The 268,557-nt window shown below is 32.2% G+C and overlaps 9 protein-coding genes across 12 annotated transcripts in view; 2 read left to right on the top strand and 7 right to left on the bottom strand.

Moving 5' to 3' along the window:
* Positions 1-18,941: 18,941 nt before the first annotated feature.
* On the bottom strand, positions 18,942-29,222 carry LOC140440864 (uncharacterized). Its single transcript, XM_072531228.1, has 2 exons — positions 28,996-29,222; positions 18,942-19,740 (listed from the first exon to the last, which is right to left on the bottom strand). Exons 1-2 carry the CDS (start codon positions 29,215-29,217, stop codon positions 19,075-19,077), a joined length of 888 nt encoding a protein of 295 aa, XP_072387329.1. The 5' UTR covers positions 29,218-29,222; the 3' UTR covers positions 18,942-19,074.
* A 14,476-nt stretch (positions 29,223-43,698) lies between these two features.
* On the top strand, positions 43,699-203,986 carry H2.0 (Homeodomain protein 2.0). Of its 4 annotated transcripts, XM_072520220.1 has the most exons (5): positions 43,756-43,939; positions 64,993-65,348; positions 189,283-189,457; positions 189,700-189,768; positions 203,723-203,848. In XM_072520220.1, coding segments are annotated over exons 1-5 (630 nt in total). In that variant the 5' UTR covers positions 43,756-43,910; the 3' UTR covers positions 203,724-203,848. The 4 variants fall into 4 exon arrangements, with proteins under 4 accessions (XP_072376320.1, XP_072376321.1, XP_072376318.1 ...); XM_072520219.1 differs by lacking the exon at positions 189,700-189,768 and having other exon boundaries at positions 43,699-43,805; positions 203,723-203,986; XM_072520217.1 differs by lacking the exon at positions 189,700-189,768 and having other exon boundaries at positions 203,723-203,986.
* On the bottom strand, positions 85,013-110,679 carry LOC140432366 (uncharacterized). Its single transcript, XM_072520214.1, has 5 exons — positions 110,524-110,679; positions 90,332-90,476; positions 89,505-89,702; positions 89,043-89,151; positions 85,013-85,543 (listed from the first exon to the last, which is right to left on the bottom strand). The coding sequence occupies exons 1-5, from the start codon at positions 110,576-110,578 to the stop codon at positions 85,088-85,090; spliced, it is 963 nt and encodes a 320-aa protein (XP_072376315.1). The 5' UTR covers positions 110,579-110,679; the 3' UTR covers positions 85,013-85,087.
* On the bottom strand, positions 119,590-131,234 carry LOC140432367 (uncharacterized). The gene is made up of 5 exons (XM_072520215.1): positions 131,077-131,234; positions 126,617-126,761; positions 125,878-126,075; positions 121,701-121,821; positions 119,590-120,062 (listed from the first exon to the last, which is right to left on the bottom strand). Exons 1-5 carry the CDS (start codon positions 131,129-131,131, stop codon positions 119,682-119,684), a joined length of 900 nt encoding a protein of 299 aa, XP_072376316.1. The 5' UTR covers positions 131,132-131,234; the 3' UTR covers positions 119,590-119,681.
* On the bottom strand, positions 139,925-152,282 carry LOC140432368 (uncharacterized). The gene is made up of 5 exons (XM_072520216.1): positions 152,150-152,282; positions 149,297-149,441; positions 148,447-148,644; positions 142,473-142,581; positions 139,925-140,263 (listed from the first exon to the last, which is right to left on the bottom strand). Exons 1-5 carry the CDS (start codon positions 152,202-152,204, stop codon positions 140,018-140,020), a joined length of 753 nt encoding a protein of 250 aa, XP_072376317.1. The 5' UTR covers positions 152,205-152,282; the 3' UTR covers positions 139,925-140,017.
* Positions 170,562-172,777, bottom strand: LOC140432370 (uncharacterized). Its single transcript, XM_072520221.1, has 5 exons — positions 172,621-172,777; positions 172,242-172,389; positions 171,461-171,658; positions 171,017-171,125; positions 170,562-170,855 (listed from the first exon to the last, which is right to left on the bottom strand). The coding sequence occupies exons 1-5, from the start codon at positions 172,673-172,675 to the stop codon at positions 170,640-170,642; spliced, it is 726 nt and encodes a 241-aa protein (XP_072376322.1). The 5' UTR covers positions 172,676-172,777; the 3' UTR covers positions 170,562-170,639.
* LOC140432365 (uncharacterized) lies at positions 180,064-182,203 on the bottom strand. The gene is made up of 5 exons (XM_072520213.1): positions 182,054-182,203; positions 181,677-181,824; positions 180,973-181,170; positions 180,530-180,638; positions 180,064-180,357 (listed from the first exon to the last, which is right to left on the bottom strand). The coding sequence occupies exons 1-5, from the start codon at positions 182,106-182,108 to the stop codon at positions 180,142-180,144; spliced, it is 726 nt and encodes a 241-aa protein (XP_072376314.1). The 5' UTR covers positions 182,109-182,203; the 3' UTR covers positions 180,064-180,141.
* Positions 203,987-233,029: 29,043 nt separating the features above from the next.
* On the top strand, positions 233,030-257,377 carry Ir76b (Ionotropic receptor 76b). The gene is made up of 6 exons (XM_072520212.1): positions 233,030-233,157; positions 239,789-239,877; positions 245,635-245,817; positions 250,714-251,050; positions 255,032-255,530; positions 256,867-257,377. Exons 1-6 carry the CDS (start codon positions 233,094-233,096, stop codon positions 257,345-257,347), a joined length of 1,653 nt encoding a protein of 550 aa, XP_072376313.1. The 5' UTR covers positions 233,030-233,093; the 3' UTR covers positions 257,348-257,377.
* A 5,317-nt stretch (positions 257,378-262,694) lies between these two features.
* Positions 262,695-268,557, bottom strand: part of LOC140432363 (lipase 3-like) — a 26,277-nt gene continuing 20,414 nt past the window's right edge. Inside the window, exon 7 of the mRNA XM_072520211.1 lies at positions 262,695-262,974. Coding sequence (XP_072376312.1) covers positions 262,729-262,974 — 246 coding nt within the window. The 3' untranslated portion in view covers positions 262,695-262,728. The remainder of the gene's footprint in view (positions 262,975-268,557) is intronic.

Here is a 268,557-nt window from a genome sequence, read left to right as displayed (position 1 = left end):
AAAACATACATTCTGTGTCTCCATCTTCATCGTCTACATCCATATCAGAATCATCATCCAAAATAAGGTCATCACCAGGATGTGAAGTGTCACTACTACTCGATTCAATTTTTTTCTTTTGCTTTTTTTGGCGTGGAGTTTTTTTTCTGTTGACTTGATTTAATTCGTTGCTTATTTTTGGTTTCTTTTCTTTCAAAGACTTTTTTCTTTCTTGTTCGGCTACACTTCGTTCAAGTTCATCTTTATAAGGTGTACTAGTTATTATCCAACTAGAACCTTTTCGAGGATTTTTTTGTTTGTTTGTTTGTGAGGTATAACTGCAAGAAGGCAGTGGACTAATATCCTCAGCTCTTATCATAGTTGCCGTAGTTTCAGTTGCATTTCCATTGGATGATTTATTTGTTAAGTTATGTTTTGGAGGTGTTCTTTCGATAATGCTTTGTGGTTCTGGTCTTGACTGATCTCTTGTTGGTAATACTTCCCCATGATTTTGATTTATGGGTGGTGGTGTTCTTTCTCTTTGTCTCTCCATTATAAAATCGTGATCAGAAAAGTTATTTTTATTAAAAGGATATATTCCAGATTTGCGAAAACCATTCGCGGAAATTTCTGCAGTAGCACTTTTCAAATATGCCGGGCACATAAGCTTACAAATTTGATACGAGTTTATGGTGCGTCCAGGATTTTGCCTTAACCACATCTCAATTTGTTGCGAATAATATGTTTTAAATGGTGACATAAAAGACAAATCTAGAGGTTGTAGTTTGTGTGAACTGTGCGGCGGGATACACAAAATTGTAACGAAATTTGCACGTCCTGCTTCTATCACATCTATATTTCTTGTGTGGCTGTAGTGACCATCAAGAATAAGCAGCACTGGGTCTTCACGGGATGGCTTCACGTGAGCTACGAAATGCTGTAGCCATTGGGAAAAAATGTGCTGCTGAATCCAACCTGATGGATGGCAAGCTGCAATAGAGCCAGGCGGCGATCCATCTAATAATTCCACTTTCATGTTCTTTCTTGGAAACACGAATAATGGAGGGACAAACCCACCAGCAGCATTCATACAAAATACAACAGTAACTAATGCGCCTCTTTCAGTCGCGGTAACAGATCCAACCTGTTTTTTTCCTTTTAATGTTATAACACGAGTATTCTTGGACTGAACCGTTGTTATGCCGCTTTCATCAACGTTATAAACTCTTGCGGGGTTGAAGTTAACTTTTTCCATTGACGTTTCTAAAAGATCATAGAATCTGCTGACATTTTCTGGGGTAAATCCCTTAATTCGGGCTTTCGAGATTCCTTGTGGTTTTCTAAGGGACAAAACTGCGTTTCGCCTCATAAATCCCCTTAACCATTTCCATTTCTTAACCATTCCATTTCCCTTAACCAGTCCATTTCTAGGCAATACGAGACTAAATCTGCTTCCATTTCTGCAGAAAGTACTGGTCTTCTTCCAATTTTAACAGCAACCAACTGCTCCGGAGTTTTATTTTCTTGCTTAACATAATCTTCCAGAGTTGATTTCGGAACAGCAAATAACTTCGAGGCTTTAAGATACCCCATTTCCTTTCCCCTGACGGCACGGATAGCACGTATCATTCGGTCTGGATCCCATTGTTTATGTTTTTTACTTGTTTTTGGCATTTTCTTCTGAAAAGAAACAAAAGTTTTTATGCTAACATGATCATCAATTTAAGGTTCCTAATTTCGGATATCCGAAATTATGGGACTTGTACTATCCGAAATTAGGAATTTTTTATTTTTAAGGTTAGGGCTCTCTAATTTATATGTGATTAAAATCTGCTTTAAATTAGTAGCAAAATCAAATAAAACAGGTTTCTAGCTTACCCCTGCCAAAAGATCAAACTTCAAACAGGAATAAAAACACGAAAAAATAGGCTTTGAAATACGACCGAAAAAAAACTGCACAATAACGTTTGGTGGTTTCGGCACTGCCATCTAACGGGGAGCAGCTCTACTACCTAAACAATTTAAGATAATGTTCTCTGTGGTATTCAGCGTGACATACGTATAGGTTTCTGTTCGCAAATAAAGAAACTTTTTTAGATACACCGCTATCCGAAATTAAGACACTATCCGAAATTAGGCTACTTTCCTCTACTTCGAAGTGTATACATACCTCAACGTTTGAAAAACGACTGAGACGAACAACGGCAAATTTATAGAGGTCTATATTGCGTTGAACACGCTCAATGTTGGCTGCATTCCCTAGAAGTAGGCAAATTTGCCTACACGTTGCCAATTTGAAGGAAAACAATTATTTTTTGGATGCTCTATAATAGACAATATTTTTGCATTAGTTGTTTTAATTTAAAATAACAATATAAAATTACTAAGCATAAACAATTCATCGAGTGAGTCGATTTTTTTGCTCGCAAGTGTATATTACTTAATGAGTTTTACCAGTGTATGGATTGTATACTTATTCATTATTTCATTTAGTAAATTTCACCCATGTTTAGAGGAAACCTAAAGAATGTTTAAAATGATATTTACTATATATATATATATATATATATATATATATATATATATATATATATATATATATATATATATATATATATATATATATATATATATATATATATCAATATTTGTTGTTTATTCTCGCAAAGATATTTGAAAAATTACTTTCAATTGTCTAACTGCTGCTATCAAGTGTATGTTATTGTTGACTAGGGAAGTATTGTGCTCTGGGTGGCATACCCCATGCAATCGATAAAAGAGTAATAATTGGCACCGAGTGCACTTGTACGTTTTCATCGAACGACTATAGAGGTGAGTGTTATTGCAGAGCCATAACTCGTCCCATATAACAGCTCGCAGCAATCCTTATGGGGTTCTCGCTGAGAGGGCCTACTTCGACATAAATTACACCATTAAAGGTGAGGTATAGCAGCGGGCGTCCAAGCGCCCCCTACAGAGAGAATTACTGCCGAAATGAATAACTATATACTTTATTACATACTAATAACATGGACACATTAGCCTGTGACCATCGGGACTCGGGATATTAATCAGAACATCACCGTCGTATCGTTTTGTATCGTGTCGTACCGTTTCACTAAATAACTATGCACGCTTTTTCAATGAGTGAATGTCTTTTCACTCAGTAGGTAACTACTAAACATACACTGCTCTGCAAACATGTTAAAGTTTATTTGCATGTCTGATGCAGTAGCCAAAATTAACTGCACCAGAATTTATAAAGCAAAAAAATTGAAATTAGTCATTTTTGGCTGATTTGGCAGATTTTTCTGTTGACATTACATCGTAAGTCTTTATTGTTCTTTATACTCAGAAAAAGTTTTTTATTAACACCTTATTTTTAGTCATCCGGAATTGGAACGTTTGCAAAATTGTATAGTTGACCGATAAGAAAGTTTTTATAGTTGAATATAACTTTTACAAAGTAGCAAACAAAGATATGCATACCGTATTAAAACTTTAGAAAGGTTTAACTAAGTTCCGAGACCTGAACTCTGTGAAGCAATGCATACATTTGGATTACAGGAAGAATTTATAGAAGGCAAAATCTGTATAAAACCGAGCTGATTATTAAATTGGGAACGAGTATCATGAGGAACTTCAACTATTAACATATTATTAACTATTTTCAGAAATAACTGTTATAGATCATTTAAAAAAATATATTATAACGTTGACAAATATATATGTTTTAAAAGAGATACTGTTTTTTAATAAATAAAAAAATTTAAAACTAAAAAATTTATTTCTAATTAAAACGTATTTAACAATTTTAATATTGTGTCTTTCCACTACAGGTATCGATGCAAGCCTGGATTTGATTTCTAATACTGCTAACAAGTCGATCAATAATTTTCTATGACAGATTCTACCACTCTTCTCTACAGGTAATTGTAAGTTCATGATGGGTTCTAGGAGGATTCCTTCTGACATGAATAGCTCTGAAGAGACGTCCCATGCATGTTCACTTAAGTTCATGTCTGGAAATATTGCATGCCACTCCAAACGGCGAATACATTTTGTCTCAAGATTGTCATTAACTGCTTCCGTCCTGTGTGGGCGCGCATTATCATTCATACATACAAAAATTTTCATTCACAGCTCCTCGCCGTAATCTCATATAAGGTTCTAAAATCCGTGTGATGTACGTTTGTTCTGTTAGAATCCCGTCAATAACCACCAATTCCGTGCGTCCACCTGCCATAATACCTGCCCAAAACATAACACTGCCACCAGCTAAAAGAAGTATAAGACGGTCATATGCTAGTTGTGCAGCTCTTGTCGGGTCTCGCCAAACACGAATTCGCCGGCTATCACTATTTAAAAAGATTCTGGTCTCATCTGGAACACATCTGTATATGTTCTTGAGCCCATTAGAATCCGTGCAAAATATGTCTAAGTTATAGCTGAGGAATTTTTCGACGACTCCTCAAACCTGACTCTAAAATTCTTCGTCTGATTGTAGTCAACGATACTCTGACTCCTGTGACATGCCTGAAGTCCCTTTAGAGAGCTGGTATAGACATAGGAAAATTTGTTTTAATGTAAATTCTGATATATATTATGTTGCTTATTGGTAACTAGGGCTCTACCAGAACGAGCTCTATTTTGTATCGAACTTATCTCCAGAAACCTATTCTATATTCGTGAGACATCACTCTGAGAAACACTCACTTTTTCCGCCACGAACCGCTGTGTATGACCTAAATTCCACTATTTGTAATAGCGATTCATCGTTTAAACGCTGAATATCCTCAAATTTAAATGTATACAGCGGCCCTCGAAAACTACCCGTTTTCTCAATTGCAATTTGCGTTTTCACATAAGAAATTATACAATATATAAGTAGTATATTTATTTGTGCTTCTCTATAGAAAAATTGACCAGGAGTTGTCGTACAGTGTAGCCAATTCTTGTTCACAAGTAGTAATTATGGTCATACAAAACCTGTATTCTTCCACGCCGCGATTATTACCGTCATAAAAATACCAAAAAACATGATTTTTTTCAATAGTAAAAATTAAGCACAAAATTGTAATTAAATAAATTTTATTTTTTAATTTATAAAATAAAAATCGATATTTTAAAACATTATTTTTCAATCGTTTGGCAACTTTGAAATTAGCGACGGAACTCCGTTCCAATTCAGACCCACAGAAAGCCGTAAAACTGGTTTTTGCCGAGCAAGTGCCCATCAACAATCGTTCATTTACATTGGCGTTTCTGAGGGTAGTGCATGTGTTGCATTTTGTGAATATATTTTATGCGATAAGTTTGTGTTATTGATAAAACGTGTTATTGGTAATACGAGTGTTATAGTTTGTCGTTTTATAGTAAATTTTTAGTTATATTCTGTGATTATTTGGTTTGAGTTTTATTGGAGTTGGACGAAAAACCGAGTTGTTCCAAGAGAAGATAGCAAAATTCTGATTTGATTCCAAAAATGAAAAGCCGCAAAAGAGACGGAAAATGTTAACGTCCGAAGGGAAGGTATGAATATATACGTAGGGAATGATACGAAACGTTTATGAAGGAATTGTCGGCAGAAAAATGGCATTAAATGTTAGCCAAGTGGTCGACATTTGTAGCAGTTTAGCAAAAGTATCCATTAGCTGTATTTATCGTGTACTTAAAAATACATCGGAAAATAAAAAGCAAGAAAAAGGTAAAACTAGGGGTAGGAAAAGCATTGTTTTGGATGACGAGACAAGGAATATTATACGTCGAAAAATTCATTCATTTTATTTTCGGAGTGAAATTCCAACACTGAAAAATATTTCTCAAGAGCTCGAAAACGATGACTCCTAACCCAAGATATCTTGTAGTCTTAATCATGCGCGAAATGAACTTTCGATATGTAAAACGCAACAGAAAAAGTATGCTATTAGAAAAAAATGAAATTATTGTGTGGAGAAGAAAATATTTAGAAGAAATACGCAAAACTCGCAGCACTGGACGCAAAATATGTTATTTGAATGAAACCTGGATTAACGAAGGTCATACAGTTGGAAAAGTTTGGCAAGATTTAAATGTCAAAAGTAAACGCTAAGCATTTATAGAAGGCTGGTCTACAGGATTAAAAGCTCCATCAGGAAAGGGACGGCGTTTAATCATTACCCATATAGGAAGTGATACAGGATTCCTAGATGATGGTTTTCTTTAATTTGAGTCGAAAAAATCAGGTGATTATGAAAGAAATTGAAAGTGAGGATATAAGAATGGCTTACAGAAAAGGGGATTGCATACGAAGAATCAATTATCAAAATTCAGCTACTTGACATTGCACGGTTAAGGAAAAGTGAATATCTTAAATATGCTGTAGATGAAACTGCAAAAGATTATGTTGTCAAAGTTCTGCGTCTACCACCTTATCATTGCGAACTTAATCCCATTGAACTTATCTAGGCGCAAGTGAAAGGAGAAGTAGCACGCAATAACAAAACGTTCAAATTAAACGAAGTTAAGGAATTTTTGATTCAAGCAATCCTCCATGTAACTCCAGAGAAATGGGCTAAATGTATAGGCCACATAATTAAAGAAGAACATCGTATGTGGGAACTTGACACTCATATCGAAGTTTTACTAGAGCCAATTATAATTACACCAGGTGGTGAAGATAATGACAGCGATAGCAGCACTGCATCTTCAGATTTAGACAGCGAATAATATTTTCTAATAGTTTAGTAAGAACATCAGCATAAAAAAAAACCAAAAACAAAAAAAAAAACCAGAAGAACATAGTAAGTGTGTATAGTGTTTGTGTTTAAATAGAATAGTACAATGTTTTGTTACATCAAACATTATTTTTATTTTGTTTTTATAGAATTTTATTTTGTTTTATAGGATTTTATTTTGTTTTGTTTTATACTGTTTAAGTGTTTTGTTCATTTTATTTAATAAGACAATATGGCTCTTGGCGAACACCCATTTAAAAAAAGTAACGCGCCACAAGACATATCTCTGGGGTGGTGTGGAAACAGTATTAAAATTTGTTTTAAAAAAATTTCATTGTGGAACTCTTTAAGGACGGGTCACGTCAAAAGACTTTTTAGCGTAACTTCCGCGACAGCCGGGTGGTATCAGTAACCTTTCTGCAAAATTACTTGTTTTTTATAGCTTTTTGTTTATGACATTCTGTATTTTTAGGGAAATGTAGGGAATGAGCCACAAAATATTTATTCATTTGTTTATTTACTGACGTTTCGATCTCTATATCCAGAGACCGTTTTCAATTATACAAATGACAGATATATTTATTTTTCTATAGCTTTTTGTTTGTGGCATTCTGTATTTTTATGGAGAAGGTTGGAAATAAGCCACAATATATCTATTTACATGTTTAATACACTGACGTTTCGATCTTTATTTCGTTTTTAAAGATAGAAAAAAAAGAAAATAAATAATATAAGATTATAAAGATATATAATAATATATATAATATAATAACGGATTTATTACGGCTGTCGCCGCTTCTCCGCCCCCAATTTCCATCTTTTTCTGTCATATGCAGTTGCCTCTTCTAAGTCTCTTGCCGCCATTGCTTCATCAATATCGTTGCGCCAACTTCTCCGTGGTCGTCCTCTCTTTCTTCTTTCAGGAGGGATCCATTCCAGTACTCTTCTAGGCCATCTGTACTCTGGCATTCTTTTAACATGTCCGAACCAGATTAATTGTTTTCTTTCTATGTCATCATTGATATTTCTCTCCATTTTCATTTCGTTTCTTATTTGTTCATTTCTAACTCTCTCCAGTTTCGATCTACCGCAGCTTCGTCTCAGATAATCCATTTCTGTTGTCATAAGTTTGTTTCTATTAGCTTTGGTGACGTCCCATACTTCCGAACCGTAAAGTGTAATACTTTGGACTATACTACCGTAAATATAATAATAAACGAATAAAATAAATATAACTATCATTTATATCTTTGAAAGCGGTCTTTGGATATAGAGATCGAAACGTCAGTAGAAACTTGTAAATAAATATATTATGGCCTATTTCGAACATTAATATTTGAAAAATATACGTTACTGTATTTTCATACGTCCTTGCGCATTTATGCGCCTTTAAACGATGAATTACTCCCCCAAATAGTGAAATTATAGCATAATTCAACTAAAGTGATTATTTTTATTCTGGTACGTTCCTACCCAGAAATTAAATTACGCTTCATTATAAATCACGTTTTCAAAAATTTTACCAGAATAATTTTTTCAAATGCTTACACCTTGGCAAGTGGGTATTTAAATAAAATAAAAATCCAAAAAAAGGTATATTTTATATGAAAAGGGCCTATTAAATCTGTGATACGATTTGAAACGATACGGATTTATAAAAGTGTAAAAATCGAGAATACGAACTTCGCCTCATTTGATTTAATCAGCTGTATTGCTTGATGTACTTATTTCGGTTAAGGTGCCAATGTGTAGATGTCTTAGTAGATTTTATAGAAACGGCGACGAGTACATACGCGTTTGATCTTTGAAACTATGTCTGTAGTAATAGAGACATTTTGGCTTGGAAGATCAATGTTATGTACTGAAAAAAATTTTATGATACAGTCTTCAGTTCTCCCAGTTTCTAGTGGAAGTTTCACTGACCATGAACGCTTTGAAGACTATTTTGTTAAGTTTGGATCCTTACAAGTGTGAGCGCTGCACCGTTTATAGATCGTCGAGCACTTGCTTCATTCTCTGCAAATTTAGATTTGTCTGGTCTAGAATGTTTCTAGCTTCCATGCAATGCTTAAAAAATTTAAAACATATTAATTCATATCCAATTAAATCCCTTTGAATCTTCGTCTCCTCCTTCTATCTACCTTGTCTATTGAACTTGGTCACCAATATGGCAAAATCTTGTCCATTGTGGGCTAGGTTTATAAGAGCGTTTCCTCCAGTTTTGGTTTAGTTTTTTTTTAATCTTGAGTCACGATTTCCCCTTTCTTGATATAGGTACCATGTTTTCCTTTAATTTTTTCCACAATAATTAGTTGTAGTTGTCGTATTCCTGAGAATTCTAGAATGGAGACCAAGGATGACAACAAGAAGCATGAGAAGACCTCAAAAAAGATGGGTAGATGACATAAGAACAGTGGCAGGCAAACAGTGGATTAGATTGGCGCAAGATAGAGAAAGATGGAAGCAATTGGGAGGGACCTACATTCAGGAGTGGATGGAAAATGGTTGACAAAGAAGAAGTCGTATTCCTTGTGGCGAGATAATACTATAAGGTACTATATACCCAATATACGAGGTTTTGATGAATTGGGCGCAGAACATACCCTCGTTCAATATTTACCAATTATATCATTGTTTGTTCGAATTCAGCCTCTTTGATTCCAATACGTATTATAAATGATAGTAATATCACGTCCATTCAAACCCACATGTTGAAGAATTTCTATTAATTTTTGATATTTGATTCGAATAAACGCTTTTTGGTAATCAACCAAGCAAGTATAAAGGTTTCTTTTCACTTTCAAATATCTCTCAGTGATTAACGTTAGTCATAGGATTGCAAGTTTTTTTCCCGTACCTTTTCTGAAACCATATCGTGAGCGGCTTAGATATTTGTCATATTTGTTATAAATACGGTCAAAGATTACCCTCATCAAAATTTCTGCAGCGTAACTCATCCGGTGTATTGTTATGTGATTATAACATTTTCTTTTCTTATGCTTCTTAAGTTGATCTTAAGGTAGTATCTCAGTTTCATATATACGATAAAAGAAGCGAGTCAGATATGTGGTTGCGGCACGAGTTTGAGGTTTTGAAGGACTCAGCTACCGTTGCATCTTCACCGCGTGCCTCCTATGCTTTTGTTTCCGTTATACCTACTGCTACCTACAAGGAAGAATTGCGAGGTCTTGATCTATATCAGTAAGCTAACAGTCTAGTATATATACCCGGTATTTAAGCGTTCGACGCCCTTCCGGTAGGGATCTATGGAGGAGTATCACCTAGCCGCAAGCCCTTATCTCTTGCCGTACTGCTCCACCATAGGCCGATCAGATACCAGCATATTCTAGACTAAGCCGCAGATTCATTTTAGAATTTTAAACTGCTGCGTTAGCCTTTTTGTTTTCTGTACACCGAGCCGGGGATTGAACTGACATCTCTCGCATTGAAGCGAAGGAGAAGCCAGCCGCCCAGCCCGCTTGGCTAATCCGATCGACAGTCTAGATATACTAGAATATTATTTAGTAAACAGAGCAAATAAAGGTAGCATTCAGCACGGATTAGAAATGAACCTGAAGAAAGTTAAGGTCATAATTATTAATCAAGTTTTTGCTTGCGATTTGACGAAGGTTGCCTAAATCTATCTTAAACAAATTTTTATTTTGTTGATCTGCATAATTCTGAACTAAGATTGATTTTATTCCCAATAAGTCTTGCAATCGTATATAGATATAGAAATTACTTTCTTTCTCAATTTCTTTCATCTTCGGCATGATTACTCATCCAAACATGTGGTTGCAAAAATTGTTGGGATTTGCATGGTGAAAAAATGGTTAAGCAGCTTTAAAATAAAGTTAGTAAAATTATAAAGATCTTTTTTAAAAGCAATGTTTGATAGAGTTATAAGTAAAGAGAAATAGATTATGCATAAATAATTAATTAATTTTCGGTACTGGTTACTTTTCTCATTTGATTTGGTTTCCGTTTTCTTTATAAGCATACCTTTATATACAAAAATTTCTGAAAAAGTTTGGTCCAACCTAAAAAATAGGATAGTTTTTATATCGATAAATGACTCTTATTATTTTTAATAATTGTAAATTATTAGTTGTATTTACTTTTGAGTTTTAACTTTTCAATAGATGGCGGTAAATGCTATACAGTTTTATTTAAATCGAGATTGTCTATGTATTTAATTGATTCTTGTTCCAATCTTCAATGCATGAATAGTTTCAATTTTTAATGTTTCATTAATTCTACAATTTATTCCACATGTTAAGGCACAAACAACGTGTGTTCGGTTTTTTAGCAATAATATTTTGATTTTATTTACATTGGGCCGTGTGTTATTTCAAATATTATTACGGATTAGTTTGCGGACAACAGTCCGCAAAATTCTGAGTCGAATTTTAATTAAATTTTGTGTTGTTACCACCATCATACTGACTCTGCCACTTAAGACTTGCCGTTCCCATAGACACTTTAAAAAAGTTCTTTCTGGGTATATTCTTCTTCTTCTTGATGTGCTTTAGCCGTTACGAATGTTGGCGATCACCATGGCAATCTTTATCTTATCTGCAGCAGCGCGGAAAAGCTGCACAGATGTTGTATTGAACCAGAGTCTAAGGTTCTTTAACCAAGATGTTCTTCTTCTTCCTGGACCTCGTTTTCCAAATATTTTTCCTTGCAGGATGGCTTGAAGGAGAGCATATCTGGAGTAAATAGACTAGCAACAAATTATTAACACTACTTCATTAACTATAATTTTAATTACCCGTGTAAATAAATTTACACATATTTATGTAAAATCAATTGCTGACGACTTGTAAGAAAGGTATTAAAATTGCTGTTCGGCTGGGTTATTGGACTCAAACTTAGCTTATGTTCAATGTTATTGTTCCCTTATTGGAAATTAGCTTTATAACATTTTAATCATTCTATCATAGGTCCACTGGACGCATTTTCTCGCTATTTTCACATTTCCCTTTAGTACCAATTCAGGATACATAAAACCATTACTTTTTAAAATTATTTCATCTATTATATATTTCATATTAAAACTCTTTTACTATTTCTTTATTGCACCATATTTTACATCAAATACCAAATATATCTCTTTGAAGTTTCCATGTTATCTGATCTAACACAACATCCAAGTAAATAAATAAGGGTTTAGTATTTAATCTTGCTTTGAAATTGTCAGTCTATTTTACTCATTTCTTAAAATCTATATCTTTTACATACTGCTAAATATCATTGTAATTGAATGTTTTCCATTTTTCAAAACTTATTTTAAACACGGTTTTACCATTATTTTATGGTAGATTTTCTTGAGCAGTGTAAAATTCCGTAGTATGTTTATTGAATAATATTGATAAAAGTTATATCAAGCACATTAATAACCGCTTGAAAAATTATCTTGACAGAAAGATTATTTTTATGAGGACTCGCAAAGGATCTTTTATTGGGACTCTTTTTTTATTAGCTTTAATATATTACGGTGTTGATTCTAAACTCTGTAATTCGTTTATCTCGTCAGTGGCCACCACAACTAACAGCAAGACCAAGATGCCAGCCAAAAGGCTCGGCGTGATATCGATGCGATGTTGGAGGGATTTCGGAGAATGTTTTATTTTTTGTAATTTGAATATTTGTTATTACTATTTATGAATTGTCGATGGAGCCAGAAATTCGAAAAGAATTATGTTAGTAGCTACTGTGATATTGCGAGAGAGAGAGAGAGAGAGAGAAGTTTATAAAAATTATTACAAAATGGTAATTTTTATTGTTTCTTTCCCTCTAAAAACGTTGTAGATTTGTGCATATATAGGTAAAGTCTAAAGATATTATTTTTTATATAATATAAAACTAATAAAAACTAATTTTAATCATTGTTTAAATTATAATTTGCTGTAAATTTCTGTTAGTTTATTTAAAATCCTTAAAATGAGAATTTTGAAAAGAATGGAAAGAACTAGTGTTTCTAAACTTGAACAAATAATCTAGTAACGTATGGTCCTAAAGTTTTGGGAAAAATTTCACCTGGTCTGATTGAGAAGCAAAATGCATTTAACAAAGAAGGCAATGGAATTGAAATGTCATCAGTTATTGACATTTAATAAACGAAGCAGAATATTTTATTTGTGCTCTGCAAAATGTCTTATAAAATTGATATTCGTCGAGGTGTTTATAATATGGTTGGGCGAATGTCGAAACGAGATATTGTTAATATTTATCGAGATCAAAACATAAGCAAATCGACAATTTATCGCACAGTGAGAGAATGTGAAGAAGGGATACCATGTGTTAACGTGCGTAAAAGTGGCCGACCGCGGATTTTGAACCATATAAGGGAGGTAAGACTGATTGAAGCAGCTAAGAACAAAATTGGGGTCTCACAGCGAAAACTGAACAGAAGATTTCATGTTGGAAAGACTACAGTATACAGGACCCTATCGAGTAACAATATTATCTACCGGAAAAGAAGGAAAGCTCCAAAATACACAGAGGGTCAATTAGAGAGAATTCCGAGATGTTGCCGCGCGTTAAGGCGAGTGCATTTCGTCAAAAAGTTGATCGTGATGGACGATGAAAAAATTTTACTTTGTCCAAATCTGAGATGAAGGGTAACGATGGGTTTTACACGAACGATTACGAAAATGTACCTGATGAAATAAAATTCAAAAGTAAGAAAAAATTTGAGGACAAAATTTTGGTATGGTGTGCAATTTCTGAGGCTGGCTTTATCTCACAGCCCTACATTGGTGTTGTTCGAGGCGAAGCCTTAAACGCAAATATTTATATTCAAAGATGTCTCTCTAAATTGCTTCAGTTTGTGAACACACATCATGCAAATGATCAAATAGTCTTTTGGCCAGATCTTGCTTCATGTCATTACGCAAGGATCACAAGGGACTGGTACGAAACTAACAACATTACCTTTGTACCGAAAGCAGAAAATCCCCCCAACCTACCTCAGACTCGTCCAATTGAAGAGTTCTGGGCAATATTAAGTCGGAAAGTCTATAATAACGGATGGGAAGCACACAATCAGGAACAGTTAAGACGCCTCATATATACAAAAATTAAAGAAATTGACGCCGAGGTCGTCCAAAGGATGATGTAACGAGTGAGGGGAATTATTAGGCAAATCGAAAATAATGGTCCCTTATCTGTCATTTGAATTTTGATTTATAATAAGGATAGTTAAGTTAAATTGTTGAATAATTCAATAAAAATATAAGATTATTGTGGTCAGAGTTATATGCTTTTGAAAATTTTCCCAAAAATTTACGACCATACGTTAGTTGCGAATTCATTCGTTCTACATAGCAGTAAGTATAGCAAAAATTCTTTATGCTACCATAGAACAATCATCATTTAATTTTGAACGAGCTGTAGGCTTTCTTCAAGCTCTCATGTGGCAAAATGACGTATCACTCAGTGCACATGTCTGTTATAACAACGATTTCGTGAAACTGGGATGTCTGCCAAATAACTGCCTAGATGTAGATGGCATACAATTTCAGCTCAAGATTAATTTTTGGTTTTAACCTACAATGAATTGATTAGTATAATCAGAACCTGAATTGATTACCGCCTTATAGAAACACAGGACGAGAAACTGTAAGAAATTATCTGCATTAACCTGTTCTTAAGGCTCACCCATATCCAGAGAAAATCGCACTGTGAGATTTGAGTGCTGTCAACAATTTCAAAACTGAGATGGATATGATTGGGTTACAGTTTAATCCAGATTTGGATTTTATCCAGATTCCCATTGGTAAAGATAGAGTTGTGGCTATATGCAAATGTGTGCTTAGGCACACTGAGATGGTAAAATAATGGTCTTCTTCTTCTGTCTCTTTATAAGAAATTCTACTTGTTCGCTGGGGGCTGGAACCTCAGTAGTCACTCCATCTTTTGCGCGGTTGTCCGGTACTACTTTTGACCACATGTGTCTCCCCATTTCTGCTTATGAGGTTACCTATCCAATTTTTTTATAATTTATTATAACACAATTATATTACAATGTACGTTACATTTTTCTTTAATGTCTTCATTCCTCTTTCGATCTCTCAGCGTATTTCCTGTAATTCTTATCAGTTTCCTCATCTCTGGCGTTTCAAGTAGCCTTTCTATCGTGACTGTGTACGGTCTCGTTTCTGATGCATATGTCATTACTGATCTTACACTGGCTTTATAAATTGTTTACTTCATCTCAATGTTATAATGTCGGTTTGGCTATGTTGTGACATTAAGGCATCCTGACAATCTATTTGCATTGTGAACCTGATCCCTCACTTCTTTGTTCAGGTCTCCATAGCTGGACAGTGTAACTCCAAGGCATTTTATTTCCATTACTTGTGCAATGATATTACCATCAATTTCCAATTTAAATCTAATTGGTTCTTTGCTGATTACTATTGTTTAAGTTTTCTGAGTTGAGATTGTCATATTAAATTCTCTTGATCTTATGTTAAATCTGTAACCTAACATTGTGAATAGCAGACTATTTTCATCTTGGGTTAGCAATACCACCTCGTCTACGTAACAGAGTATTCTTACTTCTTTTTTCCCATTTTGTATCCTCTTCCTTTGTTGTCACTTTTGATGACTTCATCCAGGGGTAAATTAAAGAGTATAGTGCTCAATGAGTCTCCTGTCTTACTTCGATGACTATGACTGTAGGTTCTGTAAGTTGTCTCTCTATTCTGACTTCCATTTTGTTGTTTTGGTAGATGTTTTCAATATTTTTTAATGATATCTAGGAACACTTCTCTATTTTACAGAAGATGGACTACATATTTATGTTTTACTCTGTCAAATGCTTTCTTAAAGCAATGATATACAGAAATGCTGGTGGATTATACTCTAGTGATTTCTCAGTAATTTGCTTTATGATAAATATTGCATCTGTACACGATCTTCCAGTACGAAAACCCTATTATCCTCTCATTTATTAATTCTTGTAAAATTTTAGTTGTGTAAGTTTTAGGGTAGTATTTAACAAGTTTGTACCTCTGTAGTTTTTTACCTTTTTTTTTGAATAGTAGAATTAGTTTGCTAGTTTCCATTCTTTCGATATTTTTTTGTTTTTTACAATGCGTGCTCTATGGACGTATGCCCATTTAACTCATTTTAGATGAACTGATAATGTGTCTTACGGATTCATATATGAGACGTCTTTAATGGAGGATGAATACATATATATATATATATATATATATATATATATATATATATATATATTTATTTATAGTTTCCTATTTCTGCTGATGTTAGTGCTCTTATCCAAGATTTGAGAAGGGCGTACCTCTCTATTCGACCTAATTCTCATAAAAAACTGGTATTGTGAGAAATATTAACGAAAGGCAGAATCTCAGTTTTCAAAATCGCTTTCTAACAGCTCAGTAGTATTCATCGATTCCTCTTTCGTACATTTGTTGGCGAATTTTCGACGAAAACAACATTTTCACTATATGTATAATAATGCCCGTCCATAATATGTTACATGCATTGTGACAAACTAGATGCCCAATAAGTCAATCGATGTATTATCATGACCAGCACAATTCTCGGATCTTAAGCATATATGCGACATGGTTTAAGAAAGAATTACTTCACATTGGGGTAATATTGATAACGCGTTTCATTCTTGCTGATGTAGCAACTTGATCTTCTGATGTAGCAAAATAAGCAGATATATTCCAAGAGGATATTAACAATATTGTATTTGCTATGATCGATAGCAAATACACATACATCTCAAAAAATAACATTTTTTTGAGATGTGGCACTACAGGAGAATAGAAAGAATATTATAAACAGATAATATAACGAAGAACAAATAATGAAACAATATAATGTTGCAATTTCGCGACTTAAAATATTTGAAATATTTCTAATATTAATAGCAATCCCATCGAATGCATAACAGATGCCGTAGTAAGACCCAAATGCTGGGAAACCACAACCAAGTTCAACTAATAAGCGACTTTCACCTTCACAGCGTGATGGAGATACTCTTTAGAAGAATCTCTCTCTTGCTTTTTGATCGTCGACCAGAACCGTTTGCTTTCTTTTATTCAATATTGTGTCGTTTTTAACATTTAAGAGTATTGAGAAACAGTTTACGCTCTTTTAGAAATGATTAACTTTATAGACTATAATTGAAAATTGTGGTAATTAAAATTAAATAAATAATTAAAATAGAAATTACTTTAAGATGCCCCAAGAAAATAGCGTCAGAACAATATAGACATTATAGTGTACCTATTTTTATGTTTGCTGGAGATTTAATTTAATTTTATTGATGATTTGTTGATTGATGATTTTATTAATAATTGTTATGTTATTATTTACGTGAACCTACTTTACTCTGAGAATGTTAGGGAAACACGTCTTTTACTCACAATCCGTTAGAGGTTTTTATTAAAGTTAAAAGAGAACGGGCTACCGGTTTCGCTGTTTACAAACTTTTACATCTTCAGGCCCTCAAGAAACTAAGGCTAAAATACATGGTGTATATAAACAAATCTGTATTTGACAAGACAAACAATAATTATTATTTGAGTAGTACAGACTACTTAATAAATAGTTAGTCAATTAAGATAGAATAAGAATAAACTAGAATATAAATGTATATGTGTGCTTTAAATTTATATTAGATATTAAGATTCCACATACCAGCTTCACTCTGATGTTAACTGTATGAGTTATTTTTAATAAAATATAATAATTTAAGATATAATATCGATACAATTCTAATTTAGAATAGATTCTAATCTTAGATTGGAATTGTACTGACGATTTGTACATTGATTGACCATCGTCACTGATGATGATCTGATAGGTCCCAAAACGTTCTGAAAACTTTTTTAAAACTTTTATACTTTTTTTTTTTCAACCTTGTATTACGAAAAAGGTTATAACAATAACTTTTTTCGTAAAATTAATAATAAAAATCCATGTAGTTTTAACTTACTGAGTCGATGAAAATCTTAATTAAACTAGACTCTCAAATGTTTTGGCTTGGTTCTTTCTAGAAAATGATACTTTAGCCTCTTCTTAAAAATGACATTTTTATTATCAATATAATTTACAATTATAAAATGTAACAAAAAGAGAATATAAACAGTTCATTACAAATTTTAAATAGTACAGTAAATCGCGTATAACACGTAATCACATGGTCGTGAACCAATTTTCCGTCAAGACAATGATTTTGCGTTATCCATGTTAGACTGCAATCTGCAAATATGCAGATAATTTCCATACGTATATATATATATATATATATATATATATATATATATATATATATATATATATATATATATATATATATATATATATATATATATATATATATATATATGCCATATACAGGATTCTTTATCATCAGATTTCACTGTCCTAGTAAACTTAAGAGACTAGAAAATATTAAAAAATCTTGTTATGGATGTGCTGACTAAGAAGGTAAGAGAGCCCCTTGGTCAATGCTCTTTGCGGATGATATCGAGTTAGTGGAAGAGAGCACAGAAATTTTAAAACATTGAAGAAGGGCTATTTAAGAGGGAGGACTTAAGGTTAGAAGGTCGAAAACGAAAAATATATGGTCAGGAGTAACATAAGTGGATGGGAAAAAATAGAACAAGTAGGAGAATTTAAATACCTTGGTTTCCACGTAGTGAAAAATGGGACACTAGATCGACAAATTTCCTACAGGATGCAGGCTGTTTGGTTTAACTATAAGCCAATAAGCATGGTACTCTGTGACCAAATCGAGGAAGAGTTGAAAGGAAAGATATACAAGAATGCAGTGAGGCCTGCGTTGGTGTACGGCAGTGAAGTGTGATCTGTAAAAAGGGTTCAGGAAATTAAAATGGAGGTAACTGAAATAAAAATATTACGGTGAATATTTGGTAAGACTAGAAGGGACAAGATCAAGAACTACTTGATTAGGGAAAGAGCCAGAGTCACTACAGTCTCAAAAAAGGTTCAACAACAAAAACTGCAATGGTTTTGTTACGTCAGACAAAGAAATGGTAATTGTGGGACAACTTCGAACACTGTTCGAAGTTGAGGGAAATAGAGGTAGATAGAGTAAAAATGAAGAAAATATTTAAGGACTGTATAGTAAAAGACTTGAAAAAGACAAGTTTAAATAAAGAAGTCACGATGGACAGAAAGGGGTGACGAAAAAATTATGGAACAGTGCACCTAAAAAGAAAAAAGCTGAAGTAGAACATTGAAAAATTTTGAAAAGTTGGAAAAGTTTAGTATGCTATTAATTGCATGCTTTGAAATTAAAATATTATTCATTGGTATTACATTTTTTCGATCTGGCAACTACTGGCAATCTGGCAACTATTAATCAAGCCATGGTATTGTTATATCGAATATAGTCAATCGTGTGATATTTAGTATAAGCTTCCGATAACTGCAGTAAACCATAGTACATGTCATCATACACAATATACCCTCCTACACTACCGATTATTTCCCGTTTAGACCTACGTTGACTTCTTCTATTATTAATGTGTTTATACACGTATTTATTGCTAACATAAGTGGGTAGTTTATGAACATTTGCAGCTGCGTTCAAAGTTCTGTTCACATTATTTTTGTTGTTATTATTGGGCTTTTTTTGTAATTTTAAGTTTCTCGTCGGCCCATGGATTTTAACTACAACATTAGGCCTTGCAGGTATCTTTAAATTTTTCTTCCGCTTCCTAAATCTATTCTGATTTTTAGTTTTTTTGATCCTATTAGCCAAAAAGGTCGCTAAAGCTTGGGTTACAACGGTGTTAGTAGTAGTAGTATTTTGTTTTGCCTTGATGGCGTGAATAAGTAGGCATAAGAGGTAGCCTCCAAAAGCTAGGAAAGCTAATGACGTCACAGAAAGTTGGAAAATACTTTGAATTTTATTGCTTTTGTTCTCCTTTTCGTAGTATTCTTCGTAGTAGTATGATGGTTGCGAGTGTCCACCACTCCCTCCGCCTCCTCCATAACCACCACGGTCTCTAGACTTAGGTTTTCCCTGCAATAAAACACAATCAATGTACATTGTTTATAAAATATTTATATAGATCTACAGAAGAATTATCAAATGTGCATATTAAGTATCTTACATAAACTTGGAATGAGTTAAAAATGATACTTGTAGGGTAAGTCCGGGAGAGATGAATCACATTTTTTTGTTTGAATCTTAGCACAAAAAAGTCTACATTCTGAAATATTTATACATTAGTATTAAAATACCATTAAGAAGAAAGTGTACAGAGTTGGTTAAGCCAAATACTTAGAGATAAAAACCGTAAACATTAAAATACAAAAACCGTCAAAGGCCAGCTCACCCGATGTGTCAAGGTGAGATGACTCGGACAATAAGTGTGATATGGCTCGATCATAACCTTTATTTGCCACGTTTTTTTGTCAATACTTTTCCGCATATATCACATAAATTACCATATTTTGAGCAGGTTTCATGAAACCAAGAATTGCAATGCACGCACTGTACCCAGTCTTCTTGTTTCAATGTGGTTGAATATAGTTTTATATAGCTGACACATTCACAATAAACTTGCTTCATCTTTTAGATCATCACTAGAGACGCTGGATCAGTGCATTGCAACGCTGGACTACAAATGAACGTTAAGAAAACCAAGTTCATGATTATTTCTAAGCAACATACAGTAGGAAGGCTAGATATCGAGTGAAAACAAGTAGAAAGAGTGAATAACTACAAATATCTGGGAACCTGGGTAAATGAAAACAATGACCAAGGTAGAGAACTAAGGACACGCGTTGAAATTGCAAGACAAGCATTTATAAAGATGAAAACAATGTTTGTCAATCGAGACCTTCCTCTGGATCTGAGGATAAGAGCCTTAAGATGCTACGTGGTCTCGACTTTGTTGTATGGAATGGAAAGCTGGACACTAAAAGTGGATAACATAAAGAAGTTGGAATCATTTGAGATGTGGTGCTACAGAAGGATTTTGAAAATACTATGGACCCAACGAGTTACAAATACAGAAGTGTTAGGAAGGCTACAAAAGGATTGCGAGGTCATAAAGCACATCAAAACAAGAAAGCTGGAATATTTAGGCCATATTACCAGAGGTGCCAAATATGAGATATTAAGGCTCATAATGCAAGGTAAAATCAAGGGTAAAAGATCCATATGAAGACAAAGAATTTCCTGGCTGAGAAACCTAAGAGAGTGGTATAGTTGCAGCTCAGTAGATCTTTTTAGAGCAGCCGCCAATAAGGTACGGATAGCTGTGATGATAGCCAACCGCCGATAGGAGAAGGGACTACAAGAAGAAGAAGGCTGTTGATATTTGCTTCCAAATATTTTATGGAAGTTATCTGTTATATTGTTTGTCCCTTTGTTGGTATCTTTGAAAAGACTAAAATTTAGTTTTGGAAACATTTAGATGTAAAGCGAACATTTCGCTATGACGAACTACCGCATTTATTATATTTTTTAGTTCTTGTGCGTTGCTTGCTATTAGGACGGTATCATCAGCGTTCCTGATGTTGTCTATGCTGGTTCCGTTAATCTTGATTCGACCTTGTACCTCGTCTAATGCTTTTCTGAATTCTTTTCATCTCTTGTTTGCCTTCTGTACCTATAATTATCTCATTATTATTTCTTAATATTGTTTCTTGTCTCTTTCTGTGTCTACCTGTCATTTCTTTAACTTTTTGAATATAGATTCCGAATACAGATTAAATAATAGTGGTGATAAGATGCAACCTTGTCGTACTCCTCGTCGGGTTCGTATATCTTCGGATGTTGTGTGCTCTAATTCAATTGTTGCCAATTGCCATTTGGTGCCAATATAGTTCTGAGATAATTCGCAAGTCTTGTTCGTCAATTCCAGTTGTTCTTAGAATTTCGATCATCTTTTGATGGTTAACGCAGTTAACCATCAAAAGATGATCTGCATCTCTCTGCATCGGTGTCTCTGCATCGTTATGTTAACACATTTAAGGCAAAAAGAGCTTCTCGTATTCCCAATCCATTTCAAAATCTGAATCGAGTATCACTTATTTGAAACTCAAACTTCTTGTAAAGTCGTGTATGAATGACTCTGAGAAAAGTTTTAAGGACATGAGACAGTATGCTTAATATTCAATAGTCATCGCAGTTTGAGGCATTGGCTTTTTCTGGTGGTTTTAGCCAGTGTGATGGTATTTTACCTGTGTCATATATCTTATTGAATACTGCTGTTATTAAGCTGAGGCTTTTACTTTCATTGTTTGCAATTAATTTAAGTATTTCGACATTGATATTCTCTGGACCGGTGGCTTTTGCGTTCTTCTGAGCTTTAAGTGCATAAATAACTTTATTTTGTTATTTTTTGACCTTTTTCATTTAATCGATCATCCGTGGATGGTGGGAAACAAGGTCTATCATCGTCAAAAAGTGTCTAAATGTATACTTTCCATCTCTCCAGTTTGTCTTCTGTAACTATAATTATCTCGTTATTATTATTTCTTAATATTGTTTCTTGTCTTTTATGTGTCTACCTGTCATTTTTTTAACTTTTTTATGGACATTAAAGGTGTCGTATCCTTCCTGAAGTTGTTGAATTTCTAGGTATTTGGTTGACATCCAGTTTTCTTTAGCTTCTCTGCACTTTTTTCTAATGATTTTATTGACTCGTTTGTATTCAATTGGGTTTGTTTTTGTTTTCGTCTTACGTCCATGAGGTCCACGATCTCTTGAGTTATCCATTCTCGTGTTCTGTTGTTTTTCGTAAACCCGATGTCGTATTCTAGTATCTTTGTTATTTCGTTTTTAGAGCAGTCAATGTTACTTCAACGTCTGTATGTACCAAGTTCTCTAGAGTTTTATGTTTCTTTCTTAACCTTATTGCTTATTTCATTTTTCTTTTCAGGGTTCTTCAGTTGTGAGATGTCTATTTTGCTTGACATTTTTTCCCTTTTAACTTTAACAAACCTTTTTAGTCTAAAATCCATTATAACTTGATTGTGATTGCTATTAATATCAGCTCCAGGATTTGTATTAGTAGATTTTATGTACTTCTTGAATTTGTTATCGAGCAAAATGAAGTCAATTTGATTTCCAACAATTTTATCTTTTTTGTCTGCACGTGATTTCCAAATGTATAGCCTTCTAGGATGTTGTTTGAAGAAGGTGTTGGCTACTAATAGGTTGTTCTCTACGTAGAATTGTACCAGTCTATCTCCCCTATTGTTTCTGGTACCGAGACCGTGTGGGTCCTATAGTGTCTCCTTCGGCACCACGACCAATATTGGCGTTAAAGTCATCCACAGCTTTTTTGTCAGTCGCATTATTTTATCGATATTGTTATAAAAGTTTTCAATTTCTTCCTCTGATTTGTCACTTTTTGGAACATAGACCTGAATAACATTTAGGTTTCTATGGGTTGTTCTTAATTCTCAACATTGCTACTCTATCATTTAGAGGGATGAAGTCTATGACTGACTGCGCAATTTTGTCCGATAATAATATCTTCTTCTTCAGCCTTCATTTATCCATTATTGGACATAGGCCTCCTCCAATTGCTTCCACGCTTTTCTATCTTTTACAATTCTCATTCACTGCTTTTCAGCTACAGCTGTTATATCGTCTGTCCATCTCTTTTTGGGACTTCCCATACTTCTTTTTGTTTCTCGAGGTCTCCAGAATGTCACTTTATGAGACCATCTGTTGGTGTCTTGTCTTGCTACATGTGCTACCCGTTGCCGTCTCAATGTCGCTATTTTTCCATGATGTCGGTTACTTTAGTTCTTCGACCTATTTCGGTGTTAGGAATTTTGTCTCTGAGGTTTATATTTAACATGGCGCGTTGAGTTACTCTTGATTGTTCTGCCATTTTTCTTGTTATTGCCATAGTTTACAATCCATAAGTTGCAACTGGTAGTATACAAGTGTCATAGGTTTTTCGGTTTAAGTGTATTGGGATTTGTCTGTCTTTTAAAATGAAGCTCAACTTATCAAAAGCAGCCCATGATATTTGTGTTCTTCTTTTAATTTCTAGGGTTTGATTTTCCTTAGGGATTAAACTGTTATAAAATCTTAAATTATGTTGTTTAATGTTAACTGACAATTAATCACTTCATTAAAAGATGATCTGAATTAATTACCCGCTCTAATTTATAATTATACGATTTTTTTCTAATAGGGGTAGTTTTTTTCTCAAAAAATAAAAAAGCAACCAACGGCACAAGTCCAAAAGTAAAGTGGAGGGTAAGTAGAACTTATATCCAAATTTTCACGCAATTTGGTGGTGACACGGAAAATTACAAGGCATGGTCGTATTTCACGTTCAGTTCCTGGCCTATTTCATGAAAACATAAAAAAACATTTTTTAAATCAGTCCTTGACCTAGACTACAATTGTCATTTCGATCGCCAACCTTCAAAAGGGTTCTATAAGAAGAAGAAGACTTCTAGTGATGACTATATTTTATAACTTTTTCAAAGTAATAAATTAATTTTCGTTTAATTGTTGTAAGTTAGTATAGTAAGTTAGCAACTGTTAACTAGTAGGTTACAGTTAATACTTTTGGCATTGTTAACTAATAGACCAGGCGGTAAAGTTGATAATAAAGAATTTGTGAAAAATTTAATGTTTTTTTTTCTTTTCGTTGCTATATCTTTGCAGCTATACCTACATTTTAGAAAAAAATTGTAACAATGAAAAAGTTTAACAAACAAATTTCTTATAAGACAAAATCGATTGCAAATTGAAAATACAATAATAATTATTGCAAAATTAGCAAAAACAATCTAAAAGGGTCAATAATCAATGTTTTTTTTCAATAATGTTTTCAGGTATTTAGGAGCCTCATAGAACTTTTAAAGTTTACCCAAAAAATCTTTAAAATTAATTAAGCAGTCTTTGAAAAATAATTTTTCAATCTAAATTTTTGAAAAAATTATTAATTTTCGAACTTAAGCAGAACCAATAAAAAAAGTTTCAAATACTTTTTTTGCATAAGTTTTTTTTGCGTATAAATGTGCATTAAAGCTTTCAAATAGATGTCAAACCATTGAAATCAGTTAAATAGGAGAACCTATGCATTTTTTTAAACAACTGTACAAATTTTAAGCTAATAAACAAATACAATTACTTTTCCAATTTTCAATTAACTTTTTTTGTTATGTCCAAAGTACAGCAAAAGAGGCGTATTTGAAGAGAAAAAACATTAAGATTGGTCAATTAGTTACAAAGTTATCATCAAAAATAACTTGACAAATAATAAGTCCAGATTTATTAAATTAATTTTTTATAAAATTTATTTACTTATAAAATTAATTTTTACATGTGAATAAATTTGGATAATTAATAAAAAAATACTATTATTAACATTGATATTGTAACCTTAACGAACGAAAAAAAAAGGAAAAATGAGTAATTTTGCAAGTGAATATTCATTTATAAGTAAAAACATGGAGAATAAATAATTATAACTAGGCTTTTTAAAGTATAATATTTGAATGTTTTAACTCACAGGACCCCAGTTTAAAAAAACAGATCACAAGATGAGATAATTGAAATTTTGGCGCTATTTTGAACTCGTGATTTTATTTTTGAGATGAAATTACTATCCCTACCACTGCGTCTCGTAGTTTTCTGTTGTTTTACGTCAACATTTTAACCAGGTTGCACAAACGAAAAAAGGTGAGAATTTGTATCTATCAGGTACTTGGCACAACAAAGGTATTTCTTTCAAAAACAGATCTGAAACTTTCGTACTATTGTTGCAAACGCCGGTCAACTTTGTTCGATCATAACTTCGGAACTAATTGACTAATTTTAATATTTTCTTTCTTAAATTACGCGTCTTTTGCTGAACTTTCGACGTCAGTTTCGAAAAAAAAATGGTTATTAAAAATTGAATAAGTTATTCTATTTGTTTATTAGCTTAAAAATTGTACATGTGTTTAAAAAATTCCATAGGTTCTTCTATTCAAATGATTTTAAGAATTCGACGTTTATTTGACGCTTAAATACTATTTTATAATTAAAAAAACTTTCATGTATTTAAAACTTTTTTTGTTGGCTATGCATAAATTTAAAAAGACTACTCTGCAAAGACTACTGGATTTTTTGTACTAAAATTTTGTAGTGTTTTTTATATGTTAAGTATTTTCTAGTGAAAATACTTAAAATATAAAAGTCTAGTATTTAGTACTTAGTCTATTCCGTACTTAGTCTATGCAAGTGGATTTTGAAAGTTCTATGTGGCTCTTAATTTTTGACCCTTTTTAAATTGTATTCGCTAATTTTGAAATAATAATTATTATTTTTTCAATTTGCAATCAATTTTGTCGTATATGAAATTTAATTCTAAAATTTTCTTGCCGGTAAGAATTTTTTCTAAAATATATATCTGCCGAGATATAGCAACAAAAAGGAGACAAAACATCGAATTTTTCTCGTTTTTTTTTTCATAAATTTAGCCCACCGTTTGAAGTGTATGCATAGTTAAATTATCATTTCTAATAATAATTCAAAGCAATTAAAACAAAAAAACTAGGATCACATACGATTCACCCAACTGAGGGTGTTTCAGAACAGATATCGCTTGGACTATAAGTATAATAAGTATATAAGTATAGTCCATTTCCATCATATTGATAGCACATTATGTATGCAAATCCCTAAACTGTTGATACGGGTGACTCAATGAAAAATAGATATTTGTCAACAAGTTTACAGAAGTATATAGGAAAACAATTTTAAATTGAGTATGACCACCAGGTATAAAGGTTGAAGCAGAATAGAATACAATAGTTTTGAGGGTTACTTATCCCTAAATAAAGTTGCCAGTGCCGTAGTGATGGAGATTAACAGGTACTAATGAATTTGCAAGAAATGTAAGATGTTTATTTTATTGGTTATATATAAAATAATTTGTGGCCGTAACAGGGGCCGATTTGTAAAAAAATGAATATTATTTTAATCAAATTCCATTTCAGATTCACTGCTTTCTTCAGAATCTAAGGAATCTTCAACTCCAATGTTAATTATTACCGGTTCCAGTATTGCATCAGTCATATTATCCAAATTCCACATTTTATTTTCTTCCTTGTGAGCATGACTAACAGCATTTTTCCAATTTTCTGGAGTTACTTTTGATAAGCAATGTTCTAATAATTGTTGTAAGTCTTCTAATTTAAAAGTTTTGTTGTTGCGTCCGACTTCACCCTTTACTTGAGACCATATATTTTCTATCGGATTCAGATCACAGTGGTATGGGGGTAAACGTAAAATAATTACATCACGGTTTAATGCCATTATATCAATTATATATTTTTTATAAGCTGCTTTATGTTGCCTTACAATAGGTAATAATTCCTTTTTTGTCGAATTCTCCTTGTACTCAATTGCGTGTTTACCCAACCATTCGATTATCTCTCCTTTTTTCCATGCCGTTGTTGGCAATTTTTCTGCTAGTCTTGAATCTAGCATTATCCATGACTATGACAGAATTTTTTGGAATTAAATCCAACATTTGCTCAAAATATTCTTCAAAAACGCCAGCAGTCATTTCCTCGTGGTAATCTTTGGTTGATTTTGAGGCAAAACTTAATAATCCACCATTGGCAAAACCGTATTCGTTTCCAATATGGGTTATTATGAGTCTGCGTCCTTTTCCAACGGGAATATTGTTTATTCCAGTAGATACACCTTCGACGAATGCCTGACGGGAACTTTTCACATTTGTATTAACCCATAGATATGGTACAGTATGACCTTCATTTAGCCAAGTCTCGTCCAAATAAAAAATTGTTTTCCCTTCTTCTCGGTACTTTTTAATAGTTCTTAGATAATCTCGTCTCCAACATACAATGTAATCTTTTTCAACTAAAACGGATTTTCTTCTATTCTTTTGCCAACGAAATCCCATCTCTCTCAATAGTCCCCATAATTTCTTGTTGCTTATGATTGGTAACTCTTCGTTTTCTCTAATTAATGTTTGGATTTTGTCCAATGTTGGAAATTCTTTGTTAAAAAAAATGAGTGGACGCTGTGTCTTATCATGTTTTTATGCATTTCTTCAATTTTCAAGGGTTTACTCCCTCCACTCTTGTTGGGAGATGAAACAGTTCCTCCTTTTCTTTCTTTTAGGAATCTATAAATTGTTGCTTCTCCAACCCCTGTCATATTTGAACACATGTTAACGATTTCACGAACATTACTTAAAGGGCGTTGATGTACAAGTGCATCGTGTACATTTAATATTATATTTTTCTCTCTTAGACTGAAGGCACCTTTAAAACTACACTTAACCGGGATAAAACCTGTTGTCGACGTCATTTTTAAATGCAAATAACAAAATATCGACACCAAAAACGTAGGTATGTAAGACATGAACAATGTACATCTACAAACTAAATGGAAGATGCAAACAATTTCTAATTTATATTATTGGCATAAGCTGTAATGTGGCATAAAAACTACTTAAACTATCATTAGTGAAGCCTTATCAGTAATTCCAGGTAATCGTTCAAAGAAGGTATTCTTTTTGTATCAGGCGATAACTTGTATAGAAAACAATAATCGCCTTTAAATTACTGTTTACATTAATTTATTTCGTGAAACATTGAATTCTCTAGTTAATCTCCCGTGTATAATTAACAATAATCGTGTGGCATATATACCGACGTTTTTTACGCACAAAAAAGGTATAGTGAGATTAGTGGACACTTATTTTACAGAAGATTTTTTAAAAGATAATGAATTATTGACGGCATCTTAAAATTCTAATTTTTTTTATTTATTTCAAAACAAGTATAGGGCGACGCCTATGGTTTTTTGACCTGTTGAGGATTTGCATACATAATGTGCTATCAATATGATGGAAAAGGACTATATAAAGGACTTATAGTAAACTTTTTAAATGACTCAGTTATTATTGCTTTTAGTCGTGTTTTTTTATTGTTGTTTGCTTAGTTACGTGAACATAAATTATTTATGTATCTAGTGTATGTAATGTCTCTTAATTACTCGAATGAGATGAATTTGAATTATTACTTACTTGTAGAAAATGTAACAAGAATATTGTCGTAGTGAACTGTAATTATTTTAAACGTGTATATTAACTACAGTTATGCAAAATTGCAAAATTCCAGATTTCCAATCGAATGATTTTCAGAAATAAGTCTCTTACTTTCACGTGTCACGTGCCCCCTTGTCAAGGCCTTTCTATTTATATTTATAATCCCGAATTTTAACACAATGCTTATACGTACTTAGTTTATATCCTTTAAAAAAAATTCTTACCTGCAAAGCTAACGCATGTGGGAACTCTCTTCCTTCCAGTTGTTCTTCAGTATTATTTCTCTCTATAATAATATCTTCCTTTTTAAAACCTCTTTGAATTGTTAACAACCGATCTAGTGGCAACTCACTCAAAACTTTGATATCTTCTATATGGGTTAAATCTTGTCCTAATGAAAACTCACAAAGTAGATTCAAAAAGGCGAAGACGATAAACTGTAACATGTTTCACTTAGAAACACTTCCAACGGAAAGAGTGTATAGTTGGACGAATATTAGTGTCATCTTATTTTAAAATTTCACGCTTTGTGAACTGAAAAAGTTTCTAGATGCTAATATACAGTATGACACGTTTAAAAAGTTTTTGTTTGAAGAAATTTTGTTAGTGAAAGAATAAATATGATTACGTTTAATTTAATAAGTTAATTTTACGGCATGTAAATAGGTAATTATATTAAGGAAATTAAAAAAATTAACGTTTTCACTCTCATATACGAACTCGCTGTTACAATATAATTACCAAAATAAAAAATAAATTTATTTATATATCTTGCTCATGTACGAAAATAGTCTAATGTGAAAATATAGAAGAGTAGTAAATGACAACGAAAGAAAACTTGTGGAGATTTATCAACAGTAAAACTTATATATACATCGGTTTAGAACGTCTTTCGACGTTGTCCGATACCTAAACACCATCTCTTCCTATCTTCGCAGTCGTTTGTTGTTAAATTTCTTTCGCTCATTGACTTGTTTACGCCGTGTTGCCATTCTAATCTGGGTCTTCCTCTTTTCCGTCGACCTATCGGTTGCCATTCTATTACTTTTTTGGGGAGTCTTGATGCTGGCATCCGTTGAACATGCCCATACCACCTTAATTGTTTCTTCTATATATCTTGAGTTATATTTCCTTCTATTCCCATACGTTGTTTTATTGCATCATTTCTGATTCGGTCTCGTCTGGAAATACCTAAAGATCTTCTCATTGCATCCATCTCTACTGCTTCTATTCGCTTTTTGTTCTTTTCACTAATTCTCCATGTTTCAGCGCCATAAAGAAGGGTAGTTTTAATCATGGTCTCATATATATTAAATTTCCTTCCTTTCGTTATCTCTTCACTCCACAGTATACTATTGAGACATCCTAAGACTTTCTTTGCTTGAGTAATTCGTTTTTCTATTTCCCGTGTATCAGTTCCTGTATTGTCAAAGGCAACACCTAAGTAGTCATAGCTCTGACAGCAGGAAATATGTTGTCCGTTTTCGAGGTCTATGTTATCTGACTCGTTTCCAATACAAAGATATTTGGTTTTTGTTGTATTGACATTCATTCCCCAGTCGTTATATTCTTCTATCAGTTTTCTAAGCATGTACTGCATGTCTTCCCTGTCGGTCGCTAGCACTACCTGGTCATCAGCAAACTGGAGAGTATATATACATTCATTGTTAAGCTCTATACCCATCCTATGCACCTTTCTTTTCCATCTTTCCAATGCCGATGCAACATATATCTTGAATAAGGTTGGTGAGATACAGCATCCCTGTCGCAAGCCTTTTGTAACCAGGAATTCTTCATTTAGATATTTTCCTGTTTTTATCTGTGCCTTTGAGTCTCTATATAGTTCTTGTACAGCATTTATCAATGTGTGGTTGATGTTAGATCTTTTCAACGTTGTCCACAGTTTTGTTAAGGGAATGTTATCATATGCTTTTTGCAGGTCTACAAAAGTAATATGAGTTTCTAGATTCTTAGCCGATCTTTTTTTTATTATTTGTTTAAGACAAAATACGTTATCGGTGCACGATCTTCCTGCATGGAACCCGCTTTGTTCTTCCTCTTCATTGTGCTTATATTCCTCCTTGATCATATTTCTCAAAATTCGTCGATACAGTCTGCTCAGGGTGCTGGTTACCGATATGCCTCTATAATTATTACAATTCCTTTTGTCCCCCTTTTTGTGTATTGAGGACATGTATGCCGTTCTCCATTGTTCTGGTACTGGGTGTCCATTTAGACACTGATTGATCACATAAGTTAATTTTTTTAAATTAACTTACGTAAAATTTTTTAAGTTTTACTGTTAATTAAATTAAATTAAATTAACAGTAAAACTTAAAAATTTTAAATAGTTATTTCAACCAAAGGGATATACATCATCATCGTTATCAGTAGCCGTTTTGAGTGTACTGCTGAACATAGGGCTCCCGTAAAAATAATTCAAATGCTTTCAGTCGTGATCACCTTAAATCCAGTAGTTGTGCTGGATTCGCTTGATGTCGTCCGACCATCTTGTTAGAGGACGTCCTCGATTACTTTGGGACGATACTCCTGATATAGTGCTGCAGTTAGATGGGGTGGGTAGAGTTTTATCAATTTTTACAAAAGAAATAATGTTCGTGTATATATGTACATTGTTAAACAATGTATGTTAGACAATGTTAAACATGATATCATGATGGAACTACTACATAGGGCCAACATTGACCAGAAGGAGATCAGAATTATTTAGAATCTATACTGGAACCAAATGGCAAAGGTGAGGATTGATCAAGACCAATATACGGATGACTTTGAAATCCGGAAAGGTGTCCGCCAAGGCTGCATACTCTCTCCGATGCTTTTTAATTTATATGCTGAAAATATATTTGCGGAAGCATTAGAAGACACGGCATTAGGCATTAAGGTGAACGGCATACCAATTAGCAACCTACGCTATGCGGACGACACAGTGATTATAACTGATAATTTGGAAGATCAGCAGTTATTACTTGATAGGGTGAATAGCATAGGTAAAAAATATGGCCTCAAAATCAATATTTTGAAAACGAAATATATGGTCATTAGCAGAAACCCTCCAGAAAACCCGATAATAAGCATAGGTGACAATAGCATAAAACGCGTGAAAACTTTTAAATACCTTGGCACCACAATCAATGACCAATCGGATCCACAACAAGAGATAAAAACCCGAATACAAATGGCAAGACAAGCTTTTGTGAAATTCAGACCGCTCCTATGTAATCAAAACCTAAATTTCGAAATACGCTACAGAATGGTCAAGTGCTACATATGGTCCATCTTGCTTTATGGCATGGAAACGTGGACTTTGAAAAAAACATCTATCAACAAACTAGAAGTATTTGAAATGTGGTCATTGAGAAGAATGATGCGCATACCTTGGGTGGATAGAGTTCGAAACGATAACGTCCTTAAGAGAGCCGGCGTGGTAAGAGAACTCTTTGAATTAATTAAAAAACACAAGATTGGTTACCTTGGGCACATATTGAGAGGAGCAAAATATGAAATACCATGGTTAATCCTACAAGGGAAGATCGAAGGTAGGAGAGGAGCCGGCCGCAAACAATTATCCTGGTTAAGGAATATTAAAGAATGGACAGGAATACACAATACAGGCGAGCTGTGTCACGCCGTCAAGAACAGAATTCTAGTAATGAGATAGTCGCCTACGCACTTTGGTGTATGGCATGTTAAGAAGAAGAAGAAGAAGATATATGTTACCGATGACCTACACTCCTGAAAGTATTCTGTTTTGGTCTCTACTCGATGATGAGTTTTTTCCATTGGTCATTTGGCAACCCTACCTAGTATCCGGCACAGTTCCCTCCAGAGTTGTAATTTGTTGACATAAAGTATCCGTTACTTTTGTTCTTTGGTGTATTTCTTTCTTGGAGATTCGATCTCTTATTGAAATACCCAGTCTATGTCATTCCATTGCTCTTTGGATTAATCAAATTTTGTGTACTACTTTCTTCATCAGTGTTCTGCACCAAAAGAGTTTCTGCACCCTAAGTAAGCACTGGTAATACGCACTCATAAAAAAATAGCTAAATCCTATTTGGGAACCTACTCTTTTTTTTTTCAAAACCAAGCCGAACCCACACGGGGTGAAATCTCACTGGTTTGATTATGTTTCCTTTACATATATTATAACCAAGGTAGCTATGTTTAGATATCCTAAATCCTAAATCTAGCACTAACTATATAATTATATATAACAACGCTGCCACTAGCAAGTCTTAATTGGTCGACTCTTTCTCCGTGTACATTTGTGTCATTTTCATTCAGATTTGCTATCTTACATGCATATTCAAATAGTGTAGTAAACAATTTTGGCAATATTTCGTCTCCTTTTCTCACTCCTTATTGTGTGCTGAATTTATCTTTTTTTGTGTACGGCATTTTGACACTTGCTGTGACATGTTGGTAAATTTGTTTGGGTATCGGGTAAAGTGGCCCAAGAGTACGCACGTAACATATTTTTTCCAATATAAAACAAATGGTTATGTTTTAATTATAAAACAAGTAATGGCTGAAATATGTAGTATATTAGATAGAAAGAGGTCAATACTTTTTAACTATTAAGTTCAATAATATTCAATAATTAAAATTCCATAATATTCAAATGGTGCACATGCGTACTCTTGGGATAAATCTTCTTAACAGTACGCAGTAGGTTTCCTAAGACTACGCATACCTTTTAAAAGCACAATAGAGCAAGAAACGTTAAAAATCAATAAAAAAATGACATATCTTTTACATACAAGTTTATTCATAATGCAAATAAAGTAAAAATATAAAATTTAGAATCTTTAATTATTACAGAAATCATAACAGAACTGACCAATTGAATAATATGTGCACGCTTTATGCCACCAGGCTTTACGTTGAAAGCACTGGATCCAGTCTTTATTTGGTGGTTCCACAAACTGTTCATTACATGCAGGACAAAATATGTCTTTCTCTAACATTTGATTCAATTTCGATTTATTTTCTTTATCCTCAATACTTATTTTAGCAGATTCCGTTTTCGAAAATACCTTTCTTTTTAACTTTTTAGGATTCAAACTTTCCACTACAGTGTTCTGATTTTCATTTTCTTTTCTGTTTCTGTCTATTTGCCTTTTAATAGCCTTTTTTTTGTTAGATTTTTTTCTTTGAGCTACTGCCTCTAACATCTCTAGAGTGAGCTTAAAGGGCGTACTGGTTAAAATTTCTGATTTTTGAGCTCTTTTTTTTTTCGAACTTCAGAAGATTCCATTTTTGGTAGTGGCTTAATTTCAGATGAAGACCGAATGAAAGTCGATGGCTCAACGTTGTCAATAGAAAAGTTAGTTGATATTGCCGGAACTTGTTTAACTTGATTGTCTTCCGGGCCATCTTTTTTAATTACTATCATTGTTGAATCAGGGACTTCTAATATTTCAACCATATCCATACTGATAAAAACTGGTGTGTTCAAAAGATCCAATTTTAACTGAGCTACTATTGTTTTTTCATTATTAATATCTAAGGAAATTTCACAATCTACCACTTCTAATTCACCATCAAAGAATTTTTTATTACTTCCACAAACTTCGTCCCATATATTAACAGATTCTATCTCCTTTCCGTTTTCTTTCTTTGAGGCAGATTCTGCTGCGTCCACCGTCAATATTTCTTGTTCAGATTGCTTTTAGGTGTATGGTCTATCACTTACCATAAAAGAAGCAAAGTCTTCTTCTGAAAATATTAATGGGTTGAACTGAAACATTCCGGTCGATTTAAGAGCGTTTGAGCTGTCTCAAAATTGACTATAAGTCGACTTAAAAGGCAAAAAAAAACCCTTTATCCCCTTTATCAAGCGGTTGAAGTCTGTGACTTGTATGGGGTGGAATAGTCACAAGATGAATATGATTTTGCAAAAATTAGTGACTTGTATTGTACGATGTGAAATATGATTATCAAAAAGAAGCAAAATGTGTTTATTGATTAGGTCTCACTGCTTGCTGAAAATGTTGAATCCACTGAAAAAACAAGTCTGCATTTATGAACCATGATTCTGAAACTAATTTTAAAGTTCCACTTGAAGCTTCTTTGTGGAGATCTTCGCGTATCCTTTTCCTCGATTATTAAAAAATTAATGCTAGTGCTATGTATTCTCCGCTAGCGTTAAAACAACAAACTGCAGTGATTTCCTGATCTCGTAATGCACTTTCCTCTATTTTTGATAACTTTTGGCAGTTTATTGGACATTGCTTTTATCCCAGTTTCGTCTATGTTATAAATACGGTTGGAAGGAAAATTAAAATTTTCATTTAAGCATTTAAGGTTGTCAAAAAAGCTATCAATTTGAGGTTTATTAAAACCCATTATCCTCCCTATGAAACATTTTTGGGGTTGTCGAAGTATTAATTTCTATCGTAGACAAACGTTCCTAACACACTTGTCACCTGCAGCTTTCTTAGTTAAATTGAAAGGATCTTCAATACTATTCATGACAGCGTATTCAAACTGCTTAACGTATTTTCCTGTCAATCCATAAAACCCTATATTAAGTTGCTTTAGGTGTTCTGCTAGCTGGATTTCCATATCATTAGAAAAAACACATTTGAATCATACCACATTTTAATCGCTTGCGAATAGTGGCCTCGGAATATTCAGTTCTCTATATATTTGCCTGTTTGATTTTCAATTTTCAATATCAGTCCGTATTTGTTCCATCAGTTGCTCGGTACAAATCCTCTTCCTCTGGGACGTTCTCGTGAGTAGCTCATAAGCACTCATTTTCTAAAAAAAAAATTATGCAAACTATTAACGCAGCAGAGTGATTTCTTTAGATTATAATATACACCTATTTTCTTCTTTACACTAGGTACACTGCTTTAATATATTTTAATGGTACCTACCCCGCTTCCAAGAGTACGCGCTGTGTACTCTTGGGAACTTTAAAATGCGTACTCTTGGAGCAGCATAACAACTGGTACATAAAATCGTTTTTTTTTTATTTTCGAAACAAAAAAAAAGGTAAAACAAATAAAGGCAAACATAATTTGTAGAATATTCAAGTGTAATAAATGTGCCTACTTACCACACAACACGTTATGTTCAACAAGAGCAAAACTATACATAAACTAAACTGCAAGCACGTTTTTACATAATGGCCTTTAAATAGATGTCACTACCACTTCTAAAATATATATTTTAATAAAAACAAGTGTGCGTACTCTTGGGCCAACCTACTCTATTTGTTTATGGGCGAAAAATGAAATATTCCGTGATAGCTGTTACCATTTTTCCCAAATTTATTTTGTCAAAAGCCTTTTCTTAATCTACAAATATTAATACCAATGGCTTCTTCTATTCTACATATTTTTCCATAAGATTTTTTATGCACATGCAAATAGACATTGGTACCATACCCTGTTCCAAAATCTAGGTTATTTTGATCATCATCATCATCATCATCATTTAACCCGGATCTATCCACTGCTGGATATCGGTTTCCCTCAGTCTTTTCCATGTATTTCTGTTTTGTGTTGTTTGCATCCAATTTTTGTCGATCCGTTTTATGTCATCAGACCATCTTGTTGGTGAACGACCTCTACTTCGATGTGCTTCTTGTCTCGGTCTCCACTGTATTATTCGCTGTGTCCATCTGTTATCCGACATTCTAGCTATGTGCCCCGCCCAGTTCCAATTAAGGGTCATAATTCTTTCTATGGCATCTGTCACTCCTGTTCTCCGTCTTATTTCCTTGTTCGTGATCCGATCCCTACGAAAATGCCTAACATCGATCGTTCCATGACTCATAGAAATATCTTAAACTTAGTTTCTTTTAATAAATGCGTTATTGCATTGCTTTAAAGTTATTCCTCAAGTAAGACAAAAATCCTTACTAATGCTTAGACAATGTTGGATCCACCGAATGTTTCTTTAGATTACGATTTCATTTTATGCCACAGTAGGTATTGTTGCTGTTTTTGATTTCGTAGATTGGTCTTCTAATTTCGCCTGGTGTTATTTCGGGTAAATTTATTTTTGTTTTATTTCTAAGCATATTTTTAAAACGTTAATTTTAATTTAATTAATTATTAAAATACAAATTTACCAAAAATTTTGAAGCTTCCGCAGTTCCTCCGTAGTTCCAATAAATTCATACTTTTGGTATTGTTTTTGCTTCTGATGTTTTATATTTTCTAGTTCTTCCGTTTACCAAAAGTATACAATTACATTTACTTAAATTATATGAACCATCATTACTTTTTAAGAAACTGTAGATAAAGAAAGGAAAGATTCTTGGCAAAAATATAAAAATTTGTCACCAAAATCCCACAAAATACGCTCTTCATAAACGAATTCTCATACATCAAAAGTACATAAAATAATAGCGAATAACTTTAGCATTATGATGAATTTAATAGCAATCATACCACATCCTTGAACGCACATAGCCATTTACCCATCATCAGTAAAGATATTACCATTTCTCATCCGAGCAAATATCTTGATCATTTCCATAACTTTGCTGGACTTAATTTGCTATAAAATTAAAGAACACGGTAATTATTATTTCATATACTCGTAGAGCAATTCCAATAGAAATTATTGCACATATTCTGTTTGCCATATGGTAAATTGCATATAAAATAATTACGATTTCTATAATTTACTGTCCAACCAGATCTAAATACGTCGATATTTAATTGAACAGGAGATGCTTCTATAATAGGCCAGTCATTGAACGACATAAATATCACTATTACTTTATTTTTTTCTGGCGGTAAAATTGTAACTAAAATTACATATTTTATTAACGTCTTGATTTCCAGTACGGAAATCGTTCTCAAAATTAAAAATATTGTGTTTACTGTCAATTTAGCGGTAAATAAATTTTGTTGACAGTTTAACCTATAACTCAAATTGTAATAGATCATGGAAGATTTAAAAATGTGCGTAGTACTGAATGAACTCATGAGTTCATAAATTACTGCCATTCAACAGGAGTCAAATAATATAATATCTTTGAAACTACAAAAACATTAGCTTTGCAGTTTCCAGTCAGTAAAGCTTTTTTTTTGTTATTTTTTCTAATGTATTGTACTTGTACTGGGTCTTATTAAGCATTTGAAATAGTAATTTGCATTAGCATTTATATAAAATAATACTATTGATTATTGTATTAAGATTATCAACTTCATTCTCTAAGTTGGCCATAGTTCTTTATATTTTTTTAAAGTATATATATCGACTGGTCCAACGAAGACTGTAGCAACTCAAATTTTCCACTTTTTGAGTTACGAGAGCAAAACAATACAACATAATGATCTCTTCCCCAGGAAGAAATCGTATCTCAGTAAATACAGTTATGCAACCAATGTTACGTATATGCGTTTTATAGTAGATCCGATTTATGAAAAACAACCGTAGAAAATCATTGTATAGTCGGTTCGTTATTCCCAGTCCGAACTGTCTAGTGGATTTAGTAATTATTTTTTTGCGAAGTTAGTTACTTTTTAACAGACTAGAAGTGGCTGGAAATTACTATATAACCAAGCACACGTACTTATAGCCAATATTAATAGTAAATAAACTAAATAGTAATTAAAATAGAACTTTACGATTTACCGACAATCAATATTTATTTATTTGCACCATATAATAAATAGTTATGTTAAATTATAACAACTGAAATATATCTTTTAAATATACACTACCCAAAATTTTATGGGTTTAGTATACATTTCCACTATTTATTATTAATTCTTATTTTTGCAGTGAATGAAGTCTGTAATAAAAGTTTATTTAGGCTGTTAATACTGTGAGCTAAAATTTTTGTGTTGTAGGTTTCCAGCTATGAATCTGTCAAAATATGCCATAGTTGAGCAAATGGACCTTATCTTGAGTTACAGTAGTCTTCGTTGTTAAGTGAGGCGATAGCATTAGGTATAGTAAAATGAGTTACCACAGTTTTCATGTTCAAAAGTTTAGTTTTGTTATAACTGCCATAATGTGTTCCAGAAGAGTGTGAGTTAATATTGGAATTAGTTGAGAAAGCGTATAAAAACATTGAAACGGATATTTTCTATTGTTCTTTTGATGGTAAATTCATATCAACTTTATTTAAAATAATAACAACAAAGTAAAAATCTTCTTATTTTTTAAGGTAAACATATTGCTGATATTAATCCTGAATGTTCTACAGGTTTGTTTAAATTCTGCATAAAAAAATATTATGTATTTATTTCTTTGTTGTTTAATTTCAGTAAGCTTAGAAGAGAATGAAGCCAATGGAATGAAAATCAAATAATTGAGAAAGAAAACGATGAGGATCCATTTCATGCAGACTCTGGTACTGACCCAGACTACATTCCGACAGAAGAGGAAAACATCCCTGGAATATTCAAATTGAACCTAATAAGAATACAACTGAGGCAACCACAAATAGAAAGAAAAGAAGCAGGGGTAATATAGAGAGAGTAAGTAGGAAAAGAATTATAAACGTTAGTGAATGGGTGAATGGGAAATCAAAACTAGTCTTAATCTGGGACTTAAAATGAAAATCGAAAAGGTATTAAAATTAAAGGAAACATATAGGTGCACCATGCGCAAATACATGTAGAGTAAAATGTGCTACCAAAATAGCTAGAGAAGATAGAGACCTTTTTTCAATGAATTTTGGAATTTAAAAGATCATACGAGAAAGTGGGATTTTATTGCTGGTTGTGTGAGACAGGTTGCCAAACAACAAGTAACTATTAGAGCAGAACAACGGTCTCGAAGAAATTACTTCTATATTCGCATGTTCTATGTTCTTGGAAATCTTAACGTTTTAGAAACTTGGATCACTATAGCATTAACAAAACTGAAAGATGGTGGATCATTAGAGGAAGATAAACGTGCAAAACACACTAACAGATCACATAAACTATTACCACAATTTAGTTATCTCGGATAAAGAAATTGAAGGGGAAGGAAAAGCAAAACCCTAAGCGCAATTTTTATGAAAACCGACTAAGAGCTGTTTAATGTTCTGGATATCTTATATTTTCTTATATTAAAGTTGACTACGTGGTACGTGCACGTTGTCGTGAAATTCGTCCACAGTTAATGGTAAAAATCATCTGAGGGCACTTTGGACTTCCACACAATCGACTGGAAATATGTAGATAGGTTTTTATTACTTATGTTGTTTAGGTTTCAAGCAATGGTTTGGGCTAGTTAGTATACATAGTGTAAGTTATACTACTTACTTTATTTATCGTAGGTTATTATCAGTGTTTTTAGTGATACTGTTGCTTGTAGAAATTATATTAGTCCATATATATTTGGACCCTTTTTTTTAATCAGGTGAGTTGTAAAGATTTTTTTAAAAAATAATAAAATAAGAATTCAATAATTCAATAATTTAAGATTATAGTATTTTTAGACTCAGATAGTGATCTACAGATGTAGAAAATGATTTTATTCCGAGTTAAGACGAAAAAAATAAGGAAATAAATATCAAACTTTTACATACCGGTAAATTCTATAATATCTGCTGAGGCAGCAACTACAAGCATATATGTAGTTAGTATAATATTTGAAGAGTTAAAGTGGTTGTTTTGACTTGTTAGTTTCAGTTTAAGCATGGTATCACTGATAAACACAATTATTATGTAAATATTAAACTTTTACATACCGGTAAATTTAGTACTATTTTTTAGTTATATAAATGGTTAACATATGAAGGGTCGGGGAGGGGAACGTTAAATGTCAACTTCTTTGTCATTTTGCGATTCTTGCGCCATCTGTTGGCTTAGAAAGAAAACTATTAGCCTGCGATTGGCCAAAGGAAAATATAAAAACACATCCGAGTTTGAACGCAAAGGGGGAAAATGATGAAGGCCGAGAGCGAAGGGGAAAGAACAATGAGAATTTATTTTAAAAGTTCGTGATCCACACAAAATGCTAGTGCTTTATAGAATGTTTAGTTTGTGGCGGCCATTACCATTCTGTTTGTTTTCATATTTTATTCAAGTCAAGCTCCTGATCTTTATTGTATGCCTCAGTATTTTTTAGTTATTATTTGTTTTGTTAAAATTATGGATGCAAGTTACGTAAAAGTAGTGCTGAGGTAGGAAAGATATAGACAACATCTACAAAAAAAAAAGAAAAAAGACGGGAAGAGTGAACGACGTGATAAAAAAAATTGAGGCTGTTAACACACGAAAAGCTCCAGATGGTAAGTATACTCAATTCAACTATTTTGATAAAATAACAGAATGTGAAAGAAAAACGAACAAAATTCTTTTCTTTCAGGACTGATTGTTGTGATTCCCATGCAAAAGCAAGAACCGTGCTCAAACCCAGGTGTTAATATTTGTGAAAATAATGCAACGTATCGTTTTAGAGTTAGAGCAAAAGTTGATGGAGCCATACAGAATGTGACTGTTAGCTTTAAAGCTTTTACTTCTCTATTTGCAATAATTACTCCTAGAAGAGTTAGGGCTATTCAGAAATCGCTACTTGCTTATGGTTGTAGCCCAAAAGATGGGAGGGAAAAACGTTCAAAACGACCACATAAACTTGACCACTGACTAACCACTGAAGAAAATCATGCATTTGTGACTGATTCAACTGACATAAGGAGCAAAATGTAAGACAACTCCTACCCTGAAAAAGCTGTGCACTACCACACATTTGGATTAATCTTCAACAATCAATTCAACATTTCTTTTGGATTTTCATGAAAAGATAGTAGTATATAGTGATACATTGAAGTCTCGGAAATCTGGGATATGAGCAAGCAACGACGCTTTTCTAACCCTAGAAAAATTGATACGAGAAACAGAACTCAAGAACTTGGAAACAGAATACAAACTTCGCCTTGCAAAAGCTCAAAAATTTTATTCAGTTAAAAAGAAATACAAGAAAATTAGTAGAGAGGAATATACTGTAGCAGCTATTACTATAGGTTTCCAAAAAAATCTTCCGACTCCTAACATCACTACCAATGATATCTAATACAGAAGACAACTTAGTACCTACAGCTTCAATATTCACATTATATCCAGCATATATGCAGCCTTCTACACATACAATAAAACAGTTGTTCGTAAGTGGTCAAATGATGTATGTTCTATGCTTAATAGTTTTGTGGAAAAATTTTAAATAACGAATTTTCTTAACAAAATTCGTTAATTAAATTTTTTTTTCGATTTTTGCGGAGGGTAAAACAAAAACTATACTGTCATTCGCTGCGTCCATTATATCGTGACTGAAAAACATTGTTTCGACGGCATTGATGTATTTTTCCCTATTCGAGGACACTCATATCTAGAGTGCGATAAAAACATGAGCTACATAAAACAAAAGTCCTACGTTGAATTACCCAATTAATGAAGGGAGGTTGTCAAGCACAGAAAAAAAGAACCATGTACTTGGCACCAATTTACCAACAGAAATGTCCTTTCCCTACCAGGCCAATGCGTTGTTTAAAAGTCGAAGCAGTCTATCGCACAAAAGTTTTTTATCTAAACATATCAAAACGTAAAAGAAAACACGCTAATAGCAAAAAGAACTACAGTACAGAAATTAAAATTCTTGACCACCGTGTATGCAAAGAGTTTTTGCTAAAAACGTTTAATAGTCCATTTAAGGTTTTGTGTAAAAAAATTGACAAAGACAGTTTTGAAGAACCTAATAAAGGAGAATAAAACCCCAACCAAAACAGAATGAGAGAACGAAAGAAAAATAACGATAGAACATAAGATTATTTACGATTCTCATCATATTTATCATACGAAAAACATCATTCAAAAAATGTGTTTCTATAAAGATAATATTAAATTTGCATTGATAGAAGAACCCTCAGTTAAGGAGTCCTATTACCGCCATATTTTCAATACTAAATTTAATTTAAAAATCCACCATCCTCATTCAGACACTTGTTATATATGCTATTGATTGATAAACTTAATTTCATCATCAGTTGGAGACGAGAAAAAGTACAAGATAGAAGCATAACTTTGGTTCATGAACAATTGACCCTCCAATATCGTAATTGTCATCGCTTACAGTGACTAATGCGGTAGTCAAAATAAGAACAAAAATATAAGCAAATTATTCCTGACCATAGTTCACACTACATACTTTAAAAAATATTTACCACAATTTTTTTGAACCTGGGCACTACTATATGGAGTGTGATCTTAGTTTCGTCCTCATAGAAAAACTGAAAAATAAAAATACTGTAATTTTTGTACATGATCACTGGTGCGACACTAAAAGGTGTTAAACAAATTTTTTGTTTATAAAATTACATATTTTGTATCCCTTTAAATAGTTCTAATAAAGATCCAAAAAAGGATACCGAAAATTGTGTTTTAAAATAGAGAGACATTAAATGGTTTAAATATAATAAAAACCAAACCAATTTTCATGTAAATATAATTCAGAAGAAGACTTCCTGCCCATTTTTTTATCTGAAAAATGCACAAAGCATTTTTTACAACCCGCGAATAATGTTACATTAGTCTCTATATTGACAAAATAGTAAAAGAATTTGGCTTAAACATCAGTATTGACAAAACAAAATTCATGGTCACTAGTGGACAATACATAATCAAATCCAAATATTAATGGTTAGACAGTAAACCACTGGAAAGGGTTGACAAGTTCAAATACCTTATTTGCCCTATAAATAATAAACTAGATAGATAAACTTGATAAAAAAACAATTAAATATCCCATACAGCAGTAGTAGTAAGCATTAAATTATCACATAATCATTACCGTCATCCTGTTTGGCTCTATTAGTTCATCGCCTGCAATATTCCTACAACTCAAACGTTTAAATATTTTCATAGCTCAAAGCCTGGCCTAAGCTTAGCAGTCCATCCAGTAGTCACCGCCTCAGTTACGCACGAGTGCAAGCCAATGATGTGGTAAAGTCGTCGATAGCCACGCCTTTTAACTAACTTAGCTTCTTTTCTTGTGGACCACCTATAGGACTGCATTAGCTGTTAATAAGGGAATTAACGTGGTGTCGGAAGTAAGCTTTTTTAACTGAGTGTTGTTTATACCGTTTAGTGACACATACTTTTGGTTTAAAAAAATTATAAGTTAAAATTTTGTGTATTTAGACTTGACATGAACTATGATTGTGAATAAGTTTATCGATTTAAGGCAAGTAAGATAATCTAAATATTTCCTATTTTACTGTATATAATATCTAAAATTTCGTTGTTCCACCAAAAAAGTACATACCTACAATACGTTTTTGTTTTTTTGGGCCATTTAAACCTTCATATTTGTGTATATTTTTAATTGCCTATTTTCCGTCGTAAATAGTCTTTATATCTTCTAATAGCTGCCATCATTTTGCTCTCCAATTCGCTATAAAGAAAACGGATCCAGTACCCAGTTAAACAATTAATGTTTGAGGAGTACTTATATTTTCTTTATTTGACAGGTCTTCATGTTTACCTTAGGGGTTACATCTACTACCATTGCTATTCTTGCTTTTTATGAAATTGTATTTAACTGTAGTAAGCTTCTATGTGTTTATCCATGATATGTAGCTATAATATGCATATAACGAATTCCACAGAAAATATACACTTTTATGATCCACAAAAAATATCCAAAAACATTGATTTTGAAAACACACTCTTGGGACCAATTTTTTTATTCTTTAATACTCAAAACTAAAGAAAAAAATAGTGCCGCCAGCTGGTACGATGGTAATCGTGCCATTTTTGCGAGATTTCAAAATTGAATGAACAAAAAAATAGTTATTTTTGAGTATAACAATGTCGGGACCTAAAATTACTGTAGAGTCTGTTCAAAAGTACCTACAAACGTTAAAAAAAAACAAAAATGAAGGTTTTTTTACATACTTTTAAAATAGGTAATGGTTTTGTTTTTCTCTTCATTCGCAATCTACAGGATGAGTTTTAAGTATGGAACGCCTCGAATTATCTAGGAAACGGTCTGCGCGATTTTGGTGTGTACAAATGTCTTTTGATTAAAACTAAAACAAATAATAGTGCCGCCACTATTAAAAATAGCAAATCAATTTTGTTAATCGATGATTATTATGATCATCATCATCATCATTGGTGCTACAGCCCTATAAAAGAGCCTCGTCCTTCCCAAGTCTATTACGCCAGTTAGTTCTATCCATTGCCAACTGTTGCCAGTTTGCTGCGCCTATTTGTCTAACATCCTCATATACACCATCTCTCCATCTGAGTTTTGGCCTACCCCTACTTCTGCTTCCCACAGGTTGTGACATAAGGATTCTTCTAGGAGGGTTGTTCTGCTGTGATCTTGCCAGATGTCCTGCCCATCTTAGTCTTCCTATTTTTATAAAGGATACTACGTCTTTACCACCAAGTATATGTTTATATCTGTGATATACCTCGTAGTTGTGCCTCCTTCTCCAAACACCATTTTCACAGATGCCACCGAATATTCTTCTCGGGATCCTTCGTTCAAATATAAGCAGGAGATTTTCATCTGCCTTGGAAATGGTCCATGTTTCCGACCCATATATCAACACTGGTTGTATAAGGGTTTTGTATATGATTATTTTTGTTTTTTGGCTTAAGTTTTTGCTTCTCATATGTCTACTCAGTCCAAAATAGCATTTGTTTGCTAGGATTATTCTTCGCTTGATTTCTTCCGTCATGACGTTCTCCTTGGTGATCAGGGAGCCTAAGTATGTGAATTTGTCCAACATTTCAAAGGTAGAGTTATCAACCGTGAATTCGTGGCCGATGTTTCTGGCTCTATTGTTGGTTGTTGATGCCATTATCTTAGTTTTCTCCTCATTTACTTGCAGGCCTATATTTTTTGAGGCGTTTGACAAGATGGTATACATTTCTTCTAGCTTGCGTGTTGTGCGGGCAACTAGGTCAAATCATCTGCATATGCCAAAATTTAGGATGATTTATTAAACATGTTTCCTCTGTTGTCTATTTGGGCATCCCTGACCGCCTTTTCCAGAGCTATGTTGAAAATGAGACACGCCAGCGCATCTCCCTGTCGCAGCCCAACTGCGTTTCAAATGTTTAACTTTGCAGACAACTTTACGCATTGTAGCCTTAACCAATCTTATCAGTTTATCGGGGATGTGGAATTCATCCATGGCTTCATACAATTTATTTCTTAGGACACTATCATAGGCCGATTTAAAATCTACGAAAAGATGGTATGTGTCGATATCAAATTCATTGGTTTTTTCCAGTATTTGCCTTAGCACAAAGATCTGGTCTGTTGTTGATCGACCAGGCCTAAAACCACTTTGCTATTCACCAAGAAGCTCCTCTGAATATGCACTGAGGCGACCATATAGAATAATCGATTATTCTGATACCTGTACAAAAAGGAACAACAAAGCGGAATCGTTATATAGTATATAAGAGTAATACACGCTCTAAATCATTTAAAGACAATACATTCTTCTTGTTGATGTGCCTATCCGTTACGAATGTTGGCGAACATCATGGCAATCTTTATCTTATCTGCAGCAGCGCGGAAAAGCTGTACAGATGTTGTATTGAACCAGATTCTGAGGTTCTTTAACCAAGATGTTCTTCTTCTTCCTGGACCTCGTTTTCCAAATACTTTTCCTTGCAGGATGGCTTGAAGGAGAGCATATACATTACTTTACAATTACTTTATACATTTTCCAGTACCTTGATTTATTTATAAACAACGTTACTTCTTTATTAAATAATAAATATTTTTTATAATAAACCAGTAACATTTAACATATAATGTCTATAACTATTATTTAACTATTATTAAAATTAGTAGTAGTTTTTATGGATAGGTGTCGCTGGGGTTTTCATTACGAAAAGACAGGAAGAATAAGCAAATTATAATATTGATTCAAATAATTCACATTAATTACTATCTTTGCTCCTAACACCACCTGTTGCCGTTTTAACAAAGCATATGTTTATTTTTAACGTACTTACAAACCTGTCAAATTTAAACGAAATATTAAAGTAATAATTGTATTTATATGAAATTAATTTAAAACGAAAAGTGTGTTAAAAATTTAAACAGATAATTCAATATTGTTATTAATCGAATGACATTTATGACTTTGAGAATCCTTGCAAATCTTTTATTAAAAAATATTATTTTAATCCGGTTTTAATTTAAACTTGCTTAGGATAAATATATGATAACTAGAAACGAATTGATCGAGAGTAGTGAATCGATGTGAAGAACCACTATTTTATGAAGCTACCCGTGACGACGCCATCTTGTGGCGCCAGTTCCGTGACGACGCCATCTTGTGGCGCTAGTTCTGTGACGCTATACGTAATACAATGCCTGTATAGAAGATTCGCTTCAAAAGGACTTTATTTTGGTCTTTTAAAAAAGTTTGTAGGTGCTTTTGAACAAATTTCGCTCATTCAATTTTGAAAATTTCGCAAAAAAGACGTAATAACTTGTTTCCTTATATTCTTATAATACCTTGTTTCGGGTAGTGGCACTATTTTTGTTCTGTGTTTTTGAGTAGGTACTAAAGAATAAAAAAAAGTCTCAAGAGTGTCTCTCAAATTTCAAAATCAATGTTTTTGGCATTGAAAAAGTAGATATTTTCTGTAGAATTCATCATGTACACTATTTTGAAAATTGTGATAACTTATGTAACTATGTATGTTCAATCACTCTATGATTGGTCAGAGTTCAATGGTATGTCACTTAATGTTAAATCATAGTAAGAAGAGTAGTATCATAATGTTTCAATATTTAGTTAATAATATTTTACTATTAATAGAGTCAATAAGAGCGTAAAAACTCTTAGGGTGCGTTCATAACCAGGGCCGCCGCTAAGGTATTGGCCGCCCGTGTGCAACTTAATATTTGCCGCCCCCCTTCCAACACTTTAGACATACATACTATTATTTAAAGAAATGTGAAGAAGATGCATAATATAAATAGATAATTATTTACTTGAACATTTAGACTAATCTCCATGATCCAACGTCCATATAATATCCTAATATCCTATCCTAATATCCTAATTTAAACGTCGATTATCCTAATTTAATAACCATGATCCAACGTCCAGAATATGTATATCCTAATATCCTAATTTAAACGTCCATTTAATTAAAATAAACCGTGAATAGAAACATAAACACATAAAAAAACTAAAAACGCACTTTTCGGGCTTTCGTCTCGGAAAACTTTTTGACAATATCTTTAATGTCCAATGTCACACACACTTCATGTTCAATAGATAACATTGCAGAAAGCAGAAACACATCTTACTACAATTGTTATTTGTTCTACGTGCGCCCCAATGTTTTTTCTCCATTTCATATAATTTTTGATGGGCAGAGTCAACTGTTAATCCTTTTTTTAATGTTGTAGATAGTTCAAACAGTTTTTGAGAATATTTTATATGAGCTGCACCGGATTCATGTCTTTTTAAAATAACAGCTAAATGTTGCAAGTCACTTACCCCATTAATTCCACTAAGTAATTGTCGGCTGCTTTCATCACAACAAAATAGTTTACAAGGTGCACAAAAAACATTATTTAGTGATAATGAGTAAAGTAACCACGGGCGATGAATTTGGTCTTGATTAGGTAATGTGCGGTAATATTAAGTTTCTGAAAATTTCCTATTATTTGTATCTCTGGGGAAGTTAATTTTTGTAATTTGCTGAGGAAAATTTTCAACAACAAATTGAACTTCACTTGGATTCATATTTGCAGGTCATTTTCCAGGATCATTTGAAACCAAATATATGCTGGAACTTCCTACACTGCAATCCAGATTAACTGGAACATTAATTGTTCTGTCTTGGTTGGTGGTTTCAGGTTCAGGCGTTTCAGCATCAGTACTCGCACTATCGCTATTATTGTCATCAAATCATCCGTCTCTATCCGCAGGAATATTCAATTTTTTGGTACTTTTTTATATGGTTTGGACTTTGCTTGAAGTTGAAGGTCCTAAATTTATATCCGAGTCTTCTATATTTTCATGTATGTTTTTCATCAAAAATGATTCCAGTGCACCGCTAAGTTTTTTTTTCTCCTCAGTTTTTGCCTCTTTTATTTTTCTATATTAAAAACCTGAAAGTCATTTTCCTTTTCTTTCGGACATTTTGAAATTATCACTTAAGAACGAAGCCGGGCGGATTTAATAAAATAAATCCAAAAACACTACAAATAAGTGGTCCAAATAATGTTTCTCCACATAATATGTAGCCGTAACGCGTATACGAATAAAATTGCTCTGATCTCGACGTTACTTCGAAATACAGTACCTACTGTGCAAAACAAACGGATACAGTACTATATTTTACAAACGAAATCGTCTATCAAAAGCGTGTCTAAATTCATCGAATTCTCAACTAAGACTGAACATAAGACATAATAACCCATCTATAAACATAACCATAGGAACAATATTATAACAGAAACTTTACAACCACTTGTCTAAATTCTTGTAAAGTATCTACGTGTGAAATCTCAAATAACTGGAGTCCGAAAGCCGCCAGCCGCTTTGAATTAAAAAGTATTCCCGAAACTGCTTTATGACTGTACCTACAAAAGGGCGGCAGTTCATACAATAAATAATATTTTTTGACATTTTTTTTAGATTAGGATGAAAAAAAGAAGTATACATGATAAATGAAACACATTTAAGTATTATCACGTACTGAATAATTATTATTGTTTGGAATATTAGAGTTCACAGAATTATCTAAATCATCATCATTATCAGCATCAATGGCGCTACAACTCTTCGTGAGTCTTTGCCGCGTTTACTATTGCCTTCCATGTTTGTCGGTCCTGTGCCAGTAATTCCCATTTTCGCACTCCCATTTTTTCTAGATCTTCTTTGACTGCATCTTTTCACCTTTTTCTAGGCCGCCCTACAGACCTGCTTCCCTCTGGCCTTTCCCAGAACACATTGTTTATAAGGCGATTGTCGTTACTGCGTATCACATGTCCTGCCCATTATCTTTAGTTAGTTTAATTATCTGAATCATTACTATTTAATTATTCGAATTTATTTTCGTTTTAAAAAAGTATTATCATCAGTGGACTGCTTTTGGCCGCCCCTATTGTTGGCCGCCCGTGTGCGATGCACACTTGGCACACATGGTAGCGGCGGCCCTGTTCATAACGGAGAACATCGCACCGTCTCCTCGCCTAGAGCCTAGCTCTGACGGCGAACGCTCGCATTTAAAGTAATGCATTTATTTCACCGAAAATCGATTAAATGATACCATCCCATGGTCCGAGCGAGGGTCGGCGCCTCGTTATGAACGCACGCTTACTCTAAAAAACTTTTAACTTCCTGAGCGTAAAAACTCAGGGGTCGTGAATTCGAATCCGGCCGAGATGAGAATTGTTATTTTCTGTCAAATCAGTATTAACCCGAGATACGGACTTTTCTTAATTACAAGGCAATTAATCATCATACACACAGTACAGCATGCACAAATGTACAATAAGCCAATTGGTGGCAGAAGAGATGTGTCATGTATGAAATATCGTTTTGTATTTGGTTTGTAATTTTTTGTTTCTTAAAACAATGTTTGATTCTTTGTTTAAAAATACACATTAATGTCTTATGTATCAGATTTTTTTATTTAAAATATGGGAGTTTGCATACCGGAATAGTCAAAAATAGTGGCAGACTAAGGCCAAAGCGGGCCCTAGGCTCGCTTTGCAGTCAACCAGCGACTCTAAGTAGCAGAACTCTCCCATCGTTTCCATAGTTTCGTGTTGCACCTTCAAGTTATTTTGGTGCATTCTTAATATAGCCGACATTTGGGAATGTTACAATATATATTATTTTTCTAACAAAATATTTTTCAAAAATGACCATATGGATACAGGCAAAATAATTCTCTTTCCCTTTCATCTACACTAATGTCGGCAATATTTTTAACTACTGCAGATGATTTTTTTTCAGTATTTTTTTATTATGCGGCACCAAAATCAGTTTCGTTAAAGTCATGGCGATTTAGAGAAAATATTCCAGTCTTTTTAAAGCCATTAACGGCAATTGCCTCATTTTGCACCTTTCCAAATAGTTCAGCAATGTCATAGTGTTTAATTGATCTTTGACTTGACCTTAAAAAAAATCCCAAACCCTTAGTATAATGGACTGTCAAGGGTCAAATTAACGTTTTATCTAAGGGCTGCAGGTGGTCGGTAGAATGAAGGGGCAAGCACACTATGTTAACAAAATTCTCCCGTGTCAAACGTATTATTTCCACATTTCGACAATTTGTATAGTGTCCATCTAACACTAGCAATACTGGATCGTTTTGTGATGGTTTCACTTTTTCAATAAAGTATATATAAACCACTGTGTAAAAAATGTGTTTGAATCTACTCACTTGGATTTTTTGGACACACAATTTTTTAACCAGGAGAAGCACCCTTTTTTCAATAAAACATTGTGTTTTTTGTTGGGAAAAATCGTTAAATACGTTAAATAAATACTCTATTAGCTGAATAATTATGATTTTCAAATGATGCCTCCAAAATATCAAAGAAATGTGTCACACTTTCCTTACTAAAGCCTTTGGCTCTATGAATGGGCGTTCCAGTTGGATTTCTGACAGAAATTGCATCTTTGTGCAATTTCAGGAAGAAATCCAACCATTCTCTCTCAACACTCTCCTTTTCTTTTGAAAATATATTTGGTAATTTACTAAAGGTAGGCAGCTGATAAGCCATCCTTTTAACATTAATTTTTTTCATGAAAAGTATATAGTCTACCAGTTAATCTTCTAAGCTTTGTGGTAGGATTACAAATCTTCCTAATTTTGTTTCAACAACCTGAGCGGGCGTAGCATTCGTCTTAGTTGATAGACAATATAATGTAGTGCGTGAAGTATTGAATATATCTGCGGCTTTTTTATATCCCATCTCCTGTACACTTCAGGTTCTTCAAAACGCTGGTCTTTTTCGTCATCCGGTTTGTTCTCAGTCGGAACATGCACATTAATCAAAAAAAATTTGAAGCTCAAGTGACTTTTTTTTGGCTGAAAGCTTTAAAATCAATAAGATGGCGTTTGGTTTTCTGGTTTATTATAAACCCCTCCCAGTCCATTCATTTTCTTTGCAGCTATAGTTCGTGGCATGCGTTCTTTCTTCAATGATATCAGTTCCCATCTGTCGTCTTTTCGTTATTTATTCATTATCTCTTATTTATTCATTATGTTTAATAAAGATGCAAGTGCTATGAGTCGGTACCAGGTCTGAGTATTCCATTCTTAGTTCCATTTTTAGTTTACAGAGTCGTCGCCGTAAGTTCAGTCCTACTAATTCCTAGAAAACCAGGAGTTCTTCAGTATGGTTTGCCATAAGTTAGCCAGTGGGGTCTAGATTTAAGGTACTGGACGATCGTTCTCACCCATCACATCATGGGTAGGATAGAGAGTTTTTGTGCAAGCAAATACGTATACGTAACATATTTTCTTGGCATAAAGGAAGGGAATTAATGGTTGAACTAACGTATCTAGATACGTATTACCTAACGCAATCTTACCCGATTACCAAAATTTCAACATCCACAGTTCATAAGCACACGTGGTACGTGTATTTTTACATTTGTGGTTAAAATGAAAAAGACAGCAAATATTTGATTTCACGTACAAGGCGTCTATGTATCTGTTGATACGTATTTCGACTTAATAAATCTCATCAGAACAGTTATTCATAGGCGTTCTCAACGTGAAAAATGAATCTTTTCTGTCTCTTAAGAAGCAATAATAAAATGGCTTCGTTATGGACGCAAGAGCGTCATCTGATAGAAAAATCGGTAAGAAAGTTTCGAAACAAATTCAGATTTCTGCTTTAATCTGAACCTTCTAAAAATGCAAGGTATAACAGACGTTGATAAAGATGTTAATAGAGATATGGGCAATCTAAAATTTGCATTCCACGACATGTCTATCAACTAAGCAGAAATCCTTAACGAATTTGTTTCTTGTACTCATACAGAGTAGATCCGAATAAAATGAAAAAGACAGCAAATATTTGATTTCACGTACAAAGCGTCTATGTATCTGTTGATACGTATTTCGACTTAATAAGTCTCATCAGAACAGTTATTCATAGGCGTTCTCAACGTGAAAAATAAATCTTTTCTGTCTTTTAAGAAGCAACAATAAAATGGCTTCGTTATGGACGCAATAGCGACATCTGATAAAAAACTCGGTAAGATAGTTTCGAAACAAATTCATATTTCTGCTTTAGCAGGTTCAGATTAAAGCAGAAATCTAAATTTGTTTCGAAACTATCTTACCGATTTTTTTTATTCGTATCTACTCTGTATGAGTACAAGAAACAAATTCGTTAAGGATTTCTGCTTAGTTGTTAGACATGTCGAGGAATGCAAATTTTAGATTCCCCATGTCTCTATTAACATCTTTATCAACGTCTGTTATACCTTGCATTTTTAGAAGGTTCAGATTAAAGCAGAAATCTGAATTTGTTTCGAAACTATCTTACCGATTTTTCTATCAGATGTCGCTATTGCGTCCATAACGAAGCCATTTTATTGTTGCTTCTTAAAAGACAGAAAATATTCATTTTTCACATTGAGAACGCCTATGAATAACTGTTCTGATGAGACTTATTAAGTCGAAATACGTATCAACAGATACATAGACGCTTTGTACGTGAAATCAAACCTTTGCTGTCTTTTTCATTTTATTCGGATCTACTCTGTATAAGTACAAGAAACAAATTCGTTAAGGATTTCTGGTTAGTTGATAGACATGTCGTGGAATGCAAATTTTAGATTCCCCATGTCTCTATTAACATCTTTATCAACCTCTGTTATAGCTTGCATTTTTAGAAGGTTCAGATTAAAGCAGAAATCTGAATTTGTTTCGAAACTATCTTACCGATTTGTGGTTAAGTATATTTGTTTTGATTTTTATAAATAATGAAAAGCTGTAGAAAACGACTTCACTTCAGCAATGAAGATGATTTGTTCTTGTTGAAGGAAGTTGTATGCAAGAACCTTTACGACCATCCAGAAAGGTGGAATTTAATTCAAAAGCGAAAAATATTTTTAATGGTATCAAAATTAAAGCGGCCGTATAGTCGTGCAAGATGTGAAGAAGAAGGGCATCTTTTATGACTTCGTCTTCTTCATCATCAATAAAGGCACCTACATTTAATATCGCGTCCATCTCAAAAATTAAAAATTGTTCAAAAAAATATTTATTATTTATTTTGAATATCAAAAATAGGGTTAAATGACAAGGACAAGACTGGCACTGACAATTTATTAGTTAATCACTAATTCGATGAGGGAAACACCATCGTTACGTTGCGTGCAGAACTTTAACTCTCAATTTAACGTTCATCTTCTTTGATACGTTAGTTCTTTACGTATAGGGAGATACTTTACGTTAGGTAGTTACAAAAACTCCCTAAATCATCAACGTTTGTTGACTAGGGAATTTCTTTGCATTTGATGACAGCAGCCACTTTGCAAGGCTCATGCTACCCAGAACAATCCACTAATCATTCATCCTCCTCCCATTTTATCCGTGCTCGGGACCGGCAGTGGAGGAGTTGAACAATACTGTTGTACACAAATGTTGTTGTAAACAATACAAAATGATGTAATTAGTACATTAGACTCAACCTAAAAATCTGTCATAATAAAATAATCCAGAAGGCTTTGTAAAGATTACACATGTTGGAATGTAAATTATAAATTTTATTTAAATGATTAAATCATGGTGGTATAGGTTAGAGCTAAATTTAACTAATTTTGTAAGGTATGCAAAATTGTCTCCGCAGATAATCTCATCAGTTGTGCAATTTACTATTTTTATTGAGAATTAGCCACAATTTTACTTTACATTTTTATACTATTCTGACCCCCAATAAACTTTCTGTCTAATATTTCAACATCCACCACTTGATTTTTTTGTGATCCACTCCGATAGTCTTGTTTCTTGTTCTTGTAGTCGCCAATATCCGTTTCGGATGTTGGCAACTCTCATGACAATCTGTATTTTTCAAACTGCGGCTCTGAAAAGATTTGTGGTTGTTGTGTTGAACCACGTACGCAGATTTTTCAGCCAGGAAATTTTTCGCCTTCTTGGTCCTCGTTTTCCTTCTAATTTTCCTTTAAGAATTAATTGCAGCAACCCATACCTTCCGCTGTTCCTCATGATGTGACCGAGGTATTCAATTTTGGCATTTTTATTGTGGTTAATAACTCTTTTCCTTTTTACATTTTTAATAAAACGTCCTGGTTAGTAACGAAGTCAGTATAGGATATCTTCAGGATTCTACAATAAAGCTGCTTGTAACTGGATTTGAGTAATATTCCTTCCTTTCTTGCAAATGTTCTGGGCTTAGAAAGCATATTTTTAAAAAACAATTCGCCTGTGACATAAACACACCCTTATTTTCTCTTTTGTTTTAAAAATAATTATCGTTTAGATGGTTGAAAATGAAAATGTCAGGATCCAGGACTTTTAAGAACTTTTTGCACCTCGACTTTCCAGTCAAAAACGGTGTAATCTTCTCCCATCTTCATCACTGTAGAATAATCTTTAATAAAAGTAATATACGTTTGTGGATCAATTATGGTGGAACATTTTTTGACTTTTCTTCCTATTTGAGCAAATACTCGATCAGGGGAGAAAGAATGGCCGACTACGGGATGTACGAGTTATATACACTTTACATGAAGTGGAGCACAGAATTGTAGCCAATTTTAAACCCACAACCATCAGCCACTAAACGCACTTTTTCTACCCCTTCGTCAAAATTAAAGTTTGTCAATGTGTAGTACACGGCAGAAACTCTCATTTGAAATCCTCTGGCAATCATTTTCTGTCCACATAAACGATTTTACAGATTCAGGATAAAGTGGCGACCTTGAATTTCCAGTTACAACTGTAAAATTGTAGAAATTTATTTGTATTTACTAAATAAAATAGCAGGTCGGTCTGGAATCTTTGCTAGTGGTACATTCTTTTGGCAATCAAAGGAAAATATTGCTGTGTGATTGTCTTCTCTTATTAACTCATAAAACGCTTTACTACGCAGATTCTGTATGCGCTGTTCTGTCATTATCTTTATTTTTTCTTGTTGGTTTGTGATTTTTTTCATTTTTTCTAAAAAATTGGACATACATCACCTTTTGGTGATCCAAAACCAATTTTTTATTACCGTACAAAACTATTTCTGAAGAAGCACTGTCTTACTTTTAGATGTTCCTCCCTTGTAGAATTATACATCTTCCGCAGTTTCGATATATTTAGTTTACTAGACAAATATCGTCTAACAACTGTTTTGTTCCTGGCATAATGAGTTTCGCAGCAAGTAATGTGTTATATTGTGTAATATGTTATGTGAAATGAGATATAGCTTGCTTTTTACAAATTGGTTTTTGTGAAGTTCTGTCACCTTCTCTTCTTTCTGTTGTCAAAACTCGTGTTTTACGATACTCCTTTAATCTCCTTTCAATTCGGTTTTTTTCAATACCCAGTAACGCTACGAATATTTTTTTTACAAACAGGAATTGATCCTCTTGGAGTTCTGACGGTGTACTTCATTCACACTGACTGTCTTTTTGGATTATTTGTCACGCAGTGCTTCAATACAAACATGTCTTGATAGAATTTCGATGGTTTTCTATAAAAGCTTTCGTTGAATTTTCTGATATCGGTCATTGTCAACGAGGAACATTGATGAACTTTAGTGTTATGGGCGCCTCTGGGAAATTCAAGGAAGGCATCGCCGATAATACCTAAAAAAGATATAAAATGATATAATTTGATCAGTTGTTAAACAAAAACTTCGATGTGAACATACCTACCTTTGTTTTTTTTGCTCTTTCTCGTTTCTACTGATCCTTATTTACCAATCGTTTTCGCCCTTTACCAGCTAGACTTGGTTCAATAATAATGTTATTCATGTTTACAATGTTTAATTATTGTTTATTTTCGTGAGCACTAATTCATAACGTATGTTTACCACGTTTGATCTTAATGTGAGTACAAAGTATGAACGAAGTACGAGTTTAATAACAAACAGGGCAAACGAGACAGTACGTGAGTAAGAAGTCGCATCCGGATTGGTGTAAAGGCAAATGTCTGCCTTTGCATATATATCTCATTATATAATGCATATTATAACTCATTTTTTTTTTAAATGTCAAATGTCTGGTTTTGCTTTTATGCGCTTCATATATCCTTTGATGTATGATTTTTAGAAATACCTAACTTTTAAAATGTGGCTCATTAAGCTGATGGTCCGGAAATCATTGCAGCATACGGATTTTGTTTCCTTTGATTGAGCAATAAACGTTGAATTCAATTACCCGGTTTAAATATATGTCACTGAATATTTTTGTTAGTAGTTGAGTACCGTCGGTGTTAAATAGCCTTATGAGTTCAGCATATGCAATGTCATTCAGCATTCTTGTTTAGTTTTGCATTTTTTATTTCCATATTTTGGCTCTAGAGTACGTGATTTAATACTCATATGTAACTTTATTACATATTCATAAATCAATCATGTATTTAGTGTGTGTGGTAAAAGTAAAAGGTTAGAAATAAAAAGGAGTCCACAAAAAATCGATATTTCTGAAAAATCAAGTTACATAGACTGGTGATTTTTGTTCCCATTCCCATCCCACATAGTGTTTTAACTGGTTTAATCTTACGTTTATTTAATGAACTAGTCTACTAAGCTAATTCATCACGTTTTTTTTGTAAAATAAACCATATAAGAAAAATAAGTATAAATTTCAGATTTTTATAGTTTTAAGTAATATTATCTCTTGTGTAAGTTGTGTGATTAGACCATGATTTTATTCAATACAATATTATTCGTATTATGCCTATGCCGTTAAAAGTAAAATCAGGACCATGGGTCATATAAAGTCGGGATTTTAATACATTGTAGATAGATCTGCTTATCTTCGGAATAATCATTTCCATAGTTTGCTTAGATATTAAAGTAGAATTCTGTTAACTTACTTAAACTTTCGGTTTTACCTTCGCCTTCGGCTAGGTATCTGATGGTAGCTATAAAGAAATACTGTCTCTCAATATATTGTTTATGAGTTACAGTAGCTTGGCGTACTTAGTCGACGGAGAACCAATCAAAATCGAGACGATTCGGTTGTATTGTAGGTGTAACTAAAGACTACAATTAATTGAATGCTCAGATTATCAGATAACTTCTGTATTCAAGTGGTTCTACGAAGAATTCTTGAATTGACTGGGTATGTAATAATTCTTGACTTTTTTCTATTCCACTTTTAACCCAAAGTCCAGGGCGCTTTTATTTTATTATTTCACGGTGTGTTATAACGAGATAAAACAAAACTTTAGAATCTGAGCAAGATATGTTACTTCAATACTAACTCTCTGATTTGCTCGTTAGTCTCGCGGTACAAACTCGTGCGTTGATCGCCAGCTCATAAACTACAAGCCCATGGGACATTTTTAGTGGCTCATTTGAACCAGCACGAATCACAAATAAATCAAATTATACAATATGTAATAACAACTTTAGAAACTATGCCGCCAATTCTTATCGGTACCCACTCAAAGCTTCTTCTTACGAGTCTCGTCTCCATACCGAGGTTGGCAATCATAATGGCTATTTTTATTTTTGAACTTGTCACTTTAAAGTAATTACTATTTAAATGGGAATAAGCTACAATTAAAGGTTAAAGTACGTTTATTGACGTTTCAATTCGGAAATCGTTCTCAAAATACAAACATTAGTAAATTGTCACTTTAAATAAAATAATCGATCTGCATTGATTCCAAATATGCTTAATTGAACTAAATCAAATGGGCTGTCAAAAACTCTGAAGACAATAAGGCAGCTGGATTAGATGAAATAACAATAGAACTGTTAAAACTAGTGGAAGAGGGTAACTTAAAATTATTGGCAGATTTGTTCATCAAATGTACGATACGGGAATAATACCACAAGAGTGATACCACAATAAGAATAAAGAATAATACCTTAAGAAGTCAGCGTTTATAACCATCCCTAAAAAACAAGCAACAAAAAAAGCTACTACATAAGAGAGGAGGGTATTAGTGAGACACAGTTCGGGTTCCGAAATGAAATTGGTACTCGAGAAGAGCTATTTGCATTTAACATACTGATTTCATTGATGTCGGGATGTAAACGTTGACATACACTTGTGCTTTTTTTACTACGAAAAAGCTAAGACATGAAAATTTAATATTAATACTTAGGAATAAGCATATTGATAGTAAAATCATAAAGATAATCCAAACATCAAATTGGAACCAAAATGTCATAATTCACAATAATGGACAACAGTCAAAAGACCATGATAGATGAAATTTTCATCTATCATGATCTTCTGTCTTTCTAGAGGATTCTATTCTTGTATCTCCTGCATTTCACCTCTTTCATCTTAGAAAAGTTCTCTAACGTACTCCATCCATCATCTTTATTTCTTGGGTAAATCTATTAGCAGTACTTCTTTTTAGTCTTTTATGCCGGCTCCACACATGGGATCCAACGTTGGCGCGAAGTTGGGTCAACTGTGTTCCCACGTTCGGTGAGGCATCCACATATTAGGTTGAATATTGGGCTGATATGAGTCTGTTCCCTCTAGAGCTAACGTCAACATGTCCGACATGGAAATTGCAGCGGTAGCGATTGTCGTGATAATGAGTGCATATGATTATATTGTATACGCCGATTGAAACACTGCTGTAGTGCCAATGTGTGGTCGGCATCAACGGCAACACCAATATTGGCGCCAATCCCTTTGATGTGTACGCAAAAACCGACAGTCCACAGTTTTGTCGGTACACACATTGGACGAACGCTGTTGGGGCAAATGTTGGCCCCCATGTGTGGAGACGGCGTTATGTTACCTTGCTTTCTTTTCGACCCATTTCGGTCACCGTTCTTATTTTTTGTGCACATTTATCATATTATATTTTGTTTCTACTAATCAAAGCAAGTGCTTTAAGAGCGATGAAGCGCGCTATGTTGAGCGTTTCAATATGAGACAAGATCCCAAACCACAAGCTACGACGAAGATCAGAAGTGGCTGATGCTGTAGAAAGAATAGCAATACTTAAGTGGATCTGGGACAGCTGAGAGGCTCTGCCAAAAAATAAAGTCTTGGCTGCGTCTAAGTCTTGGCCGCGTTTACTATTTTCCTCCACTTTGACCGTCTTGTGCAGCAATCTCCCATTATTGTGCCTGTTTAAACAGTCATACGTTTCTTTAAATATAAAGTAAATATAAAATGTCATAAATTTACGAAAATTAGATGTACATCTTTATTGTATTTTCAACTCTATTCTAAAATTTGACGCTAGATAAAGATCTGGTCTGCTGTTGACCTTCTCATTTCGACGACACACTGGTAATAACCTATTATTTCTCCTGCGTACGGAATTAATCTTCTCAATAGAATAATCGACATAACTTTGTAAGTTGTATAAATTAATGATATTCCTCTATAGTTCTTACATTATATGTTTATTTCACTTTTTGTGGACGGGTTTTTATGGATTTTACGCCATTCTGTCGACATTTAATTTGTAAGGTGATGTATTTGTACATAAAGTTCTTCTACCCCTTTCTTAATCAGTTCCGTATGGATGCTATCTGGGCCCGGGGCTTTGCTATTTCTTAATGCCAGTAATGCTGCTTTTACTTCATCAAGCGCTAGTGACGTTATTTCAGGTTTTGAGTGGTACTGTTTTTATTCGTATGTTGTTACATTATCAATATTTAACAATTGTTTAAAATAGTTTTATGAAGCCCTGGCTATTTACTTTATTGCTCTTTAGTGTTTTTATTTCCTTATACAACTAACTAGCCTAACCGGTTCTGTGGTTACTTTCAAGTTACTTTATCCAATTGTCTATTGTTGGCGTTGTTATAAGCTCCATCGTTTTGCTGCTTTTTAGCTTTAAATTTTGTTTACATTCCTGGTCGAATAACTTTTTTTCTTGTTTTTTCTCTTTATCTCTCTGCATTCTGTTGCTACCATTCCTATGGTTTCTCTTATATTTTGCTATTTCTGGTTTAATGTCAGCTCTGCATTTGGTGTCTCTTCTTCTAGTGTCTGAAACCTTTTTGTATTAGCAATTGGTATTTGTGTTTTTTCTCATATAATTTAAAATTTTTTTGTATATCTCACTTGTTGCCTTGTGAGTTATGCTTAGTTCACTTTGTGTTTAGCTTTATTCTCATCTTTGTTTGCACCAAAAAGTGATTCGAGTCACTTTCTGATCCTCTCATACTATGTATTACTAGAGCGCCTTTCATCAATGAGAACATACCTGGTTACGAGTAGTTTCGTCATTTGAGACCCACGTTATTTTATTAATGTATCTCCTTTGTAATTGTGTAGTTTTTACTATCATATTGTTAGCTACACCAAAGTTTGTTAATCGTGAACCATTATCGTTAGAAATATTCTGTAAACTATAGGTGACAATCACTGATTTTAGATGCTCTTCCTTGCCCAGTTTGGCATTGAAATCGCTTAATACGATTTTAAAGTCGTCTCTGGTTGATGCCGCGTAGGTGCATGAACTGATGTGAGTGTTAGATTTGTCCTCTTTCCTTTTAGTGTTAAAGAGCACATGCGTTTGTTTATTTGCTTGAATTCTATTATGACCGATTTCAGTTTTCCATTTATTACGAAACCACACCCATATTTAATATCTTTCCTCTTCTTCCCAGAGAAAAAAAAAAGAGAGTTTCTGCCAGGGAGTTTTCTTGCCAGAAAACCAGAGAGTTTTATATATGCAGGCCACCCGAGCCTATTCACCCTATTTCCTGAATAGCCGTTACATCCAGCTTATATTTCTGTAGCTGTTTTATAGCGTATGTGGCGATTCCTAGTCTAGACCAGCTTAGTACGTTCCAAGTACCTAATAGAATATCCTTATTTCGATGCTGATAAGTCTGATCCGTGTTTCCGTGCTGTTCCGAAGCAATAGTATACCATTTTCTGTCACAGTTTGTTCCCTTAGTCAGTTTTAATTCGCGGAGAATACTTTATTTCCTTCCTATCCGAGAACTATGCCGGTGAGGGCATTCTCCTATCCGTCACCTGGGAACACGCCTGATGGAGAAACTGACAAAACTCTCACGACGCTAATGGTTTGGTCATATCTAAAGAAGAGGGGACAATGAAATTAGAAGATGAACGAATATATTAAAATCAAAACCAACAAATTCGAGATTGACCAGGATGATATTAAAAAAGATGAACAGTTTCAATTGAAGGGAAAAGATAAAACAAAAAGCAATGGAACTCAATTACAAATCGAACAAAATCACACAACAACTTGGAGAATGTGATAGAGAAGAAAGTATAGAAAATGAAAACGTATTCCTCTAGAAATTGGATCAGAAAATCACATGAATAGTGTTATGATCCTGTCCTAGGAGTGTCACACATTTGCATACTTATGTACTTTACCTTTAAAAAATAAAAATGATATGAATAGGAAAAGAACTTTTCATTCAAGAGTTACCCACAGACGAACAGACCACAATAAACATATGTCGGGTTTTTAGTAAAATGAAACATGATCAACAGAATACGCTGTAATAAAATCAATAACACCGACAGGATAAAAAAGAGTATTATTCTAAACAAACGTGAAATTATAATGTATAGGCCTTTTCTGTGTAGTAAAATGCAGAGCAGATCGTGACGATACGAAATAGTTGGAAAAGTAAATTTACTCGACAAGTGGATTCCGTTATACAGTATATAAACATTCCATTTAATTTAAAAAAAAATCTATAGGTATATTTCTACTAACCATTTATATAGGTATATCATATTAGTACCGAATATTTCATAATTTTTGTTAGAATTCGAGATTATAATGAAACAGTGGTTAATGTTTACCAATATAACCAATTTTAATAATTCATTTTTTGCTCTCTTTATTATGATATTTGCATTAAATTACGACAACGTCTGTGGGAGGTTGCCAATTTTTGTCGTAAGTTTCAAACATTTTAAATGATCTAATGTACAACTTTTTCACAGTGTGAAACAACACTTTAAAACTAGTTTAGTTAATGTATTGCTTTTATTCAGACAAAATGGCAGTGTTTTCTATTATTGATATAACAAATATTATACAAACGATGTGGAATTAATCTTATATTTGCAAAATGTTAGATTAATTAAAGAATAATTTAAATTTAAAATTCGAAATTGTTGACGTCTATGTCAACAGTCTGACAAGAAGGCAACTTAAATCATGCTTGTTGGTGCAGTAAATGTAGTAACTAAGATGTATGTATGTATCGGTACATTTTTTAAAGAGCTAGCTACTTTGCTTGTACACGTTAGAACTGTATTTTATATAATGTGGTTTTGGGCAGATTCAAATACCAAGTAAAAGTGCGGCAGAATTAATTAAACATAATAATAATAATAATTTCAACATAGTTCAAAAAGCTATAGCAGGGATGAAGAATGGAAAAGCAAGTGGAACAGAGGGAGTAACTACGGAATTAATAAAGAATGGCTCAGAGAAATTACACAGAATGATCACGGTGATATTTAACGAATATATTAATGGACATCCAACACCAGATGAATGGAAAACAGCATATATGACCCCAATATATAAAAAAGGTGACAGGAGAAATTGTAAAAACTATAGAGGGATATCGGTCACAAGCTCAATGAGTCGACTATACGGTCGAATACTACGGGACCTGATAGAGGAAGATTACCAATCGTCTGAAGACGAAGAACAAGGAGGATTTAGAGCAGGTCGTTCATGTACAGATAACATCTTCTGTCTTAAACAAATTATAGAAAAGAAAATTGTGACAAATAGAGAGTTACATATGACTTTTGTAGATCTTGAGAAGGCATATGACACAATCCCGCTAAATAAACTATGGGAAGTCCTGGGCACATCAAACATACATCAAACATTGGTTAGTGCTCTCAAAGATCTATATTATGGTTCAAACTCCCAAATGAAATTCGGAAACCTCTTAGCTGAAAAATTTGCAGTTCCTAAGGGTCTCAGACAAGGATGTTGTATCTCTCCGACTCTATTTAAGATTTATATCTCCGCAGCTCTGGAACAATGGAAAAGGAAAGTCAAAGGAATGGGTATACAATTGAACGATCAGGATTACATATATACTTTACAGTTTGCAGATGATCAGGTGGTGATCTCAAATGACAAAGATGACATGGAATACATGCTTAGAAAACTAATTGAAGAATACTAGAAATTGGGATTAAATATCAATTTAGAAAAGACAAAATACCTCTCAATTGGAGCTGAAGCAGAACAACTCGATATCAATGACAATCAAAAAATAAATCCATGCAACGAATATAAATACCTGGGCGTCATCTTCGACCGTAGTGGAAAAGACGAACGAGAAATAGAACATCGAATTGTACAAGCACGAAGAGCTATAGCATGTTTGAACAGAGTTCTATGGAGTAAAGAAATATCAAAGAAAAGAAAATGAAACATCTATGAGACAATGGTTAAAACTAGCCTACTTTATGGAGCTGAGACATGGAGAATAACCGAAAAATATAAGAAAAAGGTCGAAGCCACGGAAATGGATGCCATCAGAAGATCGATGAGAATATCAAGAGCCGACAGAATACGGAATGAAGTGATAAAACAACAAATGGGTATAGAGGGCACTATAGTTGAGGATATTGAGAGAAAACAGCTCGTATGGTATGGGCATGTGAGCCGAATGGGGGACGAAAGATTGCCTAAAAAAACGATGATGTGGCAACCCCCAGAGAAGAGGAAACGAGGAAGACCACCACAGAGCTGGAACTGGGAGTTAGGAAAGCGATTAGCGCTCGAAATCTGGACGAAGACCTAACTCAAGACAGAATACAGTGGCGTTTGGGAGTCGGACAACGTCGTAAGACGTTATAAAAAACCGAATATATATATATATATATATATATATATATATATATATATATATATATATATATATATATATATATATATATATATATATATATAATAATAAGTAAATAATAAAATGACTTTATTCAATTTTAAAAATATTATTTAAATTTTAAAAATACAGAAAACAAAGTATAAAGCTGCGTCCTAGTCTACGATACCGCCTACTGTACCACCTTTTTTCTTTTATTGTGTCTTGACATATTTTTGTTTATTAATAATATATCTTTACAGAATAAGAACAGATGTACCTTCTGAAACCATGGATACTATCCAAAACAACCATTTCTTAAAAATATCATCATCAGAAAAAGAACCTATAAAACTAAAATTCGGAATAGATCAACTTCTCTCCAATGAAACCCTTCCAAAAGATAATCTTCCTAAAGGAATTACTAAGCCAACTCCGACAATCGCAATTCCATGTTCTGACTGCGTGTCTTCCATTTATCGATGTTGTAAAGTAGGTTCTTCAGGATGTTCGCAGATCAGTGATATTCCGGAGTATTTAGCGGGACACATCTTTGGAACAAGCAGTGCAACAGGTGGTTATACCATGCAACCGATTAGACCATTCCCCACAAGACCAAGTAAGTATTTTGATATGTATTTTCCTTTTATTAGAAAGATATATGTTAATGATAACTGTTATTTTTTTAATGTCTTGTTTGCTGGTTCACCGTGAAAGAAGTTAGAACGAGCTAACACATTCAAACAATTACCCTGAAACTCTTGGTAAAAGGAAAATGAAGAAATCTATAAAAACAATTTGATATTTTTGAGTATGTTTAGCATTCAAGGAAAAATGATGATATATAAGTATACACAAAAACTGAGAAAACTGTTAAAACAATACCTAATAGTAATAACTAACAATGGAAGATAATAATAAATTAACTGATACATTTATGTATCACCCTCAGTAAATATAATATTAATATATTAACTAATAACATAACTTAAAAAGATATGGTTGAGTTTCTTTTTTTCAGTGTATACGAAAGATTAGAAAATTAACGTTTTCCAATGTGCTAATTTCTAATAATAGATCGAAGTATTTTTATTAATTTACAAATTTAAACACCTTGTATAACCAAATAATAGTAGTGTTGAAACGAATTCGGCCGTTCAACAGTTTTATGTACATATAAATCGAGCTATCAAAACACATCCCCAATCTCTGGCAAATGTATTTCACGAACAAATAATAATAAAAAAATTAATCAACGCTCCAACCAATCAATTACCAGTGATGATTAGAGACGATAAAAATTTAAAACATACTATATAATGGCTTGTAAATAAATGTTGGAAACCGTTGATGAGTACCAAATTTTGTAAGGAAGCATAAACAACGTGCTTGATGTATAGTATTATAAACAGATTCACTGCTTTGTTTATAATTTAGAGATTTAAGTATTTTAGTTGTATATACAAGGCTTGCTAAGTGTTTATCTGATGGCAATAGAGAGGAATATATGTATGCTGTGAACCATTTGGTGAGCTTTGATAGATTTTACCGCAGGGTTGGCCTGAAAATATCCGTAGAAGTAGGTAGGTACGTAAGTTCATCGTCATCGTATAATAGATGTTAACAGTCATTAAATGAAAATAATAGACTAGGGAAATAAGCAAAAAAAGTACCCTGTTTGTGACACTGAACCGACCAGACAAACAACAGTTGTTTTGAGTATTATGGACTTCCATAACAAAAAGCTTTATGTTTCCTGCAGTCGATTTTTTTGACTTAATTAATTATTAACAAATTAAGGTCAAAAGATGGTAAATTTTCGCTTTTTTCGTCTATCAGCAAAAAGTTAAGCATTTGAAACAAATTTGAAAATAAGAAACTACAAAATAAGCCAAAAATTTCGGTTTTTTATTAATGTAAATAACTTTTTTTTAAAATAAACTTATGACCTTTATGTTACATACAATGTTGGGTCTTGTAGTGCTTAAAATATGATCAAAATTTCAAGTCGATCGGTCAAATAGTTAAAAAGTTATTTAAGTTGTTTATCCCAAATTAAATTTATTTGCAACAATATAAGTCAGAAAATTATATAGTTATATTAATTATACGGGTAGCATCTAAAAGTAGAAGATTTATTCTATTATTATTATTTAAAAAAATGAGGAATAATAATTTTAAATACTTACTGCAAAATAATTTGGTAAAATTATGTCGATTTTTTGCTTATAAACAATAGCAATAACTTTTTAACCATTCACTCCAAAAAAACTGATGTTTTCATATTTAGACAGCCTGAATTTTTTTACAAATTTAAAAGAAAAAAAAGTTGACTTAGGACAATTTGGGACGAAGTTAGTGCTTTTTTTATAAATTGATAACAGCTTTGTTTATAACAATTAAGAGACCTTATTAGGGTCATCTAAAAGAACATACTCTAAAGATTTATTGTGAAAAATTCGAAAAAGATTGCAGTTTTGGAATCGTTCGAAAAGCTTAAAAAATGTGGTCCTCAAATTGGTCGGCTTCGAAACTAGTGAGAGCGATAGAGGGGAAGGAGCTATTAACTGTACCTCTGTTAATTGTTTATGGATTTCAACGTTTCTTTTTTTTTAATTTGTATGTACTGTTTGAGTACATTACGAAAATGTATTATTTAAATAATTAGATTGTGAAATAAACCATCTAATTTGTTTAACAATTTTTCAAAAATCTCTAATAAAAATTTAAGATTTTTCACAATGAAAAATCATCTCAATGAAAATTTTTCATGGCATCCTATTTATTTATTTATTATTACTTATTTAACTTTTAACACTTAGAATATATATATATATATATATATATATATATATATATATATATCACAAGCATTAAACATTGGAGATCTATTACTTAAAAGGTTAAACTAATTTTCAATATCTGCCTTCACAATGCCAATATTTCAACAAACTGGAACAATGCTACTATTATTTTATTAAATAAAGCAGGAGTCAAAGCAAATTTGAAGAATTACAGACCGATTAGCCTCGTCAGCCATATATATTATGTTGTTTACGCAAATAATAGTTTACGCGAAAACAGTCAGGATTCCGAAAAAGTTACACGGAACTAATGATTATATACAAAGCATAAAAACCCTAATAGAGAAAGTAATGAAATACAATAAACCTCTAGTACTAATATTTGTCGATTTTTACAAAGTCTTTGACACAGTTTTCCCTCGCGATCTTCCGGAATAGGGCCCCTCCTGTAATTGTATCCATTAAAATCGCCATTAAAATACGAGAGATATCAAACTGTTCCAATAAATTTAACCAATCTTTTTTTGTGGCTGCTATGTCTGAAGGTTTGTATACTGAAACGAAAGAAATATTTATATCTGGAATAAATACTACACATACTTCAATGACCCTTAAAAATTTTTGGATTATTACACTTTCTTGATAGTTAATTGTTTGTAAGATATATATGCCAACTTCGCCATATCCGTCATCACGGCATCTTTTAATGAAATTATTATGTCCCTTTATATTAAAATTACTATTAGACTTAAGCCATGTTTCAGAAAGTATGATAATATCAACATGGTTTTTATTGGTAATTTAACAAATTATTTTTATTAGATTGATCTACTATTCCACTGCAAAATACTAATTGGTTTTTAATTGTTTTTTTCTAAGCCATTTTTAAAGTTTAATCAGTAAAATAGTTTTTCACTTGAATCTGATTCACTATATGTTTCTATAGCATCATTTGGATCACTAGGAACAAAGGCACTTTCTACAAAGTCCCTGATATTAGATTCCATGAGAGTATTTGGTGCTAATTGGAATTTTTTTTGAAATTTATTTATAAAGGAGGTAATTAACATTATAGTTTTCACTTTGTAGTCCATAAATTCTTCTCTGTAGGGGTTAGGTATAATGGGTTTAGATTTATATGATTTTTTTACTAGCATCATGTCAGGTACAGAAGAGGAGGTTGGGTTGGGTGTGTTAGTTTAATTGTTTTAATAGTATTGGCTTTAGAAGCTGGTTTTGGTTTTGTTAAAGTAATATTCGACAATGAACTGTCGCCAGAAGTATTCGGTAAAGTTGGAAAATTGTTATCATTGTTTAAACTAGAGAATCGGTTATTCGTAGCCACTTTCGCATATGATGGATTATTATATATATTTTCGGCTTCTTTAAAAGAAATGTTTTCAACTGACATAATTTGTTTTATCCCCTTTTGCTTTGCATATACAGGACAAATACGTGAAATTGAGGGGTGGTCGTTATTATTACATTAAATACACAAATTATTTTCTTTACAATCCTCTTTTGTATGACTCACTTTGACATTTCTCATTGTTTGATTTACATTGTCTAGCTGAGTGGCCATATCTCAGACATTTGAAACACTGTACAACAGGTTGTATGTAAGGTTCAACATGGAAATTGCATAAATTTATTTGTATACATTTTGAAATTTCATTTCCTAAAAATTCTAATATTATTATCATTTGTCTGTTTACCAAAACTACGTTTCCATTAGAGTCTATAATTTTCCTTTCAATACAATAGACACTTGCTACCTGTTGGTTTGATTTGATAGCCGATAATAAATATTCCTTAGAAAAGAAAATATTTACCATACTGACAACTCCTATTAAATAGTTTTTTAATATTACATCGTGGTTAACTAAGCTATTGGCTATTTCTAAGGTATTCAAAATAAGCTTTACCCTATTAACTCCTACCGGTTTTATTTACCGGTATATTTAATACATCTCTTTTTAAAGCTTCATCTTTAAGAAGAAAGTGCCCTATTTTAATTGGAAAAAGTCTCCTTAAATTTTTATTTTTGTTTTCAAAAAACACATAAAATGGTCCATTATCACCTGGTCTATAACTGTTATTAGTTGTACATACCTGTTATCATTATCATTATTATAGTTGCTTTTTTCATCGGGAGGCTTATCGCCTTAGTAACGCCTTAAAAAAATTCAATTATGCTCTCCGTAACAGTTTTTGTAGTACATATATGATAACAAAACATAACTTAAACAGAAACGTAAATGTTCAGGAATGGGAATACCTTTAACAGATAGAACAGTACTGCTAGGACTGCCAGGCGAAAAAGAAGACCTGGAATATATGACACGGAAGCTACAGGAATCATGCGAAGATTGGAAGCTATCTAGAAAAAGCTAGCTTCAAAATTTGTCACATTTTAAAGCGGCTGGTTTTTATGCAGCTGAGCATAGTAAAGCTACTTACTTTATTTTTTATTCAAGTAAAAGTGTTTCATGATTTACAAAATTAAGTTTTTAATTCTTTTTTATTTTTTTGTAACAATGGTTGGTTTAAATTTAAAATAATTACTGTAACATAATGATTAGAGTTTCGTGTTTTCAGCGGTCTCTTCTATTTTTATATAAAATTTATATTTACAAGTGATTTAAAATTAGTAGGTATAGTCATTTCCTTTCGCTCTCTTGACTATTTAAGATCTGTGTATATATTGAATTTTACATAAATCCCACTTATTTCCTAACAGGATACCATCAGTTATCAACAGTAGTAAATTTTGAAGAGTATATTGATTTAATGTAAATAAGTACTGCCGTTACTAATTATAAGGATATTAAAGTTCCTTAGTTTACAGCATTTTAACAGCTAATAATTATATTAACAATAAACAACATTGAGTGACGTTTTAAAGACTAGTCCTACCAAGAATATTTTTTTTAGATTTTCATAGATGTAGTGTTATACGAGACGATTGTAAGAAAGTCCGCTTCATGATTCGGTTTTCCGGCAGGCCCACTTCGATGTGTGTATACTATAAGATTCATGGTTCGAATCCCGAGCTGATAGTTTAAGATAATTTAGATGTGTTTAATAATCATTTTTCTTAAATTGCCCACAACTTAAGAAAAGATATACCTGAATCAAATATGGATTTTTTGAAGAACATCAATGTAAATCCCTCAAAGAGCTTTTTCTTTTCTGAAGTATCATTCAATCACACCCGGGAAATCATAGACAGCTTAAAAAACAAAAAAGTTGTTATATATATATATATATATATATATATATATATATATATATATATATATATATATTATATATATATATATATATATATTATATATATATATATACATATATATATATATATATATATATAATATATATATATATATATATATATATATATAATATATATATATATATATATATATATATATATATATATATATATATATATATATATATATATATATATGGCTTTAATGTTGGTATTATTAAGGTAATGAGAAATGAAAGAATGTTATCATAAGCCCTCTAATAAATCAATGTTTTAAAGAGAATCCATTTCCCTCAGTTGTAAAAAGTAGTATTAGAACACCCATTCTTAAAAAAGGGGAAATTACCGTCCCTGAGACGAAGTAGAGAGGGATCTTAAAACCATGAACATCAGACAGTGGCGAAGGAAAGTATCCGTCAGGGCAGAATGGAAGAACATTGTTAAGCGGGCCAAGACTCACAAATGGTTGTAGCGCCATTGGAAGAAGAAGAAGAAGAACGTCCCTGAGAAGCCTAATAAAAAGCATATAATAGAAAAAAAAACTAAAAACAAATTTCCAAAAAAAAGACTATCATAGATTAGAGATCAATACTAGTATTAGATTTAGGATAAGATTGTATACGAAATAATGAATAATGAATATGTGACTAAAAATTGTGAGAATGGCGAATAAATTCAGTGTCCGCAGTCATATAAACCCAAACAAACAATAACAGGTATAGGCCTATCGCATTGCTTCCAGTCGTCTCTAAAATAGTAGAAAAGGCCATGGCTTTGCGAATCACAAGTTTTTTCGAATGTAACAAATATTTCTTAGGAGTTCTTGGACCCATACTATTTCAAATATATAATAATGACCTTACAAGTATTAAATCAAACGCTACATAAACACTCTTTACCGATAACACCACGGTCTCCCTCGCAGTTCACACACTTAAGAACTCCCTTATGGGTTCCAGTTTTGCACTGTTAGACACCAAAGAGTACACCTGGACCCCAAGCTTCAATGGGATAAAAATGTTGAGTATCTGAGTAAAAACCTATCAAAGAACTTATATGTGCTCAGAAATTTAGCATCGGACGTTTCACACAGCTCTTACGAAGAGCTTATGTCATTTTTCACTCTCATCAATATGACATATGCATCTTGGTCTGGGGCATTCGGCGGGAACACCGATAGTCTTTGGTTTGCAACGTAAGGCTATAAGAGTTCTTGTAGGCCTTGGGTATGTCTATGAGAACCTTATGTTTGATAAAAGGAGCGGGGTGCGCTTTGGGACACATGAAGAGGTGCACGATCATAACACTAGATACATGTGTGATCTTGTGTCCAGCCTACTGGAGGCTAAAGAGGTGTCAAACTAGACCAGGGTATTGGGCAATTAAATTTTATAACAAATTGCTTGATAACTTAAAGGATCTTCTCACGACTTTATTTAAAAGTAAAATTAAGGAAATTTTAATAAAAAATGTATTTTATAGTAGTGCTGAATATCTGAAATTTCAATTTTAAATTATTTTAACTCAAACTGATATGTTTTTTAATGTAATTAGAGTTTAAGATTTTTTACTAGAACTATTATTGTTCTGCTTTTATTTTGACGTGTGTTGGGATACTGGCAAGATTACATCAATAAATGAATTTGAATTAGTGTTAATCGTATAAAGGAGCCCGACACTTTTTTTATGTAAATTTTTCTTACAAATGTATCATTTATTTATTCTTTTGAAAACGGTTGAGATATGCAAATGAAATTTGTTTAGCTTTAAGAGGTAGTTATTGGACATTTTTTCCATACACCTAAGAATTTTATATTTATCATTGGCGTAGATGTGGGTAACGGTCTCAATTTTTTTTAAAGGACAAAATGGTACGACACGGGTATATTGCAAATAAAAAATACTTCTTAAATTCTTCGTTTAATTTGTAACAAAAAATCTTTTATCTTTTTTTTTTTTCATATGAGGCGCCAGAAAGAAAACATCTTAATGCGTACTTTTTACTCTTTAATACATTCTCAAGAACTACGTAATACAATAACAAAACCACAATAATAACAGAAAGTACCACTCTTAACAACCCTCCTTCTTAGACGTTAGAGGTGGTCTAAAAACTGTAGAGATGGAGTAGTATTCCTATCTCCTAAGTTGGATCAAAAATTACAATTTGATATAATTTAATTGGAATAGGCTCAGTAGCCTAAGATATTAGCATGGACAAACAGCGTAACACGAGATTTATATATATATACACATATATATATATATATATATATATATATATATATATATATATATATATATATATATATATATATATATATATATATATATATATAAACTAAGGTACACTCGAAGAGTGGTGGGTTTTTCGGTCAAAGTGGAGAAAGAAAAGACAAAGAAGGTGGCTACTTCATCTATTTATTGAAGACGTTTCGCTTTCTGCTCAGAAAGCATCATCAGTTCATCTAAAAAGAACAATATGAAACCAAACATCCATAGAGAAGTTACAATACTCAATTGTTCTAAATTTACAAATAAAATAAATAAATTCATTACACATTTAAAAAATATAAAGATCATAGATCAACCACTTGCAAAATTTTCACATAATTATGATGGATATGCTCCCAGATTTTATTGTCTACCTAAAATACATAAGCCCACATTGAGCATGAGGCCAATTGTTTCCTCCATTAATTCACCAAACACTAATATTGCGAAATTTTTAACTGACATCTTATCTAAATCTTATAATTATAATAACAACTTACTAATATTGTTGATTCTTTTCATTTTAGTGAATTTATTAATAATTTTGAACTTCCACAAGGCTACATTTTAGTGAGTTTTGATGTGGTATCTCTTTTCACTAATTTACCTCTTTCTAGCGTTATTACCTCCTTAAGAAAGCACTGGAACTCCATCCAACCAAACTGTCCTGTATCCTGGGATGTATTTGCAGAACTTTTACAATTAATATTTGGCACTAATTTTTTGGTCTTCAACGAGAAATATTACCTTCAAATTTTTGGGACACCTATGGGTTCCTCAATCTCTCCCATCCTGGTTAATTATGTACTGGATGATTTAGTATCTGACTGTTTGGGTCTTTTAGAATTCCAAATCCCTTTTATTAAACGGTATGTTGATGACTTATTACTAGCCTTACCTCCAGACAAGATTCAGGCCACCTTGTCTTTATTCAATGAGTTTGATCCTCATTTACAGTTCACTGTTGAACTTGAGGACTCTAACACAAATAGTATTCCCTTCTTAGACATGCGTGTCATTAGAATGGGAGATAACACCCTAACTACAAGTTGGTACAGGAAACCAATGGCCTCTAACAGGTTTCTCAACTACCACTCTTGTCATCCCTTTAAATATAAATTAAACCTTATTAAAGCTTTAAGCTGCAGGCTAAATAGACTGACACATCCGATTAATCGAAGGGAATCCCTTCAATTACTTAAGAATCTTCTGATTGAGAATTCCTATCCATCCTCCGTTATTAATAAATACCTTTTCGTTCAAAGATATGGTTCTTCTTTAAATGACATACCCAATGGTGACCAACTTAGAATAATATCAAATAATTCAATTAACAACACTGTTCTGCCTAATACTGTACTTGAGAATCCAACTACCCATTACTCATCGTTACCTTATTTTCCTCAAGTTACTGAGAAACTCGTTAAACTGTACAAACATAACAACGTACCGGTTAAAATTGCAATTAAGAATTCTAAGACTGTCAGGAATTTGTTTTCTAAAACTAAAACACCTCTGTCCCTTCTGGAACAAGTTAATGTAATATATCATATACCTTGTGCTGAGTGTGACTCATGTTACATCGGTCAGACAGGGAGATCACTGAGAGGGCGTCTTACGACACACCGCAGTGATATTAATTTATCTAACCATACTTGTGCTCTTGCCCAACATGCTATTAACACTAAGCATGAAGTAAACTTTAATGAAGTTAAAATTCTTGGCACTGAACGCTATCTCGTTAAAAGACAGTTTTTAGAAATGTGTTTAATATTAAAACATCCAAATACCCTTAATAAGAGAACCGACATTAGTAATTTGAGCCAAATTTATCACGCATTAATTTTGCAGAATTAGGCTTGATATGTTGTTTACTTAAATTTTGTCCCACAATGGGTTTTTTTAAAAACCCATACACAATAAATAAAAATAAAATAAAATAAATTATTCTTTCCTTATCTTAGATTTATCAACTTACATTTTATTAACTATTTGTTAATATCACTTTTACATAATTAAGTAATTGTTCCTTTTGATAACTTGTTTGATAAAATTTTGAACTGAATTTGATTCATAGAATCTTTTTCATTACGGTCCCAAATGTTTTTGAACCTTTGGACTGTGGAAGTTGTATTAATCTTCACCTGTTGGCTGGCTAACCAGTGACGTCATAATATTATAATATATGATATTTTGGATTGACCTCGCATGCTTTGTTCTTTGTTGACAGATCAACCACTGTAGGGTAAATAGTGATCTTAACCACCTTTACCTAAAGTTAAAATTAAAATCTAATTGATTAAATAAATTGTTGGAAGTGCATTCTCATGATCTTTCTAGTTCTTTACACTTTAAAAAAAACCTTAATGTTTTTTACTTAAGTTTTTATAATAACTTTTTTATATACATGTATGTTTATCAGATGTTCTTTTGCTGTGCTAATTTTGTTAAATTGCCAACTATACCCAGTTTCAATTAATTGTTTTATACAACTTTAACTCTAAATGTCCAGTTTCGTAAGCTTTTTCATATTTTTAACATCATTGACTGCTACATGTCTTTGTAAGGTAACACACTTTATTGTAACTTCTCTATGGATGTTTGGTTTCATATTGTTCTTTTTAGATGAACTGATGATGCTTTCTGAGCAGAAAGCGAAACGTCTTCAATAAATAGATGAAGTAGCCACCTTCTTTGTCTTTTATTTCTCCACTTTGACCGAAAAACCCACCACTCTTCGAGTGTACCTTAGTTTATTTTGGATTGACGGTCGTACTCCTTTTCTCGATATATATATATATATATATATATATATATATATATATATATATATATATATATATATATATATATAAAGAGATATAAAGATATATGATATGTTTTTTATGTTCTTTGAAATTCTTTATATATGTCAATGAATAAAATAATTGACTAAGATAGATGTTACATACTTTTTTCTTCTAAAAAGGCGTTTTCATAGGGGAATTTATTTATGGTTTTATTATATAGTGATTTGCCGATCCTCTTTAATTTTTTTTCTGATTTCAGGTATAATTTAATAATATAACATAGCCTGTATTGGTTTCGTGCATATGTACTTAAATTTTATTAGAATAAAACATTTATTAAGGGTACCTAGTGAATTTTTATATTTCTTTTTCATGATTTCTATGGTCTATCAATTGTTTTGTATCGTTGGTATTGTTTTGAAAAATTATATTATTAAATAATATAACCGTTGCTGTGAGCATTTTACATGTGTAACATTTTACCTTGCCCTCGTACTAGCATCTGTTATTCACTGAGTTTTTATTTTAGAAAACATATGAAAACACAAATACACTTTAAATTTTTCAAGCTTTTACGATGATTTACAGCAAAACGAACGAGGTGTAAGTAAAGGAAGTATATACATCACCTAATTCAGTTCATAAAAACAAATTTTTCCTTTCAACTAATAACGCAAGAACTGAACTTACGCTCAAAATCTTGTTTTCCAATAAATAAACTATCGCTAATGATTTATTTTTTCCACACAACTATATATTAATTATGTTTATGCGCAAGGCCGCTCAGTTTGCAGTTTGTTTAATTTTATACTGCTGTAAATCATAAATTTGGAAAGATTATTAGAAAAGCTTTAAAAAAAGCCATAGAGATAGATATTACGAAAAAATAAGAAGCTATAAATAAATTATTCTTTTTTTATCCACATTATATCGGACAATGTCTGAAAGGTTGAACAATTTGATCACGCGCGTACCTACATGATTTTTTTTGAGACATTTATGTAAAAAATACATGTGATTGACCGATTGACAGATGGGTCCTAAAAACAACATATTAATGGACAAACTAGAATATTTGTACAATTAACTTACACAACACGCATTATCCAAGTCCAACTTAATTTTACTATCACTGTTCACATTTTTTTTTTCTGACAAGAGATCAATACACGCTAGTGTTAACACCTTTTCGGCAACAAAATACGACTTGTGTGTGTTTTTTAAGACCACGCCTAAATATCGCCAAAACATTGTAAAATTTTTTTCTTCATAAAGATCATCAAGTATTCTATTGCTCGATGGTAGACTTGTACTGATTCCTCTTGAAACTTTAGTTTAAAGTTACTTGTCAAGTTCTTTATAACCTGATTTGTTTTGAAGTCAAAAAATAAATCTTATTTTCGTCTCTTTAACCTGTCCCTTTAATGACACATAATTTCATATACATCTGTGATAACCAAATAAGACTGCTCAAGTGCTTTAATTGAAGACTGGAAAATGAAAAGCACATAATGGACGTAGGTACTAAATGTAGCATTCAGCAAAAGTTGGATAATCTGCAAGTTGGTCTTCTTGGTCTTCTATAAACTTCCGTATGATGCAATCGCACTTGTTTCAATAAATATGTTTTTATTGAATTCCAATTCAATAATAAGCTCTCGATAGCTAGGAAAAGGTTTAACCATCGTATGGGTATGTGTCTCAATACTTGATTATACTCCTGTTGAACAAACTCAGGCACTTTTTAAGGTTAGTATTATTGGCGCTGCAACTAAAATAATTAAAAACCTTTAGTACCAAAATCTCGACAACATAACTTACAAAATACATTACCAAAAAGTAAAATAATTAGGGAGTATTTTGCTGCAATACGTAATATATGGCAGATACAATTACCTTGATTATACCAAATATTACTTGGTTTTATTTCTGGAATTTTTTTGTAAATAGAGCTATGTTTTCCATAACTGACAGAGGCATTCTTCTTCTTCAAGTTTCATCTTCTATGGAAGGTTAGAAATCATCATGGTTATGAGGTCCTTCTTGACTGTCGATCTAAATAGTTCTGCACTATTGCATTCAAACCGCTCCTCTCAAGTTCTTAAGTTACAATATTCTTTGTCTTTCTACATTTCGCTTTCCTCGAATTTTGCCTTGCATAATAAGTTGCAATGATGAGTATTTTGGCCCTCTCATTACACGTCCTTAATACTAAACTTTTCTTCTTTTGATAGTCAACAATATTTGACATTCTTTGAATTCTATGATATTTCTAGGATTCTTCTATAACACCAAAGTTCAAAGGCGGTTAACTTATTCAGATATGTTATTTATATATATATATATATATATATATATATATATATATATATATCTATATATATATATATCTATATCTATATCTCAATGTCCATGCTTCCAAGCCATAAAGAAGAGTAGTGAATACGTAACACCGAAGCTTCCTTAGGTAAAGTCCTTAGATCCAGACAACAAAGAAACTTTTTAAGTTTAACGAATGATGCACGTGCTAATTTAATGTTCCTAAGTATTTTTCTGAGTCCACACTCTCAATTACAGTATTTTTTTCTATCAATTGGATGTTTGCATCTGCTGGTTTAGTCATGATCACGCATTTAGTTTTCTTCAAATTCATCCTTAGTCCGTATTCATGGCAGCATTCATTAAGAAGTTGCATTACGTAAATCATTGTTGTTATCCGTCATTATTATTGTATCGTCTGCAAAACGCAAGTTATTCAAAACTTCGCCATTGATAGATATACCTTTTATTGAATATGAGAGAGCTTCTTTAAATACCGCTTCACTGTAGACATTGAAGAGTAGTGGTGAGAGAACGCAACCCTGGCGGACGACTCCTCTCTGTATTTTTATGTTTCGGTTGTTCTGGTTGTCAAATATCTTACCTTGGCAGTTTGATTCCAATATAGATTAGAAATTTTCATATCACGACTGTCAATATTTTTGCTTTTATAAATAAACTAATGTAAAAATAATAAAGCAACATCCCATCGTTCTCATGGGATCTCCCAACTTTAAATCTCTTGCGCAGAGCACTATTCTCATTTTGCTGAAATTTGCTGTATCCATTTCTATTCTGATTTTGATTTCCTGGAAGTAATTATTTGTGGAGTTAATCATTGTTTTAAGATATTGATTTTTGTCCACTCATTCGACAGTGGTTCCGTTTATGAGAAGATTCTCGTTATTTATTTGCGTTTTCAATATTCTGATAAATGTTGTCTTCTTGACGTTCATTATTGGACCGTATTCTTTTCCATACTCCGCTACTTTGGTCACCAGTCTCTGAAGATCGTCAATATTTTCAGCTAATATGACAGCGTCCATCCGCATATCTAATGTTGTTAATGGGAACTTCATTTACCTTTATTTCAGTTGTTTTACGATCAAGATCTTTTTTTCAGAATCTCTGCTGAGTAGGTATTAAAAATAGTTGGCGACAATATGCATCCCTGTCTTACCCCACGTCTTGATTTCTATTTTTTTTGACAGCTGTTTGTTAACACGTACTTTTGCTCGCTACTTATAGTATAATTTCGATATTATTTTCAGGTCATTCCAGTCTATCTTCTTTGATTTCAGGACAATCATTAATTGTTCATGTCGTACCTTATCGAATGCTTTATTATTGTCAATAAAACAATCACTATTTGAATTGGGAATAAGCCACAATTTAAGTTAAAAACAAGTTTATTTTTCGATTTCCAATGTGAAAACCGGTTTCAAAATACAAAAAATTAATAAATTAAACATTTTGTTACTTGGTGAAAAATTGGTAAAATAATTTAATTTCATCTGCCTCATTCATATTGACAATTTAGATATATATTATTTATATTTTAAAGTAGACGACTGTAAAAGATTATTGCCAATATTGTTGAATTGCGTTCCTGGGACGACTTAACTTGTAAGATAGTTAATTCGATTCCATGAAATCAACTTTAACTTGAGAATACTCTTCAGAAAAATTATAGATTGTGATTCGTCTTTAAAAAGACAACCACATGCAATGATGACAATAAAATTCTTCTGTTAGTGATTACATAGTAAATCATAAGGAAAAAAACCTCATAATATTATTCTGAAATGATAAGTATTTGGTCCTACATTTAGTTTGGCAAATAAATAAATTTATCTAAAACTACACCTAACAAGGAATAAGAAATAACAAAAAATTAGCTTTATAAAATACCTTGTGACTGCGATCATTTTTGATTTGGGTGCAACATCAAGACCATTAAATGTTAGAAAAAGTGAACATCAATCTTATATTCAAAATAGAGAATCTGATAGATAGGTAAAAAGAAAAAAATAATAGAAACAGCTCTAATTATGCTAAATGAGACTAATCCCGTCACAAATTTCTCGGCAGATTGCAGTAGAATCTGGTTACCCATATTAAAATAGGAAATAAATAAAAAGAAAATAACACTATTAGTAAGTGAATAGCATATCGAGGATAGTACATAATTTATGTTTTTGAATGACATACATATAAAATCAGAGTTTGGGGTTTATTGAGTGTAAATTAATGAAAGACCAAATACTGACCATGTCGGGATAGTATTATGATCTTCATCCGAAGCTTGAAACTCGAATTGTGTATCATTATTGTCTATGTCCAGTTTGTTACATATTTGGTTATATGTGACTTTTAGTAGCAATTTTAGCACATGGGACAGCGAGTTAATGGTAAGATAATCGCCGCATTCTTTTGCCTTTTTCTTTGATTCTACCTACTTTGATTCAAAAGTGTCACTAATGTTTAGCGAAAATAGACTACATCTGACCTGCATGGATAATCTACAAGACATCTATAAGACCTATCGTATAACGTAAAAATTAGTCCGGAAACATCAAAAACCAAAAGCTGATAATCTTAAACAGGGTAAAAAGCGGAAGCATAAAGTGTATATGCAAGATAGTAGACACCACTAACTGATTATCAAAAATAAAAAAGAGTTCTTATGATAAATATCATAACAGATTGAAAGTCAATGTAAAAAAACAACAAAAAATCCTTTTTCTTTATTTGATTCAAACCATAATGTTATTAACTAAAAAAAATTGCAGACTAATTTGCATTCCTTTCGACTCAATAAATTTATACAATTTATTTACTAAAAAAAGCTTTCAGAATAGTTATTTCAAAACATAGCAGGGCATTTCGCCTAAATGTTAATATCATGACTTGTTCTAGAAAATATTATATATTTTTTAAATAATTGTAGTATAATATTAAACCAAAATTACATTTATTTCTGCTCACTTGATAAAATTGAATACACATAAAAATCTAATTTCCAAATGAAAGTTATCGAATTCAGCGTTTTCTATTTCACTGAATAATGTTAATACGTATGAGAATTGAAGGTCACTTTAATATTTTACCTTTATTTTTTGGTTTGTAATATTCAAATGTACTATTCCGTTATGATAAATTGGTGGAAAAAGTAAATCGATTTTTCCTTCATTAGTTATGCGAGTCAGATATTCGTACGTCGTAATTTTGTCCTTAGAGTATCTTCTCCGTTTCTCATTTACAAGCAGGATTTTACTTTGATTTATGTACTTATTTATTTATTTAATTCAAGGCTCCTTAAAGGTTTAAAATTATAAACAAGATTTTTATTATCTCTTTTCATTTTTTTATATTTTGTTTGTTCTATCCATCGTTTTTATATTTTCTAAATACCATTTATCCTTATTACGCAATCTGTAATGCCATAGCCTTGGTGTTCTCTTCCGATTGCTGACTGATTTGCGTCACTAGAATAGATTAGGCATTTTTCTATTTTCGATTCTTATAAGGTTATTATGCTTATGTGGTCAGACGTTTATTAACTCGCTCCCAAGATTAAAATTTACAATTTGGTTATTCTATGGAATAAACATATAAATCTCCCATTTGGAAATTCTCTTGTTTCTTCTGTATCTAATCTTGATTTACCGGCCGCTCTCATCCAATAACTAATTTCTGTTGCTTCCAAAGTCTTTATGGCTTTCTCTTCTAGTGGCAATATTTCGCTTCCATATATAACAGTGCTTTTGACAATGCTATTATAGATTCTCTGTTTATCTTCCATCGAAATAGTTTTATCCCACAGTATGCTGTTCAATTGCCGAGCCGAATGACTTGTTTGTATTCACTGGTTACTTCTGCGTTTAATCTGTTCATCCAAATTGCCATCATTGGTTATGCATACCTAGTGAATGCCAAGATATTTATAAATTTTACAGTGATTTATTTGTTGGTGTTGCTCTTCTAAAATTAGATTTTATTGTTGTCCTCCTATACGCATATACTCTATTTTTTTGACATTACACCTAAAACCCATTTCTGATATTTCTAAATAAGTTTGCGTGTCATATATTCCAAATCTTCTTAGTCCTGAGCCAAGACTATGTCATCGTCTGCAACGTATAGTGTGTACAATGTGGTGTCGTTTAGAGTGGATTCCCATACCACAACATTTTCTTCTTGCCTTTCTTTATTTTTGTTTGTTTTGAAGTTATACTTCTATACGCCCGTTCGGCGTTGGAAATTTGTACGGGAGTGAATTGGCAAAACTATTAAATTTGTAAGATATAGGTAAGAGGGAGACAGCAGATATATTTTCTCTCTCTTTCTCTCTCGAGAAAAAAAATGTTCCTTTTGTAAATATATTTAATATTTATTAATATTATTATTATTATTTTATATTAATTCGGTAGATATATACATTTGGCCAAAGTCTTTTGCAAATAAATATTCTTCCTGGAACTTCTATGATCCGTAATAACCTTTCCATTTTTGGAATACAATAAATAAATAAACACAAAAACAAAACACAACCAAAAAACTGACATAATGTTCTTGACAAATAATGATATTGATTAGCCACCTTATTACTTAAGGTTTCTGGTCGAATGAGTTGAGGCGCGGTATTTAGAAACAGAAGTCGCCAGTTCGATCCCAATAAGGGAATATATTTTTTTTAATTATTATGTTCTGATTTTTGTGTTTTTTTGTTTTAAAAATCAAAAAATTGAGAAATCATAATATATTTTTTAATATGGTTTCTCTAATTTTATACATTATTTAATTTTCCAAATTATTTTATTTATCATTAAATATTTAGTACATATAGTTAGTCATGGGCGTAGAAATAAAAGGGACAAATATAATTATTGTTATTTTAAATTTGTTTTTTGTATATGTTTATATGCATGACATAAATTTCAAAAAAGGTCGATTTTATTTTTAAATTATGATTTTTGGCATATATAAGATACTAGTGACGTTATCTATCTGGGTAGAAAGAGTTATTCTTTCACCGAGAGTTAATTTAATAAGATTTTCACAATTTAGTGGGGATTTTGAAACGGTGCCACAAAGAATAAAAAAATCCAGGGACCTAATGATTTATACAAGTGCTTTCAAATAATATAATAATGTCTCCATGGTCCTATTTAAAAGTATCTTACAAAATGGCGCCAAGACGCTATTATTAAACTGAGGCTTAGTTCAGTTACCGAAAAATTTAGTAATTCAATTTTTAAGGTTCAGAAAAGAGTTGTTTGGGTGGGACTTATTTCGTTTTTGAAGTTATACTTCTATACGCGCGTTCGACGTTAGAAATTTGTATGGGAGTGAATCGGCAAAATCATTATATATGTAAGATATAGGTAAGAGAGAGACAGAATATATATTTTTCCCTCTCTCTTTCTCTCTTGAGAATAAAAATGTTTTTTTTTTAAATATATTTAATATTTATTAATATTATTATTATTATTTTATTAATATTATTATCATGGTAAATTAAACATATGCGTAAGTAAGTTATGCATATTGTTATTTTTAAGTACTTGTTGCATTTTAATTTGTACTGTATTATTATATTGAATGATGTTACAGTGTATTGTATTATATTTTTATATTAATAACAAAATAAACTGCAATGAATTGTACTGCAGAGTATGTGTAAAAAAATTTTTTACATTCAACTCCTTTCATACATATATGAAAATAAAAATATACCTTTTTATTAAAATATTGATTCAATCCTTCATTTACTATACTCCTATTACAGGTCAAATGTTGTTTATATACAGCAAACGATGCACCGTATATACTATATCTATATACCTAATTATGTTTCTCTTTCTGCTCTCTCTTATCTATATCATTACATATGTAATGATTGTGCAGATTGACTCCCATATAAATTTGTAACGGCGAACGCAAGCATAGAAGTATAACTTCTACCGGCAGTCCCACTGGACTGCCACACCCGTTTTTTTATAGAGTTCTTGCATTATCTTGATAAAAGTTACGATTATGTTTGTTTATTCTAAAGCTTCCCATAGTTTTTGTTAAGGCAACCTGTCGTATTCTTTTTGAAGATTTACGAATAAATGGTATATTGCGTGGTTTCGTGTCGTTATTGTTTCTATAAGTTGTGGAATCGTAAAGATATGGTCAATAGTGGATCTACCTGCTCTGAGGCCAGCCTGTTCTTCGACCTCCATTCCATATCACTGTATTCTGCCCTCTATTTTTTTTATTATTTGTCCGTAAACTCTCGAGATCGTACCTAACACTGGTATTCCTCGGTAGTTGTCATATCTGTCTTTAGCTCCCTTTATGGAGCAAAAGTGATTTATTCATACATATGCGGAAACTACTGTCCTTTCCACAATTTAACATCTGTATCTTGAAACAATAAATTGTTATGTTTGGTTGCTTGTTTTCTTTGTATGTTAAATGTGGGCTTTGAAACAACAAAATACACACATTGCAGATGTGGCTTTAAAGTCCATGAAAAATGAAAACTTCTGGTTACTAACAAACCAACGGAAACAACCTCAAACATATAGCCATCGTCAACTATAACAATTTCTAGCAACTCGTTGTTAGAAATTTCTTTATATGGTGGCAGCGATATTAAAATTATACCTTGACAATTGCTTAAGAGACTGTTAGTAGTTCCAAGCTGTTGTTATCAAACAAGTTTTAGAATTAATAATATGGCTTCAATGATAAATATCTGGCCATATAGTTTCACTTATTTCCAGAATAAAACTATTTATTGGGATTTTGATTGTGTAAATAAAATTTGATAATAAATTATTTTTTTCTTATTGCATTATTTTGTTACAAAGTTGGATAATAAATCTATTCTTAGTTAATTATATGTTTAAAAAGAGGGTGCAGCTGTCGATGGTTCATCTGTCACTGGTGCATCTGTCACTGGTGCATCTGTCACTGGTGCATCAGTCACCGGTGCATCTGTCACTGGTGCGTCTGTCACTGGTGCATCTGTCTCTGGTGCAGCTGTAGATGGTGCATCTGTCACTGGTGCATCTGTCACTGGTGCATCTGTCACTGGTGCATCTGTATCAGGTGCAGCTGTCGATGGTGCATCTGTCACTGGTGCAGGTGTTGATGCTGCCTCGGTGGTACTGCTGTTGGCATTGCACCAGTCCATGAGAACCCAGAGTTTACCTGTGGGGTACCAGACAGTGTTGAATCTCATTTTAAGGAAGTCTCCAATGGTATTTCCGATAAGATCAGTATTGAGGGCTGTTTTAATACCTTCTTGAATAGCCAGAGCTGTGGCATCTCCAATGAGACCCAATCCAGTAATGGAAACCTGTGAAACAAAAAAAAAATATTCGAATGGATTAGAAATATCTGTGATCAAATATTTATAATGCCCTACTAATATCACTTAAATTTAGCTAATGCCAGTATAACTTATATGCACCACTTGCAAAAAAATATTAATCGAATGGATTAGAAATATCTGTGATCAACTTTTTATAATACCCTACTAATACCACTTAAATTTACCTAATGCCAGTATAACATATGCATCACTTGCAAAAAAAAATATTAATCGAATGGATTAGAAATATCTGTGATCAAATATTTATAATACCCTACTAATATCACCTAAATTTACCTAATGCCAGTATAACTTATATGCATCACTTGCAAAAAAAATATTAATCGAATGGATTAGAAATATCTGTGATCAACTTTTTATAATACCCTACTAATATCACTTAAATTTACTTAATGCCAGTATAACATATGCATCACTTGCAAGAAAAATATTAATCGAATGGATTAGAAATATCTGTGATCAAATATTTATAATGCCCTACTAATATCACTTAAATTTACCTAATGCCAGTATAACTTATATGCATCACTTGCTAGTAGTGAATAATATTATTTCTCCAGGATAATTTCCATTTATAACATTTAGTCAAAAATAATTTAGCTGTCAAAGTATAAAGCAAGTAAGTAGTAATAGCATTGCTTGGAGCAACAATGAAATTAAAAGGAAAAAAGTTATAAAAGGTGAAAGGCATTCGTCCGTATTTATGACTTGCATCAGTTCAATGCATTAAGTTAGCATAGAAAAAATAACTTCACCAGGTCGAGCTAGAACCGAAGTGAAGTCGTTTTACCCTGTCGTATTTCGGATTAACGCCCGAAAAATAATTTATGACTCTAGTTACAGCCACTCTGTTATGCTTTCCCTTTTCTACCTGCTTTGTGGTACCGAACCTCCTACTGGTCGGCTGTAGTACTTGAGGATAAATCAGCGCTACCAAAACAATTTTTTTATAAATCGTGAAAAAACGAGTCTTTATCTCCGAGTGAGCGTCGAATTGTGTTGAAAGTGGAAAATTATTTTACTTTAGAAAAAATCAACATGAGACCAATTACATCAGTACTGGCAGTTCAAAAAAGGACAAGTGCAGCTTGTGGAATTTCAGAACGGACCTTGCAAAGAGTTCGCAAAATGAGTGAGGAGGAATTAAGTAAGGAAAATTAAAGGATTCGTTTGCATCCGAAAACCCTCGATTTGCCACAAGGTATTAAAATCTCAATCAGAAATATCATTTATGACATGTACAAAGCAAAAGAACATGTTACAAGAAAGACACTTATTCAAAAAATAAAGGACAGAGAACTTTGTGATATGAGTTTGACCAGTTTATCAAAAGTATTAAAAGCTATGGGTCTTAGATACAAAAAAAAACCAATAATCGTAAAGTGTTGTGCGAGCTGTACAATGTTGTTGGAAAAAAGTGGAAATTTATAAGAAACTATTTAAAAAACAAGAATTCCGAATTTGCCAGACAATTTGTGTTTCTTGACGAAACATGGATTTTTGCGAAAGGAAATAATACTAAATCATCCTGGCAAGATGATTGTACCAAATGCTATTCAAGTACTAGTGCGAGTAATGGCAAAAGATATATTATATTGCATGCAGGAAATACGGAAGGTTTTATACCCAATGCTAGTCTTATATTTTCTCCGACAAAAAAAAACTGATGATTACCACGGAAATATGGACGCCGATATTTTTGAACATTGGTTTGAGGAAAAATTATTAAAAAATCTGGAAAATCCGTCATTAATAGTCTTAGAAAATGCTTCGTATCACACCAGAAAGGAGGAAAAGTTTCCCACAAGCAGCTGGAAAAAAGAAGACTTAAGAAAGTGGCTGTTGGAGAAACATATAGAACACGAACATCTAGTTTTAAATTATTTAAATAAGTGCAAAGAACACATTACTGAGAAAAAATTTGTCGTTGATCAAATGGCACTAAAATATGGTCATGAGGTCCTAAGACTACCACCATATCACTGCCAGTACAATCCAATTGAATTGGTGTGGGGCATCACTAAAAACTACTGTGATAAACATGCATGTAAGACCACCGACGAAGCCAGCGTTTTACAACTCTGGCAGGATGCACTAAACCAAGTCAATGAGGAACAATGGCGGAAATGTATTGAGCATACTGAAAAAAAATTTTAGAGTCATATGAAATAGAAGAAGTTATTGATGAAGTAAGACCTTTATTTATTCGTAATGATAAAGATTCAAATGAGTCGGATAGCGAATCAGATAGTGATAATACCTGTCCATAGATTAAGACGTAGCTAGAAAAATTAACACAAAAGGGTACCAACCACAAAAAAAAAAACAAAAAAAAAATAAAACAATAACCGCATGCAGGAGAGAGCCGGAGGCACGCCGCACGACGCTCTTGAATGCAAGCACCAAAAAAATTAGATTAGCAAGTAAGGTAGATTAAGGACATGACTGGACGAATGACTGGGTATTAGACGACGGATGAAAGGAATCGATGCTTGCTCGCTCTCGACTGCACTTGGTGCAGAAAAGGGAAAGCAAGTATCGGCACACACAACCATCATTAGATCGCCGAACAATTGCTTTGACCGGTAGTGATAAAGCCAAATGGGCTAACCTACCACTTAAATGTAAATACACGGAAATCTCCCATTGCCTGACGGGATTAACCGCGAAATAGTCGAGACCTGGCTCCAACGACCAGGGGACGGAGGAAAGCCGGGGCTGGTTGTACCGCAGGAGGACAACCTACCTCGGTGGGTTTGGGAAGGTGTGTGTGGGAAGTAGGAATAAGTCTTTGTTTTATATAGATATATATTTTTATAGATATATTTATAAAATATATAAAAATAAAAATATAATACAAAATTTTGTATTATATTTGTTAATACTGCCAATGTTAATACTGTAACATCCAGTATTAACATTGGCAAATTTTTTTATGCTTAAATAAAAATAGAGTTTAGTACACGCTGAAAAAGAATTTTTGTTTCTTCAGCATAAATATTAACCACAATATTAATTTTTGAAGTTGCATGTGTAATATGAAAATTTTTTCAAAAACTTTGAACTTCAAGTTTGCAGAAACCAGTGACGATCAGAAGTTTGAAAACTTTTAACCTGTTAATGACCCTGTATATTTCATACTCAATGTTTATAAATTTACATTATGATATTCAATTATTATAAAACATAATACAAAGTTATTTTATTAAAAAAATCTCTAATGTCGTATTATCAAATTAAGTAAACCGTACATTTTTCATTTAAGAACCGCTGACTACCTGAGGCAAATCTGAACAGACACTTTCATTACTTATGCGACAGGCTAAAACGATCCTACTGCTATATATATACATATATATATATATATATATATATATATATATATATATATATATATATATATATATATATATATATATATATATATACAAACTATAGGTCTTAAGTATAATAAAAAACTTACATCTACATCTGCTACATGCCAGCTAACTGTGAAACTATCTACAGTGGCGTTGGGTTGGATTTTACCTGCTTGGATTACTCCAGTCCATTTTGGTTTTTCGATTACTATTCTAAAAAATTATTTTATATTAATTCGATTTTAAAATATTTGCAAATATTGCACATAAATGTGCTCGTTTTAAACATAGAAACATTTTTTATGGTAGATGGAATGTAGGTTCATTACCCCCACCTCGAACCTGAAGGGTCAGTAAATTTTAGTATCGAGGTCTTGTTCTTTTAGGCCGATTATCTGTCATTTGTTTCGAGATCAGCCTTCTCTGTTTGGTTTTTTCGCTTTTTGACATTGTGACAGCTGCCATTGATCATTTTTAACTTGTATCCTAGACACGAGTCCATACAGGGTGCTATCATCCGAGCTAGATCTAAACTCATCAGATATAATAATCATAAAAATACTTACTTGAAATCTCCTTTGTAGTGTTGTGTAAGGAAAAGTTCTTTAACAGTAGCTGCATATTTGCCAGTGATTGTGAAAATGGGCCAATATGTGGTGTAGTCAAAGACTGCCTCGTCGTCAGCGTCATCATTTATTTGTTTAGCTGAGATATCCCAGTCAGCAAGACCAGCCCATCTCAAAGTATTAAGTTCGACTGAAGTGCTAGAAAATTAATAGAAAATTTTAAATTTGAATAAAATACCAAAAAAATATTTAATAGGATACTTTAAAAATCTCATATAAATAGAAAAAATATCAAAAATTTTTAAGAAAATGTACTAGGTACTAATTTGGCTCAACTTTTAGAATAAACGTAATAGTAAGTTAATAAGTCAGTAGTAAATAAAGACAAATAAAGATTAATGCGATAAACAAACGGCAGAGACATTTAGGTATATCACTTTTAGTCAAGGCGCAAGAACCAACAAAATAAAATTTAAACCTAACGAAATGTCATATCCGTTAAGTCTTTAGGAGACAACCTTTATTGAAAGAAAATGATAAATTGTAAAAGAGATCTCCAGACTTTTTTTAAACAATAACCATTCTAAGTAAAAGAAGAAGAATGTGTTTTTATGTACAAAACACAGTTCTATGATTTTATCAATTTAGACTTCATAAGAAATACACAAATATATTAAAAAAATTAAAAAGATTTAGTCCTTTATCTAATATACTTCTTAGAAACAGGTTAATAATAACATTTACTAAAGATTCTGATTAATTAGGGATACTAATAGATGCAGACGTTACAGGTCAGATGGGTCACATAATCTTGTATGCTCTCTCACCTTGCTACACCGATATCTCCAGTCCATGATAAGTTTCTAATAGCCACGTAAGGATCGTGTTGTGGAATTCCCAATTCAGGTACTCCTGGTCTCATTGCTTTGTTGGCACATTTCAGAATTTCATAGCCAGTGTCGAGGTCTTTTCCTAAAATTAAATATATTTTGTTATAATTTGCTTAGATAATGGACAAGTTTTTAACTGATAACATAAATGTTGTTAAATCGTACGATATTTTCAAACAAAAGTATTCTTTTTTTTATTCTATAAACATAGTCGTATCACTAATCACTAATCACTAGTACCTAATCCAGTTGTCAGAAACGAAAATACCACTAAAAATTATACGAACAAGCAAAATTTTGCTGAGAATGTCAATATTAGGACCTCAAAAAAGATGCAAAAGAGTTTGCCACTCCTCCACCCGACCTAATACCACACTTTATAGGGAGAAAACAACAATTTACCAAGAAGCTGTAAGCCCCAGAAAAAAATGTTTCAAACAAGAAATGTAGAACTAGAACATAGGGTCTTCTCTATTTATTACCACAATTGGTAACATTGCTCCTGAATAATCCTTTCCTCTGATACTTGTAGCTTCCTTCGTAACGGTGTTGCAGTCATCTGGCTGGAATGCAGAGACTTCGGACAGTACTGCCAATTTGCTCAGTTTCTAACTTGGCTGCACCGTACTGATGACAACCAAATAGTCAGAAATGCGTATTTACGGTTGCCTTTCACCTTCATCTATTTTCTTTTTTAGTTGCGAGTTGCGAAGCGAGTTTTTCCTTATTTATGTTATACTAGTCTCGCATTAATTAACATTGCTATATATATATATATATATATATATATATATATATATATATATATATATATATATATATATATATTTCTAAAGTATTCAACTAGTGAACTCAGAGGTTTAATCGGTCATTCAGGTTGGCAAATATATATATATATATATATATATATATATATATATATATATATATATATATATCTACGGCATAAAGTGGACTCCGCCCATGTTAAAATTCAGGTTCAATTGAGCTCCGTGGTCAAGTGGATACCGATATACGGAGCTCACTTGGCCATTCCATAATATTGGTTCTGTCGATTCATCAACATGTATAGTTTAATAATTTATAAAAATTTTTTGGCGCCCGTAAATACCCCTGTATCATAAATGTATATCGTTTAGTTCACGTGTATATATTATAGGGGTCGTACAGATCTTCTTCAATGTATATTTGAACCATACGTTTATCGGTTTAAGTAAGCTCTAAGAGTTTGGCAACTGTGTGATTAAACCGTATATTTTCAACACATACCCTGAACGGTTCATATGGGCTCTTTATTTGTATCTACTGTTCGTAGACAGTGCAATCTAATACGCATTACACTGAGTAACAGAGGATATCTTTTTACCTGGTATAACTACGTACTAAAAGGGAACTGGTTCTTTAAAAACAGGTATATAGATACAAAAGGATTTGGGCTTATTATTTAATGAAATATTCGCTTGCATAGGAAATTTTATTTTTCTGCATTTTTAAAAATGTTGTTCTTTTATTTAATATAATTTTATTAGTTCAATGCCGAACTCGATGTTTTTTTTTTTAATTACAGAAATTTCCTAATATATTTTGTTTACGTGAGTATGTCTATGTACGTTTTATGTAAGCATCCGATTAATAAAAAGTAATTTTATTTCATCCAATCTTCTGCGATATCTTGTATAAAGCTTTTTTATTATTTTAGTTCTGGTCTTATTTGTGTACTACATATGATATCTCGATAAAAGGTTATCTCAAAATAAATATGGTTAAGAGCTACAATAGATATTTTTGTGTTAAAATTGGTAGTAGTGTGCACAAAAAGAAAGAATAGTTAATTTGTCTAAAGTGGTATATTCGGCAGCAGATGCATATAGTGCAAGCGTCTATGTTTTAAGGGCGGAAGGATGTGCACCTCACCTGTATTTTTGGTCCAGATTTCGTAATAAGCTTTGTGCTCAGATGCTCAATGTCGGTATTTGTATTATTTTTCAATAAATATGTAGATGGTAGATCCAAGCTCAAAGCTTTTTCCGATAGAAATAGTATGTCTATATCTATAATGTGGTTTTCAGCGATCAGCTATATACCAAATATCCTAGGTTAGGCCCTATATGTGTTTCCTATACTAGAAATTAGTTAGATTCGTGTTTAGCTCATATGTCTGATAAGTTTAAGTAAAGTAAAGTTTCTTGATTTTTAGATATACCCTTAACAGTTATACACATATGTTATTAGAATAGTTGGTCCTAAAAAGGACCAATTTGACAAAATCATATTAAAGGGGTGACTGAAGAATTAGCCGATTAATTAATTAATCATTACCCGGGGTATGCCCGATTGCGGTGGTCTTATTAGTACTTCAATCTTCCTAAAGGCTCGCTTTTTAAACCCCATAAGTAATGCGTAATCTTTTACTTTTTATTAAAAATTTAAATTTTACATGCCGTGTATTACTTTTTGAAGATATGTCAAATCAGATTTGTATAGTAATAATTTTAGGTTCTAAAGAGCCTCTTTGTGGAAAATAAATAAGTTTGTGATATCTGTCACAACTCATATATAGATAATAAAAAAAAACAGTTAAAATAAGTGTAAACCATCTTAACTACATACATCGTCGCCACTGTTCAGGTGAGGGTTTATCACAGATATCAAAGGTTACATTTTAATTCAATGTTCTATTTACGTATCTTCAATATTAAAAAAGTAGAAAAACACATGTTTATGCTTTTATTTTTTTTAATCTATTCTATTTTCTTTCTAGAGTTCCGTCTTTTTTGAACGACCTGTGTTCTTTTTTCAATTGGGCACTTGTCCAAAGCTATGACAAATACTCCTCTGCTATTTTACATTAATATGACATTGATTATTTTCTCTAAACACTCTGTCCTCTGCTATTCTGCATTAATATGACTGATTTATTTTATCTTTCTTGCAACTATTTTAATGTTTATCCTGTGTATCTTCTTCTTCTTCTACTATTTCTTTTTATATAGACATAACTCTGTCTGTTTTTCAATGTGCCTCCAGTAAGTTGCCTTTCAATCGTTTTCGTGGTCGTCCTACTGATCGTCTTCCTATGGGTTAACCGTCTCTTGCCGTCTTTATTGTTTTATTTGTTGTCATTCGGCATATACGATCGTTTCATTCTACTCTTCTATTTCTTAACCAGTTCTTGATGTTCTTCACCTTGCATCTACGTCGTATATCTGTACTTCTAGCTCTATCCCATAGTGTCTTACCATCAATTTTTCCAAGTGTTTTCATCTCTGCTGTGTCATATCCTTTTTGTCCTCTCTGTGTCAGATCTTGTTCCTGCCGCGTATGTCATTATTCGTCTGATGACTGTTTTGTAAATTCTGCCTTTCGTTTCTTTTCCGATATTTTTAGTTCCTCATAATGTTTCATTTAGGCAGCCTGTGGCTCTGCTTGCTCTATTTACTGGGTCTTGCACTTTAGTTTCGAGCTTTCCGTAGCTAGATAATGTGATGCCTAGATATTTAAGCTCTAACACTTCTTCTATTATAATGACCTTCCAGCTCCAATTAACATCTTAGTAAATTTGCTGTTGTAACCATGCATTTTGTCTCTTTTGGGGAAATTAACATGTTAAATTTTCTGGCGGTTATATGAAATTGGTGCAGCATACGTTGTAAATCATTTTCACTTTGAAAGAGTAGTATTGCGTCGTCTGTACAGCAGATTATTTTTAGTTCTTATTTTTTATTATTTCATCCATAATCAGGTTGAATAATAGAGGACTCAGGTAATATCCCTGTTTTATTCCATTGTCACCTTCAATAGGGTCGGTTAGTTCTTCTTCTACTTTTACTTTTATTGTGTTGTTTTGGTATATATTTTCGATCGTTTTGATTTTTCCTAGAGGTATCTCTCTTGCGTACAATAAGGGGATAACGTTTTTTTAATTTGTGTATCTTCTGTATATCATTATTTCTTTTGTGTATTAAAAATTAAATTTTGGTTATTATTTCTTAATATTCTCTTAACGTGTTTATTAATTGTCTTGTTATATGTGTATCAAGATATGTGTGTCATAATAGATTGTAATGATCATCATTTAATGTAATTAAAGTGCTCTTTGCGTTTGCCAATTACTTTCTCACTTCCTCAGCGATAGGTCTTTTTTTCCTCATCAATAACCTTATCCTCGCTCGATATAGCTATTTTAACCCTCTATAGCCCCGTGTGTACTTAAGGCAACACAAGAGTTTTTGATGCAGAAAACTTTTTTAAAACAATGTCCGACTCTAGTATGCCCTCTGTTAATTTCAGGCAACATTTGGTTATACATTTTAATACACTTTGTGAACATATGATGAAACCTATATGGAAATGTTTAACAATATGTCAAATGGAGACGACTGCCTTATTAGTTTGTATTTTCGATCGTGATTTATTGTTATAAATTGTGTACAATTTATATAAAAATACATACAGAGGCATTATATCAGCATTTAGATATTGATTACCGTTGACATTTGTTTATTTTATTGTGTTGTTTCAGTACTGTGATAAAAACAGGTATGTTGCTTTGAATCCACGCTGGACCATATTATTTTAAATTATTTCTTTAAGATGGATACAAAGACGTTCTACGGGAAAAGCAGTAAATATCCGAGGAATACAAAGACTCTGACTTTGATAGTGATAATAAGAAAGTAATAATGAATTTTCCAGGTACTCAGATATCAATCGATCCAGGATCAAATAAAATGGAAAATGAAGACGATTTGTACGAAGCAAATTTAGACCAGGATACCCATTTAGATTTAGACCAAGATGAAGATGAGGGCGATACCGATAAAACAGAAAAACACACTGAACAAAATGTGCTCAAAAGGTCAAAAATGATCGTAAAAAACATTCAGTGGAAGAGTGGTTCCCGAACAGTATTTCCAATTCCAGAATGGAAAGGTAATTTACCAACATGCAAATTATTAGAACCGGAATCCCCTCTACATTATTTTAAAAAGATGATATCTACCAATATGCTGGAAAACATAATAGAACAAAGTAATTTGTATGCACTGCAAAAGAATATAAATAAACCATTAAATATGACACTAACAGAATTAAACCAATTTATTGGATCTGTTCTACTGATGTCAATATATGGCATGCCAAGGACAAGATCATTTTGGCAGAAGGAAACACGTGTTGCTCAAATAGTCGATACTATATCTAGGAATCGCTGGGAAGAAATAAAAACTAAAATGTTCCGTTCATCAACGGTTTAGTTTAAAATTTTCAAAGTATTCCAATGAGTGAAAAATTGTGTATTGATGAACCAATGATACCATTCAAAGAGGCACATTCTTTAAAACAATATATGAAGAACAAACCCAAAAAATGGGGATACAAGGCATTTGTTTTGTGTGATAGCAATGGTATTGTTTATAACTGGGAATTATATACAGGAACTGTTAAACATCCTCTTCATTTACCTAATGTAGACACCAGCGGTAATGTAGTAATAAGAATGTGTAAGATAGTCAAACCAAACAAATACTATAAAGTATATTTTGACAACTGGTTCAATAGCATTCAGTTGCAGATTGAAATGGAAAAACGTGGACTGCAATGTTTGGGAACTGTTCTTCCAAACAGATTGCCTTATTGCCATTTTTCTGATGACAAGAATATGAAGAAACAGGGCAGAGGTACTGTAGAAGAAAAGCACGCTACAGTAAATGGCATAAGACAAACAGCGTTAAAGTGGTACGATAATAAACCGGTTAATTTGCTTAGTACATTTGTTGGTTCTGAGCCTACTTCCTTAGTCAAGAGGTGGGATAAAAAACAAAAATCAAGAATTATTGTATGCTGTCCAAATTCAGTGCAATTTTATAATACATTTATTGGAGGTGTCGATCTTATGGATTCACTAATTGCTCTTTACCGAACAGACATAAGATCTAAAAAGTGGTATCTAAAAATATTTTTTCACCTTCTGGATTTAGCTGTTGTTAACAGCTGGTTGTTGCATCCTCGTGATTACGATTACTTTGAAATTAAAAAGAAAAACCAGTTGCCTTTGTTACAGTTTAAGTCCCACTTATGTAGCGTACTGTTAGTAAGAACTGACCAGATCAAAAACAAAGGACGTCCCAGGCTCAGTGAAATTGAGAACGAAATTGTAAAAAAACAGAGGAGAGGATCTACTGCTATTGTAATACCAAAGGAAGTTAGGCTTGACCAAAGGCCAGTAATTTCTGAAAAAAAGGGAAGATGCAAAAAACCAGGATGCTGTAATACTTCTAAAGTAATGTGCGATAAATGTAAAGTTGCTTTATGTTTTACAACTACAAATATTTGTTTTTTTGAATGGCATAATAAATAAGTATATAACTTGTTTCGTTAGTTTTTGCTAAACACTCCCAAAACACTTCCCAAACGAAATTTAAAAAATCTAAAAAAATTACTAGTTGTTGTAAATGGATATTTGAGCACATATACAAATTAAAACATTTTATAAACAAACAAGTTTACAAAAAAGTAGGGGCAATAGAGGGCTAAGATATTTCTATTTCACTATATGCTCTATGAGTTGGTTTTCAATTCAAATTTGCACCTATGACGAAATTTATAATATCTAAGATCTGGTGCTTTCATATGAAACTGGAATAAAACACTTGTTAGATAATATTTATTTGTTTTGAGTACATTTTTTTTAAAACCTAGTATATAAAAAAATAAATATTTGTCTGTCAACAAATTTCTATATAAAAGTACGAGGCACTATTATTCTTATGCTGTGAGCTTTGCTGCTCTGTTACTTTTATAACGCTTAAGTTTTTTTTAATTTATTGTAAATATTTTTGAGGTGTGTTTAGTTAAATGATCATTTTTAAGGTTAGTACATTTGATTAAATGAAATTGACATTAATTTGATAGTTTCCATTTTATTAGTGTTGATGGTATATGACTAGCATCTGTTGGTACTATATATCAATTTCAACATGTGGAAGTGAGAGCACTTTCTTGTTAGTAATTTCAGTTTAAATTTTGACGAAACCAGAAATAACCCATAATATTCTTTCCGTGTGATCTTAGTATTTCCGTTGATTAAATAGTATAGGGTATCCAATATTTCAATCATCGGTATGTCAGAGTGATTTTTATGAATTTTATATATATTTGCAAAATGAAAAAGAAAGTTTAGTACAGGCAGTTAAACAGCTGATCTGTCAATTTAGAAGTAAGAGCAAGTACCAACTTGCTGAAAAGTATACCCATACACAAAAGGAATAATAAAATGTACTGCACAAACTATAGCGCTATAAGCTATATATAAGCTATATCTCTATTAATAATTAGGATATACAGTATTTTTTCTAATACACCTGGAACGATTGAGTAAATAGGTGAACTATAAAGTAGGTGAATATTAGTGTGGAATTAGAAAAACTTAATAAATCGTTGATCAATTATTCACTATTAGGCAGTTAATGAGAAATGTTGGGAATACATACAAAAAAAATCATTAAACTAGTCACTAAACGGTAACGAAAAATGTTACAAATAAAGGTTAAAACATGCTTTTCAATTCGCGGTAAAAGATTTAATAAAGTTCAGCACACAGTATAAATTCGTAACAAAATTCATATACCAGTAAACGGTACTCGATACAGCAGCAAAGTAATTTTGGCAACAAATATGTAGGTTGTACTTTACCCCATTGGAATCATAGTACCCGCTATGGAAAATGGTGTCTTCTTTGACATCCAGCAACCACAAATGTGAAATTAGGAAAGATTAATGCGAAATTAGGAAAATTCAATGAACCGTTGATCAAATATTCACTATTATATACTTAATGAAAAATGTTGGGAATAAAAAAAAAACATTAAGCTAGTTATTTATAGATTTTCAACAAACATATGATATAATTATAAGATTGTAACTAAAATGCTATGGAAGAACTAGGCATACATAAGAAAAGTAACTGCCAACTTACTTTCAAATGTCCAGTGACCTCAAACAGGAAGATGCCCTGTCTCCAATCGTGTTTACCATCGTTTTGGAGAGCATCTCCCGGAAAGCAAATACAGAAAATCTCACAGTTTAATAATTAAGGTTCTCATATTATACGGACCTTCGACGATAAGTTTAATATAGTAGCGAAAATAATTATTGGTAAGCAAAAAACATTAATACATTAAATAGAAAAAAGCGCAAAAAAGGGTCCTCCAAATCAACGATAATAAAAAAATATATGGCTATCACTTTGAAATGTTTCATCGGTCTAAATATTTGGAATTTAAAAGCACTTTTAACAAAAACACTACAAAAGAGAATAACAACAGAATACAAGCTGGCAATTGCTACGTTTTAAGCAAAAAAATTAAATCCAAAAATACATCCCGCAGTAAAAAAAATAAGAATCTACGTACGTAAGTAAAACACAAACAATGAAAAAATAAAATAAGAGCCGATTGAGCGTCGTAGAAAGAAATAGATAATTATGTTATGAATAAGATCACAAATCAAGACAAAGTGCAAAACAATAACTTTAGCGTTGAGATTTAATTTCTTGTACGACGGTGCAATTTTTATATACCTGTTTGACCTTAGCATTAGTTCCCGGTCGTAAAACACTTCTGAGGGCTTTTCTAGCAATCCTGATCTCAGTAATACCTGAGTTTTACTTACATTATTTTATATATCCTGATTTTAGTAGTTCGCATTACACTTCTGGATTTAAAAGTGTTATGAGGTGATACATATATCAGTTTGCTACCTGAATTTTCCCTTTTATCTCTTATGTGACAACGTTATCTGCGATATCTAAAACGCCCCAATTTTTCAAAATTTTATGGGTCTATTGTTGCGTTATATGCTCTATTCTACATCATCTCTTTTGTCTGTTAATAAATATTTATTTGGTTTTATCGTTACTATTATACCGTTTTTTTGCTGGTAATAGCATTATTCTATAGTATTTTAATATTTAATCTATGGATTAAATTCGGATAGCGGATAGTCATATTCTTTACTTTCTCGGAGAATTTATAGTGTAACACACAAAAACCGTATTAAATTGCCAAAAACTTCCTTGCATATTCTATTTATTTATGAGGGGCAGCAGCAATATCAGTACCTACCATAATAATGCATATAGTCCTGGACTGGCTAATCGTTGGATAATAGGAAACATGGATGTAGCAGTTTTAATGGTTTGGTGACTGCTTACTGAAATCGGGGAGCAGAGATATCAGTACCAAGTTAATGACTATAGGAGTTGCGGATACATTTTCTGATAATTTAGTTCCTCCCTTTTTTTTAATATATACTATAGAAGTCTCAAGTACAGGTCTCATTGGTACAGGTAATTGTTAAAGATGCATAAGGTATTTAGACATCGTTTTTTGTAAATTGAATGTTTTAGATTTTCATATGTATAAACTTGACGTGAACTAATTTGGACTCGTTTAGTTTAGGCTCTAATAGGTATACTATTTGTAGGTTAAACTTCCATGCTATACTTTAGCAAAGGCCTAAGCAATGTCAAAAAAGACTAGCACAATTTTTTTTTCTAAAACGTATTTCTCAACAAGTTTCTTACTTAGTTATATCGATAATTCTGTATATTCAATTAATCATGAGATACTTTTTATCTCTGAATAAAAATTATCGGTTTGGAATCAGCTCCTTTTTTATTATTGGTTTCATGAACTTATATAAATAAATATAACCTGATTTAAAGTAAAGCTGAAGTTGGTTTTTAAATGCACACTTTAATACTCTGTTTTTGTTTGCCTTATTTTTAGACCTTTTGCTCAAGCGCCCATCTCCATTGTCTCAATCATTAATTCAATTATCTCTCCTTATCTCTTACTAACACCACATCGTTAGCATACATCAGGCACCAAGGAATATCTCCTTGACATGTTTTCGTTAATTTTTCCAACACTAATTAGAAGAGATAAGGGATTAGCACTGACCACTGATGCAATACTATTCTCAAATGAAATTTATCAGTCTTACCCTCACTTGTTCTAACATTAGTTTTCCATTACTTGCCTTATGATAAAAATTGCATCCGTTGTTGATTTGCCTTGCATGAATTTAAACTGAATATTTCTGTTTCTTCCTGTATCGTACTATCAATTATTCTCTCCCATAGTTTCATGGTGTTACAGAGTAGTTTTAGGGCTCTATAGTTTGTACAGAGTTTACCATCTACTTTGTTTTTGTATACAGGTACTAAAATGCTACTTCTCCATTCATCCGGTATTCGCCTTACTTTCAAAATTCTATTAAATAGTCCTGTTAGCCAACTTGTTCCTGATTTTCCTAATGCTGATCATATATATCCAGGGATGCCATCAGGACCTATGCCTTTTCTTTTTTCATCTTATGTAGCTCTTAAATTACTTCCGCGGTCGTCATTTTCGGCACCATTGCTATTACTGTCTCTGTTGCCTCTATAGATGCTTTCTCAAACTCTTAGTTTAATTGGTCGTTAAAGAACTCCTTGTAGCTATTTTTTACATCCTTTCCTTGCATAAATAGTTTAATGTATTTATTTCGTATACATTTAATCTGATTAAAATCTTTGGTTTTCTTTGCTCCACTTTTAGCAATTTTGTATATGTTTTTTTCTTAGTACTCAGTTCATTGTACAGCTTTTCATGCGCTCCTACCTTAGATTGTGCTACCGCACATTTGCTTCCTCTTTATCTATTTGATACTTTTGATAATCTTATTCTGATATTTTTTCTTGTCCCTCCTTATATAATCTTCTCTTGTGTTTTATATTGTCTTAAACATCGTCTGACTATCTATATTTACCAATTTTTAAGTCAATTTTCTGAGATTTTTTCAAGTATTTTAGTTACACCCTCTTTAATAATTTTTGACACATTTCTCCAAATTTCATTATGACCTTTTTCCATATTCCAACACATTCTTTTTTTATTTCTGTTCTAAATTGAACTACTTTGTCGCTTGTTAACGTCAATTAATTGTTTTTGTGACTCTTCTCGATATTTTGGTTTTATTTCATATTTTACTTGTATATCTAGTACCAGCACTTTATGCTGTTGGCTTACAGTTTCACTAATTATTACTTTAGAGTCTTTACATAAGGGATTGGCTTACGATCCATATTTGGAATTGATTTTGTCTGCTTTTAAATTGGATAAGTTGGCTTTCTCTTTTCTAAAAGCATGTACTAACAGTGGACTAGGTATGGCCACTGTTAGTACATGCTACTGCTAATTCCAGCATATTATCTGCCATATTATTTGCTGCTAATAGCATTCTAATATTTCATCTATAGATTAAATCCGTATAACAAATGGATATTTTTCACTTTCTCGGAGTAATAATATTCTAACATAAAAAATCCTATTAAATTGCCAAAACCTTCCTTGCATATTTTATTCACTTATAAGGGACAGCAGCAATATTAGTACCATAATAAGGGTATAGTCCTGGACTGGCTAATCGTTGGATAATAGGAAGCATGAGTGTAACAGTTTTAATGTTTTCGGGACTGCTACCTGGTATGGGGGAGCAGAGATATCAGTACCAAGTTATTGCATATATGAATTGTTGCTTGAACTTTATTAATATTAAACAGCACTATATAAACAGCACTATATTCTATAACACAAGAAACACTGTTATAAAACAGTCGAATAATATACAGATTCTCAATTCAAATATTCAAAAAATTAAAGAACAGCTTACTAAAATAGAAATCGCCTATTTAAAATGCAATCCATTAATGGCCCAAAGTACCAAGCACTTGTAGCATATGGTAATGATATTGATCTCATAAGAAACTCTCTCCCGTCTGCGACATCTTCAACAAAGTGAAGAGAACACGAAAAATGTTTTACTTAAAATCAACAAAATGAAAAACAAATACAAGCAAATCAACAGAAGAGAGCAATTCAATCTAGATTGTGAATAAAACAAGTAATGTTTTTATCTAAGGGGACGTCATAGAATTTTTGGAGAAATTTTCTCTAATTTAATATGTCGTAAGCGGCATTTCGATTGACAAATACTACCCCTAATACCTGATATCTTTCGTACCCGTTGTTGATTTTTGCAACAACGGGTACGTTATTACATACTTTATAAGTATTACGAATAAAAATAAATAAGCAAGAAGAATGTAAGTGTACTATATTTAAACCAAGTGACAGAAAAAAGAATATTATACATACATGTACTTCTAAATTAAAAATTATATGCCTGACAACGCAAGATACAAAAAACAATGATTTAACATTGAAAACAATGATAGCTTGCACAAGCGACAAAGTATTTAAAACGATAAGGCCGAACATATTATATGTAATTGTAATAGATATGTTGGCTAAAATTATACCATAAGACACCGAAATATTATATCTATGTGTTTATGTGTATCTAAAGTATAGTAGTATATTGAATTCCCTACATTAAAAAATCGAAATATTTAAATTAGACAGTAAAAAATTATAATTTTAAGATTGATTTATAAATTATTATAATTTAAATTTTACTGCTTGATGAAACAAATATTGTAAGTCATACACTATAGCAATCGAAACATCGGAAAGTACATTTATAATATAATAAATATTTCAGTGCCAATGTATTAAAAAAAATTCTAGTACATAAACATGGACACTTGCCTATTCAAAGTTTATAATAGACACTAATTTCAGTTTATCTATAATTAAAGCAAGTAATATAAATTATAATTATTAAAATATTTAACTACATTAACCAAGTACGTATTTGTGAAATTTCTCGATGACTAAATTGATTGATATTTAAATAAATTTGAAGTTCCAAAACGTACCTGCTGTAAAATTTAAAAATCTACAACTAATCAAATTATTGGCAACATCGGAGGAGTTTAGTTGGGTACGCAAAGAAATGTATACGGATCCCAAAAGTGTTTTAACGTATTACAGAGTCCACTTAATCCGACGTGTTGGTCGGAGTCCACATAAAGCGCTACCCAGATAATAATATACACGGTGTATATTCGCCTGGAGTTAGTATAATACCGTTTTAGTACGGAGCTCTCATTAACCGCTAGATCTATATATATATATATATATATATATATATATATATATATATATATATATATATATCGATACACCTGTTCCAACGGGTAACAACTCTGTAGTAACGGTCTGTGAAGATGTCACACATATTTTTTTGTCATAAAATGATACTTTTTTTAATTCCAAATTTAAAAAATTCCAAAAAGTGTAACAATTCGAGTTGTTTTATTTTGTAACTGATTTCTTTTTCTAAGCGATCTATTTTTTCAATTCCACCGTAAAATTTCTAAATTTTACACTTCAAAATTGTCAATATTGCTTAGACTTGGTTGACTTTTTGAGATTGGCATAGCCAATTACAGTTTCGTAGGAGCCTAATGATTTTACACATTCGACAAAGAGTTATTTCAAAGTTATTTGCATACTTTTGATTATTTTGAACGTTTTGACTAAAATGGATGCAGACTAAAATGTCCGACGAAAATAACTGACGAAGAGAGGCAACAGATTTACACAAGTTATTAGTCTTTATCAGAAATCAACAGACAACGGGACTTCTTAGTGAAAAATCTTAACCCTATCAGGCCTAAATATTCTACAATGCAATGTAAGTACAATGGATTCTATTTCAATTTACATAAAAATGAAATTAGAGTCTGTAAGACCTATTTTAAAAATACATTGAATATAAACAACAGAGTTATACTTACAGCTTTAAAGAAGATTACAACAAATTTAGGTTTCAAAGAAAATGAAAGAAGAGGTGGTAATGAAAAGGCTGGATGTCCAAGGATAGATGATGAAAGAAAGAATTTTGCAAGAAGACACATCGATTCTTTCCCTGTAATAGAATCTCATTACTGCCGAGTACGCAACCAAAGAACATATTTACAGGGAGATTTAAACTTATCTGAAATGAATCAATTGTATTTGAAGCAGTGTACAGAAAACAGTTGTCAGCCTATTAAAAAGCATTTATATGAAAATATTTTCAATACTGAGTATAATAATTCGTTTTTCCAGCCAAATGCATGTTGTTTCTGTGAATATTTTAAAAAGAGAGGCTGAGAAACCAGGAGACTTACATTAAGTGACAGAAGTGATTTTTTTTATAATCGAAGGCTTGCCTGTAATAAATTCACCATTTACGATATAAATAATAAACAAGGACATTGCTATTTATGGCAGGAAAGAGGAGCTTGTAGAGGTGTTACTGAAATTGTTTGCTAAAATGTTTGAGGGATCATGTTACGATAAAACATGTCATAATTATTTTACTCAAATAATTGCCCTTGTAATTGAAAGCATTACTCATAAGGTTTTTGAGGTAAGACACACCCAGTACGAGGGCGGTGCAATGCATGCTCTTATAGAACGTGAAAAAAACGTGCTCTGAAAGGGTGACCACCGTATGTATCTTCACAACTAACACCTATAATAAATTTGGCAAAGAAAAATGGAAAACCCTATATTACTAACGAATTTCGTGATTTCATCGATATTAAAGCTTTGGTTAAAAACACAGATAACTATACCCACAATAACAGCGAAGAAACAATTAAATGGAGTGATGTGCATATTGTTCAAGTAGAAAAATCAGCTCCCTACACAATTTTCAGAATTCAAAAGTATAAATGTTGATCGGAGAACAAGAGGACAGCGAGCAGACGTTAAGCTAAACCCTGCTTAAAGCTATCCACCAGGTATTTCACCTTTAAAGAAAAAGGCCTAATTTTCTTGGCCATATCTGTGTCGATTCCCAGATAAGGGCATATTGGGATTTTTATCACGGCCTTCCTCTATCCTCCACAACGGAAGACGGAGAAAACGTATTATCAGATTAATAAATTAAGGTTTTGTAGTATACTTAATAAATAGAGAACAATACGTCTTTTTTGTTTTATTCAAAGAAATCTCGTACCTAATTTGAACTTTCAATGAAATATGAAAAATCTTCTGTTCCAAAGTGTAACAACTAGACAAATACCTTCAAATTACTTATTATATAATTATGTATATATTTCTTTTTTAATAACATCATAGTTTAGCTTGCTTGTATCTTTTGAAACATTAATAAAATATATCGATTAATATTATATTCAGAAGAAAATCATAAAATTAGACATGAGACATGAATTGTCTCTCTCAATTCTTTGTTATTTTTTAATTTTATCTAGGTAATAATTTAATTTTATTTCTTTAATATAGGTAATAATTACCACTAATAAAGTAGTCAAACTCGCTTTGCTGTAACTTCAATATAAATAAGCAATTAAAAAAAAATGGCCCATGCTCAACTTTTCTACGCTCCCAACAATTGTTTTAATGGACACTAATGTTTATTTAAACAGGTTATGGTGGAATTTCAAATGCCGCTTCATCTTATTAAACTAACGGAACTTACACTCACAGGCGTAGAGAGTGTAGTCAGAATCCAAAACGTCTTTTCAAGACCCTTCCATTGTAAAAATGGACTGAGACAGGAAGATGGACTGTCGTGTCTCTTTTCTCTCACTAGAAAAATTAATACGAATGGCACCATCTTTAATAAATCTGTACAAGTGGTCGGATATGCAGATGACATAGACGTTATTGCTAAGTTCACAGAATCTCTGATCGAAGCATTGCGATCACTAAGGGCGTCTGCAGTGAGAATAGGATTAAAAATAAACGCACAGAAAACCAAGTATATGTATTGTACTAGATCAGGCAACCAGATACCTAGACTAATAATTGATAATCTGGAACTGGAAGGACACCTTCCACAGAAAAATTAAAGTTACCATATATAAAATACTAATAAGGCCAGTGTTAACATACGGGTCTGAAACGTGGTCACTTACACAGAACGACCAAGAATTGCTTAAACGTTTCGAGAGAAAAATTCTAAGGAAAATATATGGAGGAGGAGGAGGGTTTGTGGCGTAGGCGTTACAACTGAGTTATACAGAAGTTTTGGGGAAATTGACGTTGTAAAATGTATTAAATTAGCACACCTTCGATGGATAGGACATGTAATTAGGCGAGATGAAGATGAAACGATCAGAAAAATTTTCGACCGAAGAGGATCAATGGGAAGATGAGTCAGAGGAAGACCAAAGCTTAACTTAAACAAATCAAGATAACATAGAGGATGATCTAAAATCCATCGGAGTTAAAGTATGGAAAAGAGTTGCCAGAGACAGGGGCGAATGGAAGATTGTTCTGAAGAAGGCTTTGGCTCATAAGGTGCTGTAATGCCACTGATGATAAATGTTTATTTACCTTCAACCAATTACAGAACTATTAAATAAAAGTAATATTTTTTTAAATATTTTATTGTATTATTAATTGTTTATTTCATGAAAATAAACTAAAATTTTTAAAAATTATCCAAAATAGATTTGTAAATTTTCAGAACGTTTGCGTTTCTATCAGATCATCCTCAGTAAAAAAGTCTATATACTATTTGATACTAGCCACATGATGAGATCAGATGACCCTTAAATTACTTAATTTGAGTAACTAACATTGTAATTAATAAGACACTAGCTCGATGTTATAGGACTAGGTTTTTTAAGGGAACGTACAATTTTCCAGTTCGAAAAAGGGAATTTTATTCCTTGAGAGTTAACAACCAACTGTTGACAGAAGGTCGATCTGATCGATGATAATCTTTTATTATCGATCCATGACCAGATACAAAAAACTTTGGAATTAAGTTAAACCTAAAGTTAAATAAACTTTAGTCAAAAAATTTTCACAAATCATTTATAAAGGAAAATTAATGAGAAAATGTATCTTTAATTCAGTATATAACATCGAGGTGATTCGTCAAAATAGACTAAGATCTACATTTATTTCGAAAAATATAGTAAGAAAATACTTAAAGTATGAATTAATGTTATGAGAAGCGTTCTTAAGATTTTTCTAAGACTATTTCATGAAAAAATCTGATGCAAATGCGAAAAAATTACACGCGATTTGATCTTCGAAAAATTCCCGGAACTAGAGCTGCACTGTTTGCGATGATGCTCTGTTGAGAAATTTAATCTGGAACAATATGGTTTAACGTGTTTAAAGTGCAGATTTTTAAAAAGCTTTGATGAAGTTTTACATGTAAAATGAATAAATGTACTAAAAAATATAGGAATCCGTGACAAAGATAAACGCATCATAAAAATTTGTACTGGAATCGACATGCAAAAATTAAAAATAAACATATCAAAGATATATCTATATAAAGAAGAGTTAGACAGGATTATATTCTTAATAAATATTTAATTTGTACTCGGGTCCATTGTTCAAAAAAGCACATTTAACGATATGAAATAAAAAAAATGGGAATTACTTAATGATTAGATATGAAGATGATACGGTAATTCCATTAGACTAGTATAAAGTACATCCAAATTCTACTGAATCTTATACATTCAGTAGGTGAGCAAATAAATAAACATCAAAATAAACGAAAATAACATTAAATTTTTATTTTGCAGCCGCAACACATTCAAATGCCCAAGTCGAATTAAATGGAATATACATTGACATAGTTAACAAATTACATATTATTATAAAGCCCGAAGTTGATCCAGATGTAGAAATAAAACACAGAATTTACTAAAGCCATCATGATCACATGGTAATTCGCCTTTGTAATAATCATCTAAACTAACACAAATGAATTGCTATATTTGGTTGTTAATTAAAGTAAAAGCACGGATTCTAAACGTACTAACAATAAACCAAAAATAAGCATTAGCTCAGCAAGACTACTGAGATCATAAAAGCATCAAGCAGAGAAAGCTGAAGTATTTCGGACATGTAATGAGAGGTCCCAAATATAGGTTGCTACAATATATTATGCAAGGAAAAATAGCAGGCAAACGCAGTCCAAGACGAAGAAGAATCTCAAGGTTAAAGAACTTGCGAGATTGGTATGGTGTTGTTACAAGCATGCTATTTAGGGTGGCAGTGAATAAAATTAAGATAGCTATGATGGTAACCAACGTTCTGAAAGGACATGGTAAATGAAGAAGAAGATATATAGATAAATGGTAAAGATTTCTTAGAAGGCTCATATTACTAACAATGAGGTATGGAGAGAAATCAACAAGTATAGACAATAAATAAAAAATACTAATTGTGTCGTCTTCTAACGATGGTTGGCTGGCGATCACTTATGTAAACGTAAAATATCTGTTCAACACTGAGGTTAGTCCAATCTCTGATATTCCTTAGCCAAGATTTCCTCTTTCTTTCTCTTTATTCTTCCTTGCATGATGACGTGCAGAAGAGTGTATTGATCGCTTTCAATTATGTGGCCCAAATACGATGTTTTTCTTATTTTAATTGTGTTCATAAGCTTCCTGTCATGTTCAACTCGTCTTAACACTTCTTCGTTTGAGACTTTTCAGTCCAAAGAATTTTCAGAATATGCCTATATAGCCACATTTCGAATGCCTCTAATTGTTTAGAGAAGCAAATTTTATTCAGTTCAGATGTATCACAGAGAAAAACAGTAAAATTGTAGTGTTCAGTAAAATACTACTAAAACTACCAAACTGCTGAACTGAAAAAAAGAATAACTTTAGCATGGGTTGTACATGGAGCTCAATCGAACATTTTTAAGAGCAACATGTCAAATTATTTGAAAAAAAAAGACGTTCGACCAATGTTCTTCCAGCCATGACTTATCGCGCTGAAACACTTTCCTTATTCCAGGCTACAGCAACCAAACTTAAAGTAGACCAAAGACGAATGGAATGCTCGCTTGAACTGACTCTCAGAGACATAATTAGAAATAAAGAAAGAGCAAGGATATGCCATAAAGCGCATAGCATGGCTAAAGTGGAACTAGGTAAGCCACGTAGCTAGAATAAATGACGGTTAGCGATCCAAAAAATTACACGAGCTGCCATAAGAAGCAAAGATAGACAGCCTTTACGATGGACAGACGACGTCAAAAGAAATTTTGGGGGATTGGGGATTGCCTGCAGGAAGCTGACGAGAGAACTGGAAGAAATTAGTTAAGGCCTATGTTCAACTTTTGACGCAAAGGCTTTATAATGATGATGATTAGACAAATGCTAGGAAAGTATTGGAAGTATAATAAAGAGGTATAAGCATTTAGGCTTATGATTCAATTAATCGTTTAAAACTATGGAATGCAATGGCTGAGCTGACCATACCGACGCTAGCATACTAAGCATACTATCTGCGGTAACGTCAATGTATTTAAGTAACCGATTTGCTTAAGTTAGAGTAGGATGGAACACATCAAATGCTTTCTGGCATTAAAATATGTCATGCAAAAAATATATGTGAAAATTAAACCAGACATAACTGCTCGGAGAGCAAAGATCGTTCTTGCCTATGCCGATGACCTAGATACAGTAGGATAATTAACATGAAGCTAAGGATATTTTCTCAATTTCTCAAAAAGTTGCATTAAATATAGGTCAATAATAAATGAAGAAATAACAAAATACATTAGGCAAATTACAGATGGCGAATAAGGCAAAATATTACTATAGACGATCTTAACTTCGAGATGGTTAAAGAATTTATATATCTAGGAAAAACAAGCACCAATGGCAACAAAGTAGAATGCGTTTTAAACGCGAATACTGGCGAGAAGCAGATCTTTCTTTGCAATGCAACATCTGGTGAGGTCAAAACTTCTCTCATGAGGTGCAAAAAAACAGTATTGGTAAAAGCAATTTTATGAAAAAATATAGAAGAAAACTTAAAAAATTATAAAGATGGAATAAATTTCAGATTAATATAAAATCAGCATTTTAGATTTTTTGTTTTAAAACAAAAATAATTTTAAACAATCTACATACATTATTATAATGGCATTTAATAATCTAGTAAATAGCTTAGTAATAAATAATTGACCAAAATGCAAATAAAAAGTAGATTTTTTACATAAGGTCTAATGGAAAAATTAAGGGAAAAAATAAGTTAATATTATATTGCAAATAGTGAGAATATATCAGAGAATGAATGATTTTTCATTTTTTTGTATTAAATAAAATTTTAAGTTAATATATATAATTAAATCTATTTTGACAAAATATCCAAATAAAAAAATTTGTAAAAACTTACCAGCAGAAGCGAAAGTGGCTAAGCCCAAGAGCAAGATGATTTTACTGGCAAACATGTTTGCTATTAGTTCTTTCCAAACTGTGGTCCAGTTTCGAAATGTCTTGTATTTATACCCAAAATTATTGATGCTGCTTTTGATAACAAACTTCACAGGGACTAAGTACAAGTCATTATTACCTAAACATAAAATTCTATTCAAATCACCGATTTGGAGTGGTCTCACTTAAAATATCGCAAGGAATTTCCCAGTATTTTTTTTATTTTTGATATATTTTCTAACGAAACATCTATTAGAACACTGCCAAAGCTGTTGGAGATTATTTTTATTAATATTAAGGCAAATAAATAAATAATCATCCAAGGCATGGAAGTGTAATCTGGTGTACCAAATATTAGGGAGCTGTGATCTCATTACCAAAGGGGGTTGGATTTATTGATGGCCGAGATAAATTCTCAGGTGTGACTAATCATTACATATCTCCTTCTGATTGAATCTAACAAGGACTGCGGCAGGGTATGTAGGTAATACACCCAAAATCATCACTATTACATGAAGATGACAGAAAGACAGAAATGAGCCGAACTTAAAGAAATGAAATGAAAAAGGAAAGATGAGGCTTGGGTGAAGATGACAATAATAGATTTAATTGTTCTGATTAATAGATAGCATTCATGATCTGAGATAGCCAACACTACAAAAATGATATACACTAAATCAGTATACTGTAGCCAACACATACGAAACGCCAAAATAAATAAATAAAGTCGACTTTACACTACATGATTTATCATGTGATTTGTCATATGATTTGGTCATGAAGTGAAATTTACATGTTTACACTGTGTGATTTGTCATATGATTTTGTCATAAACACTGTCATGCGGCTCTTCATAGCTTGTCACAGGAGAATTGGACGGTACCTATTCCGCATGATAAAATCATATGATTTTCGCTAATAATACCGGTAACACCAACATATTTAACTACCGTGACTTATTCTTATGTCAATTCAGCAACATTCTCTTACCGAGAGACAACATTCTTTACTTATTTATTTTTTGTTTGTTGCATTGATATTTAACCTATTATCTATAATGTGTGCTATTGTGTCGTATTTTGTGTCGTATTTTTCTTTTATTATTTATTTAGTTTATTTTATTCTTAGTTTAGTGTTTTATAGTCTTCTTAGTCATAATTTTAGTTTAGTTTCTTTATTAATTATTTTTAATTTGGTATAATATCAACATTAAATTTGATATACCCTGTCCACGATTTCTTCGTAAGAGCCACCTGCAAGCCCAAAGGCGTCTATTCTTTTTCTTCTTACTGCTGTACGCTGTACGTAGTTGCTGCCGGAGTATTATTATTAAAAGTCGGGAAACCAATACAATCAAAGATTTATTTCCATTATAATAGTTTAAAAATCTAATAGTTGCTACCTATATTATGTCTAAAGGCCGGTTTTCATGCTACGTCTTATTGTACGTTTTGTTGGGTAGGACAAATCCTATACAATAAAACGTGGCATGTAAACAGCAAAACGTACGTCTTGTCGAATCGAAATGAAATCCAAGGTCAGATCGTAGAAATGATGGGAGAAGCATAGTTTTGCGAGAACTGATAGGATAAAACGTTACGTAAAAATACATGTTCAGACAAGTCGTCCGATATTGACTTATTTGACGACTAGTTCCACTGCAGTTCGTTTCATTTTTCCCAAAAAAAGCCTAATGATGTCAGATTTGCGGCAATGCACCCACGATTTTCTCGGGGAATTTATTAAATTGTATAAAAGTTTTTAAGTAGTTATGTTTTAAAACCAAGTAGATTGCATTACAGGTTTCAGGTATTATTTGGCTTAACGCTGGTTTGGATATTATGATTGTGAACTCCAAGTCCTTGACGCTGCGTCCTGTTGTAAGATATCTGAGAGTTGCTGTGAGTCTTTCATGGGGTGTAATGGCTTTTCTCATGGGGTGTCTTATTTCAATATGTATGGTGTTACAAACTCTATCCATTGACAATAGGCTGAGGTGTCCATTCGCAAATAATTGCGCCAGTCATCTGGTTCGCCTCTTTTAGTAACGAGACGTGGGAATACTGGCTTCTTTTTAGAAGCCCACTCTCTTGACCATCTTGTCTTTTCCCTCTTCATCCCCTTTTTCCTCAGTCGTAGTATCTTTATAGCTGGAAAAATAAAAGAAAGCAGCCGTGTTTCCTCCATAATAAAAAAACACACTAAACAAACTTCACACAACTCAAGACTCTGAATTAGAATTTAGGTAGAAAACGGAAGGAAAAACGTAGTGTGTATACACTGGATAAAACGTACATTTTGTCGTACGTTTTATATGATCCACAAAACGTACAATAAGACGTAGTGTGAAAACGGGCCTTAATATTTCTATGACCATAAAAAAAGAAAAATCAATAAAACCTTACTCATTGTCACTCATATCATAAGTCGTAACTTATCATGCAGTGTCAACACGATTTTTTTAAATATCGTAGAAACGAGAAATCATAACAAATCTCATATGATATTGTCATATGATAAAATCATGTAGTGTAAAGTCTACTTAAGCCGGAAAACATTTCTAATATTCGCCAATCCTCAATACTCTCAATCAACTGAACACCTCTCTAGTGGACCTTTGCACCTGTAAATCTACACTGTAAATCTTTACTACTCTTTGTTACTTCAAATAATTTTATACCAATCAGAATGCACATATGATCTCTTTAAAATAATGTAACATGAAGTTAACCAAATTGTGACATAAAAAGGTATTTATTATTAATTAATATTATTATCTTATTATTTTATTATTATCTTCAGCGTAACGTAACGCAAAAGCTCCGTTGCGGACGAATTACTCTTGAGTCTAGATAAACCAAGAGAAAAACCACGATACCACAAATTCATGAAATAAATCCCAATTAAATCGCGTCACATATAGTTGCCACCTCCAGAGCACACGCGGTAAAAAGTTTACCACTAGTATAAGAAAGAAACTTCAACATTTAAAAGCTACCTGTTCGTTATATTTAGAGTACTCTATACCGATCAGTCCAGAGAACTATCAAAGACATTAAATCTGCTAGATACCTGACACGGATTTCATACTCCCTGAATTTATAATTCATTGTTGTCTGCAAAAATCTGGTCGTTGAAATTTTATACAGATATACTTAAATCAGGTAACCTACCAAACCTCTTCAAACAAACAAGCATAAGGAATAGCATTCTTTAAAGAAAGTCAGAAAGTAAATACCCCCTACTTACTTAGATCAGCTTATACAGCTCATCGAAAGATTGATCCCTAAGAGAATTTATCTTAAAGCTATTTCAAGAATTACAAATTGAACAAGCAGGAATCATGCCACAAAAAATGACAGGTAACTTTCGACTGTATATGACACGGCATAGCAACATGGTCTAATCTTTCTCCAAACAGGCTCCCTCAGGGCATCGCTGCTCTTTAGTATATATGTAGCTGATATGTCACCAACTTAATCTCAAAAAATTTGGACATGCTTACGACTGAGCATTTGTAGTTCAAAACTCTTCTATCCAAAACTTCAAGGATATCCTAACAAATCCAGTCGTCAGAGATTTGACCCCTAAAAATTATACGAACAAGCTGAATTTTGCAGCAATATCAATTTTGGGACACCAAAAAAGATGCAAATAAGTGTACCACTTTTACCTCCGGGCTTCTCCCTAAAACCCCCCTCGTAGAGAGGTAAAAACTCAAAAAAAAAATCGATTTACCAAAAACCTGTATGCCACAGAAAAAAATATTTCAAATAAAAAAAGTTGGTGAGGTAATTTTAAACAAAGATGTTAATTAGCACTTTTTCTGTGAAATAAACCATTCTCTCAGAAACAACACTTAAAGCGACCGGCGATTTTAAATGTGTTGCGCGTGCGAAATCAATATTAAATAAAATGTGTATCAAGTCGACGGTAAAAATTGGATATCTTTTGATCAGAGTACGCTATCGACAAAAATCAAAATGAGTTTTAAAGGTGAACAGCGCAGCTTTTTTATACAAATTTTATATTTTGCAGCAAATAAAGTGAGTTTCTATAAATCTGTTCAATAAATAAACGTTTTGCGATTTTTGCCATTTTTTACAATTCTTGTGACATCAATAAAATTTATTACTTTAATTGATTAATCATAGTAAAATTTTGATTTTTAGAGACAAATATTTAAAACCTATACCATAAAAATTTGAATTTTACGTTGTACCAACAAAAATGAGGCATTTGAAATATGACTAAAAAACGAAGAATTTAAACTTATTACAAACGATCGCAGGTCTCGGGAAATGACTCCAAGAAGATGGGTTTGAGTGTTATTTGTAGCAGAAAATGGGTGGTTTTGAAAAACGTACTAATGTAATAATTGAAAAAAAGCAGTTTTAAATGTTTTAGATCGTTTTTATGTGAAACTTAAATTCAGCGTATTTTAAGCATATTTCAAATGCCTCACATTGGTTGCCACAACTCAAAATTTAAATTTCATGATAAAGGTTTTAATGATTAGGCTCTAGTTATAGAAACGTTATAGTGTTTGAGTAATAAAAGGGATCAATTGTATTGATCTCATAGGAATCAAGGAAATTTTGCAAAAATCGCGCCACGTTTATTTATTTAACGCCTTTATAAAAACTCAGTATATTTGCGACAAAATACAAAAGTTGTGCACAAAAGCTGCCCTCTTTACCTTTAAAACGCATCTTAATTTTTGTCGATAGGATATTCGGATCAAAAGATATCGAATTTTTACCATCGAGCTGACAAATTTTATTCAACATTAATATCGCGCGCGTATGTGACATTATAAATTGCCAATCACTTCAACTGTCGTTTTTGAGAGAACGGTTTATTCTACATAAAAAGTGCTAATAAACGTTTTTGTTTCAAATTATTTTAGCTCCATTTTTTATTTAAAATATTTTTTTCTATGGCGTTCAGATTCTTGGTAAATCGATTTTTTTCCTCTACGAGAGGGGTTTTAGGAGAAAGCCCGAGGATAAAAGTGGTAAATTTTTTTTTGGCGTCCTACAATTGATTTGTCTATTCCTACGGCAAAATTCAGCTTGTTCATATAAATTTTAGAGGTTCAGTGGCATTTTCGTCTCTGACGACTAGAGTAATTTTAGAAGTCTGATTAAGTAATTTAATAAGTACAATGCCACCATGGGATTATATTTGGGAGGCCAAATTTTTTTATTCGAAATCTGAATATGTTTGAGCTATTATACAGGTTCATTGGCATTTTTTTTCCTAAATTTGAAATTTTTTGCCCGATTTTGCCATTTTTATCTGACGGTCTACGTTGATCCCCCATGGCTCGAAAGCATGTGTTTGGAGTTATGGCCAGTGGGGGAGCGCACGCGTGCGTCGCTCATCCTTGAAGGAAGCGGTCTCTACGATTCTCGTCGGCCGGCACTAGTCGTCACATAAGTCGTCAGCGTTTCAGTTTGCTTGCGCTTTGCAGTCAGTGAGTGTTGTTGATGTTGTGTTCGACTTAGAAATGGCGGATAGCTACGAAAAGGAGCAAAATAAACTGAAAAAATTGTGAGAGGAGGTGCTTTCGGTTAGTGACGAAGACTTTTCCCCTGATATGAGTGAATATGCGCCCTCAGACTGTGACATGTCCAGTTCAGAAGAGAATCCAGAGACACCTAGAAAAAAAATTAAGATTGTCCAATCTCCGGAGAAAAAATGTGACTACACTTCCAAAGAAAATTTGCCAGGTACCTCTGCAAGAAGAGTGGTGTTTTCGACAGATCCACAGACATCTAAAAATTCTGTTCAGGTAACATAAGCAGGAAATAATATTGAGAATGTTATAAAGCATGTTATTCAGCAGAACATGAATTACAATGATGAGACCCTGACAGATGAACTCACTGCTGAGCCTGCTGAAGTATTTTCATGGTCTGAAGTATCCGGTATCCATGAAGAATCTTCAATTCACAGTGGGTAATCCTGGAATTCACGAGAACCTTTACGATTTTTATGAAAAAACTCCATACGATTTTTATAAATTAATGGTTACCGACGAAATATTTGAGTTATTTGTTAGAGAGACAAATAGATATGCTGCACAAAGAAAGGAGCAAACTACAAGACCAAGAGCACGTATTCAACGCTGGAATGACACGGACTGTTCGGAAACGGAAAAGTTTGTGGGGTGTATTTTGTGGATGAGCCTTATTCAGTTTCCATCAATTTCATCCTATTGGTCTACAAATAAGTTATATCATAACTTCTTAAAAACAGTAATGCCCAGGAATCGTTGTTCAGTTGTTGCTAAAAAATTGGCATTTTGCAGATAATAATAATTTTTCTGATGGTGACAGACTGTATAAAATAACACCCATTTTTACGAAGCTGTTAGAGAGGTTTCAATCTCCAATTGTTCCAGGAGAATTTATCTGCATTGATGAAACGCTCGTGCCTTTTAAAGGCTAACTTAAATTTAAACAGTACATCAGCAACAAAAGACACAAATTTGGAATCAAGCTCTTTAAGCTCTGTCTTGAAAACCGAATTCTTTATGATGCTTCTATCTACTGTGGACAGGAAAGAAAACCAAATCAGAAGCAGTCATTTTTTTGTGTTATCTGCCAATATTTGTAATGGGTTTAACTATACGCTAATTTAAGTCTAGTTTTGACTGTTGTATGGTTATTCGTCCTTAAATACGTCTGCTACTTATATCCAAACGGCTGCTTCCATATCTGGTTATATAAGTTCCCAGATATTCATACACCTTACAATGTCTATAATTCCATTTTTGAGTGTAATAATTTCTGGCTGTCCGCCAACTACAATATTCTCCGTTTTTTATTTATTTTCAACCCCCATTTAGTATACACTTCCTGTGACTGACTGGATTCCTGGTCATAAATACTATGTCATCTTTATTATTCGCTATTACTGTCTGGTTATCTGCAAAAACTAAGGTATGAACTCAGTCGTCTTTAATTTTAATTCCCATTTTCGAACGCCTCCTTGCCCATACCTCAGAGCTCTTTGGGTGTAGCTTTTAAACAGGGGAACAGAAGGGCATGATCCTTATTTTAAATCTTTGGATGTTTCAAACGGTTGTGACAGACTATTTCCCATTTGGGTACTACGTATTGGTTTCTTATATACTTTTTCCAGGGCTTTCTCATATAAAATATTTTCACACAAATATTATAAACCAGAGTTCGCACTTCAAATGACTTGGTAACACTGGCACTTCTTCAGAACTATAAATACAAAAACAGAGTAGTTTTTAAATTTATGTCCACTCTCTTTTCTTACCAGTTATTGTATTACAAGTTATTAAAACAGCATCTATCAGTCCGAAAACCGCTTTGCTCTTCGATGACTGAAAAATTAGCTATTACTAAAATTTATAAATTTTTAAGGCTACCTAAATAGGTGGCGCATTTTACAGCTTACACTATAGTAGTTAAAAATAGCAGGACACATTCTTTCCGTTCACATGGCTTTCCGTATATGAGTTTGTATCTACCCGACTCTCTGAAGACGTAGGTCATACAGAAATAACATTATAACAGTCTATTGATATCGATTAATACACGGAAAGTTGATGAATTGTGCTCTTTCCATTGTTCATTTTTATATATTCTTCTTTTTTTTCTTCCTCTTTATGAGCAATTATGATTGTTCATTGGCGGATTAATACCTCTGTGGACTTATCTCTTCCTATTTTGACGACGGTTTCTCCTTATTCTGCTTATATGGTTATTTCACTCTTTTTCTATTTAGTGTCCATTCATTCATACACTGTACGTTACATTTTTTTCTAATGTCTTTACTTCTCTTTCGATCTCTCAGCATATTTCGTGTAATTCTTCTCAGTACTCTCATCACTGCAGTTTCCAATAGCCTCTGTGTTGTGGCTGTGTCGCGTCTTGTTTTTGAGATATATGTCATTATTACTATATACACTGGTGTTATAAATTCTTGACTTCATCTTAGTGTTAATGTGTCTGTTTCGCCATATAGTATTATTAAGGCATCCTGCCAGTCTATTTGCTTTTTTTACTTGATTTCTTACTTCGTTGTTTATGTCTCTATAGCTGGACAGTGTAATTCGAAGGTATTTTATTTCCATTACTTGTTCAATGCTGATGCCATCAATTTTTATTTTACATCTGGTTGGTTCTTTGCTGATTACTATTGTTTCGTCGTTGACGGGTAAAATTCCCTACTCTAAGCAATAAAGGATCATGACGTGTATATTAATATAGATTGAGCAGTCTGTAGAGCTAAGTGCCACCAATATCTTTTTTTCATTGTTTATTGTCTTTGTCTTACATCAAGTAAGTATAACAACGTCTCTTTTGGTGGGAGAGAGAGAGTGATGACTTCAATGCGCTAGACAGAGAGAGAGATAGACATATCGAACAACCGCAAGAGATCTTGTCGTCAGTACGCGCGGCTGGTATGCTGGGCCTATGTTAACATATACGTCTACAAAAGGGCTTTACTCCAGCATTTCTGTCACTTTCAAATAAATGTATCGATATAGTGAGATTTGGGTCGTGGCGAACACCAGATATTTGATTTCTTCGTTTCTTCCTCTTTAACAGTTTAAATGCCCTGAAAATATAAAGCAAGAATGCAAGAAAATGCACGTCAGTGTTAGCGGTATATTTACCGAAAGGAAAGAGTAATAAAATGCTTTAAATAAAGTTACAATGTTAGTTACACGCAAAGCCCATGTGTAGAATTAAATGAATCGAATTGGATGACAGATCTCAGTCATGCCACCCCACAATTTCATTACACTGACTATTCACGGTTTCAGACATTATCTAGATAAAAAAATTATCATCATCATTAGCCGTTTCAAGTCCAGTGCTGAACATAGGCCTCCCGTAAATAATTTCATTGCATCCTATCTAGTTTATAAAGTATATTAAGTATTTAATATACAAATTTTGACTTTTTTTTTACGAATTTGGTTCTGGAAAAAGCGATTAAGCCTTTGGAAGAAGGGGTTGTTCAATAAAGGTTTGTTAAATTTGGTAAATAATTATTTCAATTTTATTGTATTCTGTCATCACAAATTTGGAGGAAACTATATTCTAGTTAATTTTTTAAATAATTATTTGATTAAAAAGAGGGTGCAGCTGTTGATGGTGCAGCTGTCGATGGTGCAGCTGTCGATGGTGCAGCTGTCGATGGTGCAGCTGTCGATGGTGCAGCTGTCGATGGTGCAGCTGTCGATGGTGCAGCTGTCGATGGTGCAGGTGTCGATGGTGCAGCTGTCGTTGGTGCAGCAGACGATGGTACCTGAGTGGAGCCGCTGTTGGCTTTGCACCAGTCCATAAGAAGCCAGACTTTGCCAGTGGGATACCAGACAGTGTTGAATCTCATTTTAAGGAAGTCTCCAACGGCATTTCCGATAAGACCAGTATTGAGTGCAGTTTCAATACCTTCTTGGATAGCAAGAGCAGTGGCGTCTCCAATTAGTCCCAATCCAGTGATGGAGGCCTGTAAAAGAAAAAAATAATTTCAATATACTTTAATGTCCATTGAGAACGTGTATAATCAAACGTACGTAATAAAATTTTCTACTAATACAACTCAAATATTATAATAATCGTACTTACATAAATTGGAGTGGGATTACCTGTTACTGTAATTACGTACATACAAGCAAACCTCAAATTAAATAGATAATACTGTTTTGCATGAAGAATGGATTTAGTGTCCACAGTCATATAAAACCAAACAAACAAAAAATACTGTTTGATAGGCAATCCACACCACAAAGCTGTGCTGTACGTTGTCTAAAATTGACTAAGCTTGAACTCTGAACTACTTTTAGATATCGCGTATCAAAATATGAGCTGCATATCCTAGGTTGTTTAAAATAAATAATACCTTGATATATGTTCTTGAAAAAGAAGATTCCAGCTGCGATAAAAATTATAAAGGACTCACCATATGAGCAATAGTTGGATATGTGGATATAATAAAAAAAAAGAAATGCCATTTTTTGTGAACTTTTTGGTAGGTAGTGATATGGAGAGAAAAGTGTGAAACAGGTTTAGTTGATTTTAGCGGTAAGAATAAAAGAGGCTTTTAAACATTACTTGCACAATTAAATGAAATTTATTAGATATATTAGGGTCTGTAATTATTTGAGAAAATTTAGATTCATTTTGTTGGATACGAACTAATACACACAATAACAATACCAATAATTTTGGAATTTTTCGAGGCCTAAAAAAACGCCTTCATTAAACGGTGCTTTAGCATAACATTTCTAAAAATCTTTAGTATTTAAATAAATATCTAAATATTCAAAATGTGATTTTAGATTATATATTAAAAGATTTTAATTTAAAATAAGATTATTTTAACAGTTCGATTTCTACGACGAAAATAGTTTTTTTTTGTAGAACGATTTTCGAAGTGGAAATCGAAACATTAAAATAAACATATTTTAAACTGAAATTCTGATTAATTCCCGAAAAAATTAAATTATAATAAAATGCCAGCAGAAAATAGCTTCAGAACAACATTAAAAGGTTTCCTTGAGCAATTTTAGGAGAAGTTCAGCATCTATGTAGATAATATACTTATTATTAGATATGCCAAATAATGGAAATGTCTACAAAATAACAGTTTTAATATTAAGATACCGTCAAAATAGTGAACTAATTAAACTGCTTAGGAGATTCAAAATTGAGTGCCAAAACTTGAGTTAAAGCTTTTTAAGTCTTTTGGATCCTTTACTATAAATTTCAACCAAAATTAGACGGAATGGGAGGCACACATGAAATGAAGACAATTATAATTTAAGGAAATATCCATTTTCCCAATTTGTGAACTGGTATGCTTAGATATTAACTTTAAAACATTGGCAGCGGGTGGAATTGCTCAAAGCTTACGTAAATGTCGAAAAATATAGATTTTTTTATCATTAGAGCGCATTTTACAAAACACCACCTTTTGCAGTCTGGGGCTGTCACTGGGTATTGATGTAATCCGTTGGTATAACCATTCATTCTAATTGGTGTAATGACACTCCTTTATCAAATACAGCCAGCATTTAGTAGTAGTAATAAATATACCGGGACTTAAATATGTAGAATAAAATGTTGTATCTTGGAAAAAACTTACTTTTACATCTGCAACGTGCCAGTCGACGGTAAAACTGTCTACAGTGGTGTTAGGTTTTAAGACAGTGGCGATTTTAGCTGCGCTGATTCTTCCAGTCCATTTTGGTTTTTGCATGGTTATTCTAAAAAAATTGTCTTACATTATTTCAGTTCTAAACTAACAGATTTTGTATGATTTATTATAAATATAAAAATAAGTGAAACGTAGACATTGTGTATTATTGAGGAATCAATAAAGTTATACATATCCTGATATTGGTTAAAGGAACGTCTATTTTATTTAAGTATAAAGCAAGGAAACCTGACAGTGGACGAAGACCAAATATGCGAAAGGTGAAAAGGATATTTCGAAGAGATGCTAAATGACGGAGTGACTACTGAAGAAAATTATAATGTTCCTAAACCTCAAATAGTAATAGAAGAAATACAAAAGCTCATAAGAGAAGAAATTAAAGAAATAATAAAAGAAATGAAAAATCAAAAAAGCCCCGGGAAGAGCGGCATTGTGGCAGAGATCTTAAAATATACAGGAGGGGCTTTAATAAACCAACTTAGTGAGCTAATACTAGAAGTGTGGGATACCAAAGAAATGACTCAAGAATGGAACAAGTTCATTATAATTCCTATATTCCAAAATGGTGATAGAACTTAATGCGCAAACTATAGAGGAATATTCTTGTTAGAGGTAATGTATAAAGTGGTCGATATACTAATTAAAAACGATTAGAAATATATGTAGAGAAGAATCTAGGAGAATATCAGGGAGGATTATGCAAGAAAAGATCAACAACCGATCAAATTTTATGCTAAAACAACATTTCAGCACAAGTACTTTTTATTGATTACAAAGCCGCCTACGATATAATGACAGAAACAAATTATTAGAAACGCTAAAAGAATTCCAAGTGCCAGAAAAAATGTGTAAGTAAGATGGGTAAAAATGACAAGTATACCGTGAATGCTCACTCTACAATAACAAAAGTGGTAAAAAAACGTAGATTAGAATGGCTCGGACATCTAAAAAGAATGCAAGGTAATAGACTAGTCAAGAATATTGCTTGAAGAGTACCTGAGCGCAAAAAAGATAGGAAGACCAAGGAAGAAATGGAAAGAGGTTGTGATGGAAGATGTCAGAGAGATGGAAATCAGAGATTGGAAGCTGATGGCTAAAAACACAAAACGATGGAAATGATCCATCCAGCAATGGACCTAAAAGGCCTGGTAATGCTGTACATACCAAATCACCCCAGGATATAATATTAGCACTTGACTTAATCGCCAGAGTTAAAACACAGGAAAATAGCAATATTGTAGGTACTTTCACCATGATTAGATTAGATCAGCGGTTTTACTACAGGACGTTCTTGTGTAGATAATTTATTTTTTCTACAACAAAAAGCTAAAAAGATGATCAAAAATCAAGACCTACATATAACTTTTATTGGCTTAAAAAAGGTATACGGCAGCATCACTAGAAACAAATTATTGCTGACTTAAGAATATTGCTAATAGTTTCTATCTAATTAAATCGCCAACCAACGGCGAACTGTACACAAACAGCATATCTTATACAAAACATGGTGATTTACTGTCAAACCTATGTACACCAGTAAAGGACTTAGGGAGGGATGCAGTGTCCCTTTATTGTTATTTAATGTTTATGTAGAAACAGCAGAAATTGGAACCAGTCCTGACAAGGAATGGGTATACTAATCAATAACGCTCTTTAACTGTGAGAATTGAGGTTTTGACTGATGATAATATAAGTAAAGAAGTGAAAAAGTTTAAGGACCTTGGAGTTGTAGTTGATGAGGAAGGTATATATAGATAAAACACGAAATTCAGGTTCCAAAAGGCACGAAAACATGCTGCACCTAACTCTGTTTGGTGAGATAAAAACATTAGCAAAATTAAAAAAAAAGAACATTGGTCAAACCATGGTTGATACAGTTTTTACATATATCTGCGAAGTTTGACAATGAAAAAAGAAGACAAAAGACTACGTACAGTAGTATAGCTTGACTACCTAAAACAATGTTCCTGGCAACAGTTTCTAGAATAGACTTGATTCTTAATAAAGAAATCAGAAACAGATTGTTAGCATCGGAAGCAATTAACAATTGAGCGTTTCAAAAAAAGAAAAAGAAAAGATGGTTTAGCCAAGATGGGACAACTTGAAGGCAAAGACTGGAAACGGAAATGTAGCGACCAGCTGTGAGCAAGTTGTCAATTTATTGTGGACTTAGGGCCTAAGGGCTAGGCCTAAGGACTTAAAGGGCCCCAGCACTTTTTTTATGTAAAAGTAGTTTCAGTTAAATTTGCAAAGAGTGCAGCATGACTCTAGTGGTGCTGATCAAAAGTTCTTATTCTCAAAAAAAGGTAATAAACATTTTTTTAATACATTCTCAAGAGCTATTTAATGCAATAACATTAAGCCAAAAGAATAACAGAAAGTACCACTAATAAAATTTTAAATAGGTACCAACAAACTATGCTCAAGATGACCCCCTGAAACGTTATATAAGCTTAAACTCTTAGCCACATTTCGTGCAAATATTCCTGGTGTATTTCCTATTTACTTATCTAAAAGTGCTTCAGTTAAACTGACTGAAACTTTGAAGGGAAGTAGTTTTGGTCATCATAATCAGAAGTTCTCAGTGGCTCAAGACTCAGAAATCAATTGTTTCTATTGATTACGTTATAGAGCTTTAAAATGTTGTTTTTGTAAAACTTTTTCACAATCATGAATTTATAAACATGACGTCCTACAATATACAGCATCTGAATCTCAATAAAAACAAATATGACAGAAACGTTAAGAAATGTCATTCCGATACTATATTCGTGTTTATTGAGATTCAGATGCTGTATATTGTGGGACAACACGTCTCACAATAAAGATTGTCTTGATGATCGCCAACATTCGTAACGGATAGGCACATCAAGAAGAGAATAAGTCAAAAATAATTAATTTCTGAGCCTTGGGGCAAAAGTCTTAGCTAATTTAACTGTAACCACTTTTACATAAGAAAAGTACCGGAGTCCTTTAGAATATTATGTAGTATTAGATTTAAAATATGTAAAATCGACTTTGTGGCATTATCAAAATTCATAAAAAAAATCCTTTTACCTGTTTTCTTCATAGCATAGTTTGAATAAATAATGGATAAGCAACTAACGGTGGCTATTGTTTTTGGAATGGGTTTTTAAAAATCTCTAGGAATTTATACAAAGCTAATTAGTGAAGTTTTTGTTATTTTGTTTATCGAAAACAGAAATTGAGTGAGTTTTTGAGAAATTGGAAAATGATACGAAAAAATCATTGGCTAAAAAGAGAGTTTGGAAAGAAATTTTGGATGATAGAATTTGAAAGCCTGAAAAAAATGGTTGTCTATTTCTGACTTAAGAAGAAAGAACACCGAATCCTGGGAAGTGATAAAATGCCGGTAGTTGTGAACTGTTGTAAAAGTAATTTGTAAATAAGTGTTAAAAATTGGTAACAGTATTGGTCTATGAATGCTGATTGGGAGGAGTTGCAGTTTAAGTTTTTGCAGTATTTATTGTAAGTACAAATTGGTTATTATTCATTGGGAAAATTTTAGACAAGTAGATAAAAGAAAGTGTTTAGCTACAGAGCTTTTGAATGACGAAGTTAGGGACATTTCAGAATGGAAATTTAACCGTGTGTTTTGGGAACAATATTGCAGATGCATAAAGTTTGAGACGAAACAAATAATAAAATTAATTTGTAATGTTTCCTTTTATCAATTTTCGATCAATTAGTATCTGTTCATTGTAAAAGTTAATTTAATTTTGGGCTACTCAGTTTAATTCTTCAAGATAGGAACATTGGTATTTCTGATTGATTTGTTTATACGTGCAAAAATTTTTTTTAAATATTTTTTTCATTATATTTAATTGTATTGAACGAAATTTAAATTTTATTTAATTCCTGTCTTCTAATTAGCCAATTAAATAAAAATAATATACAAATTGTTTAACAATGATTTAAAGTGTCAAAACTTTATTTCAAATTATCAAGAGTTAAATTTTCTGTGCCAAAATAAATTTCTCTATTGCCACTGTTAGTTTCTTTACATTTATTTCTGGGGAGATCAGCTGCTCAGCTATTTCTTTATTTGTTTTAAAAGGATTGACTTATATCTACATATACTTACTTGAAGTTTCCTTTGTAGTGTTGTGTAAGGAAAAGTTCTTTAACAGTAGCTGCGTAGTTTCCGGAGATTGTAAAACTGGGCCAGTATGTGGTGTAATCAAAGACAGCCTCGAAGTCAGTGTCAGCACTAATTTGCTTGGCTGAGATATCCCAGTCGGCAAGACCATACCATCTTAAGGTATTAAGGTCAATGTGGGTACTAAAAATGACAAGCAAATATGATTTACAAGAATGCAATAGAAATTTGAAGTTAAATTAAATGAACGAACAAAAAAATTATCGTATACAAATTTTATTTAGTTCCTAAATAAAAAAATATAAAATAGTAAATAAAACTGTGACGATAACCATATCAATGTTATATCTAAACGAGGGGGAGAAGAGTAAGTACTTCATTTTCATTCAGTTGCATAAGAATAAATAAAAGAAAATTTAACTCAAATTTAAAAATTTAAGTACCATCTTACAGAAGACCTGTGTAAAGAATTTGAGACGGTGACGAAATAAATGAATAAATAAGTTACGATAAACTGAAATATATTAACGACAATAAAATGGAAAACTGAAAATTAGAAGGATAAGTTCTTATCGACTTAAAAAAAAAGTAACCCTATATCTTATATAATATATTTCTTACATTTTATTGATAATATTTACCAAAGAGCTGAAAAAAAGTTTAATAAAATGAACGAAGATTTACAGTATCAAATGGATCAGATAATCCTAAAAATTTGTATTACCTTGCAACACCGATATCTCCAGTCCATGATACGTTTCTGATAGCGACGAAGGGATCGTGTGGTGGAACTCCCAATTCAGGTACTCCTACTCTCATTGCTTTGTTGGCGCATCTCAGAATTTCATAGCCAGTGTCAAGATCTTTTCCTATAATTTAATTTATCTTATTACAATTTTGTTAGGTTCGATGTAAAACCCATGTTATTAAATGAAGTTATATGTTTAAGGAAATTATTCAAGTTTTTTACTATTCTGTTCAAAATATGTCTACTTGAAGTTTAGATTTCCAGTTTATATAAACTTTTTTGGATTTTGAGAAGTGGAAATCAAAACGTCAACATAAACATACTTCCAACTGAAATTGCTAAAAGTTCTCATTAAAGATAGTAAATAATATTAAAGTGCAACAATAAAATAGGTTCCGAACAATATAGATTATTAAAGAAATAATAAATTATATAATTTTGGATGTCTAATTAATTTATCATTTCATTCATGAAAAGCTTAGAACAAACGCTGAAGATAAGTTGGCAAATATCAATGTGGCTTCTGCAGGGAGAAGTCAACAATATAAGTACCAGACACATCGACTTTATACAGACATAGACATAGACGAAATTGCAAATGACAATATTAACCGAGAATTATTAACAGACAATAAAAGAATGTGATAAACTCTAAAAGAAACTCAAAAAACGAAGAAAAATCCGTATACAAAATGATTTAACGGAAACAGTAGATGTGAAAAATGGACTACGTCAGGTAGACGCCTTATCATGCGTCAAATGTTCGAAAAAATAAAGAATGCAAGAGTCAATAATTGAGGTACAATAAAAAATAAAAGTGTGCAAATACTAGCGTTTGCAAGTGATGTTGACATTTTCGCGATGTTAAAAAGATAAATTTTAGGGGCATTTAATCAAATCGAATGAGCTGCACAAAATAGTGGCCTTAAAACCAATTAAGCTAAAGAAAATATATAAATTCAAGTAAAAATGGAGAAATAAGATATAAGCTATAAATTCTAATAATAAGAGATTGGAACCTTGAAGGGTAGGGGGTAAAAAAACTTGTCCCATTCCTTTATCCTTCCACCTCATTATTATTTCCTAGTTCATTCATAATGGCACTGATACATGATAAGAAAAGGTATACTGATCATGGTCCTCGGACACCAAGCTCCGGCAGAAGAAGGCAAGCACACGGGACTTCCCAGGCCGTTATCTCTACTCTCACCGTAGGACACAAAACACCATATGTGAAATGATAAGGCTCAATATATCAGTTCTTGGGATAAGCGAGATGCGCTGGCCGTGAACTGGTAAATGTAGCATAGATGACCACGACGTATTTTACTACGGAGAAGAAGGCAATACCCACCGGAATAGTGCGACATTCATTGTATATAAAGAAGTCTCTAGTTGTATTAAATCTGTAAGTTGCATTTCGGACAGAGTAATCATGATGCAATTAAACTCAAAGCCAGTGGATATTAATCTCGTCCAAGTTTATGCGCCTACAACGAGCTGTAGTGAAGATGATATAGAGAATTTGTATGATGATTTAAAGATATTACATTATTATAAAAATGGGGGACTTTAATGCCAAAGTGAAAAAAAGTAGACAAGAAAACATTGCAGACAATTTCGGACTTAACAAAACTTAATGACAAGTGAGATCGTTTTGTAGAATTCTGGGTAGAGAACAATTTATGTGTGACAAATACATTGCATAAACTACCCAAGCTTCGTTTATACACTTGAAAGTCACCAGCAGATACCAAAGAGAAGATTGTAAGAATTTATATCGATTATATAACAATTACTGAATGATACTGAATTCAATCAAGATAACTAAAAGACTGTCTAGGGATCAGAAGGAAAATCCGGGATGCAAAAAAATGGTACAGCAGCAAATGTATTGAAATAGAAGAACTGCAGAAAAAGAATGACACGTTTAGTATGTACAAAAAGGTGCAAGAAATAACTGGACATAGGTCAACTTCAAGTAGTTTACTTAATAAACAGAAAAATACCATAGTCAATGAACAAGACAAACTGAAAAGGTGAAGGGAATGTATTGAGGAACTGTTTGATGACGAAAGAATAGAAATACAAATCGAAAATATATTGAATGGTCAAAAACATGAAAATATGAAACATATTCGATAATATGGAAAGATCTATACAATTATCAAAGAATAGGAAATCAACAACTTTTAAACATCTTTAATAAAATATACGAAACAGACATGTGGAATGATACCAAAAAAAAAACGCTAAATAATGTAGCGATCATCGCACTATTAGTCTAATGAGCCATGTACTGAAAATTTTCTTAAAAATACTGCACTCGAGTTTTTACAACAAAAAATTTAAGTACAACTAAATGAAACACAGTTTGGTTTCAGAAACAACCTTGGAACCAGAGAAATATAGAACAACCAGTATAGTTTTATTGACTTCGAAAAGGCTTTTGACCGGGTAACCCACGACAAATAGGTGGGAATTGATGACCAAGACCTTCGTATTATCAAAAATTTGTATTGATATCAATATGCAAACATACAAACTATAACTACATAACATACTAAATTACTTCGAATTTATTTTTTTTAAAGAAGCCTGAGAGCCAAAGAAGATACTGGCATTAAAATCAACGGAATTATCGTCAACAATTCCAGATACGCAGTCGACACGGTACTGATTGCATCCAATAAAAAAGACTTGCAATGACTTACAAACAGGGTGACCGAAACATGTTGAATATGGGCTAAATCTTAACAATTCTAAGACAAAACTTATGGTTGTCAGCAACATAGAGTTACATCCAATAAACATCAGAGCGTATGGAATAGAGTTAGAAAGAATCCATAGTATTAACTATTTGGGCGCCAATATTAACGATAACTGGAATATAAACGAAGAACGAAGAATACACATAAAAAAAGCCAGAGTCGCCTTCTATAAACTAAATAAAATTCTCAATATTAGAGATATTATATTAAACCTTAAAATCAGATTAATACGCTGCCACATATTATAAACATTGCTGTTTGACATTGAAAGCTTGACTTCTACAGAAACACTAATGGAAAAACTTGAGGTTTGAAATGTGGAGTTTCAAGGCCGAAGAAGAACATCCTGGCTCCGAAATTTCCGAGAGTGGTATCAAGAGATATTCGCTAACATGTTTCCAGTTACCGTAAACAAAGTTGTTTTTGCCAATATGATCGTGAACCTTTGATAATCGGACAGGGTACTAAAAGAAGAAGAAGAGAAGCGGTAAAAAACTTTATACAACCTTAGGATCCCTAGTAACATATATTAACACCTGAAGTGAAGAGCCTAATATTCATTGCCAATAAACGATACCTTAAATAGATAATTAAAATTAATAACGCCCTATAAAAAAAAAACAAAATGCCAAATACACAAAACCTTAATAAGACCGGTAATCACTCACTCACATATGGTTCAGAAACCAGACACTCTACAAACATGAGAAAACAATATTAGCTACATTGGAAACAAAAATCTTGTGTGACATATACGAAGGCACAATTGAAAACGGAATTTGGCAGAGAAGATCTAGCTGTAAACAATACAATATACGTAACATGATCTGGACATAATAAAATTTCTAAAAATTGTGCGGCTGCGTTGATGGGACATGTGGAAAGAATGGAAGAAAGCGAAATATCAAATAAAATAAGTAAACAGGTACCAGTAGAAAAAAAAAACAAGAGGAAAACCGAAGCTGACTTACATCGAACAAATAGAAAATCATATCTTAAAAATAAAAAATTAGAGAACAAAAGCACGAAAAAGATCAGAACTAAGAAGAATCCTGAAACATGCAAGACCCAAAAAAGGTTATCAAGCCAGTGATGGTGATAAATCGTTTTGTTGACGATGTTTTGTTTAAAAAAAAAAGATAGATTCAAATAATGTTTTGTTTCCATGATTTTATAATATTGACGAAAATTAAAGGGCCGTGAAAACTGACTAATATTAACAGAATAAGTAACGGGTATTTTTTTCTTCTTGTTTTTATACTATTTTACTGTCTGCTTGGTGTTTGTCTCGCGGCCATAAGTTTGAATCGCAACAAGTTGCATGGTCAGGGAGGTAAAATATTTAGAAAACAGGGTATTTACTCAGAAAAGAATAAAAGACGAAAATCATATGAAGACAACAGGAGGAAGGTAACAAGAGAAGCGCTATTAACATGTAATCAGAACGAGAACAAAAGTCATACATAGGATAGAAACAAGTTAACAAAATCATGGAAGCTATTATTTCCGATGAGATACCCAAATTCATTCTCCAGTAACATTTTAATCCAACACAACAACATGAATTTGTCTCTGGTTGCTCTACTCTAAACAATCTCGAACCAAAAATACGAATAAATAGATATAGCCACAATATTTTAAATTAAAAATATTTTGAAAACTTACCAGCTGAGACGAAAAGGGCAAATCCCAAGAGTAAGACGACTTTAGTGGCAAACATTGTTGCTATTAGTTCTTTACAAACTGAAAGTGGACAAATTTAGACAGATCTTGTATTTATACGAAAAAACCTATCGACTTGACTTTGTGATAACAAACCTCACTTGGGCTAAGTCGTAATCATGATTACCTAATATACAATTGTATTTAAAGTGATGGATTCGAGTGGAACCACTTCAAAGGGTGCAAAGAATTTTAGCCAGTACGTTGTATTTTAGCCATTGTGCTACGATTAGTGCTTAAAAGACCTTTGTAATATGTATATATACACGGTTTTAAAGAATTTTGACTTCGCTAAATACCATATCGTCACGTTGTTTCTTTATATATATATATATATATATATATATATATATATATATATATATATATATATATATATATATATATATATATATATATAAAATAAAGTTTTATTTTGAGGTTGCAGTCATTAATAGGGCAGGAGAGTAAAACTCTTTGTTCTTTAATCAAGCTTTCGCAAAATTTATTTGCTTCTTCAGGATATGCTAAAATATGGTATCAGTAAATACAACGAAATTAGAACTAAATAGCATTGTATAAAACTAGTAAAAAAACTTACAACATGAGGTTAATCCATTAAATTTTCAAATTTGCAAAACATTAAAACTTAACTTATTTTAAAAATTATACAGTTATGTAAGTACAATATTCCAATTTAATTTAATTTTGTAAAATTAAATTAAATTGGAATATTTTTTGTTTTTTTTTATTTATTTATGCCTCAACCTCATAGGGTCATTGGCGTTGTACAATTTAGAGGTTTACAGTTTATTTAGTACATTTATGGAATGTAAGTATGATGTCAAATTTTTCATATCAGTTCCGTCACTTAATATTGCCTGTAAGGTATCTTGTAATTTATATTGAAGTCTCTCCATGCGATATAAAGGACACTCCAGTAAAATATGGCGAACACTGAGCACAATATCACATATGTTGCACTTTGGTTTTAATTCACTCTCTAGCAGATGTTTATGGGTGATGGCGGTGTGGCCTATTCTCAGACGAGATAGGATGGTTTGATGTTTACGCTTATTTGGGGTTGATTTCCAAGGTAATATGGAATGTTTTACTTCTCGTAGTTTGGATGTTGACTGATTCCACTTGGTCTGCCAATCATTGATTATTAAGTTCTTGATTATGGGTTTTATATCTAGATGTGGAATGCTTCTGATTTCTACAGCTTCCGGACTCGAGATTGCTAGTTTTGCCAAGGAATCTACTTCTTCGTTACCAGCAATTCCAATATGGGAAGGAATCCATACAAAGTTGACATTTATGTTCATAGTTTGCAGTTGGCTTAATGCTGATTTAATAAGTAGTAGACTTGGATGACTAGGATATAAATTGGAATATTGTACTTACATAACTGTATAATTTTTAAAATAAGTTAAGTTTTAATGTTTTGCAAATTTGAAAATTTAATGGATTAACCTCATGTTGTAAGTTTTTTTACTAGTTTTATACAATGCTTTTTAGTTCTAATTTCGTTGTATTTACTGATACCATATTTTAGCATATCCTAAAGAAGCAAATAAATTTTGCGAAAGCTTGATTAAAGAACAAAGAGTTTTACTTTCCTGCCCTATTAATGACTGCAACCTCAAAATAAAACTTTATTTTACATAACGTGTCAGTCAATAATACCTAACTACTTTATAATATATATATATATATATATATATATATATATATATATATATATATATATATATATATATATATATATACAAAAAATGTAACAAGTATAATGAAAATTAAATTTAAATGTGATATTTTACTGGTTTTATAAATTTATAATTTTGCTTAGATTTTGAATTTCTGATCTTTTGTTTAAATTACTATCACTTCTGCTAATACAAACCATTTTTAAAAAAGTCCTTTTGAATTCATTACTTTCATTACTGACAAGTGTTTTGATTTTTATAGAATTTTGACAAAATAGAACATATGCGAGTCTTCTACAGCGCCGTTTCTCGCATCCTTATTTCCAGCGTTTTTTGATAAAGCAATTTTCAGCTTTTAAATTTCTGGCGGTTATTGCATCTTCGACATCTTCCCTTCTCTCCATGACCATCTTGGTCTACCTCCAGTTTTTTCTTTTTTGACCATATATTATCAGTTTTTCTCTGAAGATGTCCATATCAGTTTAGTCTTTTTGCTTAGATAGTATCTATTATGTCTAAGTCAATTTCAATTTTTGAAGTTATACTTCTATACGTGCGCTCCACGTTGGAAATTTGTATGGGAGTGAATCTGTGAAACCATTACATATGTAAGATTATGAGTAAGAGAGAGACAGAAGATATATTTTCTCTCTCTTCCTCTCTCGAATATAAAAATGTTCCTTTTGTATATATAATTTAATACTACATATATTATATAAAGATATATATACACATAATATTATACATATAATAAAATATTTATTAATATTATTATTTATGTGATATGTTTTGTATTATTTATTAAATGTTCATAATTATATTATTCTTTTGTATTTCAAAATAATAATCTCAATAAATCACTGTATGATCCAGAACTGTCAATTTTGAAATACATCTGTGTCATGTTCTCGGTAGTGTAGTAGTCAGTATCCCCGCCTGTCACGCGGGAGACCGGGGTTCGATTCTCAGTCGGGGAGGACTTTTTTATTAATATTATTACATTATTGTCATTTTTAAATACTTATGGATATTGCATTTTAATTTGTATTGTATTATTATATTATGGAATTATGTTGCACTGTATTGTAGTGTATTTTTTTATGTATATTATTGTCATTTTTAAATACTTATGAATATTGCAGTTTAATTTGTATTGTATTATTATATTAATAAAAAAATAAACAATGAATTTTACTGCAGAGTATGTGTAAAAAAATTTTGCATTCAACTCCTTTCATACATATATGAAAATAAAAATATACATTTTCATCAAAATATTGATTCAATCCTTCATTGTTAGTAAGTTGTTATTAATTCTGTTTTTCTGCTATGTCTTACCTATAGAATTACATATGTAATGAATATGCAAATTGACTCCCAAATAAATTTATAACGGCGAATGCGTGTATAGAAGTGTAACTTCCACCGGCAGTCCCACTGGACTGCTACACCCGTTTTTTTAGAATTTCTCGCAAATATTTTTTTAAAAGTGTTAAGAATTCATTGAAATAATATCATAAATAAATTCACAAAATTTTTCCATTCAATTCAATTCAAAAAATCTACCTGATAGATATTGACATCATTCATCCCAAGTAAAGATTACATTATAGAGATTTAGAAGCAGATTCATATCTTAGATCAAATCAACAGTTTTTTTAATCTCAATAATTCATAAAAAATAACAAAATAAATTTTTAACGGCATAAATTAAAACAATTTATACATTCAGCGAAGCAGTAGGCCAATCTTTTATATAATTACCTTCGGATGTTCGACAACATTTCGGGTGTTCTGGTAATGCTCACATAACCCCATACGAAAAAGTTCAAAGGTGCAAGATCAGGAGAGCGAGATGGCATTTTTGTGGTACTATTTGTACTAATAACTCTATCTAAAAACGGAATGTTTAAACAATCCACTTTCCATGCATTGTGAGCTGGACAGTCGTCTTGCTGCAACTAAATTTCGTTCATATTAAGATAATGTTCGAACTGCTGGAATTATGTGATATCTCAGGAGATTTAGATATTTACGACAACACAAAGTGCTTTTAATGAAAAAAGGACCAATTACGTTATCATCTATAATACCAGCCAAGACTTTGACTTTTTGACGGTATTATGTTTTGTAAGAAATACTTATGTGTCTATCTTCTGTAGAGTATCGTATGATAACAGATGGATTGTAAGATAACAGATTGTGATGGCCAGTTTAAGCAAAAGAAGACTCATCTCGTAAACAAGATTTTTTTCATAAAATCTTCGTCACGAATAATGCGTTCCGTCATGTCCTTACAAAACACCGTTCGCCGTTCATTATCAGCAGGGAAAATTTCCAGAGTTTTTTACAATTTTTAGCAGTGGTACTTGTTTCTTTTAAAAATATTTCATAGAGTTCTAGCACTAATATCAGTTTCTTTTGAAATTAGGGTGTGTTACAAGGATAATTGATTTCAGTTAGACTACATACGGCAGTTTCACGCTGTTCTTGTTCTTCATTAATTGCACAAGCTAGTTGATTTTCATCTTCATCACTATCCGTGCATTTTCTGCAATTGTTGACAAAACCAGTGTTTTAACATTTAAAAATAATGTGAATTGTTGATTTTGTTCGTACAGGGCCTTCGAATAAAAATGAGAACCTTCTGAGTATATCGTCGGCACTACTTCCAGAATAATGACATTTAATAATTTTGCTTTTTGCATTTAATAATTTTAATAAAGGTTGCCATTTTCCGAACTTGAACTATTAATTTCTTTATTTTGTTATTTTGTCTTGTCTTATCCACTTCTAGCATTGTACCCCCAAACTGTACAATGTCCTAAATAATCAAAATAATTGTCGAAATGCTCATCCGTTCGAATCGATTATTATTGACAAGCGACACACCAAATCAAAAATTGAAAAATCGAATCGAAAAAGAAATTGTTCTACAATAGAGATATTGTTAGTGAAACATTTCAAAGCTTCAAGAGATAGATACATCACTATAATATAGGAAAGATGTTTGTAAAACATCTTAGATTTTCATATCTATATATGATTATTTAAAATAAGTTAATTCTACGAATCCAAAATTCAAAATCGCTGGTTAATTATGGGTTTATAACCTCTGTTTGTCGTTAATAACAAATGGGGAATAATCGTAAAAATCGATATGAATCGATATCTGATATATTATCTCAAACTTTGACGCATGGCTACTTATTGAACTTTGAACATTGTACAGCAATTCTTTTATACAAAGTCCGCCGATTATATGTACCTCGGAGGTAAAGGACACTATGTTTATTTTTATCGAGATTTAGATTATTGCACTTTTGAATATAAATTTTCTGGCTCTACACATAGGTAAACCATACTATGTCCAGAGACAATTTTACGGCAAGTTACCGACTTTTCAATAAACACCAAGTCCACTTACAGTCAGAGGTAAACAACACTATGTGGACTTGGTGTTGTTTACCTCTACTATATGTGTGCACTGTCATTTACCATCCGGACATAGTGTTATGTACCCTTCTAAACTTCCCGTCATATAGAAATGGTACACTTTTTTTTTCCCAATGTAAACCAGTGTTCAGACCAAAGATATATAATAAAGCCTCTCTTACATATCTCTGGTTCAGACTGGAGACAATGGTTCGTGAAACAATTCATTGTTGCCATCACAGATAACGGAATTGCACTAAATCTAAATAAAAAAAATAACGTTCAAAAATGTGTTTAGATAAATATTATTTTTATTATTAACAACAGAAAACGGTATCTAATAAATTTAATAACCAGAGAGACGGTTGAGTTAATGTCCAAAATGTTTGAAGAATTTTTTAATAATGGAGATATGACAAAATACTATTATTTCAGCAGTTTCGAATTATAATACATATATTTAAATTCCAGACTTGTTCACTGTAAAAGTTATTCATTTTGTATTAATTTCAAATTAAATTTTTAATTTTTCCAGTGTGTTTTATTTATTCTAGTACGCCACAACTCAATACAGTTTTGTGCTACACTTTACGAGAAACGAATGACAGCTCTTGATTTGAAATTAAACATAATAATTTAAAGTCTTGTCTAAATTTTTCATTTTTTAACATTATTTTTGAATTAAAATATTTTCATAAATTATAATAAAACACGATTCAAGTCCTTTTTTTAGCTGGTTTGTTAGCTGGATATTGATAAAATCTATGAGCCTCTAAGTGGTGAAAGCTCAGAATCGGACGACAATGATATGAGACGTATAAGTAAACCAGCGAAAACAAAGGTAAAAGAGAAAGCTATTATTACTCCTACGATTAGCGATTAGTGGGGCAATAAAAAAAATCTTCTTTAGGACGATTTATCCCTAAGCAGTGATGCAGGCAATTTCAATGAACATAATGAAGTTATTTTAGAAGAAGAGAAAAGTGTTAAAAGAAATGTACAAAATATAACTAAGTGCAAACAAAAAGGTAAAAAACGATAAGTAAATGAACAAAATTGGACCTATAATGTTCGCAAACGAAAAATAGCTGATGGGAAAGAGTATCTCAGTAAAAGAGGCAAAGACATGCCTGCAAAAATGTTAAAGCCTCCTTGCATGTGTCGCATGAAATGCTCTGAAAGATGGCCAGAATACGAAAGACAGAAAATTTTTAACTCATACTGGACTGAGACAAACGTTTCAGATCTTAAAAAGCAATTTATCTTCTCATGTATCGACCTACCAACCTACTCTTCGATTAAGAAAAAAAGATCTAAATTCTACCAAATCTAAAAATAATACACTACACTACCATTTTACAGTGAACAGTCAGCTATTGAAGGTGTGCAAGGTTATGTTTTTAAACACACTTTGTATATCTAATTTAGTAGTAGTAAATATGTTGAAAAAAATTGAGCCAGGAGGTTTATTAAACCATAAATAGTATACATCAACAGATTAAATCATTCAAAGACTTCAAGTTGTCGTTTAAACCGCCCGAAAGAGACATTTGCGATACATGCAGTACATTCACCGCTCAATTAAAAAATAATCTTACTGCAGATGAACTAACCAGTGTACAGGCTAATTATGATGCTCACCTAATTGAATCTAAAACTCGGTATAACTTAAAACAATTGGACTTTATAATAGCTAAAGAGTCACAAAAATACAAAGTATTATCTGGTGATTTGCAAAAATGTTTGCCTTCACCACTAACAAACAATTGTATTAGTTTGTACAAAAAGAAGCTTTGGACATTAAATTTTATAATATATGATGCCAGTGATTCTTCTGTACAATGTATAATGTGGGACGAATCGAAAGGGGCCCGAGGTGCAAATAAAATTGCCTCGTCAATTTTGAAATGGGCTGACAATACAATTTCAGGTAGTCAAGTAGAGGACATCACTCTTTGGACCGATAACTGCTATGGACAAAATAAAAATATAAGTATTATAATGTGATATGTTTGGATACCTCAAATAAAGACGATCACTCAAAAGTTTTTACTGAAAGGGCATACACATATGGAAGCAGACACTGTTTATGTTTTAATCGAAAGAAAAAGAAAGAAACTCTCCGATTTGGCCATTTAAACACCATGGGACTGGCAACAACTAGTTAGGTAAACATCAGGTAAATATACAGTGCACAATATGGAACTTGCAGATTTCAAAAACTTCAAAACGCTGTTCGATAAGAAATTGTCATCTAATCCTCTATCTATTTCTATTTTGTAAATAGAAAAAAAAATATTAATAAAGACCCTGTTCCACTGTCAACATGTGTTTTCCTACAACTCTAACAAGAACACATTGAAAAGTTCTTTTATAAGACCGATTTCAATAATCAAAATATGTATGAAGTGGACTTCATGAGATATCGATGACAGCAAGTAACGTTTCCAGCCCAATTAAATCAAGTCTCAGTAATCCCATTACCAATCACTAAACAAAAGTACAATGACTTTTAAAGCCACAATTAATGGTTAAAGTACGTTTATTGACGTTTCAATTTCCACTTCGGAAATCGTTCTCAAAATATTTTGAGAACGATTTCCGAAGTGGAAATTGAAACGTCAATAAACGTACTTTAATCTTTAATTGGTGCTTATTCCCATTTAAATAGTAATTACTTTAAAATGCCACAAGAAAATAGCTTCAGAACAGTATTAAGAAACCGTTATGGGCCAAGCGATATTCAAAATTTTCGGAGATTGGAAATTCTATACAAGAAACTGGCAGGTATTTTGAGAACGATTCCCGAAGTGGAAATTGAAACGTCAATAAACTTACTTTAACTTTTAGTTGTGGCTTATTCCCATTTAAATAGTAATTACTTTAAAATGCCACAAGAAAATAGCTTCAGAATAGCTTTTATTTCGTAAAGACCTTAACATGCAATGCCACATTATTTAAAAAAGTTGTTAGAGGTAAACAACACTATGTCCAACTACACATTTTTAAAAAAATTTTAAATAATGAACGGTAAACCTCAGGTATATAACACTTCATGGAATGAAAAACGATTATACACTTATAATCTTGGTTAAATATAAGAAACATTTGAGTACTTACTGATTACAAATTTAAAAAATTTTAAAACTGCTCTCCTGAAAAAATGGACATAGTATCCTTTACCTCCGAGGTACCGAATTATTATAATTCCAAATACCTGGGTGTCGCTCTAGATAGAACACTCTCGTTTAAAAAATATCTGGAGAACACCGCAACAAACCTAAGAACGCAAACCAATATCATACAAAAGCTCTGCGGGACAACATGGGATCATCAGTCGGTAGATTTAGTTAGCGGTATAATTACCGAAAAGAACAATTAAATGTTTTAAACAAAGCTACAATGCTAGTTACAAGCAGCAAAGTCCATGAGTAGAATTGAATGAATCGAATTAAACGACACCATCCTGTATTGCTGTCCACATTCCTGGGAGGCAGTGCTACCAAATATTAATTTTGTTATATCGATTATTCGATTTCAGATATTACCTGATTAAAAATGTATAGTAAGTGTTAAATATACAAATTGTAACTTTTTTCTACGAATTTAATTATAGAAGAAGGGATTAGAACTATGGAAGAAGGAGTTTGTCAATAAAAATGTTTAAATTTGGTAAATAATTATTTCCACTTTATTGTATTCTATCGTCACAACGTTTACAGAAAATATATTCTTAGTTAATTTTTTAATTAATTATTTAATTAAAAAGAGGGGATAGCTTTTGTTGGCGAAGCTGTCGATGGTGCATGGGTGGAGCCGCTGTTGGCTTTGCACCAGTCCATGAGAACCCAAAGTTTGCCAGTGGGATACCAGACAGTATTAAATCTCATTTTAAGGAGGTCCCCAATTGCATTTCCAATAAGACCGGTGTTAAGAGCAGTTTCAATACCTTCTTGAATAGCGAGAGCAGTGGTGTCTCCAATGAGTCCCAATCCAGTGATGGAGGCCTGTAAAACAAAAAAAATTTCAGTCTAATTTACTAACAATTGAAAATGTGTCTAATCAAATGTACGTAACAAAATGTTTTACTAATAGGTCTTAACTCTAATAAACGTACTTACATAAATTAGAGTAGCAATACATGCTACTGTAAATTACTGCAATTACATATATACAAAGTCCAATTAAGTACAAATTACTGTTTGATAGACAATCCACATCCACATCAAGATGTACTTTACGTTGTCTAAAACTGGTCAAGCCAGAGCTCTGAATTCCTTTTAAACATCAAACACGCTATCACTTGCGTTAAACAATATCAAACTGTTAGTTGATATTCTTTATCTAGCTTATCCCGGTTATGGTTGCAGTGGAGCACCCGGAGGGGGTTTGGGGTTTACAACCTCCCCAGGACTCAAAATGGAGGTCATCATAAAAAAATTTCGGTGACCAACCAAAACCCCCTACCCAGAGGCAAATTCTAGGTGCGCTACTGTATGGTTGTTTATTTTTGTTTAAGATAAATATTATTTACTACATATTCAGGAATAAGTAGATTCCAGCTGGGATAAAAATTATAAAGGACAATTGAACCGTAATATTTCGTCGGTATAAATATTGCAAAAAGTGATCAAGTCAAGTTTTAAAAATTTCACTCTCCAATAAATCACATATCATTCAAAACGTGCGTCCATAAATAAAATTTTATTCAAAGGTAGATGTTATTTTAGACAGACTTGATAGACTTTTGGGTATAATTGAGTCATCATCATCATCATTGCCTTTTACAACTCTTCGTGAGTTTTTGCCGCGTTTACTATTGCCTTCCATTGATTCCGATCCTGTGGTATTATTTCCCATGACCTTACTTCCATCTTCTCCAGGTCTTCCCTGACTGCGTCTTTCCACCTTTTTCTAGACCTTCCTGTCGATCTTCTACCATCTGGTCTTTCCCAAAACACATTGCTAATCAGTATAATTGAATCGGTGAAGTTGAATTGTGAAAAATTTGACTTGTTCAATTTTCGCAGTAACTAAACTCTGGATTTACAATACTAATAATTAGATATGTGGCTAGAATACAAAAAATGTCATTTTTTGTGAACATTATGGTAATGATAAATCATGGAAGGACATTTGTGTAACAGATTTGGTTAATTTTAGCAGTACGATTAAAAAATAGGAGTGCTTCCAAGCATGCCTTGCATAATCAAATGAAATTAGGTTAGGAAATGGAATTGGTTATAATATATTAGGCTCTAGAATCTTTAGAGAAAAGTTAGATTCAGCCTATTGGATTATTAAATTCCATAAAAATGCCACACAACAATTATGCGGCGTAAATAGATTTTGTTGAATGTAAAATTATTGAACTGACGCTTAGAGGTGAATATAGGGCAGCAACACACCAATAATTTTGGAATTTTTGGAGATTTAATAAATTTCGACTTTGACAAAAATCAGATGGTGCTTTAGTGCACCACAAGTAGTGAACATTTAGAAAAATATTCAGTATTTCAATTAATATCTAAATATTCAAAATGTAATTTTAGACTGTATGGTAAAAGATTTATTATTATGTTTATTTTGACGTTTCGATTTCCATATTAGAAATCCTGGTTTTTTGTGAGAAATATTTTCGAACACGAAATTGAAACGTCAAAATAAACCTAGGAGTAATTTTGGGGGAAGTTAAACCTCTTCGTACATAGATAATCTATTACAACTGACGAAACAACGGATATATCTACAAAATACCAATAAGTTTTAATATTCAAATACTGCACAAATGGTGAACTAATTAAACGTTTTTGGACATTCATAATTGAGTGCCATAACTTAAGTCAAAGCTGTTCAAATCTCCTGGACCATTGAATAAAAATTTCAACCAATTAATAACCATAACAATAATTGCTCACCGCTCAGAAGGAGGACTTTGTGAACTGTGAACTAGATATTAAATTTAAAGTATTGGTAGCGAGTGGCATTGCTTAAAGCTTAGCAAAATGTCGAAAAATATAGATTTTTATTGTAAGAAGGTATTATATACAACCAACATATCTGGGTAATAGCTTAATCCGTTGGTATAACCATTCATTGTAATTGGTGTATATATATATATATATATATATATATATATATATATATATATATATATATATATATATTAGAATTAAAATATGTAGACTAAAATTTTTTATTTTGGAAAAAACTTACTTTTACATCTGCAACGTGCCAGTCGGCGGTAAAACTATCTACAGTGGCGTTAGGTTGAATTTTACCTGCTTTGATTCTTCCAGTCCATTTTGATTTCTGTATGACTACCCTAAAAAATTAGCCTTACATTAATTTAGTTCTTAAATAACAGAATTTGTATGATTAATTATAAATATAAAAATAGGTGTATTATATATATAGTGTTATATTGTAATATTGAAACTAGAGGTGTGTTTGCTGTAGATTACATGACACCCACACGAGATCTAGAAGGAGCGATGAAATGAGGTATTACTTTTCTAAGAACATAAAAAATAATTAATTTCCAGTAACAGCTATGGCGCAAGTTTCAACCAAAGTCAATTTTCATGTCATTCACAATTGTAAACTTACATATCCTGGGGATAAAAGTTTTGGGGGTCCAAAAACAGCAATTAGTAAGACTACATATCTTATGACTGCAAATTGGCGAACACAAAGAAGTTGTAACAATAAAACACTGAAAACTTTGTTTTCAAAACTTCCACATAATTTATTTTAAATTTTTATCACTACAGCTGTTTCGGCTAATTGCCTTTCTCAAGTGATCTGTTTTTGGCATGGGTTTACACTTTATAGTCTCTAATGAAATAGGTTGAGGAGGGGAGAACTGTTTGTCTCAAGCTGGTCATTCAGAATTATATCTGTGTTTTTTAATTTGTTGATTTCCATAGATTCTAACAAAGATAGCTTAAGGCCTTTATTTTGAATGTGTAGAATTTTAAATTCGTCATTAAAAGAATGATTATGATCTAGAAGGTGAAGTGCGTATGTAGAATCTGTTTTTCTATTATTGAAAGCCCTTTTATGTTCTGCTATTCGTTTATTAAAATTTCTACCTGTTTGACCAATGTAAGTTTTTGGGCAGTCACCACATTTAAGTTTGTACACACCACTGTGTAAGTGTTTTTTATGTTGGCTCTTGTTGTTTTTAATATATTTGCCTAGGTTGTTATTTGTTCTGAAAGCTGGTGTTATTCCTTTCTTTTTTATGTGTTTGGCTATTTTTGTTGATATTTTGGCTGTATATGTAATCGAGCAGAAGGTACTGGGTTTTTTCTCTGGTGGTGGAAATACTAAGTTCAGGGCTTTCTTGTGTAGTTTTTGATTTAACATTTTATTAATTGTTTGTTCGTTGTATGCATTGTTTACTGCTATTTGCTTCTATATATATATATATATATATATATATATATATATATATATATATATATATATATATATATATATATATATATGTATATACTTCAATAACCTCTTAGTAAATGACATTTGAAAAGCTCTTAAAATATAATTTTATGATTAATACTAGATTAACTTAAAGGTCTATTTCTTTTATTGCCGATGAGACTTCGCATGTAGCCCATCACGAGCAGATTCTGATTCAGCATTGCCAGTTAAGAGATTCATTTGTGAGCAACGCTTGTTTCTTACTGATGTCGAAACAATTTTTAATACTATACATAATTGCTTGCAAAAATCGTTAAAACTGTTTGATTTGATGAAGCTTCGAGCATGGCTGGTAATTTTAATAAAGTGCAGTAAACAAGTTGTAAGGAAAAGAATAAAGTTAGTAGAATCCAGAATCAAGTAGTATTTTTTTGGCGTTGTACAATTAATATATTGTTTCATTTTAGGAAGCACGAAAATGTATGGTATATTCGAGAAAATTGTTAAATCAACTAACAGCAAACTGAAATCCTAAAAACATTATCATAGACACGTTGTGATTGTTGTTCGGTAGTCTCCATTATACATATTATACATATCATAGAATCGATTGGATAATGTATTCAACGTAAATGTGATCTACAAGCAAAAGTGAACGGAAAAGTAATTTTATTTTAAACAAAGTCACATGATTTTATAATAACTTTAGAGATCATGCATCCTATTCTACAGCTGCTCGTCTCTTCATTGTCAACCATTTTCCATCCACTCCTGAATGTAGGTCTCTCCCAATTGCTTCCATCTTTCTCTATCTTGCGCCAATCTAATCCACTGTTTGCCTGCCACTGTTCTTATGTCATCTACCCATCTTTTTTGAGGTCTTCCCATGCTTCTTGTTGTCGTCCTTGGTCTCCATTCTAGAATTCTCCGTGTCCACCTGTTGTCATTATATCGGGCTACGTGACCTGCCCACAGCCGACCTGCTGGGCAGGTCACCTGCTCGTAGTGGCGAATAAAACACTTCAGTACCAGGAAATCAATGTGTGCCAGACTGTGAATGAGGTTCAAAGTTTAGCTCTCACTGTGGCAGGGTTAAAAATAAAAACGTAAAGTTCCTCAAAAGCCGGACGATGATAATCCTAATACAGCGTTTGTGGTTAAAGATAAAAAATATTTGTTGTTTTCTTGATATGATATGTTTAACCAAGAAACAAAGAACATTATTTATGCTGTGAAAGAGCATTATGCTTTAATGACGTTTTGGATAGATTTTCAAGAAATCAAAATTATTTCAAATGTGTCTCAGATCAATTTAATTTAAACTTCTTATAGTCGGTTTACAATTTGTCGATAGCTCACTATAAGTTTAACCCTAATTGGAGAACTGAAATACAGAGAGGATAGGTAATACGATATAATAGTAAAAACCAACCTGAAACTAACGGTTTAAGATGTTTTCGACTAACCCACCTTATATCTGAAGGAATACAATACAGCAGTCAACTTTATAATCCGATTACAAAGGTATTTTGGTTACAGATGACCGATCAGTGTCGTAGAGTATATGATTGAAACATTTATTTGAACTAAATAAATATATTTTATTTTTTAAATTGTACTTATGTAAATTGTATTTTTGTTTTAATAAAACTTCTTTTTTAATACCTTACGATTACAACTACTATTACTTACCTTATATAATTACGATTAGAAAACTATTCAAATTCAAAATAAATAGGATCAACTTCAAGATCCGAGTCGTCTTGAGGGTTAATAATTAGCGGTTGTGTCTCTACGGTCGCATCAATTATGTTATCAAGATCCCATATTTTTTGTTCTTCTTCTATTACATGTCTTACTGCATCTTTCCAGTTTTGTTCTGTAATATGTTGTAAAGACTCTTACAACAATTCACGTACAGCTTGTATTTTATATGACGTATGTTTTCTAGCCACATAACTTTTCATTTGTGCCCAAATGAGTTCAATTGGATTTATTTCGCAGTGGTAGGGTGAAAGTCTAAGGACTGTGATGTTTTGCCTTTCCGCCATTTTGTCAACTACGTATTTCTTGAACTTGGATTTGTGTTGCCGAGCAATTTTTAAAAGTTCTGCGTTTACCATTCCATATTCGTAAGGCAGATTTTTATTCCGCAGCGAGTCAAGAATATCCTGTTTCTTCCACGCAGTCGTTGGAAGTCGTTCTACTAGTCGTGAATGATAAAGTGCATTATCTAATACTATAATTGAATTTGGTGGTATGTGTTCAATCATCTGGTCAAAATACTCTTCGAAAACATCAACTGTCATCTCCTCGTGATAGTCTTTTGTGCTTTTGGACTGAAATTCCAACAAACCATGCTTAACAAATCCTTTTTAACTGCCAATGTGAAAAATTATTAATCTACTGCCTTTCCAGAAGGTGGGAAGATACCAGTAGACCAACCTTCCATAAAGGCTTGCCTGGAGCTTAATATATTTTTATCTGACCAAATTTTTTTTAGAGTATGACCTAAGTTTACCCACGTTTCATCCTGGTAGAAGATTGGCCTACCTTGGAATTTTCGTATGGATCTTAGATAATTTCTTCTCCAACATATTATCTACTCCCGGTCAATCAAAAGTGATTTTCGGTCTCATTTCTCCCACCGGAAATTTAATTCTTTTAAAACTTGCCACAATTTAGTTCGTCCGATATGAGGCAAATCCGGGTCGTCTCTAACTTCCTGTAAAATTTTGTTTACGTTTGGTATTTCTTTTTTGAAAAAAAATCCATAAATTTTCCTTCGAATACCATTTTTGACAAATTCATCAATTTCAATAGGCTTTTTCCCTCTCTTTAAGTGTTCGTTTGTGTTTGGGTTAGCTATACCGTGTTTTTTTCTTTCTGATAGGAACATATATAGTTGATTCCCCTACGCCAGTCATGTTGGCACAACTTTCGACTATGTTGCGAACAGTGTTTGTGGGATTCTGAGAAACCAGAGCATCGTGAACATTTAGGACAATAGTCTTCTTTCTTGGTGAATAGACAGACTTACTGACTCTACGCAACAGTACCGGTGTAAAGCTTGATGATAAAGCCATCACAAACAATCCAACAAAACGAACACGAGCGCAAGGAACGTATATGTTCGTAGGTATATGGAATACAAAAACACTCACGCACTGCATATAATTCGCAAAAGAAATATTCGAGACGCTAATTACTGCCGTAGACGCGGAAACACCGACGAGCCGTAAATTACATGTGATCAAAAACGTATTAAACAAAAAATTGTTTTCGTTCGTAATAACTTCACGCTTTCAAGTTAAGTTTCGAATATAAACTGAACAGACGGGGCACGTGGCCAAAGCCGGCATCTTTATACCCATTATATTATTAAAAATCTGGGGAATTCCATCGTAATTATGTTGCAACGAATAGTACCTTTGGATATGAATTCCAGGTTTTCTAGTAAAGTAATTAAACGCGAAGGTTAGTATTGAAATATCCAAAGAGATAAGGTATTCTTATTTACAAAATTGTTAATGATTAAATTCTTACTTTAATTAATATAATAACCAACATTAGCCGTGAAAGTTTTAATTGTTTTTTTTTAAATATATTAGTATTAAACCATTATTAATAGTGATAAACATTTTGTAAAGGAAAATAAATGTAAAACGCATTAATTTTAATGAATAAACACCTCAGGAACGCCTATAATGATACAAATTTTACGACCGTTTTATGACTTTGAGGCACATTTCGTGCTCTCAACAAGTTGTGAACCTATTATAGAACTTTGAGACAGTAGAGGTTCGAGTTATAAAAACAAAAAAAAAGTGAAAATTTTTATCCTTCAATCGATTTTAAATGGTTAAATTAGTTATCAGTTCATGAGAGAGGCACATGGTTTAATAATTTTAAACAATTGACGAGAAAATTCATCGCGAGGCTGGCTACAAGTTGTACTTGTTAACGATGCTTTTTCCATGTTAAGCATTGCAAAAACAAAATTTCTGTTAACGAAACAAGACTGATTAAAAAATGTTATGGTGGCGTTCGTAGCATGAACTTATTGCTAATTTAGATCTTGATTTAGTTGAAAATAAATTCAAAAAAATGTTGTTTTTCAAGAAAAAAGATGTCATTATAAATTTATTATTCTTATAAATAAAATAAGAGTTTAACAGTTTAATGAATTTATTTTACAAGGATACAATATCTTACTATATACGGATTAATACAATATAATTTTGAAACATTAGTGAAAAGAAAATTAATATAGAAAATTATCAGTGAGAACGTTAATTATTCTTATGAAAATAAAAAAGGAATTATCAAGTCAAGGACTTAATGAAAAAAATCATTAATTAAGATAGTCAATGACTTAACCTGGGGGCGGGGGCGCTCAATTAATGTTTTTGTACCTACACGAATAAGTCCTAAACATCGCATCCTGATATTGGTTAAATGTAGTAAGTTCTATATTACAGAATGTTTAAATTTTAGAAACTAAGTTTAAATTTAAATTTTAGAAGGTCAGAATGGGATTCTTTCGGTATGGACTATATAAAATAATAAGTAGTTTAAATAGCTTCAATAATTTAAAGTATCTAAACTTTATTTAAAAGTATCGAGAAATAAATTTTCTGTGAGAAATACCAATTAAAGTTTCTGTATTGTCACTATCAGTTTCTTTATATTTATTGGCAGGGAGATCAGGTGCTCTATTTCTTTATTTGTTTTACAAGGATTGACTTATATCTACTATACTTACTTGAAGTTTCCTTTGTATTTCTGTGTAAGGAAAAGTTCTTTAACAGTAGCTGCGTAGTTTCCGGAGATTGTAAAACTGGGCCAGTAAGTAGTGTAGTCAAAGACAGCCTCGTTGTCAGCGTCATCACTGATTTGCTTGGCTGAGATATCCCAGTCGGCAAGACCATACCATCTTAAGGTGTTGAACTCGATATGGGTGCTAGAAATGGCAAGCAAATATAATTTCCAAGTATACAATAAAAAATTTAAAGACTAGAACAACATAAGAGATTCGAATCAAATAAGCAACTAATATTTTAGTACAAAGATTTATTTAGTACGTAAATAAAAGAAATTAAATAGTGAATAAAACGTTGATGACGACAATCTCACCAATGTTATATTTAAACGAGGGGAAGAAGATTAATTACTTCATTTTCATTCGACCGCACAGAAATAAATAAAAGAAAATTTAACTCAGATTTAGCAATTTAAAGGTCATCTCACAGAAGAAGTGTGTAAAGGATTTGAAAATTCGGGTATAAAGAATTCGACAGCGGTGATTAAATAAATGGATAAATAAAAATACAGTATACATAAAATACGTTTAATATAATCAAATAGAAAACTATAAGTTTGAAGAAACATGCAAGTTCTTATCGATGATCTGTAGTAAATTGTAGGAAAGCAGAAAATAAAAAAGAGGCTACCCTATACCTTACCTAAAATTTATATTTCTTACATTTAATGATAACATTTACCAAAGGAGCTGAAGAAGCCTAATAAAATTGAACGTTCCAATACAGAAGAAAGCAAATACAGAAGATTTAGTGGATCAAATAAATCAGGTAATTCTAAAAATTTTCTTTTACCTCGCAATGCCGATGTCACCTGTCCATGATAAGTTTCTGATAGCGACGAAGGGATCGTGTGCTGGAACTCCCAATTCAGGTACTCCTACTCTCATTGCTTTGTTGGCGCATCTCACAATTTCCATGCCAGTGTCAAGATCTTTTCCTAGAATTTAATTTATTTTATTACAATTAATTAATATATATATATATATATATATATATATATATATATATATATATGTATAATATATATGTATATATATATGTATATATGTATATATATATATATATATATATATATATATATATATATATATATATATATATAATCATCTTTATTTTCTTTTTTTAACATCTTTATTGGAAATTAACCACAATTTTTATTAAAAAGTAGATGTAAAAAAGTATGCCTTTTTATAGAAAAATATTTAAATAGAAAAGATATCGTTAGTTCATTTTTTCTGTTTGGTCCGAATAGACGGCATATCATTCAGTAAATTCTTTAGATGAATTACAGCCGTTTCAATAGTTGCAGGTAAAACGTCAAGGTACTAAATCGGTAGATTTACCAGAAATTCGGTACATTTTTAGGAAGAACATTTTAAAGAACTATAACGAGTATTTTATAAGCATCGCCAACAAAAATAATTTCGTGAGAAAAAAATAGTTAAAAAAAATTCTTCTGAGCAAGGTGTGTTGTAGCGAAACATGTTTAAATAGCTTCATTTAGTGATTAAATTAAAAACAAAGTGTTTTTTTATGCTTGTTAAATTGTTGAACAAGAATTTCCGTCAAGTAAGCAAAAATCCCGTAAATAGTTCCCCATAAGATCGAGACGGTAAATATGTATTTACCGTCTCGATTTCCACTTCAGATAAACTTTCATATAAAATAGCTTCCGACTAATAAATAGATTATTAAATATTATTATTTTGAATGTCTAATTCTCATAATTGAATCTAATTTTGATTTCATTTATGAAAGGTTTAGAGCACACGCTGAAAAAATAGTTGGGAAATATCAATGTGGCTTCTTCCAGGTAAATGTAAACAATAGACCCGAAACATAATCCCTTCATAGACTTCGAAGTGCATAAACTCCAAATGTAGAAATTAAAATCCGGATACAAATAGAGTTAACGGAAACAATAGATGTCTAAAAGGGACTACGTCAGAGAGACGCCTTACAGTGTGCAAATACTAGCGTTTGCAGATGATGTTGACATAATCGCAAGGTCAAGAAGAAAAATGATAAAGGCATTTATTAAATAGAACAAGTGGCGCAAAACAACTGCACAAAATAGTGGCGTTTAAATAAATCAGGCCAAAGAAAATATATACAAGCAAGTAAAAATGCAGAAACAAGGCGGCTACAAAATCTAACAATAGGAGAAAATAACATTGAGGTGGTAAAAACTTTACATACTTAGGATCCCTAGTAATGTGTTATAATAACGTTGCAGTCGAAGTGAAGAGGTGAATATCCATTGCCAATAAATGTTACTGTAGCTTAACTAGATAGGTAAGATTAATAACGTAAAAAAACAACATGCCAAATATACAAAACCTTAATAAGACGGTTATTCACATACGGTTTATAAACCTAGGCACTTGTCTAGACGCCACTAACCCCAGTAAACTTTTTGACTGTCTTAATGTCTTTGTAAGCAAAAACTTTGGAGAAGGCTTCCTAAACATTGTTCCTAATTATGGAATTGCTTCTGACCATACTGCAGTAATAGCGACAATAAATACAAGATTTATTGAGAAGGAACGTCTAGCGAAACACAAAACCGACTGAAATCTGTATAGGGAAGAAATTCGTCAAAAAATAAACCTAAATATTTTTCTAAAAACAAAAGATGAACTTAAAATTGCAGTATACTAATTTACTACACTTCTCTAAGAAGCTGCCTGAAACGCCACTCCAGAATGTAAAGCTATAAAGAATAAAAAAAACTGTCCGGTCAATATTAGAAACCAAATTAAAGAGAAGTGGCGATTTAGGAAGATATTATGGCAAAACACAAGGCAGCAGCAAGATAAAATTAACTACAATAGAGCCGCAAGATACCTAAAAAATACAATGGTACGACATAAAGACTCCTATATTGAAAATTATCTGCAAAATAAACATAAATACAAGACAGTATTGAAAACCTAAACGATGAATAACTTCTATTTTATATTCAACAAATTTTAAAACTTATTTATTATTATGAGCTGTCTTGAACAAATAAATCAATGATTTAAAGTAATTTTTTTTCCGTGTTTGTTTCATTCTTGCAAATGATCTACATTTCACACATGCTACATCCAAAGTATAATGAACTTACTCCCGTTAGTGGGTTTACTCCCGTGAATGGGTTTACTCTGAATTAGGACATTATTGGGGAACGATATGAGGAATTTATTCCCGTTTACTAGAAATATTAGAGGGAGTCAGGAAAAATTAGAGGGAGTCAGAAAAATTAGGATACGATAAAATTGGAGGGACTCGGAAAAAATTGGAGATAGTCGGAAAAAATTGTAATGATATAAATGTCATACGCTGACGTCTATGATTTGCATTATGGCTCAACTGGCAACCATCGTCATTTAATGTAAAAACCATAATACATTACGATTTTTATCGATGATTTTATTCAATATCGTCTTAGCTCTAATTACATACTATTAAAGTAATTATTAGAAAATTAAAATTTAAAAAAAAATTATTGTAAATGTTGGAAATATTGGTATAAAAGTAAAAGAAAATAAGGTCCAAAATATATTACTTTGATTTTGATACTAGTTTTATATTAATTAAATTTTTATTAAAACATACAAAAAAATATAGCCGCAATGGTTCAAAATATTATTAAAAACTTACCAGCTGACACGAAAAGGGCAAAGCCCAGGAGCAAGATGAGTTTAGTGGCGAACATTGTAGCTATTAGTTTTGTCAAATTGGAAGTGGACAAATTTAGGAAGATCTTGTATTTATACGAAAAAATCTATCGACTTCACTTTGTGATAACAAACCGCACCTGCGAGTCGGAAATAAAATTACCTAATATACAATTATATTCAAAGTAATGGATTGAAGTGGTACCACTTCAAAAGGTGCAAACAATTTTGGCCAGTATTTTATTTTTGAGTTGTTGTATGAAAACCGTTTTACCCATAACATATATTTAGATACACGGTTTTAAATAATTTCGATGTCTCTAAATACCAAATCGTCACTTTTTTCTTTTATTAAAAGTCCCATCTGATTTTTCTGTATCCCTTAGGTATCTATACTAAGCCTAGTATAACAAGGCGGAGTTGCAATTTATGTACCTTCAATAAAAACCAATATTTTAACTGTATACAGAACTGATCATACTTGGTGATGTTAATATAAATTTTAAAATTGAATCTGACCTTTTTTTGGAATTCACAATCTATTAACATATTTTGGTCTAAAAGTAAATATAAACGATTATACTAGAATCACATCCCAGTCCAGTAGTTGCATCGACAACATTATGATAAATTTTTCTGAAAATATCTACAGAGTAGATGTATTTGAACCTTGTTTTTCTGACCATCGAGCTCAATTTTGATTTACTGACTCTGAGCATAAAGTTGTTGACACTAATCAAACATTTACACAGTTTATTACTTCTTCTGGTTCACAGAAGCTTAAACGTGCGCTAGCTAGTACACATATGGACTTTTTCTATTATATTTATAATGATCCTAATTTTTTGACAGTCTTTCTTACCGAAACTTATAACAATTTAATATTAACGCACTTTCCTCTAAAAAAAGTACTACAAACCGCTAAAAAAACACCCGTGCACTGGTTTAACAATGAATTAAGGTCTTACATATCTAATATTTCTCTTTCTACTTCTGGGAGAGTAATTGAAAAGGTTATCAAACAACAATTTTATTCCTATTTTAAGTTAAATAATTAGTTTAACAACTCACCGTATGGATTCAGAAGTGCTTATTCTTCTACGAACGCGGTATTTAATGTGAGCGAGGTCATTGAGGGGCTTGAACGCGGCAATCGCATAGCAATTTCTCTTTGCGACTTATCGAAGGCCTTTGATTGCGTTTCACACGACATTTTGCTCCACAAATTAAATTAATATAGAATCAGAGGTATCCCTCTTATAAGCTTATAACTTCTTATCTATGTGGCAGACACAAGGCGGTAATGTCTAAAGGTCATCTCTCCAATTTTCTATCCGTAAAACATGGCATCCATGCATATATTGCAATACATAATTATGAGAACAACATTTAAACATCTATTACAGCCCAATATAAAATCGAATATCTCAGAAATTAATATTTTGGGGTTGATTGTCATCTGGACCAAGAAGTTCTTCGAAGAAAAGGACATTACAACAACAAACTCTGTTAAATGGCATTACCCTTCTACGACTGACGTGTACTTTCTGGAACTACTGATGTGGTGCCAGGTTGACCTCTTTTAATTTCTATTTGGTATTGCCAATATTTTTTAAAAATAATACAAATGATGTTAAATATAATTTCTTTGATATATTTTACATTAGTGTATGCATTTTTTAATAATATTTTTGTAAATTATTGTTAGTTATGAAACATATTACAAGTTACCTACATGTCAAAATATCCTAAACAAAAAGCGGTTTATTAAAACATATCCTTAGTTTTTTATTGTTAAGAATGAAATATTTCTGGAAAATTAAAGATCAAATATACAAAACATGAAAAAACAAAATAAACCAAAAAATTAACCCCCTATATGAAAAACTATAACACAAAAACTTTGACAATGTTAGAATTCAGATAAAAAGCAATTCCAATTGCTTTGCACATTATTCACAAACAGCACTACAGTTTTCACCCATTGATATCTTACAAAGATTACATGAATTCTTAGTCTTTGTTTCATTTTTTCGGTAGAGCTCACATCTTTTTTGTTTTTGATTCACATCGGGATGCAAGTTTTCATCAATCATCGGTTTCCTTAGTATTCTACTTATGATCATTCGTACAAATCTCTTGAAAGTATTTGGTTAATAATTCTTTTATTCAAATGCTCATCAAACGAGTTAATGAGCGAGCAAATCCCCAAATTCTGCCCGTAGTATGTTGTTTGCTTCTGGATAGTTTTGATGTAATATATGAGTGGACTCCAGCGATATCGGTGATAGAATAAAACGCCGCCATAAGCCAACGTCTAGTGAATCTACTCGAACTATAAATTGCACATTTTTTTATCCAGGGCATCTACGCTCCATTTGGTTTCATTATAAAACACAACAATGTCAGGTTTTAAAGTTTCAACATCAGTGAATTTATGTTGATGTATCATAGAAACCTAAACAACATACTTGCTTTTTTTTGGAACATAAGACACAATTGAAATATTTTTAGAAAAACTGTAGATACAACTTCGTACTTCTCTCTTCCAGTTAGGCATAAATTCCGAAGAAATTTTTTTATTATTTTTCTTTAGCGTACCTACATACATTAATCTCCTTTGTCGCATCTTATTTGCGAGTATAATAGAGAAACCAACTGTCTGCAGTGATATTCCTATTTGTATTTATAATATGTTGAATAAATTTCACCACGGATTGGGTTGGTACAGCCAAACATCTTTCTTCATCTGTTAATAATTTGTCATCGCTACCGTTGCCGGTATAAATATATCTATTGAAAAAATAATTAGTACGGGCTTTAGTAAGAATCAAGACCCTCAGACCATAGTTGTTAGAGAGCACTGCTACTCTACCAAGAGAGTACTGCTTCTAACAATTATTTACAAATTTATTCAAAATCCCTGATATTGCTGCAGCAGGATTATTCTCTTTTTTTTCCGCTTGGTTTTCGAGGTTGTCAAAACGGGGACAGCTTAAAATCATTAGCATTCTTTCCCATATATATATATATATATATATATATATATATATATATATATATATATATATATATATATATATATATATATATATATATATATATATATATATATATATATATATAGAAAAGAAATTTAATCTTTGCAGATAAGTTAAATAGTAAACTCTTAAATATTGGGGAAATCTGCAAGAAAGACTCTAATGAGTATCAATTGTTTCGCCGAACGTTTTCGCCAAAGAGAATTAATTTGGCTTCTTCAGGGCTGAAAGAGAATAAATTATAATTAGCTACCATATATTATCTATTAAAACATTATTGATCTTACCGTAACTTAGAATTGTAGAGTTAGAATATTAAGAAACTTAGCTAGTAACATAGTGGTGTTTTTTGTTACTATGTGCAAAAAAGTTTTTTTTTAAGGTTTGAAATGTATGGTAGCTTTGAACTTAACACGCAAAGGTATACCTAAGGTTAATCGAAAAACCCAATGTAACTACAATTAAAAAGGAGATAATTCTTTGAATTGTCGGCAATAAATAAATTTTTGATTTTTAGAAAGTTTAAAAGTGAGGTTCTGTTTTAGCCAGAACGCAAGCGCTGACAAATTCAGTAGTTCTTATGAATCTTATGTCGTTAAGGTTCATTGGTAAAAAACGAATGAAATTAAATCCCAGTATAGGGAAATATTATTTTGATTTTCTTTATTTAATTATATTCTATTGTTCATGCATTATTATATCTTATTGAGATGTATCTAAGAAAAGCAAGGGAAAGTTATCTTTTTTAGTTAATGAAAATTAATTATAAAGGTAGGTTAGTTGTTAATGGATATATCAGTCAAATTAGTTATCTGTGATGTTGTATTGTTCTTGGTATCTGAGTTAAATAAGAAGTGGTATATATCGCTTAGATTCTTAATGTCACTCTTAACATTAATGGAGATATCGTTAAGGAAAATATAAGACATTTCAATGAACTCTCTTTTAGATTTATTGTTCTCACGGTGGAGAATTGTAGTGTTCGTATAGTCCATGAGATGACCAGTGGAATGGACATGTTTGGCTAATGCACAACGGTCAGGGTGAAGTCGAGAATCACTTTTGTGTAGTGTAATACGTGATTTCAATAATTGAGATGTTTGACCGATGTAGGAATTGTTGCAAGAGAGACATGGAATGTTGTAGATAATGTTACTAAGCCTATCTATATGAGTCTTATCTTTTATCTTAGAAAAAAGATTATTAATTGTTAGGGCTGATCTACAAGCCACATTAAGTTTAATGTTGTTATTATTATTACCAAAGCTATTTTCAACACTTTTCAGATTCCTGGTTAACCCCGGAGTGATATCTCTGAAATATGGTAATGAAACATATTTGTTGATAGGAGTATCCGAGACTGGGCTCCCACTTAAGACATCAGGATCAGCATTGTTAGTCGCGAAGGAAGGTGAAATATCTTCGTTATGGATAGTATTAAACAAAATCTTATTCACTAATGGTGTTGGATACGCGTTTGAAATAAAAAGTTTCTGTATGATTTGTAGGTTTTTTGTATGAAATAATGAAATAATATGAAATAATGAAAATGATTTCATACAAAAAACCTACAAATCCTACAGAAACTTTTTATTTCAAACGGCTATCCAACACCATTAGTGAATAAGATTTTGTTTATTAACTATCCATAAAGAAGATATTTCACCTTCCTTCGCGACTAACAATGCTGATCCTGATGTCTTAAGTGGGAGCCCAGTCTCGGATACTCCTATCAACAAATATTTTTCATTACCATATTTTAGAGATATCACTCCGGGGTTAACAAGGATTCTGAAAAGTGTTGAAAATAGCTTTGGTAATAATAATAACAACATTAAACTTAATGTAGCTTGTAGATCAGCCCTAACAATTAATAATCTTTATTCTAAGATAAAAGATAAGACTCCCATAGATAGGCTTAGTAACATTGTCTACAACATTCCATGTCTCTCTTGCAACAATTCCTACATCGGTCAAACATCTTAATTATTGAAATCACGTATTACAATACACAAAAGTGATTCTCGACTTCACCCTGACCGTTGTGCATTAGCCAAACATGTCCATTCCACTGGTCATCTCATGGACTATACGAACACTACAATTCTCCACCGTGAGAACAATAAATCTAAAAGAGATTTCATCGAAATGTCTTATATTTTCCTTAACGATTTCTCCATTAATGTTAAGAGTGACATTAAGAATCTAAGCGATATATACCACTTCTTAGTTAAATCAGATACCAAGAACAATACAACATCACAGATAACTAATTTGACTGATATATCCATTAACAACTAACCTACCTTTATAATTAATTTTCATTAACTAAAAAAGATAACTTTCCCTTGCTTTTCTTAGATACATCTCAATAAGATATAATAATGCATGAACAATAGAATATAATTAAATAAAGAAAATCAAAATAATATTTCCCTATACTGGGATTTAATTTCATTCGTTTTTTACCAATGAACCTTAACGACATAAGATTCATAAGAACTACTGAATTTGTCAGCGCTTGCGTTCTGGCTAAAACAGAACCTCACTTTTAAACTTTCTAAAAATCAAAAATTTAGTTATTGCCGACAATTCAAAGAATTACCTCCTTTTTAATGTAGTTACATTGGGTTTTTCGATTAACCTTGGGTATACCTTTGCGTGTTAAGTTCAAAGCTACCATACATTTCAAACCTTAAAAAAAACTTTTTTTGCACATAGTAACAAAAAACACCACTATGTTACTAGCTAAGTTTCTTAATATTCTAACTCTACAATTCTAAGTTACGGTAAGATCAATAATGTTTTAATAGATAATATATGGTAGCTAATTATAATTTATTCTCTTTCAGCCCTGAAGAAGCCAAATTAATTCTCTTTGGCACAATTGATACTCATTAGAGTCTTTCTTGCAGATTTCCCCAATATTTAAGAGTTTACTATATATATATATATATATATATATATATATATATATATATATATATATATATATATATATATATATATATATATATATATATATATATATATATATCCCATAATCAAATATATCACGGCCACTGTCATCTGTTGCAAACAAACAATGGATGTCCTCGTTGTTTAATTTAAAAATAGAGCTGTAGTATAATATGCCTAAAAGGGCTTTTAGTTCTATAATATCAAATCCTTCTAGTTCCGGTTTATTAAGCTGCTTATAGTTTCTTATTAACAAAGATAATTTTCTATTAGTATGTATAAGAATTTGAGCTAGAATGTAATTAACAATTAGACACCTCCATACCTCTAAAGTCGATGCACTTTAGCCTAACTGTTTGGCATCACCACAAAGTTCTAATAAATGCGAAATTATGTTCCTTTGTTCTCGTTCTATATACAAAAGGTTATGAGGACCACTTAAATTTATTTTTGCCATAATAACTTCTTCCATTATCAACTTCTTTACCACTTTCAGAATCTGATTTGTCAGACAAGTCACCACTATCTCCCTCACTATCATCTTCTAATACCGAATCTGTATCACGCTTACTTTCAATACCATTTAAAGGGGTACCTGATTCTTTCATATCGCTAACCTCACATTCTGCCTCATCATACCATGCTAACAGAGTTTTTATCACCATAATGTAGTGTTTTGGTTGGACCTGCCATTTTCGTAAAACGGCACAAATACTAACGTTGTGCCGAAATGACCTTTTTCAACCTTTAGATAGTTAAAACTTGAAGGTAGCTGGAGTCATAAACCTATAACAATATAAAAACATTGCGCGTAATTTGAGTTTAGTCGGTGGTTAAGTGGACATAATGTCAACAGAAGAAGGTTGAGACGTAAACTAGAATATCTTGGACGTTTAATGAAAGAACCAAGATATAAGTTATTTTGGCTAGTTTTTAATGGTAAAATTGAAGGAAAGAAATGAATAGGCCAGAATAAATTCTCCTGGTTTAGAAACTTGCAACAGTGGATAGATTTAACAGTAGACCAAAATATTATCAAAAGTATCTACTGGTACATTTTTTTAAATTTTAAACAGACGCTTCTAGGTAAGATATTTACACCATAAAAGCAACATTTACTTTACAACAAATTCTTACAATTTCTACACTTAGCCTAAGACCGAGATCAATATAGGAATATTGTAAGCATGATAGTCGCCGACATTCCCTATGAAAATAGCACACTAAGAAGTCATCTGCCAATATAAACTGCCATATTAAATTTGATGTACGTTTAAATTATCTCACCAGTTGCCATTCTAAATTATATTGGTACTGGTAACAAACGTTATATGTTAAGTCCGTACTTTTGTATACTGTAGAAGTGTGGATGCTAAAAGTATCGATTATGAATAAAATTGAAGCATTGGAAATGTGGCTTCATAGACGAATGCTGAAGATACTTTGGACAGCAAGGAAAACTAATGAAGAAGTACTAAGGAGCTTCAACAAAGACATAGAACTGCTAAAGACTGTTAAATATCGAAACATGTCTTATCTGGCACATATAGTAAGGGGAAGTCGATATAAAATATTACAACTGATCCTTAAAGGCAAAATAGAGGACCGTAGAGGTATAGGAAGAAAACAAGTTTCTTGGTTAAAAAACATTCGTGAATGGACTCAAATCAAATCAAATGCGGGACAATTATTCCCTATCCGTATTATCTCTTATCCGAAAAAGGTGGTCTATTTATGGTCATTTTGGCTGACTTTCATCAGAATTGTGTTACGGATTTGTTTCCTAACGATTTCTTAAGACGTCTTCGCAATTTCTATCTCATTTCATGGTTTAACTTAATGGCCCCATGAATTTGACTATTCGTCACTTATATACCATAGTAGGCAATAGTAAATACTTTATCTAATAGTGTTGGTCTTATTAACCTTACTTTCTGTAATTAGCTTTCTTTCAAACTAATACCGTTTTTATTTTTAACAGACGCTTCTAGTTAAGATATCCGCACCATAAAAACAACATCCACTTTAAACTCATACAATTTTCCGCGTGTACGTTGACTTTTACTCCTCAGTTGTAATTTGTATACTTATTATAGAGGGAAATTTCGACAGCATTTTTGCGTTCTATTGAATAAAGAAATGGTTGGCCGTCGCAAAAGCTTAAAATTACCTAAGATAAATGGGTCAAGAAGACTTTCTATATTTAAGAGCTGATTCCTAATAAATCTGCGTTTTGTAAACTTTTGAAAACATGACGCTAAGATAAAAAACCAATACCATCCCATATGGAGAAAACGGTATGGTATACGCCGAAGTGCAGAGAGCGGAAGTCATGAAGGACACGTTGGAAATAGCTTGTAAGGATAATTACCACCCAGATGAAGATCTGGATTTTACAGAACTTGTAAAGAGGATAGCCAAAAATCTAAGAAGAAGAAAGGGCAGAATAGGTTTAACACATACCTTTCCCGAAGAGAATAACAAACGCGAAGAAAGTACCAGGACCGGATAACATCACAAACAGAGCACTTAAAAATCTGCCGGCGAAAGCAATAGTAGATATATAAGCTTAATAAAGAGCATGCTACAATTAAGATACTTCCCGGGCGGATGATGAAAGGAGACTCATGTGATCACGGTACAAGATCAAACAGGGTACGAGATACTTTCCTGATTAAGCAAAATATCCGAAAAAGTTAGATTCACTAGACTCAAGGAATAATCAGAGGCAATAGAAATTATTACAGAAGCACAGTCCGTTTTAATGTCAGAACATTCTTGCGCTACAGGTACTGAAACTGACTGAGTAAATAACAAAGGGATTTCATGAAAAAGTGCTCACACCAGCAGCCTTTCTCGACGTTAGTAAAGCCTTTGAAAGAGTTTGGCACAAAGGCCTGTGGTACAAAATAAATGAATAGGGTTACAGTGGTTACAGTAAGGCGATGACATGTCACATGTCACCTTACTTGTGCACCATATATACTGCAGATACAACGAGAGATTCCAGATCTATCATATTTGATATGATTCAAGATATTTCGAAAATACCTAGCGAACAATCAAATGAGCGAACGTTACCGTTATTGTATGATTGAGAAATACGAAAACGGAATCCCAAAGTTGCTTGTCAATAAAAAGTTACTTTCAGGATTTCATTAAGGTAAAAACCAATGTTAAACCACCAAATTATTAAATCCATAAATAACAGAAATTTCTAAATATGTGTCGAGGACAAGAATAAGATAGTGCTAACAGAATAAAAGACACTTACCTGTAGTAAAGTTCAAAAACTCAAAAAATATATGGAATCTAATTCGGTATATTTTCACTGTGCTACTCATAACTTCTAGTACTTAATGATACAATAAGTGAAGTTATTGATATGCAACACTTTTTTGGAACAGTTTAACAAATTTATTCATATAATGTATTTTTTTTTTGGCCATAGTATCAAAAGATGGATTATCTTAATTTTTTATCTGGTAAAGTAAGGGAGTCTTCAACTTCGATCCCATTAAAAACATTGAACCCTACTAGATGTACAGAAGGTTATAGTTTATGACGTTTTTGCTTAAAAAGTTGGATTTGTTGAAGTCCAAAAAGCGCTTATGTTATTGCAAATTAGATAAAAGAAATAACGCTATTTCACTTATTTATTATATTATTGGTTTTTCACTGCAAAGTTCTACAAACTATTGATTTAGCCTTTAAAAAACTTTAATCAAAAGCAAATGATCTTTCGAATGTCTTAAACGTTTGAAAATTTATTTGGAAGAATAGAAAAGGCATCAAAATGAATTTGAAAATTTAAAAAACGGACTTAAAAGAGTAGGTATAGCAGAAAAGGGGTCCATCAACTCTGACGAGTTAAAAAAACTCGCCGGGGGAAGGAGAAACACCATTTTAACGAACTTTGTGAAGATTAGCGTTTTCAAGATCCGAAAAGTATGTTTAAAGTTAACATAATATTTTATTTCTATTCTTTTAAAAAATCATATCTCTTTTGTTTATAACTATTAAGAGTTTAAATTTTCTCAAATTGTTAACGAATACATATATTTTATTAGGCAATCAAAAATAATGCAATTTATTTAATGTGAAATCCGTAGTAGCCCTTTAAAGTGAAGGTTTTCGCGGAGTCGGAGGAAGAAGCTTTGAGTTCGCCAAATTCTGCGATTGGAACTTCGAAATTGATAACTTTGCACTACAGGGTGTTTCAAAAACGTATGTCATAACTTAAATCACGCATTCCGGGGACAAAAATAAATTGATTGAATTCAACTTACCTTAGTACAAAAGTGTACACAAAAAAAGTTACAGCCCTTTAAAGTTACAAAATAAAAATTGTTTTTTTGCATTATCTCCTAAACTACTTGACATTTTGTAATAAAAATGGCCACGTTACTTTCTTGTTCTGAAAGCATTTTTCATACAAAAGAAACAACTAAATCTAAGCGCATAGAAAAATTTTAAGGGCGGTGTGCAGCCCTAAATCCCCCCAAACTTTTGATAACGTTCAAATCAAATGAATTTTGTGGCATCATTAGTTTAACACATTATTTTTAAAATTTTTTGCCGTTTATCACTTTTTTCAAAAAACAGTTTTTATTGAGTTACGGCCCTTTCCATTAACTTTTAAAAAATTACGTGCAACTAAATAGATGGCTTAAATGAATTAACAAGTACAAAAAATGTCTATAACCTCCATAACCTTCGGTCAGGCGCGCCCTAAATAATTACATCATCAGGCGCGCCGCAGCAATTAGCTGCCATGTAGTTTCTTATTGTTTTCGACACTTTTAATTATTGATTAACTGTATCGTTATTTATTTTGTCAACAAATAAGAACGCTTTATTAATTTAACTAATTTTAATAAATTGTACAGAAAAAACTTTTAATTTATTTGATCATTACAATTAATACATACAATATTAGATTTGCAATGTCTTTTACAAGTGAATGCACTACGTTGTGTACATTTCATAGAGGTATACGACTTGATTTTTTCACTGTAACAATTGCAGCATCTACCACGTTTAGCAGGATTTTCGTCTTCTTGATGGGGTACTGGTTGCTTCGGAAACATCCTGGACAGGAACTCGGTTATATCACGTGGAAGTGTTTTAATTTGTGATCGTGTATGAAGGTGTTCTTTCATCAAGTTCATTGCAAGGTTTTTGAGAAAATGTCTGCTTTTGAGTGATTTTCCAGAATTTGCAGCGGAATGTAGAACAAAAGCATTTATGCCTCCAATAGTCATTAAATTATAGAATATAACACATGGCCATCTTTTAGTAATTCGTGAAACACTGTATGATGAACATAATTTATCTACAGTATCAACTCCTCCTTTTGTTTTATTGTAATCTAAAATCAACTGTGGTTTCTTAGTATCCATGTCAACTGTACTTTCGTTGTGCATAGGCGATAATAATATGACTGACTTACTTTTACGCGGCACGTAAGAGGTAATCATATAATCTTTTTGAAATCCAAATATGCTAGATTGAACTGCCCTTGATTTATGTGGAAGAAATTCTTGAGGAATTTTTCTTTTGTTTTTCTTCAGCGTCCCAAGCAGAGAAACTTTCATCTGCAGCAAATATCTAGCTGCGGAATACTTGTATAAAAATTATCTGTTGTTATGTTTCTTCCTGTCATTTCTACGGACTCTATTAGACGTTTTACAACGCCAAAGGCCGAATTTGATACGTCGTATGGGCCACTTGTCTGTTTACCACAATATATCTCTAAATTGGCGGTATAAAATGTTTGAGCATCACATAACGCGTACATTTTTATTCCGTACTTAGCAGGTTTGTTGGGTATATATTGTATCCAGCTACACCTACCTCTAAAGGGATGGAGCATTTCATCAATTGTTGTCTATTTTACATTTTGTAGCTCATTACTGCTCGAACAATATCAATCCCTGTGCCATCTTTTTCCCAAAGTTCTAACATATTTGTGTGATTGCCGTGCTTAATGCCAATCAAATAGAGGAGTCCCTAAAAGGCCAATAACTCACTCCTGTCCACATTCCGGCAATCTCTATCTCTCAAATATTGCGTTTTATGTCTATGTTCATTAATATATAAATTGGTAAAAATTAGAATTTCATCAACCATATCAATATTCATAATAGTAAAAAACGCATCAATTTCTGTTTTTATTTGACGTGCAGTTCCTTTTAATCCCGGTGGTACTCTCATTATATTTTGTTGCTTTGTCTTAGATGTGGCAAAAGAAGTTTTATACCACTTACTTGTTTTATCCTTGCCAATGAATGTATCTTCAACGTTTTCGTAAAACACTTCCTCCTCATCTGACATATCTTGCTCTGAACATGTATCGTCGTGGTTCTCCTCAATTTGTTGTTCATCCAAATCACTATCACTTTCCAATATTTCATCTGTTTCATCTTCAATATCTGTGATATTATTTAGAATTTCCTCTAATTGTGCTTGGGTTAACACTTCCTTTGGATTTTTACGAGACATGGCGTAATCTAAAATTATAAAATATGTTATAATATAGAATTCTACAATAATCTAATATGTTTCATATATATTATTAATTCTTATAAATAATTATATTATTATCAATTTTACTTACCAATAAAATTTCAATTTCTCGAAAAAGATATATAATACATTATTTATTTCAAAAAAAAATTGCGCGAATTTCACTACCAGGCGTCTTGCAGCAATTGTCTGCCTCGATGTACTATTCACAATAAAGTACGATAACTAACTAATTGGATTTGGATTTCACAAGACGATGATGGGTACCGACTAAGGATTAACCGATAAGGAAATTTTAAAAATCACACGTACATAGCGTATCCCGTTAACACTTTACCTGGAAATATTGAGTTTACGCAGCAAATTACTGCGGCGCGCCCGGCTGAAGGATAAATATGATATTACAATGAATGTTCAAAATGACCCCCATTTTCTTCAATACACATTTGGTATCATTTTAATAAGGAAAACCGAATGCTCCATATTTTTCTGACGAAATTGATTTGCAGCTTCAAATATTCTAACCCTCAATATTGTTGTTCGTCCTCTATTGTTACAGAATACACTTTGTCTTACATAAACCCCCAAAAGCAAAAGTCCATGGGGTTAAGACCTGGACTTCTGGGTGGCCAAGAAATAGGTGCGTCACGACTCCTTCCAATCCACCGACCAGGATACTGTCTGCAAAGGTAGGTAAGTCGGTTTTTTTGGCGTGAGGATTTTCGTCGGCCCAAATGTGCTCGTTATGATGGTTTGTTATTCCATTTCTACTGAAGATAGCCTCGTCGGTAAACAAAATATTTTTAATATAATTAACATTTCGAGCGTTTTCCATTAACAACCAATCGCAAAATCCAATCCTTTTAGGATAATCTTCAACCAATACTTAACTCTTAAACAGTTGTTAAGTAATAGGGTTTAATCAGCTGATCCTTCAAACGCCTCCAAACCCTTACGTGAGGAACATTTAGTTGAGCAGCTATTACCCTTGTACTTGCTCCAGGGACTTCTTCAATGATTTCTAAAATGTCTTCATCAGTTGCATCCATTATTGGACGACCACTATTGCCAGCAACTTGCGGTTGGAATGTACCCGTTTCCCGTAATCGACGATCAATTGTCAGAAATAATCGTCTATCGGGTGTATTTCGATTGAGTTATTTTACTGCAAAGGTGGCAAAGCTGACCGTACACAAGAACTTTACAAAGGACTCGTTGCTCATAATCGGAAACTTCATTGGGGTGAGTAAGGATATGACTATCATAATAGCAAAGTGACGGACAGATCAATGACTGATAGATAAAATATAGATAACAATTAGATCACAGTTGACAAGAGGAATCAAGACACACTGAATTCTAGAATCTGCAATATAAAGGGTGCCAATGTGTCTTAACCTGAGACTTGTAAAGGACGCAAAATAAACTAATTTACACTTTAACGACCATGTGCACCAAATATGGACACAATCTTACTTTCGCACATGCTGTTATTAACTTTGGCTCTTCATTTATACACGAGGTTAGTTAAATAGACATTTATAATATCTAGTGGTTCCAATTTACATCTTAGTAAATTTGTCGTTAGAACCGTGCATTTTGCTTTTTTTTTTGTTAAAATTGTCATACTTAATTTACTCGCGAATATAATAAATTGGTGAGGCATAAGTTGCAAATCCTCTTCACTCGAAGTGATTGGTCTTACTTTATCTAAATAGTTTTTTTAATGTCTTTTTCTCTGTGTATTTACACTGTTTATGTTTTTTTTTAGTCTTCGTCATCTTTTGCATCTTACCACTTGAGATTTAACGTATTCTGTTCCTTCTCCAGCTTTAATCATTCGTCTTTCCTTCAAGATTTTTTGTGTTTTGTTTTCATTTGTTTCCTGTTTGCCGTCCTTGGGGCCACAGGACTTGATGAAGTTTAATGAGAAAAAAAAACAGGGTTTGGTACAAAGGACTTATAACTAGGTGCCAGAAAATATTCTTTTGACTCAACTAAAAAGAAGAAGTGTAGTTTGTACTGTTAGTAAAGAAATTATTGGTTCTATGTATTAATTTAAATTTAAATTAAACTTGTTTGGCTTTCTTTATGTTACACTCTTTAGATATAAAAATATTTGTATAATGTGAAATACAGGATTATCTATATTTTTTGTAATATCGTCCTTTGACAAAGTATTGCCGTATGTACATTACGAAGATTCTTGTGATCTTAAAAAGCTATAGTATAATATAAAACCTTAAACAACACCCAAAATTAAAACAATCATTCACCATTCTTGGCTCCCTGTGTATAGCCCAGTCTGGTTATGCAAAAATCATCGATTTCACGGCAAAATTTTTCGCAGATATCTGAAGCTTTTAAGACGTTGGTGGGGGTTACTAGATGACGAATAGATGAAAAGATACTCCTATTTTTACCTTGCGTTTTTTTTTTTAAGAATATTTATTGTAAGTTTTTTTTCTTATATTTTTTTACATTAAGAATATCCTTATTTCCCCTTTTTTTCAAATAAAATTGATAAATAATTTACGGAGATATTTGCAAAAATGCAGTTTTTTTTGCACTAATTTATAAATTTAATTAACATTTTTTTATTAACAAAATAAAATGTTATTAATACATTTAAACATCGAGGAACTACTGTTCTTTAAATTTGTACGAAATTTGCCCCCGATCGGTCAAATAGTTTAAAAGCTATTTAATTTGTTTATCCCTGAGGCTAATTATTTAAACTATTGAGCATGCCCTGTGCATGATGCCAGAAACATTTAGCACATTTCATAGGATTCTTTAAGACCTAGACTATCTCAGAAGTTAAATGCATAATGCGTTTTCATCGAAATTATTTACAAAATAAACGTTTGAAAAAGGGGTATATTTTTTACTTATAAGCAATTGTAATAACTTCTATATTTTTTAAGCTACAGACTTGTACGTATAACCATTGGATAGCTGGTAAAAAAACTCACATTTAAAAATAAAATAAACCTTCTATGACCAATAGGCACGAAGTTAGCGACTATTTTTTTTAAATCATATCTCCATTGTTTATAAACATTAAGAAGTAAAATTTGTACAAATTTAGTTTGTACAAAGTTAGAAAGTTTAAATGTGAGGTTCTGTTTTAACCAGAACGCATGTGCTGACAATTCAAGTAGTTCTTTTGAATCTTTATGTCGTTATGTCGACATATTTTTAAGATTTTTTTTTCAAAGTTCTCTGTTTCTCTGAAATAATAAATTTATTCCATACTTTTGCATCATACTGTACATTTAAGAATAGGGAAATATATTGATAACAGATTGACATATATGCTAATTTTTTTTATATAAAATTAAAGCTAATTTTTTATCTTTATATGATGATATAAGTTTGCCTGAGAAAAAATAGTCGAAAATTAGGGTTGTCAGATGTTAAAATCGCGAAATATCAAAGATAAATTAAAAGAGAGCTAGCGCGCAACGCCACTGGTTTGACATGGCTAGTGTCAATTGTAACCCTAATTTGATACCATTTTTTCTCAGACCATCATATTAAAACAAAATTGGATTTCATTTGATATAAAAAACATGCATATACATCATAAGCAGCGTATTTTATTTAAAAAATAAATGAACGAAATTTTAGTTTAAAAATTGATTACCATTAACACAATTACAAAACTATTTGCTTCCAATTTTTTTACTGCAACCTGTTATCCATATATTCCCTTATTATTAAATATACAGTGATGAGTGTCTTACCACCCGGCAAAATAGCTGAAAGGATAGAAGACAAATTAAGTTGTGAGATAGTACGAGATAAGGCTAGTTATTAGACGTGTCTATTTGACTTCAGTCATAATTATACGGATGACCTCGAAAATATTTTATTTTAATAATTTCTGATGTTAGAATAAATGATTAAATGATTAAATGAATAAATATATTAAGATATATTATAGTAAAAAACATTAATTAGTAGCGATTTTAAATTATAAATATTTAAGTTACAATTTATTCTTATTTCAATGTTATAAAATAGAAATACAAAATATTTCAAATTCAATTCCAGTTTTACAGTCTTCAGTTGTGAATAGAAAATAATCCATTGAAGACTGTTTAATGTCAAATCCATCACTAAATTCTCAGTGTTAATATCAATTCCTCCGTACAGGTAATGATTTTCAAAACAATTGACGACATTGGAATGGATGCGCGCGAACAGCTACCTGCTTTATAGCTAACCAAATCATTAAGCCTTCAAATAAGCCAAGTTATCAAATAATAACACATCGAGAAGTGTTTTTTACGGTAAACAGAAACTTTTTATTGAAAAAACAATTCGTGAAAAAGATTTTAACGGTCGAGGAAAAAGTGCAAATTGTTGTCTGGCATGTGAATGGATTATCAGACAACATGATTAGACAACAATTTGTAAATATGTTTCCAAATAGGCCGGCTCCAGCACGATCAACAATTCAGTCTATTATACGTAATTTTTTTACTTATGGATCCGTGTTCGATCCAAGAGGAGTTCGTAGACGAAGGGAGGTAAATCCAGAATTGGAACTAAGGGACACTTTGATTTGTGCAAGTATTGAGCAAAATCCTACCCAATCAACACCTCGTCTCGGAGAACAATGTGGAATTCCAAGATTTAGAGTAGGTGAAATTTTGTAAAGACATCGATACCGTCCTTATAAACTTCATAAATCCAACGAACAATTCCCTGGGGATCAATATAGACGTTTAGAATTTTGTCAAACTGCAATGGAAATGTTACATCAAGATGAACATTTTTTAGAGAACGTTTTGTTCACCGATGAATGTACGTTTTTATTGCATGGCCGTCACAATTCAATCAATGCTATGTCCATTTTTTATAGACGGTATGTTGACTGGGCGGAAATACTGGGAACTTCTGCAAAATGAAATTGTCCCAGCCCTTTGTAATTTACCAATACCTTTCGATTCCATATGGTTTCAACACGATGGTTGTCCTGCACATAATTTTCGCATCGTCAGTGAATATCTCAGTGCAACTTTTCCTAATCGATTGATTAGTGGCCACGGATATTTTTTTATTTTTATAGAATTTTTACTTATTTAAACATTCTTTAAAAGTTTTTACTTTATTTTCGAAAGTACGACGACACTGTTTTGTCAATAAGATTTTTTGTTTTAACTTTAGTTTTTGTTTAGTTTCGTTTAGTGATTCAAAGCAAAACGATCTTTGCATAATTTCAAATTATTAAAAAAAAAAAAAAACCACATGTGGGTTTTGAACTCTAATCGTCTGCGATGTCTATATCGCAATGTCGAATTCTTACCTCTAATCCACGAAGGATTTATAATTATTCCGTGACAAGAGTGTATGAAACTCTTCAAATCATAGTAGAAATTATTCTTGGTTAATAATTTAAAACTTTAGATTAAATAATCACTATTAATTAAATTATTTTATTCACATTTTTGCTTTATTGTGGTCAATCAGTTTTTACTTTATGCGAAATTAAAAAATGGAAATACGTCACACATTCGACGTTACTCATAATAATTATGACCGAGGTGATTTAGCTCGAATCTAACGTCTAAAGGTGTAAGACTATCGATAGTGGTAATGTAATGTAATATAAATTATAGGTTTTTCCGATTATTTCTCACCTCTACGAGTTTCATCTCTTTTTATTTCACAAGGTAACTGTGTTTTCTATCTCTTACGTTAAAAAGCCGGGTGGTAAGACACTCATCACTGTATATGAAAATGTGAGTTTGATTAGCTACGTTATACTGTTACTGTTGCAGTAGCGTACTATAACAATTGTATTTTGAGAGATTGGGATAGGAATTTGTTTTCAATTTTTAATAAAAATTTTAAAAATTATTAAAGAACTATTTCGATTTTATTATATAGCTTTACAAAGTTAAACAAAAAGTCTATTATTAGTTAACTATTTGATTAAAAAGATGGTGCTGCGGTGGATCCGCTGTTGTCTTTACACCATTGCATGAGAACCCAAAGTTTGCCAGTGGGGTACCAGACGGTGTTGAATCTCATTTTAAGGAAGTCTCCAACGACATTTCCGAGAAGATCGGCATTAAGGGCAGTTTCAATACCTTCTTGAATGGCAAGAGCTGTAGCATCTCCAATGAGACCTAATCCAGAAATGGAAACCTATAAAAGAGAAACAATTAAATATAAAAAATCAAATGTTATAACTTGGATGCCAAATTGATAATATTAGTTAATATTAAAGGAGTTAATATGAATTAACAAAATACATTTTTTTCTAGTCTAGAAGATAGAAAAATGAAAAATATGATAAAAAAACTTACATCTACATCTTCAACGTGCCATGAAACGGTGAAGCTATCTACAGTGGCGTTTGGTTGAATTTTACCTGCTGAGATTCTTCCAGTCCATTTTGGTTTCTCCATTACAAGTCTAAAAAAATCGTGTTATATTATTTTAATTTCAAAATAGCATTCCCATAATTTATGATAAAATTTAAAATATATTAAATAGAGGTATTGTCTTTAGTTATGAGATCACGAAAGATGTCTTTAATTTAATTATTTTTTGGTAATTACGTGAATGTTTGGTGTAAATTATAACTATAAATTTAATTTAAATCAGTCGTGCTTTATATCTTGATAGTATAATAAAAAGAACATTATACTTCCTAGCTGCACACATAAAATATGCTAAGCTTCCTAAATAAAATTTAACTAGAACGGCTTCTATATAATCATTATCATTTTCTTTATATTGATACTTACTTGAAGCTTCCATGGTATTTTTGTGTAAGGAACAGTTCTTTAACAGTTGCTTTGTAGTTGCCGCTGATTGTGAAAACGGGCCAGTAAGTGGTGTAGTCAAAGACTGCTTCATCATCAGTATCAGCACTGATTTGCTTGGCAGAGATGTCCCAGTCGGCGAGACCATACCATCTCAATGTGTCTACGTCAATTGAGGTGCTAGAAATAAAAAGAAAATATGATAAAATGAAAATTTTACACAAACAGTAGAAATGTTAGAAATGTACCAGTATAAAGTTAACTAACAAAATTAAATCATAAATAAAATCCCTATATTTTGTTGGATGTTTTCTTCACATATTGCTCAATATTGGTAAAACCAATGTTCATACATCTTGTTGTATGTCTGTTTTTCGTAATCTCATAAAGTTTAACACGGCGATTCCACGCGTATCACTACACCGTCAAATTTTCTGTTCACCTATTGTTATTGCCGGTGGTGCCTAAATACACAAAACTGTCAACCAACTGATATTCAGCAATGTTCCCAATTTCGATTCTATTGTTTTTGGTTCTATCCACTCGTTACTTTGGTCTTATTTTTAATAATTCGTAGTCCATGTTACTGGCTTACTCTTTTTAGTTTCTCGAGTATCAACTCAAGCTCTTTCTCGATTTCGGCATCTAATATTTTTCTTACAAAATTATAGTTATACCATTAGCTAACAAATCTGTAGAATTGGCCTAATTAAAATGAACAATCCAAAATAAAGGATCAAATAATCCTAAATGTTCCTCTTACCTAGCAACACCGATGTCTCCGGTCCATGAGATGTTCTTTTTAAAGGCGACGAAGGGATCGTGTGGTGGTACTCCCAATTCAGGTACTCCTACTCTCATTGCTTTGTTGGCGCATCTCAAAATTTCATAGCCGGTATCAAGGTCAGTTTCTACAATTAATTTTAGTTTATTATCACATTATAACTATAGAACATATAGATTTGATATGCTCTAAGAAAGCATTAATTGATATCTAAATAATGTAGGTAATATTTATTTTAAACGTGTTCACGTTTTGTTAAAAATCAAAGAAACTATAGAACTGATTTTTTTTATACTACTCTTTTAGTAATTAAAATTTTTATAAAAATTCTAAAACCAAAAAATTATTCAAAACTTACCGGCTGAGACGAAAAGGGCAAAGCCCAAAAGCAAAAGAGTTTTAGGGACAAACATTGTTGCTATTAGTTCTTTCAAACTGAATATGAACACATCTTGAAAGGTGTAGTATTTATACCAAAAAACCTACTGACGTTGCTTGTGATAAAAAACCGCTCATAGGCCAAGTACTTATTATTATTAACTTAACATATAATTCTATTCAAATTTTTGATTTGAGTGGCACCACTTCACAGGGAGCCAAGAATGGTGACTTATTGTTTTAATTTTGGATGTTGTTTAAGGTAATATATTTTGCTGTAGCTTTTTAAGACCACAAATCTCTTTATAATGTACATATGGCAATACTTTGTTACAGGACGATTTTACAAAAATTACAGACATATCTCACAATATACAAATATTTTGTATCTAAAGAGTGTAACATAAAGAAAGCCAAACAAGTTTAATCTAAATTTGAATTAATACATAGAATCCAATAATTTCTTTATTTGCAGTACAAACTACATTTCTTCTTCTTTTTAGTTGAGTCAAAGGACTTTAATTTCTGGCACCTAGTTATAAGACCTTTGTACCAAACCCTGTTTTTTCTCATTAAACTTCAATCAGTCCTGTGGCCCCAAGGACGGCAAACAGTGTTCTCATTGGTAGTTTAAGGATCTCTTTTAGTTTAAGCCTCAGTTGAACGGTTTCTCTCGAGCCTTATTTTGAAAAAAAATCTGCTCGTTTATTCCCATGCACCTCTTCATGACTCAGCACTTATAGGTAAGACACTTTATTGTTGAATGTCAGGGAAATAAGTCTTCTACTCACAATCGGTTATAGCTTTTAATAAAGTTAAAAAAAGGGCTACCGGTTTCGTTGTTTATAAACTTTTACAGCATCTTCAGGCCCTCAAGAAACTAAGGATATCAAGGATTTTTGAGGATCGGAAGAAGCTGTAAAAATTTGTAAATACCGAAACCGGTAGACTATTCTCTTTTTTAAACTTTATTAAAACCTATAACGGATTATAAGTAGAAGACTTATTTTCCATGAATAATATTCATGAATATGTGCTAACACCGGCAATTTTTTTTATCATACTTTATTGTCTTTTAACAGATTGTTAAGGAGATCTTTGCAGTTTCTTACTGGTTTTGGTGAAGAGCTTCTTAACGGACAGAATAAGCGATTGGCTAATAGTATAAATGTTGATTCTCTTTACTTTAGGGTCTCAATTCAGGATTTAATCAATGCAGTCATGAAAGCAAAAACTTTAACTTGAAATATAATTTTATATTGACCTGTACGCCGTAAGATTTGTTAAAATTACATGTTCACCTAACGACTTTTGATCCAGTATCGAGGTTTATTACAAAAATTACACAAAGACAATAACAGCATAGCAGAGAAAATGTATCAAACATTAAAAGATAGAAGTAATGAAGCAGCATTAGACGTCTTTGGAACAAATGAAAATAAAATACAAAAAATCTTGAAGGAAAGTCGAATGATTAAAGCTGGCGAGGGAACAGAATACGCTAAATCTCAAGTGGTAAGATGCAAAAGATGACGAGGACTGAAAAAACCATAAACAGCGTAAATACACAGCAAAAAAGACATTAAAAAAACTATTTAGATGAAGCAAGACTAATCTCTTCGAGTGAAGAGGATTTACAACCTATGCTTCGCCGATTTAATATATATGTTTGAAAATTGAATGTGACAATTTTAACAAGAAAAAAAAAAGCAAAATGCACGGTTATAACGACAAATTTACTAAGATGTTAATTGGAACTGAAGGGACAGATAATAGGACTAGTGATGGAGTTTAATATCTGAGCATTAGACTGTCTAGTTGCGGAAAGCTGGAAAAAGTAAAAGGTGAAAAGAATCTGTAAGAGTCCTGAGTGAACCAAAATAAAAATGTAGGAAAAGAAATAAAAGGCAGAAATTACAAAGCAGTCATCAGAACAAGAATGACATACGCGACAGAAACACGACCTGACACAGAGAGGACGTAAGAAACAGCAGGGATGAAAAATTGGTAGTAAAATACTATGGGACAAAGCTAGAAGTATAGATCAATGACATATAATTAGAAGTATAGATCAATGACATTAATATATAAATTGGTAAAAATTAGAATTTCATCAACCATATCAATATTCATAATAGTAAAGTACGCATCAATTTCTGTTTTTATTTGACGTGCAGTTCCTTTTAATCCCGGTGGTACTCTTATTATATTTTGTTGCTTTGTCTTAGATGTGGAAAAAGAAGTTTTATACCACTTACTTGTTTTATCCTTGCCAATGAATGTATCTTCAACGTTTTCGTAAAACACTTCCTCCTCATCTGACATATCTTGCTCTGAACATGTATTTCCTCTAATTGTGCTTGGGTTAACACTTCCTTTGGATTTTTACGAGACATGGCGTAATCTAAAATTATAAAATATGTTATAATATAGAATTCAACAATAATCTAATATGTTTCATATATATTATTAATTCTTATAAATAATTATATTATTAACAATTTTACTTACCAATAAAATTTCAATTTCTCGAAAAAGATATATAATACATTAGTTATTTCAAAAAAAAAAGTGCGCGAATTTCACTACCAGGCGCCTTGCAGCAATTGTCTGCCTCGATGTACTATTCACAATAAAGTACGATAACTAACTAATTGGATTTGGATTTCACAAGACGATGATGGGTACAGACTAAGGATTAACCGATATATATGATATTACAATGAATGTTCAAAATGACCCCCATTTTCTTCAATACACATTTGGTATCATTTTAATAAGGAAAACCGAATGCTCCATATTTTTCTGACGAAATTGATTTGCAGCTTCAAATATTCTAACCCTCAATATTGTTGTTCGTCCTCTATTGTTACAGAATACACTTTGTCTTTCATAAACCACCAAAAGCAAACGTCCATGGGGTTAAGACCTGGACTTCTAGGTGGCCAAGAAATAGGTGCGTCACGACTCCTTCCAATCCACCGACCAGGATACTGTCTGCAAAGGTAGGTAGGTCGGTTTTTTTGGCGTGAGGATTTTCGTCGGCCCAAATGTGCTCGTTATGATGGTTTGTTATTCCATTGCTACTGAAGATAGCCTCGTCGGTAAACAAAATATTTTTAATATAATTAACATTTCGAGCGTTTTCCATTAACAACCGATCGCAAAATCCAATCCTTTTAGGTTAATCTTCAACCAATACTTAACTCTTAAACCGTTGGTAAGTAATAGGGTTTAATCAGCTGATCCTTCAAACGCCTCCAAACCCTTACGTGAGGAACATTTAGTTGAGCAGCTATTACCCTTGTACTTGTTCCAGAAACTTCTTCAATGATTTCTAAAATGTCTTCATCAGTTGCATCCATTATTGGACGACCACTATTGCCAGCAACTTGCGGTTGGAATGTACCCGTTTCCCGTAATCGACGATCAATGGTCAGAAATAATCGTCTATCGGGTGTATTTCGCTTGAGGTATTTTACTGCAAAAGTGGCAAAGCTGACCGTACACAAGAACTTTACAAAGGACTCGTTGCTCATAACGGACAGTTCAATGACTGATAGATAAAATATAGATAACAATTAGATCACAGTTGACAAGAGGAATCAAGACACACTGAATTCTAGAATCTGCAATATAAAGGGTGCCAATGTGTCTTAACCTGAGACTTGTAAAGGACGCAAAATAAACTAATTTACGCTTTAACGACCATGTGCACCAAATATGGACACAATCTTACTTTCGCACATGCTGTTATTAACTGTGGCTCTTAATTTATACACGAGGTTAGTTAAATAGACATTTATAATATCTAGTCGTTCCAATTTACACCTTAGTAAATTTGTCGTTAGAACCGTGCATTTTGCTTTTTTTTTTGGTAAATATTGTCATACTTAATTTACTCGCGAATATAATAAATTGGTGAGGCATAAGTTGCAAATCCTCTTCACTCGAAGTGATTATTCTTACTTTATCTAAGTAGTTTTTTTAATGTCTTTTTCGCTGTGTATTTACACTGTTTATGGTTTTTTCAGTCTTCGTCATCTTTTGCATCTTACCACTTGAGATTTAACCTATTCTGTTCCTTCTCCAGCTTTAATCGTTCGTCTTTCCTTCAAGATTTTTTGTGTTTTGTTTTCATTTGTTTCCTGTTTGCCGTCCTTGGTGCCACAGGAGTTGATGAAGTTTAATGAGAAAAAAAAAACAGGGTTTGGTACAAAGGACTTATAACTAGGTACCAGAAAATATTCTTTTGACTCAACTAGAAAAAAGAAGAAGTGTAGTTTGTACTGTTAGTAAAGAAATTATTGGTTCTATGTATTAATTCAAATTTAGATTAAACTTGTTTGGCTTTCTTTATGTTACACTCTTTAGATATAAAAATATTTGTATAATGTGAAATACAGGATTATCTATATTTTTTTGTAATATCGTCCTTTGACAAAGTATTGCCGTATGTACATTACGAAGATTCTTGGTATCTTAAAAAGCTATAGTATAATATAAAACCTTAAACACCACCCAAAATTAAAACAATCATTCACCATTGTTGGCTCCCTATGTATAGACCAGTCTGGTTATGCAAAAATCATCGATTTCACGGCAAAATTTTTCGCAGATATCTGAAGCTTTTAAGACGTACGTGGGGGTTACTAGATGACGAATAGATGAAAAGATATTTCTATTTTTACCTTGCGTTTTTTTCTTAACAATCATTTATGGTCACAATTTGATTTTTTGTCTATAAGTTTTTTTTTCTTATATTTTAAATAAACATAATACACATATCATTTTTTTATATCAAGAATATCCTTATTTCCCCTTTTTTTCAATTAAAATTGATAAATAATTTACGGAGATATTTGCAAAAATGCAGTTTTTTTGCACTAATTTATAAATTTAATTAACATTTTTTTATTAACAAAATAAAATGTTATTAATACATTTAAACATCGAGGAACTACTGTTCTTTAAATTTGTACGAAATCTCCCCCCATAGTTTAAAAGTTATTTAATTTGTTTATCCCTGAGGATAATTATTTAAACTATTGAGCATGCCCTGTGCATGATGCTAGAAACATTTAGCACATTTCATAGGATTCTTTAAGACTTAGACTATCTCAGAAGTTAAATGCATAATGCGTTTTCATCGAAATTATTTACAAAATAAACGTTTGAAAAAGGGGTATATTTTTTACTTATAAACAATTGTAATAACTTTTATATTTTTCAAGCTACAGACTTGTACGTATAACCATTGGATAGCTGGTAAAAAAACCTTCTATGTCCAATAGGCACGAAGTTAGCGACTATTTTTTTTTAAATCATATCTCCATTGTTTATAAACATTAAGAAGTAAAATTTGTACAAATTTAGTTTGTACAAAGTTAGAAAGTTTAAATATGAGGTTCTGTTTTAACCAGAACGCATGTGCTGACAATTCAAGTAGTTCTTTTGAATCTTTATGTCGTTAAGGTTCATTGGTAAAACCGAATGAAATTAAATCCCAGTATAGGGAAATATTATTTTAGATTTTCTTTTTTAATTATATTATATTGTTCATGTATTATTATAATAATATCTTATTGAGATATATCTAAGAAAATCAAGGGAATGTTATCTTTTTTAGTTAATGAAAATTAATTATTAAAGTAGGTAAGTTGTTAATGGATATATCAGTCAAGTTAGTTATCTGTGATGTTGTATTGTTGTTGGTATCTCATTTAAGTAAGAAGTGGTATATATCGCTTAGATTCTTAATGTGACTCTTAAAATTGACGGAGAAATCGTTAAAGAAAATATAACACATTTCAATTAACTCTCTTTTAGATTTATTGTTCTGACGGTGGAGAATTGTAGTGTTAGTATAGTCCATGAGATAACCAGTGGAATGGACATGTTTGGCTAATGCACAGCGGTCAGGGTGAAGTCGAGAATCACTTTTGTGTAGTGTAATACGTGATTTCAATAATTGAGATGTTTGGCCGATGAAGGAATTACGGCAAGAGAGGCATGGAATGTTGTAGACAATGTTACTAAGCCTATCTATGAGAGTCTTATCTTTTATCTTAGAATAAAGATTATTAATTGTTAGGGCTGATCTACAAGCCACATTAAGTTTAATGTTGTTGTTTTCAACACTTTTCAGAATCCGTGTTAACCCTGGAGTGCTATCTCTGAAATATGGTAATGAAAAATATTTGTTTATAGGAGTATCCGAGACTGGCTTCCCACTTACGGCATCAGGATCAGCATTGTTAGTCGCGAAGGAAGGTGAAGTATCTTCGTTATTCGGTAGATATTAACGGCTCTTTATACCGAAGATCAACTAACACCCAACATTTCAGCTGCATAATATTGACTACGACCATCTTGAACTAAAGTCACCGCCCTTGCAGCATTTTTCGGAGTTAGAGACATTTAGGAAGGATAATTAAATAAAAATATAACACGTTTTGAAAATAAAATCACTACACTAGAATGGTTGTTGAATTAAAAACATCATTCAATAAATATCTACTTGCTTCAGACCCTTTTTGACAAAAACCTGAAATACCAATTTGTTTTAAGAAATATAAAAAGCAATATTAAAAATAGTATTTTATTTCTCGTATACGAGGGTACACCTAAATTTACATACGTAATTTAAAGTCTCTAAAATTATACTTCAAATAAATAAGAAATAAGGAATGGATCAATTTTTTTGCACCTAAGTGTATATAGCAATTGATTGCCATTTAAAAATTACAATTGACATATTTCTAAGATTTTTTTTTCAAAGTTCTCTGTTTCTCTGAAATAATAAATTTATTCCATACTTTTGCATCATACTGTACATTTAAGAATAGGGAAATATATTGATAACAGATTGACGTATATACTAATTTTTTTATATAAAATTAAAGCTAATTTTTTATCTTTATATGATAATATAAGTTTGCTTGAGAAAAAATGGTCGAAAATTAGGGTTGTCACATGTTAAAATCGCGAAATTTCAAAGATGAATTAAAAGAGAGCTAGTGCGCAACGCCACTGGTTTGACATGGCTAGTGTCAATTGTAACCCTAATTTGATACCATTTTTGCTCAGACCACCTTATATCATCATATTAAAACAAAATTGGATTTCATTTGATATAAAAAACATGCATATACATCATAAGCAGCGTATTTTATTTAAAAAATAAATGAACGAAATTTTAGTTTAAAAATTGATTACCATTAACACAATTACAAAACTATTTGCGTCCACTTTTTACTAGCAACCTGTTATCCATATATTCCCTTATTATTAAATATCTATGAAAATGTGAGTTTGATTAACTACGTTATACTGTTACTGTTGCAGTAGCGTACTATAAGAATTGTATTTTGAGAGATTGGGATAGGAATTTGTTTTCAATTTTTAATAAAAATTTTAAAAATTATTAAAGAACTATTTCGATTTTATTATATATCTTTACAAAGTTAAACAAAAAGTCTATTATTAGTTAACTATTTGATTAAAAAGATGGTGCTGCGGTGGATCCGCTGTTGTCTTTACACCATTGCATGAGAACCCAAAGTTTGCCAGTGGGGTACCAGACGGTGTTGAATCTCATTTTAAGGAAGTCTCCAACGACATTTCCGAGAAGATCGGCATTAAGGGCAGTTTCAATACCTTCTTGAATGGCAAGAGCTGTAGCATCTCCAATGAGACCTAATCCAGAAATGGAAACCTATAAAAGAGAAACAATTAAATATAAAAAATCAAATGTTATAACTTGGATGCCAAATTGATAATATTAGTTAATATTAAAGGAGTTAATATTAATTAACAAAATACAACTTTCTCTAGTCTAGAAGATAGAAAAATGAAAAATATGACTTAAATATGATAAAAAAACTTACATCTACATCTTCAACGTGCCATGAAACGGTGAAGCTATCTACAGTGGCGTTTGGTTGAATTTTACCTGCTGAGATTCTTCCAGTCCATTTTGGTTTCTCCATGACAAGTCTAAAAAAATCGTGTTATATTATTTTAATTTCAAAATAGCATTTCCATAATAATAAAATGATTATGATAAAATTTAAAATTAATTAAATAGAGGTATTGTCTTTCACGAAAGATGTCTTTAATTTAATTATTTTTTGGTAATTACGTGAATGTTTGGTGTAAATTATAACTATAAATTTAACTTAAATCAGTCGTGCTTTATCTCTTGATAGTATAATAAAAAGAACATTATACTTCCTAGCTGCACACATAAAATATGCTAAGCTTCCTAAATAAAATTTAACTAGAACGGCTTCTATATAATCATTATCATTTTCTTTATAATGATACTTACTTGAAGCTTCCATGGTATTTTTGTGTAAGGAACAGTTCTTTAACAGTTGCCTTGTAGTTGCCGCTGATTGTGAAAACGGGCCAGTATGTGGTGTAGTCAAAGACTGCTTCATCATCAGTATCAGCACTGATTTGCTTGGCAGAGATGTCCCAGTCGGCGAGACCATACCATCTCAATGTGTCTACGTCAATTGAGGTGCTAGAAATAAAAAGAAAATATGATAAAATGAAAATTTCACACAAACAGTAAAAATGTTAGAAATGTAGATTGGTAAAACCAATGTTCATACATCTTGTATGTCTGTTTTTCGTAATCTCATAAAGTTTAACACGGCGATTCCACGCGTATCACTACACCGTCAAATTTTCTGTTCACCTATTGTTATTGCCGGTGGTGCCTAAATACACAAAACTGTCAACCAACTGATATTCAGCAATGTTCCTAATTTCGATTCTATTGTTTTTGGTTCTATCCACTCGTTACTTTGGTCTTATTTTTAATAATTCAGTCCATGTTACTGGCTTACTCTTTTTAGTTTCTCGAGTATCAAATCAAGCTCTTTCTCGATTTCGGCATCTAATATTTTTCTTACAAAATTATAGTTATACCATTAGCTAACAAATCTGTAGAATTGGCCTAATTAAAATGAACAATCCAAAATAAAGGATCAATTTGGATCAAATAATCCTAAATGTTCCTCTTACCTAGCAACACCGATGTCTCCGGTCCATGAGATGTTCTTTTTAAAGGCGACGAAGGGATCGTGTGGTGGTACTCCCAATTCAGGTACTCCTACTCTCATTGCTTTGTTGGCGCATCTCAAAATTTCATAGCCGGTATCAAGGTCAGTTTCTACAATTAATTTTAGTTTATTATTACATTATAACTATAGAACATATAGATTTGATATGCTCTATGAAAGCATTAATTGATATGTAAATATGTAGGTAATATTTATTTTAAACGTGTTCACGTTTTGTTAAAAATCAAAGAAACTATGAAACTGATTTTTTATACTAGTCTTTTAGTAATTTAAAATTTTTATAAAAATTCTAAAACCAAAAAATTATTCAAAACTTACCGGCTGAGACGAAAAGGGCAAAGCCCAAAAGTAAAAGAGTTTTAGGGACAAACATTGTTGCTATTAGTTCTTTCAAACTGAATATGAACACAACTTGAAAGGTATAGTATTTATACCAAAAAACCTACTGACGTTGCTTGTGATAAAAAACCGCGCATAGGCCAAGTACTTATTATTATTAACTTAACATATTCTATTCAACTATTCAAATTTTTGATTTGAGTGGCACCACTTCACAGGGAGCCAAGAATGACTTATAGTTTTAATTTTGGATGTTGTTTAAGTTAATATATTATGCTGTAGCTTTTGAAGACCACAAAACTCTTTATGATGTACATATGGCAATACTTTGTTACAGGACGATTTTACAAAAATTACAGACATATCTCACAATATACAAATATTTTTTATCTAAAGAGTGTAACATAAAGAAAGCCAAACAAGTTTAATCTAAATTTGAATTAATATATCGAATGCAATAATTTCTTTATTTGCAGTACAAACTACACTTCTTCTTCTTTTTTTTTTAGTTGAGTCAAAAGATTTTAATTTTTGGCACCTAGTTAAAAGACCTTTGTACCAACCCTGTTTTTTTCTCATTAACCTGTGGCCCCAAGGACGGCGAACAGTTTTCTCATTGGTAGTTTGAGGATCTCTTCCTTCTAGTTTAAGCCTCAGTTGAAAGGTTTCTCTCGAGCCTTATTTTGAAAAAAAATCTGCTCGTTTATTCCCATGCACCTCTTCATGACTCAGCACTTATAGTAAAGAAACTTTATTGTTGAATGTCAGGGAAATAAGTCTTCTACTCACAATCGGTTATAGCTTTTAATAAAGTTATAAAAAGGGCTACCGGTTTCGTTGTTTATAAACTTTTATAGCATCTTCAGGCCCTCAAGAAACTAAGGATATCAGGGATTTTTGAGGATCTGAAGAAGCTGCCCTTTTTTCAACTTTATTAAAACCTATAACGGATTATAAGTAGAAGACTTATTTTCCATGAATAACATTCATGAATATGTGCTAACACCAGCAATCTTTTTATCATACTTTATTGTCTTTTAACAGATTGTTAAGGAGATCTTTGCAGTTTCTTACTGGTTTTGGTGAGTAGCTTCTTAACGGACAGAATAAGCGATTGGCTAATAGTATAAATGTTGATTCTCTTTGCTTTAGGGTCTCAATTAAGGATTTAATCAATGCAGTCATGAAAGCAAAAACTTTCGCTTGAAATATAATTTTATATTGACCTGTACGCTGTAAGATTTGTTAAAATTACATGTTCACCTAACGACTTTTGATCCAGTATCGAGGTTTATTACAAAAATTACACTTATCACAAAAATTACACAAAGACAATAACAGCATAGCAGAGAAAATGTATCAAACATTAAAAGATAGAAGTAATAAAGCAGCATTAGACGTCTTTGGAACAAATGAAAATAAAATACAAAAAATCTTGAAGGAAAGACGAATGATTAAAGCTGGCGAAGGAACAGAATACGCTAAATCTCAAGTGGTAAGATGCAAAAGATGACGAGGACTGAAAAAACCTTCAACAGCGTAAATACATAGCAAAAAAGACATTAAAAAAAGCTATTTAGATGACGTAAGACTAATCTCTTCGAGTGAAGAGGATTTACAACCTATGCTTCGCCAATTTAATATATTCGTTTGAAAATTGAATGTGACAATTTTAACAAGAAAAAAAAAGAAAAAAACGGTTATAACGACAAATTTACTAAGATGTAAATTGGAACTGAAGGGACAGATAATAGGACTAGTGATAGAGTTTAATATCTGAGCATTAGACTGTCTAGTTGCGGAAAGCTGGAAAAAGTAGAAGGTGAAAAGAATCTGTAAGAGTCCTGAGTGAACCAAAATAAAAATGTAGAACAAGAAATGAAAGGCGGAAATTACAAAGCAGTAATCAGAACAAGAATGACATACGCGACAGAAACACGACCTGACACAGAGAGGACGTTAGAAACAGCAGGGATGAAAAATTGGTAGTAAAATACTATGGGACAAAGCTAGAAGTATAGATTAATGACATATAATTAGGATGCCAACAAATAAAGTAGTAAAGATGGCGAGAGACGGAATAGTAAGATGATCAGTGGAAATACGGCGAAAACGCTGGAAAGAGAGTTTATTAGAAGCACATTGAAAACCAGACAGATTTATGTCTACATAAAAATAATATGAAGAAGAATGAATATTTATCTCATTTACTGACATATTTTGACTAAGATTCTCTTACTAGGTTTTCCTTGGTCTTCTTCTTTTGCTTTTACTACGTCTAGTGACTTGTAACTCAGCAATTAAATCATACTGGGTGTAATGCCTAGCGTTACATAATTTTTTTTTCCCAATTTCAAACTTTTTTGCAATATCTTTTGTTACAAGCGTGTTATTTCTTCTAAGTCATACTTCCTGCTCTAACTCTACCTCTACTTATACTGATTGTTACTTCATCGAATTCCTTAAATTTAATAATGAAGGATGAGTGGTGATGGACACGGATCCATAAATTTATTAGGGAGCTGCTTTGTTCAAAAGAACGAGAGGAGAGGGAACGTGCAACAGAATTCTGAAACGAGCGAGTAGCATCTCGGTGGGGTTCGAACTATCGCAGGCCGAAATATGAGAAAATGAGAGACTGGCGACGCGAGAGAGATGGCAGTCTCGCTAAGGCAGGGGGTTAAAAATCTTTGGTGGTTCGTATAGGTGTGATTTTCCCGATAGATATCTGGGACAAAGAATGGAAATCAGGTAATAGCAGGGCATGCATCAGGAGAGGTGTTTTTGCCTTAACCAGCCCTTCCTTCCTGATATCTGGAATGACAGAGGAGAGGTTTTTAGTTGGACGCCGACCGTCTCGGAGTGGTTATGGGACGAAGTGTCAAAGGTCCAGGTCCAACTTCGTTAGTGTATTAGGATCCCAACACTACCTGAATGAGTTACAGGTGTCTTTATGTAGATTTTCCTTCTTCTCTTTAAAGAGGTAAAAAAAGTTTGTACAACACGAATATATCTTTTGTTTTTATGCACGTACTTCCTCGTTCCTCGTTTGATATTTTAATTACAATAACTGTTATTATTTTAATAATTACATTAACTGTTATTATTTCAAGTTAATTTTATAGATTTTTTGTAAAATTTTTATTTTATTTTTTAATTTCTTTTGACATCGATTTCATGCAAATAATATTTTGTTAGTTTCGTCTCAGATATATTCAACCTGATTAAAATCGTTTCATTTTCTAGGTGCTATATACTTCAGCTATACTTTAACATTTTTGTAATTTTGAAAGTCTATGTTACACCTATTTTTTGATTTCTTCTTCTTCAATTACCATCCTGTACCATTAGTACATTAATTATCCGGCCAATGTATTAGATCCATATGAGATCGTATCAGGATTTGCAGCTTTACCACTTTTTAAAGATTTTATTATCAACTCTTGATTTCTTGATTAAATCTGGACCTGTTTCGATTTTTCTTGCCACTCGACTTCTTGCCACTCACCTACAACAAGGTACTTAGATACGCAATAATAATAAAAGTATGTATTATACTGATATAATAATAATAATGGCTGATATATTGTTTTGAAAGCATTTTATATGCTTTAAGAAAATAAAATATTTATTACATTATATAAAACTAAAAATACAATACTGATAGAGTAGTGAAAAAGAGGATTACAATGATATGCGCTAAAATAGGGATCTGAAAAAAATGTTGGTAATCCACTTTAACTGGCAAGTGAAACTCTTGAAACTTATTTTTTCTGTTATTATTTTTTGTTGGTCACTGGCGTATACTAAATTAAAACTAATACATTTAGCCTGTATATTGGTTTTTGTTTTTTTTTTTCAATCCCTTTGGGTGGTATATTAACTCGCCCTAACGTTGGCAATTTCATTGGCAAATGGTTTACGGTATTCAGCTAATCGGAATAGTTTTCCAGTGTTGCGTATTGTTGTCCAATAGTGAATTTTCTTGAGCCATGATTGCTTTCTTCCAATTTCTCTGTGGCCATAGATTTTTTTTATTTTAATAGTTTTCAGTAATTCACGAACGGTATTTGCTGTATTTAACACAGCTTCATTGATCTTCTTCACTATCCAGGGTCTTCGGAGCACATTTTTATTCAATCACACTCCAAAGTCTTTATGTTGCAAAGCCTGTTTGGAAATTATATGTCAGTAGATAATAAATATCAGCGTGGATAGAATGCATCCCTGTCTGACGCCTATTTAAATGTAACATTCATCAGTTAATCTCTCGTCGATTTGTACTACTACTTTCTACTTCCAACACAAGTTTTCTGATACTTAGGCCTCTAAAACCAATGCCTTTGGTTCTTAATATGTTTAATAGCGTTTTATGCTGTACGCTATTGAAAACCTTTTTGTAATCAATGAAAGCGACATAAATATCTTTACGTTATTTCCGGCATTTTTGGAGAAGTAAATTTAAGTTAAAAAGTGCCCCACGTGTACCCAGTACATTTTTAAATCCAAACTGGGTTTCATCAAAGTCTTTTTGGCGGTACCTTCTTATAATTTTATGCTAAAGGAAAGAAAAATTTTCAATGTTGGCTCATCAGACTAATTAACCTGTATTCGTCACGTCTTCTTGTCCGCAGCTTCTTCAGAATTGCTATTAAAACAGACTCAAGGTATTCTCCTCCAAGGTATACTCCTTCTTGTATTTCACAAGTAGTAAATACGTCATTAAAAAGTTTAACTAGAACACTGATGTGCTCATTTAGTAGGTACTTGCTGACTGTACTGATGTGCTTGTATCATTTTTAAGAGTTCAGCTAGCGTGTTGTCTGATCCAGTTGCTTTCTTGGTTTTAAATGATTTTATTGCATGAAGAAATTTATATTTTAAAATTTTAGGTCCTTTTTGATTTAAATTGCTCTGCATGTTTGGCGTGTCATTTTGAAACAATTTAGTTATATAGTTAATCCTTGTTTCAAGTATTTCTCATTCATCAATAATAACTTTTCCTGCATTATCTACTAGAGAATGAGTGTTTTTCTTTTGTATTCATATGCCTTATTTTTGTATTGTCTTCTTTCTTTCATAGGGTCTAGTATTTCTTCTATCATCCATTGTTTTTTTTTTGAATCTATTAGTTACACTATGTTCTTCTAGTATTTTGGTCAAATATTAATGAAATAATTTTTATGTTTCGCTTGTTCCCATTTTCTTCATGTAACCGTTTACGTCATTTTCAATTTTACTTTTGTTGAAATCTAAAATAGTAAAATTTGTTTGCTGATGTTTTTTCTCTATTTGTTTTAGCCTGACCCTTGTATCGGCGCTTAGAGGGTTGTGATTAGATCCAATATCTGCTCCAGGGTATGTTGTGACTCTACTGATGGAGTTCATAAATCTTTTGGTCATAAGTATGCAATCTACCTGATTTTTTATTATACGTGTTGGATTATCTCCAGACTTTAATGTCAAACATTAAACAAAAAAATATTCAAACATCTTAGAATAATCATCATAATCATCAATGGCACTACATCCCTACTTAACCCTCAACCTTCCTTAGTTTATCACGACAGTCGTTCCTGTCCATTGACAACCTTTGGCAATTTGCCGTTCCAATCTTTCTCCCTGCTTTGTCTACATGACCTTTTTACCTCAATCTTGGTCTGTGATTACTTTTATTTCCACTATTTAGACATTGATAACAGGATTCGTCTAGGAGGATAGATTTCATTCGCTACTAAAAGGTATCATTATAGCCTACCTATTTTTATGTAGAATATTACATCCCTGCCATCTGCTATTAATTTATATTTCTTAGAGAGCCATAAGTTCAGGCTCTCCCATATAGTTTTCCTTTCGATTTAATCAAATGCTCTTTCCATGTATATAAAACTTACTTACACTTTTTTATTATTCTTTAGGTCTTTCTACACAATCTGTTGTATAGTAAATATAATACGATCTTGTGTTTTATGTCCTTTTCTGAATCTTTATTTCGTATAGTTTTGCTGCTACATGAAGTAGGGTTCAGCCTCTATAGTTCTGACCAATGACGTATAATATATATTTTACGTCATTGGTTCTGACAGTCTCTTGTGTTTTCTTTATTGTATTGCACTAACGCATTTGACCATTCTCTCGGCAGTATTTTGTTCTTTCATATTAGATTTAGGATGTATAATAATCTTTTCTATGCTTTTTCTCCCATATATTTTAACATCTCTGGACTACCTTTATCGCACCCAGGAGCTTTTCCAGTATTTATCTTTTCTATTGCTTCCTCTAGTTCTTCCTATATAATTTATTTTTCCTCTGTTTTTCTCTAATCCGCTAATTACTTTGTTTTCATTTTCCTTTGCTTTTCCTTGCTCTCCTTTAAACAGTTCTTCGAAATATTCTCTCCATCTTTATATTATATCCATGTCATCGATTAATATTGTTCCGTTTTTGATCATTATTTGTTTTAATTTTATTTCCTTGTTGATTCGTAGGTTGTTCAGTATTCTATAAAACAATTTTACATTTATTCATTACTGTTTTCTACCATTTTTTTTTTCAAACTTGTCCTAGCTTCTCTTTTTCTCATTTTTGACCATTTCTTTAGCTTTTATTCTCTGTATTTTATATCTTTTATATTTTTGTCGTGTTTTGTCTTTTCTTTAATTTCGATTGTTACCTCTTTATTCCACCATAGTGTCCTTTTCGTTTCTTATTATTTCTTTTGGCCCCACAAACTTAGTTTTGCTATATTTATGATAGCATTTCTAAATTTTCTCCATTCTTCGTCTAATATTTTTGTTTTTGTCCATTTCCTTCTTTAACTCCTCCTTATATATGATTTTTGTTGTTTCTTCTCTTAGTTTAGGTATTTTAATTATTTCCTTGTATTTCTTATACGTGTCTTTTGTAATTTTTATTTCTATTTCTTTGCTGTTAGATGAAGTTTTCAGTAAGTAGTGATCACTGCCTATTTTATAGCTTCTTCTAAAGCTTTTTTAAAACTCAAAATGAGTTGAAAATAACTTATTTCGTTAGTCTTTTTTTTTTAATTTATCGTAACACGAAGATTTAGACTAAAATGTTGAGTATAAGCATCAGAAATCCATCATCAAAGCATCAAGTATATATTGTGCTACAGTTATTGGTATTAACAATAATGTGAAAATGACTTTAGATCTGGAAAAGTATTAATGTATGTTAAATTTTTACAGGTATCCGAATAGCTGATAGCCATTCACCTACACATTCATCTACAAACTTATCAACGTGTTCCTCGAATCAAAACAAAAGAAAACGTTCTTGGTCTAGAGCTGTGTTCAGTAATTTACAAAGAAAAGGACTCGAAAGGAGATTCCAGCTACAGAAGTACATCACAAAACCTGACAGGTTGGTTTTTCTCCTCCCAAAAAATTATTTACTAACAAACAAGTTACTACTCGATAAATAATGTTAAATTTTATTAACAAATTAAAATTGTACATACATCACTTTTATATGGTGCGAATACTTTTCTACTTAATTTTGCTAAAAAAATTTTAATTCGTCGAGTCTGAGGTACATTTGGGAGAATCTCATATTTGGTCACAAATGGGATGTTGTGGGTCTCTAACCAATTCTTGTTGTTCTAGAGCTGCGGTTATCAAGAAGTCTAATAGACACCCTAAGTTTACAGTACTTATCTCACCGACTGATATATGGTATGTGTATGTATGGTATGTGTATATCCTTTTTGTACCTGAAAGGGGACCATCAAATTAATATTTACCATTAAAAAAAAAAAAAAAACTTAATTAAACTCAAAAAAGTAAACTGAAAAATTATTATTAATGTTTCTAACTAAAAATAAGACGATATTATATAGATTGTTGAAAATACAAATATAGCAACAACAAAAAAAGAAAAACGTTTAAAAGCAATATACAGTGTGACCCATTTAGATTGGAAACACCTCTATAAAATTTGAAGTTGTTAACCGATTTTAACCAAATTTTCTTTTAATGTCATGTAATAAAAGGTCTATTGCGGGACAAAATATGAAATATTTTGTTAAATTTTCACGGCAGTCTACGATACTTTTTCTTCGTCGAAAATGAAGAATTTGTATTAGCGATTTTTTTATTAAAAAAAATTTCTACGCCACTGGATTTAGAGTGTCTTCAAATAGCTATGACAAAAATTTTATTAAAATATATTTATTAATAACGAAGTTATGACAACTTAAAATTTTAAAACTCACTAAGCTACGAGTCAAAAAAGAACACCCTGTATCAACAGATAACCATAAAACTAATTATTTTTCAAATAATTTTTATAATAAACCACTACTAGACAAAAAAATGTTTAAAATAGCATAAAAATTTAATGCAAGTAACGCACTTACATTATTATTAACTTTACATGCTACAACTTAAATCTCAGTTGCCATGACAACGATATTACTGTATGACATTATTTGTGTCATACAAATTTCAGTGCTAGCATAAATTTATCCATAATATCTGCAACAATATTTACTTCAAATTCTTTTAACAATATTTTGTGTCATGGCTGCAAGATTAAGTTTGAGAGACAAAATTGAAATTATACGTCTTTTGGGAGATAACGATAGAAGTGACAGGGAAGTTTGTACAATATTTAATGACAGACATGTGGATTGTCCTAATATTAGTTGCGGTACGGCAAACAAAATAAATAGAATATTTAATGAATATGGTGCAGTATCAAAACTAATTTTAAAAAATAACCCGTTACAAAGAAGAAGAGGAAATGATCAAATCATTTTAGATCATATCAGAAATAACCCTAATGCCAGTTTAAGGAATGCCAGTTTATATTTGAATGTGCCTCGAGAGAGTATTCGGCGATGTATTAAGGTAAATAATATTAAACCTTTCAAACCAAAATTCTTACACACATTACAAGAAGGCGACGAAGCAAAACGTTTAGAATATTGTTTATGGGCCCAAGGGGAATATTTAAACAATATAAATTTTCTAAAAAACGTGTTGTTTACCGACGAAGCCACTTTCATTACAAATGGAGAAGTATCATCACAGAATTGTCGCTATTGGACAGCAGATAATCCCCATTGGGTAATAAATTGTAAAAGCCAGTATTCTCAAAAAATCAATGTCTGGTGTGGTATACTGAACGAGCGAGTTATTGGTCCTTTCTTTTTTGAAGAAAACTTGAACTCACAGAACTTTTTAGAATTTTTAAACACCCACTTGTGGAATACTCTTCATGAGATTCCAATTAATGGACGATTAAATTTGTATATCCAGTTGGATGGGTGTCCTGTTCATTACGCCAGAACCGTGAAGCAATGGCTAAATGAAAATTATCCGAACCGTTGGATAGGCCGGGGTAGTCCGTTGACAGATTGGCTACCCAGATCTCACAATTTTAGACTTCTTTCTCTGGGGAGTTATCAAACAAAAAGTTTACCAAACCCGTGCAAGAGACGTAAACGAACTTCGTACAAGAATTCGACAGGCATGTGCAGAAATTACTCCCCAACAACTAAGAAATGTAATTAGAAATATTCATAAACGCTACGACAAATGTATCTAATTAGATGGTGGATTAGTAAAGGCAACTGGGATTTAAACTAAAATTATGTTTCCATGTTTCTGTTAATACAGAGTGTTTTTTTTAACGTTAATACAGAGTTTTTTTCTTAGTGAGTTTTAAAATTTTAAGTTGTCATAACTTCGTTATTAATAAATATATTTTAATGAAATTTTTGTTATAGCTATTTGAAGCCACTCTAAATCCAGTGGCGTAGAAATTTTTTTACTAAAAAAATCGCTAATACAAATTCTCCACTTTCGACGAAGAAAAAGTATCGTAGACTGCCGTGAAAATTTAACTAAATATTTCATATTTTGTCCCGCAATAGACCTTTTATTACATGACTTTAAAAAAAAATTTGGTTAAAATCGGTTAACAACTTAGTTAACAATTTTATAGAGGTGTTTCCAATCTAATTGGGTCACACTGTATAAGGAATCAGGTACACTTATTGAGCATAGAACAGCTTATACTAAAAAATGTTAAAGACAACAAAATTTATGCGATATGTGTTATTGAACACGTCTTGGACCCTAAACGAATAAAGTAAGGAAGGCGTGATTAAACAATATATATTACTTACTTGGATAACATTGAAAGAAGTGCAAATTTTCACTCCTTCACTTCAACATAAATTGTCATTAAATTAATAATTGTCATTACATTAATTGTCATTACATTAAATATTTTAAAAATATTTTAAATAATTTCTTTAAACAGAATGTTGTCAACCGGAAATAGTTTAAGTACAAATCCAATTGTTATTCAGTAATATGTGATGATACAGGTGTTTTCAAGTATTTCTGGTAATTATGTTACACCGATGTAACAATATAATGTAATACTAAAACGTATATATTTTTACCAATATTAAAATATTATTTAAAAATAACAAGAAACATATTGCGATATTTCTTGGAACAGTTCTTTAGATGTAAAACAAAATCTATATCTTCATGTAGAGGGTTGGTTGGTAGCAAGTACTTTAATATAATCAAAAGTTTTAAAAGTCTATTATTAAATAAATTCACATAAAATAAAGTCCATTTCCACACGACCCAGGAGGTAGCAATTTCCCAGTGAGCTTCTTTATTTCTTTTCTAAGTACTAGTCTAATGACTAGCAAAAATTCAATACCTATATGAACACCAGGTAAAAACAGTACAGTTAAAAAATATACTAACAAAAGCTGTCCCAAGTAAAAGTGGGTTGAGATAGAGCTGCGTAATGATCCCTATGCTACTTAAAATGTATTCTGAGATTAAATTTTAAAACTTAATTAAATGCTCAGAAAATGGCATAACAGTTAATGATCAATTAATAAATAAGATATATCGAAGACGCAGTTATAATTGCAGAGAGTCCTGAAAGCGTACAGTGTCTACTTGACAATATATCAGTGGAAGGAGATCTATTGGGTCTAAAAATCAAAACTCAAAAACGAAAATATTAGTGGTAAACCGGAATCCAGATCAACTAGTGCACATAAATGTATATGTCAAGGAAATTACCAAAGCATAAATACTTAAGCAGTTAGATCAGTGAAGCTCTGAATTTTGACATAAAAATCAGAACCCGAATTGAAATGGCCAGGATAAATATTTTAAAAATGGAAAGTCTCTTATGTGATAGATCACTTGATCTGCAAATAAGATACAATTTTTCAAAGTGCTGCACATAATCCAGACTGTTATATGGAGTTGAAGAGTGGGCGCTAAAATTTGCCAGTTTAAACAGACTTGAAGCATTTAAAACTTAGGGATATAGACGAAGGTTAAAATAATCTACTCACTCTCTATTGGGGAGTATCTTTAAAAGATTTCCATGTCGAAACGTGTTGGATGCAAATTGAAATAGATATTGTTAATGGTAATTTTCCATATAAAAATCAATTAACCTTTATTACCCATCAATCGTTTTACCTATGTCTAACCGACCTATAAAACTTTGAATTACTTCTACATGTCCTACAATTGCGTTGAAATTACCTATTATTATGTAAATATTTCCTGTGATTTAAGTGATCGACACTTCTTGTAGTTGTTCGTAAAACTTTCAAAAACTTAATCTGCTTTTTCTGACGTGAACGCATATACTTGGATCATGATGTAAATGGTTTACCCGCTAGTTGTATCACTATAATTCGATCCAAGAGATCCAAGTTTATTACTATTTCTTGTTTTGTTTCTTATTAGTAACCCAACGCCGTTTTTGTGCTGTGAATTGTTATTTGTTGATCCAGAATTGTAGAAGGTTGTGACTTGTTGTTAAAATATTTCGTTTGAAATGCCATCTCGTTTCGCTGATTCCTAAAATACCAATATTCAGCTGTTTCATTTAGTTTACAGCTTAATACAGCTTTGCTGCTACTATAGAGTACTACGTTCTATGTACAAATTCTACTTCTAAATTTTTTTGTTATCTCAGAGTGGTAAATAAGATTGTACACATCTTGACAATTATTTCGAAGGTTACATATTTTAACCTATGTTCTTAATCGCCTAACTTATTAAAATCATTACACAATCAAATTCATTTTTACGTGGTTGAGTGCTTTTTAAAAACTGATATGCAAAAATCTGTACAAGATTGTAGATAATTTAACAATACGTAAATTTTAATAAAAAATTATTTTTAACCCTTTATTTGGAATACGGAACAATAATCTATCGACAATTTTATTTGTTTATAAAAATGATAATCTAAAAAATGAGATTTCAATTTTTAAAACTTTTTGTAAAGAGTGTTGTTATAAATTATTATTAATCATAAAATTACCATGTATAATAAAACTCTCAAATCATGACTTAATTTTCTTTAAGTGTCCTCTTCTTGCAGAACGTTGATGACTAATTGCATGAACTTCGCGTTATCGATTTATTATCATTATCCTTAACTTGATACAATGTGTCTTGTCCTGCTTTAACCCTTTCGAGACTCCATGTACATATGTGTACCACTATGTTTGCATAGGAGCCTAAAATATTGTTTTGTCGTTAAAATTATATTTAAAAATGCACCAGTCAGTTCTCTATTGTATCGTTTGAGTCACGTACACGTGTAGCCTCGTAAAATATTTTAGTTAACCTCAAATTTGCGAGTTTTAGATGTGTTGGTTGGTGCAGTCAGCATAAATATATTGTTTTTTGATAAAAATAATAGTTACATTGAATTATATCATTTCACAGACATTTGTTTCATTGCAGACATTTCACATATATTTGTTTTTGTGTCTTTTTATAGTAAGTATATTTAGATTGTTATTTATTTATAGTAAAATAAACATTTGACTGTTTATAAAGTCTATCGTACTAATAAGTACCAATAGTCTTATAGTACGGTATGTAAGTGTACTATTAGTCTTATTCATGTCATTTTTAGATATGGATCAGAAAAGACCACTTACACAAGAAGAACTTAAATAATATGCAGAATTGTCATTTTCCGTGTCTGAAAGTAGTGATGAGATGTATAAACCTTCTGATGATGAATCGGAATCAAACGAGGACTGCCAAGATAACTGAAACTTCTGATAAAGAATCAGAATCAGAGAGCTAGTTAGAAGTTCGAGATATACAGAAAACTTTAGAAATAACTGCCACACCTAGTAGTCCTTTTGTGTTGTGGTCAACACCAAATAAACGTTTTGCTTCGAAAAACAAATTTCAAGTCAACGTACTTGTACACTGGATGCTGGCATACAATCTAACTTGTCGCCATACCAAATATTTCAAATAGTTGTTTCCACGTTCTTTGTATACGTATATTGCTCAATGTACTAATGAAAGGATTTAAATATGAATCGGTGTCAACAAAAACGTTTTTATGAAAACCATTTTTTCGGGAAACTGAAAAAAAACTGTATAGATCTGTATTAGTCATCTAAATTATTACCAAAAAATTTGAGAATATTTTTGACACTTTTAGATGTAATGTTTTATATTTCTCAGTGCAAAATAATAGGTGTACATATATGATATTAATGTTCAAATGTGGTCGACTTAGAACTTTTTTGTTCACATTCTCAAGATGACACAAAAAAACCTTCATTTTGTTTAAAAAAATGTATATTTAACCTAAAAAATTCAATTTTTAAGTAAAAGTTTTAAATACACACATTCAGTCATTTTTTGAATGTTACAAAATCCCATGTTTCCTCCTACTGGATGTCATGTTCATCTTCCCCAGTAGTGGGACTATCAGTTGTTGGCCACTCCATTAATTCGTCATAAAACTGTCTGACACTATCAGGTATATAAGGTAACAACTTACCAATAACTTGGAGCCTCACTTGTTTAAGTGGTACTTTACCGGATGGATAACAAAGTATTGTGAGAAATTCAATTGATTGATTGTTAACTTAAGAAAGTTTATAGGTTTGTTCCATGAACCCATCAATAAAAGACCTACAAACAATCTGTTCCATAGGTAAAGCGCATGAAAGAACTTATGCCAAAAGATATCTTATCCTTAACAGGAACACGTTTTCCTCTTGTTTCCTCAGAAATGCACGTCTTTTTATAGTAGGTTGGGCACCAATGTTGAAAATCTAGTATATCTTTTGTACTAACTTCTTTGATTGTAAACTTATCTATCGTATTACTCGAAGTAATAATAAGTTCGGTTATCTCTTATAAGGTGTATATCCTATCATGTCTTTTTAGTTTTCTTTTGATGATTGAAAATTCTCTGTCACAAGGAAGGATTGTCCTCTAATGGGATAATATTGCTCAATTCGATTGAATCGACCACTGTCGGTAAGGGCTAAAAACACTCTGTTTAATGTATGGTTCTTATTTTGACCTTCGCAATTATCCGAGTAAATGTGGACTTCCGTAAACTGAGGAGGAGCAGAGTTTAAATAATTATATACAAAAGAACAAACCTCATCCGAAGTTTTTCTGGCGGTCCTTTCATTGTATAGAAAAATATTAGACTTGCTTTTTACATTATGAATGCAAAACACATTCACCGTTAGTTGTCTCAAATAAAAGGTTTGCTGTACTGGAATCATGGGCAGCGGTATATTTTACATATAATCGAAACCTATTGCTAACACATGTGGTTTTTTTGCTTTAGTTTCTTGGTTAGTTTCTCTTTTTAATTGATTGTAGAATTTTTTTGATCTACGCTTGCGAATCATCAATTCAGCAACAATTTCTTTTTGCTGTATCACTAAGATGAGGACTTCTCAGTTTTAAATTTAGTTCTTCTCAAGTACAGCATGAATCAATCTGGGGGCAACCAAATCGTAAATTGAAGTTGTCCTTGAAAAACCTTAAGAAAAACTCATAGCTGCATTTTGATTTGGGATATTTCTCTTTAAACATATTATATAAAATTGAAATATTCAGTCTTGCGTCCAAATATTTTGTCTTTCCTGCCTATTTACTTTCTTTTAATGGATAACTTTCAATATGTTGTCTTATTAATAGCATGGTATGAGCACTGATTGCATTAGTGCCCAATTTTTTCCCACGAAGATCCTTCGGGGTTTTACCCATTAATAATAATAATGAACGAAGCCTTCTAATACGATTTATTTTAATTGCATAGAGCGACTTAAATGCTTCTATACATATCTTTTCTCTGGTTTCACCCACAATTACCTCGTACGTAAAATAAACATGTGGTTTTTTAATTTTGTTAGGAATTCACAGAACACATTAATACAGTAAAAACACATATGTTAATAGTGTTGCCTACAAAAACATTCTAAATAGAATCACTAACATAGAATCTTTTAGTCTACAATAATATATTTCAGTTTTTTATTTAATATACATGGAGAGTAGAGACTTAGAATGTTTTTGAACCAAAAGATGCTCTTCTGTTCATAGAACAATTTTTCATCAAAATGTCAAAAATGAAAAAAAAAAACGACTTAGAATATTTTTGTTTACACCGATTCATATGTAAGAAACAGTCAAGAAGAAACGCTCGTCTGAAATAAACTGACTTAGGCGAAGTTCAAATTGTTCTTGGTTGCATGCTAGTCATGTGCTACAACCATGTACCAAAAATCAGTAAATATTGGTCAACACATCCTTCACTTGGAAACGTCTCGATTCAAAAGGCAATATTCCGTAACAGATTCAAAGTTATACCTTCAAAAATGTATTTTGCATCACCAAGGAAACCAAGAGAAGCTTGGTTGACGAGTTCATGACGAAATTCAAAGGTCGACCATCACTCAAGCAGTATATGCCGCTAAAACCAGTAAAAAGGGGAATCAAAATGTGGATTAGGTCAGACTCGTTTATGTGATATACCTACGACTTCAACATTTATACAGATCGTGAAACTGAATATATAGAAGGAACTCTTGGGGAACGTATACTGAACAAACTTTTTCCACAGCAAAAGAAAGAGATATAACCTTTTGCTTTGATCGCTTTTTTACTTCGGTTTGTCTATTGGAAAATCTACAGTACGCAGCAATGGGTACTAGAATAGATAAAACTTACCAAAAATAAAAGATAAATTGCGAAGAGGTGAATACTTATTTCAGTGCAATGAAAATGGACTAATGTTTGTGAAATGGCAGGACACCAAGGAAGTCTTGATGCTGAGTAATTGCCATAATGACAATGTTTCATCTATCAATAAAACCATGAGAGATGGCTTGAAAGTAAATGTGCCTTGCCCAGAAATGATAGCGTGCTACAGGAAAATTATGGGTGGGATTGACCTAGTGGACCAAATGGTAGGATTGTACGATTTAGATCGTAAATCAAACAAATGGTGGAAAAAAGTATTCCATCGTTTACTTATGATGTCAGTTGTAAACTCATGGATTATTTGTAATGAAAGAAATAAGAAAAAAATTCCTCTGATACAATTTCTGGTACCTCTGACAGAAGAAATGATTGCTGAAGGACAAAAAATTTCTGCTATACGACGTTTATCTAAGAATATCTATAAAAATAAAACGTTTCGATGGTGTGTCATTACATCTTCCACTTGAAGAAAACACAAGAAGACGATGTAAAAGTTGCACTGATAATTAAACACAAACACGTACAAAAACCATTTGCAAAGAATGTGACATTCCTTTATGTAAAAAGATCAATAATATTTTGTATTTTTGAGTACCTAATTGTTTTATATTTTTGAGTAATAAAGTAATAAAAATATACTAATAATATTTTTATGTAGGACTGTTGGTACACATACGTGCCATTACACAAGACTAATGGTACCTATATGTACCAACACCCCCACTAACACTCTAACGTTTTTATTAACATGTTTTGTCAAAAGAGGGTATATTTGTGTATATAAAAATAAAAAACCACAAAAATATGTTTTTAAATCCCGTTAAAAAAAAAACCGTCTCGAAAGGGTTTAAATATTTCCTCATTTGAATGTGTATACTTTGTTTTCCCAATTGGTTGTATTCAGAACTTTGTTATTTTTAGGAGCAGCTAAAGCACCAACATTTTTTATGCTTTATTTGCTACAAGATATCCAGATTGATCACGACCTATCCGTAACATTGTGAAAAGATTAAGAGGATACTTAAAAATTGAACATATTTTGGTTGTTTTTAACAAGAAGTACACAAACAAAGTGAAGCTTATAATTTTCTTGTTTAATTTCCGCATACATACATTATTATAACAACTTATAACAAGTTTTCAAAATTTTGTCCTTGAACTCCAAGAATTGAAAGGCATTTTTATTAAGCCTTCGTTTGTTGCACTTCTAATCATTACTGCAGAAAGAGAATTAAATGCATTGAGAACTCTACACTCTTCCTTTATTGTACAGCGATGGGAATATACTTCATTATTTATTTAGCCCCTTATAAAGAAAATCTAGAGGTGTTAATGATGGTCAAAAGGGCCATATAAAAGGAATATTGTTTCCAAAAATTGGTTTACCATTTTGAAACAATGAGAAGGATCTCGGTCGTTATGAAAAATAGTTTCTATTATTTATTTCTCTATTTCTCTCCATTCTATTTAGTTTTAAATCTAAATAATTGGTTTTTAATTTTTTTATTATATTGGGATATCTTTTACTTAAGAAAATATTTATTAGAAAATAAATAAAATTATTTTCGCAATTTCTAACCGCTAGTTTAGTTACCATCTAAAAGTGGAGAGCTACAACCTGGTTCTCTGGTCGCACAAAAGACATTTTTACTCAAGAAAACTTCTTTACTTCGCTTCAATAGTCCGTTTTTGGTTATTCAACATTTTATTTTTTGTAAATTTTGATTCGTCACAGCACGTAATATTTTTCAAAAATTTTTTAGGCACCTTCTTAACATTTTATCGTTACATATTCTGCAAATTATATTATTTTATTAGAGTCTTTTTCCTTTAAACTTTTAACTGTTGTATAAGAATAGGGATGACATTAATAGTTTTTAAAATTCGCTGAATAGATCACGACGTAATCACGTTTCGGGATATTTTGCTTTTATTACTTGTTTAATGCTGACGTAAATCTCTAACTTAACTTTAGTTGATTCTTTAATGATTACTATTTTTTTTGGTTTTCTGTGCTGATATGCTCATATTAAATTCATTTGCCCTTAGTCGTATATTCAATCTGTGGACTAGTCTCTGTAGAATATACTCTTTTTTTTTCTGTAGTTCCTTATATACTTTATTCAAATAAAAAGCATATATCCAGCACAGTTTTTTATTAAATCTTGCACAATTACTTTCGCTCTCAGAGCATCTTTAGGAGCATTTCGTCAAAATTATATGCTATCCAGCAGTTTTATGAATTTCTTCTTCTTCTTCTTCCTTCTTGTATGTAGATTTTAAAGTATGTTTCTTCTTTAATATTAGTCTCCTGAATTGTTTAAACTATCGCACCATCTTTTTCTTGGTCTGCACATACTTCTTCGTCCATTTGGTGACTTATCTCGTACTATTCGTACTATCCTATCCTCTTCCATTCTATTTGTGTTCGTTTTACTCCTATTTCCGTTTTGTCACCCATCGATTTATGTCTTCTATATTGAATGTTCGGATCTAGAAAGCATTTGCGGTTTAACCCCACAGCTTGGGGTGTATAGCCATTATATATATATATATATATATATATATATATATATATATATATATATATATATATATATATATATATATATATATATATATATTGAATGTTCTTTTTATGTTTTTGCTTCTCTTCCTATCCAACATACTTTTCCATGATATTCGTCGAAGTATTTTCATCTTTGTCGTTTCTAGTAGTCGTCTCCTTTTAGATATGTCAGGTCTTGTCTCCGCCGTGTATGTTAATATAGGTCCAATTGCTGCTTAATAGATTCTTGTTTTTTTTTGTCTTGTCTTAGGTGTTTATACTTCCAGATTGTGTCATTAAGAGATCCCGCCGTTTTACTTGCCTTTAAGCTTTGTTGTACTTCTTCTTTAATATCTCCGTATTTCAGAGATCTAAACCTTGCTTCCTGCTTTATTATTTTTCCATTAATTTTTATTTTACATTGTAGTGGGTATTTAGATGTTGTCATACTTTTGTTTTTTTCTGCTGATATTATCATTTATCATTGTATTTTTTGGCTGTTGTATTGAAGGCGTGTGTTAATCTTTGGAGCTTATAATATTTGTATTTCTTTGTTTCCCATTCTGTAACCATGGCCTTGACGTACTGCTTGTCCATTTAATTTCGTCTATTATTATATTAAACAGAAGTGGGCTTAACGAGTCACCCTGTCTGACTTCGCTTTATACTGGTATACACTGTGTTAGTTTTCCATTTATCTTTGCCTTTATTTGATTATGGAACTAAATGTTTTGGATGATTTGTATTGATTGATTGGTATTTTTCTTTTATACAGTAGTTGTAAGACGTCTTCAACTTGAATACGATCAAAAGCCTTTATCAGGTCTATAAAACATAGATATGCTGATTTATTGTAGTCGATGGACTTTTCTGTTATTTGTCTTAGTACAAATACGGCGTCTACGCAGTATCTTCCGGATCTGAATCCTTGTTATATATATGATAAAGTTGTTATTTTATTGATTTTGTTGGTTAGGACTTTTGCGGTAAGCTTAAGTGCGGTGTTAAGTAGATTTATGCCTCTATAATTGTTGGGGTCTTCTTGATCTTCTTTCTTGAACATTGGTATCATTATGCTGTTTCTCCATGCGTCTGGTATCTTGTAGTGCAATATTAGTTTTTATGTAAGTGAATGAGTTGAAAAGATGAAAGATGAAAAATTTAAATTTGAAAAGCTTCATAGTAGGTGATAGCAGGAGAGAGAACTCAGCAGTTTCTTGAGCCACTCATACATTCGTGCATAAGTGGCAAAATGAAGCATTTGTGTTTCTGGAGTCTCTTATAAAGTTTTGTTTTACTATTCGCATTGAGGCACTACTCCTTCAGCGTGTTTTATCTAAAACATTGTTTTTCAAACAGTTTTGATCAATTTCTAGTATTTTCTCTCCCTGTTCTAATTTGCCAGATTCATATAGAGCTGTTACATTCGCTATTCCAATGGTTATGATAATTTAATAGATATGGTATTTCTTGTATCAATTTCAAGCTTATACTATTTCCCAAAATTTTTCGAGACCAATCTACTGAAGGTAAATATTGATTTTAACGAGTAATACCAAAATTATATACTATTTAGAAGGTATACAATCAAATTTGTTTACATTAATTTAAGAGTTTTTTAAATACTGATATGCAAAAAGCTGAACAAGATTAGAGATAATTTAACAATAGATATATTTTGATAAAAATATAATTTAAACCCATATTTTAAATACGGAAGAATAATTTATCAATAATTTTAATTATTTATAAAACATGGCATAAAAAATTGACATACAATACACATAAAGTCTGTCAGTTTTTGGTTATCTTAGTGCAACATATTTAATACGCAAAAACTTTACAAATAAAGATGAAAAAATAATACTTATGGCAGTTGGTACCATAGACGTATAATACAAATAGACTGATTGCTAAAATACAGTGGCGTTTTGGTAGATATGTCGTACTGGAGTTTTCATTACGGAATGACAGACAGAATAAAAGCAAATTTTAATATTGATAAGTTATGTATGTTATGTGTAAACATAAAATATTATCTTAAACTCAATGTCTCACTCTTAAGCCTCAATGTATAAAATAAAAAAGTATATTAATGATATAAAAAAATGTCTAAATCTAGATATAGTTAACAATATATAAAAGTATAAATAAAATTACATTTAGAATAAATATATTAGTGAAACTATAAAATGCTAACATTAACTTAAAACTAGCATTAACTTAAAAATAATAGACGAGATTAAATACAGTAATTTACTGCCTCCATCTCAGACAAAACTGGTCAGCGAGCAACAGTAGCCTACCTGATACTTGGTTATGACAGAACCTCTGATGATTTCTGCATGATTCACTTAGTGTAAAATTGGTGCTCTCCCAACTGATCTGTACATCCACTACCAGCGTTGCATCGTCGCAATGTAAACAATATTTGTTTTAAATAGCTGTCTAGCTAAATGACGAAACCGATGGTTCCATTTCCACTGACCTTGAAGGTACAGTATCCAATTTTTTGGCGATTTTATTGTGTCTTCAGATTCACTTCTTATTGGATCGTTGGAAACTTTTGCAACACCTGGAATAGATACTTCACCCTGTTGCAATCTGCGCAGCGTATCCTCTGCTCTACTGAATTGAGTAGTATTACAGCAGTCGGTTGATTATTTGTGCGTTGTCGGGCTGCCTTTACGTGGCTAGTCCAACCGTCTGGTTTTCAAAACAGCCTTATGGTTGAATTTTCAACTATATACTTCAACCCGGCCAGAAAAGATTACACTATTTCTCCACAGACGGTTAACTGGATTATTGTCAGTCAGAAGTTTCCCACGCAGTATGCCACACAGCTTCACACAGATTCACATATTGACAGTTCACGTTTTAGATTCTTAAATACAATACTATATTGTGGAATATATTAATTAATACACTAATAAATATGTTCTTTTTTTGTTTGCTTTTTTTTATCCTTTTTACAATTTTAGCTTTGTTACATGTTTTTTTGTTTACTAAGGCTACATTATTATGTTTTAGAAGACAACTGGCAGCTACACTTGGTTTAACTGATGCGCAGGTCAAAGTTTGGTTCCAAAATAGAAGAATGAAATGGCGACATTCTAGAGAAGGGCAAAATGGAGAAAATGCAGCAGCAGATTCAACGCAAGAAGAATTACATATAGATGTAGACACTGTTACAGATGATGCTGATTGATTAAATGGTATTTTTAATGTTCTGGAATTATTCTTTCATTAATTTTGAAATAAAATTTATTTTACAAATAAAATACTGAAAATTAATATAGTTTAATTTTTTTCTCCGTTATCTGTAACAACGATAAATATATTTTCCGTAACATTCCTTATCTTGTAATGGTGCAAAGCCAAGTAGGACTCTGCAACAAAAGTGTGAGGTCAATATAAAAACCAGTACAATTATTGAATAAACAACAATTATTATTCAACCGACGGTACTTTACGCAAGCGGGACCTGGATACTTAATAAAGATGTCAAGCTAAAATTGGATAGATTATTGTGAACAATAGTTAGAAGAACCTCGACTATGAAAACAACTGAGCAATCAATGTTACAAGTATGAGAAAGAAAAATACTTCGAATGATATTTGGCGGGAAAATAAAAATTAATCAGTGGACGCGAAGAAGAAACAAATAGTTAAAAGAACTATATAAGGAGCATGTGAAAACGTGCAAAATGTAGATGCAGTTATTGTTCTGGGTAATATAAACGCCAAGTTGTTAAAACAGCCAATATATGCACAATCCTTTGGTAAGCATAGCTTACATGATATGACTGCAACAACGGTATAAGAGTGGCACAGTTGACAATGGAAAATAAACTCAGACTAGTTAGTACATGTTTCCCCTACAAAATTATAAACAAAGCAACCTGAATGATACCAGATACTAACAAATTTAATCAAAGTGATCATATATTATTATCTAAGCGATAGTCAACCCCCGTAACAGATGTTAGACCTTGTAGAGGCGCAAATTGCTATTCGATCACTTCTTAGTCACATCGAAGATAAAACAAAGAGTTAGAATGGTAAGAAAAGAGAAAGGTGCCAGACAAAGAAAATGGAACACATATATGTTTAAAAATTATATGAAGAAGAATCAGTACCAGCAGAATAACCTCACGCAAAAGAAATTTACAAAGGAATTCCCGATTGAATAGAAGGGCATATGAAGAACTAAGAAGGGTTGCAGGGAGAATACGTAGAAAGATAAAGAGAGAAATGTTAATAAAAAATACAACAAATTACAGACTATCATAACAGAAGAAAGACTACTAAATTTTACAAGGAAACCCAGCGGTACACTCAAGGACACATGACAAGAACAACATTGTGCAAGAACTACAACGAGTCAATTATCAGTGAAAAAGAGGAACTAATGAAAAGGTGGGAAGAGCATTTCCAAGAGATTTTTAACCCAGAAAAAGAACAAAACCAAGAAGAAGAAATAATTCATCACAAAGCGCAACAATTAGTTGAGGAATCAACATTAAAAGAAACTATATACGCCATAAAACATCTGAAAAATAACAAAGCGCCTGGCACAGATGGAATAACTGTAGAACTAATAAAGAATGTTGGACATGTGCTATGGAAGCGCATCCATAAACTAATCTGCCACATATGGACACTAGAGGTCATCCCAGAGGATTGGAAAGTAGGAATCATATTTTCTAGGTACAGGGGGAGACAAACGACTCTGCGAAAATTATAGGGACATAACAGTGGTAAATGTTACCTACAGGGTATTATCAGGAATTGTATACCATAAATCATTTTTGAAAGAAATAATTGGTGAATACCAATGTGGTTTCAGACTTAACAGTTGAACTATAGACCAAATACATATGTTGAGAGGTATACACGAAAAATGTGCTGGATATAACATACCAATTTACAACTTGTATATTGATTTTAAACAGGCATTTGATGGACTATATAGACAAAAATGTTTAAAAACAACTATCCCTGATAGGAGTACAGGAATAGTTGTTTTTCAACAACACTTTTTACTCTAACTTTGGAGGCTATTATCAGAAAACTAGATATGAACGGCTGTATTAATACAAGATCCACTCAGATATGTACATATGGTAATGATGTTGCCATAATAAGCAACATTATTAGCAAAGTGAAAAAGGTATAGATTTAAAACGGAAATTTGCTGCGTTTGGTCTAAATATAAATGAAAGGAAAACAAAATATATGGAGTGCACAAAGTCGAATCGTCATGAGAATTTGCAGGTAGACAACAATACTTACGAAAATGCCTCCACCTTTCCCTACCTAGACTTAATAATAAATGACGGCAACAACGACAGTCAAGAAATACAAGCACAGATTCTTAGCTATATGAAGTGCTTTTATGCATACAAAGACTTAATGAAAAGTAAGTTACTGAATCGTGAGCCTAAGCTTAGAATCTACAAAACAGTAAATAGACCAGATGTCACCAATGGATGTAAAACGTGAACCCTTTTAACCACTGACGAAAATCAATTAAGAATACTTGATCGGAAAATATTAAAAAATATATTTGGACCAACCCATTGTAGCTATGGTTCGTGGAGAATAAAAATAAACTATGAGCTGGATGGATTAATGCAGAGCGTAGATATCGTTAGATTTGTAACGTCACAAAGACTAAACTGACGTGGCCACTTAGAAAGAATGCCAGATAATCGAGCTGTAGGAATAATCCACAGATTGAAATCACAAGAAAACAGAACAAGATTAAGGCACCGTAAAAGGTGGATAGACGATGTAGAGGAAGATCGTAAAACCATGAATATCAAGCAGTATGAAATCCTGGTTAGGACATGTCTAAAGAATAACTCAAGTTAGAATGCCACAAATCTTTAACCGCTACAGTAGGTGATAAAAGGTAAAAGAAAGGCCTAGAACCAGATGAAGTCATGAAGATAATGACGGCCTAAGATATCTTAACGTAAGCAATTGTAAAGGAAAAGTGAAGAATACACAGGAATGGAGGAAGATTGTAAACCAAGCCATGAACCTGTTTTGCTCGAAGTGCTAATATATTATTATTACTTAGAAGAATATGTCGATAATCTAAAACTATAACTAGGTAACTTAACTTTATTCCATTTTACAATAACTGTTCCCAAACATTCTAAAAACAGTTATCTTTAAAATGCAATAAATAGGTATCTAAACCAGCACCTAATTCCGAAGTTATGACATTTATTCTAACTATAGAGATATCTTTTAAATCTATACTTCGGTATGTGTAGAAATCCATTTGGGCTCATCGTGCAACAGTTATACTTGTACGTAACTAAAGTTATCTATTTGTAGCAAAAGTTACATATTTACATGGTGTATGTTGTTAAGACTAAGAATTAGATAACTACATAAAAAAACAAAAATCAACTCAATACGTTAACATTAGAACCATAATTATTTATGTTTGAATAAGTACTAATGTTTTCTAAATTACTTTTACAACTCAACGTTCACGTGAACTATAACGATTGAGTTCTTTCTTGTGTTTAAATATATTGGATGATACATAATGATAGGAACAACCAAACACATTTAATGATATAATAAGGGAGCAGATAGAGAATTTTTCTACTGTTTTAACTCCCTATTGTCGAGCACAAATGAATGAAATGGATCATTATCATTATCATGATCCCTAGCTCGACAAGCCTTGTTGGATCTTGGCCTCTTCCAGGATTCTTCTTTATTTTACTTTTAAGATTATTATATCATTTCTATTTGGTTTATTGGTCTTAGCTTTGGTCTTCCTTTTTGATTAAAGGTATGTTAAAAACCTAAAGGTATCTCTCTGGTGTACAATAAGTAAATAACGTCCTTTAATTTTACCCGGTAAAATGCCTTTTTAAGGTTTACGAAACATAGATATGCCGGTTGTATTCTAATGATTTCTCTGGTACTTGCCTCATTATAAATATAGCATCGGTGCATGATCTTCCCGATTTAAAACCTGGTTGTGTTTATGTGTTATCCCTTAGATTTGTAATTTGGTTGGTAATTTTTGTGTTAAGGTTAATAAATTAATTCCTCTGTAATTTTCTGGGTCCGATTTGTCTTCTTTTTTGAAGAGAGGATACTTGATATCCATTTTTGAGGAATTCTGTTTTGAGCTGCTATCAACAAGTCCTCGTAGACACTTTGTCTAAGGACTAGCAACCTCCAGTGGAGTCTTACGTTGCCATGTTATCAATTCCAATTGTAACTTAAACATCACAGCATATAAGATAAAATAATGTAACTTAAATTCCAATTAAAAACATTTAACGGGTTTTTACACAAGTATTTAGTGTAAACATGTACATTTACAAACACCGATGATGGAATATTGATTCCGGAAACGTTCTGTGATATTGCCCGATTGGGTGTTTTAATTATATACCTTTTATAAAGGATTTTTAAATAAATTTTTTGTGATGCATGGTATACAGCCAGCTACAGGAACTTAATTTTCTTGTGAATTCTGTTTTGTTCTATTATTTTTTGGATTAGTTTAAGTAGTTGTTTGGTCAGATCTGGTCCTCCGTACCTTGGGAGTTTGTTCGGTATTCTGTCCTCTCCTGGTGATTTTCTGTTTTTTAATTTCCTTAATGTTTTATCTCTTTCTCCTCAATACTTATTTCTTTGTTTGGCGTCACCTCTGGTGTTGGTGGTTCATTATCGTCACCTATCGTCACTAGCAAGTAGGGATCGAAAGTAGTCTGCTCATGTTTCCTTCTAAATGTGTTTCGTTTTTATTAGTTCGTTCATCTCTTTTCTTTGTTCTCTGATCATTCTCCATATTTCTTTCTGTGTTCCGTAAAAGTTGTGTTCCATCTGTTTTGAGAAGCTCAGTCAGTGTTCCCTTTTTATTTGTCTTACTAAAGTATTCGTTTCATTTCTGATTCGGTTATAGTGATTGTATGTTGTTGTGTTTGTCGTGTTCTGTATTGTAAAAAGGCTTTCTTTTTTTCTTCACATTTTAACTTTAGTTCTCTAAACCACGGGGTTTTCTTTTTTGATATGTTAGTGTTCGCGACTTTCCTCTCTTCGTTATTCTGTTGCTGCATTAATTAGTTATTTTTGATGCATTTTCAGGTAATGCAATTTCTGGTGTTATTACAGATGCTAGTCGTCAACATATTAAGTCATATTCCACACTGTTACCTCGCTATACTTACAAGGAAAAGCATAATTTAATTGGGAAACTAGATATACCGCAAAATGTTTACACAAAAATTTCCGGAATATGCCACTGTTAAGTATTCATACTACAGAAAAGTTTTTAACGAAGACTTTGAATTATTATACCTCAGGTAGACACATGTTATGTGTGTGAGAGAAGCTTGCAATTAAAATAAACTGTACACATTTGAATGAGTATGATACCCTGTATCATGAGGGTAACGGCACGAAGGGGCTGAATGAAGTTTGCTCATTTCTCATGAAGTATTTATTGGAGGACATGCAGTTGGAGAAATATCTTCATGCTTTCTCTGACAGTTGTGGAGCACCAAATAAAAACCTCACTATATTAAGGTTTTTTTCCGCTTTGATTACGCTCTAAACATTTAAGATAATGACATTTATTGATTGATTGATTGACCATTAGGGTGGGTCGAATTTTTCAAATCGAACAAAACAAGTATGGGTATGAATCGGAAGTTGCATTCGACTATTAGAAACAGTATAAAAATAATAAAAAATATATCACATATATGTTTTAGCTCTCTACCGGGACTTGAAATTTCCCATAAATGGAAATTTTCCCCCTGACTGTCGAATTAGTTTTACAAAATAAAACAAAGTTGTATTCATCTAAATTTTTGGTTCTAAAGAAAATTAATGCGTATTACGCTACTGATGAGCTGTTGTCACTAGTTGCACGCATGCGCGAGCGAGATTGCAAGACTGACCTTTCAGCTAATTTTGTAGAAATCGCAGTACCGTTTTGTCTGGACAGGTTGGCAGATCACTATTTTTTGTATGATTTGTTGTCGGATTTTGCATAATTGAAACTGCTTCGTGTTGTGTATTGCACTATTGCCGTAATAACTTTTAATAACTAATTAGTTTATTATACTGAAAAAGATATAAGTGTGTTAGTAAAATGGGTTCAACACTTTTCAAAATTCGAAGTAAAGTGCGCTGTCTTATATTTGGAATACCTTCTGAACCATCTTCAAGTGTTTTGCCTACTGTTAGTGACATTATAAGGTATATATTATATGTGCGATATGATTTACAAGAACAAAACTCCGGAAAACAGCCACCTATAACCGAAGTTCACACTGTAGTTTATCAAAGCATCGAAGGGCTTTGGCTTTAATTCCAACTGTAAGCTCAAAACGCATTAAGGACCTTCTTAAGAGGTATTATGATCAATATATTAAACAAAAACAAAAATGTCTGATACAGAGTGGACAGAACAAGTGGACGCTTTCCGAGAAACTTCCATGACAAGACTTTTTGACATTGCATCGTGTAAATGCATGACTTTTGATTCATTCAAATGCCCTAAGAATCATAAATTACCTATTATCGAGCGTCCTTTCCTATCAGACCAGAGGGAAGAAAGAAAAATGATGATAACAGATGTCGATAAAAAGACTACCATTCAATTACAGCGCGCATTGGATCGACAAATGAAACATCATAAAGAAATCGAACAAAATGATAGTCCTTGCAAAACAAGAAAGATGTCCTAAATGAGTAAGAATGTTTCTGAAGCACATGTTGATAACGATATTATTGACGTTGATACGAAACCTATACCTTCAACATCAACTTCTGAGTCTAATAAAACCTATAATACAGCACGTCTCCCAAAACTCGCAAGAATCTGCGATATAGATATGGAGTTTCAAACCGATCCGCGGCTGCTATTGCTACTGCAGTGTTACAAGATGTCGACCTATTCTCCGAAGAGAACCGTTTGGTTATAGATAAGAGCAAGGTACGTCGAGTACGAAATAAAGCAAGGCAACATCTACAAAGTAAAGTGCACCAAAGCGCTCTAGAAAGTATTTATTTCGATAGAAGAAAAGATAAAACCTTAACGATCGAAAAGAATAATGGTCGTTCTTATTGAAAACTGGTATTAAGAGAACATATTTCTCTCATAAGCCAACCAAACTCACAATATTTAGGACATACGACACCAGTAATTGGAACAGAAAAAACTATATGTGATTCTCTTTTCAACGATTCTCAATTCGATTTATGGAGTTACGTCTACAAAGGCCTCTTGAATGGTTTATTTGCCTACTAGACGCAACCATCTCTGTGTTAAAGCATTCATCCCTGTCTCCGGTAACATTATTTTTCAAAAAGAAGATGTGATAAAATCTTTAAGCACCGATCAAAAATACATGTACGAAATGTGTCAGGCTGTATCATTGGATGTGTGTAACGACGAACTCGCTAACAGGCAGCCTGGCAATATATCACATTCTTGCTGGCTTACAACGGCCAACCCCATATTACGCCTTTACATTGAAACCATTGACCCATCTGAAGAACTCCAGACATTAGTTGATTATATTATGAAAGTCTACGTTCCCGTATGGTTTCACATCAAAGAGCAACCTTCGTGTGAAATGAGTCCCAAACATCTTTTTAAATTAATTCAATACTTCAGATGTTTATCAGATAAAGTGAAAACAGTTGTGGATCCAGTAATACAACGTAATGCATTTTTTGCTCATCTGGAACATCTTTTGCTTGCTGGAACTTCACCTCCCTTACTAGGAGACATTACCGACTCAATTCTTGTGGATATGTTCTCAAACATATGTTCAATTAAAATAGAATTTTCAAAATTTCCCTGCCATACTCAAGCAGTTAAACGTTGCGTAAATTTGGTAACTGAGGCATCTATCACTGTAGCAGGTGAAAAGGCTCGTGATGGATTAATTCGTACCACACTCGACAGTAGCGCACCTAGAATTGGCCTCTGGGGGGGTTTTGGTTGGTCACCAAATTTTTTTTTATGATGTTACCTCCATTTTGAGTCCTTAAAATGTGTAAGTAACAGTGTCGGAATAGGGTCCTGGGGGGGGGGGGGGTTAACCCCCAAAACCCCCCCTCGGTGCGCCACTGACACTCGAGTCTGGAAGTCTTATGCCATCTGTTGATTGTAAAGCTGAATTGAAGTGTTGCAATTTTTCTCAGTTTATTATATTTTTTTACTTAAATCTTATATCTAGTGTACCTATTTTTTTCTCTGGATTTGTCAAAAATGTATGTTTTATTAATAATAAATATTGTTTCTTTTTAAACAGCTTGTTTAAATTTTATTTTACCCTTTAATAATCATAGAAAAAAAAAATTTAAAAATCTGACATTTCAAACGCAGGTAGAGGCTATAAACTATATTGAATTAAAAATCTTAAAGCATTATCTCAAACAATTCAGTATTGTGTAACTGTTAAAACCTACTCACCTTTAAAATAAAAAAAAAAAATTTTTACAAAATCGACCCACCCTATTGACCATTAACCCATCAAGGGATCATTCCTTTCTATCCTGTGATAGGGATTTGCGGTGAAAAATGTGAAAAGCTGATAAAAACTTCATGTAAGAATAACCGCTTTAATGTGGTGTTGCTCAATGCTGAAGACGTAATTGATTAAAAACGTTGGTGGCCACAATACTACAAAATAAAAACATGTTAAATGAGAAATCCGAGAATATGAGGAATCAGTAGCAAAAATATTCCAAGGAATCAGAAGGGTCAACTAAAAATAAGAAGAACTTAAAATTAGTTATATCATAGCACACCATTTTATTAACGGATTAGCCTATCGCACCTTCAGGCTTAACAATAATAAAAAGAATGCATCAATATTACATAAAGCATTGGCATATCCCAGTGGAAAAATTCCGATTAATTATAAGAAAATTGTTGACGAAAAACTACAAAGTTATATACCGGATGTAGCATCACATTATAATATTTTTGTACTTTTTAATATAAATTACATTATTCTGTGTATTTTGTTACATTTTAACTCATCACAAAGTTTAGTTTCAGAAGGCACTGAACAATTGATTTGAGAAAACTCATAAGTCAATTAAGTTTAAACTTATATAGAGCTTAAGAACTTAAGGGAATGGATTGAATGCAGTAGTGCAAAACTTTTTAGAGCGGCAGTCAACACAGTCCGCATAGCCATGATGATTTCCAACCTTCGATAGAAGATGAAACTTAAAGAAGAAAGAAGAACTTATTCTTAATCTTTTCCAAAAAATATTGGCAAGAAAAAGTCGAAAAGCAGTGTATAAATGGAATTGGGTAAGTTTTTAACATAAATCGTGTTTTCCTCACACATTTTTTTTTGTTTTCTGAAAGTTTTAGTGTTGTGACTTATGAGGTTTTTTAAATAAGCAATTTAATTATCGTCTGCATTTGCAGTGATGTCCCTAAATAATTTTTTTTTCCAACAATAGATATTTGTGCGTATGCAGTCAACATTTTTTTTTTTACAAAAAAACCTTTTTTATCAGAGTCCGCTTAAAGTGGTGCCGTGTCCGCGAATGTGCAAAAAAAATAATAGAATACGAATAAAAAAAGACAGATCAAGAAAAAGCTGGGAAAATATGATAAAAGAACTGTCATCATCAATCAGCCAATCCCGTCCACTGCTGGACATAGGCCTCCCTCAATTCTTTCCAGTGTTCTCTACACTGGGCCGCTTGTAGCCAGTTTCCCGCTACTCTTTTTATGTCGTCGGTCCATCTAGTCGGTGGTCGTCCTCGGCTTCTTTTATAATTTCTGGGCCTCCATTCCATAATTCGTCTTGTCCATCGTCCATCTTGTGTTCTGGCTAAGTGTCCTGCCCAGTTCCACTTAAGTCTCGTGGTTCTTTCGATGACGTCTTGAACTCCTGATCTTTGCCTGATTTGTCGGTTTGTTATGTGGTCTCGGAGGCTCACATTCAGCAATGCTGAAAAGAACTGTAAGCGACAAGAAATAAAGTTTAGAATGAAACTGTTGGCGAAGGACCGTAAAGTATGGAGAAAGTGGGTAAGAAGCCAAACTAGATAAATCTAAAATTTGTAATAGATACAAAGATATATGGAGAATACGAGGTGCTACTTAATTTTAATAAAACATGACTATGATACCACTAAAAATAAAGCATTTATTGTCTTTGTAAAAATTACTTTAATAAAGAAATTATCTTGTACATGTAGGTCATGCTCTATCTATTTCTTTTTATGTCAAAGCAATATAATAAATTTTAATACTGATAACACTTGGCTAAATATTATCTGATTTAAAACTTTAGTTATATAGGTATAAAATAATTATTTACTCATTGGCGGTTACCATGCTCAGGTACTTCAAAATTAAGTTTACAAGTAAGTCATCGGAAGAAGATGTTATCAGTAAAACAATTGTTTTAACATATTTTTTAATTTATTGCTGAACTTTGATTCTCACCCTTGCTTCTAACATCAGCAGAGGCTGTCAAAGGTTAAGTTTTATTTTTATTTTATCGTTACAAAATTACGCGCGTCATGACATCAAACAATTAATTTAGCGATAGTCGAAGATGATTTCAGTATAGTATTTATATTGTGTAAATGATTTGTCATTTTTTAAATACTTACGTCAAAATAAATCTCATGGACCTATCTTACAAAATCCTAAAAATTAATATAATATGTTCGTTTATTAAGTGTAAAGACAAAGAAATTATTAACACCGTAAAGAACAGAAATTGGCTTACTTCATCTCAGAAGATAGGCACATTTAGAAGAAGATTCGTTTATAAACTTGTTTCATGAATGATTTTTTAATATATATATATATATATATATATATATATATATATATATATATATATATATATATAAATATATATATTCAGGGATTCTACAGTATTCACTGCCTTCCCTCGCTCAACCGTTTCCATCTCTCTCTGTTGACCCATTCTCGATCGTTTAGGCCTCTCTTACTCATGGCGTCGTCTACTTCGTTCCTCCAGGATTTTCGGGGTCGTCCTTTGTTCCTCCTTTCTATGGGGCTACATTCGGTTATTTTCTTTATCCATCTGCTGTCGCTAGTTCTTCTTACATGTCCATATCACTTTAGTCTTTTTTGTTCTATATATGTTAGTAGGTCTGTTTCTATTGATGTTCTTTGCTTTATTTCGTCATTACTTCTCCTATCCATTGCACAAAACTTTTGTTTTTGATATTATAATCAGCAGGTGACTTTTATATTTATTTAGTACCAAGAAATTCTTATTTTCAACTGCTATTTATTTAATATTAATAATATATGTATTATTCTACTTAATTATATTACCATTATTCTATCTTAATTTGGGTAAATATTCACTAATATAATGCATGATTAAACAAGTTGTAACTTGAACGTGGTACCACTACTGTGCTCGACTTGTATTTTCTAAAATTCAATTTGACATATATGTACATATATACAATCTTTAATTTATGTCTGCATAGTGAAAACATTCCAAGTAAATGGAAGAATTCGGTTACAATCCTCCTCCACAAAAAAGGGGATAAATCAGATCTCGAAAACTATAGGCCAATTAGTTTGCTTAACCACCTATACAAGCTCTTTACTCGAATACTGACAAACAGATTAGAAGCAAAACTCGATTTCTATCAATCAGAAGAACAGGCAGGATTTCGAGCGGGACACGGAACAAACGAGCATTTGCAATGCCTTAAAACTCTAGTTGAAAAGTCTATCGAATATAACAGACCCCTTGCTCTAATCTTTGTCGACTTCCACAAAGCATTTGACACAGTCGAAACAGTTGCTATCTTAAAAGCACTATCACAATGCAGAATAGATCAAAGGTATGCAAATATTATTCGAAATATATACGAAAATGCGACAACAACCGTGTACCTCCATTGCATGACTGAGAAGATAAAAATTGGCAGAGGGGTGCGGCAGGGAGATACCTTGTGGCCAAAACTATTTATAACAGTTATGGAGTACGCATTTAAACGGCTAGAGTGGGAATCAAAGGGTATTAGCATCGATGAAAAGATATTCAATCATCTCAGATATGCCGATGATATTGTTCTCATAACAGACAACTTAGGAGAAGCCAGAGTTATGCTACAACAACTACAGCAAGTAACCCAGAAAGTCGGTTTAAAAATAAACTATGGAAAAACAAAAATGATGACCAATCTCGTCCCCAATGAGCTAATAGAAATCGAAAAGTCGCCCATAGAACTTGTGGAAAAATATGTGTATTTGGGTCACGAAATAAGGTTAACGCGAGATAACCAAACATGCAAGCTACTCCGAAGAATAAGTCTGGGTTGGGCTGCATTCGGAAAAATGAGAGACGTATTTAAAACAAATATACCGATCCATTTAAAAAGAAAAGCTTTTAACCAGTGCGTTCTACCAGTCCTTACATACGGAGCAGAAACCTTAACTCTCACAAAAACATCAGCCGAAAAATTGAGAAGGACACAACGAAAGATGGAGAGATCAATGCTTGGAATAAGCTTAAGAAATAGAATAAGAAACGAAGAAGTTCGTAGACGAACCGGAGTGGAAGACATTATCGAACATATTACAAGGCAAAAATGGAGATGGGCAGGACATGTTGCAAGAATGAAAGACGACAGTTGGACAAAAAAATTGCTTGAGTGGAGACTCTTGCTGACAAGCGAAGCCGAGGAAGACCCCCAACGCGATGGATCGACGACCTTAAAAAGAATCGTGACCAATTGGATAGCAGAGGCGCAGAACAGAAGCAGATGGAAAAGTCTAGAGGAGGCCTATGTTCAACAATGGACAACTCAGGGCTGATTGATGATGATGATGATGATACAATCGATCTGTAATATATGACAATAAAAAGAGCGACAAAAAAATCGAAATTTTCGTGTCAACTACTGACTGTTGGCCAGGAAAGCAGGCCATTTCCGGACCCATGTTGGCCATAAAAGCTATGATTTTTTTACAAGAAAATAATGAAAAATAATGCCTTTGTGGCTAGGAACGGATGACTAGAACTTTTTAATAGTAGTCATTACCCTAGTTTAACAAGCAAAGCTCGAATTATAGGCAAAATGCTATATAATTATTGCCTATCTTGCCTAATTTCGGAGTTTTTTGCACATTTTGCCTTTTTTCGAAAATTTCACTTATTTGTGCCTTAAAATTGTATGCTACCCATGATATTATTTATGCTACTACTTCTAAACCTTTTTATAAAAAAAATTGGGTCAATAACAAAATATAAATGGTTAGTTTATAATAGATTTCTAGAAAAATGTACCCGGTCGAGACTTCAGGTTTATCTAACAGAAAATCCCCAACCTTTTCCACGTGTTTAATAAACAATTATCAGTTGTACAGTCGGTTACTATATCCGACAATACAGAGTTTAATTTTGTTGCGTATGCCGAAAAGCAAAGAACACACATTTTAAAAAGTTTTAGACGTATAAGCGGATGGCAGGAGCCCTGTATTGAAATTAAGTCTCAAACGTCTTTCTGCTTTATTTATTTACTATAAGTTCATAAAAACTATTTTAAAAACTATTTCGCGAAAGATTTTTGCCGTGATGGATCGACAGGTCGTGGAATTCAAATTGTACATTCCCCTTGTAGGCTAATTCATCAATCTGTCTACTTTCTTTATTGTAGAAAGCCTAGTAGACAATTATCTAAATTTTAGTTTCACCAAGTAAGAAATCATTTTCTAAACCGTGCGGCAAATCGATAAATTTTATTTTTTCTCTTTATTTCTCATCTCATATCTAAATTCCAATGTGGTATTAAAATTTTAATTTTTATTATTTTTTTAAATTCTGGGACTTAGTAAAAAGTGCTTAATTTACCAGCATTGTGGAATCTCTCTTCATAAAAGTAATTTGGAAAAAAGAAATTTCTATAAGTTAATAAAAATATATCTGCGGAATAGTTTAAGCAGTTAAAAAAAGGGGGGGGGGGAACATTTAAATTTGATTTATACGAGATGATTGAATTTATGAGTTTATTTCCCGTATAAGTTTTTTTACAATCATTTTATGTATGATATTATTATTTTCCTCGTATTCTCTCCCGTTTTATGTTGTTCTGTTCTATTTTCACTAACCTGTAAAATTCCTTATTAATAACCTACAAACGATAATCAGTTTTTAATACAATAAGATATGTTAACAATTGTTTCTACTTTAAGCACAAATTTTTGTTATAGCCAGGTAATGAGTTATTACATCCCTTTTTCATGGTAAACATTATCTATTCTACTTTATCTTTTATATTCATTAGGAATGTGCCCAACAACTCTGATTCATGAGACCATATAAAGAGCGCAGCATCTACATATCTTCAGAATAATGTGGGTTTTAAGTTTTTTTCTTTTTCTCCCATGTTTTAACCTTGTTTTTAGCCTCTTCAAAGAGGGCTGCTATTTTTTTGTGGAGCTAGGAGCGTTAGATAAACTTCAGAATTGATTTTGCGTATTGGTTTTTGGTGGTGGAGCATATAAAAGCTGGGGTTCAGAGGGTGGCGTTTGTGTTTGGGAGCGTACTAGAGGAATTTTTGGCCAGTCAGACAAGCCAAGGAGAGGTACGTCGAAGGTATTACTAGCCATACTAGGAACGGCTTTTGATTAGCGTTTTTGGCTTGCAGTTAGCAAGGAGTTTTGAGTGTTTGCTTGGCTCGGCTATTTGAGCTAGCTATAGTGCGGAGCACACATCTCTTGCTAAGGGTTTAAATTATATCCTTATTTGTGTAATGTTTGCTATTTGGTGAATTAGTGCTGAGTCTCTGCTCTTCGTCTTGCAAAATCTAAGGATTTTCCTTTCGGTGGCCATAATGGTGTTAATTTGACGGGCATTTAGTGACGCATGGATGCATGCCTTGTATTCGATTATTGGTCTTATGTAAGTCTTGTAAGTGTGCAATTGTGTTTTATTTGACGTGTTGCCAAGTTTACCAGACAACTCTGTCAGAAGTTTTGACCTTTTTCTTACCCGATTTAGACTGTTTTGTATGTCGGTCTTCCAGTTCCTGAGTTCTACTAAAATGAACTTCCAAATAAGACATTAAGTTTCTGAGCCCTGAGCATTACAGCTGTGGGAGATTTGAATAAGATTAGTTGAACTTTGGAGCTGTAATAGTAACTCTTCATCTATTGTACCACCCAACATTTCTATTTAGCTCTATTGAATACATTCAGTTGTCCCAGCGTCCCTTTGTATGGGCCCGCAGTGAGGAGCGCAGTGTAGTCAGCAAATAGCAATAGGAATTCCGAGATAGCTTAAGGGGGGAATGTCACTGTTGTAGACTGTGTACAATATTGGAGCTAGAATACAGTCCTATGGCACTCAAGCTCGTAGAGTGAATGGTGTGGATAGTATGTTGTCTAGAAATATTTCTTATTTTAAAATCTCCATAAATATATTCGATAATAACAGAGATAACGTAGATCCTATTGCTATACCAACATTTTGTTGGAACAGAAATCATTATATTTTTAGAAGCCAACTGAGCCGACATCCTTGTCTTCAACCGAAATATCTTAGCTGTGACTATAAATTGGTCATATATTGAGTTTTTGGAAAGTTTATTTTAACACCCACTTTCTATTTTAACACTTTTTGTGGCACCATGGAGCTCTCGGAGCATTATCTGCTTCTATTCAAACTGTCCATAATGAGCAGGAGGTTATCTGCAAACTTAAGATTATTTAAAAACTTTCCATCTACATTGATTCCTTCTCGTTTTAATCTGTTGTTTTACAGGCGTATTCTAATAAAGTTCTAAACAATTTAGGAGACATGTTCTCTTCTTGCCGAATGCCTATTTCAATATGAAAGGTCCCAGTATTCTCATTAAGTCTTACACAAGCTGTGGTATGCTCATAAATCTATGCATCAAAAATAAATAAAAAATTACCACTTTTAGTAAGCCATTAACCTATCAAGGATACATAATTTATGTTTTAAAGTCAAATACAAACAAAATTAGAGTTTGATGTTAATATTGAGAGTAAGCTTAATGCAAGACCAAGTACTTACCATGTTGGGATAGTTTCATAAGTTTTTTCTCATAATTTACAATGGAATTATTAATAAGAGAATTTTATTGTTATGATTAGACGCTGTTGTCTTTTTAAAAACGAATCACTTGCTGTGATTTTTCTGACTGATATTATCAAGTTAAAGTTAATTTCGTGCAATCGAATGTTTCAATAAAGTCGTCCTATGACGTATTATACCACAAACATATTGACAATATTATTTTAAAGTCATCTACTTTAAAATGTATGTATAGTATATATCTGAATTGTCAATATGTGTGAGGCAGATAAAATAAAATTATTACAAGAATCTTTTTATTGCAAAGTAACAAAAAGAAGTAACTGATGGATTCGACAGTTACTTGATGGAACTTTATTTTATCTAACAATAAAACACTTACAACATTTGTTTTCAAAACTTAAGCAACATTTATTATTGATAATTCAGTTGAAGACTATTATAAATGTAAAAGAATGCCAAAAATATATCATTGGAGAAGGGCACTCTGCCGAAACAGCTGTAGTGATAATAAATTATTATAAATTTTGTGGAAGTTTTGAAAACAAAAGTTTTTAGTGTTAAAAAACAAAAAAAAAATGGTTAATTTGTATTTTGAGAATGATTTCCGAAGTGGAAACCGAAACCTCAAAATTAACGTATTTTAAACTGAAATGATGGTTAATTTTTATTTAAGATAGTAATATTATTGTTGGGTTTTTATATTTTATTTTAAAATTGAACCTAAATCTTCATCAAGTAACCGCCAATTCAATAAACCATTAGTTTTTTGACCAGTGCTGTCTATATCTCGGAATATCATTACAGAATTTGTGTATTTGCCCATATCTATAAATATTATGTTTTTACTTCGATGACTCTATAGTTGGAGACTGCAGTATGATGTTAAATAAGGAACAGATAAAACGAACGTCACTAGAGGGGACGATAAAGTGAAAATTCAAGAAAGAAACCGTTCGTAAAAGGAGAAAAAAATTGAGGGGAGTTGTATGCAAAACCGTCCCAACAATTTGAAACATGTGTTATTTTTCCAGAAAAAATTTAAAAGAGCCAAAATAAAATTATATTATTTAATTACTGTATTAATATTGTAATATTATTGTAGTATTATTTTAATATTGATTTTAATTTAACTGCTTATTCTTGACCTTTTTTTTAATGTAACTGAAAAAAGTTTATATTTTGTTGCTAAATATTTGATAGACTTAAACAAATTATGTTCTGTATTGTTTGTTTACTTTTCGCCACATAAATAGAAGTCGAATTGGTAAGCAAATGACAACAATCACGCAAACCGATTAACGCTTAATACAGTTTGGTATTCCCGATATTGTGTAAAATACATATATAAAACATTAATTTAAATCAATATCCTACTAATGAAAAATGCTTTTTGACGCTTTTTAACCATTGTATTCTTTATTAACTCCAATATAATTATAGTTTATATACTATCCAATATATTATATTTCGAAAGTTGTTACATAGATATTGGAAATGGTAAAGATCCATTAATACCTCGACCAGATTTATTTCATTACATTTAAGATTTCTGTTACTTATTAACACACCCGAAAGAAGAGCTTATTAGACTTCTTTAATTCTAAGGCGTTACGAAGTTCCCTGGGTCAGCTAGTTTAAAATAAAATAAACTTTTTTCATAAAAAAAAACATAACTTTGATACGGTGCAGTGTTATAGAATACCCTGTACATTTGAAACTAACTTTAAAATATGTAGCTTATAGCTGCCTTCTATTTCTCTAAATAACTTTGTTTGGTATCTTCTATAATCACAAATATACGGACCTTGTCGCAAAATTTGATCACTCTATATAAAAATTGTGCCGGTGTAGTTTCTGGTACCGGCACTCTGTGCCGGTGTAGTTTCCAAGAAGGAGGGGTTCTGAATTGAGTAGGTGCTCTTTAGTACTTCTTGGCAAACACACTTGGAGGGGGGTAGGTTTTAATCTCAACACGGCGCGTCCCAATGGTTGATAGGGAACGTCCTACAGATATGTGGGGCAGGTGTGAATAAGGCTTTGCCAAATAAACACCCGCGGATCAACTGAGAGCATGGCATATGGCAGCTGCTATGTCATTACAGGATCGGAGCGGTAGAGAAAATCTCTTTACCGGTCTGATACTGAATAATCATAGGCGGTAATTATGATTTAACCGGTTGTAACACTGCGAAATCACCGAATGTTTGCCGGTATAAGCAAACCCTCACTTACTGACCAATGGCTTCGGGCGGATGAGTTGGTAAGTGGGAGGGCACTCTTTTGTCCTGAGATTGAGAAATCGATCTCAAAGGCGGATGAACCAAGATCAACGGCATAGGGATGCAGAAGGCAAGGAGAAACCACTGCATTAAAGATCCCTAAGAATTCTCAAGAACAATTACAAATGGACGTAAATCAAACAGTGGCCCCGAGTGCCCGGCGTCCCTTTGATGGGACAGGGGTGCGAAGAATCAACGGATGGAGAAACAAATTTAGTGTAAGCGATTTAAAACGCATAGCAACGTGGAATATAAGAACACTTTATGCAGCAGGAAAATTAACAACAGTCATGCTAGAAATGGAGAGATTAGACATACAAGTATTGGGCCTTTCAGAAGTCCGATGGCCAAAGTCTGGAAAATACACCAAGGATAATAATACTATTTTCTACTCAGGCAAAAGCACTGGAGAATACAGCCATGGTGTTGGTATTATTATCAGCAATAAATTAAAAGAATTTGTGACAAATTTCATTCCCTTTAACGAACGTATGATGCTACTTCAGCTGAAAGCCAAACCTCTAAACATAAATCTAATCCAAGTGTATGCTCCAACATCTGATAGCAATGATGCTGAGGTCGAAAAATTCTACGCGGACTTAGAACTGTTAACAAAAAACATAAAGAAGCAGGAGGTAAAAATAATTATGCGCGACTTTATTGCTAAAGTCGGTCGAGGAAATACTGGAAATATAGTAGAAAATTTTGGGTTAGGTAAAAGAAACAAAAGAGGAGACAGACTAGTCCAGTACTGCCTGGAGAAAGAATTAGTCATAACAAATACATACTACGACCTACCCTTACGAAAATTATACACGTGGACTTCTCCAAAAGATAACACCAACAATATAATCAGAAACCAAATAGATTTTATAACGATTAACAAAAGGTTTCGTAATGGAGTACAAAGTGCAAAAACCTATCCAAGCGCAGATGCAGATAAGGACCATAATCTATTACTAGCAAACGTCAACATTAAACTCAGAAAACCGGAGAAAAAGTTAAAACCATCAAAATAAACATCAAAAACCTAAAAGACGACAACTGATAATAGCAACTAAACGCAGAGATAAATAAATTAACTGAAGGAAGCGTTGAATAGACAGATATGAAAAAAGCCAAACTAAAAGCGGGAAAGGAAGTCTTAGGCGAAGAAGAGAAAAGCACTAAAAAAGACTAGATGACACCGGAAATAGTTAAGCTAATAACTGAAAAAACAAAATACAAAAATAAAGATGAAAATAAATATAAAACCATCAAGAATAAAATCAAATTTGAAATCAGAAAGGCTAAGGAGGAATGGATAAACAAAGAATGCCAGGAATTGGAAGAACTCAGCAACAAACATGACACCTCAAACTTACATAAAAAAATGAAAGAACTTACAGGCAACACCAGATAAAGAAGAACACTCATAACAAGAGATAATAATGGAGGAATACTTACTGAAGAGAGCAAAATAAAGGAAGTATGGGAACAATATATAATCCATCTGTTCCATGACGAGAGGGAAAATGAACAAGATATAGGTGAAAAAGAACAATACCTACAAATTTTACCCTCAGAATTCACCCGAATTCTCAACCACATATATGTAAAGAGCAACATCCCGAAAGAATGGCTTAAATCCATATTTTTACCTCTACCAAAAAACAACAATCCCAAATCATGTAATGACTATAAATTGATAAGCCTAATGTGCCACCCTTTAAAGATTCTCTTGAAAATTGTTCAAAACCGAATTTATAAGAAATGTGAGGAGCAGATTGATGAAACTCAGTTTGGCTTCAGAGGAGGCATGGGTACAAGAGAGGCATTATTTGCGTTGACGGTACTCTTGCAGAAATGTCGGGAATATAACAAGAGTGCATATGTATGCTTCATAAACTTTAGGAAGGCCTTTGACCGAGTGCAGCATATGAAGTTAATAGATAAAATTAAAAAACATCAATTTAGACAAAAAAGACATTGAGTTTATTAAAGCTATATACTGGAACCAGAAAGCAGTAGTAAAGGTGAACGATATAGAAACAAATAATATACCGATTGCGAGAGGGATTAGGCAAGGATGCGTCTTGTGTCCGACGCTTTTAAACGTGTACTGACAGGTCATATTCAGAAAAGCCTTATGGGAAAGAAAAGAAGGAATAAGAATTGGTGGAGAAATCATAAACACCATGAGATTTGTAGATGACACGGTAATTATGGCTGAGAGTATAGAAGAACTACAAACTTTACTAATTGCAATTAATAGTGAATGCCTTCAAATGGGACTTGACATCAACACAGATAAGACCAAATTTATGATAGTATCAAGGAGTCCAATAAATAATGAACAACTAACTCTTGGTGGACAGCAAACAGAGAGAGTGACAAAATATAAATATCTGGGAGCTTACATCAACACAGAATTAGATCCAGACTAAGAGATCAGGGTACGAATAGAAATGGCAAGGGCAGCGTTCTTAAAATTCAAGCAATTGTTCTGTGACAAAAATCTGAATACTGCGCTGAGACTGAGGTTTGTTGAATGTTACGTCTGGTCGCAACTATTGTACGGGGTAGAAACATGGACATTAAAAGCGCAAATAGTTAAAAAGCTTGAAGCCTTTGAATTTTGGATATACCGGAGAATGTTGAGAATTCAATGGACTGCCAGGATCACCAATGAGGAAGTGCTGAGAAGGATGGGTCGAGACAAAAAATTGTTGAGAACAATAAAAGTACGCAAGACTGCATACCTTGGACACATACTGAGAAATGATAAATATAGTCTTCTGCAGGTCATCATGCAGGGTAGAGTCGATGGCAAAAAGGGAATAGGTAGAAAGAGGGAGTCATGGCTGCGAAATATTCGAGACTAAACAAACATGACTGTAGACGAATTATTCCACGTTGCAAAAGACAGAGAAATGTGGTCGCCAACCTCCGTTAATGGGGACGGCATAAGAAGAAGAAGAAAAAGATATAAAAATTATAGACAAACGTAATTTAGACAGATTTTTGGTAATTTGTTTGGCTGCTAATCGATCTTTTTAATTAACTCATTATTAAAACAGAACAATAGATCGAATTTAATTAATAAATTGAATGCTACATATCGATTTAGCATTAAAAAAGCTTTTAAGCTTAGTATATATTATAATATAACAAAGCATACAATACATACTTATATTCTCATTTATAAAAATACATCATTATTTTTGTTAATAGTCCTCGAGTTGAAATACCGATAGTAGGAATATAAAAGACTATTCTCTAAAGTAGATCGATAAATAATTAACCTGTCAATTACAAATTTTTATACTTAATACAAAAAAAGTGTTTTAAAATATAAAATATCATGAATTATATTTTCTATTGTAAATAAGCTGATATTGTCTTCTTTTTTTAGATTTGTTGAGTGGAGAACGTATTTTTAGTAACTAGAAATATCTTTCCAATGTTTTTTCTTACTTAGAAATAAATGTTTAATTTTTTTATTGATATATTTAAAAAATAATCCAAATAAATCAATAAATAAAAATGGTAAAATTATACATTATTGACAGTTTCTTCTTTCAAAAATAATTTGAGTTGTTGTTTGAGTCATTTTTGCCAATAAAACGTTTTTTCTTTCAACTGATTCGTTTAAGCCGCAAAGAGAAGAGAAACATAATATAAAGAATTTCAAGAAAGTACGTGTGACAGAGATAATCAAAATTATAATGTCGACAAATATAATTAGCTGCAGCAAGACCTGAACAAGAAGCGAAATTGAAAGCAAGCAAAGAAAATATAATATTATGTATCCACAACGAAAATACCGAGTACGCCAAAAAGAGATGGAACAAATGTTTTGACAATTTATTAAACGAGAAAATTTTCTCAAAACTAGTAAGCCTCAAAGATTATTTGCAATCAGCAGATAAAACGAATATTCAAGAGAACGATGACTAAATAGCCTAATAGACTAGGTGGGATCTGTAGAAATTCAGACCATAATGGACATTTTCCATAGGAAGCTATTTTTTTGCTGGAATCCCTTCAGGATGTGCCCAATATCGATAATCACGATATGCGCCAGTCGCAAACCCTGTGCTAAATTTTTTATTTAACAAAATCTAAAAACAATTGAAAATTTCTCATTTTTTTTGCTCCTATTTTCGTTTATAATTCGGAAAATATTGATCCTAGAGAAAAAATTATAAGCAGTTAAAAGTTTCGTTATTCAATTTTACACAATATTTCGTTAGCTATAAATTGAAAATTTAATGTTTATTGTTGAAAAAATAGCAATAATTGGAAAAAACAGTACAAAGTTAATCCTTTAAATGTTTTCGACTTTCTAAACTTGACTTACAAGCTCCATATTACGCCTAGAAAAACTTTTTAATATGTTTAAAACGTGTGCTAAATTTTGTTAAGATCGGTCGGATAGGTTTTGCATAATAATTTTGCAATCCAGCCTACTGGAAAAAAATCGCATATTTTCAAATTTATAGTAGGCCCTAAATAAGGCTCTCAGATGGTTGCAATTTTTTTTACATATAAAGGAAGGCTCAAACTTTTAAACGCTTTCTATAAAATTCAAATCGGTTCACTAGGAGAGCCGAGAAAATTTTTAAACATTTTTTAGGCTTATAAACAAATTAAATAACTTTACGAGCTTTAAACATATCCTTAATGTCTTTTTTGCCTAAATTGATGTTTTTTAATTCATCTATTAACTTTATATGCTGCACTCGGTCAAAGGCCTTCCTAAAGTCTATGAAGCATATATATGCACTCTTGTTATATTCCCGACATTTCTGCAAGAGTACCGTCAACGCAAAAAATGGCTCTCTTGTACCCATGCCTCCTCTGAAGCCAAACTGAGTTTCATCTATCTGCTCCTCACATTTCTTATAAATTCGGTTTTGAACAATTTTTAAGAGAATCTTCAAAGGGTGGCACATTAGGCTTATCAATCTATAGTCATTACATGATTTGGGATTGTTGTTTTTTGATAGAGGTAAAAATATCGATTTAAGCCATTCTTCCGGTATGTTGCTCTCTTCATATATGTGGTTGAGAATTCGGGTGAGTCTCTTTAGATTACCGTCATCTAAGGCTTTTAACAGTTTAACTGGAATTTGATCAGGACCCGGTGCTTTTCCTTGTTTTGCATTCTGTAGGGCATTCTTTACTTCTGAGGGTAAAATTTATAGGTATTGTTCTTCTTCACCTATATCTTGTTCATTTTCCCTCTCGTCATGGAACAGATGGATTAAATATTGTTACCATACTTCCGTTATTTTGCTCTCTTCAGTAAGTATTCCTCCATTATTATCTCTTGTTATGAGTGTTCTTCTTTGTCTGGTGTTGCCTGTAAGTCCTTTCATTTTTTTATGTAAGTTTGAGGTGTCATGTTTGTTGCTGAGTTCTTCTAATTCCTGGCATTCTTTGTTCATCCATTCCTCCTTAGCCTTTCTAAGTACATATTTGATTTTATTCTTGATGGTTTTATATTTATTTTCATCTTTATTTTTGTATTTTTTTTTCAGTTATTAGTTCAACTATTTCCGGTGTCATCTAGTCTTTTTTAGTGGTTTTCTCTTTTTCGCCTAAGACCTCCTTTCCAGCTGTTAGTTTGGCTTTTTTCATATCTGCCCATTCAACGCTTCCTTCAGTTAATTTATTTATCTCTGCGTTTAGTTGCTGTTGGCAGTTGTCGTCTTTTAGGTTTTTGATGTTTATTTTGGTGGTTTTAACTTTTTTCTCCGGTTTTCTGAGTTTAATGTTGACGTTTGCTATTAATAGATTATGGTCCGTATCGACCGACTTTAACATTAAAGTCGCCCATAATTATTTTAACTCCTGCTTCTTTATGTTTTTTGTTAACAGTTCTAAGTCCGCGTAGAATTTTTCGACCTCAGCATCATTGCTATCAGATGTTGATTTATGTTTAGAGGTTTGGCTTTCAGCTGAAGTAGCACCATACGTTCGTTAAAGGGAATGAAATTTGTCACAAACTCGTTTAAATTATTGTTGATAATAATACCAACACCATGTCTGTGTTCTCCAGTGCTTTTGCCTGAGTAGAAAATAGTAATGCCTTGGTGTAGTTTCCAGACTTTGGCCATCAGACTTCTGAAAGGCCCAATACTTGTATGTCTAGTCTGTCCGTTTCTAGCATGACTGTTGTTAATTTTCCTGCTTCATAAAGTATTCTTATATTCCACGTTGCTATGCGTTTTAAATCGCTTACACTAAATTTGTTTCTCCACAGAAACTTTCTTTTCTTCTTGTTGGAAGTGAATAATTCTAATATCACCTGCTACACATTAACGCTAGCTGGATGCAAAAGAATATCTTTTAAGAAATACGAAATCTCACAGTGTCGTGCTAGATTTGTTCTAATTTAGTATCACGCTAGTAATTTTTTACCCTTAACTACCTTTTATAAAAAGTCCATAATTATTAGTTGAACTTTTTACATGCTTAGTTAATATATTTTAATTCTACGGTTAATTATTACTTGGTATCTTCTATTAATTGGATTATTCAAGATGGTCTTCACAAGAGGAGAGATTTAATTTAGTTTAGTTCCTGCATCTTTCCAGTGGTCTTTCCATATGTTTGTACTTCTTCTTTTGGTGCCTATTCGTTTCGAATAATGGCGATCATTCTGACTATAATTATTTTATTAACTGATGCTTTAAATAGATTAGTTGTTGTTGTGGAGAACCATTTCCTCAGGTTTTTTAGCCATGATATTCTCCTTCTCCCAATTCCTCACTTTTCAAATACTTTGCCTTGAAGGACTATTTTCAGTAATCTGTATTTAGTGCCGTTCCTTATTAGGAAGGTTGTATATATATGGATAAAGTGTGAGTACTGTATTTACAGTAGTATGTAGCAGCATGTTCTTCACGAGTCTTAGAGACATCACTGAAGATTTGGAGATAATTAAGATAATGAAATATAACTCCGTAGTACAAGTTTTTAATGATGATCAGATTTGTAGTTGATTTGAGGTATTTTGTGAGGGTTAGATCAATGGTAAGTCGTTGGATTGTCCATGAAGGAAAATTAACACTTACTTGTAGAGATCGACTTAGCTGATCTACATCAAACTAAGAAGTGTTTATTCGTTCTACAAGAGGAGTGCTAGTTTTAGTTTGTTTCATAAAACCAATACTGGGACTACTGGATTTTGTTTCTGTGCTGATATTTTCCCTATATAGTTTAGAGATAGTTGTTGGCGTCTTATATATAGAGATGGTTCTCTCGCTAAAACTTGTAAGCTATTAATAGGACTAGTTCCGAAGACACCCAGTACTAATCTCAAAGCTGCAGATTGTATGCTGTTTCTGAGTGATTCAAATGAGTGATTAGTAAAGGTTAATTAATGTTTTACAGTCGCCACCCCAACCTTTATAAGATAGTATTTTAAGTATGTTTAACAGGTTTTGGAATGCTTGTTGTAATTTATTAATATGCACATTAAAAATTTAATGTTTTATCAAAAATTAGGCCTAAAAAGTTACTTGCATTGACCGCATTATAGTTAAATCATTTAATGTTAAATTAATTGTATGGTGAATGCTATTTTTATTAAAAACAACGTATTGAGTTTTTGCTATTAAAAGCTACTAAAAATATGGTTGGACTTAAAATGGACCCTTGTTTGACTCAAGTATGTTACCTTGAATTCCATAATTACTAAGTGTTGCTAATATAGACTGTTTCCATCGAAAGCCTGGGTTGTGTTAAAAATTTTGCTATTAACTTCTGATTTTCATTAGGCTTCATTAATTGAGGTTTGTAATGAGATATGATTATCCAATGTAGACTGTCCCTTGTGAAAACCACTTTGAAAGGGGGTAAGGAGATCTTTAGTTTCAAAAAAAGAAGATAAAAAAAAACAGAAAACTACAGAGGTATAAACTTGTTAAACGGTACGCTAAAACTTACAATTAAAATTTTAAGTACTAATAAATCAGAGGATAAGTTTGGCCGATGAACAACAGGGTTTTCGTAGTGGAAGATCGTATACAGATGCAATATTCGTTATAAATCAAATTACTGAGAAATCACTAGAGTATAAAAGACCAGCATTTCTGTGTCTGATTGACCTAAAGAGAGTAAGACTCAAAGATGTAATCCATCTTCTGTATAATAGGAAAATTCGCCTTAATATTATGAAAACTATCGAAAACATCTACCAAAACAACAAAATGGAAGTCGGAATAGATGGACAACTTACAAAACCTATAGAAATAGGCAGCGGAATAAGACAAGGGGATTCATTGAATCCCATGCTTTTCAACTTGATCATGGATGAAATCATCAAAAGCGTTAACAAAGGAAGAGGATACAGAATGAGCAACACAGAAATAAAAATACTCTGTTACGCAGACGACGCAATATTGATAGCCCAAGATGAAGATATTATGCAAAGACTGGTCTACAGCTTTAACATAAGAGCAAAAGAATTTAATATGACAATCTCATCTCAGAAAACTAAAACAATAGTATTCAGCAAAGAACCAACCAGATGTAAAATAGAAATTAATGGCATAAGTATTGAACAATAAAATACCTGAGAATTACACTGTCTAGCTATAAAGACCTGGAAAAAGCAGTGAGAGATCAAGTACAAAAAGCAACAGTATTTCTTATTAACACTATATGGCGAAACAGATACATTAACACTGAGATGCAGTCAAGAATTTATAAAGCCAGTGTAAGACCAATAATGACATATGCCTCAGAAACATGACCCGACACAGCCACAACGCAAAGGCTACTAGAAATGGCAGAGATCAGAGTACTGAGAAGAATTACAAAAAATACGCTGAGAGATGGAAAGAGAAGTGAAGATACTAGAACAATATGTAACGTACAGTATATAAATGAATGGACACAAAATAGAAAAAAAAAGGAATAACCACATAAGCAGAATGGGGGAGACCCATGTCGTCAAAATAGCAAGAGATAAATCACCAATCGGCGGAAGAAGTATCGGACGACCGCGAAGAAGATGGAGTGACAACCTTTCATAGAAGTATTAATCCGCCAATGAATAAGCAGAATTCAAAGAGGAAGAAAAAGAACATGGTGTGAGACAAAGATTTAAAATTTTTTTTTAGTATTTTTTATATGTTGTATGTGTGAGAAACAGAACGGTTTGATGGGGGTATATCTTTGGACCTGTTGGGTTTAATAACGGGAATAGTTATGGCGTGAAAGCAGAGTTTTATGCTTATGTTTTAGAAAACAGGTGTTTAATCAATGTAACAATATTATTTTTGCTGTAAAAGGTAGGTGTTTTTATAGTGGTGGGACATCATCGTGTCCTGCAGATGTGTTTTAGGAGTTTCCAATGGCAAATATTTAACATCTTTTTTGGCATCAACGTAGAAACATCAGAATTAGCTAGTATAATTCTAAAGAGCTTTAAACACGAAGAGAAAAAGAGAACTAAGACAAGCCAGTATTTTGTTTCCACTAATTTTTAACGTCTTTTTGAAGTTTGTTTTTAATAAAGCACTGGATAGTAATTGCAAACGGTAACGGTGTGAACTGCAAATGGTTACGAAGAACTTTGATTAATAGGATTACCACAAGGTATGATGAATGTGGAGCGAAACTAGACATCATAAAGACAAATGTGATGGTTGTCAGTAAAACGCCAATATAACCAGAAGTGTTAACAGCTTGTGAATACCAACTGGAGAAAACCAACTGCATGACTTAGCTTGGTTGTCATCTGGATTTAAATGCAAACTGGGACATGAGCAAAGAAATTATAATATAGATGGTCAAATCTACATTTCTTAAGATAAAGAAAATCTTATGTGAAAACAATATTACTTTGAGACTGAAAATTAGATTAGTAAGATGTTATGTGCTCTATATTATTTTATATGGTGTCGAAGGTTGGACTTTAACGAATATACTTCTAAGAAAACTGGAAGTCTTTGGAAACTGAGTGTATCGAAGAATTCTACGAATAAGTTGGGTAGATAGATTTCGTAACGAAGTTGTTTTGCAGCGAATGGGAAAAGTTATGGAAGTGGTCAGAACAGTTAAGACAGATATAGTATAATTCGTTTAATAATACAAGGCAAGATAGATGAAAGAAGAAGGCCAGATCGAAGAAAAACATCATGGCTTAGAACCATGATCCTTTGCATCAGATCCTTTGAATCTTTTTTCCGAGCTGCCGTCAACAAAATTAGTATAATCAATTTGATAGTCAACGCGCGATAATCGAGCAGGGGAAAGCAAGAAGAAGAAGGTTATTCGTTCCAAAGCCACTTCTGAATCCAGCTTGCTCTAGTGGTTGGTGAAAATATAGCTTAGGTCCTAGTCTGCTAGTAATTATTCTTACAAAGAGCTTATATAAATGACATAACAGGCTAAGAGATCTGTAGTTCTCAATTTCTGGTACCTCCCTTTTTTTGCAGTACAATAATAATGGCATTATTTATAATATTCGTAAAAGGGTAGTATAGATAGATAGATATAGATAGAATAACTAATTAACCTAAAATTCATTATAATCAATTAATCAAAAAACAACAATAATAAAGAAAAAGTAATGGAATACGCATCAAAATCAAAGAGAAAACCTATATTGCTTAATGGCAATTATGTTAAAACAAACATCTGAAACTAGTAACAAAATAGCGCATATAAACGTCTGCAATCAACTCTGCGAAGGCAAATTATATAAGCAAACAGTTTGTCTAGTCAGGACATAATTATTTAGAAACAAATTTCCTAGCATATTTTAATATAGGGTAAAAACAAACAGCTGACTAAATGATCCACCGTTTTCACCTACTGACATAAAAAATTCAATGTTTAGTGTATAATAATAAGGGTGGCAAAAGCTATCGGATATAACACAATGATAAATGATGCGACACACGACATGTGTCATGCGCTGACCAACTCTTAATATCTTAGTGGACAATCACAACACATAAGGCATTCAAACTTCAATGCCGATGGTAAGGTGAAAATGAAAAGTGGTGTCAAAGAGAAACAATAATGGGTCTGGCGGAAATCGTTTTAGTTGGCTTGTGTTTGAACTCTACTTGTGACATTGAAGAAGGTAAAGAGTGTTCCATTTAAAATATATATCAAATTAGATTTAAAATATAAATAAAGTTTTTATAAACATTTTAAATATTATAGGCATAATGGTTTATTATGACGAACCAATTATTATTAATTTCCTTCTTGATTATTAAAGCGGTTGTTTTTTGACGTAGTTATTTTTTTATTAACTCTTGGCAATTTTATTCTTTTTTTGTTTTTTTCCTTTTTTGAATTTCTTTTTCTTTCTTTATTTTGTTACGGTTTATATGACTGCCAACACTAACTCCATTCGCCAATATTACAAGTTTTATTGATCTCTTATAAATAGTTTTTTGTTTTTGATTGTCTTTATAATTACTTTTTTTGTATTGCGTGCTTTTTTTATTTATATATAAGGAAGACAATGAGTTTCTTAGAGATCCACAGTAAAATCTTATGCAACTCTCTACCTTTTGCGTTTGACTGTGCAAGTCCTTAACTTTATATATATATATATATATATATATATATATATATATATATATATATATATATATATATATATATATATATATTATATGAATATATGAATATATGAATTTTGTAACAAATTGCAAAGGAATACTCTATATTCACAAGAATTGTAATTATTACAATTTTGGTTTATATACTAATTATAACAGCGCATTATTTTCTAATATTTTCTAATATTTTCTAAATTAATGAGACGGCGGACATCAGTCAAACAATACGGTGAATTGAACCTTGCAGTAGACGCGTCTAATTTAATAACGTTAGTAGACGCGCCCGGACTGAGAGTCCGATAACAAAAAACTACTCCCGCTAGTTGTAAAACCGTTTTATATTACTAAAATTATAAAAAAAACTTAAACATATACATGTGATTTACAAAAATAATACAAAACTTGATGAAAACACGTATAGGTAAAAACATTTCGTATCACCTACTTTTCTTGGGAACAATTTATTACAAATAATACTGGCATGTTCTAAGCACAAATACTTTTTGCAGAAAATACAAAAATATTTTGTTGGTCGATTTTTCTTAAAATCACAAACACTGCAACGTCCCCTTTTGTTAGCTATCGGTTGTACCGGAACAGCTTCTTCTTCTGTACCGCAAAGTTCTTGTAGTCTCACTTTTAGAGTTTTCGGAAGATTTGGCAAAGTCGCACGTACTTTCCGTTGGTCATATACTAATGACTGGAAAAGTTGTAAAAGGAAATTTCTAAGTTTAATTTTTAAATTTGGATTATCTGCAGAATATATTAATAGGGCTATTTATCCCTGCAACATTCAGCATACTATAAAATATATAGTGGCCATCTTCTTGTATTTCTGGAAACATTATATTGAGCACAATACTGGTCCACAACGTCAACTCCGCACTTTGTTGAATTATACCAGTCTATAATTCCTGGCTTATTGCTAACTGAATTTATATCATCATCATCATGTAAAGAAGATATAAGCAAAACATTCTTATTTTTTTTTTCGGTATAAATGATACCAATGTACAATCTGGTCTAAACGCAAATATACTAGATCCAACTGGTCTCTTACCTTGGATGAACTCTGGGGGTAATTCCGATTTATTTTTGCGTATCGTCCCTAAAAGAGTAAGCTTATGTTACTTGAGACTCATACCAAGAGGTAAACTAGTAAACCAGTTGTCAGTTGTTACACCCCGATTGGATCCATATATCCGTTCACACAAACGTTCTACAATAAATTTGGCAGTATTATCTGTTTTGTATCGACCATCCGGTTAAGTGCCTACATAAACTTCCATATTACTCGTGTAGAACATTTTGGCATCACATAGTGCAAAGATTTTGATACCATACTTATTTGGTTTAGACGTTATGTATTGTTGAAATATACATGTCTTATTATTTACACATTTCCGATTCATATAAACTAAATATCACTGACAGTGTGTAATTGGAGCTTTTTTTTTCACTACATTAATTTTTTGGAAATATATTGCCTGGGCATAATTTTTTAAAAACTACTCAACTCATTCTATTTCGGGCAATGGATTTACTTGTGGTTTAAAAACATTCGACATATTTTTATTGGTGTTTCCAAATACCGTATTACTTTCAAAAACAATCTCTCCAAGAAAGAAATTCAATTTAATCCGATGAGAGTTGGATCAATACGTGACCTCTTTCTCATCTTCTCTACCTTCGAATAAAAACAACCTTACTGATTAAATTTAAATTGTTTTTATTGGAAATTAGGATGGAAAAAATTAGCGTGTGTATTGCCTTGCTAAAATTGTTATTACATTGCTTACAAAAGAACAAATATGGAGGAGATATGTCTTCCGACAGTTGACATAAAAATGACAGGCGAACTTTTATTTTAGTGTTGCCAGACATAAAGCTTAAAATATTAAATTGAACACTTAGCGTCTTTCAACTGCTGTTGGAGTTGAGGGTTGGAAACTGTTGTTGTTCAAGTAGTTGTTTAAGCAATCTCAAGAAAACCTGCGGGTATCTTAGTGCGGCGAGCTTTACCGTCTCTGGCATGACTCTGTCTATGTCAGATGGGATCTTCATTCGTTCAACAGCCTAGCCGAGTTTTAATTCATAAAGGGGTTCCGCCTCTATGAAATCGGTAACTCTTTGACGCCTATCCTCTACCTGAGGAAAGAACTCCTCAGGCAGAGGTAGGATGTCTTTTTCCCCTTTAATTCGATACACACAATCTTAGAGCCCTGCCCCCAGATATCTCTTTTAAGAGCCTTAGATCTTCTTATCTCATTCCTGAATTCATTGTGCATTCTCTTCAATTCATTCGTTAAGAACATACCTGTTCTTAACGAAGTGTATTTTAATGCCAACTCCTTGATTCACCACAAATACGTCCACGTCAGATATCCTATCTTTAATAATCCTTAATTTTCTTCGTGCGAGTACCTCTGCAACGTCATAAGCGGCCCTCAACTTTCCCACATTTATTTGTAGAAACTTCGTATTAAATGGTTCTTATCTCTTTAACTTACTTACCCGTACGTTGTCTGATTCCTGATCCTAGGTGATTTCACCCACTCTTTCCTCCTCCTTTGGTATAAGGTACCTTATCTGGCTGATATAATAACAAGCAAAGATAGACCTGATAGTAAAATAACTTCGTGGCATAAGAATCTTAGGCAGTAGACCGAAAATACTTCTACCATTTAACTCAGTTCAGCCGTCAAAATCAATCTATAACACGGCATTTTTTCAACTTTCTTGAACTGTCTCTAATGGTTAATGTTAATCCACCTATACAAAGAAAGAAAACATGTTTTTTACAACTCGATGTTTAAACATGTTGTGTTATATGAACGTGATGGGAATATCAACTAATTTAAAATTTAAAATGGACACGTGGTAAGAGTGGTCGGGGTTAGACGACATAAACCAGTTAAGATGAACTCTTGTGGCACTAAAAAATATCAAAGATTAGATGTATAGGACTTATTACACCAGAGATGTCAAAAGAAACTTAAGGCAGAAAATTGGGCATATTAAAAACAATAAAAAAAGAAGACGGAAACAGCTCCGCGTTTCATATATTTTATTAGCTAGTGAGATCTCAGTTTTTATATAAATACTATGTATTTTGAATAAAAAATGTTTCAATAAGCATAATTATTCGTGGACTATGTACCTATTCGTATTCGTCCATTAATGTTTATAAATTCGTATACAATATACTATAATCATCTCGTAGGAATAGTCGGTTACTACAATAATATCTTTTATATTAAATAAATATTTTATATTGAATAAAAAGGAAATTGAAAAATCTAATAAAACGAAGTTTTATCAGCATGGTACATATTACGGATACACATCATAAATATTGTGTAATATTTACTTTACATATCGACTTATGTATCGAAGTTATCATTATACTCCATTATAAAATGTCTTTTTAGTCGTTCTGGAAATAAGTATCTGTCAAGTATAAATTTTTCATTCAGGGTGTAATTTTACTATTCACAGAAGGTATACTATCATAAAATATAACATATATTTAGATGAAAATATAAATTAAAGGTTTGGTAGTAGATAATGATTTATAGTCACAAAAATGAAATAATCAATTACTTATAGTGTTGCTATACTCGTCGTCACAGACAAAAATGCCACTGAGCCTCTAAAAATTATACGAACAAGCTGAATTTTGCTAAGAATATAAATTTTGGGACCCCAAAAGATATACAAATAAATTTTTTAATTCTACCGACCGGCTTTCCCTTAAAACTACGCTCATACAGAAGAGGACAAAAAAAAATGGGTTTACCAAGAATCTGTACTCCATAAAAAATATTTTAAATAAATAATGCAGCTGATATAAACGGTTAGCTAAAGAATGTCGTTACCTGTTCTCTCATTAACAATGTTTGAAGCGACCATCGATTTTGAATGTCAGTTATGGGCGCGAGATTAATTTTAAATAAAAATATTTATATCAACTCAACGATAAAAATTCGATATTTTTTGATCAGAGTGTCGTATCGACAAAAATTAAACTACATTTTAGGTAAAAGAGTGCAACTTTGGTATACAATTTTTGTGCTTTACCGCAACCTAAATCCGTTATTTTAATCCCTTAGTAGATGCTAAGGGAACAAGTCAGAACCGGAAAGTTACGAGGAATTAATTTATTAAATATAACACTAAAATTAACAACCAAAGTAATAACAAATAAACTGAATGAAATTAAAACACTAGCAGAAGAACAGTAAGATTTTAGGTCGGTTTAGGTCGTATATTTATAAGGACGCAAGTGCAAGAGAAATCATTAGAATACAACCAACCTGCATTATTATGTTTTGTGAACCTTAAGAAGCCATTTGACCGAGTCAAATTGAAGGACGTTATTAACTTATTGTAAGCAAAATAAATAACTTTAAGAATAATCAAAACAATCAATTATATCTACCAAAACAACACTATAAAACTAAAAGTAGACGAAGAATTAACTGGCCCTATTGAAGCTGACAATGGGCTAAGACATGGAGATTTCCTGAGTCACCTTTTGTTCAAACTTATTATAGATGAAATAATAAAAAATAAGAACTAAAAAAGGATACCAAAATTGGAGGAAAACAACTAACAATCATCGGCTACCCAGATGATGCAATACTACTCTCGCAAAGTAAAGATGATTTACAACGTATGCTGCACCAATTTAACATGATGGCTTTAACATGATGGTATTCGAAATACGTATAAGCTGCTGTCGCTGCTCTGTATCAAAACAAAAATCTAATACCGTCATTATGTTTAAACTTTAAACTTTACTTCGGTTGGAGTACCAGAAACTGAATTCACTACGAATTTTGACCATGATGAACGGCATGTGGAATGCAATTTTGGATTCCCTTTCCGAGTAATTTATCAAGCTGTTTGCTTCGCAAGTTTAAGCAAGCACAGTTGGTAAAAATTTGAATTCGGTTTCGCCAGGTAGAAATCGTTTGATTTCTCTTTTTGTTTGTATAAATTCTTTGTAGTCAGATTTTCTACCAATATTGCTCTAAATAATATCATAGACCCTCAACTTATAATTGAGTCAATCACAAATCAGGCAAAAAATAAATTAATCTTTTTACTGGTTTTAATAATTATAAAAATGCCGTATGGCAATAAATGGATTATAGATATATTAAGAATATATTGAGTTGGTGATAATAAAGTAACCTTTTCCAAGCATACATAGTCCAATCGTCAGAGAATTTACCTCTAAAAATCATACGACCAAGCTGAAGTTTGCTGAGAATGTTAATTTTAGGACACCAAAAAAATATGCAAAAAAAAGTTTACCAGTCATACTGTTAAAAAAATGTTTCAAATAAAAAACTAGCTGAGATAATTTTGAACAAAAATGTTTATTAGCATTTTTTGTGTAGAATAAACCGTTCTCTCAGAAACAACGCTTGCAGCTACCGGTGATTTTGAATGTCTGTTTATTTCTGTCGCGAGCAAATTTAATTTTAAATAAAATTTAATCTGATTTTAAATTAATTAAAATTGATTTCGTGCGCGTAACTGACGTTTAAAACCGCCGGTCGCTTTAAGCATTGTTTATAAGAGAACGGCTTATTGAACACAAAAAGTGCTAATAATTATTTTTGTTTCTAATTATCTTAGCTACATTTTTATTTGAAATATTTTTTTTTTCGGCGTACAGATTATTGGCAAATCGATTTTTTTCTCCCCCTTCCCCTACGTAAAAGGGGATTTTAGGGTGAAGCTTAGAGTTAAGAGTAGTAAACTTTTTGCATATTTTTGGGAAGCTAAAATTATCAATCTTAGCCAAACTCAAATTGCTCGTATAAGTTTTAGAAGTTCAGTGGATTTTCGTTTTTGACGACTGGAGTATTAGTGACACTCCAAAAATAAAATTCACTCAGAAAATATCCAACATCTTACATATGGTTTTTCTTACATTAATTTCTTGGAATTAAGTATTAACAACAGCATATGATTCAGTAGAAACGATACTTCATCAAGAACTAGTCAAACTGGGACTTATAAACTGGAACTGAGTCACACTAAATATTTTATGATTAAACAGCTACAGAAATAAATATTTCAAATATTCTATAATTATACTACTATAGCTATGCTTTTGTTTTCTAGCCCAACCTCTAAGCACTTATAGACAGCAACAACTAATTCAGTTAGAACAAGACCTTGCAACAGAAACTCTTTTAATTACAACTTTGCAGGTATGCTTAATTTCTGCTTTTATCATAGATTCTTAAGTAATGATTATGTAGTGTTTTGAGTTTAGTTTAATGTTTTATTCAAATCGATTTACTTACTTTAATTTCTATCCATCCATTAGCTTTACAGCCCAATTCGAGCTTTGGCCTCTCTCAGCAAACCTTTCTACACGTTACGGTCGGTAGCCATTCTCCACCACGATCGATTGCCAAGAAGAGTTATTGCGTCCTCATTTACATCATCCCCTTATCGCTTTCTTGGCCTGTCAATAGGTCTATTTCGTTCTATTCTTGTATTCAACAGTTTTTTGAAAAGCCTGTTTTCTTTTATCGTAAATTCATGGCCTGTCATTAAAGACGCTGTAGGCTGTATACAGAAACGTGGTACTTTATATTTATTATATATTTCATAATTGTATCTGATTCGGTACCTGTTGTTCTTATTTATTGCAAAGATGTATTAGATTTATAGCGGTTTACAGATTTTTGAGTCAACACAGCAGTTTTACTTCTATACCTCACTATCGTTCGGATTATGGACACTCTTAGGCTCTTCTGCTAAGCTCCGCATCCTTAATGTTGTCCTTTGTGATACTGACACCTAAAGGTAGGTATGTATTTAAGTTCCGTACACGTAATTTCACCGGTTGCTTTGGTTCGGCTCATTATATTTATGTCATCTGCATAATTATGCTGCCAGTTTGACTGATTTATTGATAAGTGTGTTGTGTTTAACTTCTGATGTTTTTCTAACTACGTATTCCAGTGCTAAATAGAACAGTGTTGTTGCCGGCCCATCACCCTGTTTGAATCCTTGTCGTATTTGAAAAGGGATCTGTCATATCATGTTGTATGTACATGAGCTACTGTATCCGTCATTCTCATTCGGATGAGCCTAACTCTTCATTATCTCAATATCCATTAATTGTTTGTTAATGTGGGTTCTCTTTTTTTTACAGTTTATCAGCTATTCGTCTTCTGTTTTCAAATACTATTTTTATTTCTCTACCTCGTCTAGTCAAATATTTTCATGTGTGGTTTACTTCGTTCTTCAATGGCCACCTTACACTCACCATCAAACCATTGGTCATTGTTCGCTTCTTTAGTTCCTAGGATCGATTTTGCTACAGTTAATGTAGTTCTACTTATTAGGTTTCGCTGATCTTCGTATGATCTCTATCCATTTTCTTTATATTCAGTCACCTTCCTCTTTTATTTTTCTTGAAATTTCTCTTGAATTTCGGGTCTTTTCAGTTTTCCCAGATCTATAATTTCCTTTCTTGGTTGAGTCTTTTTTATCTATCGGCTGATCCTACATCTGAAGTGTACCTGAACTAGTAGGTGATCTGAGCCACAGCATGCACCTCGTCTACTTTTACGTCCAGAATGCTGGTTGTTAATCGCTTTTCTGTCAAGAAGTGCCAGGAGATATCCAGCTGCCTTTGTGTATGTTGCTGTGGGTAAATATGACAGCACTTAGCACTAAAAAAAGCTATCTGCAGAGGAAGAACAAATGACGCTAGAACCACTAAAACCAGAAATTATCACAAATGAAGAACTTAATATAAATGTACAGGAAGTTTGGAAAACACTTAAGAACCTGAAGAACAGAAAAGCAGCAGGTAAAGACGGGATACCAAACAAGTTACTGAAATATTGTGGCGCAGCAATGACAGAACAATTAAAAACTTTAATTAATAAAATTATAAAACAGATTAAAATACCGGAAGAATGGAGAACGAGCGAACTAATTCTACTATTAAAAAAGAAGATAAAAAACAGCCAGAAAACTACAGAGGTATAAACTTGTAAGTGCTAATAAATCAGAGGATAAGTTTAGCAGATGAACAGGGTTTTCGTAGTGGAAGATCGTGTACAGATGCAATATTCGTTATAAAGCAAATTGCTGAGAAATCACTAGAGTAGACCAGCATTTCTGTGTCTGATTGACCTAACGAAAGCATTTGACAGGGTAAGACTTCTACCAAAACAACAAAATAGAAGTTAGAATAGATGGACAACTTACAGAACCCATAAAAATAGGCAGCGGAATAAGACAAGAGGATTCATTGAGCCCCATGCTCTGTAATTTGAGCATAGAAGAAATCATCAAAACCGTTAACAAAGGAAGAGGATACATGACAATCTCATCTTACAAAACTAAAACAATAGTAGATTGATGGCATCAGTATTGAACAAATAATGGAAATAAAATACTTGGGAATTACACTGAGCCATGGAGACCTAGACAAAGAAGTAAGAGATCAAGCACAAAAAATAAATAGACTAGCAGGAAGCCTTATTAATACTATATGGCGAAACAGACACATTAACACTGAGATGAAATCAAGAATTTATAAAGCCAGTATAAGACCAATGACATATGCCCCAGAAACAAGACCCGACAGCCACAACGCAAAGGCTACTGGAAACGGCAGAGATGGGAGTACTGAGAAAAATTACAGGATGTATGTTGAGAGATGGAAAGAGAAGTAAAGACATTAGAAGAAAATGTAACATACAGGGTATAAATAAATGGACACAAAATAAAAAAAAATGGAATAACCACATAAGCAGAATGGAAGAGACCCGTGTTGTCAAAATAACAAGAGATAAGTCACCAATCGGCAGAAGAAGTATCGGACGACCGCGCAAAAGACGGAGTGACTACCTTCAATAGAGGTATTAATACGCCAATGAACAAGCAGAATTGCTTATAAAGAGGAAGAAGAAGAAGAAGACAGCACTGCTGATCATGTTTTTACTAGCTGCAAAGTCAATAAGATATTGGCAGTTTTCATTAGAGTCCCTATGTAGCCTATACCTTCCAATTGTTCTAATGTATTCTGTTTCATTTTATATCTTTACGTTTGTGTCACCTATCAGTATTTTGGTGTTGATTTTTGGTGTCATTTTTTGGTCTTAGGATATATTTTTGCTGTAGTAATTGGCAAAAAGCTACTTTAGTATCCTCATCGTGTTCATTAGTTAAGTAGTAAACGTTTATTTTGGATAAGTTTAAGGTTTCTATGGTATCACCGATACTTTTTACTCGAGATTAACAGACTTCATTCGTTCTCTCAATTTTTCAGTACTAAGACCCAGCACACCAATATAGGTTTTAAAATTGGTTGTGAAATGTTTCTGCTAACGAGACTGATACTTTTGTCCAGTTACCTGCTAGGCCATTTTTAGATATTCTTATGTAGTTCTTAGTTATCAGTTGATTTTTTATTAATTTGTGGCGTAGTAGACTTGGATAACGTGGGAAGTCAAGAGCTTCCAAATAAAATGGTATGAAAAAGGGTTAGATTAGAATTTTATTATTCATCACTCCCCATAATTAAACTTTTCTTTCTTTGGTTTGCCTTTATATGTTTACTTATTTTATCTAATGCGTAGGAAACGCATTAGATAAAATTGACGGTTAATATTTGTCACTACAAAGCTCAATTAGAACCTTGACTTGGTTCCTCTTACCTATATCTCTCTCTCTTTTTTTAATCATTTTGTGCATACAGAGTATGCTCTGTAGTACCTGCATATACTCGTTGGTATCTACATCAGTCTTGTCTTTACCAATCCGTTTTAGATAGAAGCCGAAATCATGTATTGTAACAGCTGAATCGGATAATTAAACTTCCTGTGTTATCAGTGACCTATGTCTTAAAATTAGTAATAAGATTCCGCCTTTCTGCCGCCTCTCACGTCTTCGGTCCACCTGTGTACTTTTTCGTTTTTAATTATTCGTCCCCTTATGTAGGAACACTGCATTCATTGACATAATATGGTAGTGACAAAAAACCCTGAGAAGTGTCTTTTTATCTGGACTTAGAGGCATACTTCGTGATCTTAAAAATCTTCAGCTATGTTTGCACTTCATACAAGAATATAAAATAAATCACCGAGCATAAAAGTTTACTCGCACTTGCCCTGAGTTTGCCAAAATTCGTCATCAGTCTACATAGGAAAACTTTTTCAATGCAACATAAGGCTACTTATACTTACGTTCGTCAAAATTTGCACCAGCTCTATACTGTTCTCTTGCTTCCTCAGTTTTGGCTTCTCTACTAATAAGACGACTTTTGTATTATCCAGATTAAACCCTTTTTCATTTATCTACATTGCAATCTACTCCCATGCCTTTTAATTTCTTTTCCATTTTAATCACGGTCGTGAATATCAGATTTTCAACGTAGCCCCAAGCTAAAAGTTCAGCGTGATTTGTAGACGTAGCATAATAGGTTAGGATCATTTGCACTTATGTTGAAAATTTTTATCTGGTTAACATAATATATTGTCCTATCTTTACATTAACGTCGTACTACCCCAGCAATTTCTTTGAGTTTAATCACTACATCCGCCATCAATACATCTCGAAAGCCATTCTGTGCCTTTAATATGCCTTCCCCTCTCCCAGTACTCTATTATACAAAAAGTCTTCAAAAACCCTTCACACTTTAAACTTCCGAAAAAAAAACAACTTCGCATCAAGTTTTCATGCAAATATTCCATGCATTTTACATATTTATTTATTTATTTATTTATTTATTTATTTATTTATTTATTAAAACTTACAAACACCACCTAGGTAGTAATTACATGTAAGAGTGCTCATTACTTGGTATAACAATATACACACACAAAATACAAAAAATACAATATGCACACAAGTACAAAATAAAAACACAGAAAGTAAACACATTAAAAAAAAAGACAAAAGTTTTAAAATTGAGTCCATTACTTATCTATTCTTAACATTTTTTAATATCCCTTACACTACAGTTAAAGAGCTCTATATCACAGATCTTTATTAACGCATTACACTGATATTGCATATAGTTTATTATTGCACAAGAATTATATGGACTACAAGAAAATAGGTCATTACTGTTTACCCTTAGGTTGACCTTTGGCACATGAAACCTAATAAAGTTGAACTCCAGGAATACTCTTCGTACTTTACGTGATAACAAATTTGAATCTGGTGTTTTTTCTATTTTCAGTCAGATTGAAGGAACCAAAAATTTCTCTTTAGTTGGTTTAGAAATCACTTGACTGCCATTATTACCTTCACATCTTTTCTGTGTGAAAAAAAAATAGCATTTATTTACCTCGAAATACTGTATTTCGTCTCTTATTAATGAATTTCTTTCTCCGAGCAAAGACAATATCACATAATAAATAACAATTGTTTTCTGTTATCTAAAAATATCGTTATACTAATAAGTGGCCTTTTATTCTTTAATGCACCGTCTTCAAAACACCTCATTATACCTACTAGCAATTACTTCATTAAAGGCAACAGTACCATGTACTGATTCCTATTCAAGTTACTCATTCTCCGCTGAAATACCTCTTTCAGTCATACCTTCTAGTTTTACATCTTGAACAATTTATCCGGAGGTCGCTGTAATTTCCTTATTCTCTTACTCACCATCATTGCACCATCGTTTCCAAACAGAGAAAGGCTTTTGTCATATTTATGACCGAGCCCAAGCCATCCTATACAAAGGTATTTATACTTCCTTTATTCAAGATAATTCCATCATTCTGTGTAATGCACCTACTCAGAATCAAGGACAGGGTTTCTAAATTTTGAGAATAACAGTAAGTTTGGCTGTGTAAATGGATGCATATTGTAGGATCCACCAAGTTTTCTTATTTACTTGAAAACTTTAGCAAATAAAATTTCAAAATTTTCTCAGAAAACTGGTTTTTTAAAGACTCATTAAATAAAATTTATATTTTTTATTTTAGAATGGAGAGCTAAGTGGATACGATAGAATTAATGGATCTTTAGTGGGTACAGGTATTGCATTTGATATTTTAAACATCCTTCAAGACAAGTACGGATTCAACTATTCCATAGTTTTGCCTCAAGATCATGTATTTTTGGGCGACGCTAAGAAAGCAAATGTAAAAAACCTTTTGGAGAAAGACGTAAGTAGAGACCTTATATTTATATATTAAGTTTACACTTTTATCAGTTTGAAAGAGTCCATAATATCACTTATCTGGGCGACAATGTTAACGATAACTGGAATATGAGCAAATTAATAAGGAATAATTCTTAAAATCAGTTAATACGTTGTTATATATACTCCACATTGCTGTTTGGCATGGAGAGCTGGACTCCTACAGAAACACTAATGAAAAAATTGATGGTCTTTGAGATGTGGATCCACCTACGACTATTAAGAATAGGTTGGGTCGAAAATAGTTTTACAGCGAATGGAAAAGAACACAAAAATAACAAAAACAAAAATATTGGAAAGTTACAATATTTCGTCCATGTAATGAGACATTCGGAGAGATATAACCTTCTACACCTCATAATATAGGACAAGAAGAACATTTTGGCTCAGAAATCTCTGAGTGTTGTATTAAGAGACATCCACTAATCTGTTTCGAGTTGCCATGATTAAAACGCTGATCATTTATAAAAATACGCAACAAACAGAAAATAACATATAGACAGAATGGATGAAAATCGACAAGTAAACAAATAGTAAATTACAAACCGAATGTTTGATTCCGGAATATGCAGTAACTACCTACATCCTAAAATGAAAAAGAAGAGTACTAGTCCAGATAAATAAGGTAAAAAAAGTGCTCTGTTGGGTACGGTGACTTGGCCATGCATTTGACAAGTATGTTAAGTTTTATGGACCTCAATAACCAAAACCTTTTTGTTTCCTGCAGTGAGTTCGGTAGACTTTTTAAATTATTAAAAATTTAAAACCAAAAATGCACAATTTTAAGAACTTGTATCTACTAGTAAAGAGAATTTTTAATGAATTGGAGGCAATAATTTAATAAAACACGTTTAAAGCATTAAAATGGCGAATTTACTAATTTGTTGCTTAGAAAGCTGTAAAAAAACCTAATAATTTTTAATTTTTAATAAATGTTAATAATAATTGTAAAAATGAACATACAACTTTGATATTGTGTGAAAATATTGGTGTTATAGTGTTAAAAATGTGGTTAAAATGTCAAGTGATACATCAATTGGTTTAAAAATTATTCAAATTGTTTATTCCTGACAGCATTTTTGTTGTCAGAAAAAAAATTAACTTACAATGATTCTACGGGTATCATTAACAAGAAAGAGAGAGAAAGAGAGAGAGAGAGAGAGTTATTATTTCAAAAGAATTAAAAAAAAACGGGTGTGGTAGAGTTACACTTCTACACACGCATTCGCCGTTACAAATATATTTGGGAGCCAATCTGCACAATCATTACATATGTAATGCTATAGGTAAGACATAGCAGAAAGAGAAACAGAAATAATAAAAACTTACTAACAATTAATAAACAACATTTGACCTGTAATAGGAGTATAGTAAATGAAGGATCGAATCAATATTTGATGAAAATGTATATTTTTATTTTCATATATGTATGAAAGGAGTTAAATGCAAATATTTTTTTACACATAGTCTGCAGTAAAATTCATTGTTTATTTTGTTTTGTTTGCGAGATCGCACTGTAACTACATCTCAATTACAAATGAGGCTGCAAGAGACCCATAAGGTGTTTGTAAGTGAACAAACCATTAGAAATAGACTGCATGAAGTAGGGTTAAATACACGAAGACCTGTGAGATGGCCTGTGTTATCCAGAGGAATTTGCGCTCATCGACTTCAGTGGACCCAAGAACACGCAAATTGGGTTAGACGTGAGTCGGCCTTAACTTTATTCACAGATGAGTACCAATTTGGATATGCACCAGATACAAGACGGATAAAAATTTGGAGATATTCTGGCAATTCTGAACTATTGGCCACCATGCAGAAGGTTCCTAGGATATTATTTTGAAACTAACTGTTGTACGCTTTGCACAACAAGCTGGTCTTCGTCTTCTTCTTCTAATGGCGCTACAACCATTTGTGAGTCTTGGCCCGCTTAACAATGTTCTTCCATTCTGCCCTGTCGGATAGTTTCCTTCGCCACTGCCTGATGTTCATGGTTTTAAGATCCCTCTCTACGTCGTCTATCCATCTTTTACGGGGCCTTAATCTTGTTCTCTTTCTTTGGGGATTTCATCTCTGGACTACTTTTACAGCTCGATTATCTGGCATTCTTTCTAAGTGACCAAGCCAGTTTAGTCTTTGTGACTTTACAAATCTGAAAATATCTGCACTCTGCATTAGTTCATCCAGCTCGTGGTTCATTTTAATTCTCCACGAACCATCGCTGCATTGGGTTGGTCCAAATATTTTCTTAGTATTTTGCGCTCAAATATTCTCAGTTGATTTTCATCAGTGGTTGAGAGGGCCACGTTTCACATCCATATGTGACCACTAGTCAAATTACTGTGTTGTAGATTCTCAGCTTAGACTCACGAGCGTCTGCATACTTCCAGAGTCGTGAGAAAATTCATCGAAGATAATGAAATTGAAATTTTACCATAACCTGCACAATCGTCAGATTTAAATCCAATTTAGCATATGTGGGACATATTGGACAGAGTCATTTTACAACAAAATATTGCGTTCAATACAAGACAGTAACTGTTTGAGGGCCATTCAATGGAGTGGAACAGAATATCGCAGAAAAACATTGAACATTTGATTATGAGCTTGCCTTACAGATGTAGGGCAGTAATCATTAACCGTGGAGGTCATATATTTTACTCATTTAACCTAAACACTACTTTGAGGGGCAACAAATTATTTTTTTATTTTTTTTTTGATACCATTTTGTGGCTTAGAGACTTCTCTTTTAATTTTCTTGCTATTGCAATAAATATTGCATAAATAAGAAAAAATGTATTTTATTTTGGAGACACTTGTTTACACCTATTTATTAAAATTATTTTAAATTAATTATTTAAAATCCTTGTGTAATCTCGCATTTTGTTTTTATCTCTTAGATTATTTTGATGTGTGTATTATACATAATTTTATTTTATCAATTAACTACAATTCTATTCTTACGTTTTCCAATAAGAGTTGTTCTAACAATATTGTTTAAATTTTTTTACGGAAATATATTTAAACAGTTTACATACGGTCCATCTAATTTACAAACCGTTGCACGTCATTATCTACGTCAGAGATCGAAGTTGACATAGTTGCCAAACTATAAAAAAATCCTAAATCCATTTTAAATCAAATATGTCACATAATTATTATTATACTCTTTACAACGACTATTTAAATTCTTACGTGACATTTTTAAAATAAAACACACTAATTTTGTTCTAAAAAGAACAGATTTTATTAAATAGGTAAAAATATAAAACAAGGGGTATTCACTTTAAAATTTAAAATAATAAAGTACAAAAAGTGTCAACACCGCAACTGTCAAATAAGTGTTACCAATGTATGCCAAAATTTCACCTGCGTTCGATTACAGTTACAGTGTGTTCCGAACAAATGTTCTTCATAACAACGCTTTATAATGCATTTATACAAATTAAATGAAACATATTGTTGTCTATTTCTTTAAGTTAACATTAATAGAAATCTTTATATATTAATTCTACGCGTATATAATAAAATATGTTTAGTGGCTGTAATGCCAGTGTACTCGGCAAAGTAATTCTAAAAAAGAACACACCTACCGCCTAAATATTTCGTGTTGGTATCATGTGTCGTCACGGGCTATGACGCCGATGACGTGAAACGGTTTGTAAATTAGATGGACTGTAGTTTATTTATTTAACATTAAATTTATTAACAAAAGGTACATTCGTGATGTTAAGAAAGAGCACATACAAATTAAGAAAGAAACGTCAAAATCCATCAAAAAGAACTGGAAGTATGATTTATACCGCGAATTTTAAAGTACTCCCTCCACTACTTAAAGCTGAAAGAATGGAAACTTCCCATTTTGAAGCTATGTAGATGACTTTTTTAAAAGACAATATTTTTTAAACTTTGTATAATAAAACTTTAGTCCTTGATCTTTTAAATTCTTAGCGAAAAAGTTATTCTAATTATTTATAAGGAAAAAATTACAATTTTCTTCAATTAAATTTTGCAATGTTGGAAATAATTTTTTCTGACTTTTTTTAAATTATTTTGATAGAATAACTTCCTTTCTCTCTCTCTTTTGGTTATGCTATCCACAGAATTCTTATGAGTTCATTTTTTTCTAACTTATGTTATTGAAGAAAACACGATTTGAGATTAACAAATTAAATAACTTTTAAAATAATGAATGAATTACTCTGAAATAATAATTACATTAAAACCAAACTTTCCAGGGCTCCAGGCAATATGAAGGTTGCAGGTTTATTTTTTATAATAGGTATAAATATTTATTAAAAATTAAGAATTCTTAGGTTTTCCAATTTTCTAAGCAATAAATTAATTATTCGACATTCATAAATCGCAATTGTAAAGTTTTTGTGTTTTATCAAATAATGATGTCCAAAACAGGTCAAACTGATTTACTTGTTACTGGTAGATGAAAGTTCTTAAAATGATACAGTTTTAGCCTTAAATTGTTAATAATTTCAAAAGTTCAACGAACCCACTGCAGGAAAAATAGAGGTTTGGTTTATGGTGTCACAAAACCCTTTGGCTTTCTTGTATTATTGTAACAATACAAAGATTTCGCAATAGACTGCAAATACTTTTACCCTAGATTAAAAAGAGAATCTAATTTATGTGACGTTCTTGATCCATAGCACAATTCTAATACAAGATTTTCTCAACTTCTGACGCATACCATTTGAAAATCTAAACCTTAAAAATCCAATAATACCCTTCAGCTGTCGCGGAGCGTATGTTAAAATTTATATTTTGCAATGAATTTTTCTAACGATTAATAGTCTTTTGTTTTAAAGAGTGATACATATTAATATCTATTAATATATTTCAGCAAGTAGACATTGCAGTTGCCTTTTTACCCATAATAGAAAGTATTCGCAATGACATAATATTCTCCACCAGTTTCGACACCGCAGAATGGGCAGTTTTGATGAACCGACCCACCGAATCAGCAACCGGGTCAGGATTACTAGCACCGTTTACAACACCAGTTTGGATTTTAATCATTTTTTCTATATTAGTAGTAGGACCTATCATTTACATCATGATACTAATCCAGAGCCGAATATGCAAGTATGATGACAATGAGATTTATTCTTTATCAACGTGTATGTGGTTTGTGTACGGGGCACTGCTGAAACAAGGATCTACTGTCAATCCTAGAACAGGTAAAATACTTAAAAAGAAAATAAACTTTTAAAAGTTGGCATACAACAAACAGCTTTAAAAACTTTTTTTACTTCTTCTACTTATATATATATATATATATATATATATATATATATATATATATATATATATATATATATATATATATATAAGGTTCTTGAACTCCTAAGTGGAGCATAGAGCTTCAGTGAAAACGCGCCATAGGGTTCTATTTTGCGCTAAGGCCTTCACCTCATTCCAAGACTTTTCTTGGCCTCTTATCTCGTCCATGATGGATCTTCTCCAAGTTTGTACTGGACAACCTCTTTTTCTTTTCCCTTGGGGATTCCACTCTAGGGCAGTCTTTGCGATATTGGAAATATTTTTTCGGAGTGTGTGACTGATCCAACCCCACTTTCTGGACTTAATTTCATTTTGTACCCTCTTTTGTTCGGTCAGGTGTAGCAGATCTTCGTTTCTGATGGTGTTAGGCCAGAATATACGAACAATTCTTCGTAGACATTTGTTAACAAAGACAAAGACTTAAAAGAGTAGAATGGCTCTCTCAGAATTAAGTGTAAAATTTTTGACATATTTTGTGGCAACCAACATGCTGACTTCATTTTGATAGTAATGATCTCTGGAGTAGTAGAGATTTTGGGCGAGTTTTGTTATTTGTATATTTATTCCTCCGTTAGTAGCGTAACTAAATGCTATATTTAGTGGCGTGGGGGACAAATGTCACCCATTTTTATTTGCCATTTTTTTTTGAAGTTTTAGTTTATTTTCTATGGAAATATAATCAGTACACTGTATTTATCAAGATAAAACCAAAAAATTATTACAACAAAACTTTATTTTCAAGTGAAAAATGATAATACATTCAGATAACCTCATTTTATGGCAGTTTATACAGATATCTTTTAAATACTCACCACAAACCCATTTTCCAGATTCGGAACAGAATTTTCTGTTGGTTTTATCCCGAAAGCTTTAAATAAGCTTAAACATTGTTTTAAAGTAATTCCAGCACATCTGTTATTGGTGCCAATTTGTCAATGGCTTTTCGCTTATCTTTATCAATAACACTGTCAAACCGTAAGCGTCGTATCAAGAAGCGAAATCTGGATTTACTCATAGATAACTAGCAAGATTCCAGACCATTTCCCTTTCAATTATCCCAGAAATTGTGTAAGTTTTTTCTGGATGATCGCAAAGAACCTATGAGGAACAATAAAGTAATAAGTGATCGAATTTCCATTGAATATGCCTTCAATTTCTCCGTGAGATTTTTATCAATATTCTAATTAAAGGTGATAACTGTGATTCTTTGAAGCAGAGTCTTGTAATACCTATCCCAAAAGCTAATGATCCTAATGTCCTAAGACCGATATCTCTTATGTCATGTATATTGAAAACATTTGAATGAATCATGAAAAATCGATTAGAATGGTGGATGGAAAGTAATAACCTTTACCTAGACGGTCATCAGCTTGGGTTTCGTAGAGGGAAAGGAACTATGGATTGGAACCGATATCCAGTTAACGTATTCTAAAAACCAATACACAGCTGCTTTATTTGTGGACATTTCTGGTGCATATGATAACGTTATTCTCGACCTTTTGCTTGATCAACTTGTTAAATTAGGAGTGCCTAGTAAATGTGCTTATGTCAGAGTCAATCTATTTTCAAATAGACGAGTCAGGTGTAGTATTTTTTTCGAGACATAGGTTACCAAAAGTTAGTACATTAAAATTCTCCAAGCTGGAAATTCCTGTATATAACAGTTTTGCATACCTAGGTGTTACCTTGGATTCAAAATTAACCTGGAACGAGCATATTAATAATTGCATTACCAAATGTGAAAAAAGCCTTAATATCCTTAAGGCTGTTAATCGATACGATTGGGGAGCAGACTCAAAAATAAACTTATTATTTTACAGAGCATATACCAGATCAATTTTGGACTATGGAAGCTTTTTCTATGGATCAGCGACAAAATTTGGTTTGATTAAATTGGATCGAATATAATACAAAGCTTTAAGGTTAGTCCTAGGAGCTCTCAAATCTACTCCCACACCAGCCCTTTTGGCAGAATGTAACGAGCCACCTTTACATTTAAAACGTTTATTTTTGGCAGAAAAATTTATTCTTAAATGCCAGTTTAATAATCAAAAAAGCTTATTACAAAAAATATCTTCTGTCTCTGTTGAAAATCTAACAAACAAATTGTTGGCAAATAAAAACTTTCCAACTTTAGCTGTTGCTTTTCCCAATTTATCACAATATTCAATCAATGAAGAAGGGATTCCATTATTTGACTCCAATTATGACATACTTTATGAATATAAACCTGCTGTAGTAATTCTTTCATCTATTTCAATTGTTTACGAAGATTTCGTAATACAGAACAAGCTGGAAGACTGTAACCATTCTTGTAAAATTTATACCGATGGCTCAAAATCGCCGGCTGGTGTTGGCTGTGCCATTTACATAGACAATATTCAAGATTATTTTCAGTACAAATTAAAATCAGATTGCTCAATATTCACAGCTGAATTGGTAGCCATTGTCAAGGCGTTGGATTGGATAATTAATAGCACATTATATTTTGAACGATATAATTTTATCTGACTCACAGTCTGTCCTCCTCGCATTAAGACACTTCTCTAAACACATATATACCAATAGACTAATTGTAAATGCGCTTGAAAAGCTAACGATCTTGACTTCTTTAAAAAGGATTGTTAACTTTGTTTTTAAAGGTCACTCTAATATTCCAGGCAATAAAAAAGTAGACCATTTGGCTAAAGACGCTACTTTAGTGGGTATAGAATACAACGAGTTGCCCAAATGGGATATAGTTTCAGCTAGGAAGAAACATATTAGACTTAATTGGGAAATTGAGTGGCGATCCATTACTAATAGTAGCAAAAACGCATACTGCAGTATATATCCAACTCTTCCATCTACTCCCCCAAATGACAGAAGCCCCATCTCTCGGAAAATTTATACTATGTACGTTAGATGCCTTTTTAAACATGCTACAGTAAATGCTTACCTATATAAAATAAAGCTTTCCGAAACTGATACATGTGAATTAATTACTATTTAAATGGGAATAAGCCACAATTAAAGGTTAAAATACGTTTATTGACGTTTCAATTTCCACTTCGGAAATCGTTCTCAAATTTTGAGAACGATTTCCGAAGTGGAAATTGAAACGTCAATAAACATATTTTAACCTTTAGTTGTGGCTTATTCCCATTTAAATAGTAATTAATTTAAAATGCCACAAGAAAATAGCTTCAGAACAATATTGATATATGTGAATGTAATGGCAATTATGACGACCTTGACCACTGGATGTTTCAATGTCGGTATAATCAAGAAGCCATAAAATTTTTATTTCAAGCCATCTCCCAACAAAAAATCATACTGCCGCAGAAAGTTGCTTCTATACTCTATTTAGGTAGTCGAAATTGAACTATTAGATCAATTTTATGGGAATTTTTCAAACGTACTAAACGGAAAATTTAAACTGTCTTTTCAGTGTTGTGTGAATCCGAAATGGTAGGACTTTAGATGTTGTATTTCCCATTGTCTGTCATTTTATGTAATTTACCTTTAACCGTTGCCTGTATTGTTTGTGTTAAAAAAAAGTCGCTATGAAGGGCACCTATGAAGCGTGTGTTCCTGTTCAATCCTTTTTGTATAGTCACCCAATAGTGTTTTCAATGGGAAGGTTAGGAAATTGAGTGAATGAACGAACGGTTAGGAAATTGCCATGAATTTAAAGGAAGTGTAGGAGATTGTTTTTACGTATTAAACTAATTGTCCGGCTAAATAGGTCAAAAAAAAACATTTGAACACCGAAATGTTAAAAATTGGTGGTGGCTTTCCATTGCGAGTTCGGCGTACCCAAAAACACAAATTTGCTTAAAATTATTCAGAAAATATGTTTATCGCTAGTCTATTTAATGTGTCCTTTTTTATTTCAGATTCAACACGTCTTTTATTTTCAACTTGGTGGTTGTTTATACTCATCCTTACAGCGTTCTACACGGCGAACTTGACGGCTTTTTTAACACTGTCCAAATTCACGTTACCCATAAATGCACCGGAAGACATAGGAAAAAACCACCACAAATGGGTGACCAACAAAGCTAATGCTGTGCGGGATCAAATAATATCAGAAAGAGACGATGAAAATATTTTCAAAGAGACATTATTGGATAAAATTGGCAACGATAAGCTATTCGCCACTGTTAATGATAAAGAGATTCTTAACAATTTCGTTAAAGACCGAAAAATGATGTTTATAAGAGAAAGAACTGTTATTAACCATGTGATGTATAATGATTACAAAGATAAGGTAGTGAAAGGAGTGGAAGAAGGCAAGCGATGTACTTATGTAGTCGCTAATTTCCCAATAGCGAAATTTTCTAGGGCTTTCGCTTATTCCAAAAGTTTTAAATATAGATATTTGTTTGATCTGGCGTAAGTATCTATTTACTTATTATTACATATATACCTTCCACTAAAAGAATTTCATAGTTTTAAAAAAGAAAAAATGTAAAAGTAAATTTGAATACACAAGTATGATCTTCTCTAGGTGTGTAAAAGTTTATAATGTGTCACATTTAATACCTGGACATATAAAACAATGTTTGTTTTTCCTCTTCTAAACTACATTTAGCAATCATTTTTTATTTTAATCAAATTTTTCATAATCTTCTTGTTGTTCTTTTCATGTAGACATGACTCTGTTTTTTAATGTGATTCCAGTAAGTTGCCGTTCCATCGTTTTCGTAGTCTTCCTACTGATCGTCTTCTTATTGGAAAACCGTCTCTTAACGTCTTTATGTCTCTTTGTTAGCTTCTGTTTCTGCCGCATATGCCATTATTGGTCTGATGACTGCTTTGTAAATTCTGCCTTTGTAAATTTCTTTTCCGATATTTTTATTTTTCCATGTTGTTTCATTCATTCAACCTGCGGCTCTGTTTGCTCTATTCACTTGATCTCCCGCTTCTGTTTCGAGCTTTCCGTAGCTAGATAATGTGATCCCTAGATATTTAAACTTCATCACTTGTTCTATTATCTGACCTACAGCACCAATTTACATCTTAGTAAATTTGTTGTTATAACCATGAATTTTGTCTTTTTTGGGAAAATTAACATGTTAAATTTTCTGGCGGCTATATTAAATTGGTGCAGCATACATTGTAAATTATCTTCAATGAATTTCTTAAATTTCCCTCTCTTATCCCTTTGCCAGCTTCAATAGGGAGAGTTAGTTCATCTTCTACTTTTATTTTTATTGTGTTCTTTTGGTAGATATTTTCGATGGTTTTGATTATTCCTAGAGGTATGTTTCTTGCCCACAATAAGTGGATAATGACCTTTAATTTCACTCGATCAAGTGCCTTGTTATGGTCCACGAAACATAGATATACCGGTTTATTGTATTCTAATGATTTCTCTTGTACATGCCTATTTGTAAATATAGCGTCGGTGCATGTTCTTCCTGATCTAAAACCTTGTTGTTCTTCTGCTAGTGTTATAATTTCATTCAATTTATTTGATATGACTTTGGTTGTTAATTTTAGAGTTGGGTTTAATAAATTAATTTCTTTGTAATTTTCTTTGTTCGATTTGTTTCCCTTTTTGAAGAGATGTATTAGGATTCTTGATCTCTATTCTTGAGGAATTCTGTTTTGTTCTAATATTTTTTGGATTATTTTTAATAGTTGTTTGGTCTTTGGTTTTTTGGATTTTTAATTATAATAGACGGAATGAAAGTCAGATACAATAAAGAATTTTTTTTTATTTTAGTATACAAAGATTAGTAGAAGGAGGTATTGTGGAATTCAAATTGCGAGAAAACCTCCCAGACGCAGAAATATGCCCCCTAAATTTAGGCAGTACTGAAAGAAAACTCAGAAATACCGACCTCCTTCTCACTTACTATATAGTATGTGGAGGTTTGGCGGTTGCTACATGCGTGTTTCTGATGGAAATCCTATGGAGGAAGTGGGTGAAGCAATATCAATTAAGAAAACAACACGTTCACACGAGAAACTGGTTTGAGGTACATAATAATATGAAAAAACCCAAGAACTTTTTCTCAGAAAATATCACTCCACCACCATCTTATCAAACGTTGTTTAAGCCTCCGTTTTCGTTCGCAGAAGAGGGAGGTTACAAGAAACAAATTAATGGAAGAGATTATTGGATTGTTGACAAAAAAAATGGCTTCAGACAAATGATACCACTGCGCACACCGTCTGCTTTGCTTTTTCAGTTTTCTAATTAATGCACTTTTGTGAAAGATTTAAAAATAAACTATTTTGATGTATTCTTGCTTTTTGTCCGTACCTCCTGACAACATATTACTATTAGTTACATTGTGGGCTTTAAAACCATCAGTTTAAAATTATATAGGGTAAGTTCGGGAGAGATGGCTCGTCGGGTGAGATGACTCGGTCGAATATATCACAGTTTTATCCTATTTGGAGTCAATTGCATTGCGTTATTTGAATCGTGCGTATGGTATTAGCAATACTCTGTTCTTTTCGTGTTTTTCCCAAGATTAAAAGGTAAGATATTTAGAAATTCTTATTTACATCTTCTTAAAACTTTTTTCGGTAATCGTCAAAACTATTGTACACTTATTTTTGTTTGTATTTTATCGAAGTCACGTTTTGATGGCATGTTGTTTGTATCATTGAGGTTATGTAGGCATAGTTGCCAGTCCTTTCAAACGTTACCAATACACGAAAATTAAGTGGGCCATCTCACCCTGACAACTCGGGTTAGTTGGCTAGCAAATGTTAGGGAGATATGGCCTAGCTCTTTAATTACTTATATAAAGATATTTTTAATAGAAAAATTTATTTTCAGCCATGCCAACGAAGTATAAAAGAAAAGAAAATTGCCAACGTGATTTATGGACTGAAAATCAACTCGAATCAGCCATACATGCCGTAAGAAGTGGACAAATAGGGGTCAATGCTGCCTCTCGGAATTTTGAAGTACCAGCACCTACATTAAGAAGAAGAATGAAAAGTAACAATTAAAAAAAGTGCATTAGAAGCAAGTAATGTTCTTGGCGAAGAAAATAAAAATAAAATAAAGAAACATATGCTTAAGTTGCAAGAAGTTGGTTTTGCACCTACAAGAGCTGGAGTTAGAGAAATGATATGCAGTTTAGCGGAAGAATTACATATTAAAACTACTTTCAACAAGGAAAAAACTTGCAGGTTTTGACTGGTTACAATCATTCTTAAGAAGAAACCCTGACTTGAGTATAAGAAAATCGGAAGACGTATCCTTAGCAAGAAGTCGAGGCATGAACAAAAAGGATGTAAGCGATTACTTTGATCTGTTAGAGCAAGTTATTCTAGAAAATGAGTTGATTCAGAAGCCCGGGAGTTTATTTAACATGGACGAAACAGGACTCCAACTGAATAATAAACCTGTATTTTTTGTAGCCCAAAAGGGATCCAAAAATGTAGCATCAGTAACTTCTTCGGAGAAGGGGGAAACAATTACATGTATCACCTGTTGCAATGCTGAGGGTAACTTCCTTCCTTCCTCCGACCTGCATATTCAAAGGCAAAAATAAAAAGCAAGAATTCGAAGACGGGATGCCGCCAGGATCAAAGGTGTGCATGAATGAAAAGTCCGCTTACATAAACACAGTTTTATTTATTGATTGGTTAACACATCACTTTGTTCCTACAAAGCCCCCAGGAAAAGTCCTACTGGTTTTGGATGGTCATGCATGTCATTGCAACACCGTTTAAATGTTGGAGTATGCAGACGAAATGAGATCATTCTACTGTGTTTACCGAGCCACACTACACAGTTTTTGCAACCATTAGATCGTTCACTTTTTAAGTCGCTGAAGTCACATTATTACAATTCATTTGTTAAAATGAATCCTACAAAGAAAATTAATCGCTTGCAGTTCGGCAAATTAATAAATGAGGCTTGGACAAAAGCTGCCTTAGTACAAAATGCAATATCTGGTTTTCGCGCATGTGGTATTTATCTAGTCGACCGGAATGTAATTCCAGAGTACGCCTTTCTTGAGAGTTCAACAACACAAATTATTGAAATAGATGATCTCCAACGTCTAAACCCACCATCTACAAGTAGTTGGACGCCGTCTCACACGTCACCATCTCACACGTCACCATTAGAACTACCATCTATACCTGGTAATAAGCCGACCTCTAATGAAAAAATCACTCCCGGTAAAATTTGAGATAATGTCTCTCCAGTACCTTCTACATCAGATATTTCACAGGTAAGGAAACGCTGTAGACAATTGGCTGTAGTACTTACTAGCTCAGTGAATTTGGCGATACGCAAAGATTTAGATGTTCAAAAGAAAGAAAAGGATGTTAAAAAGAATAAAGGGCCTCTGGAAAAAAAAGTCAAGAAACTCAAGAACCAAAAGAAGATGATTTGTGAGTCATCTTCTTCCGAAGACTCTGACGATCATATGGAAATTACTAAAGACTCTAGTAATGATCTACAAGATAAAACAAGTTGTGAATATGCCGGCTGTGGGGAAATATATTCAACCACATCGAAACAAGAAGACTGGGTACAGTGCGTGCATTGCAATTCTTGGTTTCATGAAAACTGCTCAAAATATGTTAATTTATGTGATATATGTGGAAAAGTATTGGCAAAAAACGTGCCAAATAAAGTTTAAAATCAAGCCATATCACCCTTAGTGTCAGAGTCACCTCACCCTGACACATCGGGTGAGTTGGCCTTTTACAATTTTTTGTATTTTGGTATTTACTGTTTTTTATGTAAGTAGTTGGCTTAACCAACTCTGTACACTTTCTCCTAATGGTATTTTAATATAAATATATAAATATTTCAGAGCGTAGACTTTTTGTGCTAAGATACAAACAGTCAAAAAAATGTGAACCATCTCTCCCGGACTTACCCTATTATTTTATATAGAACTAGACAATATTTTTTTTTATTTACATAAAGTATCTCGAGAACTATGGCCATTGGTAGACGAATACTAATATTAGATATATATTAAATAAAAAAAATAATTATAGCAATATAACTAATACTTATTAGGTTAAATCTTAGGGTAGGGCTGAGTCGTTTTAAAAACTGTATAGTTTTGGTGATCTATGAAAGGTTGTTGAACATTTCTTTAAAAATAGGTTTACATAACATAGGTGAAGTTACATTTTACCTTTGACGTTTTGACGTTTCGATTTTCAATGCGCAAATGGTTTTAAAAAATATTAAAATTAAATTATGAATGATCTTAACCTCTTAATGTTTATAATTGATTCACCTTTTTAGTCAGTTTCAAAAGTTGCATTTTTACATTTTGATACGTAAGGGAAAAAGCTTGACTTATTCAAAGTTATTTTATCCTTACTGCAATATTCTAGTTTTTCTTTTCTTTTTCTTTTCATGTAGATATGACGTTGTCTGTTTTTCAATGTGCCTCCAGTAAGTTGTCGTTTCATCGTTAACGTGGTCTTTCTACTGCTCGTTTTTCTATTGTGGAGCCGTCTTTTATTGTCTTTAATACTCTATTTGATGTCATTTGACTTATATATGATCGTTCCATTCTACTCTTCCATTTTTTAGGGTCCACGAAACATAAATATGCCGGTTTGTTGTATTCTCATGATTTCTTTTGCATTTGCCTCATTATAAATATAGCGTCGGTGCATGATCTTTCCGACCTAAAACCTTGTTGCTCTTTTGCTGGTGTTATAATTTCATTCAGTTTATTTGTTATCACTTTGGTTGTTAATGTTATTGTTGTGTTTAATAAATTAATTCCACTGTAATTTTCTGGGTCTGATTTGTCTCCCTTTTTGAAGAGAGGTATCAGCATGCTTGATCTCAATTCCTGAGGAATTCTTTTTTGTTCTATTATTTTTTGGATTAGTTTTAATAGTGATTCTATCAGATCTGTCCTCCTTACTTTAGTAGTTTGTTAGGCATTCTGTCCTCTCTTGGTGATTTTCTATTTTTCAATGTCCTTAATGCTTCCTTTACCTCTTCCTCCTCAATATTTATTCCGTCGTTTGTCGGCACCTCTGGTGTTGGTGGTTTATTATCGTCACCTTTAGCAAATGGGGATCGAAAAAAATCTAACCATGTTTCCTTCTGAATATGTTTCATTTTTATTAGGCTTGTTCATCTCTTTTCTTTGTCATCTGATCATTCTTTATATTTCTTTTTGTGTTATAAATATAAGTCGCATTCCATCTGATTTGAGAATATTTGCCAGTGCTCCGTTTTTATTTGTCTATTTTTTATTTGTTTTATTCATTTCACTTCTGATTCGTTTATAGTGGGTATATACCTGTTGTGTTTGTTGTGTTGTGTATTGTAAAAGGGCTTTCTTCTTTTCTTCACATTTTGTCTTCACTAACTCTCTCTATACCATGGTGTTGTTTGTTTTTAATATGTTTGAGTTCGTTACTTTCTTCTCTTCAAGTGATTCTGTTCAAGCTTTTTTTGTATAAATATTCCGTAAATTCCGTATTATATACCGCCATTATTAGGTCTTCTTAGAAGGACTTATTCAGAAGTTTCGGCTTCTAGCTTCTGCATAGGTCGCTTTGAGGAGACCTAATAAGGTCGAAATACGTATAAACGGATGGCAGAAGCCCTGAAAATTAAACAACTCATGTCATTATCTGCACGGCCAATTTAAAATTAGTAGTCTCTTGATTACTTTTAACATGAAACAAAATATTTTAACACATATCAGCAACTAAACACTAAAATTTAAAAGTGGTAAACGAGAATAAAACATATTTTGGGTATTTCATCAAATATAGTATAAAATCGAAGGTAAACGGGTATCTACACACAGACTGCTCTTGGCTAGGTGTTTATAGCTATCTAACAGAGTATTAAAACTATACTAGCGGACCATCTCGACATCGAGTTTTTTAAATGAAATTTTTATTTTGCGAGAAAAATATACAATATTATACAATAACCGAAAGTAAAAATATTTTTATCAATAACTCAAAAACTATAAATGATAATTTCGTGAACTTACATTTTTGAACTCTACGTTGAATTCTCTATTGATTTGACTAATAAAAACTAAACCGGAAGTCGACCTCAAAACCGGAATGCAATTTTTAGTTCATCAAATGTCGACATTGATATCATTTAGCAGTTAATTTTGCATGCTGATCACGAATCCGGTGTCAGATTTGCTCTATCTTGACGTTTTATGTGCGTTTCGGGTCACTTCCGGTGTCGGATCGCAACCGGAAGTACATATTTAGATTTGTCTCGACGAGACCTTTCGATCCATATATACATTGTGGGGGTCTAAAACTTAAAGTAAATTTTAACTTCCGATCATTTCAAAACCAGAAGTGAAATTTTGTACCAAAAGTATATCTTGACAATCTCATACGTAATACTAATAATATTCCGAAAAAATATTTTAATTATCTAATATGGTTTTTGAGTAAAGTGGTGGACTAGAAAAGGGCTTAGCGTTTTAGTATATAAGATAGGGAGCCACCATAATGGTTACTCCAACATGCAATACACTCTCTACACAATGTTCTCATTGCCCCATAAACGTTTAAATTATTCGTAAGTTTGTAATACGAAAAAAAAACAGAAATTTTTTAAGCGTGTATTAAATAATATCTTTTATTATATTGCTAATACAACAATAATCATTGTTACCATTGGGAACCAAGCAATTCTTCCATAAATGGTATTTGCCGAGTTCTGAGGTGGCTCAACTGGTATGTATTTATTCTGAGTGGCAATCAGATCATCATTGAGAATTGTGTGCACATCTTTTGCCCAAAGGTAATCCAGATGATTAAACCGTCTATCTTTGACTAATTGTAACTTCACAACGTTGGGCAACTGCTTGGCCAACCTTTCTACATCCTAGAATAAAATAACATGTTAACCAAACGTTTAGGATAATTATATATATATATATACATATATATATATATATATATATATATATATAATATATATATATACATATATATATATAATATATATATATATACATATATATATATAATATAATGTATATATATATATATATATATAGATATATATATATATATATATATATATATATATATATATATATATATATATATGTAATATCCGGAAGACCGAAGGCTATCAAGAAGGGAGGAAGAAGCCCACAATTAGTATGATTAGTTCTTATTTAATTTGTAGCAAATATCTCAATTTGTATATATTATTATATATTTGAATATAATGAATATTTTTTTGAGAAGTTTAATTGCTTGTGACATATTTAAATACATATATATAAAATATATATATATATATATATATATATATATATATATATATATATATATATATATATATATATATATATATATATATATATATATATGTAAAAGTAAACCTATGTTTATTTTAAGTGAAACAGCAGGGCTTAGTTATTTTTAGTTATTTAAAGTTTTAGGTTGTATGACTGTTTAAGTTTTATTGACATTGACATATATTGTAAATTGTATGGTACAATTGTCAAATTACTTAATGGCGTAAGAAATAGCATTGTTCTTGATTCTCTTTTTAGGTTTGTATTTTTGTTAAGTTATTTTAGTTATGTTATTATTGTTAATAATTTATATTGTAGAATTTTAACGATAATAAACTCTTTTTAGACGAATTCAAACTGCTATCTCTTCACATGAATAAGGGTATGATATTACACTTATAAATCAAGAACTTAAGCTGATAAAAAAAAATATAGTGATAACTATAAATTTCCAAGCCGTTATTTAGATAAAACGATATTTAAGAATGAATTTTACATCAATGAGAATTTGCATGGCTATAGAAGCAAACAGTAGTGATAGTAAGAAAAATGTATATAAATTTAAGTGGCTGCAGCCAACAGGGTCCCGTTTTTATTATGAAATCCCCTTTGAAAAACAAAGTCAAATTGATCATTCTGAACTATTTCATCTGAAAAAAGTGAAGAATATATTAGCATCTATGAAAACAAGAGGATCCTTTAGAACATGTACTATAGCATTAGAAGACAATTTGAAGGAGATTTATTTTGATTCAGATGGTGATGTGGTTTATCAAAGTGAGTACTTACAACAGACCTTATTACCAGTGTATGAGAAGATAGAAACAGCTGAACAATTTCCATCATTTGCTGAGTTGCTCCAGAAATTTAATGACACAAATTTACCTAAAGTTGAAAAGAAAAATTTAAAAAAAATAAAAGATGATTTTGTACTTCGAAATTTTGATGGAAATAATGTTCCAATGAATTCATGGCTCAAGACCTTCGAATCAGAATGTTTGCGATGTGAGGTGGTTGCTGATGAAGACAAGATTTTGATTCTACGTTTGTTTCTTGATGGAATAGCAAAAGAATGGTTTGAATCAAAAATAATAACATTAGGCTTAGATAACAGTTTTGAGGTATGGAAAATTAATTTTTTAGATAGTTTTTGTGAAACAGGTTGGCATAATCATAGGCAAGCTTATTCTTTTAGGTATATAGGTGGTAGTATTGTTGATTATGCGTTTCGTAAAGAAAATTTATTGCTAAATATAAAGAATGATTTTCCCATTGATATACTAATTGATTTAATTGTAACAAATTTGCCAATTTATATACAAGATAATATTAATAGAGCTGACGTTACAACAATGGAAAAATTGGTAGGCGAATTACGAAAATTGGAAAGTTTAGTTATAAAAAAGAAGAATAAATTGGAGACAAAACCAAATTTTTATCAAAAATCTACTATAATACCAGAAGAACAGAAAACTACTTGTCAATATTGTGATAGAAAAGGATTCCCTGGGAGGTTTCATCCAGAGGCAATATGCCGTTTAAAGCAAAAAGATAAAAAGGTAACAAAAGAAAACAAATCAAATGATATTAAATATATTAATAATATTGCTATACAGGAGACATTAAATGAAACAGTAACTGAACAAAAAAACTAGATTTGCTGCCATTGATCAAATTAAAAGTATTCCTAAATAATAAAGAATTATGTGGAGTTTATGACCCAGGCTCAAATGTTACTCTTCTGAATTCGAAGGTGGCAAGAAAGTTAGGATTAGATATTCAAGAAGATAGGAATATGTTTAAAACGATAAATGGCAGAACAAATTTTACAGGAAAACTAATTGCAAAACTGAAAATTAATAAAATTGAGAAAAATATTAATCTTTTTGTAATTAATGATGAATATTTTGAGTACGATATTCTACTCGGATTAGATTCTATTTTAAATTTTCAAATGAAACAAGATTTTGATTTAGAGATTTATCAAAGATTATACGGAAAAATTGAAGAAAAAATCGAAAAATTTAATTATAATATTAATATTACAGAATACTCCATAAACTTTAATGAGGGAATTCCCACAGAACTTTTTGAAGCAAAATTACAACATTTATTGCCATATCAGAAAAATAAAATAGAAATATTACTAAATAAATATGACAATATTTTTGCAAAACATAAATTTGACATTGGGCAGGTTCAAAATAATGAAGCTCAAATTAAACTTTTAGAACATAAATTTGTTGCAAAAAGACCCTATAGATGCTCGATAGAAGACCAAAAAGAGATAGAATTTCAAATAGGACAATTATTAAAAGCAAATTTACTAGAAGAATCATCTTCACCTTTTGCAGCACCTGTTACATTGGCTTTTAAAAAAGATGAAGGATCTAAAACAAGATTGTGCATTGACTTTCGTGAGTTAAACAAATTAATTATTCCTGAACCCCAACCTTTTTCTTTAATTGACGAGATTTTGACCAAAACAAGGAATGCTAGGTTCTTTACTACTTTAGATATAAATTCTGCTTTTTGGTGTATTCCAGTTCGGATAAAAGATAAATACAAGACAGCCTTCGTTACCCAAAGTGGTCATTGGCAATGGAAATGCTTACCTTTTGGGCTTAAAACATCTCCCGCAATATTTCAAAGAATTTTAAGTAATATTATCAGGAAGCATAATTTAAATTCATTTTGTATAAACTACATAGATGACGTTTTAATATTCTCATTATCATTTGAAGAACACTTAGACCATATAGAAAGACTTATGAAAGCAATTATTGAAGAGGGATTTAGGCTCAAACTTCTAAAATGTAATTTTGCAAGAGAAGAGGTTAAATATTTGGGACACATTGTGGGACACAATTCAGTTCGTCCGTTACATGATAATTTAATATCGATCAGAGATTTTCCAGCACCAGACACGAGAAAAAAAGTACGACAGTTTTTGGGAAAAGTAAATTTTTACCACAAATATATAAAAGATTCAGCTAGGTTATTAGAGCCACTACATAATTTACTTAGAAAAGATATCAAATTCCACTGGTCTTTAAGCTGCCAAACAGCTTTTGATAGGGCAAAGAATATCCTCTGTTCTGAACCTATACTAGCCATTTTTAACCCAAATGCTCCTACAACTATATATACAGATGCTAGTGTTCTAGGAATTGGTGCGGTTCTGAAACAAAAACAAAGAGATGGAGAAATGAAACCCGTAGCATACTTTTCAAAAAAATTGAACAAATATCAAAAAAATAAAAAGGCTATTTTTTTAGAATGCCTGGCAATTAAAGAAGCAATAAAATTTTGGCAATACTGGCTAATGGGAAGAAAATTTCTCGTTATTACTGATCATAAACCCCTTGAGGGAAGAGAACTTCGTACAAGACCAGATAAAGAATTAGGAGATATGACACATTTTCTTTCACAATTTGACTTCGACATTAAATATGAACCTGGAAAAGAAAATGTAGAAGCAGACTGCCTTTCTAGAAACCCAGTGTTGGAAAATATGAAAAATGCAGAAACATTCATAAGAACAGTAAACCTAGTCACATTAACTGAGATAAAACAAGACCAAAATAATAATCGACAAGTTATAGATACAATGAGAGGAACAATTTTGAACCAAGATATATTTTATAAATTAAGGAAGAATGAAAAAAGAATAATTTTATCCAAAGATTTTGGAAAAGAGTTAATAACAAAAGTTCACAAATTTTATGGTCATATTTGTGCTGGTAAAGTAACAAACAAAATTAGAAATTTTTACTACATTAAGAATATAGATTCACTAGCAAAGGATATCTGTCAAAAATGCGAGATCTGCTGTAAAAATAAAACAAGAATCGGTCCAAAATATGGTCTTCTGTCACAATTGGGTCCAGCAAAAGAACCTTTTCAGATAATGTCCTTAGATACAATAGGAGGATTTGGTGGCAATCGTTCGACAAAAAAATACCTCCACTTACTTGTAGATCACTTCACCAGATATGCGTTTGCAGTTACTTCTAAAAATCAGACCACAGATGATTTCATAAAATTAATCGCCAAAATTCAAGATAAACACCCCATAAAAACATTATTAACAGATCAGTATCCAGGAATTAATTCCAAAATATTTAGAAATCATATGAAACATTTAAATATTCAATTAATTTTTACAGCAGTAGACTGTCCATTCTCGAATGGATTAAATGAAAGACTTAATCAGACATTAGTTAACAGAATAAGATGCAAACAAAATGAAACTAGAATTCGAGCATGGACAAAAATAGCTGAAGAATGTATAGAGGAATACAATAAAACAGATCATTCTGTAACCGGATATAGCCCAGAATATTTGCTTTTTGGAAAAGCAGATCCGATTGTTCCCGAGGAACTGTGTGAGACAACAAATGTATCAAAAGATAAAGAAATAGCCTATAAAAATTCGGTACGACATCATGAATATAATAAAAAACTGTATGACAAAAATAGAAAATCCTATGAATTCAAAGAGGGAGATTGGGCATATGTAGAAAATAAATCAAAACTAAATAGAAAAAAACTTGACGAAGTAAGAGTAGGTCCATTTCAAATAAAAAAACAAATTTCAAATACATTATATGAAGTAGATATTGGATACAAAAAGAATGATATGAATTATTTCCATATTTCAAAATTGATGCCTTGTGATAAACCATATACTTAGATGGTTTATCATACCTTTTTGGTAGGGGGATGTAAAAGTAAACCTATGTTTATTTTAAGTGAAACAGCAGGGCTTAGTTATTTTTAGTTATTTAAAGTTTTAGGTTGTATGACTGTTTAAGTTTTATTGACATTGACATATATTGTAAATTGTATGGTACAATTGTCAAATTACTTAATGGCGTAAGAAATAGCATTGTTCTTGATTCTCTTTTTAGGTTTGTATTTTTGTTAAGTTATTTTAGTTATGTTATTATTGTTAATAATTTATATTGTAGAATTTTAACGATAATAAACTCTTTTTAGACGAATTCAAACTGCTATCTCTTCACATGAATAAGGGTATGATATTACACTTATATATATATATATATATATATATATATATATATATATATATATTGAATTTGAAATTTCCGCGGGAGCTATATGTGGTTTCAGTTGTTTTCCGGGTTTGACTCCGC

This window comes from Diabrotica undecimpunctata, chromosome 1 (assembly GCF_040954645.1).
Source record: "Diabrotica undecimpunctata isolate CICGRU chromosome 1, icDiaUnde3, whole genome shotgun sequence".
NCBI lineage: Eukaryota > Metazoa > Arthropoda > Insecta > Coleoptera > Chrysomelidae > Diabrotica > Diabrotica undecimpunctata.
The sequence above is the reverse complement of the archived record's forward strand: the minus strand, read 5'-3'. Positions and strand labels throughout refer to the sequence as shown.

Excerpts from the sequence above, each read along its gene's own strand:
- LOC140440864 (XM_072531228.1), bottom strand. The coding sequence starts at position 29,217 with ATGTTACAGTTTATCGTCTTCGCCTTTTTGAATCTACTTTGTGAGTTT. Across the intron at positions 19,741-28,995 it reads CACATGCGTTAGCTTTGCAG|GGAAAACCTAAGTCTAGAGA; the intron begins GTAAGAATTTTT and ends GTTTTATTGCAG.
- H2.0 (XM_072520217.1), top strand. The coding sequence starts at position 43,911 with ATGATTGTGAATAAGTTTATCGATTTAAG. Across the intron at positions 65,349-189,282 it reads ACCATTCCCCACAAGACCAA|GTATCCGAATAGCTGATAGC; the intron begins GTAAGTATTTTG and ends AAATTTTTACAG. Across the intron at positions 189,458-203,722 it reads TACATCACAAAACCTGACAG|AAGACAACTGGCAGCTACAC; the intron begins GTTGGTTTTTCT and ends ATTATGTTTTAG.
- LOC140432366 (XM_072520214.1), bottom strand. The coding sequence starts at position 110,578 with ATGTTTGCCAGTAAAATCATCTTGCTCTTGGGCTTAGCCACTTTCGCT. Across the intron at positions 90,477-110,523 it reads AGCCACTTTCGCTTCTGCTG|GAAAAGACCTCGACACTGGC; the intron begins GTAAGTTTTTAC and ends ATTTAATTTTAG. Across the intron at positions 89,152-89,504 it reads CACTACAAAGGAGATTTCAA|AATAGTAATCGAAAAACCAA; the intron begins GTAAGTATTTTT and ends ATAATTTTTTAG.
- LOC140432367 (XM_072520215.1), bottom strand. The coding sequence starts at position 131,131 with ATGTTTGCCACTAAAGTCGTCTTACTCTTGGGATTTGCCCTTTTCGTC. Across the intron at positions 126,762-131,076 it reads TGCCCTTTTCGTCTCAGCTG|GAAAAGATCTTGACACTGGC; the intron begins GTAAGTTTTCAA and ends ATTAAATTATAG. Across the intron at positions 120,063-121,700 it reads GGCACGTTGCAGATGTAAAA|GCCTCCATCACTGGATTGGG; the intron begins GTAAGTTTTTTC and ends TTTCTTTTACAG.
- LOC140432368 (XM_072520216.1), bottom strand. The coding sequence starts at position 152,204 with ATGTTCGCCACTAAACTCATCTTGCTCCTGGGCTTTGCCCTTTTCGTG. Across the intron at positions 142,582-148,446 it reads AAATACAAAGGAAACTTCAA|GGTAGTCATACAGAAATCAA; the intron begins GTAAGTATAGTA and ends CTAATTTTTTAG. Across the intron at positions 140,264-142,472 it reads GGCACGTTGCAGATGTAAAA|GCCTCCATCACTGGATTGGG; the intron begins GTAAGTTTTTTC and ends TTTGTTTTACAG.
- LOC140432370 (XM_072520221.1), bottom strand. The coding sequence starts at position 172,675 with ATGTTTGTCCCTAAAACTCTTTTGCTTTTGGGCTTTGCCCTTTTCGTC. Across the intron at positions 172,390-172,620 it reads TGCCCTTTTCGTCTCAGCCG|AAACTGACCTTGATACCGGC; the intron begins GTAAGTTTTGAA and ends AATTAATTGTAG. Across the intron at positions 171,659-172,241 it reads GGAGACATCGGTGTTGCTAG|CACCTCAATTGACGTAGACA; the intron begins GTAAGAGGAACA and ends TTTTATTTCTAG.
- LOC140432365 (XM_072520213.1), bottom strand. The coding sequence starts at position 182,108 with ATGTTTGTCCCTAAAACTCTTTTACTTTTGGGCTTTGCCCTTTTCGTC. Across the intron at positions 181,171-181,676 it reads GGAGACATCGGTGTTGCTAG|CACCTCAATTGACGTAGACA; the intron begins GTAAGAGGAACA and ends TTTTATTTCTAG. Across the intron at positions 180,358-180,529 it reads GGCACGTTGAAGATGTAGAT|GTTTCCATTTCTGGATTAGG; the intron begins GTAAGTTTTTTT and ends TCTCTTTTATAG.
- Ir76b (XM_072520212.1), top strand. The coding sequence starts at position 233,094 with ATGGGTCTGGCGGAAATCGTTTTAGTTGGCTTGTGTTTGAACTCTACT. Across the intron at positions 233,158-239,788 it reads TACTTGTGACATTGAAGAAG|CCCAACCTCTAAGCACTTAT; the intron begins GTAAAGAGTGTT and ends TTTGTTTTCTAG. Across the intron at positions 245,818-250,713 it reads AAAACCTTTTGGAGAAAGAC|CAAGTAGACATTGCAGTTGC; the intron begins GTAAGTAGAGAC and ends AATATATTTCAG.